At 48.2% G+C, this 286,169-nt stretch overlaps 2 protein-coding genes, 4 long non-coding RNA genes, 1 other non-coding gene and 3 pseudogenes across 13 annotated transcripts in view; 3 read left to right on the top strand and 7 right to left on the bottom strand.

Moving 5' to 3' along the window:
• MKLN1 (muskelin 1) overlaps positions 1–19,209 on the top strand; it is a 275,940-nt gene extending 256,731 nt beyond the window's left edge. For all 3 annotated transcript variants that reach the window (XM_016148735.2, XM_016148733.2, XM_036231137.1), the window contains 2 exons: positions 3,596–3,650; positions 11,044–19,209. In XM_016148735.2, the coding sequence (XP_016004221.1) occupies positions 3,596–3,650; positions 11,044–11,165 (177 nt within the window). In that variant the 3' untranslated portion in view covers positions 11,166–19,209. The remainder of the gene's footprint in view (positions 1–3,595; positions 3,651–11,043) is intronic.
• A 4,065-nt stretch (positions 19,210–23,274) lies between these two features.
• PODXL (podocalyxin like) lies at positions 23,275–67,170 on the bottom strand. 3 transcript variants are annotated; one of them, XM_016148737.2, is made up of 8 exons: positions 66,797–67,170; positions 33,374–33,889; positions 32,323–32,582; positions 31,919–31,993; positions 29,810–29,957; positions 29,476–29,537; positions 29,036–29,203; positions 23,275–27,401 (listed from the first exon to the last, which is right to left on the bottom strand). In XM_016148737.2, exons 1-8 carry the CDS (start codon positions 66,873–66,875, stop codon positions 27,204–27,206), a joined length of 1,506 nt encoding a protein of 501 aa, XP_016004223.2. In that variant the 5' UTR covers positions 66,876–67,170; the 3' UTR covers positions 23,275–27,203. The 3 variants fall into 3 exon arrangements, with proteins under 3 accessions (XP_016004223.2, XP_036087031.1, XP_016004224.2); XM_036231138.1 differs by lacking the exon at positions 66,797–67,170 and adding an exon at positions 58,565–59,369; XM_016148738.2 differs by lacking the exon at positions 66,797–67,170 and adding an exon at positions 45,861–45,955.
• A 243-nt stretch (positions 67,171–67,413) lies between these two features.
• LOC118610663 lies at positions 67,414–69,100 on the top strand. Its single transcript, XR_004953877.1, has 2 exons — positions 67,414–68,368; positions 68,688–69,100. It is a non-coding gene; the product is annotated as an uncharacterized LOC118610663 (long non-coding RNA).
• Positions 69,101–83,992: 14,892 nt separating this feature from the next.
• On the bottom strand, positions 83,993–94,625 carry LOC118610778. The gene is made up of 6 exons (XR_004954057.1): positions 94,424–94,625; positions 93,999–94,258; positions 90,330–92,067; positions 89,576–89,827; positions 89,229–89,459; positions 83,993–84,071 (listed from the first exon to the last, which is right to left on the bottom strand). It is a non-coding gene; the product is annotated as an uncharacterized LOC118610778 (long non-coding RNA).
• On the bottom strand, positions 88,821–88,939 carry LOC118611018. The gene has a single exon (XR_004954155.1). It is a non-coding gene; the product is annotated as a 5S ribosomal RNA (ribosomal RNA).
• A 528-nt stretch (positions 94,626–95,153) lies between the features above and the next one.
• LOC118611281 lies at positions 95,154–95,270 on the bottom strand (annotated as a pseudogene).
• Positions 95,271–103,010: 7,740 nt separating this feature from the next.
• LOC118610777 lies at positions 103,011–106,090 on the bottom strand. Its single transcript, XR_004954056.1, has 2 exons — positions 105,753–106,090; positions 103,011–104,224 (listed from the first exon to the last, which is right to left on the bottom strand). It is a non-coding gene; the product is annotated as an uncharacterized LOC118610777 (long non-coding RNA).
• Positions 106,091–106,850: 760 nt separating this feature from the next.
• On the top strand, positions 106,851–241,703 carry LOC118610774. 3 transcript variants are annotated; one of them, XR_004954051.1, is made up of 3 exons: positions 106,851–107,045; positions 214,386–214,477; positions 239,453–241,703. It is a non-coding gene; the product is annotated as an uncharacterized LOC118610774 (long non-coding RNA). The 3 variants fall into 3 exon arrangements; XR_004954052.1 differs by lacking the exon at positions 239,453–241,703 and adding an exon at positions 228,425–228,587; XR_004954050.1 differs by lacking the exon at positions 239,453–241,703 and adding an exon at positions 216,015–217,746 and having other exon boundaries at positions 106,853–107,045.
• Positions 219,061–219,178, bottom strand: LOC118610899 (annotated as a pseudogene).
• Positions 241,704–243,405: 1,702 nt separating the features above from the next.
• LOC107512774 lies at positions 243,406–243,828 on the bottom strand (annotated as a pseudogene).
• Between the last annotated feature and the right edge of the window lie 42,341 nt (positions 243,829–286,169).

Here is a 286,169-nt window from a genome sequence, read left to right as displayed (position 1 = left end):
TATTGTGCAAAGCAGTGATATGATCTGCTTTCTGTTGTAATTAGATCACTCTAAATACTGTATTGAGAATAGACTAAAGAAGAATGAAGATGGAGGCAGAGAGATTTATGAGGGAGATTATAGAAATCTAAGCAAGGGATTATTTTAGCTCAGACCAAAGTAGTAAAAATAATGAGAACTGAAATAGATTGGATTCTCAATATATTGTAAAGGTAAAACCAACAGAATTTTATGATGGATTGAATGTAAGGTTTGAACAAAATGACTCTGAAATTTTTGACCTGAGTGTAGGAGTTACTATCAACTAAAATGAGAAGGCTCTGGGTAGTCTGGGTTTGTGGTAGGTAGTAAATAGGGAGCTCCAGAACTGGGATCAGGAGTTTAATCTTAAATATGTATATTCATTTTGAGATGCCTATGAAAGCCAACTTGCAGTGTTCAGGTGATAGTTGGATACTCAAGTCTGGAGTTTGTAAGAGAGGTCTGGATTTATTCAGGTTGTATAATATCAGTTAGTACCTGTGAGAATCCTAGGTCCGTACTTATTAGTTTCACTATTTAATCAGATTATTTAAATGAAAGTTTTCTCCACATCCTTCTGTATGTATAGCCAATAACCTTAGGAGGTAGAAAAGACAAACAATTCAACTCTCAAATAATTAGAAGAAAGGAAATTAGTGAAACAGGAAACAAACAACAGAAAAAAATTTAAAAAATGAAAAGTTCTTTGAAAAAGCGGATAAAATTGGTAAACCTTTAGAAAGATTTATCAAGAAAAAATGAAAACATCAACATCACAAATGAAAAGAGGAAATCATTACAGACATTAAAAAGCAATAAGGAATATTATGAATAAGCTTGTCAACAAATTCAATAACTTGAAAAACACAGCTTATCAATGCAGACAGAAGAAGAATTGGAAAATCTTGAGGAACTCCATATCAATTACAGATAGATTGAATTTGTAATTAAAAACTTTCTAATAATGAAAACTATGCATGTGGATGGCTATATCAGTAAATTCTATCAACTGTTTACGGAATAAAAAACATCAGTGCTACGTAGCCTCTCAGACCAGAGGAAGACAGAACTTTTTAAATCCTTTCATGAGGCAGCTTCACTCCATTTTAAAAACCCAACAAAGATATCACAAGCGAAGAAAATTATAGACCAATATACCTCATGAATATATATGTAAAGTTCTTAATAAAGTTTTAGCTAATTGAATCCAGCAATATATAAAAATGTTAATGCATAATGACCAATTGGGGAATTATCCTAGGAATACAAGGTTGGCTTTACACTTGAAAATGAATCATTCACCACATTGACAGGATGAAGAAGAGAAACCATAGAGCACCTCAATAAGTGAAGAAAAGGCATTTGACAAAATTTAAAGCTCATTCCTGTTTTTTTTTAAAATAAAAAAAACTTAGTAAACTAGAAATAAAAAGAAACTTCCTAAATTTCATAAATGGCATCAATGAAAAACATGTCAATGGACATCCTCTATCAGCCTGTAAGAAAACGAAATAAACACATATAGGTTGAAAAGGAAGATGTAAAATTGTTTGTGTTTGTAGATGACATTATTTTATACATAGAAAACCCCATGCAGTCTACAAAACAATATACTAAGATAAGTGAATTTAGCAAGGTTACAGAGTACAAGATGCATAGGGGGAAAAAAGCAATGATTTTATCTTAGCAATGAACAATTAGGAAATGACATTTAAAAACCTGTTTATATAAATATAAAAAACTAATCAAATATGTAGTAATAAGTCTGTTGTAAGAAATTAAAAATCTAAATAAATGGAGAGATACATCAACCGTTGAAGGAATAAAAACATCAATGCTACATTTATGGATTGAAAGACTAATAATTGTAAAGATGCTCATTCTTCCCAGATTGGTTTTTAATTTAATACAGCCCCTATCAATATGCCAGAAAATTTGGGTTTGTTTGTTGTTGTTGCTGTTTCGGTCGCTTTGTTGTTGTTGAAATAGATAAACTGAATCTGAAATTTGTATGGAAATACAAAGGCCCTGGATTAGCCAAAACTATCTTGAAAAAAGAAACACAAAGCTTGAGGTCTCATACTACCTGGTTTCAGGACTCTGTATAAAGCCATAGTAAGCAAGATATTGTGATACTACTGGCTTGAGGTAGACAAATAGATCAATTGAACAGAATAGAGTTTAGAAATAGACCCACATATATATGAAATCAGTTGATTTTTTTTTTAACCAGAGTGCCAAGTCCATTGGGGAAAATTAAGTCTTTTTAACAAATGGTGCTGTATCTTAACCCTTACCTCACATTTTACACAAAAATTAAGATGGATTATGGATTTAAGTCTAGAACCCAAAAGATTAAAACTTCAAGAAGAAAATATCGTCTTCGCAATTTTGGGATAGGCAGATTTCTTGGACATGACACAGAGGCCCTAATCATAAAAGAAAAATCTTGATAAATTGGCCTTCAACAGAATTCAATTTTCGTTAAAAGATATTATTTAAAAAATTGGCAAGCCACAAACTTTAATATTTGCAGTAGAGAATCCTTGACAGAGGACTGGTACCCAGCATATATAAAGAACTTCCACATATTTTTAACTCTTCCTTTTAGCCCTCTTTTTCCTAACTCTTGCTTAGTTACTTCTAGAATATTAGTCCACTTTCTGACCTTCAAAGCACCATTAATCAGGGCTTACCAATATTAGTATGATTGATAACCTGAAATTTTAAAGGCTGGAAGCCTTTGTAAAATACATCCTGGGGAATCTGGAATCAACTGCTCAAGCCTTGCAAAGTGCCAAGTAACTCCATTGAGATCCTACTCACTTTTCTGCTCTTATCCTTTCTTATAACTTGCCAGTTTTCTAGCATCCTCATTCAAAATAAATGTAAATAGTTCTAAATTTTTATTTTTTGCCAATTTGTTAAATTACCAGTGTTGGAATAGTTTTGTCTTATTTTGTTTCATCATTATTCAGTTATAGAGTCTGTTTTAAAGTAACTCTAATTGGCTGGCCTGGGAATCTAATCCACAGTTGTATTATTATTTCAGTGTGAAAAAGGCCTTTATAATTATATAACAATATAATTATACATGATTGTGGAATCCCGATCTGACTTGGCCCATATGTAATAACCATGCTTTTTTTCTCAGTTTGATTTATATAGCAGAGACATCAGGTGTTTTACAGTAGCTTATATTTATTTTTGACGTGAGAACGCATATGTTAAGAATTCAGTAACTGTCCAGGGTAACTGTCTCTATGTGATAGATTCCCAGATGTGTAATTTTCTTCTTTATTTCAGTTGACCAATTGTTTGTTAATAAATACATATTTTAATACATTTTTAAAATAAAATAATACCAGGACTTGGTCCAATATTTTTGAAAATTATGAGCAGTACAATAGAAAAGTCAGCATATTTTTTAAATGCTGTACTCTTCTTGCCACTATTTGGTAAGAATTTGGTATTGTGCAGAGACATACAGTGGCTAATAAATGGTCAAAATTATGGAAGTTATTTTTCTCTAATGTGCTTAGCCAGCTAATTTGCTTCTATTTTTCTTTTACAGTTTCAGCTCCTCGCTTCAGCTCTTTTCAAATCTGGTTCAGATTTTACAGCTCTAGGTAAGTATTGCAGTGTAGTTTATCCAGCCAGATGCTCTAGCATTTGAGAGGTTGGATTTTGGTTTCTTTTAAATAAAATATCAGATGATATGTTCATCTAAATAATGGAGCAAGTTTCGAGGTAGAATGCAAAATTTCTAATAACCTGCTACAAGATTATTTTCCAAGCATCAGTCACCAGTTCATGGATCAGTTTGCAGTTCCTCTTACACCAGTTGCTGGGTTATTATGCAAACAGATGGCAATAGAAGCATGATCAAAATAAGTTAACTGTATAGCATTGTATTGGAATGCAGGCTGCATTACTGGTATACTTCTATGAGATAACACTCGATGGTTGGGTATTTCCTCTCAGATTGTTCTTTGTGGAGTTGTGTGGTGTCAGTAGAATGGAGATAGGGTAGGCAATGAAATAAATGTTTTAGGAAGAGAGAAATGAATTATTTCTTTCCTGAAAATGGGAATTTTTATACGTTGGTATCATAATTGTTTAAGACAAATTATACTTGAAACTCAAGTGTTTCTTAAACACTCCAGATATGGGCATCAGTCTTCATTTAGGGGAACTCTCTTTTAATATTGATAGATTATTAAAGTAAACTAGACTGTAATAAAGTGAGGAATTTGTAGAAGCTCTAGAACCCAAAGCTTTAGTCAGGTGGATTTTCAAGGATATTTTTGTTAAGAAAAGTTATTATAGCTTCAATTTTTCAATAAGATAGTAGCCTTTTGAAGTATGAGAATTTTTAGCTTTTCTCTTGTCATTATAGAATGTGGTCACATAGTGAATATGTATTAATCCCATTGATGCCAGTGCTATTATTCTTTGCTTTAGAGTTGAGCAATTGTATTAAAAATTTCTAGTATATGTAATATAAATACTACTCTTTATCTCTGGAATAAAATAACACTTTGAGATATCAGTTTAATTTCTTCATTGTTTGTCCTTTTGTCTCTTAAAGATGAACCATTCTTCGAAGGAAAAAATAGATTACATGTAATTCTGGTATTTTTCACTGGGTGGGAAAGAATATAGCAGTATTCCTTGGGGTCTTGCCCATTTTTTTCAATAACAAGTAATAGCGTCTTCTCTACTGTTTAAGGCAACTTCGGTCCTGAAATCTGATTCTAGAATATGTAGAGTTCTATAAGGCAAGTCTCAGCAGACCGCTGTAAGACATGACTTCAATAGATTCTCCTAAAAATTTAGATAGTCTTACAACTGTTCCATTCAGTGGAATACATAAAGGCTTTAAAAAAAAATCTCAATTCTATTGGAGAATCTAGGAATAAGTGTTGTTTTAGAAAATCCATACCTTTTTGAATTTTATCATTTGAAACAGAGCTTTAGTGATACATGAATTGAGAGTCTGGCACATAGGTATTCAATTTGAATGACTATTTCCCTTGTTATGTATGGATACCACAGCCCAGAGCCATTATTTTTATTATGTTGGTGGGCAGCACTAAAATGTCTCTGGCTGACTTATATTTAGCCTTTAGAACAAGAATTTCTTGGCAGTCATTTAAATATGTTAGGCTGTTGTCAGCAAATATTTTACCTTTAACTTTACTCCTTTCCTCTGTCTTTGCCCTGTTCACTGCCAGCTAATATATTTTGTTAAGAACAGTTTGTTTTATTTGGATTCCAAACAAACCTCAAATGCACTAAGAACAATACAAACACAATAGAAAAAAAATGCAAAAAAAGGAAAATTTCTTTGGGGTTTTATTTCCTACTTTGTCTGAAGGGAGGCAGTATGTTTAGTAGTTAAGAGATGAATGTAATGTGGCGGTTCAGAATCAGAATCTAGGTTCAGATTCCAGCTCTGCTACCTAGTAATTTTGAAAGTGAACTTGAGTAAGTCACCTTCCTAATCATTAATTTCTTCATCTATAAAATGGAGATAATGAGGGAACTTACATCAGGTTGTTGAGAAAATTAAATGAAATAATTATGGAAAACAGCACAATACAACACTTAGTAAGTGCTCTCTTCAGGGTACTATTATTACTGCCCTTAAAAATGTAATCATCTTTGGAACATTGGTAAATTTTGATGAGGAGAAAATTCAAGTCGTATGCTAGTTTTAATAAGGAGAAATCATATTTTATGAACAAAAAGTAAATAGGTTTCATGTCTATTTACAGTTCCTGGTTCCTGTTCTCATTCATTCTTTGTCAGATTGTTTTACCTTTACTCCACATAGAATTGAAATCAAATGGGTTGTTTCATGTATAGATATATACATTTTTAATGTGTAGATAAACCAAATATTTCATTTTCTGAATTCTCTAAGAAAAAATTTACCTCAGCCAAACTTTCTGACTGACTTCCTTCTGAACTAATCCAGTTTATCTTAACCTCTTAGAATTAAATAAAAGGATTCTCTATATATATTTAAAGAATTAGAAAAGTAATGAATATAAACAGCTGACATTGTCTTAGTTTTGAAAAACTACTGACTTTAGAGAAAAATAACTTCTAGGGATTTTTAGTTTAGAGCCCTGGTGGCTATGGGCACTTTTAGGCTTGGACTCAGACATTTTGCTAATTATAAGCGCTGTGTCTTGTTTCCAGAAAGTATGCTTTGGAACAACAGTAAGTATATTTTCAGCAAGATATGTGAGAAGTAGGGAAAATCTGGTCTGTAGAACATATTACCTTTTTTGTTTTTTTACACCTCTGTAAGCTTTATTGCCGTAATATTTATTATGTACAAATATGAATTCAGACAAATGTTTAAACATGTCTTAAGAATGCTTTTTGACTCTGGGTTAACATTCATGAATGAAAAGTCTTAAAAATTTCACATTATTGCTATGCCCTTTTAGCCTTTATACTGTTGGCATATACACCAAATTTACATTTCAGCTAGATACTTTCTTCAACCACCTGTCTGTAGCTTACCTGTTTGCAGGTACTTTTTTATATAATAATAATATTATTATTAGAAATAAGAAGTGAAATAAACTTGTATCCAGGAAAAGAATGAGAATTTTTAGTACTATTTCTTTTTCACCATACGTAGGAAAAGCTACCTAGTTTGTGTAGGATGTTAACTCAAAAATATTATTTCTAATAGGTCATTTTCTTTTTAGGAGCAGTCATTGTCTTCAGTTGTGGTAGTAAATGATAAAGTAATATCTAATATTTATTGAATACTTACTCTGGGGTCAGGTACTAGTCTAAGCACTTTACATGTCATTACTCATTTAATCTCCATAATAACCCTATGAAATAACTACTATTATTATGCTTCTTTTATATGTGAAAAAACTGGGACACAGAGAGGCTAAAGTAACTTTCCCAGGAATAGTTCTAGTTAGTGGCAAACCCAGGGTTTAAACCTGTGGCTTCTACTAGAGCTCATTCCCTAAACGAATAACTTTACCAGTTTCCACTATTCTGTGCGATTAGCTCCTCATTTCCTTTCATGGTGAAAATGAACTGAGAGAAACAGTAAACTGATTAGTATGAAGCATGAGATTTAGGATCAATATAACCTTTTTTTGTCCTAGTTCTGTCATGTTACTGCTGATGAGTTTCATAGTGCCCCACCCCTCTTTAATGTATTTTTTTAAAAAAATGCCGACTACAGATTCTGTTTGAATAACTTTCCTGTCTCTGTCCCCACTTCTCAAGTATAACCATCCATATCTGGCAGATCTTAACAGAAACACACATGACCATATACACAGACATACAGATACAGTTGATTCTCGTTATTTGCAGTAGTTATGCTCCATAAAGTTACCAGGAACACTGAATTAGTGAATACCGAACCATTACTCCTATGGGAAATACAGAGTTAGGATTCTGTGAGCCTCTTGGTCATAACATTTTCATAAACCAGTCAATATATAACCTTGCTTTATGTGTGTTTCTGTTTAAAGGTAATATATATAAAGGTACTATATATATATAAAAATATATATATATTTGTATTGTTGATTTCATTATCATTGAACTCACTACCAACAACACTATAAACTTATTTTTAAAGCTTACCTAACATGAATTTTTTTCATAAGGCACATCATGGCCTTCTTGCACTTAGGAACACTAGATAGCATTTTAGCAGTACACTCGGGGCCCATTTTAAGCAGCAAAGTCCCGCCCCCCAAAAGGCACAAAAGTGCAAAAAACAGCAGCACCATTAGACTGTTTATACTATGCGAGCTGAAACAAGAAGGCAGAGCATCACCCAGTTCAACCTCAGCTGAGAATGGGTGCATGTGATGACTCAAATTGTCGCTGTTCTGCTCATGTCTGCAAATGACCACACATGCTATAAGTGTCAATATTGGGATTACAAATTTTAGTAAGTAGGCAGATGCATAAATATTGAATATGAATAATGAGGATCAATTATATATATTCACGTACACACACATAGATATATAGTTTTGTGTTCCGGTTTTATTTATTACATATTGTAAAAACATGTATTCTGCAACATAACCTTTTAAAATGTAATGATGTGGGTGGAGATGTTTGCACGAAAATACATTAGATCCATTGTAGTCTTATTAAGTGAAAATAGTATTCCATAACAGGGATCTACCATAATTTAATCCATTCATCTTATGATAGTGTAAATTTCAATTTTTCAAATTTTTAGTACAGTGCTTAATCTGTATACTTTGAGATATAATCTAAAGACAAAAGCAAAGAATCTTGAGTTTTTGCTGGTAGTGGTATGGGTGTAGTAATCCTGGAATATGTTTTGTGTGTTTTTGGTTAAGCAAATGAGTAAATTTGATGATGTTGCTGGGAGTCAGTTTTCCTAGTGGGAGAAAGGAGATATAGATATGGAATTGGATAAGGAGAGAAAGAATCCTGTGAGGTTCTAAAAAAATTGGAATTAGCTATAAAAACATGAGCTCACGATTCTGTCGAAAATAGTTCTGCTGTATGTATAATGTGTATGTATGTTTATAGGCCTAGAAGCAACAACACCCTTAGTAATTAGCACGACTGTTCTTGGTTTCTAAGTATCATTTCCCACTAAAAGGAATTAGGGCTCCCTAGGAAAATAGTTGACTCCAGGACTGTATAAAGATGAGCTTGGACATCTTGCTGTGTCAAAGAGGTAAAGAAGTACTCAGAAATTAATGGAGACAATTAACAAGAAAAGAATCCATGAGTGCATATTAATGCAAAAAAGTAAATGGAAGAAGGAAAAGGAAAAGCTCTTTTTGACAGTTAATGTCAACCAATAAATGTAGAAGGAATTGTAGTGTTAGACAATCACCATATCAGTAGTCATTGTTGTAGCAAAAATCATCAGTGAATGCCAAAATCATTGAGTGCTGGTCTCTTGGGGAACAGGATACTTACACAGTCTCTAACTATCTTCTCATCAATATCTTAGTAATGGCAAAGGTAGGAAAGAACACCTTTACAGTGGAGAAATCTGGCATTTACTAGCTTAACCAGATAATCAAAGTTAACATCCTCAGTGTTGGGACAAAGCGATACCACGTGCCTCCTGAGACATGCAGCGAGAAGGACGCAGTGTCATTTATATAGTGTTCTTGTCTGAACTGCATAAACTGAATCCAATCACGAGGAAGCAATCACACTGCCCAAATTTAACACATCTTGCTACATAACTGCTCTGTTTTCTTAAAAAATATCAGTGTCATAGAAAACAGAGGCTGAGGAAGTATTTCAGACTGAGGAGACTTAAAAACTAAATACATCATGGTCTTGGATTGAGTCTTAGATTAGTGGGGAAAATGACTATAATAAAGTTTATTGGAACATAAATGTTAAATTTCCTGAATTTAATATATATTGACTATTTAAGTGAATGTTGTTAGATGAAATGAACTCAAGTATCTGGGGGGGGTGGGGAAGATGTCTATAATTTACTCCCAAATAGTTCCACAGAAGAATGAGTGGGGTGCACACACACAGCATGAGAACATATGTGGCAAAATGTTAACAATTGATTATTCTATATAAGTGTATGTGAGTGTTTGTTGTACTACTCGTGCAGTTTTTCTGTGAGTTTGGAATTTTTCAAAATACGTTAAAAAGCAATTTAGAAAACTCAGAAAAACATAGACAAAAAATATAATCTCATCATTCAGAGATAACTTTTACTTTTTGGAGTATTTCCTTCCATTTATTTCCATGATATGATAGTAGGCTTTGTTAAATCTCAGCTTCGGCTCAAAGGAGTAAACATTTGCTCTCAAATTTAAAATATTTTTTTTAATGAAAAGAAATGTACCTTTCTCGAGGCATTGTTTATTTCCCTTCCAGGAAGCTGGTAACCTTGGAAATGCTATGTGCTATTCATGTTCTTTGCAAGATTAGAAAACAGATTGGACCTAAAACTAGTCTCTTTGAATGAAAATCAATTCAATTTGAAATAGTCTTCACCGAGTATCATGGTGTATATAGCTCTTTCTGGCACTATTTCTGTTTCTGATGGCACTCAATAGTGCTCTCATGTCTCAGCCATTTCGGGACTGGAGAAAATCAAAAGACTACTTTGTTTATCATTGCCATACTGCCTATGTGCATAAGAAACTTGAAGCAGCTGGGAGAATACACCAGCTGACTAAAGGAAAGAGGTCTTTCCCTGAAATATTCCTCTGGTTGGAGAGAACTTGAAAATTAAGTTTACCAGGTGTTAAAAGGGGGGAAAAAATCCCGTAGTTCAGTGGTCCCCACCTTTTAAGAATGTCATCCACTTTCTAATATTCATCTGGATAAAAGTAGTTTATTGCTCTGTTTTCACATGATGTGTGCCTAGCATAGAGCCTGGTACGTAGTAGCATACGTGCATGGTGATTACTATGCGCTAGGTACCATTCTGTGTATTGTACATGTATTTCTTTCCCTTAACCATCTATGTTTCCACTCAGTTCTCTGAGACTGCTTCCAACTCTAAGGACCGTGATAATTTTAGAACACTTTCTGAAGACCTCCTTCATTTTGATTTTATTATATTTTTATTATAAAGAAAATTTTAGAGGGTCAGAAGCCTTAAAAAATGAGAAAAGGAATGAAATATCCTCAGTGGACAAGAAGAGAAAATATGTAAGGAAAAGAAGAGAAATCAATATTAGTTACTAAAGTGCCAGCATTGGCTAGGTTCTTTTCATCAAAGCATTTATTCTGCACAATAGCCCTATGAAATAAGCAGAATTATCACAAATTTACATCTGAGGAAACAGTTACAGATAGGCTCGTAGCTTACTCAAGATTGCATCACTGCCAGGTAGTAGTAGAACAGGGATTAGGACCCAGGTTTAAAGCCTGATCTGGTAGTGTTTTTATCCATTATACATTGCTGCTTTTTTCATCTGGCTTTTCTGTTACATGTTGAGTTTTAAACACGATGGATGAGTTTGTTTATCTCTCCTTCACCAGGCTTTTCGGACGTGGATCACACCTATGCTCAAAGAACTCAGCTCTTTGACATCTTAGTAAATTTCTTTCCTGACAGCATGACTCCGCCTAAAGGCAACCTGGTAGACCTCATCACACTGTAACTGAAGAGTCACTGGACAGAAATGGAGAACAGGAGTCTGCTTTCAGTGTTCTGGATCTCAGCTCTATTGACCGACCATTAGGCTGCAGTGATTGAGGACTGCACCAGAATTTTGAAGGGATCTTTATCGTCACAAGTTCTAACCCTGTTCCTTAATACCTGACCTCAACCCCTTTCTCCTCATCCCGTTCCTCAATTAGGCTAATAATAAAATGAAATTGGTATACTTTCCATTTAAATATATATATATATTTTTTCTTACTTTAACTTTTAAGAATTAAGTATAAAAAATAATCAGGTAGTTTACCCTTTTCTGATTTTTATTTCATTTTTATAAAATTAGGGCAAGTAAGCACTATTAACAGACTGCTCAGTGCTGCCAGGATTGGGATTTTGTTATTGGGTTTTTTGGCTTTTCTTTTTTCTCTTCCTGTTTCACTTTACCTCACATCACACAACTGCTTGTAAGGGGTGTCACGTGTTTACCTCTTTACTTTATTCTTAACAGCATATAGTTCTGTAGGGCAATTGATGTGTGTTAAAGTGATGTATGTGTCTCTGTGGATTAGTCTTGTGTTCCATTAAGCAATAGGAAGAACAGAGGGCTCCAATTTGCACCCCTCGTCATAGAACTAATAAACGAAACCCAAGATTGGTCCAGGCACTTATCTGAGATTGGTATATGGTATTTCTATGATGATATATTTTATAGTAGATATAATAATAGCTTTGAGTCACAGAAACCTTGAATGGAGGAAAGTATAGTTCAGAACCTGTAAGAGCCATTATAAAAATTACCAACAGGAGGATTCTAGTAGTGATTAATCTGTCCACTGATATCTTCGTAGCAATTTTGGAAGAAGGTGGCTTTCCTCCGGCAGAGCCGCGCAGAGCCAGGGCTCCTGTTTCTCCCTTGCGCTGCCAGTCTGTGGCATTTTCATTTGGGAGGGTGGGTTCCCAGAGCTATGCTTTTGTTTCTTTCCATACACATTGGTTCTGTGCATTTGCTTCTGCATACTGATATTTTAAAGAATAGTAGTATGTAGTTACCCAGTGGAATACAACTGAGTGGCATTTCATTAGCATACAGACCAGGCTGCTTTAAATGGAGGGAAAAAAACAATGGCACAAATATATTTTTTAAATTAAACAAGAAAAAGGCAGATGGGCTTTTTCACTTTTTGGGAGGCATGGAGATGTACATCATTCCATGAGGTACTTTGGAATGCGGTATAGGGTATAGGAAACCTACACTTGACCTGGCCAGCGCTTACATTTGATCAAAAAGTGTGCAGTGTGCAACTGATACCCACCATGCTTAAAGCAGATTAAGTATAATGAATGTCCATCAGTCCAGTGGCTCTTAAAAGTGAATGACTTTATGGAATTGAATATGCCCCTGAGTAGCAAGATTAGGTCGCACCAAAGAAAGAGATAATAAATTGACTTGTACTTTCAAAAAACCTCATGTTTAGGAGTAGGACTGAGTTCCGTCTTCACTCTGTATTGCATCGTTTCACTTCTTTTGGGGATGGGCAGAAATATATTTTTCCTAGTTCTAGACTTGAATCTTGGGCTCCTGAGCTTTCCAAGCATCCCAAAGCAATCAGTGTTTATTTGTTAAATAATAGGACTACCTTACCTTGCGGAAGATACTTTAGTAAGTACCAAATTTTGTAGCTGCAGAATAACCAATTGACCTTACAGGTGAGCAAACGATTTACTTATATACTTGTACAGTTTTCATAAAATGATTCCCCTGAAGGACAGTCAAGAACATAAAATACTAATATAGTAGCCTGTTGAATCAGAGTTGATGGGAAAGAACTTGAACTTGATACGAGTTTCTAAATTTAAAACCTCTAATTTTGCTTATTGTGAATTCTGGCACTTTAAAAACTTTAACCAAATGAAATTCTGCTGCCCTTCACCATTTATTTTTATAGTGTTTTTCTGCTTTTTTCACTCATTTAGACTCCATATTTGGAGGAAACTAAATTCCTGACCTCAATGCTTATTTTTTTGTTCTTGTTTTTCTGACTCTGTATTAGTTGTTTTCTTTTTAACATATGTTCGTTATAACTTTCTTTCCTCGCTTTATTTAGGTGGGACTTTCCCCTTCATTTCTGGAATTTTTTTCTTTCCATTAACATGTTTAAATGGGGTTGAATCACAGCAAACCATTTAGTGTTGCTTAAGTGAGATAGACTGTATTGAGGACATTACTGATTAGATAAATCAGCATTTGTAGCCCATGGTACTGCTGGTAATGACTGTAGGAAGAGTGTAGGGCTTCATTGTATCCATGCCCAAGATTGACATGTTGCTCACATTTCACATCCCTGATTTGAAACTTTATGTATGTAGTTTCATATTTAATGAGGAGCTACATATATATCCAAGAATTCCAGCAGTATAATTCAAATAGCCTAATTTGATATTTTAATACATTGTTTAGATAGCCAACTAGCAATGTTTCACTATCACTAATTTAAAAAATCTTTCATCCTTTTTATGTGAGTCTCAGATTGAAACACATGGCCGATGTATTAGGGGAGTACAGTTTACTCAATTTCATTATCCCCAGCTTCTGTCATTCCCAGTTCTCTTTTTCCAGTGGAATATATTATTCCAGACTAGTAAACTTGAAATTATTTAAACTAGAAGAAAACTAGATCTCTAACATTATTGTCAGTGCTTGTACTTTGTGAGAAATTATGTGACTTGCAGAACTCTGCTAAATGCAGTTGCATTTTGTGGAATAGCAGAGACCTCGTGTGGCCAGCTTGATTAATTTAATTAAATATACAAATCTCTTATTCAAGCAAAGGAGTTCAGACGGGTGCCTAACTCATTGCTAAAGCGGACAGACAGTATTAACCTTTAGCAAAATCATTTTTTTAAAAACCTTGATTTTCATTTATATTAAAACTGACCTATCCATATCTAATAAGTAAAAACTTGTAGAGAACATTAGAAGGTTAATCTATTGGTTTATCATAGAAAGGCTCATTAGGTTTAGAGCTCAGTGATTTGTTTAAGTTTGTAAAATTGCATTCTTGAGTGAACTACATATTGAATATAAATGATTGCCAGCTTATCTTTCCAGTGGATCTCTTCACATTTGCCTTAAAAGTGCTATTTGGTGATACATTAACAGCTTCATGTAATAAAACAGTTTTAAAATTGAACCTACAAATAAAAACTAGTTTGAGGCATTTAATCATTCAGTGAGAGATTGAAAATGATATTTAGTGGATAAAAAAGCACTTAGAAAGGAGTATGTTCCTGATTTTATTCTCTGAATTATATTCAGTTTTATGGTAATTACATGAAGAAGTTACCTTATAATTACTCTTAATACCGTATAAAATCCATTAGGTAATTGTGGGTCATTGATTATATCTTGAGTGAATATTGTATTAACTCTTTAGCTGGTTGTTGCAAAGCAGGTGAGAATTACAGTTTGAAGTGATTTCTGTGAGTGGGTAAGGGAGCTTTACAATGTGTACTTAAAAAAAAAAGTCATCTAGCTACAAGAAATATACCCTTCATTTAGAACCCTTCATTTCTTAAAAATCCATGTTCATCTGTAGCGTCACTCTTTTGCAGAAACTCTGGCCTGAATTTTCTAAGGTTTAAAATCTTAAAATAGTCCTTGACCTGGAATGTATAGGCTCTCTCAGAAAAAGACTTATAGTTATTGGGAGGAGTATTGTAGAAGGTCTGCATATGATAGCTAATACTTGTAGATTAAATCTTTGGGCTCTTTCACGCAGAGATTTTTGTATTCCTTATTAGTCAAATAATATTTTTGTGTGTGATTTTTGACTGTGGCCTCTGTGTCCCTGTGATTTGTATTAGTGCTAAAATCACTCGGTTCTCTAGAACTTCTAGTCTAAAGGTATGTCATTTGGAGGGGGAAGTTTCTAAGTTTGTTGAAATAATTAGGAGCCAACTAGATCAGCTAAATGATGTTGTCGTTTGTTTTGGCGAGGACTTACCACAGTTTATGGATTTCTTCACCAAATGGTCTTTTTATTTTTCTCAAAAAAAATGCTATCTTGGAGATTTTATTTATACATACTCTTCTACTTACCTACCAAATACTGTGAATTGTGTTTTCATTACTTTTCTTAGCTAATCTGACTTTATTTGTGGCTGTTGTAGCCCTAGATTTTCTAGGTTTTCTGTGGCATTTCTTACGAGTGTTATACTGCTTGAGGAAAAAAAGGTCAAAATCATTGTGAGGCACCATACTCTTTTATCCTTGCTTATGACAGAGGAATAGTGAAATTGAAAAATTACACGTTTTAAAGAATTAACATTCAGATATTGCTATAAAAATACTTGTCATTTTTATTTTGGGCATAGTGTTATGGCTATGGCAACTTTAATGGAGGAGCCAGTATTGGTTTCTTTTCCTGGCACTAAGAAGTAAAAGTCATAAAATTATCGATAAGGTACAAGTTTCATAGCAGAGCTCATGGAATTCAGCACATCACTAGAATTTTCATTTGCCTATTGTCTTTTCTTTTTTCTTTTTTTGTTTGTTTATATTTTTTAGCCTTTTCCCCCTACTCCCACCTCCTCTGAGCAGCACTGATTTTCTGATGAAGTTGGAATTTGTGTTAAAAATTGACTTTTAATTTCTGATATTTCTGAGTGTTAGGAATAGCTTGATTGCTGTGGAATGATTGGTATTCATTTTTTCTTAAATAAAAATAATTCAGCCTTATAAATGTCTCTTTCCCTCAAGAATGTGAACTTTGCTCAAATTCCAGATGTCCAAGAGTGATTCTCAGTTAGCAGCGACTGATAAAATCCTCTGACAGTAGATTCTGTAGCCCTTAACGTAAGGGGTCATTAAAGGTTATAGTAAATCATATTTTTAGTGCTGCAGTGACAGATACCCTTGGCGGGAAACCATATCATTGTATATCTTTTTCTATTGGGTAGAACTCTAAAGTTACAGATCTTGAGCTAGGGATCCTAGTTCAGAACTTAAAACCCATAGAATCAAAGGGTAATTCTAGTTTCTCTTCCACAGTAGGGCCATAATTTGGAAATAAGGTTTGCAGATCATCATGTCCTCCAACACTGCCTGGCTTGATTAAAGACAGAATGTCATGTGGATGTTACCTGACAGCTGTAGGGTCAACCACAAAAAAAGGGGAAGTTCTCTAGGGAGGTAGACCAGTTGTAAGATATCACTTATAATTGTGACATAATTCGTCTTTCTTTTTGTCTGTTTGTTCACATAGTCTCAATGAACTACTAAACATTTATGTGCAGTGTCCTGTTTGCCTGTCTATGGCATTTCACTTGGGGATATTGAGCCTCAGGAACAGAGCTAGAGAGAATAAGGATGTGTCAGAGAAAGAAAAGGGAGCTTTTTGCCTATGGATTGGGAGGTCTGCAAATCTAAATGAATTCAAAGAAAGCTCTTCATTTCTAGCCGTAAATTTATTAATGCAGGCTGGGAAGAAGACTATCAAAAGGGATCAAAGCTCAGTTATTCTCAATAGTCTTTGGAAAGCAGCAATTCTTGGCTAGTTGCTTTCCTCATCTCCCCAATAGCTGTTAGAGATATCGAAACAGCCCAGCACCACAGGCTCTAGATCTTAAACTAGGTAAGCAGTTTCTTACGTATAGCTAGTTCCTTGAAAAGGATCGAGAAGGAAAACCAGCAGAACATTTTAACATGCAGATTCGGGTCTCCCGTGGGATTTGCTTTTTCATCAAGTTTAAGCTCTTGCTGCAACACAGCTCTGTACCATCTGGGATGCTAGCATTCACAGCAGTTAGTTTGGATATCTGAGCTGTCTGCCACGCGAATACCAGCCTGAGGAGATCATCGTTCTTCAGTTTCATTCAATGCTTAATGAATGCCAAATTAATTGGCAGGAAGGAAAAACACTGTGTTGATACACTAAACAGGCCTGTGTGCATAATTAAAGAGTTGCTCAAGTAGCCGATTTTGAGCTTTATTTCTTTCCTTTGTTAACAAATCTCAAGAAAGCCTTTGTTAAAATTTAGCTACTGTCATTTGGTCGGTGGTCATTTTCTAGCCCTTTAAAATATGAAAAAATGTTATTGTTTTGTGCTTAGAACTCATACAGATTTGAACTGACGTCAATTTAGTTTCCCTATTTTAAAAGAAATTAATTTTATATAGTACCAGGGGTCTCTCTTTTTCCTCCTTGGCTAAGAAATACATGAGTCTGGGCGTGGCATTAAAAGTATTTAACAATTTTGGTTTATTCTTAGGTTGCCTCCACATCTGTAAAGTGATTGATTAAATTAGAGAAGATGTGTAGAATAAGCCCAATTCCATTGCAGCTGGCAGAGCCTTATAAATTCATTTTACTGCAAAAGAGAGGCTCTTATAGCATCAGGACCATGCTGTCAGATGTTTGCAAATGCCTATTTTAGCATGTTGCCTTGTCATTGCTGTATTTACCTTCTTGGAATTAAAGGAGCAGGGAAAATGAAGACAGATGCATAGCTTTACTTTTTTTTTTTTAATTGCCTACTTAGAAGTCCTAGGGTACTTCCATCTTTGTAAAGGCTCAGCTTAATTTTACGTATACATGTTAGCTATACTTGGAAAAACACTGAGTGCAAGGTTATAAGACATACTAAAGCAATTGTCTACTCACCCCCTGCTTTGATCGTCAGATTTCAAAGTCCAAAAGCTTAAATATGACTAGTCTTCTATGGGGAAGATAGATGTTTCAAGAAGTCATGCACTTGGTCTCCTTTTTGAAATTTTTTCTCCTGTCCCAGAAGACTAATTTGGATGACTGACCAGTTGTAAACTATGTTCTTCCTCAATTGTAAACCACCTATTTAGAAAAATAAAAGTGGACTTTCTTTCTTAAACATGACCTTTAGCCTGGCCAAGAGATGTTGTGATTGTGTTATTCTGTAAGCCAGCTTGCTTTTTTGACTTGTGTGAAATGTCTTTTGAAATGAATAAATTAGATAGAATTAATTTTCCTTTATTATAGTCTTTAGCTCAATGTAGAAATTGTGAAATAATGTGATGTTTTTCTATGAGCAGATTCCTTTATGGTTACAGACACACACACATAAACGTACAGGTGACCATTGAACAAAAACAGATTTGAGCTCCGCGGGTTCACTTATATGCAGATTTTTAAAGATAAATACTGTAAATATGTTTTCTTTTATTTTCTTAATAACATTTTCTTTGCTGTAGCGTACTTTATTGTAAAAACACAGTATATAATACATATAAAACACAAAATATGTGTTAATCGACTATGTTATCGGTAAGGCCTCCAGTCAACAGTAGGCTATCAGTAGTTATATTTTGGGGGAATCAGAAGTTATACTTGGATTTTCGCTGTGCAGCAGGTCAGGGCCCCTAACCCCCGTGTTCAGGGGTCAGCTGTGTATGTTTTTCTCTTTTAAGAGATTTCTTCCTTGTCACCACTTCGAAACTGAAGTCTGCAGCCTTGGAAGGAGAGTACAGGAAAGCTAGGATGAGGGCCTCCTCTTGTCCTGGTTGTAGTGACGAACATTGGCATATGTATACAAAGCAGCTTGGGAAAGATGTTAGAATTTTTTTTTAAGTCAAGTCTTTTACTTGTCTTATAAATTAGAAGTACCCAACGGCCGGAAATTAAGACCCCTTCAGATAGAGAGAGATCCTCAAAACCAAAGTTGGACCAGAAATTAGACTGAGAAGGAAAATACACCTCCGTCCATAGCCAGGAGGCAGTCTTTCCGCGTCCGCTTGTTAACGTGGGCGGCTCCTCGTTACAGCATCTCCTGGATTGGAGACATGCTGTTGCAGCAACCAGCTCATCTGATAGAGGGTTAAGTAGCTTTTTTGAAAATTTTAAATAATAACCATTTATTGATTTTTGTTATTATAAAAATATTGTTATTCTAGAAATTTAGGAAATAACTAATTGTAAAGAAGGAAAACCACTATTATTTAACTGATGGGACTCATTTTTCCTGATTTCCATTACCCAGCTTGGTGAAGGCCAGAAAAAGCAAAAAAAAAAAAATTTTAACACAGCCATTCTTATTGTCTTTTAACCACGTATGTGGAGGACCGGGGCGTAAGCATTGTCCCTACCCTTACTTACATTCCTTTAAGCATTGCCCTTTTCTAGACAGGCAGTCTGGAGATGATTCTGTTGATTTGTATCTTCTAAGCCTGAATCGTGGGTGTAAGGTACTACCCAGAAGCTATAGGGAACCGCCTCGTTCAGGTCATCGGAAATTTCACCTCTAAGACTCATTTGAATTTTTCAGCCCTTTGTGCACCATTATGGACATCTGGAGCACATTCATACCCATGAAAAGCTTTCTGTTTAGATGTATTTTTTAACATGACCATGATTAAACCCATACCGGAAAAGGATAAGGTGCTTTTCAAAGGCCAAAAGACAAGCAGAGAAAAGCAAAACAGACAAAATAAACATAAAAGTCCTTGAAACAAGAGTTCCCATATCATGCTTATGCAAATGTCTCTCCAAAAAATGTTATCCCTCTGCTCACCAGCTGAGGTTCAGAAGTTGTGTATTTCATACGAGACTCCTCTTCTCAGTGTATGAAGGAGATAGCTACAGCCTTTCAGGGTTCTGCTCTTTTGTTCACCTTCCTCTTTGGTGGCAACGTGGTGGGTCAGGACCGTTTGCCGAGGTACCTAAGTCAGCAGTGGAAATCGTGAGGGAACTCTGGGTGGAGCAGCTGGCGTGAGCTCTGTTGAGCTGGAGGTTTTAAATGTAAGTACTTTGGGAGCATCATCATTGTTCTAGGTCATGGTCGAGCTGTGTTGACTGTTCTGCAGCCGTCCCCATTTCCATCAAGATCCTCTCTGGTTTAAGTTACCTTTGCTCAATCTGTATGGACCTCTTAGGGTTTTGTGTGTGTGTGTTTTTAAGTACGAGTAATTTTCTGATCCCAGGTTTGATGAATGTGTTAACAACGCTGCTTTGTGAATAATTAGTGATCTGCTGGACAATTGCAATTGTAGAATTATGTTGTATGTAATGTACATATGGAGAAAGAATGTATTTTGTTCATTTTCTTAATAAAAAGTTATATATGGACACGACAAGATGTCTCTTTTGTTTGCTAAAACTACTTTTGAAATCAGCTTTCAAAATGTTTATGTACTTTGCAGTCGTCATATTTTTCTCTTAAAAAGGTGAGTTTTATTCAGGTTTCCAAAGATGGAAAATGATGCACACTGTAGAAGGGTCTTTCGGTGTTTTCCTTTGAGACGGTGCTGAAATAAAAACATTCTGGTGAATCTCACGGAGTTTCTGGCGAAGTTGTCATTTTTAAAGAACGCCAGTAAATCATAAAATGATGGTTTTTATCTACTGTTAAGGACCAGCACTATTTTGTCTGTTTTGTATATTTGTTTCCCAGGTTTTCTTTAAGGGGGACATAACTTTTACAGGTTAAGAACTAGAAGGAAAAAAAAACTGATCTGAACTAGAAATTTAATGGTTGAAGATCATTAAAAGAGAACCTGGAGGTGTTTAGAAAAGTTCTAGGTCCCTGTCCCCAGTGAAGGGGAAAGAGACTTTAAGGGCTGAACCAAAAAAGAAAACAAACTCAGAAATACGCTAACAAGGACTGTTAGGGTCGGGTTGAGTGAGCTCTCCAGACAGGCTCTCAGTAACCAGGTCCCCTCGAGGCCCTTTCCATCATCTCATACGGTTTACATCGTCTTGGCTTTGTGATCTTACATGTTACAATGAGCTATCAACTGATTTTATTCAAAACAGCGATTATGTCTTCTCAATTTACAAATCAAGTAATCCATCTTACTGCGTAGCTTTCATTTCTTGAGTGTGCTTTGAACGTGGCTCATTAAGTAACATTTCTTTGTTTTTAAAACAGGAAAACATGATGTGATAAGGTGAGGAATTGGCCTTTCCTTGGCAAGAATTAACTCAAAAGAATCAAAATGCGGGCTCACATCCCCTCTCCCTTGACATATTTGTTTTCTGCCAGGGAGACAGCAGTAAGCTGAGGGCTTTGTGTTGAACATTTGAGTTGCCAGCTGCTCCCAAATCAAATGAGTGTGGAGAAAGAACTACCTTAGGAGTGTCTAGTTATGCAAGGAGATGATCCAGCATCTAATAGGGAGATGGCCATGTGTGCCCATACTCACGAAGACAACCAGAGTCCATATAAATTTGAAAAAAGTATTTTTCCTGCAAACAAAGGCAATACGTTTTACCACTTAACTTTTCAGGTTTTGAAGATATATACGTGTAAAAGACTAACTGATGGCCCTCCCTGATCCTATGTCAGTTTTGCGTAGGCTTAAATCCTAGTTGGTTACATTTCTTCTTCCCTTTAGCACCATGTATTATGCTGCATTTTACACATCTTAGGAGGAAAAAAGGAAAAGATGAGATGAGACTTGGGGCTTTTCGTGGCACAGGGAAGGTAGGGCGTACAGTATGATGCTTGTCAGTCTTACTCGGAAGCTTCTCTAATGTCAACAGGGGACTTTCCTCCTGCTGGGCTGTCACCTAGGAAAAGCAAAGCCAGTCATTTACATTCCTTCTGGAAACATTCTTCCAGTGAAGACAGAGAAATCTCTAGGTAGAAGTGGCCTGGGGCACAGGAATCCTAGGTTTATTTCTAGATCCAGCAGTGACTTCTGTGTAGCATTGGGCACGGTCTCAATTTCTCTGCCTCACTTTCTCATCTTTTAAGTAAACGTTGGCTGCAGATCCTGTTTGCAGGGATCCCATTGATATTTTTAATCTATAAAATGCCAAAGACCTTAAAAAATACTAGCTATCTCAGTAGTCATCACTAGTATTAAATAGCCAGTCCTCTTGTTTATTTACTTTCTCCCTTGGGGTCCAGAAGAAATAATGTGGTTTGGGAGAGAGCTTGGAGGATGGCGGAGACTGAGTGAACAAGAGGCATAACAAACTAAATACGACAACTGAAAGTGGCTCTTGGTTGGCAGGGCAGGGTGGGGGGGTGAATGACCTATTCAGGAAGAGAATGGAGTCTTAGGTCTAATTCGCAGCCAGCAATAAACTATGAGTCACTCTCTTCTTAGAACAGTATGCCTCCAGCATGGCCCGGGGACCTGCCCCCCGTTCCTGGTACTTGTACTCCTTTCTGTATCCTTGGCACACTCTTGAAGTTAACCTCAAAATACCCCTGGCCCAACTCTGGTCCACCCTTAAGGGTGTTAACTGCCTTTCAGAACTCCTACATAAAAGGAAAACCCTAACAGTAGTTGCATTCTGGAAGTATACTTTGTTGTCGGAACTCAGGCATTAATGTGGTTTTGAAAAAACGTAAGACTAAAAGAAAAGACCTCGATCCAAGGCATAGCACTACCATTTAAATAGCTTTGTTATCTCAAAGGGAATCTTTGATCTCTGTGCCTGATTTCCCCATTGGTAGAGTGGTGACAGTTTTCTAAATAAGATATGTAAAAATGTTTTGAAAACTAAGATGGCAGGCAAGCAGAAGAGATTGTTGTAATAGCAACTATGAATGTGGACCAGATTCACCTGACATATAGGTAGATCGTACAAGCCTAGGAGATGAAGAGGATCAATCATCTTTGATTCCTTTCATGAATCTCCTCCATCTTCACTCTGTCTCTAGATAAGGGACAGGCAGAAGCTTCTTGTGACAAGTCAGCAGATCCTTTTATGGGCAGAACAGGGCCAGTACAGAACCTCTTTGTTGATTTTTTTATATTTTTGTTTTGTCTCTGCACCAGTGTTTTCATACCTGGGTTCGGCAGCCCCCTTGGGACTTTAAGTGGTAGGTGAATCACAATTGTATCTAAAGCAGAAATAGCGGGAAGGAAGAGGTAAAATATGACAAAAACAATGCTGTGAGAAGAAAAGGTCTCTGCAGCGAGGATCACCAGGACAACCTGAGACAACTTGGAGAACCGCCGGCACCTCCAGGATCCCTCCTCTCCTTCGTTCTCTGGACCCACATTGTTCAGCAGGCATCACTAAGAGCAGAAGTCACTGCACTCATCGGAGTGTCTGATGTCCTCGGGGGCCGCACGAGTGAAGAGCATAAGCCAGTCAGGGCACAATACGAGGGCTTGAGCCAGCTTACACAAAAGCACTTTAATTGACAGTATACAATTTTCCAAAATATATTCTTGTAAGAAAAATGGCAATAATTAAGTATAGTCTTTACAAAGAAGTTTCTCAGTAAATTCCAGTGTACTTCAGACCCCTGTCCACCAAGACACGTGCCCCCCCCCCCACCGCCGCCCCAGTCTCCCGGGCAAACTGCGTAACATTCACGAATGACAGAGAAGACCCACATCGAATGACAATCGCCGCCTTCCCCTCAGCGTTGGGTTTTCGCCAAACCTCGGTGAATCAGCTAGTGACAGTGATGAAAGATCCGCCATTGCTTTACCCTTGTCCCTCCGCCTTCCCCCGTCTTGTCCCCCTTGATCCTTAGTCCTGCTAGTAACCGCTTATAGAAAAGCTCATTCAAAACTTTGTTCTTTTTGACAGACTTGTTCCTTTAAGTCTTAGACCCAAATAACTCAGAATGTGGAAGACCAGCAAGGTTTCTGTTTCTGTCTTCACGCCCTCCCTGGCCTTGCCGCAGGACAGGATTTGAGAAGGGAATTCTGCCCTTTGTGTCATTCTGGTGCCTGTCCTTAATTTGGTTCTGAGGCACACGACACTGGACAGTCTTCCTTCCAGCACATGTTTTGATCCTGTTTCTGTCACTAACCACACGATTTTGGCCAAGCCACTTATCTTTCTGGGCTTCAGATTTTCTCTTTAAAGAAAAATATTGGACTAGGTCTCTAACGCCCTCTCCCTATGGCTAGAATGTCACTTTCCAATGAGTGTATACTGACTCCAGCCCTCACGATGATAGGCTGGGACTTTGCTGGGGAAGGATGAGGATCATACTTAAAAATGCCCAGTACGCAAGACAAATACTTTGTCATCAGCCTATCTTAATTTCGTTTTTCATTAAAGAAAAAAACTTGTCATTTCTAGTAAAATAGACATTTACATTCCTGGTTTTTTTTTTTTTTTTTAAAGCCATCTCTCTTAGCTAACATGTTTTTCCAAAGTATATTCACTTAAAGCAGTACAGGGTGGATTAATATGTGACTTTTATTTACATTATCAAAAAATATGTATGTATGTATGTATCAGCTAGAACTTGTTCTTCAAAGTTTCTCCAGCATATTGTCAAAAAGGATAAATCTCGGAAGTGGTTTAAATGAACTTTCTGACAACTTTCCTTACCAAAGGGGGGAAAAAAGAATCTTGTGTCTAGATTAAACCCGTATCCTGCCTTACGATGCAAAGAATATTTCTGTACCTCCTTCGCAAGCATTGCTGCTTCTCCCCCTGCTCATGACAGCATGTTTCCCACTGGGTTTTGTCCCGTCGTCAGAGGCGTGGTTTCTAGCCTGGTACGCAGCTCGGGGAAACCAGTGTGTCACTGAAGTAAAGAGTTTATCATCTCTTTGGTATAACTTGTTTACGGTCATGCTGAGTTGCCGGTGTTCCTCTTCTCTCTTCTCAGCCCCAGAATCTGAATTACCTGACAGCATTTAGAAACCAGTAAAAAGATGGGAAGAAGATGACCTTTGCAGATGCATGGCCGTATGGCCTTTGACATAGATGTCTAGTGGCAAGAACCAGCCGAGGCAAGGTATTGGATTCTGAAGTTGCCCTAAAAAGCTAGAATAACACAATGTGGATGCACCTAAAGAAGGAACCTCTGAACCAGCCCAGTGCTTCTCAGAGGTCTCCTTAGAGCCACAGGCATTCCAGGCATCATCTCTCTCCCCAAGAGGCCTACGGGTTGCGACCTTTGATCAGTCTGCCGAGGCGTATTTGCTGTCTTGGTCTCAAGGCCTGGCTGGTGAAATGTTACGCAGAATCAGCACAGGAGCCGTAATCCGGCCTGGCCTTTCCCACAGACACCATGACAGAAAGAACCAAATACTGGGCAGGAAGGAAGTGACCAGATCTTTTCCCAGCATGACAGGATATCCTTCCTTTTCCCCCAAACTGGCACTGTTCCCCATCCTGCCAACCTCTACATGCTAGAGAACCAGGGCAAATGCTTTTGGATCCTCGTTAGCTTTGTATCCGTCTAACTCTTGAGAAATTTACTGCAGCCCCTACTTGAACCCCAAGGGCAATGGGCGAGAGGCTATGAAGAAGGAATCAGGTAATCAACGAGGGAGACAGATCTTCCCCCTAAGCTCCTCCCCTTTCAATAAAAGAATCTATCCCAAACCTGAGAGCCTACGTCATCAGAAGCGTCCCTCTGGCTTCTTGGGTTCTGACTCTTTGCCCGAAAATGACAGTTCTCACTCTCCTAAGCAGTGCTGCCCATCTTCCTAGTTAGTTCCAGGGAGCTTACGTCCAGGGACAATAGTGACCATGGGCAAAGTTCAAAATCCCACACAGGATTCTCTCATCAGAAAAATCAGTTTAAACCTCACCGTGCCTAGTCTTCCTACATGGCAGCTAACTGCTGAGCCCCTCAAATCCCCTCCGCTGAGGAACAGATAGTATTTTATTTCCCTGAGATGCTACCAGAAACTGCAGGACAACGGGGCAGCCCCACTAGGACGGCAGAGAAGAGGACACGGCTCCATGCCAGGACAGTGCGGGGTCACCGAGAACAGACAGACGGCCAGTCCCCCAGGCTGCCCCTTATGCACCTTACAATGCACCTCACGTTCTAGGCCTCTCTTGCCCTATGGCACAGGAGACTCATAATCAGTGAGTTTAGCTCACTGAAAGTCTCTACAATTTGAGCTTTGGCCTTAGGCAGTAGAGGGCTGGGTTAGAAAACATAACAAAACTCTCAGCAACTTGAAAAGTCCCTGAGTTTCCTATGAGAGAGAAGAGCCCAGCCTCCCTGGCCTTCCTTCGATTGTCTGTCAAGATGCCTCTCTGCTTTCTGGGGCCCTGGGAAAGTCTGTCCAAATGCCACCCATTCACGCGAATCTTGGGGTTTCCTAGCTGGGGTTTCCACCCCCGTTGGCTGAGCAGTGAACGACAATATAGGAACCCTTCGCCTTCATTAGCTGTGGATTTTAGTCCCTGGTGGGAAGGAGAGGCCAATGGAACACTCGGGGAGCCTCTTCGGGGAGTCCCTTGGATGATGGGCCAGGACACACCCGGGGAGGAAGGGCTTCCCCAGCTCTCCACCTGTAGACGGACCCCTAAGCAGACCTCATTCGCACTGGGAATCTCATGTGGTCCAAGTCTCACTAAGCAAATGCCAGGAAACCGGAATCCAGACAAGGGGATCAAGGTCACGAATGACTTGTGTTAGTCCCAGGATCCCGGGGGGCAGAATGGGAATGAAAATTGAGTGAATGGAAGGGGAAGAACGAAGAGGATGGGAACAACGGCAGACGAGGCTGGGGAAGGAGACAGAACTGGGACCCGTGTTTCAAGGAACCAGATCCCGCCGAGGCAGGCTCGGGCCCCGCCGCTCTCCCTCCTGTCCCATCCATGGACCGGCAGCTTCGCCCCCAGCCCCGGGCGGCTCTGGAGGGAGGGCACAAGGGACCACAGCAGTGCGGCGTGGAGGGCAGGAGCACCGGCCTGAAGGAAGGAATGTTTTCATCCTGACTCTGTCACCATGTGGCTGTGCCGCCCTTGGCTTCACTCTCTTCAGGCCTCAGTCGTCTCACCTGTGACGATCTCTAAGTCCCCGATCTCTGGTCTCCCTTCCTCTCTCTCTCTCTCTCTCTCTCTCTCTCTCTCTCTCTCTCTCATCTTCCAGCAGCACTGAGCTCAGGCACTAGTAGGTTATTTTACAAGAGGAATCTAGACAGGATATGATTCGTTCAGTTTGAAAGAGAAAAATTAAGGCCCTTTGCGGAATTGGGAGGAGGGAACCCTCCAAGTCTGCTCCCTCCCCAGTCTTTCCCTCAAATGGGAAGGACTTTCCTCCCCTGTCCCAATGGCACTTGAGGTGGTCCAGTCTGGAGCTCTGTGGCACCGTCGGAGGCCGCCGGCAGACAAGATTAGAGGTGTGTGTCTTCCTCCTCGTCTAGGTCATCCTTGGTCAGGTTGTCCAGAGGGACGATCCAGCTGTCCCCCAGCTCCCCATTAAGGTTGACCACCTTTTTCTCCTGCATCTCCGATGAGGTCTCCATCACTTCCAGTGTCGGGTTGTCATGGTAACCATTCTCCACTGTCTGCAGCTCCTCTGTTAGTCGTTGCTAAAGAGGGGAAGATGACCCAAGAAGAAAGGGTAACCTTTTTTTTTGAGGGAGATCAGCCTTAATAAAGCACGTGTACCCCTATAATTCGGAACCCCAGTTTGTACAGTAAGTGCTCCTGGAGGCCATCCTGACCACTGACTTGCCTCAGGGCTAGTTTGAGACGAGGACTTGGCCAGCACCCTAAAATTCCCAGCTCACTCCTCCTTCACCCTGGTGGCAAATTCATGAAGCCTGTGGAGATGCACCTTGTTCTCCCGAGCCCTCCATCCCCTCCCCGCAAACCTCACTCCACAGGCACCTGCCTCACCCCACTGTGCTGAATTGGAAAGGACTGGATATAAAATAATATATTTTTTAAAAAAGTTAAGCATTACCCTACGATCCAGCAATTCTACTTCTGGGTACCTACCCAAAAGGATTGAAAGCAGAGACTCAAACAGGTATTTGCACGCCCATGTTCACAGCAGCATTATTCACAATATCCGATAGGTAGAAACCACCCGAAAGTCTACCAGCAGGTGAACAGACACATGAAATATGGTATAACACGCAATGGAATAGTAGCCTTAAAAGACGGAGTGGATTCCGACACGGGCCACGACACGGAATAACCTTGAAAACATCATGCTAAGTGACATAAGCCAGACACAAAAGGACAAATATTATGTGATTCCGCTTATCCGAGGTAACCAGAGCGGGCGATTTCAAAGAGACAGGTTGTGGATTCTGGGTTTCCCGGGGCCGGGTGCAGGGAGACGGGGGGGGGGGGGGGGGGGGGGGGGGGGGGGGGGTTACGTGTTTAACGGTTCGGTTCAGCTGGGGGAGGCGGAAGCGTCCTGGCGGTCGCGTCGGACCACGGTGAAGCCGCACAGCGCCGTGCACTCGAAAACGGCGCAATGGCTAAGTTTTACGTCACATATACTTTACCACAGTAAAAACATGTTTAAAAGAAAAAGTAAATAAAATATGACTTTCCTCGGGCCAGGCCACTGAGCCTCTCTGAGCCCGAGCGAGACGGTCCTGCAGGACCTGCGGCCCCCTCCGCCGCGGGGGGGCCGTGGGGACAGCGCTTTCTCTCTGTCTCTATGAGATGCAACCTGAGCTGCACAGTAGAGTCCCCTGGGGAGCATTTGACAAATACACTGAGCCAGAGATTCTGGTCCAACTTTGGGTGGGCGAGGGAGCTGGGCACGGGGTGTTTCTAAAGCTCTACCCAACGGGCAGCAATGTGACGATGGGAATTCTAGTCAGGAGGGTGAAAACTGGCCAGACAGACACGCCTGCGCGCATTTTATCAGTGACTCCTCACAGCACGTGTGTAAAGTGGACATTCGCCCCATTACGCGGATGAGAGACCTGAGGCTCAGGTTCTAGGACTCGCTCGAGGTCACACAGATAACAGAGAGGCAGAGCTGCCGCTTAAAACAAGCCTTTCCCACTCCGAAGCCCACAGTCGTCCGCCACGCTGCTGCTTTAACACTCCACGGTGTTCATTTCCTAGAAGGGATATTCTCTGCCTGGCGTAAAGGGTCCATGGCCCAACCACTCGCTTTCCTCTAACATGGGAATAGGGGGCTGAGAGTCATCCGGTGAGCGGGACTGCTTGCTGGCTAGGGGAGTGGAATCCTCACCTGGTCCTTCCTCTGGGAGAGGCGCTGGTGGCAGCAGCCGTAGAGAGCCGCCACGAGGAGCAGGAAGGATGCCATGCAGACAATAGTGATGATCAGGGGCGTGCTGAACCGGTCCTCGGTCTCCTCTGGTGGTCCTTGACCCTCGAACCGTACGTTATTGACTCCCACCTGGCCAGGAAGGAGAATGTTATGTGGTAGGACACGTTCCGGGCACCCCCTCTCTCTGACACCCCATTCATTCTTGAGCTCTTCTGCTGGTGGGGTGGTGGGGCCTATTCCACCCGCCCGCTGTCCCCTCTTTTAACCTCCCGTCTTCCAGATGCTTGCAAATTAGGGGTACTTCTGCGATGAGAGAAGCACTGCGGAACGAAGCCACTGCAGACTTCCCAGGGACAGACTCCTGACCCAATCTGTCCCGGCGCGTGGAGGAGCCCGCTTACCTTCTTCAGGTCAGCCCCTTGGTCTTTCAGCGATTCGAATACGTCCTTGAGAAGGAATTTTGCTGTGGGGGGGGGAGGGAGAGATGCCGCTTCAGTGGTTTGGCTCAGAGCGAGCTGGTAGGGGACAGAGCGTGGGCCCCAAGAGGAGGACGAACTCGATCTCAGTCTCCTGAGTGGTGTCCCTCTTGGGTGGCCCTGGAAGGGGCAGTGGCTTGACAACTCCGAGGGAACCAGGAGAGCGCCAGTGCCGACCCGTCCCCGAGGCTCCCGAGCCATCGCCCCCTGCCCCATCCCCGCTCCCATCCCACACAGCCTCACCATGCCCCCAACTCACATGTAATAGTGATGTCTTTGACTGCCACCTCCTGGCTTGCTGAACTGACTACCAGCTCTATGTGGCACTGGTCTTGAGTCAGGTTGAAGGTAGATTTAGCCGCTCGGCACAGAAGTGTGACCACTTTGTCATCCAGAGGGCTCCTCGCCTGAATGGGAGATCACAGGTGATTCCTCAGAGATCACAATGGCAGCCTAGGCTTGGGGGACTGCCCTTCGGAGCAATGGTCAGGTGAATGCGGTGGCCCGGCAGGAACCTATCCCCCTCTCCGGCCTCACCTGGTGCCACTCCCGGGCCTGTCAGGGGCCACAAGGTATGTGCTATCGTCCAGGACCAGACCCTGCCCTCTCCGCCTCATGGAGATCTCTTCCCCAGTCTCCTGGCCCTGGTTATCTTGTCTGTGGTCGAACAATACCTTTTACCCTAGTGTGTCTTTCGCCCTCAAAACTCTTAAAGGGCCACAGCCTAATGCTCTTTATCACATCTCTCCCCAGAAGGAGCCGGAGGAGGCGCAGCCTGGCAGCGCGCCCCTGCCGCCAGTGGGGGAGGCCAGCTCCCTCTGCACTTCTCACCAGCCCGGGTGCCCAAGCCAGAGACCTCAGGAGAGGAAGCTGTGGCTCACCGCTCAAGGTCATCTATCCCAAAGTTGAAACACGTGCCCATCCCCTAGGCTAAGACTCTCTGAAACCATAAGCAGGCTGACAGGAAGAAAGGAAGAGCCGTCGCCGAAGAGGGGAACGTGGCTGCATCTTGAAGATGCACACAGGGACGTCTTGGAAGGGAGCCTTCTATGTTGCTAGGCAAAAGGAGCACGGCTGATGTGACTCCAGGACTGAGGGTGAAGACAGCTTCTACCCAATCCTGCCATGTCACCGAGGGGCGCCCCGAGCTGGTGCTCCTCGGACCTGATTTAGGAGTCAGGGACTGAGATAAAGCAAAGGACTCTTGGTATGACTCACCTCAGGGCACCCACAAACCATCTGCTGGGTTTCTATCTGGAATTTCCTTAGGTTTACTAATTCCCCAGCCTGACAGCAGATGGGCATCCAGGGCTTTCCACCTTCCCTTTGTAGCAAAAGGAAAAAAATGCTTCTCCCACAACTTGTCTTAGTTTTAGCCAAAAAGAGGGCCCGAGGAAAGGCTGGGTAAGCATCACAGCGATTTCCTGCCTAGACCACAAAGCCCAAACCCAGGTAAACACAGCTCCCTTATAAAACTCCCGTATAAATGTAGGCTTTTGTAAAGGCCACTTGGAAAATTCCAGCAAAATGGACACCGGAAAGAAAACAACTGCAGAAAATACAGGCGGCACGACAGTGTTTTGTAAACCCAACTTCTCCATCCTTTAGAAACCACATTGGTTTCTTGCTCTGAGGGATGTTTGCAAAAATAGGCACTGACCAGGAGATGGCAGCAGTGAGCCATCCGTCACCATGACAGGGCTCAACCATTCACTGAGAAAAGAGAGAGTCCTTAATCCTGGAGACTGGCCGCCTAAATGTACACACTGCTCGCTGTAGCTTTCATGTAAATGTGCTAACTGACACACATGCGGACACCCCCACCCCAGTACACACACGCAGCACCCTGAGCGGAAGAACAGCTCCTGGCGATGGCTCTCTGGCCGTCAGCACCTCTTGACTCCTCGGGTTAGAGGAAGATTCTCCCCGTGCTATGCTTCTGTTGAGGCCACGGGCCAGGAAGTAGAAAGCCACAGATGATTAGGACTGGGAGAGTTAGGTAGACTAAGCTTCTCCTTTTCAACACGGGCCTCTGAAGCCTGAAGACTTCTAGGACTGGGGTCTGCAGACCCCCAGAGCAGGTGAGCAGTCACACAGTGGAAGCCCAGGGGACCCGGCTCATCTGGCCCTGCCGCACTGCTGCGGGCAGGACTGCGTTTGGAGAAGTCTGAACCTCACTTCGTCCCTCTATAAGACGGAAGGGGCCACTTCCTAGTGGGACAAAGCACGGCCAGGAAAGTGAACACGTCTCTCTCAGTTTCCTTTCAGAAGGAACACTTCATTCGCTTCCACCTGCCTTAACCCTGCTGCGAAACCGCACTTTGGGGGTGTAGACAGATGGTGGGGCTTGGACGAGCGAGGTACTCACGCAGTGGACGGTTTTCGTGAGGTTCAGGATGAGCATCGACTCGTTCAGACTGCGGTCAGTCTTCGTGCAGGTTATCTGGAAGAAGCCACTAGGATTACGGTTCAAGCAGAGACTGACAGGATTTCATCTTTGACTCCTCCCTCCCTCCCCCCCGGGTAGGTGACACCAAGGAAGGATTTCCTGGCAAGCTGGGGGCATGGCTGGGCCTGAGTTTCAGGCCAGGTGTGTCCAGCTGTCTAAGCCAGAATCCGACAAAGCCAGGGAGAGAGCAGGGCAAATGGACGACTGCTCCTAACCACCCAAGCCAGGGGCCCTGGCCTGGACGGAAGAGTAGAAATGCTCCTTTTGAGCCCCTTCTGTTGGAGTCTAGGCCTCTCCTGTTGTCCCAGCCCTGCTGGAATTACCCTGTCATCCTTGAGAACTGAGTGAGGAATAGAGACGTTGGAGTCTTTGGGGGAAGTTGGAGCCAACTGAGTACTGAAGGTTGTGGTTCTGACGGAAGATGTGGCCACAGGTCCTGATGAAGGCGTAGGCTGCAGCGTGCTGGACAAAGAAGTCTCTATCCCAGAGGTGGAGGAAGGGGTCCCAGGGACGGAGGAGGAGGTCCCAGTGATGGCTGGCGTCCTGCTGGGGCGCAGCAGATCTTGTGAGGTAATCGATGATCCTGTAATTGGGAAAACAAAGTTGCAAGAAAGGATGAGTAGAATCTTTAAGAGAAAAGGCCCATTTTGTTCTTCGTTTCCTCAGGTTCTTTGGTCTTTCCCCCCACTTAGACGGCAAGCTGCAATAGGCAGACTGTGAGGAAGAAGAGGCAAACGGGAGGTCAATTCTTGTAATATATTGAGGGATGGGTCAGATTGGATGAGCCAGTTTAAGAACCAGACAAAAGAAATAACAACAGTGACTATGACAATGACGTCAGCAGCGATAGCTAACATTAACCGAGGCACTGACTTCCTGGAGGAACTGTCCTAAGTGCTTCAAAGGTACTTTCTCATGTAATCCTCACTACAGCCCTATGGGGAAGGTACCATAATTATCCCGATTTTATAAACAAGGAAACCGAAGCTCAGAGGGGCTTGACAATTTGCCCAAGGCCACATGCTAACAAGTGGCAGAGGCGGGATTTGAATCTGGCTGTGTCCAACTCAGAGCCCTTGCCCTCACTGCAGGATGCAACCACCATCTTCTGGTGTGGTGGCATCTGTTAAATTCAGATGCACCCAAATTACCTGGAGAGGTCTTGGACAGGCCCATTCTCAGGTTCACACTCAGGAATTCTGCTTCAATAGACCTGACATGGGTCATGATCTTGAGGCTCATGATCCATCAGTGAGTTTTGAAATTAATTGACTGGGTTCAGGCCAGCACTTAGAGAGAGGGGCTGGGGGTGAGGGGTGGGAGGTGGAACAGAATAGAAAATATCAAGACTTTTAAATAAAAGGCATTACTTACTTAGTGTGGTAGCTGTCCTCTGATGCAAAGAGGGGCAGGTGTGACCTGCCGTCGTTCCTGAGCTACGGGAAGCTGTAGTCATTTGGCCTGGTCCCTGGGGAAAGCCCGGAGTCGGCTGTTGTGTGTTCGCCGGGGTGGTCAAGGAAAGAACAGTAGGACCTTTGCCTGTGGTGTTACCCGGATGTTGTGTAGGTTGGAGGTTCTTGTGACCTCCTCCCTGCGTGGTCATGTTCGCAGTAACACTGGGGCTACTTTGGACTCCAGCTTCAGGTGTAGCTGTAAGTCCATCCTGGCTGCTTTGGGTTTTGGTCCCCGTCGTGACAGTAGCTGTTGTAGGAGCGTTCTCTGAGCCATTCGTAATGGAAGTATTCTTGTCTGAGTCTGGCTTCCTCGATTCTGTCAAGGTGCTGGTCATCATCATCGTGCTTGCGCCGACTGTTCCATTGGTCGTCACGGTGTTTCGGGGGGTTGTGGAGAGTCCATTAGTGCCGTTTGTCTGGTTTGAGGCTACAGTGTCTGTTACGAGACGGACAACACAGAATCAAGTTAGGGTATCAGCTGGAAGTTTTTCTCTCCACGCTCTTCCAATTCTTCCCCAGGATCCAGGGGCCTTGCTCCTTTCTCTGCCCTTCGAAGGCCTGGGTCCTTGTGCCCAGACTTTCCTGGGGTTTAAGAAGCCTCAAAGAGGGAGACTGAGAGTGAAACAGGAAATCGAGGGCAATGCTGAAGAGAAAGCCTGGGCCACTAGTCCTGCTGCATATGGAAGCCCACGGTGAATCTCCTGCCCTCCCCATCGGCCTCATGCACATCCCTTCAAGTTTTCGATCCGCCACCACAGAACCAGGCTGCTCAGATCACCTCTGGCCCCTTCTCCCTCGCTCCCAGGCACATGATCTTACAGAAGACTCAACAGACTCATGCTTATTGAATTGCTCTGTTGTAAGCAGGGCAAGAGAGACACACCTCTGTTCTCAGGAAGCATAATCCAGAAGGAGAGACTGACAAAGCTAATGCGACACAAATTACTATTTAAGTACAATTGTGAGACATGCTAAGGAAGGGGTCGGGAAACGAGGGCCTTCGATTCGTTCGTTTAACAAGTTATTTATTGAGGGAACAGTTAAATGACAGTTTCCCTGTCAGGCCCTGGGATAGAACAGTGAATAAAACCTGTACAATCCGTACCTGCAGGGTGCTTCCATTCTAGTGGGTGAGACAGAGATTAAACAACTAGAACAATTAACCATCAAATTCTGGTGATCATATGGAGGACTCGAACAAGAAAACGATACAGAGAAGGCGGAGGAGCTATTGAGACAGAATGCTAAAGAAAGGCAGCTCGGGGATGTCCATTAAGGCAAAACTGGAAGAATAAGAAGCAGAAAGCTGTGTGGAAGATGGGAGGAAAAGTGTTCCAGGCAGAAGGAACAGAACCTGCAAAGGCCCCAAAGAAGAAAGAAGAACCTAGAGAAGACAAGGGAGAATGGCATTTAGTTAGTGAAGGGGGAGGGGGCGGAGCTCAGAATCGTAGGGCCTTATGGGTAAAGTGAAAGTTAACTTACTGTCCAAATTGTACATGTCTGAGAATAAAAAGAGGCTCTCTTAAAAATCGTATCTTTAATAAAATGAGGTATAAGACCACCCTCCTTAGAGACCAAAATAAAGATATTAGATTTTATTCTGAGTTCAAAAAGAAGCCACCGGAGGCTTTAAAGCAAAGAAGTTTTAGAGGGCGATTTACAAAGAAACACACCGCTTTGGAGAGAATAGATTGGAAGGTAGAAAGTATGGAAGGGAGAAGAGAGGAGGCTAGAACAGTAATCCAGCTGAAATGAGTAATTGTCAGCTATACTGAGCTATTAACACAAGAGATGGAAAGAGGATGGATTCAAGACCAGATTCTGGAGCGTGAATCAACTACCTGCTGATGTACTAAGCAAAAGGAAGAGGAGAATGCAGAATAATTCTTGGTTTTCTGTGTTGAGCAGAAGGGAGAGAATGGTAGGAAGGAGCATGAGGGAATTTTGCCATTCTTTTCAGCCAATCAGAATCTATACCATTTTTCTATATTTGGGGATTCCCCACACAGATTGATGGTGATGGGATCCATCTTTTATTATAGATGCTGAAAGGCCGGATATTTGCTTTCCCAGCCTCCCTTGTGACTGGGGCACAAGTAAGTGCTAAACGTCCATGAATTCGATACTTTCATCCCATCCAGTGAGCACAGAGGCAGTAGACTATGAGGAACTCTGATGGCGGCAGCAGCAAAATCACATTCAAGTGCAAACAAGCATCAGGGGAGGGGACTCCAGAGTGAGTGTCCAAAGCCAGTGCTGACCTCTTTGGACCAGTTTTATAGCTTGACGTGAGTGATATTAACAGTACCCCTAAAAGCGATCTCCAGTAATCCCAGCTCCTCCATAAGTCAGACAATATCCCAATGTCATGCACGCACACGTGTGTACGTGAACATGCACACGTGCCTTTTGCTACTGAGAAGCAGAAATTTGTGTCGGAAGTGGTTGCAGGCAACAGAACTTCAAATATTAGTGATTGGGCCTTCTTGGAGCTAAAGACAGTTGGAATTCTGTGGGTTTTAAGGGACATGACTCTAGTATCCTGCGGCATCTTGCAGAGAAGCCATCACATTCACCTGCCACCTAGAATGAAGTGCCCATGACGTGGCCTTGGCAGGGCCACGTGGGGCCACAGAAGAGCGTGAGGGGCACACATACAAAGACGTGTGTTAAAAGTCAATGCAGTGTTATGGTTTGACCGTGGTTCTTCTCAATAGTTCACAGACTAATGGTGCTTCTTATAATGGATCATTTCTGGCAAAAGATACGAGATTGCTGAGGGAAATATCAGCATATTTGACGAGCTAAGGGATATGGAGAGGGCTGGCTACTTCTTACTGTGGTGAATATAGCTTAAAATGGGGTTTCTCAACCCCAGAACTATTGGTAATTGGGGCTGGATGCTTCTTTATTATGAGAGGTTGTCCTATGCATTGTAAGATATTTAACAATATCCCTGGTCTCCTCGTTATATGCAAGTCAAATATACCTGCATCCCTCCCCCCAGACAACCAAAAACGTCTCCAGATATTGCCAAATGTCCCCCGGGGAGACAAAAATCACTCCCAGTGAAAACTACTGGCTTAAAGAAAGAAATAATTCCCAAATTCTATCAAAGCACAGACTGAAAGAGGCTCCAGACAGAGGCTCCAGCCAAAGAATCTCTTAGTGCACATAGCCGGAAAGCCCAGAAGACCAAAAGTCCAACTTCAATTTTGATCCCACGAGTTGCCAAATTATAGCATCAGTCGAATTCGTAACCTCGCCAGGTCACTTATGTGCAAATAGGACCTTAAGAATTGGAATGGTGATATACAAGAGTATGCAGGTGAATCAGAGTATCCGTAAGTCTCGATCTGCAATGGAACTCACTCACCAGTAGCCTCAAACACTGTTCTCCAGTCTGACGATGCAGTTACTGCCTTGCCTAAAAACTCTTAATAAGCGCACTTGAGCTCACTGACACAAAAAGCCACATCTGCTCATCATCTCCACCGCTCTCCACTTTTCCCAAACCCATTTAACAACAGTCAAGACTCCAGTATGCCACAGAAAGATGGATACGGAATCTGACCCCGGAGATGGCTTACACACTAAAAAATATCTGTAAAAACTCTTGCAAATATGTACGGTTATATAATATGAGAGTGTGAGATCAGGAGGGAAAATCATAATTTTATATTGGGCTGACTTTATCAATACGAGTATGCATACCAGAGATGTTGGATTTAATATGCCGACTCAAGCAGGCAGAAACGGTTCTAATTGTTTTCTAAGTTGGTTGACCTCAACCTGGACTCGATGGTAGTCCACATTAAATACAGTTATGTGGTCAGCAATTCTATGGAATGATGAATAGGAAGAAAGGTCTTAGACAGACGTGTTGGAGTGGTTTGTCATGTATGATCTGCTCACTCACAGTATCTCTGTTCCTTAAGAGAGAGAGCTCAGATGACACTCCCTCCATCGAGGCTTTGAGAAATACTATCATTTCATGAGTTTGAAGATGCACGCTTTTTCAAGTCTCTGAAATGAGGATGTCTCGTGAATTGTTGTAGGTCACCACGCTTTGACTGCGTTTTTATTTTTTTTTTCTACACAGTTCATAAAATTACAGTTCGTCTTATCCCCTGATGGTGTCTTGGACTTGATTAAATTTGGGGTATCACTGAGGGGACCAGTAGCATATTCTAAGGGATCGTTGTGGCTGTTCTTCATTGGCCAGGTATGTTAAGAGATGCTGATTTCAGTGGGGATGGACACAAGGTGCCATAATCCTCAGTAGCTGGGACCTGATTGGGCAGTAGAGGTAAGAGCAGAATTTCGTTTCCAAGAAAAAAAGGGCAGGCGCGACCCCCACGGGCGGCAGGAGCGCAGCCTAACGAAGGGGCTTGGCCGCAGAGGCTGCTAATCACGTGTTCTTTAGGGCCAAAGTGGATGGGCGGCCCACTAGTGTCTCACCTCTAGGCCCAGCAAACAGACCTGTGTTGAACCACCACAAAAGAGGACACAGGTAACCACTCATTCAATTCTCAGAACCGAATCTTTTCACACACTCAGAGGACCTGGTATTAGTTCTCCCAGGCTGCCGTAACATATGACCACAAACGGGGTGGCGTATGACAACATAAATGTATTCCCTCTTGGTTCTGGAGGCCAGAATCTGAAATCAGCAGGGCTATAACTCCCTCTGAAGGCACTAGGGAAGAATCTAGTAGGCTCTGGTCTTCCTTAGCTTGTAGTTATATCACTCCATCTCTGACTCCATCATCACAGGGCCTTCTTTGCTGTGTGTCTCTGTGTCTCTGCTCTTATAAGGACATCAATATGACTTCGTCTTAACTTTGTGACATCTGCAAAGACCCCACTTCCAAATAACTCCTCATTCACAGGTCTCAGCTGCCGAGGATTAGAGCTTGGACATCTCTTTTGGGGAGGACACAATTCAACCTTCTAATCTGCTCCCCGAGCCACACTTATTCCACTATATAAACCAGGCTTTTTAGTTTCAAACATTAGTAATCGACTCTGCTTTAAACGGAAGGTAAATTCATTAAAAAGGTAATCGGTTAACTAATAAAAGCACTTGAGATGGCTAAGTAATCAAGCTTTGGTCAGGAACAGTGCCCAGGACTCTTCTCCTGAATGCATCTGACGAGGCATCACTTCCGCCGCCACTGAGCACAGGCTGCTTCACTCTGCACCACCGTCACCGCTAGGACTAGATACTGGATTCCATCTCTGAGAGACGAGCCTTTCGGGGTGCTGTCAGTGAGAGATCTTCTCCTTGACTTTTCTGACTGGATAGCAGAGTACTAGGAGGCACCACAGGGAACCCCCTGGATCCACCCATATTCCTCCTTGCGTCATTATGTAGCTGCATGTGGGATTCATACTGAGATGAGTCAGTTTTGTAAGGTTAATGCTCTACTTCTTCTTGCCTTAGAGTGAATTCCTCGGTAAAGCCCTACGCTCTGTGCAATATCGGGATGGTGAGTAAGGCATTCTGTAAGTCCACGAATAGTCGCTGACAGAACATGGCAGCTGAGGAAACACATTCAGATCCAAAATGTGCGTCCCTACACCAGGGCCACTTGTTCGTGAGCCCGCAGAGCAGTCCTTAGCGGATGAAGAAACTAACTGATAGGCACGATGGGTCATCTCGTCCATCTGATTATCGAGAGTGGGACAAAAGTCCTCACACTCCACATCCATTCCGAGAAGCCCAGCCACGTGCCTCTTCCATAAACGTCCTGGCACTGATTCTCCATTCTTGTTCCTTCCAAGTTCCTAACAACCTATCTAAAAATCATTAGCTATTGCCTATAAACCTGGTCAAATCCTCACCTCAGTGCGGCTCACCCTCAATTAAAAAAAAAAAAAAAAAAAAAAAAGGAAGACCATGAAAGGTACAAACTAGTCAAAGTCTTGCCCAGTGGAAGAACTTTTTCTGCAGCACCCTGAAGTCTCCCCCAAATCAGGCTACTACCCCCTGACTGTCCACTCCTGCCTGGCTCTAGCGTATTCTATACATCAACATGGCTTTTCCTTCCTCAGACACTTGATTGATCAAAAGGAACTAACTTTCTCTGAGACCTTAGGTGTGGGCCACATTATAATTATCTTTCCTTATGACCTGCTCAGGTTTGCTCCTGTTTGTACTCTTCAATTTGATAGTGGAAAGCTTCAAAATAAACTCAAAGAAAAAGAGAAGGAATGACATTAATAAAGATAGACAGTAAAATAGAAACAAAGTCAAAAGCTGATATTTTAAAAGTCTAATAAAATAGTGAAGTTGATCCAAGGGGAAAATAACCCAGAAGTCATAATACAGAATGAGGTATAAAAATGATAACAGATAGTTATAGTGTAGGCCACCATGAGCATATTCTCATAAATCTGAAGCAGATGAGATGGACAAATTTCTAAGAAAATACAACTTACCAGAGTGACTCAAGAAGAAATAGAAATAAAAATCTGTCCTATATTCACAGAGAAATTAAATTGGTAGTTAATACATTTCTCGTAATGAAACTCCAAGCCTTGATTCACAGGTCAAATAATTCTAACCTTATGTGAACTTTTCTACAGTGTAGTCTGTTTTGCCTGAGTATGTGTGTCCGTAGAAAGAATTCATTCATATCGAATTGTCAATCAACAAAACATGAAAAGTTCAAACCAAGGAAAAAGACTGATAAATTTGGCTTCACCAGAAGTAAGGACCTATCTATGTTCATCAAAAGAAGCCACAAAACATCAGCTAAAGAGGATAGAGAGCTCGAAAGAACAATGCTGCTACACTTACAACAAGTAAAAAAAAAAAGCTGGAAAACCAGAAAATTCATGACTCTTCTTGGACTCATTGGAGAACTGAGGTGACGGTCAAAAAACTATCCTGAAAACTGGACACAGGTCACTGTAAGAAGAAACTGGACTCAGAGCGTTTGCTACCCAGGGCAGAGTCAGGGAAGACAATCAAACATTTTTAATGAGCTGCTAAAGACGGAGTGTGGGTTAGTGTGAAAGTGTGAAGCCCTGAGAGCTGCAGGCAGTGAAAGGTTCAAACTCCTGTAGGATTTCCCCCAGGCACCCCACCAGGGGCTCATAAGGGAGACTGGGGAGAACCTTGAGAAAGTTCCCGTGTGGGGCTGGCCGGGGAAAGTAAATAGTAGCCACTGCTGAAACTCCATATGGCCCTATATCCCCTATGGTGGGAGGGGGGGGGGAGGAAGAAAAAAAAGCCTCACTTTTCAGTGGAAGTCAACAAAACCTACAGCCTGAGGGCACTGGTGAAACCCCGCCACACGTGGGGAAAGAAAATGAAACGGTTCCCAGATTCACGTCCCCTGTTTCTGCTGGGAAACCAAAGCATTAAACTGCAGGGGAGAGAGAGAGAGAGAGAGAAAAATTATAGCCCGAAGGCAATGGTGGAAACCCCGTGCAGCTGGGAAAGGGACCAGGAAAAATAAATGCACTCTTTACCCCTGGGGAGGGCAGGAATACGTGCTAAGCCCAGCCTGGCTTCGAGAAAGAGGCAGGAACACTACTGAAGGCCACAGCCTCAAGCCCCAGGTCCCAGGGCCTGTGTAAGCCCAGCGTTCATCGAAGCGCCAAAGGACGTCCTCGTCCCCTGCCATTAACGCAAATGCTAGCGAGTGTGAAATAAACATAAGTGGAATGCAGCTGGAGAAAGCCGTGAGAGGCTCTCTGGGGGGCAACAAACAGAATCAGTATTCGTGAAACTTGCAGCCTCTGGTGCGGTAAAAACTTTTAAAGCCAACCCAACTCCTTACTAGATTAACACAAACTCTCCCACTGAAGACGTAGCAGACGAAAAGTGATGTTCTGGGCGACCGCTAACCTCTCTGTGTCTGTGGATTTGCCTGATCTGGGCATTTCACATACATGGGATCATACAACGGGTGTGACTTATTTTGTGACTGGTGTCTTTCCCTAGTGTAACGTTTGTTAGGTTCATCCACGCTGTCACACGTGTCGGCCATTTATTTCTTTTTATTGCTGGATGAGATTCCATTGTGTGGATAGACTACATTTTGTTTATCCATTCATCAGTTGATGAACACTCGGGTTGTTTAGATTTTTTTCGGCAATGATGAATAATGCTGCTACGAACATCCGTGTATGAGTTTCTGTGTGGACATGTGTTTTCATTTCTCTTGGGTATATACCTAGGAGTCAGATGCATTTAGCATTTTGAGGAATTACCACACTGATTTCTGATGAGGCTGCACCCTATAACATGCTCGTCAGCAGTGTATTAGAGGTCCCAATTTCTGCTCATCCTCACCAACAATTATGATCATCTGTCTTATGGCCATTTGAGTGAGCATGAAGTAGTATCTCATTGTAGTTTTAATTTGCATTTCCTTAATGACTAATCAAATCTATCACTATATAAAAAGGATAATACATCATGAACGATCAAGGTTTATCTCATGACTAGTTCAGTTTTCGAAAATCTATCAATGCAATTCACCATGTCAACAACGAAATGAGGAAAAAGCCACATGATCAGTATAGGCGGAAAAACCATTTGACAAAATTAATCACTCATTCATTCATGATTTGAAAAGTTCTCAGCAAACTTGGAATAGAAGGGAACTTTCCCAATCTAATAAATGATATCCCCACTCCAAATAACCCTTCGGCTAACATCACACTTAATGGGGAAAGATCAAACACTTTGCTCTCAAACATGGGAACAAGGCAAGGGTGTCCTTGCTTACCACTCTATTGGACACTATAATAGAAGTCCTAGCCTGTCCAATAAGGGGGGGGGGGAATATCACCTCTTACTCAATAATAAAACGATAACCCAATTTGTTAAATGGACAAATGATCTAGAAGGAAAAGTCACCAGAGAATATAAACACGTTATAAATAAGCATATGAAAAGATGTTCAACATTAGCAGTCATTAGGCAAATGCAAATTAAAGCTACAGTGTACTACCAATACACACTTATTAGCATGGCTAAAAACAAACTGACAATACTAGATCTTAAAAAGGAACTCTCATTCGCTGCTAGTGGGAATGCGAAACAGTACTGCCACTCTGGAAAGACAGTTTAACGGTTTCTTTTAAGTTAAGCATCCAATTACCATATAACCCAGCAATTCCATTCTTATTCATCCTAAAGAACCGAAAACTTGTGGTCACGCAAAACCTATATGCAAATGTCACAGCAGCTTTACTCGTAATCACCCAAAGTCAGAAACGACCAAGACATCCTTCAACAAGTAGATGGACAAATAAATCGTCACACATCCACACAATGCTTATTTAGAAATAAAAAGGAACGAACTACTGATTCACGTAACATGGGTGAATCTTAAAGACGTTTTAAGTTAAAGAAGCCAAAAGGCTAGGTAGTGTTTAATTCTATTTATATATTATTGAAAAGTCAAAACTGTAGGGATAGAAAACATATCAGTGGTTACCAGCAGCTGAAGGAGAGGGAAGGAACTGACCTTTAGGACAATGGAACTGTTATATATGGTATTGGGGTGATGGATACAAGACTGCATTTGTTGAAACCCATAGAACTGTACACCTTAAGTAATTAACTTTACTTAGTGCAAAACTTAGAAACAAATCAACTGAGATGTCCAGAAAAATCCCAGGATGTAATGGAGGCTATGAAAATTAACTTTACTTATGTTCTAAACGTATAATAACCTCACTGGAGGGAAATGGAGAGAGTTGACCAAAGTAACCAGAAAATAGTTTTCTGAGTGGATAACTGTAAAGCTGGAGACAAAAAGAACAATATATAAACAGTGTAATGTAAATGGTGAATTTGTTTCTCACAAAGGAATGGGTTATCCGCTTTAAATCTTCTTTACACGTATACTAGGGTTAGTCAAAGAAGTAAATAAATGATAAATAACAAAAGCCAGATTCCTCACTGTCAGAGATAGAAGTTACAAATGAGCGAGCTGTGATGTAATGTTAGAGGCAGAGATGTCAGTATGAACTCATGTTTATACACATACACACAGATAAAGAAATACATAATTTGTGTGCATACTTGGGCTAGCGCATCAACATATATTTCCTAGCTCTGTACCCTGAGAGGGTCTAAAAGCAGTGACATGCCAGCTGCATCAAGTATACCCAGCCATTCCCCAACATAAAGAACCAGGGCTCCTTGGAGAGATGACTTGATTCTAGTGCTGACATGGGAACAATGCAAGATGAGCCTGGAACATCTTGTCATGCCAGAAAGTAAGGAAGAGCTAAAAGAAGAGGGAACAAAAGGTGGGCAGAGTCCAAAAGACCAAGAGCTCCCAAGGGCCAAACCTGGAACAATTGAAGCAACAAAATAAAAAAATAAATTGTATTGGAACCAAAAGGATAAAATAAATGAGTCCTTGTTGATAAATGATTGAATAAATAAATAGGAAGGAACAAATCATCCTTACGGAAAGGATTATAAAAAATTATACTCTTCTCACCTCCAAGAGGAACATATTGTCCCTCACCCCTATCTGAATGTGGGCCGGTCTTAGTGACTCTCTTCTAACAGAGGATGGAAAGGGGAAAATGACAACACGACAGTGGAGAAATCTGGCAGACGCCTCATCTTAGCCCATGATCGAGGTTCACATCACTGCTGATAAGTCATGACCAACTGTACGTCACCACATCCCCTGATAAGCTGTGGTGAGAAGGGCGCTTCACCTCTGCCAACTTCTTTCTAAAAATACATAACCCCAGTCTAACCATAAAAAAAAAAAAAAAAAAAAATCAGACACACCGCAATGAAAGACATTCCATAAAATATCCGGCTTAGTAAGTACTCTTTAAAAACATCAAGAGTATGAACAATACAGACAGACTAAGAAACCGCCACATGTTGGAAAAGACGAGTCAGACATGATGATTAAATGCAACGTCACCCTCTGGAACGAAAGAGCACATTAGTGGAAACACCAGTAAAGTATGAATAGTCTGTACTGTAGTTAAGAGAATTGTACCAGTGTTAATTTCTTGGTTGCGGTAGGTGTACCACGGTACGCAAGAGGTTAACATCGGGGTGAGCTGAAAGTTAGAAGAACCCTCCGTATCATCTTTGCGACTCTTCTGTAAATCTACAACTATTTTAAAATGTCTTTTAAAAAGAAGAAACCAAAAGGGAAATGAAAAAGAATCAGGAAAAGGTCGTTGCAATACATGTAGTCATAAGAGATTAGTACATAAAATGTATTTTTAAAGAGAAAAACAGCAATAACCACTTAGGGAAAAACAGACAAAAGCATCAAACAGGTATTTCTCAGAAGTAGCGCAAATAGCTTACGAACACCTAAAATATGTTGGTAATTAGGGAAATGCCGAATCAAATTAGAACTATCATTTCATACCCACCAGATGAGCAAAAATTGAGTCAGAGAAAAACAAGTGGTAGCCAGAATATGAAGTCGTGTAGCTTGGTACAAACGCGCTGGGAAATAGTGTGGCATCGCCACGTGAGGTGAAAGGTGCATAGCTTTCGATGCACGACTTTCCGTTGTGCCACAAGTCATTTACCCTAAGAGGTGCGCACATGTTAACATCCAAATCCATTCCTGAGAATGCCCCCAATAGGGTTTTCGTATTGGCCCCATATAGGTAACAAGCAAATGTTTGTCAACAGTAGTACGGATAAATGTTATGATACATTCATATGCTGGAATACTACATAGCACTGAAATCGGTGAATGTGTATTACATATATTTTATAATACACGTATTAACATGCATTAATCTAAAAAAAATAATAGTGAACAATAAAAGCAAGACTAAGAATTTTGTTTATAGGGTTCAAAACTGGCAAAACTAAATATAGTTTTAGAGGTAGAAAACATCACTTAAATTTTACAGAATTTAATACTAAGTTTAGGAGAATAGCTACTTCTGGGGAAGAATAGGGAGATGCAACAGGGGCTTCTGTTTGATTGATTGATTGATTGATTGATTGATTTTTTGCAAGGAGGGAGTGGCTGATGGTGCTGAATGGTGATGAGACTGGCAAAGTGGAAGTCCCTGGCAACCTCAACTCACAGTTTCGATGGGAATAGGGCAGGTGGAAGGCTGATGGGGGCTGACTGAAGAGGGAGTGAATGGTAAGATGTGAGCTTGTGTGTGCAGATCACTCTTTCTCACGTTAGCTATGAAGAGGAGCAGAGAAATATGGAAGTCACGGGAGGGAGCTGGTGTAGTCAAGAAAGTTTTACCGCCCCCCCCCTTTTTTTTTTTTGAAGGTAGGAGACACTAATCTGATAAAAATGCTCCTTGTCTTTTGTTCCTGCCCCACTGTCTCATCAGGTCCTGAAGATGTGGAAGGGGATACAGTGTGTCGATCTAGAGCCGCCCCCACCCCAACCCAGGGAGGACCCAGACTTCACTCATGACGTGCTTGGACACATCCGCCTCTGAAACCGGAAGGAAGAAGACAGACACTGACGTCAGCACATTGTTAGTCTTTGTAACGAGATGACGTTTCCATCTGACGGCTTCCGTTTTCTCAATCGTCAGTCTAGATGAAATCAGCTATACTGATGGAAATGAAATAAGAGGGGTGGAGGAGTTATGCAGAGGGAAAAAGAATCAAACACTCACTTTGGAAATGAGTCTGCTAGAAAACTGGTTCTCAAACTTTAGGGAGCATCGCTGTCACCTGGGGTGGGGGGTGGGGGGGCTTGTCAAAACACCAGTTCTGACCCCAGCCCGAGTTTCCGGGCTACAGCACGAGAAGGTGGATTTCTAACAGGCCCGAAGTGGTTCCGATGCTTGCTCCTGAGCAGAGGGCCGCACTCTGCGAGTCACTACAGCTAGAGAAAAAAGTACGACTGCCAAGTAGCATTTGGTGCCAAACCGACGCATGAAATCATGAATTTAAAAGCAATCCAATCAGCCAGTGTGTGATGTTTTGCCCTAGCAAAGTGCCACCGCGTCGGCACAGGCTCGGGAAAAGTGGGCGCAGGTCCTCTGGGAACGGGGTTTGCTAGGTGAGCGAGGATGATGACAGGCAACGAGGAACTGATGCCTCGCTAGACTGGCTGGCGCTCGGATGCGCCTGAGCAGGCGAGTCGGAAGGGAGAGAAACAGCGGTCAAAGAATAAAAACACTCGGATTTCACGGGAGGTCCAGTCTGTGGTGGTGATGACGGTCGGTCCGCGTGGAGCAGGAATGACTGGAGGAAGGAGAGATGAGAAGAGCTCAAGAAAACTGGAGGCCAGGGCATTTTAACCGCTTATCCAAGCGGGTGCCGAGGTCGCCGAGCATGACGTGGGGCACTGAGATGGGGAGGAGGGAGAGCGAGGCGCCAGCGGCTGATGAGGAGTGGGGAGTGGCGGAGTGGCGAGCCAGGTGACCGCAGCGCCGAGAGGAGGCCGAGGCCGAAGCTGACCTTGACCGCTGCGTTGGAATGAGCGCGACGTGCGCCAGGCGCAGCGCGGAGAGCTGCGGTTCCTCCAGCGAGTGGGGGGAGCTTCGCTCAGTCTCCTCCGCTGGGGTGCGGAGAACCCGGCTCCCGGCCTTCAGCGAGGGCCCGCTTCCTCCTGTTCCTGGCCATCGGCAGACCTGGGATTGGCTCGACTATTAATAGCGGGAAAGGAAGCTCAAAAGAATGCTCCAGGAAGAGGGCGTGTGGAAGGAGGGCAGGAAGGCAATGAGCCGGAGGCTCTGGCCTGGACACCAGCGTCCACCTCGCCTTTCTTTGTTCCCCCAGCTCGCCATTCCCAACGGCTGTTATCTCCAGGGAAATAAAACCAGAGAGCTCCAAGGCAGCCCAGTGGAAGGGCAGGGTAAACTGATGTCTGGTGTAACAAAGGAAAGCACACAGAAATCAGAGACCGAGCCTTCTGTTCTTGGTTCCGCCTCTGATCCCCAAGGCCTCGGGCAAGTCCTTGGCCTCCTGTGACAGAAACACACCCGTCAAAAAAGCCAGATGATTCCTAGGGTCCCTGAGGATGCACTGGTAACTTCCCAAACGTGATGCGTGTACGTAGGTGAATCTGCTTTTGCTGTGACAAAGGGCCATCCTAACCAGCCAACTTTAGAGGCCTCGCTCCGGGCCTCCCTTTTCTGGGAGCTCGAAACTCATTTTTCCGGCATGTGACATCGGCTTGGTGAGCCTCGTCCCTCCCAGGAGGCGCTGCTCAAGACCCGGAAGGGTGTGGCGATGCTGCCTCAAGTTCAGTCTGGTTGAATGAAGCCCGAGCACCACCCGGCTCTCCAGGGCCCACCCCTTTCGGACCCCAAATCCTGCATGATTACCAGGCCTCTGGGGAGTAGGTGAGAACTGAAGTGGGGCCGGTGGGATGGGGGAGCTTTGGAGGCGTGCAGTTAGTCAGGGTGAGTAAGGGAGCTGAGGCCGCCCCAGGAGCTGAGAGGGGCTCCAGGCCCGCTAACGCCTGGCCAGGGCTTTCCCCTGGTGACAGCATCTCCGATGTCGTCCCTTTACACTGAGAGGACGCCTTCGGTCCCCCTCACGCTCCTTCCCTCTTTCTGAAAGAAGCGATGCACTCCCCACCCCCGCCACGTTATGTCCCCAGCTCTGTGCTTCTGGGGTTTTATCGATACACTCCAGCCCGCGTGTACAAGTCCCCGGCCTCAGAGGAGGTGGGTCATCCTTTCCCACTCCCTCCCTGTGGCTCAGCTGGTACTCACTGCCTTCCACCAAGAGGCCTCGCTGTCCTCCCTGCCCTGCCCCCCCGTGCGGGTCCTGTCCTACGAAGCTGTTCGCTCTGACGTTCCGCCCTGGGTATTTCATTAGCCCTGTGCCACCCTTTGTAAATGCTTGTTCTCTGTGGCATTAAGAAAGCTAGTCGCACCCGCCACAACACACAAAGGCCCTAACCGGGTTTGTGGGGGACGGGGAGGGCATGGGAGCCTGGAAAGGGAGAATATGGGGGGCTGATTCGGCTCACCTCTGCTAACCAGTCATGGCCACCTCCTAGCCTGCACCAGGCCTGGGGGAAGCCTGGCCCCTCTCTGTGCCCTGGGTCCTGGGTCAGTTTCCTGTAGCTGCCATTCAAACTCCCATTAACTGAGAGTCTTAAAGCAATGGAAAGTTATCCTCTCAGCGTTCTGGAGGCCAGAAGTCTGAAGTCAAGGTGTGGGCAGGTCTGCTTCCCTCAGGAGCCACCGAGGGGGAACCTTTCCTTGCATCTTATACCTCTCGCAGCCGTTGGCAATCCTCGGCTCGCAGAAATGTCTCTCCGGTCTGTCTCCTTCTCTGTATCTCTTATGAGAAAACTTGTCGACAAGAAAAAAAGTATGACTGCCAAGTCAAACTTGTCAACAACCACCCAGGTAATCCAGGATGATCTCATTTCAAGATCCTTAGCTTAATTACATCTGCAGAGACCATCTGTCCAAAGAAGGTGATAATGACTGGTTTCAGGAATTTGATGTGTGTATCTTTTTCGTTAGGGAGACGGGACATTTTTCGGCCTGCCACAGGTCCCCATCCGAAAAACGGGGATAATGACCTCTGAGGCTGCTCTCTCTGCCCCACCAAATGGCCCCCTGCTGTGTCCGGGGGCCTTAAAGATGGGCCTGGTCAACTTCCCTGGCAAAGGGAGTGTTTCATTCTGAACGTTTTGTGTCCTCCCCTCAAATTCCTATGTCGAAGCCCTGTCCCCCAATGGGATGGCATTAGGAGGTGGGGCCTCTGGGAGGTTTACGAGGGATCAGGAGAGTAGAGCCCAGACGATGGGATTAGTGTCCTCAGAGGAAGGGCCACCAGAGCTTCCTCCCTCCCGGCCATCTGAGGACATGCAGGAAGGCGGCCAGCAGACAAGCCAGGAAGACGGTTTTCTCCAGAACCCCACCATGCTGCCGCCCCGATCTCGGAGCTGCCGGTCTCCAGAACTGGGAGAAATAAACGTCTGCTGTTTCGGCCACCTGGTCTGTGGTCTTGCTGCAGCAGCCCAAGCTGACTAAGACAAGGGGCCCGGGGTACAGGTTGATAATGGGAACAGAAATAGCAGGAAGGACGGCTTCGGTGTCGGGCTGGGCAGAGCCCCACCCTGTGCTCGCCGCCCCCAGCCGGGCCGAGTGGTCAAGCCGGCAAGTGTGGCCACAGGTTCTAGTCATGTTCCACTCTCCCTGTCCCTTCCCTGGGGCCGCGGCAGCTCTACTTGGCTGTCCTGTGGGTCTGCCATCCGATGCCTCTAGAGGGTCAGCAGGACAGAGCCCCAGGGGGTTATCGGCCGGCTCCTCAGCATCCCCTCTCCCAGAGGGCCCCGGGCTGCCCCTCAGGGGAGATAATTCCGGGCATTCTTCTAATCTGGAATTGTTCGGTCCTTATCAGCTTGTTTCAGCTGGCCTGCCCAAAGCTCGCTCCCAGGGCGGGGTCCCGTCTGGCTGTTTCCCTGGGCAGGAGAGCGTGCAGGCCCCCCAGCAACGGAGAAAGGCAGCAGCCCTCACTGGGGTGCACTCCTCCCCGCGGGCGAGGGCACCAAGGCCGAGGACGGCGCCCCACCTCTCCTTCCCCAAACCGGCAATCCTCCTCCTTTCCTGTCCCCGACACCTGCAAGTGTGGCCCAGTCCACACACGTCCCTGCCCGGCCCGCTGCATGAGCCTTTCCCTCTCTCCTCCTCTCTCTCCACAAAACAGCGGTTAAGGGCGCTCGCTCAGGAGCCCAACCACCTGGGTTCAAGGCCCAGGTCCAGCACATGCTGGTTGTGCCAGGCAGGCGTCTTTACACTCTCTTCCTCAGTTTCCCCATCCGGCGGAAGTGAGGAGGAGGGTAACAGTAGTAACTAAGTGACGCCGTTAAGTACTCAGAGCAGAGCATGCCCATAGGAAGTGCTCAGTCCCTGTCAGCTGCGATCACATCCCAAGGCAGACACGGGAAAGGCTCCTCCACTTGCCGGCCCCAAGTCATGCCCCCACCACACTTCCTGTTATGGTGCCATGCTGCGACATGCCTCTTCCTCTAGAGATGCTCACGCCTGCACAGGCCTTGACCCCAGGGGAGTGTGCACAAAAGGCTCCCCCAGACCCACTGGGGCTCTTCCCAGCTTCCCCAGTGACGTATGGCCGCTTGGGGAGGGGTGAGGGGGAACACGATAGCACCAGGGTGGCCATGGTCAGGTGAATTCCCAGACAGGGGGTAAGCCAGAACGTTCCTGGAAAAGAGAAACCTGAGGCCCGGGTGAGGCCTGGATGCAGGAAGTCTCCTCACCTCCTCAGAGAAGCCTGGAGAAGAGTCAAAGCAGGGGCGAGGAGGGAGGGGCCTTCCTGCTGGCAGCCTGCGGTCTGCCCCGACAGCGACCCCAGACCTCGGTCTCACAGGGAGAGCGCTCTGGGACCTGTGCCTGGCGCTGGGGGCCACACGTGCCCAGCTTCCGCTCAGGCCCGGCTGTCCTCCTGCGTGACAGCAAGCCTCCTTCCCCATCCCACCCCGAGCGTGTGGCTGAAGATGAGTCTGATAAGTGTGGGACTCTGGAAGAAGGTGGGGAACTCATGTATTCGCATGTAGTACTGATCATCAACTGAGGGCCGGGCTTCTATGTGATATCTCACTTAATGTTGAAAAACTCCGGAAATTTCTGTCTGAAGGAAATGGAAGTGAAGAGAGAGGTTAACTGACCTGTTCGACACCACAGCAAGTGAGCAGTCAGGGGACTTGGGGTGCCAGTCTGAAGAGCACCCTTCTTTCCAGGGCCCTGTGTGGCCCTGAGGAAGAAAACCAGGCGAAGGGTGGGGGCTGGTTCTTGGCCTTTGGCTACTCGTCAGGCCAGCCATTGAAGTCCCTTGGGCCTTGCCTCCCATCTGTAGAACAATGACATTGGGACACAGTACGTCCAACAGGGGTTGGCAAACTTTTCCTTTAAAGGGCCAGAGTAAATACTTTAGCCCTCACGGGCCATGCAGTGTCTGTCACAGCTACCCAGCTTCATGTAGCCCCAAAGTGGCCACAGGCAGTATGTAAACAAATGAGCGTGGCTGTGTTCCAATAAAACTTTATTTATAAATACAGGCTGCTGAGCCAGGTTTGCCAACCCCTGATGCACAAGACCCCTCCCAGGTCTGGGGCCAGAAGCCTGGGTTTTCATCCAGCCGCGGACCCTATTCAGTGATGTCCCCGAAGAGCCCAAGAGCCACCTGTAGTAGCCTTCTACAGGAAGTGGAGCCGTGTGATGGCGAACTGGGCAGAGTATTTGCAACTCACATCACAGCCAAAGGGACATGCGTAAATTGTACCTATTCCAAAAACAAATTTGAAAAGAACAAATTTAAAACCCTAAGAGCACTGCGGTCCGATAACAGACATCGGAGGGTGGCGCGTGGGTGACGGCCCTCCCCCCTTCCTACGGCTGTCGCACACGCGGGAGGGACTGAGCCCATTCCCCTAGCGCCCCTGGCACCTGTACAGCACCCACCCCCCGTGGACACTTGCTAAATGCGTTCCCAGGACGGGCCCCGGGCGCTTCACTCCCTCACTCTCCTCTCTCTCTGACCCTCCGGGGAACTGCCGGTAACAGACAGCTAGGCATGCGGGCAGTGCCGGGGTGGCAGGCCACCTCGCTCGGCCCCGTACTCTCCTTCTCTGCGGCCGAAGGCCCCTGGCTCGGAGCTCTCTCCCTGGGCTGCGCCCCGGAGCTGTGTGCCTGGCTGCTGAGTGTCTGCTCCCATGGGTTCACAGTGGCGCCTGCTGTGCTGTCAGGAGGTCCCTGATAATAGCCCCCTCCCCTTTAGTTTAAGTGTTTCATCCAAGAATTGCCTACATTCAGAGAACCGCACACACCACAAGTGCTGATGGAACGTACCCACGTGACCGGCACCCGGCCACAGAATCGGAAGCCCCCCGCGTTCCCTCCATCCCCAAAGTAACCTCTCTTCTGCCTTAAATATCGCAGGTCGCTTCTGCCTGGCTGGGGTTTATATCAACGGCACCACGCGGTACCGACTTCGGGGTCTGGCTTCCCCGCTTGGCACCTTACGCGTGCGATTCCTCCAGCCCGTGGGTGCTCCGTTGGAGACCGTTCGTTCCCACTGTGGCAGAGCCTCCTGCTGTGGGGACGTGCCCCGACGCACTTAACCATTCTGCTGCCGATGGGCATTCGGCGGCTTCCAGCGAGGGCCGCTATGCGGGGTGGCTGCCATGAACACTGCCGCTCGTGCCTTTGGGGAACTGATGTCTGCACTTGGAGCTGAGCCGCGTGGACAGCGCCTGCTGCTGCTCCCTCGGGGTGTGGGGAGGGAGATGGGGAAGGAGGGCTGACTCCAGGACACAGGTCCATCTCCTGAGCTTTCCCCTCATGCCCGGATCCCGCTCCCTCACAGAACCCGAGGCCCTCCCTGTGTGGGCCGCTCCACTCCGGCTGCCATTCCAGACCCACCCCCTGACCAGCCAGTCTTACTGAAATGCGGGTGTTAGTGCCAGGGGCCTGCAAGAGGGGGAGCGATGGCTGCGGGGTGAGGGGGGTGGTCACTGGAAGGCCTGTTCCAGCGGCTTGGCTCTCAACCTCCTCCCCCGCATGCCAGCTCAGGGACCTTAGTTTCTACATGATTCACAGTGAGGTGGCTTCAGTGACCTCTGCAATCTCCCCTAATGACAATCAGAGGCCAGAATCGGCTGCACGCCCCCATCCCACCCCCATCAGATCCTTTCCAGGTGAGGGTCAGAGGGCAGAACCTCACCCCCACCCCAGAACAGGACGAAGTCCTGAGCGGGAAGCATCTAAATACATTCTTCGGATTACTCATTATTATAATTCTGCTGCTGAAAGCAGAGACGTGAGAAGAGAGCTTGGAATTCAGTCAAGGCTGTGACCCAAGACTGCAGCCCCGCCTCTACCTGTGGCCCAGCTGCCCCGGCTCTGGGTCCTGCCCCACCCGCCCGAAGGTCCCCGGCCTGGGCCTGCCTGGGCCCCCTATTGTGGCTGTTCCTAACAGATGGGTGTGCACGTGTTGACCCCTGGAGACCTGGGACATGTGTGTCAGGCTTTGTGTGGGGACTGCCGGCCTGCCCAGGAAAGTCGGACTAACCTCCTTAAAACAATACCCTTCCCAGGGCCTCCTAATCCTTTCGCTTGCTGCAGGCCGTGTGAATCCTGCTCTGTCTGACAGGGCAGTGTGCCCAGGAGCCGCCAGCCCACCGGCCTGCAGGGGTGGAGGCGATGCCCGGCTGCCCGAGCTCACCTCGCGTGCCACAAAGGTCAGGACTGCAGGCCAGCACCCTGAGGAGGAGGCGGAATGCCCTTCAACTCATCTCGAAGACCCTTTCAAGGACCACACAGGAATAGCAAGGTCAGGGAATGGGAGGCCTGGGTATCATCTGAGCCTGGGGCCTTCTGAGGCCTTGGACTCCTTGTCTGTCAAGGAGAGAGGAATATCTATCTATCTTGGAACAGAATGAACTTTTAAAAACATGTATCATCTTTGGAGGAAAATGTCAAAATACTCCAGATCTACAGAGGGTCAAGCCCGGCTGGGTGGGAAGCCGGGCTGACAATCTTGTCACCATTCTCCTGTGCACTGGGGACACAGATGTCTGTGCCAAGAGTTCTGGGACCGGAGTGCAGGATGCTGCGTGTCCTGCCCAGCTTGTGTGGGGTCTGAGACTGGGGGGCACAGATGTGCGCTTCGGCCTTTTCACATGGCGGAACGTTCTGCAAATCCACCCCTCGAAACCAGTTTCTCATCATTACTCTTAAACTTATATCTAGCGATTATTGATAACTAGCAATTATTGATAAAGCCTTATCATAGCAGCCAGACACTGAGCTGAGAGCTTTATGTGTGATCCCTCTTTTGCATTTCCCACGCCCTCTGAGGAGGTGCAGGGGACTGAGGCTGGGGAGACAGGCCTAGCTATGAGCGCGGGAGCCCCCAGGTGTAGCTGCTGCCCTCTAAATCCTCGGGCACACACATATCACACGCACGTTTGGCATCCAGCTCTTCCCTCAGCAATCACTTCAAAAACAACCTCGGTAAATATTTTCCTGAGGGAGCACGTTGTCATTCCCACGCCACCTCCTGAAGCCATGAAAATAACCAGATGTGTATGGGTTTCTGGGCCGCTCCTGGAAACCTCTGTCGGGGACCAGTCTCCACTCCCAGCTGAAAACAAACACGGGCCGGGAGCCAGAGGGAAGTCCAGCACAGACGTGGGATGTGGGATCGAGCGGAGTGAGAAAGTTCTGTGACATGGGGCCTGTGAACTTCCCAGGGAATGACGGCTTTCCGCCTGGTGGAAGCTGAAGGTTAAGGCAGCAAGTACAGCTTTCCACATTTCCACGCTTTTTTCTCTGCCCTGGAGAGAGTTCGCCCCTTCCAGGAATAACACCTGCATCCTTCTTGCTGCAGAATAATTCACGTTAGGACACAGTCCCCAGACTAAATCCGTGCATGCTGGTGAGGGCGGGGAGCAGGGAGAGCTAAGCCTCAGGGAGCCGGTTCCTGAAACCCCACTTACTTTGCAAAGCGGGTTAAATAAAGTCAAGACTCTATGTTTGGCCCCAGAGGTAGAGAGAAAAGCACGACCGCTCCCATAGAGGGTGGAATCTGGATTTCTTTGGCGAGAGTGCTTAGCCTGCTAGCAGGGAGTGGAGGATGGATGGGAGTGTTGCTTAAAAGGAACACATTTTGTGGAAGACTGTAACTTAACAATTGAGAGCTGACTCCCTTGTCCCCCACTCCCACGCCAAGGCCTGTGAAGGGATGTAGCTAAAAGCCACGTTCATTCCTTTTAAACAAAGCCAAGCCCGTCCCTCTGTTTGAGATGTTAGAGCTGGTCAAGGAAGCTCAGTTTCCTATGGGCTCCGCCCAGGGAAGTGAATCAAGAACCCCAGAGCCAGCCCTGGTGGGAGCCAGGTGTTCAAACAGCTGAAAATTCATCCCCCAAAAGTAGTCAAGGAGGCTTAATGACACCCAAGAGGGTGACCAGAGGCATGAACATGTGTGCGCGCGCGCACACACACACGCACATACACACACACACACAGTGACGTCTCAGCTCTTCTTTTCAGAAGAGGCTGGGAACAGAGTGGTTTTGCAGGTCAGGAAAGAGGGTCAGGTTTGCTTAGATCACACAGGACTGACACCGAGGTCAGACCTGGGGCTTTGAGAGGGCTGTGCGAGGGGCGGCACCATCCCTTGCTCCATGCCTCACGTGCTCCCGTCCCCACCTTCTTCCTCTTGCATTTCTACTCTGCCAGGAGGGTTCAGAGGCCCAGAGGTTGAGGCAAAGTTTATTCGGCCCACTCCATGCCCAGAGCACCAAGGCATGCTCTAAAATGGAAGGGGCCACTTGGAGCCTCAAGACTGAACTCTAGGCGACTCACCACCATCCTCCTCCCTCAGATTTCCCATCTGCAAAGTGGGTGCTGTGCTCTGGAGCGTGGAACGACCCAGGGCCACGGGATTTCAGAGCCGCTGGTCCCAGGGCCACTGCCTTTCTCATCTTCTCTCACAGACCAGTCTCGCTTTCACAGTGATGACGTCACAGCTAAAACTGTGGCTGGAAGAGGAGCTGATGCCCAGTCCTCAGGCCAGGGGCAGAGGCCAGACAGGCTGTGAATGACTGAGCAGCGAGGTCCAAGCAAGTTGCAGCTGGGTCTACAGTCCTCTGTGACCAGTGACCGGGTCTGTCCCCAACTCTGAAAGCCATGCTGACATCACTTTCCTCTGAGTCCCCGGGTCATTAACGTCAGAACGAGAGGGACCCCAGACATCATCTGATCCCATTCAACAGGGGAGAAGATGGGCTACAGATGGTCCGAGGACTGGGTACCTGGTCAAACCTTCTTTGGTTTCTAGAACTCTGGTCCAACTCCCAGAGCAGGCTCTCCACCCTGCAGAGCATGCGTGCCCACATGCCCCTGACTCCTGCAGCTGCTCCCCTTTCTGGCTGTTAGACGTGGAGGCCTGTAGCAAGGTGAAGAGAGGAGGCCTAGGCCAGCAAGACCCCGAGAGCCCCCTCAGGACGCCACGGGACATGTGCACATGCCCTCCCTCGCATTATGCAGGAATTCAAGGTGTCACTGGCTGTCCCCAGCAGCCGGTCGCGATGAGAAGAGCTTCCCCCATCCCCAGCCATCTCCAATAGCTCAAAGCACCAGTACTGTCGAATCTAAGCTGCCCCCCGCCCCCTGGCCTTCCTGGAGGCACCCAAATACTTGAACCCAGTCCCAACGTGCCAGAAGTTCTGGGTGGAAATTATCAGGCAAGTCAGACCACTGGGAAAATGAAATTGGAGGGTCCTTGAGGTCTGGGCCAGCCCCTCACTTGCGGATGAGAAGACAGGCCAGCAGGAAGACCGCACCCCGAACGGTGGGGTACCTTCCTCTTGCAGACTCGTGTTCTTTATTCGAACCAACCCAGATGGACCCCGCTGAGCATCTGCTCCGTGCCTGTCGCCACCACCATACACACACGCACACACCTAAATACACGAAGCTTCACTAACAGGGGGCCCCAGGAGGCAGTTATCACTGCTGTGTTGACACGGTTGTCCAAAGCGCCTATGGAATTCAGAGATGTGAGTCAAGTGTGGTCGGGATAAGACTTCTAGATTCTCCCAGGTTCGGGGGCTAAAGCCAAAGCGCTTTCCAGCTAAGTGCAACCTCCCTGTGTGCTGGGGGGAATGAGAGCCTTACTAGCGAGAGCGGGCAAGGGAGCTAGCTCCCGCCCTGCTTCCCCCCAGGAGCCAGCTGTCCGCAGCACGCTGCTCCCTCCTGCCCCAGCCCAAAGTGCCTGCAGAGAAGCTGAAACGAGGATGATCTCAGGGCAAGAAGCAATTCCATGTGGTGCTCCGGGGTCTCCAGGTGAAGGCTGCCTGGCGGGCAGAAGGGACGTGCTGGGGAGCGGGCTGACAGCACAGGGCCTGGGGGAGGGAACGGCAGGGCCGTCGCCTTCACTGGCAAAGGCCAGTGACGCTCTCTGCTCAACAGCACCCCTAGGGCTGGGGTGCAGGGCTGCATCTGCCTGAGCCAGGGGACCCTACACTCACCAAACTCACCGAGCAACCTGATCCGCATGTGCGGGGTGCCTTATGGCCAGCAGCAGCTTAGAAAACACTTGCAAGCTGGTGACTCAGCAAACAAGATGCAACCCCCCCCCCGCCCTCCCTTTCAGCCATCTGGCTGCTCTACTCTCAGAAAAAAATGACAGCCTGAAGATGGATGAGATCCAGGCACCTAGGCAAGCCCTTTTTAACCAGAGCTGCAGAGAAAGCCCCAAGCATCAGTGCACCGTGGTGAGTCACTGAGGCAGTGCTGGTTGGCGGCGCATCCTCTGGAACCCCTTTCTCCAAGCCCTGGGGCGGGGATGGCAGGAGGAGGGGCTCAGACCGAATTTACAGAAACGTGACACTGTCAGGATGAGGGACTCAAAGCGGCAGGGGCACAGGCCCAGCAGGAAAGAAGTCAAGGGAGGCCACGTTTGGCCCCATCTGAGCAGAAAGCTCAAACGTCAAAAAAACACATATCCCCAATTCTTAGTAATGTCTCCGACTTCTGAGCAGCAACACCATCATTAAAAGCCCCACGAGGGGCCGGGGATGGATCCTGCTCCTGCGCAAACTCGGGCACAAAGGCCTTCCTTGTGGTGCAGACCAGCGAATGCCCTCAGGGAGAAGGGCCCACATGTCCACGTCAAAGTGCTCTTGCTTAGCGAGGGGGCTCTCGTGTTTCCACATCTGATACTCTTTAGCCCCGTCCAGGTCTTTCCAGGGGACCGTCTGGGTCTTAGCACTGAACGTCACACGTACCTGGACACCTCTCAGTCCCGGACGAACAGGGACGGTTGGTCACTCTACCTCTACATCGGATCTTCCCCACGAGATGTTAATAGGTGTTCTACTAAAAACAGGAAGGAGAAAGGAAAAGGTTCCCTGGTCATCCTAGGTGCGGGGAACGCTGGCTTTAAACAGGCGATAAGGAACAGCCCAGGGCATTTCAGATCATAGTACATACTTATTTTCCAAATGTTTTGCACCAACCTTAAGACAATTTTTATTCATTTATCATTTATTGAGACCAAAACTATTAATATCTTGAGGACTACTTGTGCTCTCTGTGGACAGTTTGGGACACAGCTTGGAGCTGTGAAAGTTAAGATAAAGACCATACAGTGCTAGCCCTGATTTACCGTGTGGGTAAACTGAGGCACGGAGCGCCGTCCTCATTGGGGTGTATTGCGCGGAAAGCCAAATGCAGCCCTGTGAGTAGTTAGCTCTTATCTTCCTCTCATTTCATGTCTTCGTGAGGAGATCGTCAGTTCCCTTGGCTCATGTGAGTTGCGGGACTGGAATCCCATCTACCGCTCCTCCTCCCTTCCCTGCTCTGAGAAGGAAAACGTAGCCATGGCTGTAGGACCAATATCATGCTTCACTGCTTGGCCTGGATGGTGTCGCTGGGAACTTCGTGCACGCGGAAGGGTCATTTGAGGAGAAAGGAAGTGAGCTAGACAGGGGCGGGCGAGCAGAGGTGGAAACGGGGCTGTAGGATGAGACTCCGTTTCGCAGGGTGATGGGGAGAACCTGCTGGCATCGGGGTCCGGAGGGCTTCGGGAGAAGTTGTCTTCACTTGAAGCCCAAGCGGAAAAGGCAGTGTCCCCCAGTGCTGGGGTGAGAAGCACTAGGAGGATGGGGGGCTGGCCATCAGAGCCCCTTTTTAGCTAAGTCTACCCTGACCACGCACATCCGCAACTGTGGTCTACAACTGACCACCCCCACCCCCGTCCGCCACAGAACTGGGGCCCTCGTCCTGGGTGATCTGGTGGTGACTAAATGGGGAACAACTGGTTCCTGGGAAAGAGCCACAGAGGAAAAGCATGGCTTAGCGAGGTCCGGCTTGAGAGGGGGCAGTAGCAGGGTCTGCTTCATCACCCCTCACGCTGGGCTAGAGCCGCAGCCCACAAAAGGAAAACTAAAGAGTCCGGGCACACCGCCTACGTGCGGGTACCGAACCCTCACCGTTGAGGCAGGCGCCACACCCATGTCACAGCTGGCGAAGGAACAAGTCCGAAGTCACAAGGCTGGTATGTGCCACAGCTCGGACTAAAATCAGGCGGGTACCGAACCCTCACCGTTGAGGCAGGCGCCACACCCATGTCACAGAGTCTGAGGAACAAGTCCGAAGTCACAAGGCTGGTATGTGCCACAGCTCGGACTAAAATCAGGCTTCTCACTTCAACACCTGGGGCATGTGCCAAGAGATTTCCAGTTTTCTTCTCTTTGACAGAACTTTTTCCCAGAGGATTCCTCTGTGGAGACCTACTACACAGAACAGATAAAAGCAGACCTGCACGAAGTGGGTGGGATGTGAAGCCCCCCCAAATTGGCCTATTCTTAGTTTTCCCTTCTGGGCGTGCACCCCAAGCTCTTGGTGACCCCCAAGTCAGCTCACGGAACACCTCATCCAGGTGTGAAAGCCACTGGCCTCCAGCTGCTGGCTCTTACGAGTTTCCATGCACCCAACTCCTAAGACAGTATCGTATCTCCCTCTGGCCCGTACTCGCTCCGCTGAGGTGGGGAAGGGAGGCAGGGGTGCAGAAATACTTCTTTGCCTCCCAGAGGCCAGTGGGGGGAAGCAGGTCCCCTCTATGCCCGCCCTGGTGTAGGCTCTGCTCACAGCCAGTGCCCAGTCCACGTCAAGTTCACGGGCACAGCTCAGGGCCAAGGGACCTCAGTGGGAGGATGTCAGTTTTCCTTGCGCATTAAAGGAACTGCTCATCAGTACCAAAAGGCTGGAGCCACAAAACAGGGGTTAAGCTAAAACTGGCTTAGCTAGAAGGCAGTGAGGACGACCACTGGTACTTCCCTCACGCAGACGAGAAGTTGATCTGACTGGCAGGGTGAGGACCAAAGTTTTCAGGGACTGGGTCTACTGTGTCATTTGCCAGTGACCTTCTCCAATATTCATTCCTTGCTTCTTCTTCAAAACTGAATCACTGATTTGGGGTTAGATATATGGGTGCCTGAAATAAAAATTACTCTTGCCTAAGGAAAGTATTCTTCCCTGCTTCCCTTGCAGCTAGATGCGGCCACAGGACTAAGTTCCATTCAACAAATGTAATTGGAAGTGTTGTGTGGTTTCTGGCAGGTAACCTCAGAAGAGGAGCTGCAGGATTCTTGTTCCTTTCTCCTGACATCTGGCACCCAAGTACGGCAGATCCACCATACCGGCCCTCTGAAACAGCTATCACACAGGGAAATACAGCTCTGTCTCATTTAATGCACTATTTCTTTTTTAGTTGCTCTGAGCAGCCGAATCGAGTTGTAACAGAAGCTCTAATCTTCACCAGAAGGGTCCTTCGGGTGGGGGAGGCACAGAAGCAGGCGTGAGGCTGCGGCACTTCCCTGCTCTCGGGAGCCCCCGCTCCCTCTCCTGCCCAGGTGCCGGCCCACCTGCCACCTGCCTCTCTTCTGGGCTCAGGCTGGGAGCCTGGCAGTTAGAAAGCCTGGCACTGGCAGGCAGGCCTTTGGCTTCTAAACCAGCTCTGCCACTCGCTCACTCATTCATTTAGCAAATAGTTACTGAAAGTCCACTGTGTGCCAGGTACCGTCCTAGGTGCCATGGTCACAGCACTGAACGGAAGTCCCTGCCCTCATGGAACGTACAGACAAATGAGCAGGCTCCGGTGATACGTGCTACGGAGAACGTAAGCAGGATCGGGGGACGGGGGTGTGTCATGTAAGGTGGGCCGGAAGGCCTCTTTGAGAAGGTGGCGTTCATGCGGAAGGCTGACGGAAATGAGGGAGGCATGTGGAAACTTGGGAGAAGAGCCGGCTGTGTGCTCTATTGTGAGTCCTGGGTGTCTGGGCGCTCGGTGTCCCCTCTCTGGAATGTTCTGTGAGAGAGAGGCTATCCAAAGGCAACCTCATGCTGCCTCCGCTGGAGACCAGCTCTAGTCACTGTGGTCAGAGCAGGTCAGCATAGGAGTCGGACCGGATGGGGAAAGTGAGCCCCTAGGACACAGCTCTGTGACTTTCTGGTAAGAAGGGGACATGGCTTCTGCCTCACATCTAGTCAATAAATTGAAGAATTACAAAGTGTCCCTGCCTTCCCACTGTCCTTTCCATGTTGACCTGGGTCAGGGGGCTGCAGGGTTAGACGTCAGACAGCTGTGGACTCCGGGTCGGCCCATGCGTCTCCAGGGACCTGGCTCTGGGCGGGATCTCTGTGCCCCAGCTTGGGGCCACATGGCGAGACGCACTCGGCCATTCCTCAGGCTTCTCTTCCCCCTGGGCTGCGGCACACAGCCTTCCGGGCACGACAATTGGCGGACGGGGTGCCACCCTGCGCCCTGGCCCTAGGGAAGTTCGAGGTGGCTGACCTGAGGGGGATAAGGACACAAAGGAAGAGAGGAGGAGGGTGGTGGTGGCGGGTCGGGGAAAGGGGTGGGGACAGAGGGAGGAGGGGCCGAGCTACGCTGTGGGGTCTGTGCTGCCCAGGGTGGGGACAGAGCTCAGCGCCCGCACTCCGTGGGGGCGGAGGGTGTGGGGAGCGGCCACGCCTGAATCTGCCGCTGACCGTGGCATTCGTGCACTAGCTGTCCGGCAAGCATTTCTGAGCACCTACTTGCTGCAGGTTCTGGCGGGGTGCTGTGGATACTACACGGGTCCCAGGCGACGGGAGACGGACACACAGTCGCAGTGCATGGCGGCCAGCGCTGAGACATGGTGCTCAGGGGGCCCTCGGGGAGCCCAACTTTTCTTTTTTTTTTTTATTATTTATGCCTACAGCACCTGGTCTTCCTAGGTGGTCTCCCATCCAAGTACTAACCAGGCCCGACGCTGCTCAGCTTCCAAGATCAGACATGGGGCTTGATCAGGGTGGCATGGCCGTAGACCGTGGACCGTGGCTCTACTGGGGCGCGAACCCAGGACCTTCTGTGTGTAATGCAGACGTGCTAACCACTACACTACGGAACCCCGTCCGAGCCTAACTGTTGAGTAACGAAGTGGCTCTAAGCCTCGTCTTACCCTGATGGTAGAGGGGTGTGGGGAGAGTCTGGGCACCGTACGGAGTTGTCACCATCACACAATCCTTTCTGAAAAGGGTTTTAATGAGTTTCTCCAGTGCCCAGGACAGAACGGCCCTGAAAGGTCCACTTACTAGTGTCTGTGGCACACAGGTCTCCCAGGAAGCCGTCACTGGGAGCCACTAGGAATTTGGGCAGGTGACCCCCCCAGCCTGGCCTGTGTTCCCTCCTCTGAAAAATGAGCCGTGAGAATGTTTTCCACAAGGCTCCCCGGCTCTAGAATTCTGTGTTCTGATTTTCTAGTTCATTGAGAAGTGGTGTGGAAATCACCTTTTGCTAATTGGATTCTACTTTGCACAGCCTATTTGAAGAAACCTTGCAGTAAACGCTATTGCAAATGTGAAGACCTTTTTTTGTAGATTCTCTGGGAGGCTCTCCTGAAGGGAGAACCTATGGTCGTGGGGCGTGTGTGGCCGTCAGGGTCACAATTCCAGATCTGCCACCTCGCTTCATCCCCTGACAGGACGCGTGGCAGGAGAGGCCTGTGCTCCTGGGAACGGGACGTGACCGGAACACACACACACTCCCCGCTACCCGCTGAGCTCCCTACCCCGCTTCACGCTCTCTGGGCACAAACAGAAAGCGAGCCCAGAGCTCCCGGCGGGTGGGTCTGAGGAAGTCTCCAGGGGGCTGAGGCTGGTGGGAAGGGGCGGGCGGAGCAAGGCCCTTCTCTGTTTGCAGTTCTGTGGGAGGACCTGCAGAGGGCCCTGGGGTGTGAAGGGTGTGGACTGGCCCTTCCCAGAGTAGGGGCCATCGCATCCCGACCCCAGCTCCCATGAAGTGCAGTGAGCTGTCCAGAGGGTTCTTCCCACTTCGCTTGGGAGTGAAGAGCCTCAAACTAAGCGCTAGGCCATCCTCACAGCAGCCACCAGACGCCCGGACCCTCAACAGTTGCTCCTTCCCACCAGCTCCGGCTGCTGCAGGAGGAGTGGGCCTGGGCTCCTCTTCCTTCTGCTGAGCCTGAAGCCGGGGGCTCCGGCCAGAGCTCCCCTCAGCCCAACAGTCCAGGTAAAACTTGTAGGGACTGCTCAGTGCCTAGTGCCGCACTGGACCCTGGAGGGATGGATGACTGCTGCTGACCCCTGCCCTTGGGGGGGGGGTGGCTCACTGCATGGTGGGGGCAGCACCCAAAAGACCATGGGACACGACTGGTTCCGGCTAAGAAAGCAGGGAAGGCTTCTCGACAGGATGACACCTGAGGACAGACAGGAGTTAACACTCCAGCCCTCCTCGCTCGGGGGAATTCAAACTAGATGGCGTCCCCTTCCTCTCAGCTTCCAAAGGGCAGAGATATGAAAACCCCACCCAGCAGGGGCCCCTCCTCTCCCTTTGAATCGGGATTCCTAAGGAAAGGAGCAGGTGGGGGGCAGCCTCCATGCTGCTGCCTCTCCCCCACCTGTGACCCCCAGAATGTCCTCCCGGGCCTGCCGATCTCCCCTCTTCTGCCCTTTCTTGGGTGGCCACACATCACAGCCCTGGCCAAGCTGCCACCTGGTGGGACCTGTGTCCCTCAAGAGTCTTCTCGTCCCTTCCTAGCCTGTCCTCTACCCCTCCTCGTCTCAGGCCTGCTTAGATTGGTGAGCTCCCCAGCCTCATCCGCATGTCTTGCTCACTGCTGTCTCAAAGCCATGCCCAAGCAGTGGCATGTGAGGAACACACTCTGTCCCCTCAGCCCTATCCCATGGAACCTTCTCTCAGGGCTCCAAAGTCTTTCTGCAGCTTGTTGACCCATCTCAAACCCCCATCATGATCCTTGGCCTCTAATCTGTGTCTCCCCTGGACCCTGCCACTCATCCAGCCTCAGTGGCCCTAAAAGTGGTCTCCCATCCCACACCTCCCTCAGGAGGATTTGCCCAGGCCACCCCTCTCCCTATTTAGGGCTTTCTTTACACATGCCTTCCTATCCCACACCACGCGGCGCCGAAGCTTCGGTTTCCACTACTACATATCAGCCGTACCCCCAAACACGAGCAGCATCCTGATGCGGGGGGCGCCTTACGCTGACCAAGCGCTCTATACCTATGCTTTATTAATCACAATAGCTAGGATTTATTGAGCTCTGACCTTGAGTCAGGCACAATGTCAGGCTCATCACATCGGTGATCTCTCACCTTCCGAACGACCTGCATGTTAGAGACTTGTTATCATTTTATAGACGAAAAAAAAAGGCTCAGAGGTACGACTCGCCGTGCGGTTCAACCGAATGGATATCAAACCAAAAAGCACTGAGAATGAGGTCTAATGGCTCGCCAGGCCCCTGGGTTTACACTGTTTATGCTGCAGGCTGCATGATCTGCCTAAGGTCAGCTCCGAGGGGACCTGTCCAGGGCTAATTCCTTTGTTAAGGAGACACTATAAGAGTGTTTTTGTTTTTGTTGTTGTTGTTGTTGTTTGTTTTAAGAATTAAATCACAGGATTCCAGCAGTTTGGGAAGTTACACCATCCCAGATGACTATGGCCCAGTCTTTACTGACTCCCTCCACAGCCTCTGAATACCAGCCCTGCACCCCTCAGCCCTTACTGGCCTCAGTGTCTGCAAATAATAGTAACGATGCCCCCTTGGCTGTTTTGCACTTTTGAAAGCACTTCCTTTTATCACTGTATATTCTAATAACAGCATTTTAGGGGAGCTCAGAAAGGCCGAGTGACTTGCTGGTGGGGACAGGAGCCAGGTTCTGGTTTTTCGCTTACCACATATCAAGCTGCTACCATGTGCCATACCTCTTGCCAGGCTTGAGGGCTTCCTGGAGGAGACAGGGTTTCCAGGCAGTGCCCAGATGCCAGGGAAGACAGTCCCAGCCTTGAAGCCAGCAGAGTAGGTTTTCCTATGGGTGCTTGAGAGCACCTCCTCTTAGAACGGGACAGTGGGGGGTCTCATCCCGCAGCCCACACCCTCTCCTCAAAGCTCAGCCTCTTTAAGCTCAGAAGCACCGGGAACTAGCCCATCTCCCTTCTGAAAGGCACCAAGAGGCTCCTGGAAGAAAGAGTGCTTGTCAAGGCCCACACTGACAAGCTGCCCCCAGAGCAGGGGTGAGGGGGGCAGCCCTCCTCCAGTATCTTCCCAGCCCTGCAGGTTGTGTGGATCTTCAGTGACTGCCATGCTCAGCGCGGCTCCCACTGTTCCTTGCACAGCGCCGCTGTCCTCCAGGGCACACATCATCTGCCTACTGGGAGCGTCCTTCCCTTTCAGGCCAGGCTGCTGGAGTCTCAGGGCCACCCCCATGCCCAAGCCCACTGTGCTCTCTGAGCACCAGCCCCTTCCCCCACCAAACGCAGAGGGCGGGTGCAGCTGCACAGACTGCAGAGCCTTTTTTTCTCACCCCTTCCCTGAGAGCTTAGTCCCAGATGCCAGCAGCCTGCCCACAGCAGGGTCCCTTCTCTGTCTCACCGCGGGGCTCCGAGGACTGGGAACATCACCCTGCTCTGGAGACACACTCTGGGGTGCTGGAGAAGGAGCTAGCTGCACCTCTCTCTGGGGCTGAGGCTCCAGATGTTCCTAGGGGCTTTCGGAACACCTGCTCTGATTGCGTCTGCAGCCGATGCAAGTCCCCCCTCCCCGAAGGATAACATTTCACCTTCGGAAGGGAGCTGTTTCTAAGGTGCGGCCCAAGCTGCATGAGGAAAGTTCCGCTTATACAAAGGCGCTGGAGAGGGTCTCGCCGGCTGGGCCATGCGCTAAGAACAGATTTGTTCCTTAGGTGACATGGAGGCAGGAATCCTATTCAGGTGACTTTCGGACTGCGGAGGGTGTATTTATTCCCCCTCCGCCTGCCCCAGCATAGACTCGGTGGGCTGAGTCTGTACACACTGCTTGGAAAACCCTCTTTACGAACCAGGAAGACATTGCCCGCGTGGGCCATGTCGGACGGTTGGCACCTGCTTCGCAGACTTTCTCATGAGCATTCTGTCTGCCGCTTTGCCTGGGATCAAAGACGACACAATATCGTCCCTGAGCTCCCCCAACATGGAGAAAAGGGGGTCATCAGACTCTGGGGGTCCCCGTACTAGGTGCCCCAGGGGGGGCCGGCTCTCCACCCGCAAACCCATCCAGCGCGCCGCGCCCCTGTTTGCCCCGGCGCGATCCACCGCCCGCTGCACCCGAACCGAGACGCGGGACAATCAAGCCGCGCGCCAGGCCGCGCGCTCGCGGCGTTCCCGGGCTCGGAAGGGGCGTGGATGGCGCAAGGTCAGGGCTCTGCCCGTGGCCGCGGCGCGAGATGCGCCGACGGGCAGCCCGGGTCCGGCCACGAGGCGCGGCGGGCTTCGCGGCAGGTGGGCCCGGCCGGCGGCGCAGGGACGCGGTGGGCGCCCGGCGGAGCTCGCGCCACCACTCACCGTCCTGGGAGAGCGACGGCGGCGGCGGCAGCAGCAGCAGCAGCAGCGGCAGCGCTGAGAGCGCCAGCGCGGAGCGCATCGTGTCCTGGCCGCGGGCCCGGAGCAGGTGGCTGCGGGGCTGGCGTGGGCGCGAGTGCTCGGGCGGCGGGAGCGCGGGCGCCGCTCGCGGAGGCCTGGCGGTGGCTGCGGCGGCCGGGCGGTGACCCGGTGCTCCCCAGTCGCGCTCGGGGGCTCCCCTCCTCGCGGTCGCGGCCGCAGAGCCGGCTCGGGGCTAAGAGCCAGGCGGCGGAGGAGCGGCGGGCTGCTGCGTCGCTGTGGTGTCTGCGCGGCTGCGGCGCCTCGCGTCCGGTCAGCGCCGGCCCCCGCTCCCTCCCCGCCCCTCCCCAGGAGCGCGGCGGCGGCGGCGGCGGCGGCGGAGCCGGGCGGGGCCGGGCTGGGCGGGCGCTGGGCCGCGAACAATGAGCCGAGGAGGAAACTCCGCCCTGGAGCGCGGCCGGAGCGGGCGCGGGCTCGGGCTCGGGCTGCGGGGTGGGGGCGGGCTGCTGTGTGTGTGTGTGTGTGAGTGTGTGTGTGTGTGTGTGTGTGTGTGTGTGTGTGTGTGTGTGCACGCGCGCCTGGGGCGGCGGGGGCACTGCGGGCAGCGGTGTGAGTGTGTGTGCCCGGTGGAGCGGGGCTCTGAGCCGGACCGCTCCTCGCCCGCGGGCTCACAGGTGATGCCCGTCTTGCTTTGGGGAGGTTCTGGGGAGGCCCTTACACCGCCCCAGCCCTCGCAAGCTCATTTCCCGAGCGACGGCGCCCCGCAGCCTTGTGTGTGTGCTAAGTACCATTCCAGGCCTCCGAGCCGCAGCGCGTTCTGCAGCGCCCGCGAAGCGCCGTCTCTCATCGGTCAGGTGCAACTCACCTGCGGGCGAGCCCGCGCACCGCAGGACTCCGGACACATCCGTGCGGAGGGATGCGCTGGGCAGTCTGAACCAATTAGCTGCTTAATCTCTCCAAGCCACGGTTCCTCACCTGTGGAATGGAGGCGACAGTAAAAAATAAATAAGACACAGTTTTGAGGGATCAATATGTGCCAGTCCAAAGGCTTTACACGTATTAATTCATTTACTCTTCACAACATCCATGTTTTTAGCCTCGTTTTGCAGACAGGGAATTGAGTCAAAAAGAGGTCGAGAAACTTGCTCGAGATCACATAACTGGTGAGTGGCAGACCTACTTCTGAGAGTAAGTTTAGAGAAGTGCTTTGCACAGTACCTGGCAAATAGTAATTTCTCAGTAAGTTTTAGCTATTATATCTACCCTCGCTATATGAAGAACGGTAATAAAGATTGAGGCCTCCGAGGTCAAAACCGACTTGGGCTCCAAACCTGGCTGCGACATCTATTAGTCGTAAGACCCTGGTTACGTTACCCTCTGAACACGGGTTCTTTCTCTCCGCATTGTAGAGATAACAATATCTACATCACAGGGTGGCTCTAAGAGTTGACTAGGTTAATACGGGAGGAGCACTTAGCCCAGGGCCTGGAACGCAGCAAGTCTCAGTGATTGCGGCGGCCAGCACTCGAGGGGATGGTGAGAAATTTGCAAACTTGGAATGGGGGTGGGAGTTGAATGCCATAAACCGAGTCAATCCGAGGAAAGAACAAAGAAGCACCCCTCCTTTTATCCCCAAAAGCTGCTGAGGGCAGCGGGAGTGGGGGGCGGGGCATGCAGACCCTGGAGCCCACTGCGCGGGTGCGAGGGGAAGTGTGAGCGGGAAACCGGGAGCAGCGGACCGGACCTAGAACGCGAGGAGTGATTAACCCTGGGGGTTGGGGCGGGGTGGGGGAGGGGGAGCCATCGATTTGGCTCACGTGACTTTTGGGCTGATTATCTGAAATTTTTCTGCCAGATGGATCTGGATGGTAAGGGGGTTGTCCCCAGGATCCGGCCCCGTGCCAAGGACCGTGGACTCCTGCCTGAGCCCCTCCAGCCGGCGGCGCGCGGGCGCTGCCCCACGGCACAGCATCTCTGGAGCTGCGAAGGAGGCGCTGGAGTCCCGGCTGCCGGTCCCCCACGGCCCGGCTCAAGCTGGGGAACGGCTGACCCTGCAGTTTCCATCAGGAAGTTTCTGCAGGATTGTTCTGGCCCCAGTTATGGGAAAGACAGAGGGTGTTCCGTATCAATACTGTAGGGCGTGTATGTGTGTCTGACGATCTTCGATGTTTTTTTTAGTATTGTTCCCCTAAAATCCATGTCAACAAAAGGCTTGTTTCTTTGTCTGAAACCAAGCGGACTCTTAAAAACGTATTGTATGCTATCTGACATAAGGTGTTTTTGCAATCGATGAATCAATTGCTCTAAAAACCTGGGGGGAAAAAATGTTAACTTTGTGAAGGGAGAATGTATACTTCAAAGCTTGGTGTCTTTTGAATTCACACGATTTGGGATTGTTCCTATTACTAGATCATGCCAACTTAAAATGAGAACAGACATCTGGGCTTAGGAAAAGGGGAGCTCTTTGTAGCTGAGGACTCATTAAAATTAGAATCGCTCTGGACCCTTCCCAGTATCTGACAGCTGCTCCTCCCTTTTTATGTGCAAATGGGACTTTCAGGAATGAGGCTGGGAGGCTGCCTGGGCTCAGGGGTCACCTGTGGTCAGTGAGCAGATCTGTCCCCAGGTAACCGGCTAATGTCCTTGGCCCTGTTTAGCATCTCGCTCCCACTAGCAAGCTTGCTGGCCCAGAACACCCGAGCTTATAGTCAAAACTCAAAATACTTTAGAGATGGTATCCCATGATCTTTTAGGGATTTATTACATTTTGGTTATATGTATGCGTGAGTTAGCTCCCCTAGATTTTAGACTTCTTGACGTTGGGCCGTTTATATTCATCTTCTACTTCCTCAGACAAAAGAGCACATCCTGTCATAGGTATCAATCTGGATATAGATACAGATACTGAATGCAATCATGAATGCCAGCTGGGAGGTAGTACACAGGAATCTATGGCACGAGATTTAAAATGGTTTTTCCCCTGGTCCCCAGCAAGGTCAGGGTCATGATTCTCGGCCTCACGTACGGTTTGGTGATGTTGCTGACAACATCCTTAGGTGCAGGTTTGGTAAAGTCCATCCTAGAAAACTTTAATCTCAATCATAACATGCACATTGATGGATGGGACAGATCTTCCCCAATAGAAAACAAAAGCACAGATTTATCCATCCTGAGGGCACAACACCTGCTCATGAATTGCCAAAGACGCTCTTACTTTGGTTTTCTAGCCCCTGACATCCGAGTTCCTTGAGGGGTGGGGGGTAGGGGGCAAGCAGTATTCCCTTCGTCTTGGAATCTCAGTGCCCAATTCAGTGGAGCCAACCCCAAGAAGGTGCTGAATGCACAAAGGCTGACTAGATTAAGAAGCGCTTGAATTTTATCTCCAAGGTTGGGCTTTATCTCTGACTGACAAGTCGTTGGATTCTACGAATATCAGCTGGGGCTCAGGTTGGGCACCTCTCCCCAAAGTCATGCACTTAATATTCAACAACTTTTACTCTAACAAGCATGGTATGCCAGGTTCTGTGCAGCATGCTGAGAAGGCAAAGGCAGACAGTACAGGCCCTGCCCTCTCCGGGAGAAGCAGCCCATGTATACAAACATAGCTAAAGTGCCCTAGGGGCTGTAACAAGTGTTACGAGCAGGCACAGAGGGAAGTGGAAGCAAGGCAGGCTCACCTTGGCCTGGGGAGGTCAGGGAAGGCTCAGGAGACGGGAGCAGGATCTAGGAGGAAGAATAAGGCTTCGCCAGGGGAAGAACAAAAGGCAAGGCATTTCAGGCAGGTAGAACAAGTTGTGAAAGTGAAGAAGGGGGCTGAGAACTGCTGGTATTTTGCTCTAAGCAGAGTGCAGGGTTGGGAGGGAGTGGTGGAAGCCGATGCTGGAGAGTTGGATAGGGGTGAGAGCCTTAGACGATGGAGAATCCCTGAAGGGTCATAGGCTGGAAGAGACAAACCAGCTTTCCATGTGAGCAAGATCATCCCAGCTGCCATGAAGGATTGTTGGCAGCTGGGAGACTGGAAGTGAGCACAGCACTTTGGGAGGTGCGTGCACCTGGCCCCAAAGGGCGTGAACTCAGTGACAGTGGACAAGAAGAGGCACTGGGAGGGAGAATTGATAGGACTTAGCAACCCATTAGATGTGGACAGGGTGTGTGGTGGAGGTGTGTGGCACGTTGAGGGCATGAGGCCGGGCAAGTGTCTCGGAGTCTAGGTTTCCCATTTGGGTTACTGGGTAGATTATCTGAGTGCCACGGCTGAATGTCACTAACTGCGATGGAAAACATAAGAAGGAAAGAAAAGTTGGGGAGAAGAAAATGATGAGTTCAATTTTGAACACGTGGACTCTGAAGACCCCTGGGGCACTCAGGGGCCATATCTAGAAGTTACATCTGTGACACCGAAGCTCAGATCTGAGGTCAGGACTGGAAATGAGATTCGTGTGCCATCGGCGTGCGGGTGGGGGTTGCAGCCATGACTAGATGAGTATCCCAGAAAATCCTGCGGTGGAGAAGAGGCTGGAGGCAGAGCCCTTAGGAACTTACAGAATGGACTGAGGAAGGGGAGAGGGAGAATGAGGAGCTGCATAGGAAGCAATCAAAAGAGAAGGGAGCCCCGGAAACAGAGGGAGGAGAAGGTTTCGGTGAGAAGGAGGTGGTCAAGAGCATCCCCTGCTGCAAGGACTGAAATCTGGTTGAGTCTGGCAATGGAAGGATCATTGGGGATTTTACCCAGAGTGATTTTAGTGATGAGCAATAACTTGGGGGTGTGGATGGAGGTGAAGAAATAGAGGCGATGAGTGTGGATGAGAAAGGAAGAAGGGAAAACCCAGGGTCAAGAAAAAGGTTTGCGTGTACTGGTTTGTTTTGAAACGGGAGAAGGGTCTATGGTTGCGGGCTGAGAGGAAGAAGCCAGTTGAAAGGGGGAAGTTGCAGGAGCTGGAATGTGAATCAGAGAGAGAAGGACTACTAACCTCAGGCAAAAAGAACCTCATCGCTAAAGGTATGGGACTGAGACACTATTTGTTACGGCAGATTAGAAATGACCTTGGAATGCATCAGTCAGAATTTGAATCCTTACGCTTCAATGTAGTTGTTGTAAACTTGGGCTTTCACTTAACCTCTCTGAGCTGCAGTCTCCTCTGTGATAAAATGAATAATAGCACCGATTTTGCAGAATCGCTGTGAGAATGTGAGGGAGTGCACGACGCCTAGTCGCCCGGCTCAATAAACGGAAGGCAATAGTCTCGTGTCAGCAGAACGGCGCCACTGCCCGCATCTTCCTAATGCTTTCACTCCTGCGAGGAGCCATAGGCAACGGGAAAATTACTCTGTGTTCTCCCCCATGGCTGCTCTTCAGAGGCATTTTCCTTCTCGGAAGCCCTGTGTTCTGGGTCAGAAGAGGAGGTCGTGCCCCAGAGCGGCCCTGGGATGAGGGTTTTCCAGAATGGCTGCATCTTTTGCAGGCCAGGGCTGTGGGCTGCGAAATCAGTTTGTTCCTCTCCATCAAATGCAGTGGAACCACATGGGCCCTCAGGAGACGGCCTTCACCTAACCATGATCTTTGCAATTCCCAGACCCCTCAGATTCAGACGGAGCCTGGGGCTTAGCAAATGTTAGAGATCACTGGCCACAAGCCCTCACCACTGGGGAGAAAACAGGCTTGGAGAGCTGAGCTGACTTGTCCCGCCTCACCCAGTTGGGAAGCAGCGTTGGTACCAGAACCGGTCTCAAACTCCAGCCACTGTTCTAACATAGCCCATTGCCTCCCTCCCAGGATTATCCGCATCCACGCATCTGTGTCCCAGGCTGTCCGTCTCCCGACTCAGAAAGCCACAGTTCCCATGACAGGAACAAAGGAAGATGTGCCATGGATATGGAAATGGGAGAGGGAGATGAGTCAATTCCTAATAAAGGTGAAGTAAAAGAAGCCTGAGGCATCAACTTCGGCTTCCTAACACCTGCGCCCCAACCTGCATTCCAGTCTCATCTCCCACTTAGCCTCACCATCCCCCGCATTCCTCTGCCCAGTGCAATAAAAACAGCCTGCAATTAGCTTCTTCCACCCTGGAGGCTGCCGGGGGCCAGAATGCATGCTCCAGCGGTACTGCACGGAGCTATGCCTGTATTCTGGGCGTGTGCTAAACACTTTACTCTCAGGCTTGTGGAGTGGCCAATGAAGTTTATCCGAGGCACGATTATTGCTAATTAAACATCTAAACATTCCCGAAGTGATATAAGCCTCATACGATCTGGAGAGGTAAGTACTGTATATTATCGTTAACTCATTTTACAGATGAGGAAACAAAAACCTTACTGCCCTGGCATCCACCTTAAGGTAGACACAGCTTCGTTACGTGGTCCTCTTCTCTCGAGGCTGACCTGCCCGTGTCCAAGTTCCCCAGTGAGCTCCAAGCTCCCTGAGGCAGGGCTGTGCCTGGTTCTCCTTTGTGCCCCTGGCGGCCCCTGGCTCTGCATCTTCTGCCTTCTCTCCACCTGCCACCAGATGGTCATCCTCAGAATCAGTCGTGATCCTGTCCCTCACCTGCTCAAACTCTTGCTGCTTTTTCCTGTCGCCCAAATTCCCAAACACAGCATTCAAGATCTCCAAATTCCGGCCTCGGCTAGCCTTCCATTTTCTTCTCCCACTAAAAGGGAGGAGGCTCTTTAAATTCAGCTATGACCTTCATGTTCCCCCTCGAGTCTTTACTTTTGCTTCTCCTTGTGCCTGGAGTCAATCTCTTTCCACCTGTCATAAGATTTGATGGCTTAGGTGTCATGTAGTCTATTCCGATCCGGCCCCCACCTCTCAGGTCATAATCGTGTCCTCCCCTGGGGTCCCTTTGCCTCAGGTTAGCGCTTTAATTTGGCATCCGATTTCGCACGATTTTTGTTATTTATATACAAATACAGACCTCAAGTTCTTTCGTTGAGGGCAAGAACCTCACTTTATTTACTCGTATGTTCATTCCATACTTAGCGCGGTCGAATAGTCGGCAGCTGATAACACAAACAAGGCGGATGATGTCTAGGGTTTGTCGATCCTTACTATATCATATGTGCTAGCACTGAGCCAGGTGTTGTACAAGCAAAGCCTCATTCAGTCTTTTTGACAACTCCGCGAGGTGCTGCTATTCATCTCATTTTATTGATAAAGAAACTGAGGCAATTGTGGATATTAAGGCACTGGCCTGAGATGATACAGCTGTTAAGTAGTGGAGTCAGGATTCAAACCCGGCAGCCTGACTCCTAAAAAAACCACACTAAACCTACACTACTCAGAGGGCGAATAAATTCATGAATGACTAGTGAGACTCACTGTACTATAATTTTTCCTGCTGTGTCTCATAAATATGGTTAAGATCAAATGTCTGCCCCTTGGAGCAATCTACACCATGCAGTGCAGATGAAGCGGACTACTAGTGTTCTTCTCAATTCAAGAAATACCTGCTTTACCCACGCGACCCCTCCTTCACTTCTCCAAACCCACACTTCCCTGTATCCCCCCGAAAGGCCACTCGACTCAAATAAAAATTGGCACGGACATAGCCTCGCCGTGTTCAGTAGCTGAAACTTAATTCTACAACACGCACGAGCTGCACACCGTGCCTTGCACTTACGTTAAACACACGCGGGAACTTTTTATTTAACCACTGGAGCCTTCGCCTCTCCAGGCTACTTGCTTCGTCTGCAAAATCGGAATTGCTGAACCCTTCCCAGTGTGTTCACGTCCCTGCCCCCAACTCTTGCTTTCACATTCCCAAGGATCTTCCAAACTGCCTTGATTCGTTGGTATTTTTAAGTGTTTTTATTCACTCTACCTGGTAGCACGATCCACAAAACTCAGGCATATGCAACCCTTCTGCTCCTGGGGACACACTTCGTATGGGGGGCCTTAGGTCTATGGGAAAGGGATGTAGCCCAGGTGTGCTTCTTTCTTGCTGCAGAATGAGTCGAACTACTGCAGCCCTGCCGTGACCCGTGGGGACAGGGCTGCAGACCCGCGAAGATAAACAAGCTGGCCGAGGTGTGGACAAACGGCAGCCACGGACAGGGCTGGGCGCTGGCACTGAGGTTCCCATGACTTCACTAACCTCTGAAGCATTGCTCTTCCCCCGTCACCAGGGCGTTTTGATAACATTTACACACTCAGTGCACAGCCGGGCTTGCACCATTGGCCTCCGTGCAGCATGGAGACAGTCCTCAGAGAGGGCTAGCCTGCAGCGAGGCCTGCTGCGGGGGCCGAAGACGAAACCCAGCCTTCCCATCTCCCACAATCACAAACACCTCTGGGTGAGGCCACATGGGAACCTCTGACTTCTCAAGTTGGAAAGAATCCTAACCATCATGGAGCTCAGGGGCTTGGAAAAACTCCGGATCTAGACCGTCCTGGAGTGTGAGGGCTTCTCCCCTGACTCCTCTACCTTCATCGCAGGGCCGGTTTGTGCATTTCCAGATGCAGCTCCGTGTGTGCGTGTGCACGTCTGTGTGTATGCGTGTGTGTGCACGCATGCAGTTCCGGCCTCCCCCCACACTCAATGCTCCACAAGGCTACAGGCCACATCTCCGGTTTATTCTTACCTCCTCCTGGCCTGGCCGCAGTAGCTGCTCAGTAAATTCTGGTTGAATAAATGAATCGAGCTCCAGAGATCATTTGAAAAGCAAAAAGTTGTATTTCTAATTTTCGTTCTACCATCAACTAGCTTACGATATCAGAAAACTCTCCAAGTATTAGTTTCCTTATCTTCAAAATAGGGGGGAAATGCCTGGCCTAACTCCTTTTCGGAGATGATTCAAAACTCTAGAGGTAAAAATTGTCAAAGAGCTGTGAAAAATGCAGTGCTCTTTGTCAAGATTACATTACTTACGACTTATTATTTAATCAGACTTTCCAGGACCTCACGCAGGTTTGTATCAAATACTGGCCGTGGCAAATCATTTCAATTCCAGGAATGAACACTTCACGTTATATCATGGAGAAGCTCAAGGCTGGTTTATTAAACCTTCAAACCATTGGGGGACAATAAATGGGGCCTCCTCTGTCTTGTTTTTAGTGGAGCCCCGTGACAGTCCCCTAGACCCTGAGATAGTGACAGAGGTAGGAGGGCATGAGGGTCAAGGCCCAGAGGTTTGTCCCTCCACCCTGGAGTTAGTTGGCTCCGAAGGAGGCAGCTCTACGCCTCCTTTCACAGTGAGTACCAGAAGAGTGAGCTGCACATCTCCCTTCGCCTCTCAGGGAGGACCTAGCAGCAGTCGCTGCGTCCAAGGAGACCGTGAACCTACGGGGTAAAATAGTTCAGACTTTAAAAGAAAGCCGGGGCCCAAGGCTAGTCAGACGGTTTCCCTGGGGATCACTCCCCACAAGGAGCATCTTCCCTTCACCTTTGGATGACTGAAGGGGCCTTTCCAACAGCAGCCACCTCCTGCAGGATCCGCAGCAGTGTGATGTTGCATATATATATAGGCACAGTCTCCTAGGCGTCCCCTGAACCCCAAATCCCAGGTCTCTACACTAAGGACCACTTCCAAACTCAGCCTCCTCAATGTCCGCCATGACTCAGAGTGTTTCTTTCCACTTTTGAAACCGGAAATTCACGAAGGCAGCGAGGTTTGATTTGGGATGCACTGAACACACTGGGCCTCCTTGGGCTAAGGACAGGCAGCCAGTCTAGAACTGCCCAGATTTCTAAGCTGGGACTCAGTCCTCGAAGACGTTGTCTTCTTTATGCAGCAGGTGCATCTAATAATCATATGGTTAAGGTTTGCTGGGCACTTACTTTACACCAGACCCTGTTTGAAGTGCTTTGGAAGCATTACCTTATTTTCACCACGAACCTGTGAGGAAGGTACTATTGTCTTCCAATTTGACAGATAAGGAAACAACCTAAATAACTTGCCTAGAGGCATACACCTTGGGCTTCAACACACCACGCCCCACACCCTGAAGGGGCACGCTCTCATCTGTGCTGTCGTAGCTGTTTGGAAGACGTACACTTTTCCAGTGAAAGCTCTTTTCCACCTGAATCCTCCATTCTTCAAGGATCAGCTCAAAAGTGTCCCGTCTGTGAAGCCTGAATTCTGAGTGTTTCTCCCCTGTGGCGTTTTATTCGTATTTCCACCGGAGCTCTTGCCATTCTATGATTAGTGGTGACCCCTGAGTTTGTCCCACCCCCGCCTCTTGCTTTAGAGGGAGGGTCCCACCTTATATCCGTTGCTGGCTCCCCAGCTCCTAGAAGAAGCTCCACCAATGTTTGCTGATTGAAAAAATGATGAACTCTAAAGTGATGGATTCTGTCACAAGCTATTCTGGGAACTAGGGTGAGCATCTCACTTAGTTGGGATCCTGACGGCTAGAGACTAAACGAAAGGGATGATCCTGGACTTTTAGAAGTTTACAATCTAACTGGGAAGTTTTATGTGCAGCCTTGAAATATATAGCCTAGGGCTTTATGAAGCAGGGGCAAAAAAAAAGTCTATCTAGATATCGATTTTGGACATAGATCAGCTTAAAACATTTTCTGAAATAGGTAGCAATTCACAGGATCCAAAAAGTCTAAATGGAATATAATGATTATTCTCCTTCTCACCCAGTCTCCCAGGTACTCACTCTCTTCCACCCATACAACCAACACCATTCCTTCCTTTCATATTATGAGTCAGTAAAAAAAAAAAAAAGAAGTGTTTTAGCTATAATATATATTAAATATATGTCTATATGTATCACATATATATTAGCTATCCAAATATATTAGTTATAGATGTTCTAGCTTATATATGTAATATATATTATATATGCATTTTTATGGATTGAATTTGGCTGGGATATTCGATAATATGTCATCAATTAAATTCTGACATTTAATTAGCCTGCGATGTGCACATGCTTTGTTAGACACTGGATTCCAAGATGAATGTAACAGAAAACTGGAAACCTGTCCATAGAGACTGCCCACTTTGGATGGGTTGAGACAGGTTCTTTTTAAGGTAATTCGGCTGCATCCAGGGCTGGGCCATGGGCAGGAGCGGAGAATAGGAAGGTGAGAGAGAGAAGGTGGGTGGATTAAGTTTTAAAGGAGAATTAATTGCTTTCTCTACTTTGCAACCTTGGTAATAAGCATAAAGTGAGTCACTGTGAAGCAGATCATATTTTTTTCCATAAAAATAATGCCACAGTTGGAGGTTAAATTCTGATGTAAGCACTTGGCATCCAAAAACAAAAGATATGACTGGAGATGTCACAAGAGCAAAGAACTATAAACCTTTATAATCACTTAAAATAATAAAATTATACTTCTAAGCATTTCACAAAGGTACATAAATGGACCCATCGTATTGATTACATGAAAGGCCTCAACGGCCATAAAAAAAAAAAAAATACAGCATTGCTGCCTCAAAAATTTTCTCTAGGACTGCTGTATTGCTTATGATAAGCATTAATTAAATAATTAATTAACAGTAGTAATTCTCCCTGACCTTCATAGAACTTAAAAAGGCTTTTTTGAGATAATATTTGGAGGCATTTTTGATGTAACAATTTAATAAATTTTAAGATACTTCTTAGGCATCCAGAGCTTATTAATAGAGCTTATCCAAGAAAGTTTGAACCATTGCCTAATTCTTCTCCCAATAAATTTTCTTTGATGGGAACAGAGATGTTCAAAATCCCTCCTTTGATCTTAAAGTTGCCTTCGAAATGACAGTTACTCATTCAGATGGCAAAAATTTTTGAGCACAGACTTTGTGCTAAAACACTGGGGATTAAATTAAAAAGGAATAAGACATGGTATGTTCTACCTGGCAGAACTCCTGGTGGGCTGGCCAGTTTTTATTAACAGCTACCTTCATGGAGGTTTATTAAGTACCATGGTAAGCGTTAGATACCCATCGGTTCGTTTAATCTTCACATCAGAAAGAGGATACATCTTTTGTATCTTTTGAAGAGGAAGAAATACTTCAAACCTAACCAGGCATTACGGATTGAATTGTGATTCCCAAAAAGATAACGCTGAAGTTCTAAGCCCTGGATCTGAGAAGCCATCCTTTTTTGGAAATTGGATCGTAGCAGATGTAATTAGATACATTAGGACGAGTTTATAATGGAGTCAAATGGACCTTTAATCTCATATGACTGATGTCCTTAGAAGAGGAGCGAGACTACAGAGAGAGGAGAATGCCATGTGAAGACAGACACACAGGGACAAGACTGCCATGTGAAGATGGAGACAGAGATTGGAGCGATGTGTCTTAAGGCCAAGGACTGCTGGCTGTCACCAGAAGCTAGGTGAGAGGCATGAAACAGGTTCTCTCTAGAGCCCCAAGAAAGGTTCGACATTGCCAACACCCTGATTTCAGACCGCCTCCGGAACTATGCTACAATAAATTTTCGTTATTTTAAACCACCCAGCTTGTAGTTAGAGCAGGACATGAAGACCTCAAGTCACACAGCTGGTGTGGCAGAGCCAGGCCGGCGCTGCCTCCAGAGCCCACTCTCCGAAGGCTGCCTTGACATCGGCAGGGAGCGGCTTCCTCCGCCCGCAGGTGGGATGGGAAGGCTTCTCAGAGACGGGAACTTCGAGCTGGATCTCAATGGTTTAGTAGGAATTTGCCAGGAGCGGCAGGGCATGCTGGGCAGAAGGATCAGAACGTGGGCGGTGAGAACTGGCGGCACGTGAGGCAGCTGGGGTGGAGACAGAAGGCTTCTGTTGCCGGTGGAGGTGGTGGTGGTTTTCACTCCGGAAGGGATTCCTCGTGAAGCGAGGACAAGTCCCCATTGCGTTCCTTTCCCCTCTCCAACTTCCTTGGTGGTGTTGAGGCAAAGGCCCTTTTGTAGCACCTGCTCCAGCCCCACCAACTTTCCAAAGCCCACTCTCCTGTCCTCGGAGCTCTGCCCTCACAGTCCCCATGGCTGACCCCTCTGGTCCCTAGAGAAGCCTCAGAGACGGCCGCCCGCTGCCTGACCAGAGGCTTCCTCATCATCACTCCGTTTTCATCATGGCAGCTTTATTAACTGAAACCATCTCATTACCGTTTGTATATTCTTTGTTATCTACTCCTGCCCGCCTTGGCTTGAGCAACGTGGGAGCAGGGACCTGATCTGCCTTGTCCCCAGAATTGAGGGCCGGGTCTGGGACTTAAGAATGGCTTCTATAAAGATTTGCCGAATGATCATAGGAAGAACTTTCTATCGGTGAAGGCAATGGAAAAAATAACATGATGGCCCCGGGTGCCTGTCACTGAAGGGGTTGGGGCGGGGGTGTACAGGTGGGCCTCCGGGCACGAAGGCCGTTAAACAAAGAGCCCTGGGACTCTGTGTGTGGCTCTGGGTGTAGCAGGTGTCTACACGAAGCTGGATGGCATCTCCACAAGGACTCGGGTCTGTCAGAGGGAGGCCTTTCCCTGCATGAGAGTCCAGGGGCCCCCAGTCAGGGAACTCATCCTGAAGAATGAGAGAATCATACACATCGCTTAGGCTCTAGAACAAGGAGCCAGGCTGTGGCAGCCAGAAGCTTGTCGAGGGCAGAGCAGCACTGTAGACCGCACCAGCAGCACCAAATGGCACCCATCACGGCAGGAAGCTGAGGGCTGCCGTGCTGATGGACAGGTGAGCCCTGGCCTGGGCGTGGCCTGCCCAGAGTATGGGAGCCCCCTTTCCTAATTAGCACACAGGTGCCATCTGGGCCGGAACCAGGCAGGGGGACACAATGTTGGTGGCCGGGTTCTTACAGGGCACACTCCCCCGTTCCGGGCTGGGCTCCAGGAGGGCAGAGCTCAGGGAGCCAGGAGCCCGGAGAATACTGGCCAGTTAACAGTCTCCGTTGCCCCTTTTTATTCCCAGACTGGTTGTGTCTGAGGAAGCAGAGTAGCGAATGTTCCTCACATTATTGAATTATCCTTCCTTCCCCTTAAGCGTCCTAGGCACTTCCTGATGCCTCCTTACGTGCGGTCAGAGCACTTGGCACTCCAGTGGTGAGCCAGACAGGAAAGCTTGTGGTAGAGCTGGACCTGCGGGGTTTGGTGAGACCTGAGAGCTGGCTTGTCCCTTCTGGCACCAATCCCCGGAGAACTGGGCCAGCTGAGGAAGTCCCTTCCCTACCTTCGAGGAGGCATAACGGACACACGGGAGGACACACACCGCCCCCCCCCACACACATACCCCTGGACTGAGGGGATGCTCAGAGTCCTGTGGTCTGCAGTCATCTGTGCAGACAGAGCTGGGGTCGGTGGGGGAGTGGTTGGGAGGGGGAGTCTTTTCGCCAGTGACCAAACTGAGGTCAGGGCACAAATAAATACCCACATCTTCTTGTTCAGAGAGAGGTGTGACATTAAAGGGTGTTTTTGGAGAAAGCGCTAATGATGGAGGAGCGTTTGTCCCTCCTGCGACAGGCTCGTGTTACGTGTAGATGCCGCACATCAGTGAAGTCACTTAATTCCTGCAGCAGTTATCCGGGCACAGACAGTGGTGCTCGAAGGGGCCCACACTGCTCCACAGCCCAGCGGGACCGAAGCAGAAGACTGCAGAGGGGCACAGCAGACCCATCCACGAGGACACGCGTCACGGGTACCTTGTTCGTTTTCATCACTGACTCCTCAGGGCCTCCCTCAGTGTTCAGAGCACAGTGGGTGTTCGATGAACATCTGTGACATGAATGAAGACAATGGCAACCTGCCAGCATAGTACGGCTCATGTCATAAGAGCATCTCCGGGTGCTCAGCTCATTGGGTCCTCACGGTGACCTCGTGAGGAGATGAGAGCAGGGGTTCTTGCATGTAGTTACTTGGCACTCGAAGTCTAAGTCTACGTGAATGTTAATTGGTGTCTCCTGAGCTCCATCTCCCTGAAATGCCTCTGGGGCTTCTAGAAATGTCTGGGGCTTCCACGTCTCACCCTGAGGGGAGGAAAAATCTAACAATGCTCATCCCTGTCCTTCGGGGTGGGGGAAGCGCTGGGATGGAGCTCCATGTAAAGGGGGGTCATGGGGAAGAGGGGGACACTGTGTTTCCAGGGAGCAGGAGCAGGGGTAGGGTCTGTCGGACGAGCATGCGGGCCTGGCCACTTGGCGCTCTGCACCTTAACTCCGAAATAAACTTGGACGAGGCAGACTTTTATTCTAGGTGAAATTTGAATAGAAGGGGGGAAGTTATTTGGTTCAACAATAATTTATTAAATTTGTTAAAGTTCTATTATGTTCCCTGAAGTTACCATAGGAATACATGGAACAGGCATCTCACTGTTCCAGATCTTTCCTTTCTCACAACTCATCCTGCTGGAATAGAGTCAGGAAATAGAAAAGAAAAAAAAAAAAAAAGCCATGGATTAGTGAGAAATATGCCACAAAGCACATACATAAAAGCATGGGCCTATTTTACGATGGGCCTGGGAACTCTTAATTCACATATACACCTAGTAGGCTAAGAAGTCACAAACTTGAAAGAGAGAGTTGCTACTCTGCATGAGTCTGTAAACAGTGATCTAAAATGAGCCTAAAAGCAAGGTAAGAGAGAAGGAAACCTACCCCAAAACGGTTACGAGAACTCGAAGTCAGCTGTGAGTTAGTGTGTGACACAAATGGCCTTAAGTACCTCTGAGGCTTCTATATTGACATCGCCGTGTGACCCCATGGTACAAACACAAGTTACGGAACCACAGATCACGAGAATTAAGATGAGCCCTTCATGCTGTCAGGCCAACATCTGAGAACCAGAGAGGGGAAGGAACTTGCTCAAGGTCACACAGTTAGCCAGGCAGAGTGAGGAGTGGCACCCAGATCTCCTGGCGCTACCTTGCCCAAGGCTGCTCGCACAGGCCTCCTGACGGAGACCTCGAGTTCCCAAGAAAACCTCAAATTCTGTTCTACCTCCGAAATGTGCGTGATTCCTTTTAGAACGCATTCCACCGTTAATGATACGATGGAGAAAAGATTGGGCGTGCACCACTGCCCACAGACACGCACACCCATTATCTGGACGCAAAGACGAGGCAGCTGAGGAAGCTGGCAACCAAAGTTTTCCTGTAATAGAAAGAAAGGGTCCCCGTCTGCTGGGAGCCCACACTGCCTCTGAGCATCGGTCTGGGCAGATGCACTCACAGGTGAAGGCAGAGCGGGTCCGGAGAACCAAAGGGTGGTACCAGCAGGACTGATGGCCGGGAACCCTGATCCCCTGAAACACACCAGGGGTGCATGGCGAACATGTCCTCAGGTGCATGAATACCAGACGGGCTCATTATGGGGTGCACGTAGCCACAGTATTCTAATTCGTCGCTCCTGGCCCCGGCGGTGGGCATCCCGCCAGTCTGCCTTCCCACATCCTGCTGCTGACTCCGGGCCCACCCATTTCTATATTGAGGCGCTCCTCTCCATAAATAACGAACAGGAGTCAGGCACGAAAGAAAGGCTGTTTAGAGCACCGGGAAGGCTGTCACAGGAGCCAACAAAGGGCAGGAAGTGCCGGGCGGTGGCCCCTGTCTGTCCCCAGGCCCAGCTCACCTGGCTGGGCTGTGGGGCCTTTGTGCAAAAAATGTCAGGCCCAAGTCCTGAACTTCCTGCCATTTGTCAGGCTGTGGCGTGACCTGGAGTTCACTGAAAAGTTTGCTGCTCCCAACAATACACACATATATCCTTTGGAAAAATCCTCTTCCCCCCCCCCCCCCCATCCAGGCAGCAATGGCTTTTTATGGAAACGGCTGGAGGGGTCTAGGGCTGAGCAGTGGAAAGTTTCGTGTGTATTTCTCTCTTAAAGAAGCTGGAGACAGGGAAGACAAAAGGCAGAATCTGGGGTGGGAGACAAAGGCTCTGGGGTCTCACCCAGCTCTGCTCCTGTCTGTCTCAGAGCCATGAGGCCATTGGGTCTGATGTCAGCTTCTGGGACCCATTGCTTTCTGCTCCTGCCCAGTACTCCAGATGCACCCAGGTTGCCTGCCCCCCTGGGAGCTCCAGGACTTCACCGCCCAAGAGTAGGATACAATCTGTCAAGAATACCTGTGTGCCTACGGAGGAGAAAAACTTGGGCAATGAGTCAGTCTGAGAGTCCAAAAAGGTGGCAGTCTGGGCGTGGGGTTGTCACGGCCCTGCCCGCCATGTCCCGGGCTCCCAGGCGGGATCTTGTGAGAGGAGACTCAGGGTGGCTTCTCCAGGCAACAGCCAAAGACCTCAAGCAACTACTCCGCTCACCTGAACTGCACTCACCTGGCAAGGGACTGTGTGGACAGTGGCCCCCAAACACTGGGATGGCTGTTTACATTCCCCTGTGAACGAAAGAAAAAAGAAATGCAATGACTTTCGTAGCTTGCTAAACTTATTCCATTGAAAAGACTGCTCTTTTATTCTGAGATTATATTCTGAAATGAAGAAAGGGACAAATGAAATTTTCTCTACTGCTAAGCTTCTTCGATTTCAAGGATTGTCCTTGCTTCTGAGATTATATTCTTTCTCGGTTCCCAGTGTTACTTTCTGAATGTTAAAATATGCATTCGTTTATGACATCACAGTCATCAAAAATGTTTTTATTTGATGAAACACAAAGTTGGCAATCTTAGACCAGCCCTCCAAACAAACACAAAACCGTGTAGCTGGTCGGCAGGCCGACTGGAGCATGGAGACCCAAAAGAGCCTGCTTGTGCGGGCCCCGTGAGGGCGCCAGCCAGACTGGAGCAGAGGCACGCTTTTTGGAAAAGTGGGACATGATGTCCCAGAAGTGGAGATGCACCTTGAGAGCCAGACAAATATACGTAGACCTGAGACAGCCATTGACGCGGAGCCATGGGAGGATCTTGAGCGGGGCGGCGCCAGGGTGAGATGCTAGCTGAAGACCGTGGCTCTGGCGGATGGATACGTGTGGGGGGCTCTGATGCCTGAGCTGTAGGGGAGCTGGGGGGGAGCTGGAGGGGAGCTGCAGGGGAGCTGCAGGGGAGCTGCAGGGGAGCTGGGGGGAGCTGGAGGGGAGCTGGAGGGGCAGGTGGTGCTGGGAGGGGCGGGCCAGGTCGGGGCGGGGACCAGAAGGTGACTGAGAATTCAATGCAGGAGTCTAGGAACGCTCTGATATGGCTGGACGACAGGCAGGTAGGCCAGGTGGAGGTTTGGAATAAGGCGCAGGATGAGACCGGCTTTGGGTCTGCTAGCTTTGAGCGGTCGACTGGATTTACAGGTAGAAACATCCAGCTTCCATGCCCTGGAGCGAGAGAACCCGGGAGCAAGATGACCGAAGCGCTACCCCACACCTGCTCGCGGAGGGGGGCAGGGGAGCGGGAGAGGCTACCTGGCGCTCTGTGGACATGGGCTGCCGCTGGGGCTCCGATGAGGCGGGGGTGCGGGGCCTCCCCAGGAAGGTCTCACGCTTGGCCCAATAATGTGTGGAATTCGGGCCTGGATTAAAGGAGTTTAAAGCTGCCAGCGATGACTGGCCACTCTCCTTGTGAGGAGGAGCTGTCCGCCAGCTCTAGCAGCTTAGATAAAACCCTGAGCTATTTCAGGAAAAGAGCCCTAAGAACATAAACAGGCCAGTGGCCAACAGATGGGCAGATAACCTGTGCTTATCCGAGGAAAGGCAGAGAGGGCCCTCTGGGGACAGGGTCCTGGGAGACAGGAAGGTGCCAAAGTGCGTCAGAGGGACGGGGGAGGGGCAGGGCAGGGCCAGGGGATGGTGGCTCCGGCTGGGGAGGGGACCCCTCCTGGTGCTGGCCCAGCCACTGGGACTCTGATGGGAAATGGAGAGGGGGAGCTCACCGGGGTCACCCCACATCCAGGAACTCCAAACCTTATTTGGGATCTGAACGCCAAAAAACCACCCCAGAGATCGCAGGCTTGTACACCCTCAGCGTGGTGCAGCGTGTGCGTGTGTGTGTGTGTGTGTGTGTGTGTGTAGTGTGGTGTGGTAGGGGTGTGTGTAGTATGGTGTGGTAGGGGTGTGTGTGTGTGGGTCAGTGGGTGGGTGCAGTGCTGTGGGGGGCTGGTTTTGGTGATTGTGGATGTTGAGTGTGCATGCGTGTGATACGTGGGTGTGCTGCGTGGGTGCGTTGTGCGTGCCGTGTGGGGTTAGTGCATGGGTGCAGTAAGAGTGAATGCCTGTGTGTGTGTGGCATGGGCGGGTACAGTGTGTGGCCGTGTGGCCGTGGACGTGTGTGTGCCATGTGGGTGCAGTGCTGTGCACGTGGCTGGTGTGCGTGTGCGCGCGTGTGCACGGGGTGGGGGGTGAGCACGTGGGAAGGGTAGGAGGGGAGCAGAGTGACCAGGAGGACGGGGTCGTGGCCCGGCTCCCGCCCCATTGTCTTGAAAATGGAGCAGAGCGGTCACTGCTCTACGTGGCTGTGACTCCATTTACTTCAGAACGTGGTCAAGATGCCTGAGGCCACCACAGGAGGCCTTCGGGATTCCTTCCAAGCTCCGTGGCCGCCTTGCCCTCCCAGGCACCTCCTGTCTGCTCTGACAGGCCCCATGTCGTACGGTCTCTGGGCGCCACTTCCGCGCTTCCTCTCTGGAGAAGGCCCTGCCCATCCTTCCCGCCTCAGAAAGCATCTCTGTCCTTGAAGGGCCGGTTCCCAGACGCTCGGCCAGGACAGCTCTGCTGGCACTCCCCTTGCCCACGTCCTCTGCCCCGCGGCCTCCACCGGCTACACCTCGGAGCATCCTACACGCATGCGTACACCCCTCATGGGCTCGTCGCAAGTGCACGCAGGAGCCACCACTGCGCGGCAGTGCCCCAAGGGTGGGGCTGGGGACCCCCAGCCTGGGCTCGCACCCCTTACCCTAGCGATCCCCTCCGGGGTCCCTAAGCCACACCTTGCCCTGTGCTGCTGCAAGAACATGGTTGTCTCGATAGCACCTCACACCCTCGCGGCTACACCGGGTTCTGTGCCTCGGTTTCCTGCGGACCCTGCCATCTGACCTGCACCCCGACGTAAAAACCGGGCCTCCTCCCGTGTTCTGCCCCCGACTGCTAAGTCCAGTCACTGGCCTCGTGCGCTCTGCTCCTTCTTCCTTGTCATGATGTCTCTCCTCACTGTCCCTGCCCAGTTTGGATTTGTATTTCCTCCAACACTGAGGGATACTTTTTTAGACTCAGGGTCAGAAGTTGAATGAACCCCACCCTCCTACTCATTTCCCCCTCCCCTGCCACAGACAATGCTTCAGGGCGCATCCCGCGTGAGGCCCCTCGTGGACCCTGGCGAGGGCTTTTTAGGGCAGGATACCCAGCAGCCTCAGGCACAGTCACATTGCTCCCCAAAACAGCAGCCCTCCCCATCCCCAAGCTGCTTGTCCCTGTCACCAACCACTGAGCACCGCAGTGCCCCTTCCTCTGGGATTATTTTTCTGGAGGGCCTAGTCACATCTTTTCTCTGTCTTCTGTTGGGATCGCAGCCCCCCGTCCATCCCCCACTGGCCAAGGGTTACCCCTTCACATGCGAGAGTGTCCAGAGTGCCCGTCCAGGTCACAGAGGAGCCCTGGGGCAGAACGGTCACAGGTGCATGTGGCAGGTGCTGTTGGGTGACATCTGGGAAAGCTGAGTGCTGCCCAAGGCTGCGGGGTGGGTCCAGAGCAGGCGACAAGGTGCTACCAGAGTCGTGACTGCTTGGCATTGCCCTCCTAGCCCCCAAAAGTCTCACTTCTCCAAGAAGATTGCTGGCATCTGGTAGGCGGACACGCAGGTCAGCCGCAGAGTGTGCGCTGATGTAACAACCCACCTGTAATGACCCACCCTGGTGCCGCTGCCTTTAACCCTAGTGCCAGTGCTACTCGAACTGCCTTAGGGAGGGGGACATTGAGGTGACAAAGTTTAGGAACGCAGTGCAACAGAGCCAACGCCAGAATCCAGGCTGGAGCTACGCGGGCGCACACAGCCGTCTCACGCTGGCAGAAGGAGGTGGCTGCCGCAGCTTCTCCTGCCTGGACCAGGAAGACCGGCGGGAACGGGGAGGGAGAAGCCCTCTACGCAGAGGCAAGAGCTAGAAGCCAAACAGAGGCCCGCAGGCAGGGGAGCCGAGCCTTGTAGAAGGAAGAGCATTTCAGCCAAGAGCAGAAAATTCGTGGGAGATGCTCCTAAAAGAGTTGCCAGTTCGGGGTTAGTAGGGGGCAGAGGTCGCAGCAGGGCTGACGTCTCCTTCTGCAATCAGTTGACAATGTGTCTTTTAAAAGCGTCTGTCACACTGCAGTCTCCTTGGTGACAGGAATCCCCACTTCTTCGTGTGAGAGAGAAGTGGAGACACCCACCGCCCTGTTCCCTACTCTGTGTGTACACAGGGGTGACCGCTCCTGGCTGGCCTTCTTGGTGTGTCCCCCGGTTACGCTTTCTCTCTCATTGTAACCCCTCCCCACCAGACCTGCTCCCCACCTCACAGCCGAGGGCGCTGCCCTACCCACTGGTTATCACTTTATTGGTTTTCAGCAAATAGCCTAACAGTCCATGGAGACTTTTCCGTGATGTCACGTAGAAGCAGAAGGCTCGCTGTCTCTGTGGACTCCCACGAGCTGTCACTCTTCCAAGGCTCACACAATTCAATGAAGGGAAGAATGGGAGAAGGGACAACAAAGTCCCCTGGCTCCTTGGCCTGGTCAGCCCTTGGCTCTTGGTGACAGAAGGTAGAGTCTGTCCTTGGTCTCCCTCCTGCACGTCCTTTCCTTGACTTCGGCAATTCTCCTCTGCAGCAAGTGGTCCGGCCTCCTTTCTCCTGGCCCCGGTCCCAGGCTCCTGGCTCCTCATCAATCCCACATCCAAGACGTGGTAGCCACTGCCAACGGTTAGCTGTACGCATTCGTGACAGATATTCACACATGGGATCGTAAAGTGTGTGTCACTGTGCAAATTGCTCCCTCTGCAATAACATTGCAGCCACCTTTCCATGGACTGCATATGGACCCAACACACTCTTTCACTGGCTGCTTATTGTTTCAGTGCATACCGTAGTAATTTATTCATTTATTTATTTTTTTAGGCAAGGCAGCCCTCACTTGACCTCATCGATCGCAAGGACCTTGTCAGCTTACAATCCCTTATTTTTTATGCCTACAACACCTGGTATTCCTAGGTGGTCTCCCATCCAAGTACTAACCAGGCCTGACCCTGCTTAGCTTCCGAGATCAGCTGGGATCGGGCTTGTTCAGGGTGGCATGGCCGTAGACTGTATTTTTAACGGGTTCTCTTCCATCCCTTACTGGGAAACTGTCATGGGCAAGGCTCTATTCTGGGGACTAGAATTTGCATTCAAGTAAAAGAGACAGGAAATACAAAAGCAACAGAATAAATAAGCAGGAACATTATGGCTGGTGTTAAGTGTTAAGAGGAAAACAAAACTGGGGGTTTTCGGAAAGTGTCACTATGGAGGTGACGCTGGATAAGTCAAATACAAACTTCTAGATAACAAGAAGTCTTCATACTTGGCCATGTCCAGTTTGGGGCTAGGACACATACCGCTGGTGGCCCCTTTGAGGTCATATGATGTAGGTGGTAGAGATAGAGATGGGGTGAGTCCTGCAGTACTGTTCTTCCCTCTCCTCGGTGTCCTCGGGGGCGGTGGCGGAGGGTCCAGGTTGGCTGTCGAGCACAGGCTGGTCAGCAGGCCCCCTGCCCCATTTTCACAAGTCCAAAGGGAATGTCGTTTTACTGGGCCGGGCTCCATTGCAGAGCTTCCTCACTCGCGACCTGTCAAAGTAAGGGAGAGACGTCCTTATTTGTGCAACTGAATAAATGCCCGTGCCGTCCCTGCTTTTACAAGGTAATGTACGTGAAAGTTTCTGCTGTGACAAGGGACCACTAACCGAGCAGCTTAAAACAACGGAAATTAACAGCCTCACAGTTCTGGAGGCCGGAAGTCCAAAATCAAGGCGTCAGCATGTCAGCAGGTTTGCTCCTTCCTGGGGGCTCAGAGGGAGGATCTGGTCTAGGCCTCTCTCCTAGGTTCTGACAGCTGTCAGCAATCCTTGGCATTCCTCGGCCAGTGACAGCATAATTCCAATCTCTGCCTCTGTCGCCACATGGCATCCTTTCTCGGTGACTGTGTCCAAAGTTCCCTGTTATAGGGACAGGGGTCATTGGATTAGGGCCCACCCTGATGTCCTCCTCTTACCCGGTTACATCTGCAAAGACCCTACTTTCAAATAAGGCCACTTCACAGGTACCAGGGGGAGGACTTGGACATAGCCTTTTGCGGGGACAGAGGTCAACCCCTAAGAGTATCTAATGTCATCTTTATCATCAGCACCATCATCGTCAACATCATCACAAAAAAATCAACATTAAAACACACACGCGCGCGCGCACACACACACACGCACGCACGCACACACGCCAAAATGCTCTATCAGCAAATTGAATAGATCCGTTTTTGTGTGTGGGGTCACCACCATATTTTAGGTCTGCTTGACACAACAAAGGAGGCCATACTGACTAGCAAGGGAAGGGGAGCAGAGTTTGTCACCCCAAAATAAATCTCTTTAGGATATTGATTATTTTAGGTTAGTTAATTTTAAGAAACCGCAGACAAGGGAGAAGCTCTGAAGAACAAGAAGTTACCTTTTGTAACAGGATCTTTAATTTGTAAGGTAAATCTCCATTCGTAAGTGTGTCCGCCTCACTGTACCACCAAGAGGATACGTAAATCTGTAAATCTCTAGAAACGTTGATCGATTGAGGAGCCGGGACTCGAATCTGCTTGTTTACTATGCTTTCCTTGGTCCTCTCCCACAGCCGACTCTCCACCCCCAACATCTTCTTTTGTCTTCAGCCGAAGATGGTATTTGAGGTGATGGCTTCTGCCGTTTTGCTGAGTTACTCAGTTTTCCTGGGTCTCTCCCACGTATCCAGGAAGTACCCATGTTATTAAGCTTTAATTTATTTTTCTCTTGCTAATCTGTCTGGAGTCGATCTGTTTATTAGTCCAGCTAGAAGCACTTAATAAGGTGGGAGGAAATTTATCTTTTCTGTCCCCACGCATGGGTCTGACTGCCACCGTCAAGGCCTCTGCCCTGCCTGAGGCCCAAGCACTGGTCACGTTTGAAAAGACTTGGTCTCTTCCTCCCATGACCCTCATAATGTCAAGAGCCAACCATGCAGGCTTCATGTGCATCACTCCTCACCTAGGTGGTCCCCACTGTGACGTCTCTCCCTTTCTAACCCGTCCCCCACGTAGCGTGCTGTCTTTTCTTAGCCTCCATTAGTATTCTAGTGGACGAACTCACCAATGGTGGAACACATCGACGGGGGCCAGGAGGAAACTTAGCTGAAAGGCAGACTGCAAACACATCAGGACACAAAATGCACACACTCAGCCGAAAGACCCCCATTCCTGGACCCCATCCAGACTCGTCCCTTTATTTTTGTTCTCTTTTCCTCTTCAACTAGATCTTGCCTGAAAATAGCCTGGGCGTTGCTAAGGGAACGCCTTGGAGCCTCCCCGAACACATCATTGTTTAATTCCAGCAGCGGCAGCTTGGAGGAATTTGCTATTTGTTTAAGAGATGAAAGCCCCGAACTTCCACACATTCTTCTCCGGTTTCACTCCCCTGGAATTGTATGGCCCAGCCAGAGCAGAGCACATTGGGTGGAGGGGGTCTCATGGGACCCAACAAAATAGTAGGTGCCTGTGAATGCTTCTTACCATTCGAAGGCAGAGAGTTGCGGTTTCTCCTAATGGGGAATAACTGTCCTCACGGAGGGTCTGGGAAGGAAGTTCTTGGAGAGCAGAGCCTCTCAGTGATGGTCCCTGACCCCAGCCTCACACCTGGAAATGATGAGCCTGTCCACACCTCCCCCAGGGCCTCGGCATCACAGACTGTAACTCTAGGAAGAGAACGGGAGCCCCCAGTGATGGGATGTGGCTCAGTGCGGAGGTGTTTCAGGAGTGCATACCGGCCCGTGTAACGAGCTTTGTCAGGAACTCACTGGGGCCTGCAAGCGAGCGAGGTAGGTCTTGTGGCTCGCATGCCACAGCTCACATGGTGTGGCGCTGTGTCTCAAAGGGAGCTGCGTCCGCCCAGTGTAAACTACATGATCAGGTGATGCTTTCAGAAGAGTTTCAGGGGAGAGAGAAAAAAAATGGGGAAGCTTGACTGATTTTGTGGTATGATGTGGTGTGTGATCTAATCTTTCCTCCATCATCCCATGGAGACTGTGATAAAATATACATCACTCACCAATACTTCTGTCCTTAGACTTGTGTTTAGGAAGGAGATTGTCTGTGTTGATACTGGCCTGCAGGAGGACACAGGTTTAGAACAGAGGCTGCCTTTCGGGGCCCAGCCATAATGGTTACCTGCAGAAAAAAAAAAACTTGAGACGTTCGGCCTTGAATAGAAAGAGAAAATAAGATGGCTCTACTGGAATAACAACATCATTTATCCATTGACTCAGGGAGATCTATGCAGGGGTAGGGAGACAGACGCACAGACGCACATACACCTGGACCGACACAGAGAGAGACAGAGCGAGTTCCAAGAGACACAGGAAGTCACAGAGACACACCCAGAGAGACACGTACAGAGCAAAAGACACAGAGAGACGAGATACCCTAGGGGCACACCCACAGCCACCGAAACCAGCGGAGATCTGAAGAGAGCTTGCGGCCCAAGTGGAGCTAGTCTAGTGGACTCGAACACTGCATCCTCCCTTCGTACAGGAGGGTGAGGCTGTCTAGCACAGCAAGAAGAAAAGGGGCATCTTTCTGGATGTTCAGGATGCCCTGGCGAAGTAGCTGCTGTGTTCATCTTCGGGAGAAGAGCAGGGGAATGCTAGGCTAAACGGTTCAATATAGTCTCTTTTCATAGGACAACATGCTTGTTGAAGTTCAAAAGTGAAAAAAAAGAGAGAAGGGAAAGAAGAAAGAAAGAAAGAAGAAAAAAGAAAGAAAGAAAGAAAGAAAGAAAGAAAGAAAGAGAAAGAAAGAAAGAAAGAAAGAAAGAAAAGAAAGAAAGAAAGAAAGAAAGAAAGAAAGAAAGAAAGAAAGAAAGAAAGAAAGAAAGAAAGAAAAGGAAGAAAGAAGGAAGAAGGAAGTCAGGAAGGAGGGAGGAAGGGATGGACTGAGGGATGAAGGGAGGGATGGAGGGAGGCAGGCAGGAAGGAAAGGAGTAGAAATACTTTTGGAGAAGTTGCCAGAACCCAGATGAATCCTAAGTGTCTGTTTAGTGTGTGACCCCAGTGCTCGGAAGGGACCCTCGTCAGGGAACAGTGTGTCTGGAGCAATGGCCAGTCTGCTCGTGGAGCCCACGTGGCGCAGAAGGGCGGCTGTTGTCTGCCTGTGGTTCTCACTCACAATCACCCACACGGGGATTGGGAACACGAAGGAACCGGAAACTGGATTCCAGACACTGCCGTCCGGTGGGGCGGGGCCGGGACCTGAGCAGCTGAAGAGGGAAATGGATGACTTGCTCCTGTGCTGGGAGGTGGAGTCACACTTGAGCCTTAGCCCGTCATTTCTGGCAGAGACCTTCGACGTCTTCTAGTCTAACCCTTTCATTTCTTCAGAGGAGGAAACCGAGGCTCAGAGGTTCAGTGATTCACCTGAGGTTATCCAGAGTCAACGGTTCACCTGGCAGCCTCGATGGCCGCTGTCCTCTACCTGAGGTCAGGTTTCTTTGTACTTCTTGGAGGGAGATCAGGTCTGTCGGGGAGGGCTGGCGGGGACAAGACCTGACAATAGACCCATGGGCTTCTGAGAAGGGTTGGTTGAGAAAGTGCTGTAGAACAGTCACAGAAGTTTCTGCTTCCTTTTATCTGTAGGATTTCCCCTATTTGGGGCCAGCTGTCCCTTGATGAAGACTTCATTTTGGTCACAAAAGGGATGATCCGAGTCCTTCAGAGCATAGTGACCTGGACAGAATCAGGGAAGGAGTGAGCCGAGAAGGTCAGCTGGTGGTGGTCAGGAGAGCAGGGTGACCTTAGAGCACACAGGCTCCCTGTGTCCTATTCTCCCCCAGCTGCTTGCGAATTGGTTGATTTGGATGCAAAGTGGCATCTGGTGGGAGAGGCATCCTTTCAGTGGGGGACAGAGGACTAAAGGATGTGGATCTCAAATTGGTGACGGAGGGACCCTCAGCTCACAACCGCGAAGCCTTGCGGGACAGAGAGGTGTGTGGAAGTCTGAAATTCCCGGCCACCGGGCGTTCTGGCTAGTCTCTTGACAGCACCCAGCGGTGATGTCCCTACATCCCTTACTAACGTCCTTCCACGGAACATGCTCTGACTCACTTTTAGTGCTCCCAGGATGGGAAGTGGGAGGAAAAGGCCGAACTCTTCTCCGGGTTGAGGGGTGGTAAGGATGAGATGTCCCAAACCCCAGTGGTTTGCTTGAGGTCTAGCGGAGTCGCCAGAGCCCAGGTGTCCTGGCTCCCAGTCCTGTCCACCAGGTCACTGGTGCCTTAGATGGCCCCCCAAGAATGCAGGGGCAGAGGACAGCTCTCCTCAGAGAGGGGCACCACGTTCACATCACTGAAGACTTGGGCCTGGGGCTGGGGTGAGAGGGCGAGAGGAGGAAATGCAGTGAAGAACGCGCAAAAGAAAAACTAAGCTAACCCCCATCCCCCATCCCCCACCCTCACCCCCCCCATCCCCTATCCCCCGCCCCGCGCCCCTTCCAATGACTCAGGTGGTCCCTGAGATGAGAAAACTCCCACCGAATTCTTTCCCCTCTCTGCTAGGCTCTTCCTCTGGAATGCAAAGGAGAGACCTCGCGCTGTCTGCAGAGTCAAACATGGATCTCCATCTCAATGCCCAGAGACAAAGGCCAAAGAATGTGAGGAATTTCCAAAGCGATTGCTTCAAACAGCGTCTCCCTCACTTTCTGGCTCGGCTCCGCGGGCGCTGCGGATGCGAATGGCCGCTTTCTTGTCCGGGCCTGGCCTGCTGCCCACTCGCTAAAAGCTTGTATCTGAGGAGAGGTGAAATGAGGAGATCTCCCCGCTCAGCCTCCAGCTCTCTGCTCCTGTAAGAATCGTCTGCGACCCCCGGGTGGGCGGGGCGTTAGGCGGGCGGTCCCCGCCCCCCGCACCTCCACCTGCACAGCCTCCCTGAGGGCAGGCAGAGAAGCCAGAAGCACCTCATGCTTTGCAGGGTAGGGCGGACGTTCGGACATCGTCGCTTTCTGAAAAATGCCTGTAAGGGAAACCCTCGGAGTTCTTTAGTTCTCCTTCCCCTTTGCAAGCTGAACAGAAGGGAAGATTAGGTTCCAGGACGTCACAGGAGTGAAGAAAGAGACCGGGAGAGAGCTCCTTTGAAGATACCTTGAGATACTCTATGTACCAGGAGCCTTTGGCAGTCCTAGCAAACATCTGCCAGCCTTTTTTTATTTTTTATTATTATTTTTTTTTAGGTGAGGCAACCCTTGGTTATTATTATCATTATTATTATTTACGCCTGGTCTTCCTAGGTGGTCTCCCATCCAAGTACTAACCAGGCCCAACTCTGCTTAGCTTCCGAGATCAGATGGGCTCTGGCTCATTCAGAGTGGTGCTGGCCGTAGACAGCCAGACCTTTTTTTAACATTAGCTCCCTCTTTCCTCTGAAAGTTCTGGGTTTTAGGGGGAAGGGTCACTGGAACTCCTAAGAAGGTGAGGAAAAACAAAAGGCGGCAACTTGTAGATAATCTCAGGCGGAGAGGTTGGTGACCAAAACAATTGGATTACACAAGGGCACGGGGCTGCCAGGGAAGTGCCGCCCTTGCCGAGCGCCCAGACCTGCCTCAGGCTCTTGTGGGGACTAAAAAACCCCGAACTTTTTCTCCCACGTTCTAAGGTGTTCTAGCTGGGCTAATAATTCAAACTGACCTACGGCAGATTAACAGGAGAAAATTAAAGTTTAATACGAGTACACGGGGAATTCTCATAAGCATGAAAATTCCAAAGACAGTGAGGCAAAATGGAGTATACGTGTCATTTTGGACACGGGAGGAAGGGGGGAGCGGAACGGGATCTTAAATTTCAAAAGCTGAAAATGAGCGTTTTACAGGTAATTGAAGAAGAGCCGAACACACACACGGCGGGCGAATTTCCACCAGGCAACTCAGAAGCAGTGGCACTTAGTGGGCGATCCAAACACCTGGCCCCTGCCTGGAGCCCTCATCTACCACACTTAATTCTAATTAGGTTAAGGAGACTATCCTAAGATTTCCTTCCTGGAGCAGGCCTTTTCATCCGACTCTTTTAGGCTGGAAACAGGGAGGGTCAAAGGTTCTGAGTCTTTTGTTTCTTAATGACCAGCTTCAAATTAATATCCTAAAAGGCACAGTTTAGTTTGTTGGGGGTGATAAAATATTTGATCCCCTTAACTTTCCTTGTTCCTCTCTGGCTGCCGGAATAATTTTCCTCAGACACTGGCTTAGTCAAGGCATTGCCAACTTTAGAATCAGCAGTTGCACCCTCAGGCCTCTTGACGTGACACTCAAGGCCCCACAGCAGCCCAGGGTCCTCTCTTCCTAGCTTCTATGACTCCCTCCAATATGGCCGCCCTCACTTGCCGTACTTCTCATTGATCCCACCCTTCCCCCCAAACAGGCTGTTGTCATGTTCTTGACTCTTATCCCACCCAATATGAAGTTCATCTCAGTACCTCTTCTCCCCCCATTTCAATATGGCATTTCACAAACTCCCTACTCTACTTTATTGCTCATCACATCCACCATCCAGCTTGAGTGACTTTTCCTCTGGGGATCTTCTCTGACAAACCCAGCCTCTCCTCTTGATGCCTGTCGTGCCTGGCCTCAGAGCCCTGTGTAGTCTGCCACCCAGTTACTGGCTTACCGTTGGAGAAGTGATGGACCTTTGAGCCTCTTTTTTCCTTATCTATGAAATAGGAAAATGACTATCCACATTATAGACCTTCATGACAGTCATGAAGCACTAAACGAATATCTCTCCTCTTTTTCCCCTGAATCCTCTCAATTCTGCATTGCATTTGTGGGTAGTTTTTGCTTTGGAACTCTCTTCAGGAACAAAGTATATATTGATGGTCTCAAATGACTTGTAATCTCCTTAGGGTCAGGGGAGACCTTATTCCAATGATTCTCAAAGCAAAGTCCTCTGACCACAGCACCTCGTCACCTGGGCAGTGGGTAGGAATTCAGATACCTGGGCCCCACCCCAATCCCGATGACCACTGACTGTGCTGTAATAGGTGATTCCAGTGCGTGCTCAAGTCTGAGACCTGCTGTCCTCTTCTGTAGCTTGGAGCATGAGTACTCTGCAAAATGGTACAGGACTCGCTAAATGGCATGAGCTTCTAAAAGCCATTCCATCAACTGGCTCTCCAACCGATAAGGTCCCTGCCAGCAGCCCCATTCCTCAGAACTGACTCTCTCCATTCAGCCCCTAGAGTCAGGCACCTTTCAGATGGCTTTTTTTCTTCCCCTCAGCTCATTGGAAGAGGGCAAAAGAAAGTATCTCTTGTATGCTTTGTCGTGTGTGTCTTCTCATTGACATTTCATGGCAGCCAGGAGCTTCGATGGCTGTTAACAGAGAGGTATAGGCTTCCCAAAGACCCACCCGCTAGTGTGGCCTTCTGTATCCTGCTGCTCTGAGCTCCCGTCAGCATTTCCCAGGAGGCGGGCAGAAGGCGGCACTGGGAGGAGGGAGGGATTCAGGTAGTGGGTGCTTGGCCATCCCCAGCACCTCGGGAAGCTTTGCTCAGGGAGCAGGGGCTGCCTGTGTGGCTGAGGGGAGCCAGCCTGGCATGAATGGAGACCTTGTATCTGAACCTCACTGGAGACGGGAGCCACAACACAGGGTCTTTTCACGAGCAGCCTCGCCACAGAGGCAGCATTGAGCGTGACTGGTGGCTCGCGGGCAGACGTGGGGTCTGGAGGGTGCGTGGCATTGATGGAACAACACAGCTGCCCCTCCTGACCCTGCCTCAGCCAGTGCGAATGGGGGGTTTAGCTGTCTCTTCTCAGAGGGCAAGACGCGAAGAGTCACATTGTCTTTAGCTTAATCCTCCCTGACCCCTTCATCAGTGTCTGAGGCCATAGCAGGGGGACAGAATGGGGGCGAAGGGTCGACGTGTGCAGGGAGTGAACTGGTGAGCTGGGTGGGAACGGGTTAAAGACAGCTGCTGGCTACATTGCCAAAGCCCAACTCCATGGGGGCCTGTGCGGTAAGACACGGGAGGATGCCAGATGCGCTCCCATCCGGGAGGAGGGATAGTACCCCAGCACGGCCCCCAGGGGATCACTGTGAGGTGAGGGAGAGCCCAGTTTTGCTGGGGGCTGTGCACAGGCTACACGTCAGGGACAGATGACAACTGCCCAGGGGCAATCAGGTCAGGGGTAATGATGGAAGCGAGGGCATGCAGGTTTAACGCTTCTAAGGGAAGATTCTCTCTCTCCCAAATATAGACATCCTCTCTCTGCCCATCTACAACCAACTCTCACCTCCCCAAGGCAGGTTAGTTGATCAAATAGCCAAAAACCTGGCTTCCTCTCTCTTCTCACACTATCTTATTTTCTACAGTGACCTGCTGTCCTGGTTTACTTGGGACCAAAGGATTTCCCAGGACATAGCACTTTCAGAGTTAAAACTAGGACAGTTAGTTGGTCACCCTGCTTCTATCTTTGATACCTTTTACTACATTCGAAACTTCTTATACTTGCGTCCTATGCCTCCCCCATCCAAAAATTGATAATCAGATGGGTAGTGAAAGCAAAAGGAGGTAGGCCTCTGTTTGCTCCTTGCAAGCACGTCAACGGTATATTGGATATGAATATTGTAGATACGTTGATGCACTTGGTTAAACTAAAATGAGGAAGCAAGTTATGGCCGATGGTTTATTTAGTAAAAATAGACTGATGTGGTGGCCATGGTTTCTTCATTTTCACTCTTGTGGACATGCTGATCCACTATTTTTGTTCCTTTGTACACTCTATCTGGCAGGTCCCACCCATCCCTCGAGACAGTCCAGGCTGCGGGAGGTGACCTCCTATGTGCTTGCAACCTCATATGTGAGATGTATATACACACACACAAACATACATACTTACATGCATATGTACATGTATGCACACACACATTTACACCCAATGCTCAGATTCTTATCTGCTCTAGTGGAATGCAATCCAACCTTTTAAAGGAAGAATTGTTTTCTTTTTCTGTATCCACTGTCACATGGAAGATTCAAGAAATATTTGCTGATAAATGAACAAATGAACAAATGATTCCCATCCAGGAAGAGAATTAGGGAAGACATCATGGACAAGGGGACCGGGAAGGTTGACTTGGATATGGCAAGGTAGAGATGGAGCAGCGGCCTTCTGGGATGGAGCTATGTGATGCCAGGTAGAGTCAAGGCCTGGTTGTCTCCTGACCAGCCGTTCCTGCCTCCCCTGCCTTTGCTGCCTGCAGAGCAGCCCTATGCCAGCCCTTCTTGAGGTCTGCTCTCACTCCCAGGCTAGGTGGCTCTCTGTCACTGTCGCACAGCGGTGACTCACTAAGCCCTGGGGCTTGGTTTTTTTCCTGAGCTTATTGACAGACAGGCCCAGGAGAGCCCGGAAGTGGTCCCAGAGGCCTTGCATGCCCAGCCCTATCAAAATGACAGCTGCCTCAGGGAGCCGCTTGACTTTCAGGGAGAATGCTGTTCTGTTTTCACTCTTCTATCAGAAACAAACACATGATCCCAACCAGGTCATCATGGGCCACTGGTGGATTCATGTTCAGCCATCCCTTTCCTTCAGAGGCCTCCCCTGGGACTCAGCCCAGGCCTCTGAGGCAGCTGGCAGACTCTCACAAGCTGATAAGCTTGGGGGAGGAGGCTCTCTGGAGAAAAACCTGGAGGCAGAGGGAGTAAACTCAAGGTGAGCCCCAAGAAAGCCAGGGCCCTGGGCCACCAGCGACTTTTGGCCCCTACCCGGGTTCAGCTAACTAGAGCAGGACCCCCATGGCCTTCCTCCACCGTGCCCCGCTCCTTGAACCATTTTCTCTCTTCCCTTCTCTATTCTCCCCACTCTTCCCTGTCTGTACCTCACCTCTCTCTTCCCCAGCTGACAATCTGCATCTTAGCTCCGGGGAGGATCAAGTGGGTGAATGACTCTTCCTTAACCATTCTAAAATTAATCGCTTGTTTTTGTGTTTCTCCTCGCTTGAATAGAATGAGGGCAGGGACTAGTTTATTCACCTAACTATGCCCCCAGAGCTTGGAGCATTGCTTGGTACCCCAAAACTAATGAGTGAATGAACGAGGCCAAATATTCGCTCCCATACTCTAGCTAACAGTGATTTAGTGCTTGGCAGTGTCCAGACTCTGTGGTTGGAAGTTTCTTGGGACAGAGAGCAGAGAACCTGGGGCTGAAAAAAGCCCCCTGCAGTTCTAAAATCACTTCTTTTAGTTCTCAAGCCTCCTGGGAAAAATCAAGCTCTAGTCACTGGGGACCATGAAGTAACAGAATTGTCTTTTCCTCAGTGGATTCAGAATAGTCAATTAAAATGCATTTGGAGCTTTCTAGGAGAGGAATAGAATTATACTAAACAAGCCCTGTGCCTTTAAGAACCAAATAGCCTAGTACCTCACAGGGAACATTTATACATTGGAGAGGAAGAGACAATGCGATGCTTCGTTTTTCTCTTCCTAGGCACATAGCAAGACTACATTTCCCAGACACCCTTGCAGCTAGTTTTGGGTGACAGGAGTCCTGACCAATGAGATGTACGCAGAAGTAATGTAGTATTGTCCATACTCCTTTCTCTTCGATTATATTTTTAAGATGACAGCCTCACGAGTTGGAAGTAGCCTGGAAATGCCAAGTGGAATGCCTTGATACTCACTGGCTGTGACTGGTATTAATGGTTTGGAAGAGCTTACATCTCTGGACAAGAAAACTAGCAAATGGAAAACAGTAACCAACCTCAAAAACATACTAAACCTGAAAAAGATTGTTTAGAGATGCATACATATATATTGAAAATATACCTAAAGGCAAAGGGAAAAGTGAACAAAATGGTTCAGAAGACTATTTTCCCTCAGGAAAGGCGTGATTACGAGGGCATAAAGGAGCTTCAAACGTGGCAGTAGCATTTCCTCTAAGCTGAATCATTTATATGTGGGTATTCATTGTTATTTTTATGTATTGTTCTATAAATAATACATAATAAAATTTAAAACTAGGATAGTGCTTTATATGCCATCTTTTGTGAATCTACCTATCTACCTATCTATCCTGTTCCATATATATATATATATATATATATATATATATATATATATCCCATATGAAATGGTGAAGAAGGAGTGTCTGAGGAAAGGAGTGTGTGAGAAAAAGAGGAGTGGACCATTTATGAATCCAGTCTTCCTGCAGGTAGGTGAGAAAGAGTCATTGACAACGAGGAAAGGATAGGCCAAAGGCATGGGACAGCCTGGACTATGAGGTTGAGGAATTGATGGAAAGTCAGGGTCTCTGCAGGAAAAGGATGTCCTGCACAAAGATTATTAGAGTTTAATGAAAAGACTATTTACAACAAATGGGCCTGATTAAGAGAAACCAACCAGAGATGGCACAGTACCCCTCAGCTAGGAGCCGTTACCTCTCCCTGGCCTGAAGGGGGAAAAGGAGAGAGAACCTGGGGAGACAGGTGTATGGAGAGGCCTCCCTGACAGGAACACAGGCAAACCACGGTGACCTGAGAGAGGGGGAGCCCAAGAAACAAATCTTAGTCTCGCTCTCTTCCTGTCTTCACAGCTCAGGTTGGTGTTTCCCACTGGCCAAACTTATCCTGTCATCAGAGTGTAGTCCATTCGTATAGTCCCTACCTGTCAGTCTCCTGGGGTTCAGGGCGGAGAGTGGATCTGGAGGGACAGATGGGAAATACCCAGTCCATTAGTGAAGAAGTTTGGTAAGGAAGTATAGAAAATGCCAGAATGCAATACGGGCACACTTCAGATATATGGTGGGTTTGGTTCAAGACCACTGCAATATTCAAACATGGCAATAAAATGACTCATGAATTTTTTAGTTTTCCAGTGCATATAAAAGTGAGTTTTACTCTATAGTGCAATCTCTTAAGCGTGCAATAGCTTTATGTCTAAAAAAAATCACGTACACACCTTAATTTACAAATATGGTTTGTTAAAAATGCTGACCATCATCTGAGTCTGTTGGAAAGACGGCACCTATAGACTTGCTCAGTGCAGGCCTATTTACAATGCAGGTATTTACGAAACTTTCAAATTGTAAAAAATACAGAATATATGCGAAGTGCAGTAAAATGAGGGTAAGACTGTATCAGGCTGATGCCTTAGCATCAATTAAGCAAGTGGCACCAAAGTTTGGAGTAGTCACTGTATTCTTCACTCACGGCTTAATGTTTTTCATGCAGCTCTAATAAGTATTAATTTTATTAAATCTTAACTAGTGATTCTTTTTTTTTTTTCCTGTGATAAAATAGGAAATAAACATAAAGCACATCGAAGTATACTGGTTGTCTTAAGGAAAAAAATTGTTTATGCCGTGAGCTGCATTAGCTGCTTTTTTTGTGGAACCTCAGTTTTTTACTTGAAAAAAAATGACTGACAAACTGTGTTTATTAGACTTGGATACTTTGCAGATATTCTTGAAAATGATCGAAGTGAGACTATCACTGCAATGAAAACAACTGATTTATTGGCAATCATAAACGTTCAGGTTTAGAGCAGAAATTAGAATTTTGGAAAAATTATATCTGCTTGTGAGCTAGACAGCTGCTTAATACTTAAGAGTTTTCTGATGAGATTGGCGTTGATAGTAATGAATGTGGCTTTTGATATTGTATGAAATGGGCCCACATTTGGAAGATTTCTATGATTTAATGACCAATATTTTTCAAATAACCAATGTACAAGATTGCAAAAGCATGCCTAGATAAAGGATTCATTCAAAATGCTATCCTGAACAAGCCTGATCCCGTCTGATCTCGGAAGCTAAGCAGAGTTGGGCCTGGTTAGTATTTGAATGGCAGACCACCTAGGAAGACCAGGTGCTGCAGGCGTAAAAAAATAAAAATAAAAATAAAATAAAGGATATGTAAACTCATAAGGTCCTTGCAATCTGTGAGGTCAACCAAGGGTTGCCTCGCCTGAAAAAAAAAAAAGAAAAGAAAAGAAACAAAATGCATTCGCGACTAGTGTATTTCATTGTAACAGGGTATTAGAAAGTTCAATGGTACAGTCCCTGATACAGACTCCAGGCAGAGCAGCAAGAAGGAAGGGCAAATGCCCTAGTTTTTTTCTTTCGCTCTCCAATTTCACTAGACAGCCCTGTCCGGAAGCTAGTTCTCAACAGACCTTGGGGAACATAGCTTGCAAGAGTCACTCTCCCTCCAACACGGAGCAGAGGAGAACCAGAGAAGTGCTAAGCTGGATCTGAGAGCAACAGGCACATGCCCTGCTCAGAAGGAAGGAGAGAACCTGGATGTTGGCTTGAGAGAGCTACAGAAATGAGAAAAGGATGCTTGCCATGCGAGATCTTGTACTGGTGTGAGGAAGGTGGGCAGAGTAGAAGATTGAGACAAACCCAGTGTGGGTGGGACTATAGGCTGAGAAGAGATGGTAGCCTGCAGGCAAAATGTTGGCTTTGGAGCCTGGGGCCTCTGGGTCTAGAATTTCCATATGAAAAGGGCTTAGTAGAGCCAGCCAATTGGAAGTGAAAATAGAAAACTTGTTTAGAAACTGTTTGCATGCTATTCTTACTTAGGGCCTGTTTTTTGGGGAGAGACTGATAGATTTTGGGCATGGAAAGGCTGATGTCATCTATCCCTAGGCTAATAGTTTTCAATTTTATATGCAACCTAGACCCCTCTCACATCTCAAGGCCTGCTAAAGATCTCCACCTGGATATGAGGGGACTATACTCTTCGTCTAGGCCAGGTTAAGTCCTACTCATCCTCAGGTTTCACCTGAAATGGCCTTCCTCAGAGACTCCTTCTCTGGCTCTTCCACTAGACTCTCATAGCTCAGGCTTTATTGTAATTAGCCATTTAGCATCTGTCTCCTCTGCCAAACTAAATAAAGGGGTAAACTGAGACAAGCTCTAATGACCAGACATTGAGTTTATCGGAGAATAGCAGAGCAATTCCTGTGGCCCTACACATGGGTCCGCGTAGGGTTTGAGGCGGGCTTTATTTATGCTCAAGGAGCGCGATGAGCGGGAAGTCCCGTTAGGGTCCAAGCGGCAAGTTCATTGGCTTGCGGATGCGGAGGGATTCTTGGCAGATGTTCATTGGTCGCGAGGTCAGTCTCAGTCTTCTCTAAATATGGAATTTAGGGAACTCGGTCTCAGCTCTGAAGTCCGGCTCTTCCGAGGGCGCATGCGTGGTGGTCTCCATTTCCCGGCCTCTGGCTCCGACTCAGATTGCGAGCCTTTCTCACGTGTCACTGGAAGGTAGCTGCATCTTTCCCGCTCCCTCCTAGCACAGCTCTTGGTACCAGGTAGGTGCTTCATAAATATTTGATGAGTGGGCGAATGGCTGATTGTTGTAGAGAGAGAGAGATGAGGAATGTTGGTACCCCCATCCCTGAGGTTCGCATGGAGCAACCAGCCTGTCTCTCCTGACCCCCAGAGGCCTGGGGAGCCGGGGAAGGGAACCGCGCTGGGCACCCTTCGTCTCTTAATGTACAGAGAAGAGGCGGGGGTTGAGGTTTAGTTTGGCTGTCTCCTGGTGGCTGTGAAACCATGGGAAAGCCGCGTAACTTTCCTGTCTCCTTCTTCTCGTGAGAAACAGTGGTCTCTGCCCCCTCAAGGTTGGTGTGGAGGTGAGGGCTGATGTTCTTGAGAGAGTCGCACCAAAGTACAACCCCAAGTTCAGAGGAGCCCGTGGACAATCATCCTGGCTTTAAGCCCGGGGTGGCCACACTGATGTCACCAGCCTTGTTTATTTCCTCCGAAGAGGAAATGTTTGCTGGGGGCACTTCAGGGGAGAGAGCTCTTAGACTCCGGAGTCGGCCATGTCCACGGGGTCCTGACCGCAGTGGTGGAGGGGGCTGCCAGCGGGTGTGGGGAGGGCTGGCCAGCCGAGGGCCAGCCCCTCCTCCCCCATCACCCCCACCGGTGAGTTTGCACATGGGGCCGCTGGTGTAGAGAGTGGAATTTGGTTACACCCAGGAATTCCGATTTCCAGGTCAGCTCTGGTCCTCGGACAGGCTCCTTTTCTTCCAAGGATAAAGGAAAGAGGACCTGAGCAGAAAAAGCCTTCGGGATGTGCCTGTGTCCTTCCCCTGTCGTGACCTGTGCCAAGCCCTAAGAAACTAAAGGCACAGCTCTGCCCTCGAAGAGCTTATGGTTGAGCAGAGTAGAAGGGATGCCTTTATCCCGAGCAAAGACTCTGCCTCATGGGGAGCAGTGCAGAGTGAGGCTTGCAGGGGACGGGGACAGTGGGTGGTGGCCCTACCCCACTGCAGCTGGCTGGCTGTTTCTCTCCTGGAGCTGCCGAGGCAGGACTGCCAGGCATTAAGGAGGGTGCTTCCTGGCTCCAGGCTCTGGGGTTGACTGGCGGGCAGTGTGAGGCGGATGCCACGGGAAAGGGCTTGTCTCAGAGCAAGGTTCCCGGGGAGAAGCAATCTCACTTCCTCATTTCTCCACCTGAAGTGCTACACGACCTTCCTTGGGGGGGTGGGGTCTATTAGAGCCCCCAGGCCTGACCCACAGATGCCTGAGAGGCCCCCGCAGACCAGGGATTGGAGATGAGGTGGTCCGCAGGAATGCAGTAGCCCCCCTACACCCTAATCCCTGGGGCCTAGGGGAGGGTGCGGCTGGTACCGGCTGGAACTGTGGTTTCACCACCAAAGCCCCTCGGAAGCCTGGACGCCAGAGCGTGTGAATTATAGGCCTGGCCAGGCTAGGTGAGGGGGCTGAGCCCGGAGCCCTGGGCCTCACGGCCCTCTTGGGTAGATAAGGATTCTTCAAAGGGAACTGCTTACGGGCCCACCCCTGGTACATCGCTATTTCCAGGATCCACCACCCAGTAGCTAGAGCAACAAGACAAATAGTATACATACGTGGAGGAGATTTTGTATTTCCTTGTGAAGTCCTTTGCATAGACAACTTGTGTGTCAGTCAACCAGCTTATGCGCCAGGGCAGCAGGACCCCCGTGTCCTTCTGATACTCTGCTGCTTTATCCCTCGGAGCCCAAATTGGCTTGAAATGAACATCAGACTAGCTTCCCTGAGCCTCAGCAAGACCTGGGGAGCCTCCATGCCCACCCAGGCCAGGCTTGGGGACAGCCAGCACTTTACTATAGCCTCTGATTCAGCCTCTGGCCCTGGGGAAAGTGTGGGTTTTCCTGGAGGATTCGTGGAGGTCAGGAAGTGGGAGCACTTCCCACACCTGTTACCCAGCAACATTAACAGCAGACTTCCCTGCCTAGCAGACACCCCCCCCACAACCCCCCCCCCACCCCTCCGCCACATCCCTGTTCCTTGGCACCAGGTTGCCAGCCCCCTCTTCCCTTTCTGCTCCTTACTCAGACTCTAAAAACCCCTCCACTCTCCAAAGCAATGGGGCCTTTCTTAGGTGTTCCCCGCAGATTGCAGCTTTCACCCAGCAAATAAAGCCAGAGCAGGCTCGGCCACCGGCGGCCACATAAACAGCCGCACTATGCCTGCCCGCAGTCTCTGAAACCTGCCCAGGTGCACACATCGGCTTCGCCCCACCACTCCCAGAGGAGAAGACTTTGAAGAAGAGAGATCTGGTGCAGGTCACCCATGTTTTTGTGCACCCTAGACTTTGCTCCTGGGTGTTTCCAAAGCTCAGGGCCGGGGTCTTTGGCCGTTCTCAGAATCAAGGATCCATTCCTGCCCCCCAACAATATTTTCTCCTCCAAACAAAGAGCCCTTTCGATCTTTATCAGGAACAGAGATGCTAAGTGTCTTGGGTAATAAAAATAAGACCATCAGCAAACATTTGGAGAACACTTACTATGGTTTAGGTACTATTCTAAGCACTTTATAGCTATGAACTCATTTAATCCCAGTATTTGTGTGTGGGGATGCCTATCTGATTTCCTTAACTGGATTATAAGTCCTCGAGGGTAGAGACTGGGGTGCCGTGTACTTGTGTCCACCACATTCCTTGCACTCCGAGAATGTTTGCAGATTGACTCAGTCTGCCCTCAGGAAGGCCGGTCCCAACCTGGTTGCTCACTTTTCCTTTCTCTTCAAATGGGATTCAGATTTCCTGCCCTTTGCTACTCCCTCAGGAGGAGTGAGTGATGGAAAGTGGCCTGGGACCCCAGGGACTTTTCCTCGGACTGCTCATCAAGGAGGGCACCTGCCAGCAGAAGAAGACTCAGGTGGGCTTTCTGAGGAGGAAGGGGGAGTGGCACCTGTGCGTGTGTTCACGGTGGTAGTCTCTGGATGGCCAATTGTGGTGATCGTGGTCTTCGTTTTATGCTTTCCTGCATTTCCTACTATGGGCAGGCCTTGCTTTTTTACTCTCAAAAGGGGAATTGGAAATTTAAAATCGAAGTGTTTTAAAATTGTTTAAAAATCAAATGTTTATCCAGCATCTTCTTGAGTAGTGACTGTCCAGGTAAGTTTTAAAGGATGAGTACAGAAGTCTCAAAAGTCTCAACAGCTGACATTCAGCAGGCATCCACCCTGACCAGTGCCCGTGCCACACCCATCGATAAATATTTTAATATCTCCCCCGCCCAGAAGTCATAATCTCTTCTTTGGAAGGGAGGAGGATTTAAACCTGGGGCCAGTTCCCTTCCCCACGCCATGATTTACTGTGTTGACGTCTTTGCTCCTTCAAAGATGGCTGCGCGAGCGGCTTCCACCCCCTCTCTCCTGCATTCCCTGTTTCCATCTCTCAGCCACGGAGTCAGAGATCTCTGGCTCTAGGTCTGTGTCCAGCCTCTAGAGCAGAGGTCCTCAGTCCCGGCTGCACATTTTAAAAATGCCAAAGCCTGACTCATATCCTAGGCCAGTTCGGTCGGAACCTCTGGGAAGAGCAGGGGTAATTTCTGAGGCTCCCTCGAAGCCTCTGATGGGCCGCCAGGGTCGAGGACCACGGAGGTAGCCGGGCAGATTGGGAAGGCCCCCGCATCGACGAAGGGACCAGCGTGGATTTGCTCGTCCTGCGCGAGGCTCGATGGGGAAGATGCCCGCCCCCTGGGGGCTTGCAGTTGATTACAAAGTGAACGAGAGAGCTGGAACTTGTGCTCAGAGAGACAGTGACACCCAGGGTGGCGCCCGCTGTGTCCAGCCTGGGCCAAATCGGACGTGGGTGTTGAAAATGCCGAGGGAGATGATTCAGATCGCAGGAGGAAAATCAGGCCATGTTCTGGAGACAGTTTTGGGGGGAGCATCCCTCACTGGTGAACCCACCCTTCTCGTCCTTTCTAAGGGTTTTCTCTGAGGGGCCTTATCTGATGAAGCAGCCTCTTTGTCACTCTGGTCCCTGCTGGGTGGGGCTGGCCACTCTTCAGTCACCACCCGGGCCCTCCAGGACACCCCGGCAGGCCTCGGCTCAGACAGATAAGAACTGTGCTTATTAGTACAGCTGTTCTCTGTGACACCCAGCGTTGTTTTGAAACTTGGGTGCGGAAGTGTGGCTACATCCACCCAACTTCAGAGTTGGGCTCGGTTCCAAATAAAAGGAAATTTAGTCAGTTTTCCCAGACTCAGGGACAAAAATAGAGTTGACAGGAACCTCAAAGGGTCTGCTGAGGTAGGTACCAGGGTCACATCTAGAAAAATCAACTGGATCTTTGGTCTGAATGCCGTCAAATGTCCTTTTCAAGTTTGAACTCTCAGCATCAGCAATTCCCTGGGCCTCCTCCCGCGGGCTTTTCAGGGACAGTGTTCTGAAGGCGATGCTGTCTTAGGATGTGATTTTGTTCGTTCCGTTAACAGTCTTAGAGGTTTCTGTTTGTTTTCTGGCTAATAAGCTGGATTCTGGGGTTTATGAGCTTCAGATATGCTACCTGTGTGGTCAAGGAGATTGTACCAGAGGGAGAAAGGAACCGAGGGCATAACTTATGTTTGAGTAGATTGGACCCTGGCACGATTTGTTATGCCGGATTCAACCCTGGATTCTATCTCAGGAGTCTGCGTCCTGTGTAAGCTCCTGCGGCAGGGTGGGGCCTGCCTCAGCATCTCCCGCAGGACTGAACCAGAGTTGACATCACCGGAGTCCTTCCTGACATTCTGGAGAGCATTCTTTTTATTGTCCATTTATCAACTCAGCACTGGATGCTTTACACACAATGGCAGGGAGGGGGGTCTCCAGCTCACTGAGAGCCTTTTGAGGTCCCCAAGAGGTGGGGAGAGGCCTTGCTGCTGGTGAGCTGCAGAACCGAGCCTGAAATTCAAATCTCTGGATCCCCAGCCCATCCTCCCCCACATAGTGAGCTGAGGGCGGTGAGGTGGTGGTGCCCGGAGTCTCCAGAAAGTGGAGCTTGTGTCAAGCAGGAAGTGTGTAATCAGGGCCTGGAAGGGCAACATGGCTCCCTCAGCTCCATACGGTTGCCAGCACGCCATGCTGTGTGTGGCCGAGCCGGGACGGAAGTGGTCCTTGTAGGCAGCGCAAATGCCTTGGCTTCCTAAGAGGGAAGGTCTTGGATTGCCCGGGACCCCTGGTTATGTCGATGGAGAAGAGAAAGGATGCAAGAGAGAAATGAACTCATTTTCCTTTAACTTTAGAAATACAGCGTAGAAGTGAGGAGGGCGAATTATTTGACCTCTCCGAGCTTTAGTTTCCTCATCTGTAAAGGGCAACGAGAAAAGTATCTGCTTCACAGGGTGTGGTGAAGGTTAAACCGTGATAATATTAACAAAGAACCCAGAGAGCCCTGCCCACAGGAAACTTCCTAAGGCTGACAAACCACGTTTTTCCTAAAAGGCCCCCTCATTCTGAGCCATCCTTCCGTCTCCCTTTCTCTTGCTCATGTCCTCAGAGCCCTTGAGAGTGGGCGTAGGATGGCTCTGTCCCTTCGAGACAAAGGTGCCCCAAGGGAAGTGACTTGTCCCTGACACATGCCGTGAGTCAACAGCTGGGGTCCTGGAGCTGGCATCTCCCTGCCCGCTGGTCTCCCTGCTAGCGCCCTGAATCCCTGCCTTTCCCCAGCCAACCAGGGGCCCTGTCTCCCACCTTGCTACCTCTGCCGGAAACCCGTCCCATTGTCCTAGGCAGCTTTGGCCTGGGGGCCCAGCCGTGCTGGGCTGACGTTTCCTTCTCTGACCGAGATAACCGAGAGATGCCTGTCGGGTTCAGGGGGAAGGGTGGAGGGTCTGAACAAGCCCCTCGCTGCCCCTGGATCTCTGGCAGACAGTACCTAGGAGAGCATTTCACCTCACAGCCTGCCCCTGCGGCTTTCTCCCTTCCTCCTTTCTCCTTTCCTCTTCTGCTCCTGCCTCTCAAAGGCTTTGATGATTCGCTGGGAAGCTTGTATGTGAGGCTGGACAAGCCTCATTAACTCCCGAAGCAGTCTCAGTGCCTTGAGCAAGTGCCCTTCCCTGGGCAGGCTGGTGTCCCTGAGGCAGATCCGGAGGAGGGGCAGGTCTTAGTAGGGCTGAAACAATCGCTCTTTTTTTTTTTTTTTCCAATTGAGGTGTAATTGACATATGACATATTTGTTTCAGGTGCACAAAGTAATGATTTGATACTTGTATATATTGCAGATGCTCACCACAGGAAGTCTAGTTCACATCTATCATCTCCCAGTGATACATTTTTTTTCTTGTGATGTTAGAACTTTTAAGATTTGCTCTCTTAGCAATTTTCAAATATGCAATACCGTATTACCAACTGTACTCACCATGCTGTACAAAATAAGTATTTAATTATTTTACGATGGAAAGATTGTACATTTTGATCCCCTTCACTTTTGTCACCCCTTACCACCCCCACCTGCCGACATCCCTGGCCCCTGGCCCCTGGCAACCACCAATCTGTCCTCTGTATCTATGAGTTTGTTTGTTTGTTTGTTTTTTGATTCCACGCGTCAGCGAGTTCATACAGTGTTTTTCTCTGCCTGATTTATTTCACTCAGCATGATGCTCTCAAGGTCCATTCATGTTGTCCACGTGGCCACGAATGGCAAGATTTCCTTCTTCTTTTTTTTGTGACCGAATAATATTCCGTGGTACAGATCACATTTTCTTCATGCATCCATTCATTGACGGGCACTTAGGTTGTTTCCATGTCTTGTCTATGGTATATAATGCTGCTGTAAACATTGGGAGGTGCATAGATCCTTTAGAGTTAGTGTTTTTATCTTTTTTTGGACCAGTACCCAGAAGCGGAATTGCTGGATCATATGGCAGTCACTCTGGGTTAGTTCCAGGAAAATGCTGCTTTGTGGCTGAGCTTGGAGTCAAATAGATCTGAGTTTAAGTCCAGGGCTCTGTGCTGGATTCGCTCAGCGAGCTTAGGAAGCAAAGTTTCTCCTCCAAGCCCTGGTTTTCTCATCTGTAAAGTGGGGGTAAAAATGCCGAACACATAAGGTTATTGTAAGGAATGAATGATCTCATACATGCAGAGAACCTAGCACGGGCCTGGCATGGGGAAGCTGGCATGATGGTCATTCCCGCGCTGCCATCTCGTAGGTGGCCTCGTGACCCAGGGAATAGGACCTCTCCCCGCCTCGTCCTGTATTGGGAACAGCAGCGCAGATTCCGGTAGTGAGTCGGATGGGTCATCTTGGCATGGAAGGAATAACAACACTTCATTCATTCAGTTCATACCTGTTTACTGAACGCTTACTATGTACCAGGCACTGTTCAAGGAGCTTGGGGGACGACAGTAAACCGGAGAATCCCTGCCCCCAGGGTGTATGAATGTGTGGGGCTGGGGCTTGGGGGTGGGGCTGGGGGTGCAGGGTGGGGGTGGGGCGGGGTTGGGGCCCAGAGGGAACAGATAACAAACCAGCAAAACATCGGGTCATGTGCCTTCACAGAGGGATGGGTGCTTTGAAGAAAAATGAAAATAGAATAAAGGGCTAGCCGGCGATGGGCTGTGTGGGTGCTTTTATAGGTGGGGCTCGGAGGGAAGGCCTTTCTCGGGAGGTGACCTTGGAGCAACGTGTGAACGGAGTGAAGGAGAGGGCGGTGAGACCATGTGATGGGAGAATTCTCCAGCCATTGAGAGCAGCAGGTTAGGAGTCCCTGAGGCAGATTCTAGAAGGCACACGAAGAGCAGCGCGGATGGGGTGAAGGCAGAGAAAGTGCCTAGGAGCTCAGAGCTGGGGGCCCAGGAGCCCCTCTCCAGGCTGCGACCTCAGTCCCCCTGCAGGTAGCCTGTTGTCTACGCATGCGTGTGTGCACGTGTGCGTGTGTGCGTGTGTGGATGGGTGGGCGTAGGGGGCATCCGGGAGCAGCAGAAAGCTGACTATGGTAGACGGCGTATTTTTATTTTTTTTTTAATTAGGGTGATGGCAGGCAGCTGTTGCTGGTTGCTTTTTATTTATTTATTTTGTCCCTGGTTTCTGATGAAATGCTGTGGTGCTATTTGCTGATGCCAGAGGCAGTCCCGAGTTCGGAGAACACAGCAGGGCCCAGCTGCTCCCTTTGGGCCGGCCCCGATCTAGGACCAGCTCCCCGGTGCACAGGAAATAGCAGGCGCCCGGGGCAGCGCCCTCTGCCCGATGCTGCCCGAGCTCTGAGGGCCAGCCCACAGCTCTTTTCAAGGCCGGAGTCCGGGGAACAGAAAGTCATCTGAGCCAAACCCATTGCTTGGCTAAGCTGACTCACGTTCTTTCCTTCATCAACTTGATGCTCACTCACATCGTTTCAAAGCAACAAGCATTTCCTGGGACCGGGCACGGCATAGGGAACAAACCCACCGGGTAGTTATGGGCGTGGTTGCTGGCCGACAGATGTTCTGACAGGCTTTTACATATTTTAAGTTTTCACACTGCTGGAATCAGAGATGGACAAAAGATGTTCTCTGCCCGCAGGAAGCATGCACCTTGTCCAACTGCTCGACTGACTGTCCAGTGTGCCTGAGCGAAGGAGGGGTTTTGGCAGCCGGATAAACCAGGCACGAGACGTAAAGTGCGTCAGAAAGTCGACTTTCCCCGGTGTTTCTCTCCCTGGGCTAAAACCACATGCCCTCCGCCCCCGTGCACCCAGGCAAACCTGTTACCAAAGTCTGTACTGCTTTTCTTTCCCTGTTGCTGGGTCTTCCCAAGGCTTTCGTCGCGGAATGACTGGCGCTTGGCCTGGCTCGCCAACCTCTGTCCTTCCAGGAGCCCTTCTTGCATGTGTCTCGGGGCCTTTGGGGGTTTTCATCTTCAGATCCCCGTTCATACCACTTCCCTCCACCTCCCTACAGATCTTTGCGTTACACCATTTGGCTTCCTGTATCTCTCGGTGGAATTCCGGGCCTACCGCTCCTTTCTACGAATGGCCCTCCCCCTGGCCATCCTGCTCTCATTCTGCTCCCAGGTCTCCTTGTAGAGCCCCTTCCTCGGTCGCTGGGGGCTGTCGTGACCACCAGTGGCCGCCGTCTTGCTGCCACACCCCTATGCTGCTCAGGAGCCTGCCTTCCGTGGGCGTCCAGTGACCACCCAGTATTCCCGTCCCCGTTTAGTGTCTCGGCTCCACCTTTTCAGCTCTGATGAAGTAAGGCAGGCGACTTTGTGCCCTCTCAGCTGGCTGGGGCGAGGAAAGAGCAAAGGGGGGCGGCGGAACACGCCATGGGGTTTCGGAAAGGCTCCTCGTTCTGCGGTGTGACGGACCCAGGCCAGGCAGGCGAGGGTAGCCGCCCGGGAGACCAGCATTTCTGCGACGGGTTTGGGATGGGAGGGGGCGGGCAGCAACCAGAAATAGAGCTGGCCTCCTCCTGGGGCGTCCGTGGAAAGTGTGGTGGGGCCGGGTAGGCCAGCATTTCCCTGACCTCATCCGGCATGTTTTCCTTTGCCTCCCGGGTGTGGAGCCGCCCAGGTGCTGTGTACCGGGGCTCGGTTCCCAGCGGGCCGGCTGGGGGCTGCCCCTTCCCTGTCCATCTTCTCAACCTGAGCCCGGAGTCAGGCAGGGTAGGACTGGACTGGCCCCTAAGAGTAGGGGCTTCTCAAAAAGCCTATCCTGGGGGAAGGCGTGTCTCAGGGGTGATCCTGAACTTCCTTTTCAGACTTTCTCCTTGAACTGGGTGGTGACTCAGAACAGTGACGTGATCAGGGGAGCATGCTTGGGAATGACGGCCCGGCCTCTGGGTCATGGGGTGTGGGACGATCAGGAAAGACACTCAGAGGGTTGACCCTGATGACCGAGACCCACTGTGTGGTACTGAGCAGAGCAGAGCCTGGAGAGGGCGGTGGCTACAAAAGAAATAGAGACACAGTGGGTGGGGAAAGAGGCGAGTCCCAAACAACAGGGGACCTGCGAGAAGTGCTCTCAAAACATCGTGAACGCAGATTAGTGTCATGCAGCCAGCCCGTTCTGTGTGCTAAGTGGAGGCAGAGGCGAGGGCAGAGAGAATCAGAGGTGTTAGTCAATACGGAGCTGGGATCTACCACCCTCTACCTCCCAACCCCTGTGCACCCCGTCAGGGCACACATGAGGAAACCGAGGCCCACCCGGCGAGGTGAGGGGCTTGGCTCCCTGTGGCCCAGCCACAGAGAGGCCAGCTCTGCAACCGAGCTCTTGGGGTTAGGGATCTCCACACACTGCCCCCCACCCCCCGCCCCACCATACACCTGGGATAGGAAGAACTTGAACTTGGAAAGCTGAGAGGGTGGGGTTCCTTGGTGGGGAGAACACTGAGGCCACAGCAGGGGACAGCCGCGGGGGACTCACGACGGATCTAATGCCGAGCCCTTCAAACGTTCTCATTTCTTCCATTCTCTGTATTTACCTGTTTTGTCTCGTGTTGTCACCTTGACCCTTGTGGCCTCTCTTTTTTCCCTCCTCCTCTGGTTGAGCATGGATGCCGGCAGGGAGGCTGTATTTTCCCTCCTGATCCCAGTCAATTTCGTTTCACGATCACCAAGCGCAGATTGAAGGAGCCGAGTGAAGAGCAGATGAACCGGGCGACGAGCCTTCAAGGGTTCTTCTACCCTTGCAGGGCGTGGGACCCACAAATATTCATGGAATAGCTTAGCACGTGCTGGGTCCTGGGCTCAGCGCTGAGCTCTAAACGTGAGGGAGCAGGGTCTCTGCGCCCCTCCGCTCACGGTTTAGTGGGAGCGACTAAAACCGATACAGATAACTCAAGTCTTAATGAGGAGGACGGGGAGGACGGGGTGAGCGTTCCAGGGATGATGGAAGCAAGTGTGGTGGGCAGGAAGTGGGTCAGCGGCCCTTCCTTCCTCTGCCTTCTTTCTTTCTTCCCTCCCTCCCGTGACCCCTCTCTCCTTCCCTCTCTCCTTCCTTCTGCAGTCTTGGATGTGTCTTTTGAGCGCTGGACCTTCGTTTCCAGCCTCTTGCCGGATGCTTGCCCCCGGATGTCCCGCTTCACATGTCCCATCACTCTGTGGCCCCGCCGGACATGTCGGTGTGATTTCCGGCTTCTCCCTCTTCCTCAGAGGCACACGTCCAGAGATGGACATGTGAAGACCCACCCCCAAAACGCTTTCCAGCTCACTTCAGTCCGTCCTCATGGCCGTGAGCAGCGCGGGCTCTCCCTGTCTCTCTTCTCTGGACCTCCGGTGTCCTCTTTAAATACACAGCCCTGCCAGGAATATTTCTAAAACGCGAATCTGATTATTTACGTGACAGCATGTATGTTGCAGTCATTATATGCCGGGCACCATTCTGAGTGCTTTATAAATATTTACTCGTTTTTATCCTCCTGACAATCGTATGAGGTCTGTATGATCATAATTATATCTCACTGGCCCGAAGATGCCATCGATTTAAGATGTACCTTATTTTTGTAGCACTGAGAAAAATTATGACACAATGCTTTGTTATCACTTAGGGGTTTTCTTTTTTACTTAATGAAAGATTAAGTATAAAATATGTAATGTTTTATGCTTGTTTAGACAAAGACTTGCAAAATCGTATGTCGTAAGCATACGTAAGTTCAAAAAAATGGAATAAATTAGTTTATTCTTAAAATTTCCTCATCTTCATAATTCTGCACTTCTGAATTGCTTTTAAATTCGGAATCATCAGAGGCATCTGTGTGTTTTTTTCCCTCTATAATATCCCCCGTGCCATTAAAAGGAATGCAGTATTTCTTAAAGGCTTGGATTTTCTTCCAAGTAACTGACACTGATTCTGTAATTTTTGATGTGCGTGGACGGCTGATGGCAACTGTGACATTGCCACCTGGCTAACGATTCTCAGATGATTTCAGGTATGTTAAAATGTATGGGAGAAGAAAGTGCATCTTATAAGTGAGGAAATATGTTATCCCGTTTAACAGATGAGAAAACCGAGGTGCAGAGAGGTTAAGCATCTGTCTCAAGGCCACGCAGCTCGTAAGTGGCAGAGCTGGGACTTGAACCCAGGCAGCCAGCTTCGAGGGTCTGTGATTTACTAGAAACTCTTTGCTGGAAACCCTTTTCCTAGGGCAGCCTGCCTTGCAAGGCCCATCACAGGGCTCCCCTGAAAGCCTGGGGGTCCCTCGGGGTCGGAGGCTGGCTTTTGCCTGGTGCCTCTATCCCAGCACAGTGCTCCATCTGGACTTGACCAACCTCCCTTCCTCCCACCTGGACTGACAGGAAACTTGATGGTTTCAGAAGCCTTTGGGAGATCTGGAATGTTCTATAGTTGTCACTTGAATGTTGACCAGCTGGGGACTCACTGTTCATGTAAGTAATATCCTGTCTGTGAGGGTGTATTCCTAGCGTCATACCGAGTTGTAGAAAAACACCTGATTTGGCATTTTCCAACTGAGGATACCCCCTCCCCCAAACCTCCTCTCACTGAACTCATGGAACACAATGGCCTAAGCACTGCTGGCCAGAGAACTCATGGGTGTACAAGAGTGTGTGTGTGTGTGTGTGTGTGTGCGCGTGCGTGCACGCACGTGTGCATACACACTCAGGGCAGGACAGAAGTGTTGGCCAACAGACCTCCTTTTCTGCTAAAACCCCATTTCCTGTGGCTGATGGATTCCGTGGAGATGCAGGACCCTCTTCCCAGTCCTCCCCTGGAGCAGGGGCCGAGAACCACACCCCCAGCAGGAGACAATCAGGCCAGCTGAGCTCCCACGCCTCCTCCACACTGCATGGCAGAAGCCCATGCGGGAGGGGAGGAGGAGGAGGAATGTTCCAGGCCTGCTCAGATATTAAAGACATCTCAAGATAATGAGGCACAGGGAAGAACAAAGAGTTGAAAAGCAGCAAAATTAAAAAATACCGCCCTTCGTGCTTTGAGCTTCAGGCCTGGGCAGAGGCACTTGGCAGATGGTCGGGCTGTTTGGTAGAGGGAATTTCCAGCTGCGTTAGCCTGGAGTGTCCCCGGATGTCCAGGAGGGTACAGAAAATGCCTTAGCCGCCTAGGTCTAGGTTCCCGATAAGGAGCGCCTGAGTTCTGTGGGTGGTCCTTCTCCCCACTGTCACCCTGCGATCAGGGACTTTGCCTCCAAATTCCATTTTGCTCTTAAGGTCCCCACAGTGGACAGACCCTGCCATTTTATCTAAAACTTCTGGTACCAGCGTCTGTAGCTATCCGGAACTGTCTCTTCAGAGTATTGATTACTGGAGTGGTGTTTTTCCCCTTATTTTTAAACTATTTCTTTTAAGCTTTCTACTGGTGTCCTGGTGTTTCGAGAACCAGTTATTCATGCTGTTGATCACAGCTCTCCTGGTTTGGAAAGATTAAGTGCACATATTGATGTAGTATTGATTAAGAAGCATTTTGTTTGTGTTTTAAATTCAGAGATTTTGTGTTTGGGGTCAAGGCACTTACTTCACTTCGCTAAGCTTTAAGAGTCCCCGTGATGTGTGAAAGAGAAATTTTTTTTAGTCTCCTTGGGGCGAGGGTTTGAGCTGAGGTGGAGTCGGAGAAGTAATTCCTTAGGTGTTAAACCACCTGGCCCCGTGGTTTTAGCGGGAGGCACATCTGCGCACGTGGCGAGTCACTGCATGGGAGACGGGAGAAGTCAGGTGAGTGGGCCAACCACCCCTGGTCCAGCCATCTGCCTCCACCTGCCCCCCCACCGGATCTTGAACTTGAAAGAGAAACTCACAAACACACACCAGCCTTGCTCCCGCCTCCTGCCCTGCATGCTCATCACCTCCTGCCACCACCGATCATTTGGTAAAGGGGGCGGGACGTCAACCCATGACATGGCAAGACCAAGGAAGTCTTTCAGGAAAAGAACCAGGGCCAGGACCGAGTATGCTCAAAAAACAGTACCTGCTGGCTTTCACGCGAGTCCGGTGCAGCGTGCTGCTCTTGGGATGGCCTGGAGTTTGATGGCAGCCATTTCTGGCAAGGGGGCTTTGGTGTTTTTCTACCCAAGGACCCCTCTACCCATGGCGCCTTTACATATAGGAAGTTTAGAGTGGCTTTGGGTTGGCATCTGTCTGTCCTGTAAGTCGGGAGCTGATGTGAGTGCGGAATGGAGACCCAAAGCTGTCATAGTCGTTGACCAGAACGAGGATGTAAACTTTGTCTAGTTTGGTTTTGACGCCTGTCCTCACTGATGTGATCTTGAACTACCGGAAGGGAAGATGGTGATTGACAAGGTGCATGTGGGATGTGAGGCTCCCCCCCAGTGTAGGTGTCGGCTTCTCACAACCCCAGTCATGGGGTTCCGAGGTGTGGGGGTCAAAGCACATGGGAGCGTGAGGAGGGGCTGCAGGGAGGATCAGGAGCGGGCTGTGGAGAGAAAGTGGGGGAGCAGAGCGGAGGCAGGAGCAGCCACGGCTCTGGGAGCCCAGCTCTCGGGCAGCGCTCAGGGTCGGCTCTGCATGGCCTCAGCGTGGCTCCTGGAGCGGTCGTGGCCAACCTCAAGTTGAAGGATAGACCCTGGTGGCAAAAGACCTTGCTTCAGAAGGCTGAAGACCATTTGGGGTGGGGCGAAGGCCTAATCGGTGTGGTCCAGAGGAGGACTGGAACCCCGAGGCTGGGCGGTGAGAGGCGCCCGAGGACAGGAGGGAAGAGTTTGGGGAGAAGCCGGGAAGCAAGCGTTGGATACTTTAGACTTGAAGTGGGAGCCGCCTTGGTCTGCCACAGGGCATGCTGGGCCAGGCTTCCTCCTTGTCCTGAAGGATCAGGCCCCTTCTGAGCTGGAGGAAGCTTGGAGACCACCTTTCCCTGGGTCTGTTTCCCTGGGTCTGTTTCCCAGGGAAAGGAAGTGACGTCACAGCTTAGGACTCAAAACTGCTGATCCTCAGGCTACTGGTCTCTCCACTGAACCATTTGGTCTTAAAGTGGCCAGCCTGCAGCATCATCTCCTCAAGCAGGCTGTGACCCTCCACCTTCCGTGTCAGAATTCAGGTATTTCAGGCAAGGGCAAGGGCATTGTCTCTGGAAACGTGCCATTGGAAGGAACATGTGGCCACCTGGAGAGAAGGGGTGGCAGGTCACACCTCTCTCCTAGTGCAGTGAACTCCTAAAGACTCAGTGTTTAAGTTAAAGGAATGAAGGTCTAAGGGTAGACATTTGGGCACTGGCCAGCATGTGAGCGCGTGCCTTCTCAGGTGCCCTCAAGCGTCTGCCCAGTGCTGGGCGTCTGTACTGACACCGGCATGGGCCCTGATCCTGATTTGACGTCGCTCATCCCTGCGGGCCTCACACCTGACATGGTCACATCCGGGGATCAGATTATTTGGTCGCATCTTTAGTGGGCAGAAAATAGGACATGGGGCAGACAGAAGGGGACGTGCCACAGAGGCCTGACCCCTGAGGGTCAGCCCGGGGCTTGCGGGGGAGCAGCGTCGTGTTTGAGGAGAACCTCAGATGGACCTGCTGACCGCACTGTCCTTGCCGAGGGCCCTACCGGCTGCTTGCTCTGCACGCCGGGGACCAGGCAGACCCCACTCCCCACAGCCGCCCTTATCACCCGCAGCAACACCAGAGCCGCAGAGAGCAGGTGCCTGGAACCACGGCCCCGGTCACATTCCTCTCATACGTGGAATAACACAATGGCCCTTTTAACTTGCTTATTAATTGGCTGTGCTGCGAGAACGCAGTTCATCTTTCTCGCATCCACTCCCCTCCTCCTCAGGCCCCTGCTTACGGTGCCGGTGAGGTCGGGCTCTCTGCCGGGCTGGGCTGACATGATGATGGAGGGCAAAGCCCCACACTCCTCGCGAGCTCCCCAGTGGGGGCTGCGGCCGGAGCTGCCTCGGCTCCAAGCCTCTGCTGTTTAGAGAGACTTCACACGGACATATGGGCTCCCCCCGGTTCCTGGTACAACTCGGGGAGTGATGTCAAGTGGTGCTGGGAAGGTGCCCTGGAATTCCAGCGGCCCGTTTCCCCCAGCCTCCCTCTCTGGACATTCACGAGCCAGGTGACGTGCCCTCTCCGGGAAAGAGAAACATTGGCACCCCTGAAGGGAACAGGTGGCCCCAGTATGCTGCAGCCAGGCGGGGAAAGCCCAGAGTGTCTATGGGAGTTAGGAGAGGGAGCCCGGAAATCCAAATATAGGAGCCCGGAAATCCAAATATATCTGCGCGGGTGGTGCGGGGTCTTGGCACTGGGTGGATGGGCCCCTCTGGATCGGCATCTGGGTCTGAATCAGCCTTGGTGTTTGCAGGAAGCGTCTCCGGCTCCTGGTCACCTCTTGGGCCTTGAAGGTGCAGGACGTGGACTGACAGAAGCTATGGGGGAGGGGAGCCGAAGGGAAGATGCTGGGGTGCTGGCTAGGAAGCCAGCTCTGCCTGTGTGGGAGCTCCCGAGAGCTGGGGCCGACATCTCTGCACCCACACGCCTGCAGGGGTTCAGGAGAGGTTCAGTAAGAACCAACTGCACAAATCCACAATATTTACAGAGCATTGTTATGTGGCTGGCGCCTTCCCACATGCTTTGTATAAAATATCTCTTTATCCTCGTAATAATCCCCTGAAAGGCATTTTTTTTTTTTCTTTTATAGGTGAGGTAATTGAGATTCTGAGAAGTTATGTTACTTGCCTAAACTCACAAGCTGGCAGAGCTGGGCTTCTAGTCCTGGCCATCTCTCTCTCTCTCTCTCTCTCTCTCTCTCTCTCTCTCTCTCTCTCTCTCTCTCTCTCTATCTCTCTCTCTCTGTCTCTCCAGAGTCCAGGCTTTTAACACCTGGCTACTGGCCTCCTTTGCTTTGAATGAGTCTATGTCTGGTGAGGGCGTGGAGCAATCTTGAGAAGACACATAGTCACTTTAGTTAATTAAGTGAGAACACGCTCTTCGGTGGTACATCCTGAGCAAGGCAGTGTGCCAGGCACGGGAGAGACAGTTCCTGTTTGGAGAGTGTGCTGGATGCTAGCTTTTTGCTCCGATAGGACCACTCTGTGCCCTCCGGAGAGAAGCATTGAGGGCTCCCTTGCTCTCTGGGTTCCAGCCGGGGTTGGCCGAGGGGGTTGCTCTGGAAGGAGGTCATTCGATGAGGACACGTGGGGCTTTCTTCCTCCAGTTCCCTCCCTGGGGGGCCTGCTGTTGGAAAGTCACAGCTCCTGTCTGTCGAGATCGTCCTATTTGACCCTGTCCTTCCAGGATCCAGTGACACGGGATCTCTCAGCCCTTCAGACCTACGGCATGTGACGGCTGGCGTCTTCGCGGCCCTGAACCTTCTGGTTCTTCCCTAAGCCATCCGTGCCTGTGTGAATAGACCGTTTACTTTTAAAACTCTCTTATGGTTATCTTACAGTGTGCTCTTTGTCTCCCGCTGGGACATTGACTGATACAAACGGCAGGACCTATAGATAGAAAGTAACCGATGGAACAGAATTGGGCTCGTGGCAGAGGAGTGCGCGCTGTCGGAGTTCGGGGTAGCGAGTGTCCGTGCGGCCTTCCCAAAGGTCACGGGCTCTGGGACCTTGAAGGACGGTGGGAATTGAGTTGACCTTGAGGCCTGTAGCGTGGCGCCCAAAGAACTGAATGAAATTGAACGGAAGCGCTTGACGGTGCTCGGTGTTCAGCTGTAGTTACCACCCCTTCCGAGTCGGGGGCCCAGTGGGCCACTTGGACTGTCAGGGCAAAGGCAGCTGTTACGCTGGGACATTCCCCTTGCTCTGTGCAACAGTCACATGGCCCTTCTCACATGTCGTCAGGTAGCACAGGTACTGGGACACACCTTAGTTCCCTAGGGGGTCCTGGGTCAAGCATCCTTGAACATTCTCCCCTGCACCCCGCCCCCGCCCCGGTGCCTAAAACTACGCTTTGCATACAGCAGGATCGAAACAAGTATTTATTGGATGAATAAATAATTGAATGAATCTAATTCTGTCAACGTTTGAACGTCCAGCGTGCCCTACACTGACAGGCGCTGGGGGTGCAGAGGCCGGACCTGCCTTATTAAGACGCTCCCAGGCAAGGGGAGCAGGCCGCCACAAAGCGACCGTAGCCAGCTTTGCTAAAAGGTGGGGGGCAGTGCGATGAGCAAAGAGTGTTTGCCTTGGAATGGGGCTGAGCGAGCGGGGGTCCGAGAAAGCACCTCAGAGGAGATGGCTTTTCAATTAAGACTAGAATTTGCATACTGGAAAAAGGATGGAAGAGCATCCTAGGCAAAGGTGCAGCATGGGAAAAAAAAAAAAAAAGCACATGGCATGTTGAGGGAAGACTAATGTGGCCGCGAAAAATTTTGGAGTCAGCCAGCAACATCAGATCTGTGTTTTGGAAACATACCTTCGGTGGTAGATGTTAGGAGGGGCCTCGGAAGTTTAGGGCCCATTCGAGATACGTCGTCGTCGTTTGGACGATGGAAACCCGAGTGAGGTTTGTGGTGCTGGGAACGGTGAGGAGAGGATGGAGGTGAGAGACGTGTTGAAAGGTGAACTGATAAGAGCTGACGACCGATCGTGGGGAAGGAGCACGGGCGAAGTCAAGAATGATGGATGTCTGGCCGCCAACTGACGCGGCTTTTACGGGAGATTGGGAACGCAGGAGGAGGAGCCGGTTTGGGGAAGGAAGTAATTACTTTTATGACAGTCAGGCCATGTTTGAGGTGTCTGTGGGACATTCCCTGAGCAGAACTAGATTAGGACGGGTGTGGCTCTGGGCTCCCTCAGCAGAAGGGTGAGGGTTACACCTCGGGGGAGTGTAAGGTGCAAGGACCAGCAGCTAAAGAGGGAGACTTCAGTACCCCAACTGATGGGGTATTAAGGGATGGCTGTTGCAGGAACCAGAGACCGGCGATGGGAGGAGGGCTAGGGGTCAGAGAGAGGTGAGCCCAGATAGGCGTCCCTGAAGCTCGGAGCAGGCAAACGATTATTAGCCCAGAGTCTGAGTACACAGGGGGCTTGATCGGCGCCCCCGACTGAAACCGGATCGTTTTTATGCAAACTAATGTGGCAGTCAAGGAAAACATAGATTGTCCCCGTTGAGTTCTGACATTTGGGGCAGGCGGAGGGAGGTGTTATGTCAGGGCTAGGAGCGGATGAAGAATTCAGAAGGTCCCAAATGGGCCTCAGACGGCAGCAGGTGTGATAGCCACGAGCCTTCGGATCCTGGGCTTACAGGCTCCTGTGCACTGACCAGGCAGGCACAGGGGACCCTGGGTGACACACTGAGGGCGTGGAACACCTGGGCTCGCCTTGGTCCTGTCAGTCACGGCGGCTTCAGGACCTTCGTCTCCGCACCTCGGCTGCCTCTCGCGTAGACAGCTCCGGATTCCCCTGAGCGTCTTAGGAGGCTGAAACTGACGGCACTAAAAATGCTCAACGTTACAGAGGAAGAGCAGCTTGTGACTCAAATCGATGCCCGTGTCTCTCTTCCAACCGTAATTCATCAGCGACGAGCAACCTGGAGAGCTCATGCATGCCGAGTCCATACTGCGGTCAGAGGCACCCGAGGCTCAGAGCAGACAGAACTAGGACCCCGGCCCCGCAGGGCTGGCTCGGAGCGTTGCTCCCCCACTCTGGGCGCTGGCGTGGCGGCCAGGCCCTTCTTCTTTCCAAGGGTGGCCCTGTGGAAGTGCCTGTTCGCCCCCACTGGGCAGATGTGCAGGGCGTGTGGGTCATGGGCCCCCTCTGAAAGGTCCTAGTCTGAGCCCCAAGCTCGGTAGATTCGAGCAGACTTTGATGATACCCCAAGGAAAAGTGAACTTGGCATAGAAAAACCTCCGCACCTATGAGTTATTTCTAAAGCGAACATCAAACCACATCACCCCCTGCTTTTAACCCTTCGATTGCTTCCCTTACGCCTTTAGATGACCCAGGCTGTGGAGCAGGCCTTGCAAGGCCCCCGGTGACCCGGGCCCGCCCTCCGCACCCCCATCTCTCTCATCTTTTGCCCGCTTTCCCTCCGTGCCCGCCACGCTAGTCAGCCATCTCCTTTCCTAACTTTGGAGCTTGTTCCTGGCTCAAGGCCTTTGTATGACCTGTGCCCGCTGGTTGGAATACCCTCCCATGGGTCGCTTGGTAGGGCCCAGCTACGATGTCTCCTCCTCTGAGAGTCTTTCCCTGACAAGTCCAGCTAAAGCCATCTGCTCTTTCTGCGTACCTTCGATTATTTTCCTTTGCATTCATGCTTCATTTCCCTCCATAGCTCTTACCACTATCTGTGATTTTCTGAGATATTTCTGTGCCTGTTACTCGGTTCTCCTTGCTAGAACGTAAGCGCCTTGAGGACAGGGTCTGTCTTGTTCTTCATTACGCCCTGGTGCCTAACACAGAGCCCGGAGCACAGGTGCTCAGCAAAGCCACGTTGATCAGTGGGTGCGTTTGCCCCGACACTGACTGTGCCATGAACTGGGGTGTCATCTAGTGCGAGAGTGCTGTGGGGACCAAGGTCCCAGCAAGGGAGCGAGGTGGACCCTACAGAAAGGAACCTTTGGCTTTCTGGAGGTTGAGTGGTTTAAGGCACAGCCAGACCTCAGCTCAGATCTCAGTTCTGCCCCTTGGGGGAGTCTCTTCATTCTGGATTCTTCACTTTCCTCATTGAAAAAATTTCGTGAAATACACGTAAGATAAAATTGACCACTTAACCATTTTAAGTGTACAGTTCAGGAGTGTCAGGTCCATTCACACAGGTCAGAACATTGCACTTTGTTGTGTAACCAGTCTCTGGAATGTTTTCGTCTTGCAAAAGTGAAACTCTGCCCTCGAAACAACAACTTCTCATTTCCTCCCCCACCCCCAACACCTCCCCCGCCTCCCCCCACCTCCCGCCCCTGCCTCGGGCCACCACGGTTCTACTTTCTGTTTCTGTGGATTTGACTGCTCCGGGGACTTCATATGAGGGGAATCATATAGTATCTATCTTTCTGTGGTTGGCTCATTTCGCCCAGCATAATGTCCTCAAATTGATCCACGTGGCAGCATATGTTGGAATTCCCTTATTGTGGATGAATAATTTGAGACGATTCACATCCACCACATTTTGTTTATCCACTCACCTGTTGATGGACACCTGGGTGGCTTCCGTCTTTTGGCCGTTGTGAATGACGCTGCTGTGAACGTGGGTGTACGAATATCTCTGTCAATTCTTTTGGGTATAATCCACCCAGAAGTGGATTTTCCGGATCCCAGGCAATTCTATTTTCTGGTTTTCGAAGAGCCCCCAAACTGGCTGTACTATTTCACTTTCCCATCAACCAGAACTGAGGGTTCTGAATTCTCCACACCCTTGCCCACACGTGGTTTTTGTTTGTTTGCTTGTTTGTCTTTAACAGTAACCACCCTAGTGGGTGTGAGGTGGTATCTCCTCATGGCTTTGATTGGCATTTCCATAATGGTTAGTGATGTCAATACATTCCCCTCATTTCTAAATCGGGGTACACCTAAATCACAGTGTGGTTAGAAGGCTGAAAGGAAAAAAAAAACGTACGCAAAATCCTTGTGTAAGTAAGTGTTCGGTAAGGGTCATCGATGACTGTTTTTTAAAGTTTATCCTAAGGAAGCGCCCAAAGCCCCAGTTGCGAGGCGGTGGGTGTGAAGGTCTTTGAGTGACCCTGGGTCTCCCTGGAAACCCCTTTTGTCAGCCTCCTCCCTTGCAGCCTGGGAGGTGTGGGGGCCTCTGAATGAGGCAAGAAACTTGGTGGAGGTCGGGGGAGCAGAGAGAGAGGCCCAGGGGTCCCAGAGTTCTCATTGCCCCACGGCCTGCCCTCTGCGGCAGTTTCTCCCTTTGTCACAAAGAGGCCACCCTGAGAAGACGCCAGGTTCACAGTGATGACTGTAAATAGCTCTGAAATCTGTCCTGTAACCCTCAGTTCGTGTGTGGGACCCAGGGTGGCATGTCAGGGCCTCTGGCTCTGCTCCTTCTCACAGGTTTACTGCCTGCCCAAGGGATAGTCTTTGATTGCCAGAACCCCTAACCAGCCCTAAAAGCCCCTTTGAAGTGAAGCAACCACTTTTAAGTGCAATCAGCAGGAGATAACCCTGGACTCCCTGCCCCCAGCCCAGGAATGTCTCCTGCCCCCGCTTGGTGTCCACCCTCGGGAGGGGTGGCTCCCAGGCTCGGGGACCATCTGTTTCTGTTCGTGGTGGTTGTGCTGTTTTATGTTTTTCTTCTGTGAAAATGAGAAATTGAGGAGGATAAATGTGTTCCCTAGTAGAAAAATGCTGAGCAGGATAATGACACGGTGTCTTACCGGTTGGTAAGGAGAGGCCAAGGAAGGGGAGAAAAGGAGGAAGATGGCAGAAAACTCAGAGCCGGGGCAGGAGAGACAGGCCGACCGGCAGGAACACGGAGCTTGGGGTCGTTTCCCCTCCAAGGCTTGGAGGAGGGGGAGCTCTGAGGCTAGAAGGGCAGAAGAAAGCGTTTACGATCTGCAGGCCTTTGGGTGGCACGGAGCTGGGGAGCTGGGGTGCAGCCCCCCCATGCGAACACGCGTGTCGCTCAGTGGTGGGGAGGGTGCTCTTCGTGAGCCGAGCCTGAACTGGTCCGGGAAGACGAGGTGGTGAGGTCGCTGCCGATCCCTGGACCTCCACGGCCGACTTCCAGTCAGTCCCTCCTCCATCTTCCCTTGACTGCGTGACTGTCAACGTCGTTAAGCCTTTGTCTCCATGTCTGTGAGATGCAGAATTAGCTACCACCTTTTAGGGGTGCTGTGGGGACTAAAGAAGATAAGCCACGGAAAGTGTCTGCCAGACATCACGAGCTCAGGAAGCATTTCCTTCTTAAGTGGTAGAACCAGGGTCGCTGGAGGTGGCGTGTGGCTCTGTCTCCAGCCCCCGGCTACCGTGACGGGCTTTGGCCTCTCCAAGCTCACGCAAGGACTCTTTGCCAGAGGCTCAGAGATGGCTGCGCCCCTTGTCTTAGCCCTTAGGTCCACCCTACTCCCACCTTGCCAGGACTCTTGCTTTCCCAAAGGACAGGTGAGGATGCTCACCTTTGGGATGCTAGCTTCAGTCAGACCGTGCAGTCACTAGGGGCGCCGTCTGGCCCTCCCTGGGGCGGTGCTGCCGCAGGGGGCGCTGCAGGTGGGGTGAGGAGCCCTGGCTTGCATGCCTCAGGCTTGCACAGAGTGGTGAACTGAAGATCTAGGCAATCATTAGACAAGGAAGGATATATCCAGCGCCGAGAGGGCCGGACTGGGTGTGAGGTGCCTGGGAAGGAGCTCAGGTGATGCTTAAAACAGTGTTTAACTCACGTGCAGACTGTTAAGTCATAAATCCTCCCAGGAATCACCAAGCGAACACCTTTCCACCTCCCACAGTGCTCTTTGTGACTTCCCTTCCCCTTTAGAAACCTGGTCTGAGCTTAGGTGAGACCGTGTGTGTGGGAGGAAGGTAGGGGGATGGGGAGGGGGGAGGAGAGGATGCTCCTGGCTGCATGGCTCAGATTCCGAAGTCAGCCCTGTCTTGGCCCCTAAAGATTCTTTTGTTTTCATTTATTTATTTTTCACTAAAAAAAAAAAAAGCCCCACATAACCTAAAATATACCATTGTAACCATTTTAAAGTGTACATTTCAGTAGTGTTAAGTAAACCCGCATTGTGCAAGAGATCTCCAGGAATTTTTCAATCCTGCAAAACTCTGTGCCCATTCAACGACAGCTCCCCGTTTCTACCTCCCCAGCTCCTGACAGCCACCACTCTGCTTTCCGTCTCTGTGGATTGGGCTGCTCTCGGTACCCCTCCTCAGTGGCCTCATACAGTGCTTGTCTTTTTGTGACTGGCTTATTTCACGTAGCAGAATGTCCTCAAGTTTCACCCTTCTTGCTGCATATGACTGGATGTCCTTTTGGAAGGCCGAGTGCTACTCCATTGTATGGCTACACTGCATTTTGCTTATCCATTACCTGTCGATAGAGTGTTCAGCTCGGGTTCTGACTCTGATCCAGCTGGCCGTTTCCGAGTGCCCACTGGACGCTGAGACCCGTTTCGCATGGCAGATACCCACCATTTAGAAGTTCTCACTTTCAGGCACGTCCACTGCAGGTGGACACACGTGGGCTCTTTGTTCTCTGCCCCTCTCCCGACTCCTGGGAACCCTGCTCTCTCACCGGAGCAGCCTGTCAGAGGACTTAGCTGTGAACTTGTACTGTTTTGATAAGCATTTCAAAAGATAAAAATAATAAAGAAGAACAAACAGTGGATTTTGTTTCTAGCTAAGAGGGTTTGGAAACTTGGGCTTTATCTCATCTGGTCATCGCACCAACTGCGAGAGTTGCGAACCCCATTTTTTTTCCCCTTCTGCCAGTGCTGTTTTAAAATTTGTTTTTAACCGTAAATCTCAGTGTAAATGTGCAGTCCCCGTTTTTCAGATGAGGAAATAGAAATATAAAGGGGAGCAGGAGGGTGAAGGCAGGAGACGGGCTGGGAAGGTGAAAGGGGGGCCAAGGAGCTGGGGTTCAGGGGATTCGGATGAGATAGGGGGTGCCTAGGGTGAGCGCCCCAGAGGGAGTGGCTTGACGTTTTGTGCCCTAGGCGCCTTGCTTGCCCCACGTGCCCCAGTCCCGTCCTGGGCTGGAGGCTGAGTCTGAGAGAGGTCTCGCTAAGGAGCAGCCGTCCACGGCCGGGGGGCGGGTCTGAGAGCCCACCCTGACGTGGGCTCATCCTGCAAGGGGCTCGGGCTGGAAGTTGGGGAGGCCCCTGCGGGCTGGCCTCCGGGAAAGCAGGATTTAGCCTGAGAGCCGCAGAGTCCCCGAACCTGCGCTGAGTTACCCGTCATCCCCATTCTGACCTGTTTACTGCTTCTCGGTGTCCCCTAGAGGAGCCACCTGAGGAAGGAGCCAGTATCCATGAAGGGCTTATGCAGATGCCTCCTGCCTCTGAAAGGAGGAGGCATGGGCCCCTCTGTTGTAGTTAAAACAACCCGACGCCAGGTATTGCTGGCAGAGGTCCCGGTCCCCAGAGCCCTGGAGACCCAGCTGCCTCCCTGCCTCGTGACCAAGGTGCTCACACACCTTGGTTCCCTGGGGCCTCTGTCCTGAGTCCCACACAGGACACATTTCGACAGAAGTGCCCTCCAGTAAGTGTCAGGTGGCTTTTTCAGTCTTCTCTCCATGACATTGCCAGAGAATTTAGCTGTGGCCACGAGCCCTCCTTTCTGATGGCGGAGACTTCTGGAGAGGCAGGCCTGACCTCTCTCTTCCTCTCAACCCAGCTGTCGCGCACGGCGAGTGGGATCCGGGGGACAGAGACCCTCGATGCCCTCACCCCTCCATCCCCTGGCGTCTGGGGCTGGCCGGCAGGCGGGCGTTCCCTGTGTGAGGATGGGGCGGGGGTGGGTGGCCAGGGAGAATGTGAGGTGTCAGCTGCGGGGAGGGACAGGTGCGGTTTCCTCACTTGCAAAGTGGCAATGATAATATTTGCCTTGTAGGATGACAGAGGAATCAGATGAGAAAGGCGAGAAAGCACTTGACAAGGCAGAAAATGCTGTGCCGCTGGGAGGTTTTATTTTTACCTCCGAGGAATGGCCGGTGGAGGGAAGACAACTGTTGACGTTTGGGGAGAGGATGGTGGGAGGGGAAGGCCTGGCGCAGGGGTGTTTGGGACGGTGAGGAAGAGCAGTTCGGAATTTGTAGAGACTGAGGAGGAAGAGGGAGGGGAAGAGGGTAGAAAAGCTGAAAATGGAGATGCTAGCATCTGTGGCGTGAGGGACGGTGTGTGTGGGGTGTGTGTGGGGTGTGTGGGGGGTGTGTATCTGTGTGGTGTGTGTGGTGTGTATCTGTTTGGCATGTGTGGTGTGTGTGTGGTGTGTATCTGTAATGTTTGTACGGTGTGTATCTGGCATGTGTCGCGCGTGTGATGTGTGTGTGTGGTATGTGTATGGTGTGTATGTGACATGTGTGGTGTGTGTGTGTGGGGTGTGTATCTGTGTGGTGTGTGTGTGGTGTATGTGTATCTGTGTAGCGTGTGTGGTGTGTGTGTGGTGTGTGTGTTGTATGTGTGTGGTATGTATCTGTGTGGTGTATGTAGTGTGTATCTGGCATGTGTGCGTGGTGCGTGTGTATCTGTGTAGCGTGTGTGTGGTATGTATCTGTGTGGTATGTGTGGTGTGTGGCGTGTGGTGTGTGTGTGTGTGTGTGTGTGTTCTCTGCAGCCCCTTTCCCATGTTTTCAGCGTGGTCTCTGCCTCAGGCCACCTTTGAGCGGGTGCTACTGGGCACCGGCGGGTAGGGCCTGCCACCTGGTGGCTGCGGGCGGCAGGGTGACCGGGCGTCTCACCAAAGCTGCGGTTTGGACACGTCCTCCTCCAGCCTGTTCTGTCCCTGTGTCCGCTTTTCTCTGCTCTCTTCGGCCTCTTCTGCGCTCCTCCTTCCCTCCCTCTTCTCTCGCCTCTGTCCCCAAGGCAGGCGGTTTCTCCCTGGGTTCCTTCCCCCAGGCTCCTCAAGTACAAATGGGGTGACGACTGCACAGCTGGCTGCTCCAGAGCCGCGTGAGGGAGGCGTGGATGATGAGCGGGGCCTGCAAAAGGACTTGGTGGATTACGGGGCCTTCGCGGATACAGTATCACTGTGCCCCCGGTGTGCAACCCATCCCTAATCAGGTGGCTGTCTGTGGGACGGTCCCTCCAGGATCCCCGCAGACTTTCTGTCCCTCTCAGCACTTTGGTATGGTGCCTGGGGCTGCGGGGAGGGGCTGTCACTGGGTTTAGGTGTTTCTACTCCATACAATGCTCAACTGCTTTGTCGTTCCTAATAGGATTTTAAAAACGAACCAGCAAAATCGCATTGTGCAGCTTCACTAAGCAAAGCCCAGGTCGAGACTAAGGGTAGGCCTGCGTGCCGTACAGGTGTTGTCTGGTTTTCACTCCTGATCCCTCTCCCTGAAGAGCTGGCCCTGGTCCTGTCACCATGGCCGGGTGGGTCGGTGTCTCCGCTCTGCTCGGGCCATGATCCCTTCACTCATTCATGCGTTCAGTTCCTGATGCCACAAGTCTTTACCAGGTGCCCGGCACGTGCCTGGCACTGTGCTAAACACAGGGACAGAAAGATGACGAGCACACACGCCTGCCCTCGAGGGGTTCGGCCGGTGAGCCGAGAAGCCACTTCAGGAACGATGCTCCCAGCAGGCTGTCTGGAGCTCTCTGCATGCCCCAAAGCTGTGGTCCTAGGGGGGCTCTAGCATGCTGGGGGCGGTGAAGGGGGCATTCCAGATCTGGCAGTTCGGAGATGCACAAACGTGGCCTCATCAGACTCATCTCTGTGAAAACTCACAGCCTGATGCTAGGAGATTTAATTCGGTAGGTCTGGGCTCGGACCCTGGGATGCCGGGCTCGTAACCTCCTCTACAGAGCGACTGGGATAAGTGGAGATAAGGCAGCGGATTCAAGGTGCTAGTGCCCTCACGGGGAGTGTGGCTCTCAGGGCAGCGGGCACTTGTCTGTCGGAGAATACCTCTGCTCACGGCCCGGGGCTAGGACGTGGGGTCTGCTCAGCCACACGTCATGCGCTGGTGGCTGTGACATCGGGCGGGCAGCAGCCTCCGCACAGAAGGTAAGGTCCCTGCAAGTGGCAGCTTCATTCTCTGGCACAGAGTCAGTGGGCCATACATTTGTATTACGTAAATGTGGGTTTAGTGACCTTATCTTAAGGTCTTCCTGCTGCTCGCGCCATGCTGGAGTCTGGCACGGAGGGTCGTGTGCTCCCTGGGCCGACAGTCACAGGCCTACTGACAGGCCAGCCCAGCTCGACTGCATCACGGGAAAAGCCGTTGATTCAGCTCTTTGGCCAAACGTCACCAGACCCACTTCTTGAGAGGGGACAGCTCTCTGTCGACAGCAGCGTTTCCAGAAGTCCGTTCTGTAAACATGAATTCGAAGTAATTTGCAAAGAGTGATGCATAAACATGAATTCCACGTGCAGACGGAGACAGACGTGAGAGGGAGAGAACGGACCTTGATCGTGGTCAGCTTAAATTCAGATATATTGGTGTAAAAATAATTTAAAAAAATACTAATTTTTAAAAGGTTTCAGTTACGGTTGATATTCAGCATCATATTAGATTCGGGTGGACAGCCTAGTGGTTGGTCATGCGCGTAACTTACGGAGCGATCCCCCATGAGTCTAGCCCCGGCCGGGCACATTCGTAGTTATTACAACGCGCCCGACCGTGCTCCCTCAGCTGCGGCCACCTCCCTGCGACTGTTCCCGAACTGCCGATTTGTCCTCCTCCACTCATTCCTTCGGCCTCCTTCGCCCAGCTCTCCGGCCCCTTTCCCGCCCCTGGCAACCATCGGTTTGTGCTCTGTATCTAGGAAGGATTCGTTCCCATTTCATTTGTTCATTTATTTTGTAAACAGTTTTTTTTTTTTGTTTTGTTAAGTAGCTATTCAGAGCTCGTGATGGCTTTCCAAGAGGCGGGGTGGGGGAGAGGTGTTGCCTTCAGCATTTCTCAAACGTACTGGTCCGTGGAGCTCTTTTCGTGAGCCACCTCCCTCAACGCTCGAGAGTCCTGGGGGAAGAGTAGTAGGGAGACACTTCCTTCCCCATTCTTCCTTTACCCACTTCCAAAGCAAGGAGAACAGATCAGATGTCAGACCGTGCTGGCATTCTTAACAGGAGTGGTTACCAGCCCCAAGGGGACGAGGTTGGTTCCTGAAGAGTGAAAAGGCCTTACTCTTTTTATGTATGAGATGCAGATATCCATACAGTCCCTGAACAGGTGGACACTGTGTCTGTGGCATTAACATTTTATGGGGGAGACTGTGAAGGGGAAAGTGTCTAACATGGAAAAGAAGGAGCGATAATGGAAAAAAGGTTGAGAAATGCTGACATGCAGACGTCCAACCAGCCCAACTGGGTTCGGGTGACGGCTCCGCCACTGTGTGACGTTGGGGTAAATCATCTCCTTCTCTGAGCTTCAGCTTCTTTCCCCGAGAAACGGAGATTCTCACTACCTGGTGAGATTGCCGTGAGCTCTCGTGAGTCCAGTCCAGTGCCTAACCCAGAGGAGAGACGTTTGTAAAGCGGAGGCTAAAGACGGACCTTTAGGCCTGAAATCGCTGTCCACACGCGTGGCCGGCGGAGCATGGCCACACGCGGTCACGTTGATCTTTTCCACATTGGGATACGTGGAGCTTGGTACGGCCAGGCTAACAAAACCGAAAATGGAAAATACTATTTCAAAGCTTGTGCATTCAACAGAAAAGCACCTTAGCCTGGGAGGACCCCGCCTAGTCAGAGCTGGCCTTGGGGGCAGCTGCAGCCTCCCCCCTCCCCCACCCCCGTCTCACTCGGACACTGCTCCCCTGGACAGCAGGGGCCAGACCCAGGGATCACGTACTTTGTGGTGTGGCCCACCCTGCTGGATGCCAGAGGCTGACAGAGACACCCAGGTGGGTGGGGGAGCCACAGCAGGAAATGTCCACTGCAGCTAAAAATAGCGTGGGAGGGGTCAGGAAACAAACCGAGCCAACGTGGAAATGCTTTCTGAATTGTCAGGAAATCAGGATTGTAGCTGTGGAGGCAGCCGCCACCCTGCAGCAAACTGCAGTTCCCAGTGAGATTGCTTCATGGAGGAACTGTGGGGAGTCGGCGCTGGGGAGGGCGGGGGGATCCCCACCAGGAAGGCATGAGCCACAGTCTTCTGCTCCATTCTCAACGCAGCATGTTTGTGCCCCCTTGATCTTTAATTGCACAGAGATGCAAATGTTTGCTGGGATGACCAACGGCCCTGGTATTCCTGGCACCGAAGGGGTTCGCCGGACTTGGAAGTCCTAGGCGAAGTGACCAGCTGGGTACCTGAGTCTTAACACAGGGTGCTCGAACCTCTCAAAGCTTGAGTGCCGTGGGTGCAATCCTGCCTGCACAGAGAGTCACCGGGGCAGGGTGGGGAGTATGAAAAAGCCCCAAGCCGAGGCCGCACTCACACCAATTAAATTAGACTCTTGGGTGGGACGCAGGCTTCTGTATTTTTTCAGGCTTTCCAGGTGGGTGATTTCTGTGTGCGGCCAAAGCCGAGAACTGCAGCTTTAATGTGGCTTAAGCATCACCTGGGGGCTGGTTTTTGGGGGCCCCATCCCCAGAGTTTCTGTGTCTGGTCTGCAGTGGAGACTGGGATGATTCATTTAGAAAATTAAATCAGCAATGCTGCCCATGCAAAGGGCAAGGGTGCCCCTGGGCACACATTGAGAAACACTGGCCTGGTGTTGTATTCCCTTGGGGCTGTGCAAGCTTTGAACAGAAAGAGGTATTCTGATCAACCTAATCAAAACATTTATTTATTCAGCACCTCCACACTGAAGGACCTGAAGGGTTTACAGAGGTGACTCGATCAAAGCCCCTCTTCTAAACTCAGTTAACTTCCATTGAGCAAGACAGACTCACTTGAGGGCAGCTGGCGACAAAAGTCATCCCTGGAGAAACGGTCCAGGTTTGAAGAGCCCTGGGTTGAGTGTCAGGATCCCTGGGCTGTTGTCACACAGCCCTGGTACTGATGAGCTACGTGGGCGACCGGGGGTGAGTGACCCCCTTTCCTCGTCCCCATTTTCCTTACCTGTGCATTGCAAGGCGTGGACTTCTAAGGCCCCCTGCTTCGCCTGAAACTGATTCTAAACTTGGCCTGCAGGGCTGCTTGGGAGAGCGGAGTATGTCTGTCCGGCTCTGTGCAAACTCCCCCACGCTACGGACCAACTCCTGGTGACCTGGGAGCACATGGCAACACTTAGCTAAAAAAAGAACGAACACATTTGCATGGGGAGAAGAGAGTTAAAGCCATCGGGTCCCATACGGAGCCGGAAGGCCTGGGGGCCCCTGAGTTGGCGCCAGCATTTGTCACGGGTGGGAGAGGGAGAGAGTAAGGCCTCTTGCGGGTGCTACGGCTGCCATAAGGGAGTGTCACAAACTGGGTGGCTTACACGGTGGAAGTTTATCTGGAGGCTTTGTGTCTGAGATCAGGGTGTGGGGCCATGCTCCCTCTACAGGCGCTTGGGAGGGATCTGTTCCTGGCCTTTCTCTAGCTTCTGGTAATTTCTTAGTTCGTGGCAGTATAACTCCAGTGTTCTCCCTGTGCTCATAATTCCCTTTTTCAATAAATATCAGTCACATTGGATTCAGGGGGTTAGGTGCTGGGGGTTAGGACTTCAACTCATGAATTTTTTGGGGGGATGCAGTAACAATCACAGCTACACAGGTTCAATGACTAAAGAAGACTCAGGGGTTCAAAACGATGCCGCTTAAAAACCTTCAGCTTTTTCCTGCATGGCAGCATTGAAGCCGAGATGTCGGCATAGCCAGAGGTGGCCCAGGGGGTTTGGAGAAGCCAGGTCGGAGCTGATACTGCCTCCTTGGGCTAGGTGCTGTGGCAGAAAAATGCTCTCTCAAATTAGGAACCACCACTAGGTGCACAGAAAGCTTCAGAGTCCCAAATGGAGTCACGACCCGGGTTCTCCTACCTGCTGTCACCAGGTGATTCTCACAGCATGACCACCCCCAATGTCAGAGCCTCCAGGGGGCTCACAGAGACCAGGTGCAAACATCAGTCCCATCGCTACCAAAGCACAGTGCCGACAAGCTGGGTAAGAAGGACCCCAGACTTCTCGGGGGCGTCGTTACGAAGCAACAGTATTAATCGGTGTGCTTCATGCCATGACCGGGTTGGTCCTGGGCATGTTTCGATTTCCTAGGCACAGATCAGGTGGGTCCCAGACCTGTAGGAATTAACCCTCACAGCCCCAGCTAAGGAGATCACACAGGGGACCCTCTTCACTAGGTACTAAGTCCCACCTTCCATTTGGCTGAATGTGTGGCACTCACGTGACCTCAAGGATAAAAATTTGAGATTGTTTTTGCAAGACCAGGTAGTTCTGCTTCCTTTGCCATTGGCCTTGGGTTGGGGGCCAGTTTAAATCTGTTATGTGCGTGCTTTTTGGGTCTTCTATAGTCCCAGCTGCTGGAATCCTGCCTTCCTCTCTGCTTGCTGCCCCCCTGAGTCACTGTGCAGGCTTGTCGGGTCCGAGGTACCTCTGGGGTTAGGCAGCTTTGTGGTGGCACAGGGAAGCGGGGGTGGAGGGAAGTGAGCCCAGTGGCCCGAGGGGGTGCCCATGGGCAGTTAGTTATAGGAGGGCCACACAGAGAGAGCTGGGGCGCAGAGAGCCCGGGCAGCCGCGTCAGCAGAAGCTTGGATGAGCTGGAGTCCTGTCAGGTTGGCGGGTGGTCTGTGCGGGGAGTGGCATGCTAAGGGCCACCGCTGGTGTCAGAAGAGCCCAGGTCTGGGGCCATCAGAGGGTCCAGCTGGTGACCACAGCCATTCCTTTCACGTGGCCATAGAGCAGGAACCAGAGCTGGGAGTGAGGCCTGTGGCAGGGAGCAAGTAGTGGAACATGGAACATGGCAGAACACAGGGCTGGCCGCCGCTGCGCCCTCAGAGGACCTTCTTTATTTCCGGCCCTCTGGGGACAGGATCACCCTAGAGCTTGGGGCCTGGTTGAATGTGCAGAGATGGCAGGGGGCCAAGGCAGAAGTGACAGAGGAGAAAGCCAGGCAGGCCCTACAGTCAGCAAAGCGGCCTTGCCGAGGCGGGGGAGAGCAGGCTGAGGCCTCGGTGATGATTCCTGGTGGTGCTGACGGCACTGCCAGAGGTGGAAGGCACCGGGAGCCGGAGGGAGGAGAGGCCAAACTCCGCTCCATTGGGGAGCACCCCAGCCCCAGGTGGGAGGGCTCGGCCTGGCCTTCCGGTCCTCAGCTCCACCCCCCCACATCTTCTCTGGCTCTACTTCATGGCGTGCATAGCTTAGTCCTTATCTAACAAAGTCAGCCCCTGCTGGCCCTGACTCCCAACCTGGACAGGCATAAGCCATACCATTTAAGAATCTTAACTTTGTTTTTAGGAAGATCAAAGTAATGGGGCATTTAAAAAGGACTAGAAATACATATAGATGCAGGTGCAATTTTGCATTTCCTTCTTCGGAGTGCGTGATTGCTCATGAAACGTTTATGTGGTGGCAAAACTCAGTAGCCTTTGGTAAGAGGCTTTGTGGGTAGCAATGATTATTTCTTTGTATTATGCTTGCTTTGCAGTTGAGGGGTTTTGTGAGTAATTCGCATGCTCATTTGCCTGTTTTATGTGACTTAAGAGCAAAATTTTACGATTTTAAACAATTACGGAGGTTTGAGTTCTGGAATCGCTGGGAATTGGGCGAACTTTTCACTGTATTTGTGATTTGTTTGAAGCTGAGCCCTAACTTGGTTAAGGAGACCTTGGACAATCCCCTGAAGTAGGATCGAGTCCCAGCTCAGAGCCTGTTAGTGGTGTGATCTGAGCAAAGTGCTTCTCCGAGCCTCAGTTTCTGCATCTGCGCGATGAAGAAAACACACAGTCTGCCTTCCAGGACCCAGCGCAGTGGTGTATCTGAGTCTTTTTCAAAGCTCTATACAAGCGCAGGGATTTAGTCCTACCATTATTATTCAATGTGACATTGTTTTCATGGGAAAACACGGTTTGCTTTATGACAATTGGATTTACAATGTACTTTCTGGGAATGCATTTGTCTTGACCTCAGTCTTTGGCCAAAAGCAACATAACCTGCCCCAAAGATAAAATACATTGTGGCCAAGGGCAGGAACTGCCCAGGCAGGTTTTCAAAGAAAACGAGAATGAAAATGAAAACTTTCCCTCACCTATAATGCTAATCTTTCCCCACCATGCTCATCTGTAGAGAAGTCCTGTATTTGTCGGGGCCCTCCAGAGGAACAGAGAAAATGTGTGTGTGTGTGTGTGTGTGTGTGTGTGTGTGTGTGTGTGTGTGTATTTTAAGGGATTGGCTGGTGCCATTGTGGAGGTTTAGCAAGTCCAAGATCTTTAGCTGGCAGGTTGGAGACCCATGGAAGAGCCAATGCTGCAGTTTCAGGCCAAAATCAGTTTGCTGCCAGTCTTCTCTCTTCTTTAGGGGAGGTCGGTCTTTTCGTATTAAGGCCGTCAACTGATCAGATGAGGCCCACCCACATTATGAAGAGTAATCTGCTTTCCTCCAAGTCTGTTGATTTAATGTTAATCTCATCAAAAATAGCTTCGCAGAATAATGTTCGACAGAGTATCGGGGTACCATGGCTTGGCTAAGTTGACATAGAACGATTAGCCCCCCTCTGCTGCCCTCCTCCTTCCCTCCCCTCTCCGTGGGGGTACAGCAACCATCCTGAAGTTGGCATGTTTCATTCTTGCCCATGTTCTCCTACTATTACTATGCACGTCTGTGTATCAGTTTGGCAGGTAAAGTGGAAGTTTCAGCTGAGGCACCCAGATAGCAGATGAGGTACGAGGTCCTGATGAAAACCTTCACCCACCATGAGCGCATGAATGAGTCAGGGATCTGAGATTTGAGGAGGATTTATGGCATCAGCTGTTGTTGGTGAGCTCTGAGCCTCATGTACCACCCCCAACCCCAAACCGAAGGCATCAACTGGAACTCTGAAGGTCACTGAAGGCTCTGGAGAATCCGTGGGAGGAGTGCTCATGAGAATGACCTTGAAACATATCCTGGCTCAGAGGCTATGATGTTGTGTAAGAACTCTCCTGCTTTCTTTTTCTCCTTCCCTCTTAGACCTGGAGAAGTCAGAAACTAGGGTTGGCAAGGTTGGGGAGCAGGGGCAAAAGTACAGGGAGGAAAGAAGCCGGCGACATTTCCCGTTGGGTGGCTTGACTGCAGCTGGCCTGAGATGCACGATGGGAGAGCGGCTTTCAATTCTGTGGACATTCTCCCTGCCACCCACCTGCAGTGGCAGAGTCGCCTTCCCCACCTCGTTGGTCTTGGGCTTGGCCATGTGACGTGGCAATGGGATGCCAGCAGATGTCACATGAATAGAGTGTGCAGTACGCATGCATCGAGGACTTTGCTCTCACACTTCTGCCATCATCAGGAGCACATGCCCCAGGTAGAGTCTGTTTCCTCGAGAACGAAAGCCATGGAACGGTCCTGAGCAGAGCTCACAGCCTGGAGCAAGCCCGGGTGAGATCAGCAGAGCTACCGCAGGCTGGAAAGCTGGACATAGATGCTTATTTATTTCTGTGTGTCACTAGGCTTTGGGGCGGTGTATTATGTGGTTTATTATTAAAATGAGAACAATGGCAATAATTGACTAATAAAAGGAGTAACCAAAAAAAGTGGAAAATTGTGATGATTACACTAAGACAAGCATAATTTATCGATTGGAAGACATTATTTATTGATTAGAATTGCCTACATTTCATTCCGGGGAAGGGGGGAAACAGGCCAAGCAAAATAAATTTAAAGGAACGTTGTTGATAGGCAACAATACACTTGCTTTCTGATTATACCCAGGAGTCCTGCTTGTTCAACTCAAGAGTTACATGTACTTCCCTTAACAGTGTATAATAATGCAAATTTATACAAATAACATCACGTCGTACTCTGCAAATTGCCCTTTTCAATCAATGTCATGTTTTGAGATTTATCAAGGCTGATGCTTGTAGTTCAAGTGTTTCATCTAAATTGTTAATTTCATTATATGACTATAAAATTTTTTGATCCATCCTCCCCATAATGGACACTTAGGTTCTGTCTTTTTTTTTTTTTTTTTTTGGCTATTACAAACTATCAAGAAATATGCTTGTAGTTGAGTCTTCCTATGCACACAGGTGTGAGTTTCTCAAGGGTATATACTGGAATGGAATGATAACCATTTTCCTCCTGCTGGGCACAAGACGGAATCGTACTCCCTTCCTCCTTGACCTTGGACCCAGCTGTATGACTTCTTTGGTCAATGAAATAGAAACGGAAGTGTCACTTACAGGTGGAAGCGTTTACTGTGTAGTCAGTCACGCAGTCAACTACCGCCACAATGACTGGCATCGTTCTGGGTGGTGAGGCTCTGTCAGCCAGCTTCTGGGAGTGAGAACGGTGTGGAGCCGAATCTTTAGCCATCGGATGATGGATGCACGGCATGAGGAAGAAATAAACGTTGATTTGAACCCTTGAGATTTGGGTTGTCTTGTTGAGGTAGCATAAGCTTTGCAACCTGACTGAAATGCACAGCAGTCCCTGGCAAGGACGCCACAGAACAGAAGATCTGACCGTGGTGCTGGCTTAGGGACTGTGTGATGTGCAGTGAGGAGACCAACCAAAGGCTGGGGGGAGAGATGCCCGTTGGCGTCAAGCAGTGCAGAGACATCCTCCGAAGCTGCACCTGCAGAAATCTGGGAGGCGGATACTTTACCTAATAAACTTAGAGATTTAGGAAAAGAGGTTGGAAAGCAGGATGTTAATTGTGTAATAAGTGAGTTTTGACAATGTTTGGTGAGCTATTTCAGGTAAAAGATGAGTTCAGAAGAGAGTCGGCCAGTGTGCAGTACTTTTAGGGCTGGAAAAAGCAAATTATTCTCATCCCCAAACAGTAAAAGATAGAATTAAGAAAGGCTTAGCGAGACAGAGAATGATTAAAATTCAGTTTTGTAGGTAAGGATTAAATCGGCCCTATGGATGTCACATTCATTTTTTAATCTCTGGATGTATTAATGTATCTTCCAGTAAATGTCCAGGTTCTTTCAATTAGATAAAATGTATTAGGGGAAAAAGACTAAGAATGTGGATCAAAAAATACCTTCGATTAAATCTAGAGCAACATGGTAGCACGATAATAGAGAGAGATAGCAAACAGGATAGATTTATCTATAAAGGAAATTTAAGTATATCTCTTGGTATTCGGTGCCGCTGGAATCAAATAATAAGAGACTAAGGGTTTGGAGAGACTTATACTCTCAAAGAACCACTGGCCCGATCTGGACTTCATTCAAGTTGTAGAACCAGCCCTTGGGGTCACCCAGTGTGCTGAGAAGGATGCTAGATCCATAAGGAGAGCATGTTCTCAGGTGTCCACTTCAGCCTTGGCCGGCGAGGATACGAAGGAAGGAAGATCTCATGGAGGCTTGGGTCAGAGCCTACAAAGAGCATACCAGGAGATGGAATCAGGATCGAATCAAAACACGTGATCTACTCCTGGGGTCGAATGTTTTGAGATTCGGAACTGCTATGGACCAGGTCTGCTGTATCCCACTATTCTCTTTTCTGAATGGGAGTGTTCATTGCTGTTTTCCTGTCCGATTCCATCATGAATGTTGTATGTTAAGGAAGATAAGCTGTCTTAGTTTTTTGGTGAAGAGGCACCAGCCATATGTAGGTATAGAGATAACTGTCCCCGGCATAGAAATTGCTGTGCGGAATTTGATATTTTGGACCTTTAACTTGGGGCTGCGCTGTGCGGGGGCCTTTGGATTGCTTTCCTGGGGAAGGGCTGAGTGTATTTTCCACCCAGAATTGTCAGTAATAAAATACAGGGTATTTGGATAGGAATTCTGTGGGACTAAGTAGCGCTGATTCTGCTTGTGCTAGGTGGGCCCCTCAGGTTTGACGCTGGGTCAGGACGGGTGTTAAATGAATCCCACAAAGTCACAAGACCCGCTCAAGGAAATAGGCTTTATCGAAAGAGGGAAAACTCATAAGGCCGGTCTCAACAAGACAGAAATGCACGCGACCTCTCTTTCCTCATCAGGGCCCGGCCGCCTGCTGGCCAAGACATGGGTTTCATTCCAGCGGGAGGTGCCCCTCCCGGGGCTAGTCTCCTGTTTTGTAGCGGAGAATGAGCGTGTGGCCTTGTTCGAGGGGGAGATGCAGGATGCTTGGTCTCAGGCAGTCTGGATTTGGGGTGCTGGCTTTACTGGGATTCTCTGAGGACCTCGAGGCTTGTGAGAGGCTACGTCTCCTCTGCTGGGGAGGAAGGTTCCAGTCTAGAGATGGAGCTCGGGTGCTGTGTCTCCACCTGGGAGAAGGGTCATCTCCCCACTACCGAGCCACGTGAGTTCCTGGGATCGCACTTGCCTATCTTCTCGAAGGTGGGAGGGCCCGTGTGACTGGCTGTGGCCAATGACCGAGCCTTTGAAACCTCCGTGAGCCTGTGTGCAGCTTGACCTTTCCTTCTTGCTATGGTGACCATTGGCGTTCTGGATAAGGAGGCGCCATCAGGCTGCGCCCCGAGTGAGGTCAACATGGAGCAGACGCCTGGCTGCGCTGTGAGAGACAAGTAGCATGACGTAGAAATGACCCTCTGCTGTTTGAAGCCAGTGAGACTTGCGAGTTGTTTTAACCGCTGCACAACTGTCCTGGTCTGTCTCGGCTGATGCAGATGGGTCTCTAAGAGACGGGGCGCACGTGTCTCTGGCTTTTTAGATGTTCCCAAATTGCCTTCTGGAGTCATCGTTTCTCACAAAAGAGGGACTACAGAGGCTTGTCTTGGGCGTTCCCTTCAATTCCTTCTTACCCTGCACTGGCCATCGGTGACTTCTAGTTGGTCTTTGAGCTGTTACGTGTTATCCGGGACTCAGGCAGCAGTGAGATAGATCTCTCGAGGAAGAGACAGGAGCATCCAGGCAGACAGGATAAAGAGTGGGAGGCGGAAGTTGAGCAGAGAGGTCAGCCGAGACGGAGAAGTGAGTGAGTGTCCGAGGTCAGACAAAGAGGAGGCCAGGCCAGGTCAGCCAAGGCCGCTGCCTGGAGGCCCCACACTTGGAGTCTGGAGAACAAAGGAAGGATCAGGGGCCCAGACCACAAGCCTGGGCAGCCAGGGCGCAGGATCCCGACCAGGATCTTGGTAAAAGCCAGGGAGCACGTGTTCTGTGCGAAGGCAGCCATCTGGGTCAGGAGCTTCTTACACGGCTGATGTTGACCTTGGCATCCAGGTAGGTCAGTTTACAGACAGACAGACCCTCCCCCTCCCCCCGCCCCCGCCCCCGCCCCCGCCCCGAGTGGAATTCCAAGAGTCTGCACTGTTTTAACGAAATGGGCTAAGGTTTGGTTCAGTCTAGCCGCTGTTCCTTCTTTGACCCAGCCGGTCCAGTCCCCCTTTGGGGCTTCAGTATTTCTCCTCTGCACACAGCTTTTCTCTGCAGTCATCGTTTTTTAATTCTTTTAAATCTTCACTGGTACCTGGCCCACAGGGGAGAAGGAAGGTGAAGGGAAGTAACATTTATCAAGGAAGTAACGACGACGGCGTAGGTGCCGAACTGGGACTTTATGTACCGGTCTCGTTTAATCCTCGGCGCCCCTTTAGGGTTGCTGTTATTATCCTGTTTTGTAAATGAGGAACCTGGGGCTTGGAGAGGGGGGTAATTTACCTGAGGTCATATAAGCAGAAGGCCTGTCTGCCTGCAGGGCTGGCGCTTCTAACCCAGGCGCTGCATCTGTTCTTGTTAGTGGGACGATTGTCCTCAGTCCCTGTCATCGCCCTTGAAGTCCCCTCTGGAGCCCCTAGATCATTTGCATGGTGCGAGGACCTGCTTTTGGTCCAGTTCAGGGTTCACCTGGAGGTCCACCCTCATTGGCACCAGAGTCCCTGGAGGCAGAAGCATTTTTTTAGGGCCTTGGGGAATGAGTGATAAGGCAAGGCAGAAGTGGAAGGGGGGGCGGGGGCAAGCAGGATGACAGCTGCTCCTGGTAGCGGGAGTCACATTCCGAGCCTAAATTAGCCTTGTTCTTTTCTAGATCCTCTGTGGGCTTGCTGCAGGCTGCCTGGCTGGCTCAGCGCCTCCTAGGCTTTGTTTTATCACCCACCTTTCTTTTCAGTCCTCCTGGGGTTTTTCACTAGAGCTAGCTTGCCTAGAGGCTAGATGGGGTGGCCCAAATATGGCCTGAGAAATGCAGGTGGGTGCTCAAAACAATCCCTTGTCTCTTCCTGTCCCTGGGCAATTTTACCATCATTGATGAATTCTTTTAACTGGAATGAAACTCAAAGTAAAGTCTTATCAACAAAATGTACCAGATTTGCCTGAAGACGGTATATTTGAAAAATACGCACAAATAGAATTCTCAATATGTTTCTACTACCAGGTAGGGTAATTATGTCAGCTAAAAAGGAAACCGCCCTTGCCTGCTGCCTGTCTCACCACTCAGATGGCTGCCCTTGTTACTGGAGAGTGGGGTGCTCTCCCAGCATGTTGTCCAAGTTCTCGATGTCTCGAACAAAGAATTGGGCAAGACACCGAAATACAGTAGAAAAGAAAAGCTTTATTAGAAGAGAAAGCGCACTTCCAGACGTGCAAGCAGCCTGAGCAAGAGAAGCCTGGCTTCAAAGGTTTGGTGGCAAAGCCTTCGGGGTTTTTATCCCTTTTTGCTGTGGGCGGTGACTTTTCTTAGAGGGGCGGGATTCCTTGATTGACAACTAAAGTTGACAGGACTCAGTGATTCATCATTTGTTTTCTACACATGCCCGTTCCCAGAATTCAGTCTGTTATAATGATAATAATGAACTTCTGGGCATATGCAGCATATTAAAATGATGGTATAAATGAGGCTCAGGTAAATTGAGGTCTTTATTGCACAGGCGCGAGCGACTGGCTGAAACTAGTACCCAATTTCCTGCTCACCTGTTTCTTTCTGTGAGTTACTTCTAGCCCCCAAAATGCCTTCTGGCTTGCTGAATTGTGGATGGATTAGGGTGGACCTCTTCTAGGATAGGACGACCTCAGTGTCTTTGCAGGCAGACCCGAAACCCCCTAACTAACTTTCCTGCCTACTCTTTTCTAAGAGCCATGAGTATGGATGTTGAGGGATGGGAGGTTTCTTCTGTATCTGCTTCTTGCTGAGAAGGGTCATTGTCCCTGCCTACTGGGGTTTCATGGAGCTCTTTCCTCTTATGCCTTAGGATGGGGTGTTGGGTTTCCTGCTGAAGTGCCACCTCAGTCCCTAGACAAGAAAAAGATACAAACTCGTTTAAATCATATCTCTGTTAATTTCTATTATTGATGTGGCTATTAAGCAATTAGAGGGAAACAGGTTTGGTTAATATATTTCTTAAAGAGAAATAAAGGACCTTTGGACTAAAGTCCTCCTCCCCTTCTCTGACTCTAAGGGCCCTGTCTGGCTTAACACCATTTCTGCTAACAATGGACTAATGACCCTTATCAATAGCCGGAGGATCTGAGTCACATCAGTTTTGGGGCAATTATCAGAATTTGAGGGAGAGGGACCTTTTTCCTAAAGAAAAGAGGGAAGAAAACTTAATTAGGTTTACTAAAAAGTTTAAGAACTCTGCAAGAGATGTCCCATTTCATTTCCTGCTAAAAGATTAAGAATTTTACAAGTGATGTCCCGTATCACCCTGCCGGGTGGAGGAAGGGAATGTTCTTGAGAGAGGCCAAGGAGGGGCTCCCCAGAGGGAGGCGGCAGAGAGGGCTGGGCCACCTGCACAGGTAGCTCTCAGCCGGCTCCACTGTGGCCTCTGAGCTGGGAAGGCCAAGTCTGAGCTTCGTCTGTTTCATGAGCTTGGTGCAGAGCCTGGAGAAACTTACAGCTGACGCTTGAACAAAGTCAAGGTTAGGGGTGCTGACCCCGGGGTGGGAAATCCCCGTATAACTTTTGACTCCACCAAAACTTAACTACAGTCAGCCCTTTGCATCCACACATTCAGCCAACCTCAGATCGGAAAAACAGTGTCTTCAGCTCACAGTTGAACATCCATGGCTGGGAAACTGCACTTGGGAATGCGAAAACACTATTTTCTATCCGCGGTTGGTTGAATCTGCAGATGTGAAACCCGTGGATAGGAAAATCGGACTGTTTAGTGGAGAAAACCCGCCTCTAAGTGGGCCAGAGATGTTCAAACCAGTTCACACCTGTGACGTTCAAGGGTCAACCATACTTCTCTCTGGGCCTCTGCTGGCTTTCATGGAAAGCGAAGGTTGAAGAAGATGCGCCCCCAGACCCCGTCCTCGGGCGGCGAGCCTCCGGTTCTTCTCTGCAGACTCTGCAGTGCGGAGGTTTTCCGAGTCTCTGTGTTCTGCTGGCTCAGCTCTGCGGCTCTCTGCGAAAAGCTGATCTGCGCTCCCCAGTTGATCTTAAAAACAAGGCAAAACGAAAACAGACTGCTTTTCTTGACTCTGCAAGCAGCAGAGGTAGTCTAGGAAGCGGCTGGCGGGGCGTCTGAGGGCACCGGGCTTTGCGCCAAGATGCAGGGTGATGGACACACTCCAGGAGGAGCCTTTGATGCACCTTGATACGTCCGTGGCACCAAGAGGCTGGCTGTGATTTGGCTTTCCCTTTACCTGGCTAGACGTTGTCTGGACCCTCTGGGGGACATATCTGCCCGGAGGATGGTGGTGGTGGTGGGGGCTACCCATTGCCGGGCAGAAGGCAGTGTAAAGGCACTTCCCGTCATTTGGCCCTGAGTTTTCTTTGGAATCTTTTCCAAAATAGCTCCTTCTTCTTTCATGGAGTATGCTGCCTTTATACTTTTTAATTATTTCTTTTTATGCCTCATTGTTTTAAGTACTCCGATTTTATCGTCTCTACCTTTTCCCCCTTCACCTGGAAGTTGGGGTTTCCGGTACTCTCGCCTGCTTTGTCTGCTGGCTCTTGCTCACAGTGGGTATCCCCTCGTAATCTGGAATTGTCGATTTCAGTCGTGAGCTCTCATCTTTGGGGAGCTCGATATGTGGGTTGAGTGCCTGTTTCTTCAGAGTGGTTTTGCAATTGCTTCTTCTGGGCTTCCTGGGTTATCTATCGCTGCGGAACCAATTTCAGGTTACTTTCTCTACTCAGGGGTTCTCAGATCCACAGGGACTGTAATTTCAAGCCGTGAACCCTTGTGAGTCATAGCCCTGCTGCCTGGGATGCTTAGAGGAGACGTCTCTAATAAATAGGAAAGAACAGATAAGTTTCCTTGCAGTCTCCCCGTACTAGCGAATGGATGTTTCTAATCTGCCGCCGTATGGAGGTTCATCTCTTCGAGAGTTCTTCTGTCTTTACGTAGGGATCTTAGTTCCAGCTTTCCACCTGGTACCATACAAAGTCTCGCTTCCTGTTCTTGGATGTAAGATGCTCCTGGTAACCGGAGCCAAAAGTTCAGACCTAACTCGGCCGATGAACTGGGGCAGCAGTGGTGGATTCGAGTTCCTTCTTGGGGAAGCCCCCCTCGCTTTTTCTTCTGAGCTCGGCTATACTAAAAAATATATATATTTTTTGTGGTTATGTTTTCCCAGAATTTCTAGGAATTTTAAGGTTATTTCAGTCCTCATCTTGCTGGAATCTGAATCTCCTAGGCTTGCCTTTCTACTGAACAGGAATTTGGCTGCTTGCCTAAGAGGGAAAAGGGAAGGGAGGGCCAGGGTTGGTTGTGTTACCTTAGAGACGCTGCCCCCGCCCCCCTCCGGAACAGTGGTCTGCTCCAGGGGTCTTTACCCTCTCTTACTTAAGAGAATTTCTAAAAATGACGTCCTGGGGCACATTTTAAAGTTCACTTAGAAACACTTTTGAAACAATTGCAAAGGATATCATTCTCCGCATATGCGGAATATTTTCCTTTACAAATAAAACTGTTAGATCACTTTTTAAAATGTCAGTGATTCGATACCGACCATCATCCGCATGAAAAATGCACATGCCAGCTTCTTTTCTAAAAGTTTAAAACTTTCCATCATTTTTCTCCGTGAACTCATTTTTCTGGACCACTTTCTCCTAATTGCCCCGCAGATGTGATATTTTCCCTTTAGAAGTATTTTATTGACCATATTCTCATACTTCTCAGCAACACAGATGTGTTTATTAAGTTAAATTTTCCTTCCTGTTAAGTTCCTAAATGTTGACCATGTATTTTTTTGGACCGAGTTATTTTTGCAGTTATTATTAATATGCTATATTGACCGGAATAACACAACTACATTATGAAATTTGATAAATAAATAATCAAATACTTTAAAAATGGAAATATTTCACGAGATGGATGAGACTGACACCTTACGTGGAGGATCCTCCACAGGCCAGTATCTCTCTTGTTCGAATGAGCCTGGATTCGGCATACATTTTGCATTTACTTTGCATTTTGATCGATGTAAGAGGATGGGGAAATAATGGAGTTTTCTTCTCCCTGTTACTTAATTCTTTCACTTCTAATTTTTCAAGCACGAAGCAGCTTCATGATTTATCATCCGAAATTATTCGTATCAATCTCTCAGCTAACTTGACTAGGCCTTCCTCCAATTTTACAGGAAGCAAAGAATTGAAAGATCATGTGATGTGTAAGCAGTAAATGGAGTTGCTTATTTTCTTACCATGTAAACCAACAAAATCGTTTCCCCTTTGGCGCCCCAGTGAGATTGTGGGTGAGTGGGAGGTGTGCTTTTTTTTTTTTTTTTATAAAGTGGGAGAAGAGAAAGCATGTCGAGGAAGCTTCTGCTGTAGGCTTTTTCAGGTAGATCAGCTTTTCGTGGGGACGACTTTTGGAAGTTGAGTGTCTGGAGCGGAAATGAATTTCCCTTTAGACTGCCAGGCTTGAGCATCCCTGGAGACTTTTCTGGACCCTCAGTCAGTTATTTGAGGTGGGCGTCCTGGAAGAAGGCTCTGCAGCTAGATTGTAAACTTGGTGCAGAGGGACCCCATCTTGCCCTGTGTCCTCACAGTGGAGGGGGGCGATGCTTAGAAAGTTCAAGGGGGACAGTAACTACCCAACATGTATTGTCTGTTTACCACACACTGGCACCTTCCTCAGTGCCGTTGTATGCGCCTTAGCTCTCATTCAGTCCACAGATGAACTCCATAAGAGGTTTGTTCTCATTTACTCATCTACATGAGGGACTAGAGGGGTTAAAGAGTGGCCGCAAGAGTGGTGAGTAGTAGAACTGGAGCGTGGGCCGCAAAGAGTCTGTCTGCTAGCAAAGCCCGTTATGTTAACAGTTGTCGAAAGGTACAAGCAGCAAAGAGAGACCTCAGGGTAGACCCCTGGCTCACAGGGAGAGAAGAGAAGAGATTGCTTCTTGGATAATTAAAAAATAATAGAATAGTAGTGTTGGAAGCGGTTTTATAAGTGAACAACATGCTATAGTTGAGTTAGTTAGCGTTTCTCGGTCCTAGTAGCCTCATCTGTGAAATAGGGATGGTGGTGGTCGTAGTCATGATGATGATGATGATGATGATGATGATGATGATGATGATGGTGATGATAGCACAATACCGCCTTCAAAAGGGATCAGTTATGTCATAGCCAGTATCTTCCACCGATGGGCACGTCTGGCGCTTTCTAGTGCTCTCTTCTGTTTAGGCAAAATCTGTCCTCAACCCCCTCCTGTGCGAAACAGACTTCATAACAAGTCTTCAGATATTTGACGTTTAAATACCTCTTCTTTTTGTTGTCTCTTCTCCAGGATAAATCTCATAAGATCTTGGTTTAAATGGGATTTATAATTTTAATACTCCTTATCCCCCTAGTCGCTCTCCTCTGGATAGATTCTCATTTGTCAAAATGACTTTTAAAATATGGTACCCAGATTTTATCACCATATTCCAGATGTGGTTTGACCGGGGCAGAATGCTGTGAAATTACTCTTTCCCTTGATCTTTAGATGTCATCTAAACACTTAATAGTTTTCCCTGAGCATCCTCACTGTCGACTCGGTAAACTTCTATTAAGCCACCGTCCTCGGACCATGGTGCAAGTCTGCTGCAAACCTGATCTCCCTTCTCATCCTATAACTTTGCAGTAGACCGTTTATAAACTTGAATATGGGACTTTACATTTACTTCTGTGAAATTTCATCCTGATAGCCGCAGTCCGTATCCTAGCTTGTCCAGGCGATTTTGAATCCTTACTTTCTATTAAGGAGGACAAGATGGCTCTGGAGAGCAGTGAATGAATGGTGTTCCAGACGTACCCAAGCCAGTGAGATCATTGCTATTCGAGGTTCTTTATGGTTGATATCTGTCACTTCTATTATTTAGAGATAGATGGAGGATATGGGTTATTTCCCCTCCTTGTTAAGCCTTTTTTACCTGGTACTTTGTTTCGGTGAAAGTAAGTCTCAGACTGAACTCTGTTACATGCACAAATTTTTATTAGCACACAGTAACAAAAGAGAAACCCACTATGGCAAGCTCCATGATGTCCCAACACCTGTCCCCTGGTGCATTCTTCTAAGCAGCAGACTGAGGTGGATGAAGCAACAGAGCTTGAGCAGAGAATTCAGCTAACTCTCGACTTGGGATCAGATGGAGTCGGAAGGCGTGGGGGCAGCTACTCCACAAGGCGTGGCCCACCAGGCCAGGTGGATTCATACGCTCCGTTCACACAGGGGTGAGAATACTTGTGTTTGAGCCAATCCCTGCATCTCGAACAGCACCCGTTTCAGGGATAAAAATGTTTTCTAACATCTATTATACTAATTAACAAAAGTGGAAGCGTTGATCAGAAATTAAATCGGTTGAAATACCTGTAAGTAGCTGCCTCTTGAGTGTGGGGTTTTCACGAGAGTCTTGCAAATGCTGAGTGCGTGCCCCTGGAGTGCGTATACCCCTTAGGGACCTTCAAATGTTAAACCACCTCCCCTAGGCTATCCATGGATGCTTGTGATATGTGTTACTGCGATGGTAAATTTTATGTGTCAATTCGACTGGGCCACGGGGTGGCCCTGATATTTGGTTCAACATTGTTTCTGAGCACGTCGTCGGTGAGGGTGACTCTGGATGAGATTAGCATTTGAATTGGCAGGCTGAGTATAGCAGATTATCCTCCCTCAGGAGGGTGGGCCTCATCTAACATGATGCCCCTCTGAGTAGCACAGAAAGGCGGAGTAAGAGGGAACTTCTCCCTCAACTCTGAGCCGAGATGTTGGTCTTTGCCTGCCTTCTGACTGGCATGGAAAAATTGTTCTTTTCAGGTCTGGAGCCTGCTGGCTTTTGGACTGGACCTTACACCACTGGCCCTCCTGGGTGTCCAGTTTGCTCACTGCAGATCTCGGGACTTCTCAGACTCCATAATTGTGAGGGCCAATTCCTTGTAATAAATCTCTTTGTATCTTTATCTGTATCTGTGCCTGTATCTCTACCCGTATGTGTGCATATTCTCTTGCTGGTTCTGTTTCTCTGGAGATCCCGTACGGAATACAGGTACGTGTGTGACCATCTGCGCAAAAGTACTGTGTAGTAAGTGATAACAATGTAGCAGATGGGGAGATTGGCACCTGAGTTTTCTTGCTGCTTGCTGGCTCTGCATGGCACAGGGTGGTCCTCCAAGGGTCACCGTGGTCACATAGGCAGGTCCCACCTGGGTGTCTGCCTGTTACGCAACAGGACTCAGTACCCGTTCCACAATGTCCTGCGGTGTAGGTTGAGAGATAGACTTCTCTTGGGGGTGGGGATGGATAAAGGAAACTTACGTGGCAGAGACAACAGGAAGAAAATGCACAGACCTCCCTGCTCCCATCATCCCCCCAGAGAGTGTGCCGGGGCCAGTGCTCGACACTGCACGGTGTGGCTTTGCATTCTGATGGAAGGATCTTATTGCTTGGGTCGGGGCAGGGCGGGGAGGGGCAAGTGTGAGGGCAACCTGATCACAGAAAAGGAAACCTCACTACCTGGGCACAGGGAAGTCCCCGTTTTGGTACCATCTGTCCCTGAGAGTTTTCTGGGGGACACCAGCTGCTCTGTACCTGGAGACCCGGGGCCGCGGGACATTGCAGCTGCTCTGCAGAGGCACAGAGAGGGGAGAGGAGGGTGCCCACGGGTCCCACGAGAAGCTGGGCTTGGTCGCAGCACTTCACGCTGGGAGAGGTCCGGGGAGTGCCTCCTCCAGCCGGCTCAGTGCCCAGGAAACCCAGAGCGAGGTCCCGGGGTCACCTTCAGACAGTCCCGCCCCTAACTCAGAACTGCCACTATCAAAACCCAGAGCGAGGTCCCGGGGTCACCTTCAGACAGTCCCGCCCCTTGCATCACATTTGGTGAAGGCCGTGCCCCTTCCTGGGCCTCAGTTGTCTCACCTGTAAGAGGGAAAAAAATGGGTTTTTGGTCTCTCTCAGGCTCTGCGTTCTAAATAGAGACAGAGGCCTACTTTCTCTGCATTAAACAAAAACAGGTAAGCAAGGCACTTGATTAGAAATGGTATGTGTCAAGTATATACAACTCCAAGATTTAAAATAAGGAGAAACTGTCCTTTAAATTATCTTGTACGAATGATTAAAACCATGTAAATGTTGATGTTTTGCTAATAACGATGCTCAGTGACTTGAACGTGGAAAGAGATTTTTAAGAAACGCTCAGAAATAATTGGTAGAGGCTTCCCGTCACTGAGGGACTCGGCGAACATTTGTAGGACAGCGACGTTTCTGTAGTTTTCCCGAACCCATTAAAAAAGGCATGCGGAGATTTTGTGTCCAGATTCGCCTTTTCTCCCTAAAACCGTCGCATTTGCTTTAATTCTCTGACGAACTTTGGACTTCGCACCGGGAGTCCTTTTCAAAAGTGCAGATCTTCCCGAGGTCAGAACGTTTCTGGAGTCGGTCTCCGCCTTTCGTTCCCGAGTGGAGAACAGGATCGCGGATGCCGTTGGTGCTCGGCAGTGCTGGGGGCAGGTCAGGAGGGAGAGTGATGTGCACTGTGGAGGCCCGAGTCTTCCCCACACCGACTGGGTCACCGGTCACCGTGCCGAGCGTGGAGTGACCGCTCCAGCATCCCTTCCCCACGGTCGGCGGAAATCGCACACAGAGCACACTGACAGCGCGTGTTGGCGTAAGCCATTTATTTTTCTTTGCAAAAGCTCCGCATGTGTCTCCTTTTACAAGTGGCTCCGACTCATCTCAGAGGCAGGTAACTTCTAAGGTGTAGCGGCGCCCCTCTTCACAGCCTTTGGGAAGTTTCGAGTTTTCCTTTGCCGCCTCTCACAAAGCGTCCTGCATGTAACAGGCCGTCCGTCAGTAAATGTCCTCTGTGGCTGATGATGATGGGGAATGAAATCGAGGACGCCTTTCATGTGTTCATAACGGCGATGTCGTGCCATAGATCGCCGTGAGGGGGGTTGCCAGAATCATCCGCCGATTGCCGCTAGGCTCCTTCTCCCTTCCCGAACTCGGCGAGCCTCTGATTGAATGGCGATAAAGATATCATTTTGCTGCATCGGGAGGAAAAAGTATATGGAGATTTGACATGCATGGTGTTTCGTAACTTCTTCTCGATAAAATAGCGACATTTGTCTCTCTCTCTTTTTTTAAATCTAAGGCTGAATCATTTCTGAAATGGAGACCTAAATTTTAAGGTGTAGAACATTTCAAGTTAAACGTCCTTGAGAAAGCTTGCTTCATGGTCTCCTTTTTCCTCCCTGTCCAAATGGGGAGCAAGGCTGTGGAAGCCTGTAACCTTTTGATGATGGCAGTTCTGAGTTAGGACGGGGCGAGGGTGGCTGCAGGAAGTTGTCTGCCTTTGCTGGCTTGGTTTGTTTTTGTTTCATCTAAGGGCTGCAACTTAACAGTGGACTCTGCTGAGCGTGAATGGGAGAGTGAAGGGGTGCCAGAGGGTAGTTTGGGGGAGCAAGGATAAAGGAAAATCCTTCATAGTGACTTTCGGGGTTACCCAGCATGTGGCAGGCGCTGTATCTATCAGGCAGCGGGAATCCAAAGATGAATATGGTCTCTGTACGCAAGGAGCCCCTGGGTAAGTGAGAGCAGTGGACCAGGAAGACGACGCAGCACAGAGAGGTGCATGATGACACAGGGGAGCGGTGGGGACCTCGTCCGGCCCAGGGGAGTCAGGGACGCTTCCTGGAGGAGGCGCTCTTTGCATTGAGTCTACGAAAGAGGCCACGAGTTCGCCAGACAAAAGCGGTGCGAGGCCGGAGGTGGTGGTCCAGCAGAGAGAAGCGGATGTGAGGGACGGAGGGAGGAGGGGGCTTGGCAAAGTGATTTAGGACTCGCAGAAGGGAGAGGTCTGGAAGAAGAAATGAACGAGGAGGAAGTTAGATGTCGAAGTGGAATGAGAAAGTAATAGAAAAGGACAGCCTGTCTCACATGCCCGTGTTCTGCTGTTAACACCGTGCTGGTCCTACGTCCTCACAGCCCACGTTCAGTCAGGTACCTGGAACCTACCTCACCCCTCCTCATTGCCATGGCCCCAGAGGTCATCCTCTCTAGCCCAGACCCCCCTCCCCCAACAGGGAGACCGCAAATAACAGCTTGAACACGGGATAAGTTTATTTTTCTTTCACAAGTCCGGCCATAAGTGAGGTGGGGATAACGTAGCAGCTCTGTGATGTCTGGGATGCAGGCGTCTTCCGTCTCCTTGCTCTGCCATTCCCGTTGCCCTGTTTGCGTGATTCCATCCCCCTGCCAGCTCATCTGCAGTCTAGCCAGTGAGAAAGGGCAAACGAGGAAGGGAAGGCGTCGCCTTCCTTTAAAAGCATCACCTAGAAGTCGTTTCCATAAGCTCTGCTCGCATCCCCCTAGTCATATGGTCATGCCCATCAGCAAGGAAGGCTGGGAAATGTAGTTTTTATTTAGTGACCAAGAGCTACATTAAAAACCCAGGGTTTTATGGACAAAGGAGAGAAGGCTTGTTGAGGAGTATCTAGTCGCCTATCCCTTGTCTTGCCCTCTTCCTCTACCACCTGCAAAGCTCTGCAAGTCCGGGCCGTTCCACTTCTCCTCTGCTATAAACCGCACGCACACGGCGCCGTCTCAGCCCGCCTAGAAACACGCTCCGTTCCCGAGTGTGCCAGCACTTCTCTGCCTCCACACGTTCGCGCTTGCTCCGTTTTCTGCCGGAGAAACTACAGAGTACGGGCAAGGAGCACGAGACCACGTTCAGATGGCTCTCGAGCTGTGGGACCTGGGGCCGCTGCTCTAGTGCTCTGAGGCTCTGTCATCTGTAAAATTTGGGTACTAGTTTAACTTCAGGGCTAGGGTGAGGGTAGAAGTCAGCGTAGGTAAGGAGGGTGCTCAGGAGGTGGCAGCCACTGCAGCAGGCTCCTCGCACCCTTGGGGGAGACTGCTCAGCCCTCGGGGTGTGTGGCTCTGATCACTGTCCCCACAGAGCCTCCCTCTGGGGCTCCCAGGGCACTGAACTTGTAAGGTCTTGGGACTCTGACCCATGTGCACCTTCTGTGGCCTCCACCACTCCTAGCACAGTGCCCGGAGAGGCAGAGGTCAGTGTTGATTAAGTAGTAGTGAGTCGAGTTGGGAACGAGAAGCAAGTCAAGCAGACCCAGGGGAGCAGAGCCTCAGAAACAGCATCCCAGAGCTTTGAAGCTGGGGGCGTCTTGGGCCAGGTCAGCCCTTATCCGAGGTCAGAGCCTTCAGTGGGGAGGAGGCCAGACTGGCAGGCAGATGGCAGAGATGAGATCGGGCTAAGGAGACCTGGGGTAGAAGATGTCACAGTGCAGAGGAGGCTCAGCAGCATCAGGAGCAGGGTGCCAGCCACAGGGAGGTAGCTAGACGCTAAGCCAGGCAGTCCCTGTGTGCTAGCGTGAGAAAGGAGAGGCCTGCATCTGTACAGGGGCAGCTAAGGCGAATGGGAGCGAGGGAGCAGAAGGAAAGGCCTCTTGTGGGAAAAAGAACAAAGGTTGGAGAGGTGGTGGGAAGAAAGGTGATTTCTGCCTTTGGGTTGCTCAGGGATGTGGCTGCACTGTTGCATTTTGTCCACCAGAGGGCAGGAGAGACCCACACACGAGGCTCCCACAGCTCTGGCTGCGGAGCTTCGGGGAAGGTCACTGGTCTTGGCTGGAGGGGGTGGGTGGTCAGGAGGGTGCAGAGAGGATGGGAAGGAAAAGCTAAGCCTGCGCCTTCTTATTCTCCACAAGAAAGAGTCTCTGGGTGGACATTCACCAGCCGCTGGGTTATACAGAGCACGGCAGAAGTCGTGGCCCTTGCAGAGGGTGGCGTTTAGAAGGAGACTTTGGGCAGCACCAGGAAGGACCCCGTTCTGGATGTCTGGTTCAAGCCTCTTCACCTGTCCACCTGCTTCTCGCCCATCGTTCGGAAACAGGGGTTACCTGTCCCTTCTCCCGGGTCTGGGCTGCCCCTCCCAGAGGACGTTTGGTTTGTGAGAGAAGGTCGTGTGGGCGCAGAGTGTCACTTCCTCAGATCCGAGGACCCCAACCAGTGCTCCTGTCTCTGTCACAAGGGTCACCAAACCCTTCCCCACTCCTGGTGGCGGTGGAAGGACCGTGTCTCTCTGTCCGGTTGCAGGCCGTAGAGTGGAAGAGCTTTTTCCTTTAAATTTGTTTTTCGGTTAGAATGGAAGAGCTTTGAGCCGAAGTCTTGAGGTCAGGCTCTAGCCTCCACTCATCTGTCTGAGATTTGGTTTTCTGTTCCGTGAAGCACAGATCGGAAAACCAGCTCTTACCCGGGGCCACGGGAATCTGAAAGGAGATCATTGCATAAACACTCTCTGAACCGTTAGCCGATTACAGAAATTACTTTTCGTCATTGATCGTCTCAGGCATGAAGGTCCTGTTAGGACAAAACGTAGGGTCTTATTCGTCCCTCTTTCCCCACGGGGCTGGGCACTGCTTTGGGGGTGGAAGGTGGTCCCTGAGTGAGGGCTGGGGAGCGAGGGCCGTCCAGATCAGCACCAGCTCCTTGTAGGACGGGGTCGGGTGGGCATGAAGGTCAAAGCTGCCCAGCTGTGACCTGTCCTGGGATGGCGGATGCTCTGAGGGCAGAGGATAAAGATCCCAGAGTCCCCACAGAGGTCGCCCTTCCCGCAGGAAACTTTCCCAAGAAGATTTCCCTGAGCTGATTTGGCTCATTCGCAAGCTGCTATGACCTCACTTGACCCAGGGCGGCAGGGAGGGGTCAGGGCCAGCGGAACTTAAGGCGGACAAGGACAGGGCTGGAAAGGAGCCCCAGGGCGGCGGTGGTGGTAGGATCTGGGCTGCATTCTCCTCCGTCAGCTCCGCTTTCCAGCTGGTGAAGGTGCTGATGGGAGCCCCACTTGGGTGCACGTTTTATTTCCGGAGAGACTGCTCCAAAGCTCGCAAGGGTCTTAGATTCCGTGACTGTCTTTCTTCTTCCTTGAGAGCAGACATGCGTGGGGGCGTTCATAGCCTCCGACGAGTCCCATTTCCTTGCTAATAAATATTCCTCCTCTCCTCTCTAAGTATTAAAATAAAATCCAGAGGAAGAACAAGTTGCCCATTTGTCACCGGCTCCTCAGTCCAGAGCAGGGGATGCATTTTGCTATTACTGGTGGCCGATTTGAAGAAGCAAGGATGAGGGATGTGCTTGCTGGGTTCTGATCGGTTTAATCCTGGTTGGAAGGGCCAGCCCTGACCGCGACCCTGGCCTGGCTATGGCCCGGGGAGGAGCAGGAGGGCAGCACTGGGTGGTGGCTCAGGCAGGGGCCGTAAGAGACCAGACAAAAGCAGGGAGGATGGGAGAGGAGGTGGACAGAAGGCCAGGCATACTGAGCAGGAGATGACCTGCTCTGGGGGAGAAGAAGGTGCCCATGCCAGAGGGGAGGTGGGCACGCGGTGAGCCCAGAGGTCCGGCTGCCTTTATCTAAGGGCCTCGCTCCTCCTTGGTGATGGCTGTGCTGGTCACTTGTTGGGAGGGGCAGTTGCACAGTGTCAAGCAAGCAGGCCACCTGAACTCCAGCCTCGCGGTGGCCAGCTCAGCATGGAAGCACCGAGGGGCTGTCTGCCCGCCACGCTGCGCTGCCATCTCCAGGCTCTAAGATGCTCCCTTTGTCCAGGCCTCTGCTCATCTCCGTTGAGAGTGCTTTTCAGCCCCTGACAGGGAACACAGATCCAGCCTCCCGAGACCATGCCTGGCTGTTGCCACGTGACAGGCCGGGTCAGGACCCGATCTCATGATTGTAGGTGTTCTGGGATGTGACACAGGGACCCAGAAACACTTGTTCAATACTCAGAGCCCCTCTCAGGGAAGGAGAGACTCGTGCTGTGTGACTGCGGGTGAGGTCCCCTCGGTCTCCACTGTTGTCATCTGCCAGACCGAAGGGGCCCCCATCCCTGCCCCGCCCAGCCTTTTGGGGTTTCCTGGAGCCGACGTGCTGTCGGTATATGTGAGTGGGCTCTGTGCCCTGTGAAGGACCAGGTAAACGGCGGGGGTTGCGGTTGTGGTTATTCTCGGGGGGAGGTTGGTGAGCCCCCTTATCCCTGCTCTCCTTTCCCCTTCTCACTTCTCTGCTCCCTGCTCCGTCTCTGAAAGCTCACTCACTGGGTGTGGCCGCTTCCACCAGGAGCCACCAACCCAGTGCGTCCCCGTGTGAGGGTGCGTGGAGGAAGGGAGGTGGCCCTTCCCGCCCGGTCTGTTTTCTCTTTGCCATCAGCCTGGGCTGTGTGGAAGCTGCCAGCAGGGGGCAGTAGCGCCCTGCACCTCTCCCTCTTGGCTGTGCTTCCCAGCTGGGCAGAGGCCGCCTCAGTGACAGAGGTGTGTGGGGCAGGCAGGCGGGCTGAGGATGTCTTAATGACCTGTGCTGTGTGCGATGGATTAGCTGGGGCCCGATGTGACAGGGCCACCTTGAGAGCAGGGCTGGCTGGCAACAGGTGCTGACTTTCTTCTGGGAGCAGGGGATGTGGGGCGGTGGGGGGGACAGTGTCCTTGATGATGCTGACTAATAGCGAGACCCCTCCCACCCCCCTCCACCCCCAACGAGCCCGCAGAAGTGGCTCAGGTCCATCGAGCCTCCTGCCCAGCGGGAGGGGTCACGGATGCAGCTTAGATGAGCACCGACGATGGGAACGGGGAGCAGGCAGGTGGGACTCACCTAGCCAGGCCTCCTGGGGCGCCCTGCTGAGCCCAGGTGGTGGCAGCAGCAAGGGTGCACCCACCCCAGGCTAGGTCCCCTAGCCTGGACCCCTGACCCTTGCTCAACCTCCGCTCCTGACAGGAACCCCGACGCCCTCCTGGCCCAGTTCCTAGAAGCCTCCCCCTACCTGCACTCGGTCATCTCCCCCGTCTCGGGATTCCTGGGGGCGTCTGGTAGAGGCTGAAGGCAGCCCCCAGGTTCCACTCACAGCGGTTGTCACCCCTCACCCCACGTCTGGGCTCCAGGCCGGGTGATGCTGACGGATGAAGCTCAGGGACTGGGAGGGGCTTGGCCCTCGGTCTCTGGTCTCCGGGGCCTCACGGCCTGGAGGAAAGATGGAGCAACATGGACATGGAGTTTCTGTTGTGTTTGAGGGGGCAGAGGACTTTAAGGCAGGAAAAATGTCCCCGTTCCCTCACAGCCGGTCCTGTCGTGAGCCTGGCCATCACCAACCCTCCCTGCTCCCGCCCCGCGATCGGGAGGGGGGCTCCCTCTGGCAGGACCCCTCTCCCCAGAAAGCTGGAATCACCCACAGTGTTGGCCGACACCTGACATACTCCGTGCTGCGGAATGTTCTGGAATGAGGGCGTCGGGCATCTTCTCTTCATTCCCAGTGTCACTGTTGTTATTTATTCAGTAGTATCCACTCGCCCACTCATTGGTTCGTTGATATTTATTGAGCACCTACTATGTGTCAGGTACTTTTTTTAAGTTAGGGAGAGGGGCTTGATATCCTCTTTCAGATTCATGAATAGTGAGAATCCTCTGTGGCTTCAGATGTGGGGACAGAGAGCTGAGCGGGATGGAGCCAAGGGCCGGAGCGGGGTGTGGAGCAAGGCAGCCCTGGGGGGCAGAAGGGAAGTGACAGGTGTGGTGAGGAAGGAGATGGCTCGGGGCAGGGGGCAGGACAGAGTGGGGCACGAGGCAAGCCGGACGGGGGAGGCTGGTCTGGGGGAAAGGCGGAGGGAATGAGCCAGGAGCGGGGAGGCGGGGAGCAGGGGCTCGCCTTGGGCAGGAGGCGGCGAGGGTCACCGGACAGGTAGGGACTGCGGTGGGGCGTGAGGGGTCAGATGGTCTCGGGGGAGCGTCTGCGGAAGCCCTTAGCAGGAAGTCACGAGGCGCAGTCCAGACGTTGGCCCCAGAGACCTGCAGGTCACAGAGCGGGCCACCGTGGCCAGCCGCACACGCGCGAGGGTGACCGAGCAGGGTGGGTCTGCCTGTGTGAGTCGACGTGTCCTGGACAGAGGGCCTGTCTGTGTGCGGGAGGGAGGTGGACAGAGACAGGCGCTCTTTTAGGCCCTGGGAATAAAGTTACCAGGACAAAATCCCTGCTTTCAGGGTCCTCCTTGAGTGGACAGCCGGCTGGAAGCAGAATGAGTGGGGGCCCCCCAGCCCCCCGTGGTCCCCAGCTAAACCGTGTCCCATACCTCCCTCTGGTCCAGATTTCAAAACGTGCTTGTTCTTGTTGGCAGGGCTCCCTTAATGACTTATGGTGTTAATGACTATTAATGACTCAAGGGGTCATGCCCTTCAGGTAGCTAGTGCTCAACCTCTGAGAGCATGGATAGCTTAAGGCCCTGCAGTTAGTGGGCGGCCAGGCAGGGCCAGCGGAGAGGATAATGTGGCGATTTGGACTCACGGTGCATCAGACCCCACCACGTAGGCGGCCAGGCTTTCTGCCCCAGAGACCAGCTTCTTCTCATCTGTGCGCCTGTATCCTGTTTCCCAAGGTCTCCAAGGAAATCTGCTCCAAGGTTCCTGACAGCCCCGGAGATGCCCAGATGCCTCCCCCGCACTCCCCATCCCCAGCCAAGGTCTGCGTGGCCTCCACTTCCAGCCCTGTGGATGTAAACAGCAGCCGAGCCCTTTCAAAAACTGTTGTGAAGTTCATTTCTAAGTCTCTCTTCCAGCTCTCTTCTTCTCAAGTTCCAAGAAAATCCAGTTCCTTTAACGGGTCCTCAAGCATCTTGCTCTTTAATCCCTAATCATTTTTGCAATTTCTGTCCTTGAAATCTATTCTGATTCTTACTTCTCGAGTGAAACCTTAGGTTGGACACGTTAGGAGTTAGGAGTTTGGGGACTTTACTGGGTGATTGCTTCTTGGTTCCTGTATGTTTTTAAATATTCCAATATAATAATGATTTTAAAAAGTGAATGTTTCTGTTCTTTTTTCCTGTGTCAGGCTCTGTTTTCAGGATTTCTCTTGTCGATCTTAATTTAATCTTCATGACAACAAGCCTGTATGGAAGGCATCGTTATCCCATTTTACAGGTGAGAAAAGTTAGGCTCGGAGAAGAGTAATTTGTTCAAAGTCACACGGTGAATTAATGTAACAGCCAGGTGGGGGCTAGGGAAGGGGGCTGTAGAGCTCTCAGCTGACTTCTGTAACTATGGAAATTGGTTTTCAGGTCTGATTTTTAAAATTTCAATAATTCATGCAAACCTTTTACATTGTGCTCTCTACGAAACCCACATTTGTTTGAATGTAAGAATAACACTTACTTTCTGGGATCCTTGGGGTAGAACCGACGCTCTGGGGACACCCGCCACGTCGGTGCTCCGGGTCCGTGGTCAGCCCGCCACACACCCTCGGGCTTCAGACACCCCGGTGGGAAACTTTCCGTTCTCTGCGTCACGAGCTCCGTCTTCCGCTGTCAGCACGGAGCTGGGAGGCGTTGTGAGCATCGTTTCTCCCAGTGCTCCGGTTCTCGTGTGCTAAGGTGGGAATGATTTGTTCCTCGGAGTCCTTTTGAAGATAATGTGAAATAATAGACACTAAAGGGTCTGCCCAGTGCAAAAGCATGACATTTTTTGGTTAACATTTACATTCCGACATCAGGAAGCCATTTGACCCACGCCGAGCTTCTGATTTGCTCTGGCCCCAGATTTATTGCACGACATTTCCGCAGATTTATTTTACGTAGAAATTTCTATTCAGCTCCATTGCAATTTCCCGGGGTCCAATTGAAGCCCGTGTTTCTCTGACTTGACTTCTCTGCCCGATTAAGAGAACTTCTCTGCAAGCGAGGAGGGGGGCACGAGTGGCTGCAGAACGAGGGGGTGTCTCCTTCCACGAGGGCAGACGTGCCTTGGCACCCTCTGCCTGGAAATGGAGCTTCCACAGAGCACTCACCTGAGCATCAGCATCTTTCAAGGGATGCAGGGATAATTGCGAGTGGAGGCAACAGTCGGGGCTGTTGATGCGGTGCCTGCTCTGAGCCAGGGCTCGAGAGGGATCGGCGAGCCCAGCAGGCAGGGATTCCTGCTCTTGCGAGCTCAGCGTCCAGTGTCGTTGTGCACTAGTTGTAAACATGAGGAAAGGCACGAATAAGCAAATTACAGAGTCTTAGAAGAGGAGAAAGGATTTGGAAAAAGGAGAGTAGAGCAGATGAGGGGCATGAGGGATGCTGGCGTTGGGGGACGCCACCGGGAGTAAATGGGGGTTCAGGATAAGCCCCGCTGAGAAAGTGGGATTTTGCACAGACTCCTTCGGGTCTCCATCCGGAGCCAGTTAGACGAGTGTCTGAGGGAGGAGTGGTCCAGGAGAGGGACCAGAGAGAGCAAAGGCATTAAGGCGGTCCTGCGCCCGGGGTAGCTGAGGAATAGCATAGCAGCCAGTGTGGCGGAGGTGGACACGAGAAGACGAGTGGGAAGAAAGGTCGGAGAGGAGGATGAGAAGGCAAGACCTAGCTAGAGCCTTCCGGGCTTTTCCTCTACGCACAACGGGGGCCTGTGCAGAGCTCTGGGTAGAGCAATGACATGAGGTGACTCCTTCCAGCTTAGCCACTCCCCTCCCCCAGTTTCACATAAGTTTTGTGGCTGAGGCTCACGTTCTGTGGGCCAGCAGTGACAGGTAGTTTTACTAGAACCACCTCTTCTGGGACCGAGAGAGGTGGCTCCGGAGAGGAAAGTCAGACGGACATGTGACCATGCCACCCGAAAGGACAAAGGCTGCTTGCGAGAGAGAAACGCCCACTGTCCACTTCCATCCTAAGGCAGCTGCTGGTGAAAATAGGACCTGGACATAAATAACACCCCAGTAAAAGATTCTGGGAGTTCAGAGAAGGATGAGATGAATATGCATTCTCAGGAGGCAAGGTTTCATGATGGGGCATGTCATTTAATCTGGGACTTAGGTAACAGAATTTACATGGTGAATATGAGAGAGGGCGCATCCTGCCTGCTGAAAATAACTCTAAAATGTGCACTTGGGTAGAAAAACAGAGCAAAAGACAATTTAAAATGGGGCAACAAGCAACGGCAACTAGTTCAACTTCGCCAAATTGTAGGACGGACGTGGGGAAGGGTGGAAAGGTTGATGTGGGCTCATGAGCTCCTCAAATGCCATTCTGCATGCTCTGAGGAGATACGGCATTGTTAGTCTATATTTAAAGGATCAACACATGCACTTGTTAGAATTCTAGAAAAGCATCACTTGGTAAGGAGGAAAAGAAGTGGGTGGAGTTAAGGACCTGGTTTGGATAATTGTGTTTCAGGTATGTGAGTTATCACAAGAAACAAGACCACCAAAATCATGATGAAAAAAACAGAGGAAGAAATAAATCCATAGAAGAGATAGCTCTTAGAATGAGCTAAAATGGACTTAAAAAATAAATAACTAATATATTCAGGAAGTTACATGAGAAGATGAAGGATTTCAACAGAGAAACAGTCTATACACAAAAAGAGTAAAATTCTAGAACCGATGAATAGAGCACGATATGGGGTTAACAGTAGATTTGGTATACCTGGAGAGAATAGTGATCTGGAAGATAGAAGAAAATATCCAGATTAAAGGAAAAATGTGAAATTCAGAAAAGAGTATAGAGGTAGAGAGGGCATGGGATATAGGCATTAGTAATCCTGGAAAGGGAGGAGGGAGATGATGGGGTGGAGGCAATATTTGGAGAAATAATGAACAAGATTTTACAAAAGTGGTGAAAGATAACAAGCTTTGGTGTCAAGAAGCATCGTGAACCTCAAGCGGGATAAATATACAGAGAAAACCACATATCTAGAGGCTCATTGTAGTAAAATGGCCAGAAACAGAAGACAAAGAGAAAAAAAAATGTTAAAAGCAGCCAAGGAGGGGAAAGCAGGCATACTTTTAGGTCGATAGCTGGTTTCTCACCAGCAATGATGGCAGCCAGAAAACCACGTCTTCGAAGTGCTAAAAGAAAATAATCGGTAATCTAGAATTCTACACCCATTGAAGATATCCCTCAGAAGTGAAGGCGAAATAAGGCCTTCTCTGGCAAATGAAAACAGAGAGAATTCTTCACTAGCAGACCTGTCGTGTTCTTCGGACAGAGGAAGGGGTTGGCAGATGGAAGCACAAGGTCGCGGGAGGGAATGGAGAGGGGGCGGTGACCACGCGGATAAATCTCCGCAAAGACTGGCTGCGGAAGGCGATGGCGAGAGCTACTTTTTATGAAGTGTGTCTCATGTTCCAGGCCATGTGCATGCATTATGTTATTTATCCTTCACAACGAGCCTCTGAGTTTGGTGCCATTATCAGTCCCGTCTGGAGCCCAAAGAGATGGAGGTGCAGAGAATGCATGCGGCATCTCCGAAGTCACCTAAGCAACGAGCTTGAGTGGGTCTTACTGTCAAGTCTTCGTTTCTCTCGCCACGTTGTGCTTTTCTGAAGTGTCACTGGCTGGTTCCCTTAAGTTCCAGGGAGAACTGGTGAGGCTGGGACCCCCCTGGGTCACCTGCGGTGGCTGTCATTTCCATGTGCTTTTCCCTCGTGGAGGAAGGGTAACCCAAAGTGGCTTCGGATGCGGGCACAGCAGCGAGCTGGGCTGCTCCTTCCCTCTGTGGGGCTGGTGATGCCTTCTGCTTCTGAGAGCTCCTGTTCTCCTCTTCATCTACCCAAATCACTAGCCATCCTGCAGGACCCAGCAAAGATCTCGCCCTGGCCGTGAAGTTTGTCTTGACATTTCTGCTTATTCTGAGCATTCTTCTTTCTAAGCGATCATGCAGATGTGCACATCAGTGCATTACTGAAGAGTTCTCAACTGTTTCTCATGTGTCGACGTTTTCCCTGTGATGTTCGAGTGAGTGTAAGATCTTGGAGAGCAGATGCCGTAACGTGTTTGACGTTTTACCTACCAGTGTACGGAGTATGACACCTGGCAGTTAGAGGGTGCTCACATAGTAAATACTCAACGATTCATTAATCATAGTCCATCCTGTCCACTGGTTGTGAAGCCAGAAGCTGGTGTTTGGCCATGAGTTCCATGTGAAGAATTGTGGTGTATTTTCGAGTTGCCCCAAATTTAGCAGAGTCGTTGAATTCCATGGGGTCCAATCGGAGCTCTATTTACACAGTATCAAGACCTCAGGGTCGAAGTGTGAGCAGCGAAGTCTGCTGGGTTATATTAGGATTATCAACCGACCAGATCCCCAAGTGCCATCTTAGAGGAGTTGTTTAATGGAATTTGACCTTTACAGAGGATCTTCTGTCAAACTGATCTGTGAGTGGCATCACAGGCAAACGACTCCAGGCCCCCCCCCCCGCAGCCCCATCGCCCTGGGCCCCGCCTCGGAGCTCCGCGCCCTCCCTGTTGATTCGGCACCGATTTCTAATCTGCTTTTCTTAGTGCTGATATTCATGGAAGCCTAGACACATCTGTGAGTAGAGACGACACCCGCGAGGGTACCCATGGTGAATATTAATGAGCGTTCCGTAATGAGACCAGGACACCTGTGTGCCAGTGGGAGTGCAGAGGCAGAGAACAACTGTTTGAGGGAGATAAAGGAAAAAACGGCATTCCTGGCTGGGCAGGATGCAGGGAAGATTGCTATGGGGATCTTAAATGACCCAAGTAGATATTGAACCTCTCTGAGTTTGGCACGGGCCAAGAGGAAAACGATGCAGTAAAGGAACTCGATTAAGAGTCAGTTCTGGAATTTATGGAGGGTCTCCTCTGTGCTCAGCTTTGTGCTGAGAGCCAGCCGAGAGGGAGAGAAATTTCTCCCATCTTGCCTTGGCTGAGTGTGCAGGGCGAAAAGGCCAAGTAAAAGCATTTTTGAGCACAAGATGTAACGCATAGTGATCCACGTACATCTCTGTCTCACTCGTGATTATATTTTATATTTTGTATAAACTGAACTTAATTGGGGAGAAGAAGACTTTCAACGCCCCCCCCCATCCCCTATGAATAGTCAAGCACAACAATGGGTTGTATTTCACTGAATTGAGTTAAGGCCTAATCCTACATGCACTTAGAAATATATGCACACACATGCACGCGAGCATTCATTCTCTCAGTTGAAATCTTTAAAAAAATTGGTTGATCTAAGAAATTTTTGAAATTATAAAACATTACCCAAAAGACTTTGCTGGGATTTTGCTAGGCATTGTGTTAAGCCTGCCGATCAATCTGGGGAGAGTGGACATCTTTACTATGTTGAGTCTTCCAATCCATGAATGCGGTATGTTTCTCCACTTAATTAGATCTCTTGGATTTCTTTCATTGGTGTTTTGTAGTTTTCAGCGGTACATTCCTTACATTTACAGAAGAGATTTATATCTTAAGTATTTCATTGACCTTTGAGCGATTGGAAATGGCATTGTAATTTTGGTTTCCATGTGTTCATTGCTCGTGTATAGAAGTACAATTGATTTTCTTGTGTTAAACTTGTAGTCTGACCTTGCTGAACTCACTTATTAGTTCATGTTTGTTTGTTTGTTTCTTGGGGGAGGGGATGGGGTAGATTCCGTAATTTTCTGTGCAGATGATATCATCTGCAAATACAGTTTAATTTCTCTCTGATCAGTCTGCTTTTTATTTCATTTTCTTGCCCTAGTGCACTGGCTAAAACTTCCAGTATTATGTTGAATAGCACTTGTGGGAGTGGACAGCCTTTTTTCGTTCCTCTGTGGCTTGGAGGGAACACATTCAATCTTTCACTATGAAGCATGTTAGTTGTATCTTTTTTGTGAATGTCTTCTATCGAATTGAGGAAATTTCCCTCTATTCTTAGTTTCCTGAAAGTTTTTCATCATAAGCAGGCGTTGAATTTTCTGAATCAACTTATATGATCATGTGAGTCTTCTTTAGGCTGTTCATATGTGGATTGCATTGATTGGTTTTTAAATATTGAACCAGTCTTGCATATATTGAGACTTACTATAAAGCTTTAGTAACCAACACAGATGGTATTGGTAGGGGGATAGATACATAGATCCATGGAGTAGAATAGAGAACTCAGAAATAGCCCCATGTAAGTAAGGCCAACTGATTTTTGTCAAGGTTGCCAAAATAATTAAATGGAGAAAGTATAGTCTTTTCAACATAGGTGCTGGGGTAACTGGATATCCATGGGCAAAAAAGAACCTTGACTTAACCTAATACACAAATTAACAAAGTATAGATTTAAATGTAAAAGGTAAAACTATAAAACTTTCAGAAGAAAATGTAGAACTTGGCAAAGAGTTCTTAGAAATGGCGCTGAAAGCACTATGCATAAGAAAAAATTGCTTCGTGTAAGACCCTGTTAAGAGAAATGAAAAGACAAGCTACAGACTGGGAGAAAATATTTGCCAACCACATATTGGACAAAGAACTTTATCTAGACTAAATAAAGAGCTCTCAGAAGTCAACATTTAAAAACCAAACAATCTAATTATAAAATGAACAAAAGGCATGTAGTAACATTTCACCAAAGAGGGTATAGAGATAGAAGGTAAGCACGTGAAAAAATATGCAATATCACTAGTCATCAAGGAAATAAATTAAAACCATGATGGGATGTCACTACACACTCACCAGAATGGCTAAAATAAGAAATAATGACAACACCAAATGCTGGTGAGGATGTGGAGAAACTGGATTTGTTATACATTGCTTATGGGAAAGGAAGATGGTACAACTATACTAGAGTATAGTTTGAGAATTTCTTAAAAATATATATACACTTACCGTGTGACCCAGCAATTATACTCCTAGGCATTTATCCCAGAAGAATGAAAAGCTTATGGCCACATAAACTCGATTGCTCATAGCAGTGTTGTTTGTAACAGCCTGCAACTGGAAATACCCAAAGTGTACCACAATAGCCTAATGGTTAAATGCCCTGTGGTACATATATACCATGAAATAGTAGTCAAAAATGACAAGGAACTATTCATACACAAAACAACTCGGGTGAATCTCAAGGGTATTATTCTGAGTGAGAAAAGCCAGTCTCGAAGGACAAATATACTTGTATTTCAAAGTGACAAAAGTATAGAGTTGGAGAAGAAATTAGTGGTTGCCAGGGGTCAGGGATGGTGGGGATTAGCGGGAGAGGGAAGATGTGATTTTAAAGGGGTAGTGGGAGGAAGGAAGAGCTTTGTAACTGGTGGTTACATGAATTTACACATGTGGCAAATTGGTGTAGAACTGTAACACGTGTCCTAGTGTCAGTCTCTGTTTTTTTTTTATATTGTGCTATATAGTTAGGTAACATGTAACCACCGGAGGAAACGGAGGGGACCCCTCTGAACCATGTTTGTAACTTCCTATGAACTTATATTTCAAAATTAAAAGTTAAAGAAAAGCAAAGCTTAAAAAATAGCTCAGCCGTACCAAAAGATATAGAGAATAACACAGAACACACTGTGTCTTCATGACTCCGCATAAGGAAAAAAAAAAAAAAGACTACATTACAAAGACAACCTTTTACCCCCAGGCCGTCACATCCCTGGTCCTTCACGCCCTTCCTCAGAGTAACCACTATTCTAATTTGGGTGTTTATCCTTTTCATATTTATACCTCCACTATAAATATATGTATCCTTAAAAAGTATGGTATTGTTTTGCATATTTTAGAACTATATAAATGGTATCATACTATCCAATTGCGTTTACCCTTCTATAGCTTGCCTTTTTTCACTCAAAATTGTGTTTCGTAGATTTGTCATATTGATACACACATAGCTTTAGTTTAATCATCTTAAATAGTATAGTATTTTGTTGAATTAACTTGCCACAGTTATCCATTTCTCTGGTGGACATGTAGGACATTTCCAGTTTTTCCTTATTATAAACAATGCTGCAATGTCATTTTTACAAACTCCTTGACATTGTGTAGAAGAGTTTTAGGGGATATAATCCAGAGTGGAATTGCCGAGGCGTGGGTTAGATGCCTTTCACACTTCCGGGTATCGTCCAAGTGCACTTCAAAGTGATTTTCCAGTTCCATAAAAGGATTCCTGTGGTCCCACATCCTTGTCAGCATCCAGTAGTGTAACAAGTTTTGCCAGTGTAAAGGGTATGAAATAGAATTGTGTTGTAGTTTTGAATTTGTATTCCCTGTCTTCTGGTGCTGCTGAACATTTAAAAATATGCTTTTCAAGCATTTTGTTATATTTAATGAGTCTCTGTTCATGTTCTTTGTCCATTTGTCAGTTGAATGGTTTGTCTTTTATTGTTTGTAGGAGTCCCTTATATATATGATAGACACAATTTTCTATACATCGCAAGTAACTTCTCTAAGCCTGTGACTTGTATGTTCACCAGGTTTATCATTCCTTTTGATGCCCTAACAGTTTTAATTTTAATCTGGTTGAATTTATCAGTCTTTTCTTTTGCAGTCTGTGCTTTTTGTGTCTTTCTAAGAAATTCCTTTCCTGCCTAAAGGTTATAAGATGTTTACTTATAGTTTAAATATATTCTAAAGTTTTAAGGTTGTACTTTCACACATAGGTCTTAATTTATTTGCGGGTTTTTTTTTTTTTTTTTGCATATGGTGTGAGGTAACATCCATATCAGTTATATTTCCATATGGATAATTGTGCCAGCACCATTTATTGAATAGTCCATCCTTCCCCCTACTTATCTGCAAAGCCGCCTCTGTCATGTAGCAAGTCATTTTTATATGTGTAAGTCTCTTTTTTGGACTCTTGTTAATCTAATGTTTCTCCTGAAGCCAGTACCACTTTGTCTTGATCACTATAACCTTAGTAGTAGTCCTGATTTCAGGGAAGGAAAATCCACCCATCCGATTTCTCTTTTTCAAATTGTCTTGGTTATTCTTGGCCATTTACTTTTCCATAGAAGTTATCAATGTCTATGAAAAAAAATTCTTTTGGTCTTTTGATTGGAATTTCACAAAATTATACTTTAGTTTGGGGAAAATCTATATCTTTATAAAATTTAGTCTTCTTATCCTTTAATATGGAATACTTTGTAATTTTTTAGGTCATATTTAATGACATTAAGTAGTGGTTTATAATTTATTTATACAGACTGTGCATATCTGTTGTTTAGTCTTAGACACTTTATAGTTTTATTTTCTATAAATAAATTGTATTTTTAAAATGAAACGTTATAAGTGTTTGATATTACATAGGATTATGATTAATTTTTGTATAATAATTTTGTATCCCACAACTTTGCTGAATTCTCTTATTAATTTTAATTATTTCAAAATAGTCTTGGGCCTTCTATATGGAAGTCATATTATTTGGGAATAATTACAGTTTTATACTTCTAATAAAATACTCAATAGAGATAATAAAAGTGGCATTCTTACCTTGTTTCCTGATTTGAAAAGAAATACTTCTATTTCACCATAAATACAATGTTTGATAAAGTTTTGGGGGGTTGTTAAGATTTCTTCTATTTCTAGTTTGATAAGATTTTTAAAGTCTCTAATGCTTTTTTAATCAAAAGATTTTCTATCTCTATTGAGTCGATGATATGGCTTTTTTAAAACCTTTTCTTAATGTGATTTATGATATTGATAAATATTCTAGTATTGAACTTTTCTCACCTTTCTGAAATAAATCTTACATGGTTGTGATGTATTATGATTTTAAACATTATATGATTCAGTTTGTTAAAATTTTGTTTCACATTTTTACATCTTTTTTTTTTCATGAATGAGTTTGACTTGAAATGCCTACTTGTATTATTGTTGTTTGATTTTGGAATCAAAGTTCTGGAAGCTTCATGAGTTGATGAGTTTTATTCATTTTTTTTCTCTTTGAACAATTTGAATAAGATTGAAATTATTTCTTTCTTGGGTGTTTGGTAGACTATGCTTATAAAACAGTCTAGCCCAGAGATTCACCTACCCACCAAATTAACTTTAATCACTGATTTAATTACTTTAATGACTAATGTATTCTATTTTTCTTTGGTCGGTTTTTGTAAGTTTTGCTAGAAGATTGTCCATTTCATGCAAGCTTTCGATTTTTGGTTATAACATTTCCATCCCCTCTTCTTGTATAATATATGCATTTAAGACTAGAAATGTTCTTCTGCCATAATTTCTAGAAAACTTTGATTTGTAGTGTTGTCATTGTGAAAATTTTTTCCTTTTATTAATATTTTTTCAGCTTTATTGAGGTACAATTGACAAATAAAATTGTAATATATGTAAAGTGTGCAGTGTGGCAATTTGATGTATGTATATATTATGGAAGGAATCCCACATTTGATGTAACACATCCATCATCTTATACATTTACCTTTGTGTGTGTGTGTGTGTGTGTGTGTGAGAACACTTAAGTTCTACTCTCTTAGACAATTTGGTCATGCAACATAGAATTATCAATTATAGTCATTATGTTATTCATTAGATTTTGTTCATCTCATAATTGAAGGTTTGTACCCTTTTACTAGATTCTCCCTATTTCTCCCAGCCTCCAGTACTCTGTGACCTTAAATCTGGGCTGAACAGAAATAGTCAATTTTCAGGTTACTTGCTGATTTTCTATTATAAGTATGGGAATGGTGCTCTTTTCAACTTTCTGCATCCTAAGCAGAGTACTGAAGTCCTTCCATTTCTTTTTCTGTAGACTGTTCACATCTCTGTCCCATTTTTTTCATGGAGTTGCTTTCTTCTAAGTTATCTTTTACTTTACTAATTCTCTCTTCAGATTGTCTAAATTGTTGTTAATCCATCCACTGAATTTTAAATTCTAATTTATCATTCATTCTAGAATTCCAGTTTGGTTCTTTTTCAAATCTGCTGGGGGTCATTTGGAAAACAGTTTTCTGTTAGCCTGTAGATCTTTTTCAAGCTTGCCTTTCGTTTATTTAAATAATACGTGTTACTTGTATAATCTAACACCATAATATCAGTATATGATGCCTTCGCAGGTCTGTTTCTGCTGCTTGTTTTTTCTGTTAATTTTTATTCATAGTGCTTTACTCCCTTGTGTACTTGATTATTTTTGATTATAAGGTGCACCTTTTTTTTTTATGGGTTATTATTTGTAGTACTTCTTTGAGGCCTAGAATTAAGGTCTGTTCTTCCAGAGAAAATTTTGCTTACTTCTTCCACATTTTGGGAAACTTCTGGTACTAACCTCTTCAAGTTGAATTAATTGTTTGAGGTCATATGGATCACCCAAGTGGGCTGCAGATCTGACTTGTGGTTATAAGTTTTCAGTAATACAGCTCCCCCCCTCCCCACCTTATTCTCCTCTGTCAAGGCAAATTTTTGTGTGGTTTCTGTGAGGATGGGCTATACTTATCTTGAAAGTATAGCCTTTTGTGTTCCCAGGTTATTATTGGACTTCCTACATCGGGCAGGCCCTGGGCCTTGTCTTTTGTCTCCCAAGTCTTATGAGGCTAAGTCAACTTAAGGTTCAAGTTTTCTTACTTTGGCAAAGGCTCTCAGGGAAAATCTAATTAGGATTCTCGATTTCTTCTATCACATATATTTTGATAATTCCTTCATTGTTTTAGCTCTTTAAGATTTTTAAAGAAAATTTAAAAATTTTGATGTAGCATGTAGTTTTTTTCTTTTAAGAAGGAAAGTCTATCCAACTGTCTTGCACATTCTGGAAACAGTGGACCTCACTGAGTTTTAAAATCTAGTAGCTGTACTGTTTATTTACAGAAATTCCACACCATTATTTTAATTTCCTTCTTTCTTTCCTGTTTTTGACTCTTTTCTTTATATGATAAATGAATTTGAAGTTTTGATTTTACAGTCTGTATCGAATACTTCTATGAACTAACACTCTTGTGGGTCGATTTCTGCCATTCGTTGTTTCCGATGACTCCGGCTTGCTCTGTCTTGTGTTTTGTAAGTTGAGCTGATCAGCTTTTATTTAGTGGAGCTCTATCAATGGATTCCGTGCAATGTGAGTAAGAGTTTGTCCTGCTAGACAGGGTTTTACATTGATTTCTGTCATGTGCTCAGGGTATTTACCAGAAGGAGCCACTTCTATGTGACTTTTCCAGTCTGGATGTTCTGAGACTACGCAGATAGCATAGGGCAGGCCTGTGGTTATGAATTCTTAAGACAACATTTTTTTGGCTACCCAGATCTCAGGCCCTGATAGATGGGCTTCTCTGCCACCTCCCTTTGATAGTGGATAGATTTATTTATTTTTTTGTCTAGCCTTGCATGGAGACCATAGCTCTCCAAGTGTCATGGTTTTTCAGATGTGATTTCACAATTCATGCAGGCTCACGGCTTTGTCTCCTGTCCCTAGATGGCCATTCAAAGCCACGCTTCTTTATTTTGCTTTTAATCAAGATCAGCAAATGTTCCAAGTGCAGCCTCGACCTCAGTATCACTTCCCGCTCTGGTTTTCAGCTTCCTCTTCTTCTTCTTCCTCTCTCTCTCATCTCGAGTCTCTATAGTACGCTCTATATATATCTATATATCTCACCCTTCCTTTACTCCTTTACCATCCATCTCTCAATCATCACCGTCTGCTTGCTGTTTCTTTCTTTCTCTTTCTCTCTTCTCTCTATATCGTGATTTCTTCTTCTTTATTTCTTTCTTGTCTTTCTTTCTTTCTTTCTTTTTTCTTTCTTCTCTCTCTCTCTCTCTCTCTCTCTCTCTCTCTCTCTCTCTCTCTCTCTTTCTTTCTCTCTTTCTCTCTGTCTCTGTCTCTCTCTCTAGATTTTTTCCTTGCTTTTTTATGAGATTGGCCAAGCATTTAAAGGATGTTTGCTGTATTTTATCTAGCATTTCTAAGTGTTTCAGTGAGCTCATCTGCTGTATTGCTGGAAATTGATGTCAGTTCATTCATTTTTTAAGGAGCATCTACACGATGTCCAATATCTGATTTGAATATAAATTTTTAGAAGTTTTGAGTGATGTCTTTGAAGATTGAAAATAGTGAAGGCGAGGTCCTTATCATATTTATCTTTAAATTTTTCATGCCTAAATATAAAACACCAATAATTGTTTTAAAAAATTGAGGAAATAAGAAGTTTATCTAGAGCACATCATTCGCTATTCTCTCAAGTCTGTGCTTACTTCTAAACAATAATAAATAAAATGTCTCGGCCAATCTAAAAGTAGACATCTGATTGGAGTGCTTTTGTTTGTCCAGAAAAAGTTTCTTTTGACTTTCTGAGTATTAAGGCTTTATCTACATCTAGACTCATCTTGGCCTATAGGGTGAAAATCAGGTGGCTGGCCAGGCTGTTTCCCTCCATTTCGGTGACTTCTGTCCTGGGCCAGGTCTGCACGTGGACATTTTTGTTCTACTATTGTTTGTGGACTGCACACTTCCCAGTGCAGTACACCTGTATCGGTCCGTGCTGATAGCAATGCTCCGTCTCCCTGTCCTGCCCGTGTGAACGTGAAGGAACACACACATACTCAGGGTATGTGAGAAGCGCACTGCCTTCCGCTAAATGATTCGAGCTGTCTTGAGGAATTTGCTCCGAAGGAAGGCATTGCTGGGTAGCAGCCTTGGGAAGTGGCACTTGAGTAACTTCCTGCCCTCCTGCAGCCCCTCCGAGGGATCCCCTCCTCCCGCCCCAACCTAGGTAAGCAGAGCGAGGCTACATGCTAGAGCTGCCAGGCCTCGCTGATTAATTACCAACCAATGTGGGAGTTAATCAGAGACTTCCAAGGCAGGTAGAGTGGAGATCTGAGAGAAAACAGAGTGAGCAGATACCAGATACGATTCTCTACCCATGTATCTTTTCCAGGATGCTCAAGAGATGAGGATTTTCAGGCAGCTTCTGCATGAGATGGTGTTGAACACGCACTGTTGCTGTGGGCAGCAAAAGGGAGGACAGAGAGATGGGGGGATGGGGCGGGACGAGCCTTAGAGCTGAGCGTAGGAGCAAAGCAACGTAGGGGCCTCTCCGTGCCCGTGTGGTGTTGGGGGTGGACATGGGAGGCTACGTCTGACTCGGAGATGGATAGTGTGGTTTATAGTGTCTGTATATTTGCATTTGAGGCTTCAGAGCTGTGGTTTATAGTGTCTGTATATTTGCATTTGAGGCTTCAGAGCGTAGCTTAAACTTAATGCAAATGGATGTGGCATGACAGACAATAAGAGACCGCAGACCCATTGCCCGTTGACTAGTTTTCTAATTAGATAGGGAGGCGGGCCAAACGCACAGCGTGCCTTATTCTGCAAGCGTTAGTCGTAACTCCCAGAGGAGCCGGCCAGATGCCACACTGTGCACTCCTGCCCTGCTGGTTCTGTGTGGAGATAGATGTGAATTATATAACCCACGAATATGCACTGTCGGTTATGATGATAGGGATTTGGCCCTACACCCCTCAGGAGAACTCCAGGCCTGAGGAAGGCAAGTCAGACTGCAGGTGGGTCTCGTTTCCCTCGTATCCGAGCCCGGGATCTCCCGCCCATGCCTCGTTTCTCTGGCTCTGCCCTGGTTCCTGTTTAATTTCCTTAGGAAGTGGAGTTGGGGAAACAGAACTCTTTCTGCAGGTCCCTAAAGCAGGGGCACTTTCTCCAGGGCCTATTCTACCCCATTAGATGGATTTAGTGCCAGACCCTGGGCCCTCCCCGTTTGCCTGACCATTTATATAGGTGACTCCTCTTCCTGGGAAGTTCCTGAGATGTGACTCTCACCATCTAGGTCCCTCTGGCTGCTGAGTGGAGAACTGACTGGGTAAGCTGGAAGCAGGGAGGCCATTGGGAGTCTTTTGCAATGATCTGAGTGGGAAGAGGTGGTGCCTCACCTCAGACCGTGGTGGTGGTGCTGGCGGGGGGTGGGGTGGGGAGAAGTGGCTGGATTCTGACTGTGTCCTGTAGGGTGGCAGGCCTGGGCCACTGAGGGACTGCGTTGTCATGAACTTAGACGGGGGCTTCATATGGGGAGTTGATTGGGGGTTGGAGAGGGGAAGATCAGAGTTTAGTTTCGAATATGTTAAAGTTAAGGTTTTACGCATACACACACGAAGTTGAGATAGTCGGCAGACGTTTAGAGATAAATGTCTGGGTTCAGGGGAGACTCCTAAGCTAGAGATGTCGTCAGTGGGTATAGATGGAGGCGGGCAGGGCAGGGCAGGGGAGTGGAGGGAAGGAGAGGGCTGGAGAGGGGAGGTCCAAGGACCGAGCCCTGGCACACTCCGACTTTAAGAGGTCGGGGAGATGAGATTTTGTTCGCCCCGTGCTTGTTTCGCTTTTTCTGTCTCCCTCCAGAGCGTAAGCTCAGCGCGAGCACCAGCCTTTTCTGTCTGTGGCCCAGCACTGGCTGCTCAGTAAGTGTGTAGGATGAATGAATGCAGAGCTGTGTACCACTTACGCCATCTCTGATGGCAAAGGGGGTGTCGGCAAGCCTGCCTGTTCGGGTGCCACTGATCCAGCCAAGTAGCCCTGTGGTCATAGGGTGGCGGGGCTGGTGAGGGAGAACCCAGGCTTCACGCCCCCCCCCCCCATTCTCCCTGCCCCCATCGTACCTTGAAGCTGTTTCCTGGGGGCTGGAAGATGAGGGAGGGGCTGCCGAGAGGAGCCAAGGGCACCCCGTGGAGTGATCCAGCGGAAGGGGACTGTGTCGCTGCTCACAGAGACCCTCCTGCTGTGATTCTGTGTGTGTGTCCGAGGCACAGGAAGTGCTGTAATCCCGTTATCCCTATCCTTTCCCACCCAGGAGTCTAAAATCCAATTCCCCGAGAACATCAGTGAACGAACGGATGCAGAGGCCGGGAAGAGCCAGAGGGCCTTTGGCGTCTTCCCAGCTTCCTGTGCAGCCCAGCTCCAACGAGCTCGTCCCTGACACGTGAACTTGAGAAAGGCTCAGCTCTGCCTCAGGCCTTCCCACCCCCATGTTCTGCCCTCCTTTCCCAGGGCTAATCGCTTTGCTCTCCACAAGGCCCAGGCGCACCCCACTCTTTTGCATGTCTCTCTTTAATTCTGGACCCTATTGCTTATCCATCTCCCCATAGATCTGACTCCCTCTCAGACAGGACATCGGTTCCTCCAGAGGAATTTCTTGAGATCGGTGTTTTGCTTTCTTGGTCTCCTTGGCTCCCCGCTGTTCTCTGCAAAGACTTCCTCTCTTGACATGATTCCCACCTGCGGTCTTCCAGGCAGAGAGCTCTGGGCCCAGCTCCGAGGGTATTGACCAGCTGACCCCGTGTCCAGTCAGCAGCCTCCTGTCTCTCGCGGGTCTGTCTGGAGCTGCTTCCTGCGGTCACAGCCTGTGTCTGTCTGCTCCTTACTCCCTCCTGGACGTTATCGACAGCACGCTTTCAGACTGATCATTTAAAATGTAACGAGAGCCTACAGGCTTAAGGATTCATAGCATACAGACCCTTAAGAATAATAAAGTAATTAAGGGGGAAGGGCTGATGGGGAAGATGCCTGAAAATGACCCACAGTTCCATGACCCAGAGAAGACCACTGGAAACACCTAGGTGTGTTTCGATGCGGATGTATAAAGCATGGCTGTGATCATCCTGTCGATTCTGCTGTTCACCCAGCCTGCGTCTGGGTGGGCCTCCTAGGTGCACGAGAAAGAGGCATCCTTCTGCAAGTCTTATGCAAAGAAGCATCGGCTCCCGGAGTCTTGGTCCAGCCACCCAAAGCCAGCCCCATCCCAGACTGGATCCTGCTCTCTCTGCTGCCCTGAGAAAGCTGTGTTTTCTTTGGGTTTCATCAGCTTCGAGCCCTTAGCCATGCTGAGCTCTCCCTGCACCTGCCTGCCCCGAGAGGGCGGTAGTTCCTCTGTTCCCTGTTTGATTCTGAGCGCAGCGGCGTTACCCGCCTCACCTGGCGTTAAGCGGCGAGCCCTGCCTGGACCCCACACCAGGGCCAGAGGCAGCTGCCCACCCTCTTCGGTCTCAGGGATGCCCCGCCCTCCTTTCCATCTGTGTTTCCATTCCCAGGAAAGCAACTGCTAGAGCAGCAGTGTTGCGCGGGGGCGCAGGGAGGCAAGGACTTTTCTTCGCAAAGTCACAGTGCCCCTTCTCCTGCGGCGAGCGAAGCCCTTGAAGATGCCAGGAGGAAAAGCGCCCCCGTCCTTTGTGCCCGGCTACGTGGCCCCATGGCGGGTCCCAGCAGGGACTCTAACCCTGCCCCCGAGCGGACCGACTGTGTCATAGCTGCTTGAGGCTTCTCCCTTTGCACCGGTGCTCCTGTTTGGAATGCCACCCTCCGCCTTGTCTCTCTGGGTCCTACCCACCCATGCACATTCTGCTCAGACTTCCCCCTCCACCTAGGAGCCTTCTCCTAGCTCCTCCGGGCCCCTTGTTCTGAATTCCATCAGCACCTACTGTCCCCATCAGCTCTGCCCTTGGAGCCAGACGGCCAGAGCTGCTCTCGGCCTGTGCTTTACAAGCCTTTCTGCCCTCTCACGATCGTGCCCACAGGGAATCCGTAGTCCTGATGTGACTGAGACTGTGGGTATCACCCGTTTTCTTGACTCTGGAGCAGCTAGTGGACAACCAACTCTCGGACGGCAGAACCTATTGTATTCTGGCATTCCTCGAGGAATTTAAAAGATGACTGGGCATGTAGTGGGGCTTCGGTTTTAGATAAATTCCATTGTGAAATGCTATAACCCAGAACACAGAACTCAAGGGCACTCTGGTACCCTGTGGGAAGGAAGCATGGAGAATGAGTGTGTTGGAGGGTGGCTCTGGGATTGGATGGCTTGGACCCAGGGCGGGGGACCTCACTTTTGGGCCAGAGGTTACAAGGCCAGGCCCCGAGAGTAGTCTAGAAGCCAGAGGTCCCGTCTCTCTGGCTGGACATCAAGCACTGGCGTCGGGCCTGTGTGCAGGGAACGGGGAGGGATGGAAGAAGCATTCCCTTCTGGGCCTGGCCTGGCTACCCGGCTTTCGCTCTAGAGATGCTGCCGGGCTGTATGTCCCAAGGAGCAGAGGATGGAATTGCTAGACTTGGAAACGGTAGAGCTCTGAGCTCTGCAGACAGGTCCCTGGGCTTTGTGGTGGTCACTGCTCCCTTTTCGACTCTCTCTCTTCATCTAATGCACAAGGCTAAATTCGACTTAATTAGCTGGATTAAATGTCTTATAAATTTAATGTTTAATATTCAAGCAGAGGCTTTCCCCCCTCAGCATATTTATTAAAGACGTCCTGGGAGGAATGCTAATGAGTCACCGCGTCATAAATACCGAAGGGGCTGGAGGCGGGGAAGAGGGGTGAGAGGAAACATCATTTTAGGAACCAAAAGGGACGGAAATTTTCCCTCGGATCGGGGCTGATTCTGGGGGCTGCCAGGGCAGAAACACGATTTCAAGACACAGAGCCGCGAGCCACGTTCCTGTCCAAAGCTGCGTGGAGCTGGGGGCGCCGCGTGCAGTGGCCGAGTCAGACCTGCTTTGCATCGGAGGGTGTGCTGGGCTTCCGGTTGCCACGGCGCTCGTTGGGATGCAGAGTGGACGGGAACATCCTAGCCAGGCGTTGCGCCCCTTCTGACTTCTTCTTCTCTGGCTACCTGGACGTAGCGTTTGGTGTGGATTCAGCATTGGCACGACTGACCTTAGTGCCGAGTCCAGATGCTGACTATTTTATAATCAAAATTACAGGGAGGAAGAGGAGGAGCCGAGAAGCTCGGCCTCAGGCCTTGGGGAGAACTTCATCGTGGCCATGTTCCCGACGCCTTGTTTCTCCAGACCTGAATGATGCTCACATTACCCTCTCTCCTGGTGGGTCTGGTTTTCGTTGAACAGTCTGAACTGAGTGAGATACAAAGAAGCTAGGGAGAGTTGCCCTCCCATTCCCTAACTACATCTCAGACAGAGACGCGGCTCTTCGGTCCCTCCAAGGAATGAGACGGCGGCCTGGTCTGGTGTAGTTCAGATGTCACATCTCCGCCGTCCGTCCACATCGGCGCCTTGCCACGTCTCACCCTCAGAGCCTGGGCGTGGAGGAGCATAAGCAAGTACGAAGCAAGACGTTTCTCGAATCTGCCCACTTTTCTCTGGTCCTGTTTGGCACGAGCCCAGCCCAGGCTGCCACGTTCTTGCCCCTGGACTAGGATAATGGCAGACGGGACCAGAAAAACATGGGAGCTGCCTCCGAACTGGTCTGTCTGACTCCAGCAACGGCCCCGACAGCCCATTCTCCATCCCCAGCCACGGGTTGTGTTGTAACTGGAAAACGGGTGATAGCGATCAGCCCCTGCTGGATTCTTTTCAGTTGGCGGTGCTGTGGGAGGACATCTAGGCTGTCCCTGCCCTGGGGTGGGGGGGGGGAGAGGGGGAAGACATGTCCAAGCAGACCAGGGCCAGCCCAGCCCATCTCCTCCTTCATGGCGTTGAATGAGCTCCAGCCCTTCATCCTTGTGGGCTTCTCCAGCCTCTACGATCTGTTCTGTTGGAGCTGCCTTCTCTTGACTCAGATTTGGGGATGTGTTTCCCACGGGAAAGGGAGGGAAAATCCACAGTACCGTAGCTCTGTATTTCTGAACATTTTCTTGACTTCTCCCTTGTCTTCTCTTTACATAACTGGGTTTGGGGAGCAGGGTGTGACAATAGTGGTGGGAGACAGAGCCTTCTTGTAAGTTCCTGGGATTTGGAATACGGGAAGTGCTTCATGCCGATTATTTTCAGGTTGGAGGCCTTCGCTGCCATTCTGCAAGCCGAGGCAACCCGAGGAGTATGGTTCAGCAAACTCTTGCATTCAGTTTCTGTAACTGAAATGATGTGCCGACAGTCACGTATTCGGAAGTTTCCGTTTTGTCTTCATGGGATTCATTCATTCACACGTTCAATCCCTTGGCTCTTGTGTCCTGACAGGGGTTTAGTGTTAGGATTACGGATGTGAAGAAAGACAGTCATCTCTGCCTCTGGGGAGCTTTCCGTTGTGCAGGAGGGAGACCAACTAATGCAAGTGACACATCCTCAGAAAGGGGGAGGATGAAGCACGGGGGAGCACACAGGGGCACGCGGCTTCGCAGGAGGCGGCGATCAGGGAAGACTTTCTGGAGCACGTAACAGCTAAGCTGAGTCCTGAAGGCTGGATAGGGATTGGCTAGACAACGGGGATGAGCAGTCTAGGCAAGGGAACGGCATGTGCAAAGGTCCAGAGGGCAGAGAAAGGTACGTTTGGGGAATTGCAGGACGTTCAGGGCGACCGGATCATAGAGAGCAGGGCAGGGTTTGCGGGGTCAGGGACGCACGGATGGCTGGACTGGAACTGTGGCTGGAACCTGATCACGAGGGTCTGGCCCCAGAGGGGGCTCTATTGGAGAGTGTCCAGCAGGGGTCGATATCACCCATTTCCGGTTACAAAACAATCCTTGGCTGTGGCTGGAGAATGAATTGTAGGGGCCGGTGCTGGAGGCAGGGAGACCAGTTAGGAGGCAGCTCCCATGCTTTTCTGGTCTTGTCTGCATTAGACTAGTCCAGGGGAGAGAAGTTGGTGGCTCAGACTGGGCCAGACAGGACCAGAGGAAAGTAGGCAGTTGAGAAATGTCATGTGTCTTATTTGCTTACGCTGTTTTTTTTTTTTTTTATTATAAAAATATTGAAAAAGAAACCCCAACGGGGCAAAGCACCCCCTCCATCCCTGCTTCCCCTCAGTGGTTAGCATATATATGGCCTCTTTGGAGGCTACCCCAAAGGTTTAAAACCACAGACCCTAGTCTCTTAACTCTAGAGTCAGGGCATATGTGATTAGGAAATGAGTTGCCGTGGCAGCTCAGAGCCAGTTAGGGGTTGGCCCCAGCAGATCAGAGGTGGTGGTCGCACAAAGCTGGGATGAGCGACGCAGTTGTGGCCCTGAGCCCACTCACCACTGAGCTGAGGGAGCTGTTCCTGCAAACCTGGCAGTCTCTGTCAGGCAGGGCGGCGAGGCCAGGCACCCTCGGGAGAAGGCAGGCCTGAGTTCTGACTTGGTGGGAGCCGTTGGTAGGGGTCATGGTAACTATGGAAACCAGGAGTGGAGAATGGGCCTGGGCTCCGCCGGACCTGCGGGGTGTATACGGTGGCCTGCGATCTGGGGTCCGCAGGTCAGGGAGGGCACTGCAGGTGCCAAGGGCCGGGCAGCGGGCGGATGGCACACAGAGGAGCCATTGTCGCTGCAGTCCAGGGGAGTTTTCTGGGGAGGCTGTGGGGGGCAGGTCTATGAGGGACACCCCAGTGCCCCTGATATGTCACTGACAACGTCGCTGCACCTCACTGGGCCCTCGGCTCTGTGAGGGCTTCTCGTGTCATCCGCCGCTGCGGCTTCTGGGGCCGGGTCCAGGACGTCCCTCCTCACCGCTGCCGCCTTCTGCATCCTCCAGGGCTCCTTTATTCTTGTTCACGACTCTGCTTGGCTCCAGCACTGCTAGTGCTTGTGAAGTTCGGGCGCATTGCTGGCGTTCTCCCCGGGGTTATTCTCCCCTCGTTCCCCTGTTCGTCGTCAGGCCCCTTGTAGAGTTTTGGTGACATCCAAACAGTGTTTCGAATCAGACAGTGGCTAGAACCCCAAAAAGGCCTCTAAATCTCTTCCTACTCCATATCCACAGGGAGCCACATCTTCCCTCCTTTTCATCCTTTTGGTATGTGAAGAATAACAGAGGAGAGGAACTAGCTGCATACCTAATGCTACTTACTGATCATTACTGTAGTGTTCAGTATTTGCCAGGCACGATGCCAGGCACTCGAAATTATTCTCTGTTTTCAACACAGTAGCTCATCACACCACCCAACGCAAGAGGTATTACGCTGTCTCTGTTGCACAAATGGAGGAAATGGTGCCCAGAGAGTTAAGTGCACTCATCCAGGAGCAGCTGGCGAGGCAGCCGCAGAGATCAGCTAAGTCCCATGGCCCAGATTATGTCCTCGTCTTGACCGATCAGCAGCATTTAGCACCGCTGACCACTCCCCCTCTTTGACTTGGCTTCCGGACCCCTTCCTCCCTAGATGCTTCTTTTCAGACTCTTGTTGGTTCTGCCTCATCTTCCCGACATCTGGCCATGGGAGGCTCAGTGCTGGCTCTCTTGATCTGTGCTCACTCCCTCGGTGACCTCGTTTGGTCTCTGTTAAATGAGTAGGGGGCGGGTCTCTCATGTACTTCCTGGAGCAGGTTAACAGCTTTCATAGAACTTCACAGTCACGGCCACATACCTGAGGATCCAAGAGGTCCCTCGGCAGGACCTGCCTGGTTCTTGATCTGTGTCTTCTTGAGCCTTACCTTTGTCCAACCTTCTGGGTCCCAGGAGGCTCACTATATGCCAAGGACAGAGGTGGCACTATGAGGCTAAGAGCAAGGACTCTTGAGCCAGACTGCTGGGTTTAAATCCCAGCTTCTCCATCTACCAGCTCTGTGACCTTGGACAAGTTGCCTAACCTCTCTGTGTCTGTTTCCTAGCTATACAATGGGAATAATGACAGTACATAGTAAATGAGTTAATATGCATTTGACATGAAAAAACAAAATCGGAGCCAGAAGAATCTAGTAGCCTGATTTGTACCCTGGGGAGGCACAAGAGCATGTGGCCAGTGACCCTGCAGCCTGCTGGCGCGGTTGGCTACAGGGCGAGGGTGGGAAAAACTCGCTCAGTTAGCGGGAACCCATCTATGTGGAGAGCTCGTTCCTGTCGTCTGGAGTCGCCTGGTGACAGAGGAGCCCGTGGAGGCCGGGGCCGCAGCTCACACAGGACGGGACAGTAGTGAGGACTCCGGGCCCGTCTCGGGCATTGGTGTTTCCAGGAGGGAGAGGGAGCAGCGCTCAGAGTGGCTCACATTTTGGCTGGTTTTGCACTTGAGTTGCAAACAGAGATAAAGCTGGAGGCAGATGGGAGCAGCAGAGGAACCCTGCAGGCAGAGGGGAGCTTGGGCCAGAGGCAAAGATGAGGCCAGTCATACGTGTGTTGTACCTGCCAGGCTGGCGCCTGACTCACGCAGAGCCCAGAGCCTCCCTAAGAGAGGATAAGCTTGGTTCGGAGGTGGACGCATATTGCACTCACCAACGGCCCTTTGTAATAATTCGAAGCTTCCTTGGGGCAGCGACTGTCATGACTTTCAGTGAGCTGTGCCAAAGCTGTTGGTTTATGTCTGTAAGGAGACGCAAAGGTGGACGGGAAGGTGGGACCCCACCTGGATGTGACGCGGGCTCAGGTTCCCATCGTTTTCTTAGGAAGGCTGCAGGGTCAGCGGCCTCCTGGCTCTGGCCCTCGGCCGCATCGTGAGAAAGGGGATTGGAGACAGGCGCGTGGGGGAGCGAAGGGCGGATCCTACCCCAGGTGTCTGCATCGGTCTTGCAGAGGTGAGGCGGAGGGAGGGAGAGTTGTTGGCCCCTTCACTTCACAGGCGAAAGCCAGGCAACCAATTGGGATTAACGCGAAGGGGCTGACTTCTTTCATCTGGTAAGAAAGTCGAAAAAGAAAAGGCAAAGAAACGCCACCTTAAAACGGCAACAACAGCAAAACCGCCATTGCTACTCTTACAAATTCATAAGAGAAAGAATATTTTAACATGAAAACGTGACTATTCCCAGGAACGGAATCATCTCAGAATAAAGGAGAGTTCTTCCTAAGGAGGGACAATTGGCAGCCTGACACACACACACACACACACACACACACACACACACACACACTCTCACGGCCTGCATTATCCTTACTTTCAGTTTTTCATTTTGATACGGTCTGATGAAAGCATTCCCATGGACAGGCCTGGTCTGTAGATCGGCTCTGTGGACAGAGGACTCTGGGGCTCACTGAGATGTGGGATGTGGAGACGGATGGGTAGGGCTTAACAGAGAAGGCTTAACCCCTTGGACTGCGAGGTGGCCCGCTCCAGCCCAGAGGCTGGTGGGGCCGGGGACTCTTCTAGAAGCCGGCCAGGTTGATTCTTATAAGGCAGTATGTTTAGATTCAGAAAAGGGAGAACTGTGTGTATGGGGGGGGGGGCGGGAGGGGGGTGGGCGTAGACCTTCTGAAGTTCAAACACGCTGCTCCCCAGTGGGAACTCTTTCCGTTCCCCTCCCCTCCCCACACCCTTGCCCTGTTTGTCCTTCCAGTGGGCATCGCCATCTCCCTCAGGTGGACCACATTTTCCATTCTCAGAAGGAAGCTCTACCCAGGCCAAAGGCTTGGCCACCAACTTCCTGAAGTCCAAGGGGAGCCCAGCTGAAAGACCCACATCCAGACCTCCTGGGCAGCTGGTCGGTGGGAACCCTGCCACCGAGTTTGTCTTTGGCTGGTGGATGTCTCCTCTGGGCCCCAGGTAACAGGCAGTTAACGGCCTTCTTAGGGAGACTCAAGTTTTTAGCTGTATCACCTTCAGAGACTTTTCTCATCAGTTCATTGTTCTAAGCCGCTGACTTACATTGTCTTTATCTGCTCTTACCTTGAGTTCTGACCATCTCTTGTGTGGGGGAAAATGCTGGGCAAAACATCAATTTCCTTTGAATAGAGAGTCTGACTTGTCCATGGAGTGAAAGCTTGTTCCTTGAGAGAATGTGAATAGAAGCACAGCACGAAGGGTGCAGCCAGGCCACTGGGACTTTTGGTGGCACCCGGGACGAAACGCCTCAATACTGGCACATACGGCATAAGTGTGTGCCACGCACGCACGCATGCACGCACACACGCACGCACACACCACCCACTGAGCAGGGGCTGCATGGGCAGGGCTTGGGGAGAAAGGAAAGGGGGTTTTAAGGGGCACCTGGGAGAGAGAAGGCCACCGGCCACTGCAGTGAGCTCTGGGTTAGAGTGAAGAAGGCTGAGTCTAGTCCCAGTTCTGCCCCTGAGTTGCTGGGGGACCTTGAGGAAGTCACTTCACTTCTTGGAGCTTCATCTGCAAAATGGATGCAAAGACCTAGAAACCCCCGTATTGGTCAACGGTTTATTTCATTTTATTTTATTTTATTTTATTTTATTTTATTTTATTTTATTTAGCCATTTCAGCTTACTCCTTTATTTTTATTTTTAAATTTATTTTATGTTACATTATTTTTTAAAACTTTTACTTTATTTTCGGTTTCAGGTATACACTACATTGACTAGACATTTATACAGTTTGTGAAATGATCCCCCGATGGCTCTATCTTCCCTCCAGCTCCCCGCCTAGCCATTGCATTGCTAACTGCATTCCCTATGCCGTGCTCCCCATTCCCGTGACCCTCTTTCGACTATGAATTTGTACTTCTTTGACCCTTCACCTCATTCTCCCAGCCCCCCTCAACTCTCCTCCCCTTTGGCTGTCACCAGACTGTCTTCTGTATTTGTGAGCCTGGTTTTGATTTGTTTGTTCTTTTCTGTTCCTTAGATTCCACATATAAGTGAGATCATATGGTATTTATCTTTCTCTGTTTGACATATTTCGCTCAGTGTAATAACCTCTAAGTCCATCCATGTCATAGCAAATGGTAGGATTTCATTTTTTTTAATGGCTTAGTAATATTCCATTGTATGTATGACCTGTAACTTCTTTTATCCAGTTGTCTGTTGATGGGTATTTAGGTTGCTTCCATATCTTGGCTATTGTGAATTGTGCTGTCATGAACATAATGGTGCATAGACCTTTATGAATTATTGTTTTTTTTTTTTTTTTTTTTTTGATAAATACCCAGAAGTGCAATTGCGGTGTCAAAAGGTAGATCCACTTTTAATTTTTTGAGGAACTAGTCAGCATTGAAGGAAGGAAACAGAAACCACTCTAGGTATTTTCAAGCAGAAAGGAATTTTATACAGAGAATTAGGACTTACCAAGGTCACTGGAAGAGCCCGAAGGATGAAGTCGAGGCCGTGAACTCAGGAAACGCTGCATCGTGGCTGCGTCTGTTGCCACCGTCACAGCTGCCCCAAACCCTTGAAGCTGGCGACGTGACGACCGTGGGCCGTGGAGCCCAGCCGCCGGCAGGACCTGCGTCTGCCTGGTCCTGCGTGTCTGACCACACCTCTGCAGAGACATGGAGTCCCCCGGGCTTCACCCTGCACACCTGGCAGATGTGTGCGTCTCATGGGCAGTGCCGTAGCGGAGCCACACGGTGGTCTGCAGCTCTGGAGGCAGAATAAATGGAAGTCGAGAAATGGAAGAATGGAATGGGAATCGAGACATGGAAGAGAAGTGGGAATCGAGCATCAGTCTGAGAAACTAACACAGTCTGTTTGCTCCAACGTTCCGTGATTCTGCTGGGAAGATCAGCCCCTGGGAGTTTCAGCAGGAACACTGCGTTTTCACAGTTGTTGGTCCAGCCACACTCCACCCCAGCATCTGGGTGGCCCCCAGCCCCTAAGGGGTGAGGGTCCCTGAGTGCCGGAGCGGTGGGTTTGGGTGAGCCTTGAGTCCTGCTGTCGTCCACCCTCCGTGGGGCGGGAGGGTCGTTAAAGAACCTGACGAAGGCCTTCTCCTCCCGTGGTCCCGCGAGCCCAACTTCCATCTCGTGTGAGACTGAAAAATACAACTTGGAGGCAGAAGTTCAGGAAGAACCTCAGGGAGAAATCAAGAGTATCCTCTGGAGTCGCATGGCCTGGACCCCATTGTCTAAGCACAGAGAGCGCCTCCTCAGCTGCAAGGGACCCAGGCAGAATGTGAGTTTCGACCTGGAGCCAGGACAGGGAGAGCCAGCTCCAATTCTCTGCTCTCCCCTGCTTTCCTGACCAGACAACTTGGGGTAATGAGCCAAATGGAGGCTGGGAGGCTGGCCGCTGCTGGCGGATCACGAGGAGCAGGGGTCAGAAAGAAAGAATAGGATTTTACACACTGCTCCGTAAGAGCTTCCCTCATGCCTGCGCCGGCACTAACTGCGGCCCCCTCCCCATTCCCGTCGGTGGAGCAGCGGGAGGGAGGAGGGAGGGAGGACGCCATGGGGTGAGGAGCTGCCTCTCCTCCTGAAGGCGGCTGTGGTGGCAGCGAGTGGAGAGAGTGGGGTGGCTCTGGTGCAGACCTGGGGACGCATGGAGGGGTCTAATCACTTTCCCCTGCTGCATCCTTAGGACTTTGTCCCATAGACACTGTCCGAGAAGGGCCTGGAAAACAGGTTAGATTTTTGAAAGGCAGCATTGTTCAGAGGTAAGTGGGCAATTAAAATTTTGAGCACCTGGGTGGCGCTTTACCTGGCCATGACCTTGGCCCTGGTGCCCTTGGAGCAGTGATGCGGTTTGCAGGGAGCACAGCCGGTTGTCAGGAAGGGACACTCCACTTGCGAAGGCATCCAACCCCCTTGCCTGATGAGGAAATTTATAGGCTGAAAGAGGAGCCCATGGGTCTTTCAGGATATGAGTCGCCCCAGCATCACAGGGAACTGTGTATTTTAGTGGACACTTCTCCAGTCTGGTTGGGCGAAAGAACCGGCTTCATCTTGGCTTCGTCACTTCACGGCCCTGGGCCAGCGGTTTGCACACCTGTCAGGGAAAGCAATGGCCGTGCCTGCCGAGGGCCCTCTTGCCTCTGAAGGTCTTCGATCCCAGGTCTCCCGCTCACCTGTCTCCTCCCCTTCCCCACAGTATGTTTTTCTGCTCCTCCTGGCCACAGAGTGAAGCTCAGTTGCCTGCACACTCTTTTCTCGGGCAGATAGAGGAGCGGACCCTCCGTGTGCAAAGACCCTCCCCCCCCCGCCCCCGGACTTTTGGGGAAGAGCCCGGATGTGTGCTGAATACAACCTCCGATGTTGTTGTTATTCAGCAGGAAGAAAGACCAGGAAGAAAAGCGAAGGGAGAAGATATTGTTTGGGTACAATCTGTGTTTGCAATTTTCCACATCGGTTCTTTTTATGAATGCTCCAGAAACAAGACAACAGCAGCAAACTGATTCAATATGCGCCATGCAGGAAAACAATAAGAAAAAAAAAATAAGGGTTTTTAATAAGCACTTGGAAAGGCTGTAATTAAATCTCGGGCTCTGTTTGGAAAACAAGAATCTCATTTAGTGCTTTTGCCCCAGCGCTCCCTAACATCTGCACCCGTGTTTTCTGCTGGGCAATTACCGAGCCCTTCGCGGCTTGATTAACAAATACAGGTGTGGAGACTTTCTCTGGCGAGGATCCCTGGATGGGGGGAGGGCTGGCACGGGAGAAGACTTGGCACTCAACCCAACAGGTGTCGGGGACCTCAGGGAGGAAGATGCCAGCCTCTGCACTGAGTCGTAAGGTGGGGAGAAGAGGAACGAAGGAAAGGAGAGGCCCACCTGCCTCTCCTGTCTGCTTTTCTTAGAGTCTGACTTCACCAAGGAGCCTAAGGGCTATGGGAACGTGGAGGGCCCCTTAGGGGCCTAGGATTCAAAACCTTTTAATAAGGTGAACAGAGGAAGAAGGGGTATTTCAGTAAGAGGATGGGAGCCCTGAGTCAGCGGGAATTGCGTGTATGCAGCATATTTCTTTTTAGGAAAATTTCCCGGTGGTATAGGAAGGACTTGTCCACTGTACCTTCTACAGTTTCAAACCGAAGCCCTGATCACAGGGCTCTGCAGGTCCCGTGGAAATGCATGCCACCACGTCAGGGTACTGTTTATTACCGCGTAGTCATTAGGGGGCCAGGCACCTGCCAGGCACTGCCCTCCATGCTCTCACCTGAGTTCCTCAACCTCGCCGAGGCATCCGTGCTGCTGTTGCTGTCTGTCTTTTGTGGGTGAGGAAGTGGAGGTACAGAAGGTAAATACTGCGTGCAAGAGTGCAGAGGCGGTAGGAACAGAGCCAGCCCTTGAACCCGGGCCATGTGGTTCCAGAGCTCACCGTTAACTCCTGCCTGCCTTGGTCTTCTGCCGTGTATCAGAGATACTTCCACTGTTCTGCCTCTATCTTGCTCTGGGTGCCGCTTCTCAGACCTTTTAGCAGAGTGCCTTGTGGGAGAGGAGAGGGGGCATCTTGGCCAGATTTGGGTTAGGAGAGGGACTGAGATCTTTTTCCTAGAGCCCGAAGTCCCAGGGATGCTACGTTGGAGAAGGTACGGAGGTCCTGAACCAAAGAGAAGCTGGAGCTTGCTCCCGTGGAAGATGCTTCAGGGGGGGAGCAGGGTCTGCAGTCTTGGGCAAAGGTACTAACAAAGCCTTTTTAGAAGGCTTTTCCAAATCTAATACATTATCCAAACGTTACGCACTGTGAGGACATGCGCCATTGGTTGGGAGCTTTGTCTGGAAGTGCGGCTCACACTGGCAGTGCCCAGAAGGCTGAGAGAATCTGTTACAGTGACGTCTCGTCTTTATTTAATGACCGTCTGTTTCCAGCTCTCTGAAGCAGAGAGTCCTTTGGAAAAGTCTGGCCTTTCCTTTTCATCGCCACGTGACCTTCAGGAAAAGATTCTCCCTCTCCGAGTCTCAAGGACAGATGGATTTCCTTGCTAGGTGTGGTGTCCAATTCCATGGTGCCACCTTCTGGCTTTGAGATACCCCACTCTTGTCGAGGCTGCATCTCGGCTCCAGCCAGAAGCTGGCTCGGGCCCTTCCCTTCCCCGCTCTTCCCGACAATGCTGAGGATGTAGCTTCCCACGCCAGCTGGAAGCCGCCCTGTTGGTGGGTGTGCTCATGGCAACTCCCGCGCCCAGCGCCAGGCTCTTGGAGGAGAGCTGAGATTCTAGAGCAGCAGCCAGGCCTCTCCCATCACTTGGCGTAATGAAGAGAAGGAAACGCTTCTGAGGCTCTGCTCGTCGCTGCCTCTTCTGCTGCTGGGGGCTCGTGTTGCCTGCGGCTGTGGCTGTTGGGGCAACAACTGTTGAGATGTCGCCTGCATCAACTCAACAAAGATTTGGGAAGGGAGGGAAGCAGGAAGGAGGGAGTGAGGAGGTGGGGAGAGAGAGAGAGAGCGAGAGAGAGAGCAACTGAGCATAACCAAACAGAGAAGTCAGCTTATATTCTTGGGTCCAACTGACTTAACACATCTCCTGCCACCCAGAAGCCAGTGCAAATGGTGAAAATCCAGGTGAAAGCAAGAGCAGGTCATTCATTGAAGGCCAGGATATTCTGCTCGATATAGTCTTGAGAAGGCAACACAGTTAACCATTACCCTTTACTACTAGTTCAGTGCGCCCTTGCATGCGCATGAAGCCTTCCTCAGAGAGTTCTGGTAGTAAGTAGACAAGGCATGGTTTCCTTTATCCTCACCGCCACGCCCCCCATTTTGCAGATTCAGATACAGAGGCCAGGGGGGATCACAACATACTAATGACTAAATAAGGGTTTCAGTCCCAAGCTCTCTTAGTCACCAAATGACAGAGGGTGGGAAGGAGTTGGCAAGTTGCTGTTAAATGCCACCAGCTTCTTAAGCAGGGGAAGGAGGTATGTATGTATGCAGTGAGGGGGCGGGGTGATTTCCCTTCTCTTCCTCTGCCAGTTAACCAGTGAATACGTTATAGGATGCAGTCAGTATTTGTGGGCACTCAGACTCGGTGGCCTTGAGTGGAAAGAAGCATCAGAAACAAGAGAAAGAACCCGTGGGTGAATGTGGAGAGATGATTGTATTTTTCTAGCTTCCTCTTCTGGAGTTTCGCGCCCTGATGCTGCCTCAGGCGCTGGCCGTGGTGCTGAATGCTGATGCACTAAACGCAGGGAGGCGTCGGTTGGCTGTGACTGGTGGTTTTAGCCAGTGCAGCAGTCAGGGCGGGTGCTGTTTGTGTGCCTAATGCAAGATGTTGATGTGGACAGGTGGTGAGAGCTGAAATAGGGAAGGCGTGGCCGGAGCAAGGGCTGGCTAGCCCACTGCTGATTGCAAGGTGGGTCCATGGTGAACTAAACATAATGGTCTTAGTGGTCCAGTCCTGGGGTGATGCTTGCCGGGTGGCTATGCCAGATGGCGGTTGGGAGTGCCCACCAGCCTCCTCCTGTGACTGCCCAGTAGTGATTACTGTTCACGTCAGCAAGGTCGCCTTTTCCGTGATCCCGGGTCATGTGATCACAAATGACCTTTGCGCTTTGATTGTTTTCACGACCCAGGACTGTTTGAAACCTGACTTAGATCACCCTTGGCTTCCTTAAACCACACTCTTTCTCTTTTGGAATACAATTGTGTCTGTAGCTCATTCCATGCAATCTAACATCACTTATTCTTTTTTGTTGCCTAATCAACATTTTTTTGAGGTCGCAGAAGTTCTTCCTCATTTCTTTTGCACTTTCTACCACATGGTTCTCAGCACATGACAGATTCACAAATATATCAGATCCTTTTGGGTCTTGGTGCTTTTCAAAAGCTCCTTGTACCTTTCCTGGATCTCTTTTGCACAAGATTTATGCCAGGCTTTGGAGGGGTGAACATCTCATCTGTTAAGGCAGTTGAGTTTGAAAAGAAGTCAAATAGCCATGTATGTGTTGGGCATCATAGAGGAGGGGTGGAGGAATGTGGCCGAAAAATGAGAGGTGAAGGGTGGATAAAAGAAAAGCGATTGTGTTCATGCTCCTTAGCAGGGAGAGTGTTGCATTTTGTGGGTTAATTATGAAAACTATGGATTTCTTTGCCTTGTCTCAAACTGCTGCCCCAGATGGCAGCCTGCTAGGTTGTCGGTCTTTTATGGATGCACAGATCAAGCACTTGAGTTATTGGCTTTTGGCCATGTCTTTAAAATTTTTTTTTAAGTAGATATTACCTCACTGTTCTAGTTTTTGGCCTGGATATTTGAGTAGAGCCAGTAAGCACTATCCAGCCTTGGAGAAATCCAGATTTATACTCTCCCGGAGTCAGAGAGAAAGGTGTAGGGTGGAGGAAGGGCCACTGCTCATCGTGACCCCTCCCCTATCAGATCTGTTTCACATGGTGACCCAGGTACATGCTGCCAATATCTGTCCCCGCTATCTGTTTCGGGGACTTGGCAGCTGCTTTAGTGACTTGGACAGCATCGATGTCCTTAGTAACAGAACTTTTTCTCAGCTCTGGGAGAAACTTGCAGATGTTTGATGACTGTGGGGATATCACAGAAAAAGCATTAAACTTTCCAGCACGGCTCGGCCAAATATTAATCATCTGTCAGCCAGAAATCTCAGCAAGCAGGAAAGAGAGAATGAGTTGGGGCGGGAGCAGTAAGAGGCTGAGAGATAGATATAGTATTTCAGGAGCTAGGTAGAATGAGGAGTGGAAGGAGGGGGAGGAGGAAGGAATGATGAGAAGATAGCCCAGTGGGAAGAAAAGCAGATAAGCGGGGAGGAACGTGAAAGAAATGAAAGGAGGTCTATGGGGAAAAGGAAGGGGGAGGCAGTAGGCATTCACGAAATGTTAGTTAGCCCAAATCAGTATTATGACTGAGTTCTACTCGAATTATTTAGATGGGTGTGGAAATTCTTTGAACAGATGAAGGTCCTGGACAAGTGTAATATCATTTACAGGTAGGGTGCACAGAGGTACGGGAGAGGAGATGGCAGAAAGAAGAGGAGGAAGACGAAAAACAGGGATGGACCGAGAACAGACAGGCAGAGGCAGACACACACAGACAACAAAAAGGAAATGAATGTGCCAGGGCCATAAGAAAGCAGGGGACTACAGATACTGTGACATCAACAGAAGGCAGAGGCTGCAAGACAAAAGGCAACTTAAGCCATTTTCTGGTCTGTTAAGTCACCCACGGCAGCACAATGAGCTGGGAAGTGATGTCTGCCCGTGATCATTGTTTACTTAGAAAGACGGCTGACATGAGATGAAATTAACACAATAGGATGGAGAATTGCTAATAAAACAAAAATCCCTGCCGTTAGAATTTCATAGCCTAATTATTCAGCACGTTGCTCACTAATGGCTGCAGACATTACCATGCTAATGTGCAGTCTGCATATGTCGGAGGAGAAAGGATTGGAGGGACGTCTTCTCTCTGCAAATGGAGAAACTCCCTGTTCCCAGATGGAAGACGGTTGAGAGGAGTGGAGTGTGTTGGCTGGGGAAGGGAGGCAGCCGCAAGCTTTTCTAGACCAGAGATGGAATTAGAGCCCTAGGGCTCGTTTCTCTGCACTAATCAAAGTGCCACGGGCCCTTCCAATCCAAGCTGCTCTCTGCATCCACCATGTGTCCCTCTCGTTTGAGGGTGACGTTGCGGAGGGTGATTAAGATTTGAGCACAAATGACAAGAAGCAAAAGCTGTCTCTAACTAAACTCCATAACTGTGGGCACCTGACTTTGTTTACTCCATTACTTGGCATCCTCTGATCGCCGTCAGTTTCGGATCATATGGAGTTAGTTTAAATTTGTTGCTACTTTTATTTGTAAATCTGTTCTGTTCTGTTACAAGGTATTCTACTTGTTCTTGACAAAGTAAACATCCTGGAGCCAAGAACCGTGTCTTCTGTTTTCTTAGAAATTCCTTATTCTATATATCCATGGATCCAAATATCCATTCAACATGGATCCAAGTATCCATTCAACATGGATTGTATGACTATTCCTGGGCCACAGATGGAGTGCAAGAAAAAACAGATCAGCATTTTCTTCAAGATACTCACCGGTTCTTTGTGGGGCATGGGGTGCGTATGCATATTGCAAAGGTGTTCAACCAAGGAGAGCCTGAACGAGCGTCCACCTTCATGGAGGATGGGAGTAGGGCTGTGGCTCTGGAGGATCAGGTCTACTTTCTTTAGCCGTAGACAGTCCTGGAGCCATAACCCGTTTTTGAGATGGGGGATTTGAGGACCGGCGGGTTGTCTGAATGTGTGTGTGCATGTGCATGTGCGCTCGAGCCTGTCTCCCCTCCGTGATAGGCTCTGATAGCTATAGCTGTAAACTGGTTGGAGTTAAATTTTTGTGAACACGATTTCAAGTAGTCTTTAGTGATTCCTTTTCTTCCACTTATTTCAGCTTCAGATTGCGTAAGGCATTCTCGGCCATCATGAACAGAACAAAACTGTATAATTCTTTGCAACTCATGTGTCCTTTTGTACCCCGCCATCTGCTTTGGTGACGGCAGGTGAAGAGCCAGGTCAGGCAGCTTGCTGAGCGGTACTCAGCGGAGTGAAACCTGGTACCAAGGTCTTTGATCTTGTTACCTGTAAAGCCTTTTTGAAACATACTTTTCCCAGCCTTCCTTTTGTCTCTCTTCAGACTTCTCCCCTCTTGTAAATTGATACTGAGGGGATGAAGCCAAGGCAGATCTTCATAACAGAGCGAGGGTTTTCAGGAGGGATTTCGGCGTGAAGACGTGATTAAGCAGGCAGAGTTAGCTCGAGATGGAGCAGCACCACTCGTAGGGGTATGAGGGCTCACAGGGCCTCTGCCTCAGAGCAGCCAGTGAGCTCTTCCTTAAACACTGGCCCTGAAGTTCCCCGTTGACAAGTGTCTTACCCTGTGTCCTTGTGATGGTATTGGGCCACAGGGAAGGAACGAGGGAGCAGAGATTGGTAGTTATTAGGACTAGTGACTGGAATCTGATTTTTCTTTTCTGGGCACATGGTAAGAGTTCATAACCCAGCCCTTGAAGGTAGGTGTGGCTAAATGACTTGATCACGGTGAAATGTGAGCAGAAGTGATACATCCTTTTGGGGAAAAGCTTTAAGAGCCATTGCAAGATTTTCTGCATTATTTCTGCCATGGTGCCTGGTGATACAGAAAATGGGGAGGCTCCATCAGACAGGTTGTCCCCAGTGAGGAAAAGGCAGAAGAAAAGGCAAAATGACATGGACATAAAGGGTGAGCAAGAAAGAAACCATTGTTGTTTTAAGCCGCTAAGGTAATTTTTAAAAATTCAGTCAACTTTAATTTTTAGCACAGTTTAGATTTCCAGAATGGAGAAGGTGGTTCAGAGTTCCATATACCTTCCCTGTCACAGTTTCCTTCTCTTATTGACATCATGCATTAGTGTGGCATATTTGTTACACTTACTAAATCAATATTAATATATTATTGTTAACTAAAGTCCACAGTTTACATTGAGATTCACTCTTCACATTGTACAGTTTTCTGGGTTTTGACAAATGCATGTCATGCATCTATCATTACGCTATCTTACAGAATAGTTCCACTGCCTCCCAAATTCTGCTCTTCAACTATTTATTACTACCCCCTTGGCTCAAACCCCTCACAATCATTGATATTTTTAATGTCTCTGTGGGTTTCATTTTCTAGACCATCGTATAGCTGAAATCATTTAGTATGTAGCCTTTACAGACTAGCTTCTTTCACTTAGGTTTAGTCTTTCATTTACGTTTCTTCCATGTCTTCTCATTGCTTTATAGTGCACCTATTTTTATCACTGAATAATATTCCATTATATAGAATGCAGTTTGCTTACTCATCCGCCTCTTGAAGGACATTTTGGTTGCTCACAGTTTTGGGGACTTGTCAATCAAACTGCCATAAACATGCTTGTACAGGTTTCGCGTGGACATAGTTTTCAGTTCCATCGGGTTTGCTTTATCATACGCTAAAACCGCGTCTGTTCAGCTTTGTAAGGAGCAGTCAAACTGTCACCCGAAGCGGCTGCGGCACTTTTCATCCCGGGCAGCAGTGAGAGTTCCTGTTGCTCTCATCCTCTCCAGCATCCGGGGTTGTCAGGTTTCTCTCAGGTTTTAGCCATTCCAACACGTATGCGGTGGGATCCCATCGTTGTTTTAACTTGCAGCTCCCTAATGAGATATCTATTCCCATGCTTGTGTATCTCCTTTGGTGGGATGTCTGTTTAGAGCTTTTGCTTATTTTTAAATTGGGCTGTTTGTCTTCTTATTGTTGAATTTTCAGAGCTCTTTTTCTGTTTGGGGTCTAGGCCTTTATCAGATGGTGTTTCGCAGATATGTTCTTCCTGACTGTGACTTGTCTTTTTATTTCTTAACAGTGTCTTTTGCCGATCAGAAGTTCTTACTTTTAATAAAGTCTAATTTATCGATTTTAAAAAATTTATGTATTGCACTTTTGGCGTTGTATCTGAAAACTCATCTCCAAACCCAAGCTCACCTAGCTTTTCTTCTGTGTTATCATCTAAAAGTTTTATAGTTTTTGCCTTTTAGATTTAGGTGTATGATCCATTTGAAATTAATTTTTGCGAAAGACAGAAGGTCTGTACCTAGATAAAATTTTTGCATAAGGATATTTAATTATTCCAGTACCATTTGTTGAAATGACTATCGTTTCTTTATTGGATTTCCTTTGCTCCTTTGTCAAAGACCAGTGGCCTCTATTTCTGTGGGTCTATTTCTGGACTCTGTTATATTCCATTGATCTATTTGTCTCTTTTTCCACCAGTATCATGTTGTTTTGATTACTATACCTTTAGAGTAGTCTTGAAGTCAGGTAACATCAGTCTTTTGAATTTGTTTTCCTTTAGTATTATGTTGGCTATTCTGTGTTTTTTTGCCTTTTTGTGTGAACTTAGACTCATTTTGTTAATACCCACAAATAACTTGCTAGAATTTTGACTAAGATTACATCAGACCTATGATCGAGTTGGGGAAAATTGACATCTTAATTATAATGAACCTCTCTATGTGTGAACATTAAATATTTCTCCATTTATTTAGATCTTTGATTAATTTCATCTACATTTTATCATTTTTCTCATATAAATTCTGCACTTATTTTGTTAGGTTTATACCTAAGTATTTCAATTTTTTTGGTGCTTTGGTAGGTGATACTTTGTTTTTTTAATTTCGAATTTCAATTGTTCATTGCTGGTATCTAAGAAAACAACATTTGTATATTAATCTGATATCCCGAAACCTTGCTATAGGTGCTTATTATTTATAGAGTGTTTTTGGTCAATTATTTTGGATTTTCTACATCAATAACCATGCCATTAGCAAACAAGGACAATTCCTTTCCTATCTATATACAACTTTGCCCTTTTCTTGTCTTATTTTGTTAACTAGGGCTTCCAGTATGATGTTGAACAGAGTGATGAGAGGAGACATCTTTTCCTTGTCTGGATCTTAGGAGAAAAGCATCTAGTTTCTCACTATGAAGTATAATATTAGCTGTAGAGGTTTGTCAAGCGAAGGAGGTTAGGCTGTCCTCTATTCTTTGCAGAGGGTTTCCATTCTGAGTGGGTATTGGATTTTATCAGATGCTTTTTTTACATCTATCGATATGGTCATATACTTTTTCTTCTTTAGCCTATTGATGTTTACATTAGTTGATTATATTAATTGATTTTTGAATGTTGAACTGCCCTGCATATCTGGGATAAATCCCACTTGGTCATGGTGCATAATTCTTTTTATACATTATTGGATTTGATTTTCTAGTTTTTTGTTGAGTATTTTTGTGTCTGTGTTCACTAGTAATATTTATCTATTGTTTTCCTTGCTTATAATGTTTTTATTTGGGTTTGGTATGAGGGCAATGCTGACCTCACAGAATGAGTTAGGAACTGTTCTCTCTGCCTTTATTTCTGGAAGAGGTTATAGAGAATTTCTTTCTTAAATGTCTGGTAGAATTCACCAGTGAAACTATCTGGACCGGGTGCTTTCTTTTTGGAAGGTTATTAATAATTGATTCATTTTTTTAAAATATAAATTTAGGCCTATATGTTATCTCTGCTTGTATGAGTTTTGGTAGTTTATATCTTTGAAGGAGTTGGTCCATTTCATGTAAGTTGTAAAATTTGCAGGCATTGAGTTGTTTGTAATATTTCTTTTTTATGCTTTTAATGTTCATGGGATCAATAGAGATAACCCCGCTTTCATTTCTGATATTAGTAATTTGTGTTTTCTTTCTCTTCTTCTTGGTTAGCCTGAATAGAAGCTTATCAATTTTATTGATCTTTTGAAAGAACCAGCTTTTGGTTTTGTTGATTTTCTCTGTTGAGTTCCTGTTTTCAATTTCATTGATTTCTGTTCTAATTTTATCTTTTCTTTTATTCTGCTTCTTCAGGTTTACGTTATCTTTTTAATTTCCTAAGGTGGAAGCTTGGTGATTGATTTTAGGTCTTTCTTCTTTTCTAATATATTCACTGTTATAAATCTCCTTCTAAACCTTGCTTTTGCTGCAGCCCACAAATTTTCATGTTAGTGTATTTTCATTCAGTTCAAAATATTTTTAAATTTCTTTTGGAAAAATATAGCCAACCTGATGCACAAGAAATATGATCAAGATAGAAACTATTATTGTGTTAAGCCACTAAGGATTTTTTTTTTTTAAACTAGAAAAACTAGCTTATCCTGTAGGTAGATGGGAACAAAAGATTTTGTAAGTGTAGCCGTCATAGTTCTTAGTTGTGGCAACAGAGATCAAACATGGTCAATTTAAACGGAAAAGGAAATTATTCAAAGGAACATTGGGTAATTCAGAATAACTTCAGGATGGCCAGAGTATACCTGAATTATAGTCTACACACCTGGGAACAGTGTTCCAAATCGTGCAGAAAGCGAACGCAGCAAAGATACCACTGTTGCTGCCCTGGCTCAATGACAGTGCAGATTGCCCAGCGGATGTCACCCATGCTGGATGCTGCTTTGGGTGCCTGAAAATTACTGCTGCCACACGTTAAACAGGTGGGACCTGGCTCTCTCAGGTCCCACCTCTTCACAGTCCTTGCTTCCAATATAAAGTCTGAGAGGGCTCGTGTAGGGCAGTTCGGCAGAATGACCACATTTGCTGTACTAAGTAGAAAGGGGTATGACTAACTGGAAGACCCTTCGACTCCAAGATGACGTGGGGTGGGGTCCAGATGCTCAGCGAGGTGAGCCTGAGCAGGGTCCTTTACCTTTGTGAGCTTCTGTGGTGCCGTGAGGATGAAAAGAGGTTAGCGCCTTGAGAGCCATAAACCTCACTATGAATGTAAGCTATGTGTGTTGCATGCCCAGATCTGGATGGTAAGCACCGAGCCCAGCAACTAAACCAGCACGAGGCAGAGATTAGTCACTCAGTATTTAGAGTGAATAAAGGGTCTAAATTTGTTGAGGTTAAAGATCTTGAGCTATGTTTCCCTTACTGCAATATAAGCTAGACGTTTTTGTCTGCTTTGTTCAATGATGTAGTCCCAACAACCAGACCAAGGCCTGGAAGAATGAGCCCTCAATAAATATTTGTTGAATGAGTGAATGGACAAGTGAATGATTGAAGGTCTCCATTCTGTCATCTGAGCCTGGAATTTCTCCTAGATTAGACCCTTTCGGCTATGTTTATCCAAGGAGGTTCTTCCTGGCTTAGTTCCACCTTCATGAAACTTCAGCGAAGGGGCTTCGGAAAAGTATCTGACTGTTTAAGCTTCTGTCATCGTTTTATGATGAGGATATGCAGGCTGCTTTGGAAGGAAGTGGACCCTCCTCTCCACAATACCCCTTTGAGCCCATCACTCAATTGTTTCTTTGCTTTTTAGCCATTCCTTTTTCCAGCCTTGGTTCTGATGTTCTCCACTGTTCAGTTGCGCCCTAGCAGAACTAGTCTAACCATAGAACTCTCCACCAATTAATAATAGTAATTAGACCATCAAATTACTGTCGTTTGGCTTATCCTAGTGTCACATGCAAAAGTTGTGGAGAACGTAAGATAAAGACTGTTGGCCCGAGAAAGAACTTTAGAAGCCATCTGAACTTGCTGCCTTGGGGAGCTTTTGCATTTTCTGTTTCTTCTGCTTGTGCGGCATCTCCCCTTGATCTGCCCCTGGCTGGCTCCTTCTTGTCTTTGGAGGCCTCAGTATAGAAATCACCTCCCCACATGGGTCTTCCCTGACTATTCCGTCTGAAGTAGCTGCCCAGTACCTCTCCATTGTAAGACTACATTTTAACTACCTGCTTATTACTTACTACTATTTCACATACCTATTTATTAATGAATAGCACCTGGCAGCTATCAGGAGCGCAATAACATCTGTTGGTGAGTGAATCCAGTTTAAGTCTCTTTGGAAACTGAAGCCCAGAAATGGAAAGTGACCTTAAAAAGGTCTCATAGCTCATTTTAATGGAAAGGCAGGGACTAGAACCCCTGGCTCTCCTTTCCTGTCCATTTTTCTACCATTTCTTCATAGCGATAAAGATAAAAAGAAGGAACATTCCTCGAGCCCCACTGTGTGTCAAACTCTGGTTGCTCCCTACATGTCAATCTATCCGTCCTTATGGCAACCCTACAATGTTGACGGAATTCACATTTTCATAAATAAGGGATCAGGGTCTTTGGGATTTTAGTAACTTTGCCAGGTATCACATTGCTTAGAGAGCTGGGATCTCAACCCAGCTTGGTCTGATTCTCAGGTTTTCTGTACCACCTGAGCTACATGACTCCCTTCAGGTAGAATTTGTGCTTTATTAGTATTTCTGTACAGTAAACTCAAGCAGTGAACAATAGGGAAATGTCAGGCACTATGGCAGGCTGCCAGAGGGCACGGGGTGGGGAGGCTACGCAGCTTTCCCTTTGCCCTTCAGATCTCAATACGGAGGTGACCTCTGTCTCTTTTTCTCGCAAGCGAGCGTCATCCACTCTAGGGTCCTGGAATGCATCTGTTTCACGGCATAAGCAGCCCCCCAGGTGTGCAGCGTGAACGGAAGGTCCGCCCGGCTCTACTCCATTTTCTCCTTGGGAGGACTTTGGAACAGATGCCAAAATGGCTAAAAAAGAAAATATTTCACCAATAATTTACACATCCCCAAATAGAAATCTCATGGACCAAGTGGCAACAGAGACCACAAGTCTCCCTGTTTCTCGCTTGGACACTGTGTCCTTGTGGACCACCCACTCTTTGTCCTCGAGCCCGTGGTTGCACTTACTTGGCTGACTCCTGACCCTGGACAAATTCAGCCATCCCCTTTCTCTTGCTCCTTCTCCAGGCAGCAGATAATTTCTGGGGAAAGCCACATAGCTCTCCCGATTGGCCTCTGCACAAGCCATGTTCTCTTGCTTCAGCCGGACCTTTAATGCAGCTTGGCGATCCATTTGCTCTGATATGGTCACCAGTTCCTTCCTGTACTCACCTTTGTTTCCAAAGCCATCCCTGATGCAGTCAACAAGGCCAATCCAAATACATGTACCTCGCTTGACAGCAGAGACGGAGCTGCAGGTCTGGGGCAAGGGTGTTCTTAGCACCTGTAACAGCTTCTCAGGTAGTGACAGGGAGGTTCTGGAAGCTCCTTGGGCCTCTATTATAAACATCTAAAAATCACCTACGGGCTCAAACTCTTGTCCCTGCGCCCCTGATGAAGGACTTGAGGGTCATTGTATTAGAGAGTGTGGCCCTACCTTCCTCCCTCCCTCGCCATCTCATCTTCCTGCCTTTTTTTTTCAATGAGAATCAAGTACCTTCTGTGTATCAAGCACTGTTCTAGGCTCTGTAGAAGGAAGGTGGAAATCTTTGATATTTTGCAACTTCCATGTAAGAAAGAGTTGACATCCGTATCATACCTTCTTAGGATAGGGGCCCCCTACTTCTCTGATACACCTTAGTTGGCCTCTTCTCCATGAATATATATACATTCTCATTAAGCTTAGTTATATTCCGGGGGTGAGACAACCTCTCGGGGCTCAAGTCTAGTTCACTAGATTTCTCTCTCTGAGACAGGGAAGAACAAAGTCAAATGCAATAAAGATGCAAAAAGAAGATACACCTGTTCAAGTCAGGGACCCTCAAAGCAGCTCTCATGGCAAACTAAACATTAAAAGTAATTTCGGTTGAGCTGAGATCCCCCTGAACTCAAAAGCACAGATGTAGGGAGATGAGAGAGAAGAATTATCTTGGAGATACGGTAATAAGCTAATACAGCGTACATGACAACTTAGGGACTGAGAATTCATAAATATATTCATATTTTCTTCCCAGTAAGATTGATTAAATACCCAAGCACAAAGTTGCCGTGAAAGAGAGATTGAAAGAGCCAGAGAGAAAGGGGGAGTGAACTACAGAAGTTCTGGGAAAACGTATAAACTCCAAACAAAGAATACTTCATCAAACACATAAACAGCCACTGCTCGATCCATTAGAATCTGAAAGTACCATAAATTAACCTGCCAAGAAACTTTGCAAAAGGTCATATTTAACATTAATCAGGCTCTAGGAAGCAGTGTGTATTTTAATGGCTAGAAGCAAGAAAAAAGACTGCTTCCTTTGCATCGCATTTTCAAAATCGCTTCCAAATTATTCAGCAGGAGAGGAAAAATCCCATTTCTAGCTGATTTAGGGACAGTATTGATTGCCTTGTCACCTAAGCATCCCTTGAATGTGAATGTTGAGGCACGTAAATGGAAGGGAACATTGTCTGGACCTGACTGTTTGTTCACTTTCAGATTACATCCTTTCTCCTGCTTTCAGTAGCAAGGTGATCTTATTTTGAAAAGTGCCTGCCCCTAGGTGAAGGGATGCTTTGAAAACCACACAAAAAGCAGCTCAGGAGGAGGGACAAAGTCAACAGGAAGTTGTAGGGATAAGAAAGTAAAACAGCGACCCCAGCAGTAGCTGGTTTGGAGAACAGCCTTTTCCCCTTTAGGCTGTGAGACTGAGCTAGGGCTGTTTGAGCCATTTAATAGGACCACATGGAAGACTGGGCTCACCACTGTTGGGAATTAGTTTTGCCATTCGCTGAACAGATAGGAAAACATTTCCCTATGCAGATAGAGAAAGGATTTCCTTATCTGGCTGCAGAAGGTATAGCATGAATCTAGATAGTCAGTTTTCTGTCTTCTTCTCAGATAGGAAAACATTTCCCTATGCAGATAGAGAAAGGATTTCCCTATCTGGCTGCAGAAGGTATAGCATGAACCTAGATAGTCAGTTTTCTGTCTTCTCTCAGAATGCCCGTTTTCTTGATGAGACTTTGTATGGATGCCTCTGTCTTTATTGCCGGTTGTTTCGGACTCTGACCTATTCCTTTCTTGTCAGCTGCCTCTCCTAATTGGCACTTCTGATTCGCCCCAAGACAGAGCTACATCGATGTGTATATCTATTCAACGAATATTTATGATGCGTTCGCTGTGTGCGTCAGACTTCGTTCTAGGTGCCGAAGGTGCGGCTGGAAACAAGACAGACCCAAATCCTCATCCTCACAATACATAAGTCAATAAAAGAAATAAAGAGTGTGGCAATATGACAGATCTCACGAATAAATTAAACGTGTGCTGGTTAGAACGTGATGAGTGCTATGGGAAGAGAGAGGAGGGCGGCAGCTTTGGCCGTGCCAAAGTGAGTGCAATTTAAGTGAGCCTCCTTGAGAAGGCGATGTTTAAACAAAGCCTTGCAAGGGGCGAGGGAAGGACCTTTTGGATACTCGGGGAAAGAGCATTCTAGGCAGGAGAACAGCAAGTGCAAAGGTCCTGAGGTTGAATGATGCCTGCCCTGTTGGAGGAGCAGCAAAGAGGCTGCTGTGGTGGGAGTCGAGTTGACTGGAGGGGAAAGCGTGAGGCGAAGGGAAGCAAGGGAGATGCCGAGGGCGTTGCCGGGGGCGTTGCCGGGGGCGTCGCCGAGGGCCTGGCGCATCAGCGGGAAGGGCTTTGGCTTTTACTATGAACGAACTGGGGCGCCTTGGTGTGGTCGGAGCGGAAGAGACACAGTTTGACTCACACATTGATTTATAAAGGTGTCATCTCGATGTTGCTTTGATCTGCTCTGATCAGAGAGGAAAAAGGGAATCCTGCCCGTGAACCCGCAGGCACCAAGGGCAACCGTGGGGTGTGCGGGGCCCACCGAGAGCAGCTTCTCCTTCCTTCACTGTTTCCTTCTGTGAAGTCTTTGTCAGCTCTTAGCAGCAAGGCATAGGCCAGGCACTGAGCGGTGGGGAGACACGGATCCTAGACAAGGCTGGGTTCCTGGGGCTGCTGCAGGCATAAATGGGAAACATCTGGAGACTCTTTCAGAGGTCATGGATGCAAAGCAGATGTGAGAGCCGCCTTAAGCTGTTACCTCAAAGAGTGTGGCTGAAAGGCTGAGACTGCTCATCATCCTTGCAATATTCACTGTCCCCTTTTTCTAAAAACCCTGGCTTTATCAGGCGTTGTCCAACTTCCTGTCCAACTTCTGTTATATCCAGGTTGTCCAGTTACAAGCAAAAGCCACAGAATGAGGCTTCCAGGGAATATTTCGAAAGGGGGCTGACTCTACTGGAGGAATGCCTCATGGCCCTTTCCTGTTCCTTTTCTTCCGATGGCTGGAGCTGTAGCAGCTCTCTTGTGACCTTGAGGATGAAAGCTAAGAGCTTAGGATGGCAGGGAAATAGGAGTCCGATTCATGGAAGCCCCCTTTACCAGCACTATGCCTCTTTACGCTTGGTCTTACTTATATGAGAGAATGCACTCTTAATTTTTTAAAAACCATTGTTATTACTGGCTGAATGAGATTCTTAACTGACACAGAAAGTGACTTAGTTGCGAAGGCCCTTTTGATCACCCGAAGATGAACATTGATATAGAAATTGAAAAAAGGGATTTGAGTCCTTTGTCTAACATGAATTCTCTGGATGATTTTGGCCAAATTACTTAATAATAGTGATAGTAGTTATCATTAGTTATATAATTACGGTGCTAAGTGCTTTATTTACTTCATTATCCCATGAGAGCCTCACAAACCATTATATGTGGTAGATTTTGTTATATACATTTCAAAGATGAGAAAAGACTTATGAAGATTAAGTCCAAGGTTATAGAACAAGCAAACGGTAGAGCTAGAGTTACAACCAAAGCCTCTGTTCTTAGCTACTGTGTAATAGTCTTACTTTTTTCTCTGGACCTCAGCGTTCTCATCTGGACAATGGTTGGCAGGACTGGGTGGTCTCTGAACTCTCTTCTCAGCTCTGGACCTCTCTGGACTATAGCTTTTCCTTTTATTTAGTCTTGCCAGTCTGGACTTGACCTTGTACCTTTCCCCGTTCCCCACATTTCCAAGTGGTGCCTTTGTCAAAGATTCTGTAATTTGAGCTCTTGCCCGCCTCCTCCATCTTGGGGAGAGCATCTCGTAGACATTCTGAGGCAGCAGCCAGGGAGCGCGGTGGGTGTGGGGAGGGTTTCTGCAGGGCCACTTTTTGCTGTGCCGTCTGGAGAACCTTCTGTCAGCTGCCGAGACGGCCCACTGAGGGCAGCCACATCTCCTCACAGCCAGACAGTCTGTCTGTTCTGTTGATGAAGGAGGGATTTGGTGAGAGCGGCCACGGGGAGCCCTCCCAGGTGATAAAACTTCCCCAAGGCACTCAGGAGAGGTGGGCTGCTGGCGAGTCGGGAAGAACAAGCATTACGCTGTGTAAATACATTTATGGGACGGAGCTGTTTCTGGCCCGCTGGGGCCCATTTCCTGGGCTGTGTGGCAGGAACTGTCTTCCTCGGAACGATTGACAGGGCCAGTGGGGGAAGCTAAGCAGACCTTGATTTCTTTCTTTGCGTTGGCACATTTACCTAATGAGCAGAAGGAACAGGCCTGGAGAGGCACTGAAGCTGGGGACCACAGGTGGCCTCGGAGAGGGAAACTCTCACTCTCCTAGAAGGTGGAAAAATTCCACCCTCTTTCTCCGCATTCCGGTTCTCTTTGGTCCAGGTCCTGGAAGACCTTCATTTCCCTCCTGGAGCAGGCAGGAGACTTCCTTTGGGACTTTTCTGGGTTGTGGTGACATCATCTGGCTGCTCCAGTTAAGAGGGCCTGTCTGTCTGTCTCATCTAGGAGGAGCTACGGGGGGTGTGGGTGGGGTGAAGTCGATGGGTGTGAGATGGTGATGCCAACAATACAGGCATGGTGGCAGCTCCCGTCTCTTAGCTCAGAACCAGCCTCTTTGACTTGAGTGGTGGGATTCTGGAATTCTTTAGAGGCGCTGCCCGGCTGCCAAGGAGCTCTCAGCAGGTCACGAAGGGAGAACGTGGCCCCTTCAGCAATGGGCGTTAAGAGCACTCAACTACGCCAGATGTTGAAATATTTCCGATTCAGTCAATGTGTCTGGAAGGTACAGAAGCATTCCCTGAGTTCAGCCTAGAGAAGGGAGAGGACTCAGGACCTGCTCCCAGTAGCCAAAGGCGTCTGAGCGTGAGGGTCTCTGAGTTTTATTCCTGACTCCTCCGGGTCGAGGACGGTGCTTTGTTTTTGTTAGACTGCCCGGTCATTGGTCGTGAGTCCTTTTTCTCAGGTGGGGCTGTGATTCCCAATTCTTTAGCATCTCTCCTTGCAGGGTGGGCTCTGGGCAAGGGCTTGCTGATGGGGGAGAACGTAGCTCTCGGCAAATCTATGTGAGCAGCTGGGAGGAAAACGCCGCTTGGCAGGTGGGGGCCCGCGGTTGTGTTGCCGCGTTGCTTTTTCTGAGCTGAGCAGCCCTGTCATCCTTCTGTTTGGTTTCCTGGGGAGGAAGATTCCCGGTACTGACATTCTCCGAGAGAAGCAACAGAGGATCCAGCTTTGGAGTCATTCCAAGAGGGACTGAAGCAATCCCTGGAGATGAGTTTGGAGATACTCTCTCCCCCATTCACTTCCCTGGAGGTGAGGTGTCTGACACCCTGGACCGTTTCCACCTTGAATCTCTATCACTCGCCAGTCTGGTCTCTGTGGGAAAGGAATCAGCCAGCTGGAATTCCTGAGGTGCAGCCCCCGGGATTGCCGTCGCTGCGATCGTGGAATCTTCATTCACAGCTTTTCAGATATTCGGACTTTGAGTCAACCAGCTTCCCATTCATCTCTCAGCTCCCAGGACAGCTGGTGGGCAAAGCTGCAGGGTCAGCAGCCCCCGTGGGTGTTCTTTTCTTGGTTTTGCTCCAAACCGTAAGCCCAGCTTGGATTTCTTCTAGCTCAGAGCTTCAAACAGCTGAAGGATTATAACTGGGGACTTGTCAGTAAGCGTCTGTGGAGGACACCTGTGAGGATGTGGAGGCTGTCCAGGCAGCAAATCGACATGCGCCCAGGATGGAGAGGGAAAAAGTTTTTAACACTGATGGCGAAAGAGCCGGCAGGTCCTTCTACCCACTCCACCCCATGCTGGCCATGGAGCATCTTGCCAGCCTCCTCTATAGACATAGGCTGGACCTGAGGTCCTGTCCCATGCACACTTTAGAACTAATACTCAGAGATCAGACAGAAACACTAGAATTGGATTCCCACTGCAGAGTTGCATTAAGCGACAGAGCAAGAAGGGATCTCAACAATCGTGTGGTTTCAACATCTTTATTTTACAGAGAAGGAAGCTGAGTCCCAGTGGGAATAATAACAGCAAATGCCTTTGCATTGCTTACCCTGTGCCTGTTACTGTTCTAAGTATTTTGTTCATTTCATCCTCACAAAACCCTACGAGGCAGGTAATGTCGTTATCTCCATTCGACATGAAGAAACTGAGGCCACAGAGGCTAAGTAACTTGCCCAAGCGGGCATGCAGCGGAACGGGGATTCACAGGCAGGCAGGTCTGGCTCCAGGGTCCAAACCGTCAACCACTGTGCTAAGTCACCGTGGCAGGTGGTCAGAGTCAGGACCCACAGTCCAAGCTTTCCAAGCCTCCCTCCATGGAGTCTTCTTCCTGACCTCCGTCCAGTCTGCTGTCCACTAGCTATGTTGTGGCTACCGAGCACTTGGAACATGGCTTGTCCGCATGGAGATGCGTCGTGAGTGTAAAGTCCATTCTGGGCTTTAAACACCTACTATATATATATAAAAAGGAATGTAAGGCAGCTCATTAATATTTTTTATATTGATCGCATGGTGATATTGTATGTGTTGGTTTAAATAAAATACATTATTATAATTAATTTTACCTGTTTCTTTTTAGTTGTTTCATGTAACTGCCTATGTGACTTGCTTCTGTGGCTCATGTTATATTTAACGACATCCGTGTGACTTAACGTTTGCAGACAGGCCTGTTCTCTACCATTGATGACCAGCTGAAAGGCAACATTTGAGAGTCCCAGTGCGGTTGAGCCTGCATCTCAGCACAGACCCAATGACTGCAGTGCCTCCTAAAAGGGGACATCACAGCCACACTGGGCCTCGTCTGCATCTGTGACTCACATCTCTACTGTGATAGTGAGTCTGAAACCTTCCCTGCCACCACTGAGATGATGTCATCAGGAGGTCAGCGAGGCTTCGTGGAAAGGGCGCGGCCCGACCGATCCACGCCTGAATCCTGGCTTCGGTCACATATTGTTAGCTCTGCTCTCTCGACTCCGAGCTCTGCTTTCCTTGGCTGGACAAAGGGAATAATAATACCAGTACCTCCCAGTTGTGGCGGTAAATGAGATGTTGGATAAAGAGCCCTTAAAGCAGAGTAAGGTGCCATTAAAGGCGTTATTCCTCCCCCTTCCAGGCTGGTTTGCAGAGGATGGCTTTCTCTACCACTTGCAATATCATGTTCGAGTGAACGAAATCTAAATTAGAGAAAATGCCAGGGGAAAACAGCCCCTGCGGCTTTTTCGCTTTCTGATTTCCCTGGTAACTTGAGACAAGTCTGCACCTCACTTTCTCTCTGAAGAATGCGAGGGCCCCAGAAGACAGACCCAGCACATGCTCCCCAGTGATGGTTGGAACGCGAGGGCAGGTGGGAGCAGGGTGCATCGGGGCAGCTTCTGGGTGATCGTCTTCCCATCCTCCTCCCGCTCGTGGAACTCAGTTGGCTCTGTCACTAGCTCAGGCCTGGGTCAGACCCAATGTGTGAGTTTGGGACCAGGAGAGGCGGGAACTATCCCAGGGCTCTGAGCGGCCTGAGGCTGGGCCATACCCAATGGATCTCTCCAGGGAGAATGGAGTGGATGAGCACTTACCGTGGGCTGTCATCGAGCGTATTTGTGGGGAAGGTGGAACCCCGGGTTGCCTCTAGTTTCCTTCAAGTTTCCTAGGCTGTGCCCATCGAACCCCATTGAGAGGGGGAGTGAAGTCATGGCGGTAAAGCGTGGTATAAGTGGACGGGTATTCAAATCAGCAAAAATGCATTCAGATCCTGAGTCTGAACTTGTTAGTTATGTGACCATGACACGTCATCCAATCTCTCTGAGCCTCTTTCTCACCTTTACAAGAAAATAACACCTAGTTCATATGCCACTTGTAAAGGAAATGACAAAGCATATTGACGCGCACATTGAGAATGTGCATTGTGGGCATTCATTAAATATTCGTGATGAGCGTGGGGACCTGCCTTTTGGTTCTGCTGCAATGATGCAGGGAGATTTCTCCCTCTTCGTTGTCAAGAACCTTGTGACTGTCCATGAGAACACGGGCAGCACCAGCCCGCTGAAGGAAAAGTGAAATACCAAACACTTGATAACCTCTGTCCTACCCCAGTTCACACCTCTCCCTGGACTCTGACCAGCTGACAGTCTGAATCACAAACACGAGGCTGCGAAACAGAATCATTTTCTCTTCAGAAATCCGTAGGTGAGATCAGCAAGTATAAGGACAGTTTGGGACCAATTTCAGTCCCTACATGATTTTGAACAAATAAATGACTTACAATATGCCCTTGGCCAATCCATGCATCCTCTTGGGGGCATCTGCTTCCTTTTTAATGAAATGGGATGAGTAATCCTTGCCTTTCCTTCATTTTACAAACATGTAACAGGGATGAATCCAGTAATAGCTGCAGAATCCTTTGAGGTCCTTGGAGAAATAGTTGCTATATAAATGCAAAGTATGATGTCCATTTCTATTACATAATGTTTTGCAAATAAATGTGTAAGCGTGCATCACATGCATGTCAATGCCAGTCTGGCCAGCTATTTGCCATGTGCATGTTTTTTCAGTGAAATAATCACCTCCGTACATCATTCCCTGAAAGCATAACTCCAGATCTGTAAAGTGTGAGATGATGATTTTTTCTTTTTCGGAAGCTCATCTCGCTGCCTCGTTTCAGCTTCTGGTGTCTCTGACCAATCAGTCATTGGTGATGTGTGTGTGGAGGGGGCTGGATTTCTCAGTACCTTCAAGGACCTGGGTCAGGACCAGTGAGGCTGCCATGCTCCTTGTCTTTCCCATTTTCTTTCCCTGGCCCTCTTGATTGAGTTGTTCAGAAGAGAAGCCCTGTCATTCCAAATGGCCTGTTCGTCCCGTTCTCAAACTTTTAACCAGGTTGCTCCTTGATTCGGGAGATAAAGTAAGGGATTTGGAACACAGTTTGATTCATATAACACTTTAGAGTCCATCTGATGTGATCAGTTATCTCAGTAAAAGTGAATGCTCGAGGCCCCAGTGATGCCTGAAGTTGTGTGAGGTGGTAATTTCCTAGTCATGGTTCTGAAGCCTCGGAGCTCACACTTAGATGAACTGCAACTCTCAGGGCTGAATTTTCTTTTTTCTTTTTTCTAAAAAAAATGAAAATACACAAATTTGGCCCAGGGGAGAAAAATGAGTATTGATTCTGAATTGAAGGGGAAACATTTCTGTGTTCAAGAAGTCTCCTGTGCCTTGTACTCAGATATAGACAGTTGGGGTCCTCTGGGCTTGTGTCTTCTGGGATCACCTATATCTATTGCATATCGATCCTTCTCCAAAAAGCTTTGTGAGAATCAATTCATGTTCACAGAATCTCCAGGAGCTGAAGAATTTGAACATCTGAATCTTCTACTTTCATGGAAAGCATAAAGAAAATTATAGTTCAGTGTTCTCCTGGAAGGCATGGACTTCAGGTGTTCTCTTCTCAAGCCAATGTCTAATCATTTCAACTAAATATTGGCATACTTTAGGTAAACCTCTGGCTTTTCACAATTCAAAGTCTCCCATATTGAGACCGCCTCCTCCTCCATCCCCTTTTAAATGTAGGTTCTTCTTTCAACGTTCCTCCTCCTCCTTTAAACCAGTCTCTTTGAATAAACGTATCTGCTCCTATTATCTTTTACTTCCATGCTTATTTTTCTAATTTATTTTTCTTTCCTTAGCTCTAGATCCGCACTTCTGATTGCCTGTTAGATGACCTCTGAATGCCCTAAGGCATCTTAGACGCTAAATGTCTAAAGCCAGACTCACCATCTTTCCTTTTCCATCGGTTCTACTTCTTACATTCATTGCCTCGGTTTGTGGCACCCAGTAAACAAACTAGACCAGAAATATTGGAGTCATGTCACTCTAGTCCATTCAGTTATGAAATCATGTCCATTTCTTGTGAATCTTCTCTTCCACCTTCTCCCCTGCTCTGGTGAGAGTTTAACCTCTTGGAACATCATATTTGGACACTTGTAATAACATTACATCTGCTACCCCTTTTCAGACCTCACGGCCACTTCCTGTCCTCATCAGCACACTCTGTTTAGCATCTTTTTAAGACCAACCTGATCATCCGAACCTGTACTTTCATAGTTCCACAGTATCTATAGGACATAGCTAGCTCCCTTGATGTGGCCTTCGTTTCCTATCTCTCTAACTTGACCACGAGACACCCCTGAAGACAGAGACCTTGTGTTATGTCGCCTGCATAACTTTAGATTTCAGAAGAGTGAGCAATGAGCAAATGTTCCATACTTAAAGGGTTTAGCACAAAATATACTATGACTAAAAGCCTCCTGGTTGCTGTCCATGGTGCTCATTTACTCATATTTTTGCCATCACCTTGGCCTCTAGGAAGAAGCAGAATTCTCTTTGATATGCATGTGTATCGTTTAGTTCCGCATAGTAAAATCCTGTATTATCTAGCCTCTGACCCCTCCACCTTCCAAAATCCCAAGAAGTCTTCTTGTAAAAGAAGTCAGGTGTTTCTGTCCAACAAAAGACAATTAAACAGAGCGAAAAGACAACCTAGGAAATGGGAGAAAATGTTTGAGAATCATATACCTGCTAGGAGAGTTAATATCCAGAATGTATTAAAAACTCCTGCGACTCAAAAAATAAACAGCACAACAACAACAACAACAACAACAATTGAAACAACGTGATCAAAGAATGGGCAAAGGACTTGAGTAGACGTTTCTTTAAAAAAGATATACGGATGGCTAATAAGCATAAAAGATGCTGCACATCACTAATCATTAGGGAAATGCAACTCAAAATCACAATTAGATACCAATTAAATAGTATCTATGAGATATCAGTATTTTTAAAGTATCAATATTTTTACTCTCATTCATTGGGGGTATGATTTACATGTAACATACCATTTTAAGTGTATGATTTGATGATATTGACAAATATAGATACCTGTGAAACCATCACCACTACACTCAAGATCAAACATTTCCATCACCCCGAAGATTCATACCCTGTTGCATCCGATCCCCTTTTCCCGCTCCTGGGAAGCCACTGGTCTGCTTTCTGTCACTTAGACTGGTTTTGCCTTTGCTAGAATTTCATTTAATTAAATATTACTTTAACTTCTTTTGTACAGCAAAAGGTTTTTGAGATTCACCTGTGTCCATTCTTTTTTGTTGCCGACTAATGTTCCTCGATGGAATATGACAATGTATTTGCTAGTTACCTGTTGTTGGACATTTGTGTTTTTTTTTTTTCTGTTTTTAGCTATTATGAATATACTCATAAATATTTTGGGAACATAGATTTTCAGTTCTCTTGAGTAAATACTTTGGAAAGGAATCGATAGGTCATATAGTAAACTGTATGTTTACATTTACAAGGAACTACCTAATTATTTTCCAAAGTGGTTAATCCATTTTACATGCTCGCCAGTAGTGCCTGAGAGTACTGGTAACTCTACACTCTTGCCAACAGTTTATATATTCAGGCCTTTTAATTTTGTATATGTAGTGGTGTCTTCTTTTGGTTTAAATTTGCATTTTTCTGATGGGTCAGAATATGGAGTCTCTTTTAAAGTGCCAATTGCCTATTCATACATCTTATTTTGTGGCATGTCTTTAACGGAATTGCTCTCTTGTTATTGGGTTTTAAGAGTTCTTCTCATATTCTCGTTAAGTCTTTGGTATACATTTAGATACACTTACATACATGCATATGCACACACACATCAAATATTTTCTCCTATGTCTTACCTTTTCATTTTCTTACAATGTCTTTCAAAGGGAGGTTTAAAATTTTGATGATGTTTAATTTATTATTTGTTTTTCTTTTGAGATTTATGCTTTTTGTGTCCTTAAGAAATCTTTTTCTATCTCGAACCACAAAATTTTTATCTATATTTTCTTCTAGGTGTTTTATAATTTAACTTTTACATTTTGGTCTATGATCAGTTTCAAGTCAATATTTCTGTATTGTGTGAGGGACAGGTGGGTCTATTTCTGGACTTGCTATTCTGATTTATTGATCTGTGCATCTGTCCATACTCTAATAAACCTTTCCTCGATTATTGTAGCCTTATGGAAAATCTTGAAATCAGTCAGCATAAAACCTCGAAGTTTATTCTTCTTTTTTTCAGAAGTGTTTCGGCTGTTTTAGGTCTTTTGTATTTCCATGTGAATTTTAGAATCAGCTTATCGATTTCCACAAAATAAACCTGCTAGGATTGTGATTAAGATTGCATTGATGCTGCAGATTACTTTGGGGGAGAACTGATATCTTAACAATATTGAGTGTTCTAAACCAGACATGGGTCATCTACATTTATTTGGGCCTTTACTTTATTTCAGCAATGTTTTATAATTTGCAGTCTGTGTGTGTGTTTGGGGGGGGAGGGGTCTTAGCCAACTTTTATTAGATTATTCTTAATATTTTATGTTTTTGGTGTGACTTTACATACATGGAATTATTTTAAAGTTTCATTTTCCAATTGTTGCTACTATAAAAGAATACAGTTGATTTTTGCATACTAACCTTTTACTTTATGACCGTGCTAAATTCATATATAAGTTCTATTACTTGGTGTGAGATTATCTACATTTCCCACAGAAATGTTCATAGTTTTCAATGAACAGATCTTGCACCTATTTAAAATTTGTCCTTGAGTATTTTATGTTGTGAGAATCCTACTGGAAATGATCTTCGAAAATCATTTTCTTTTTCTGATTATTTTTTGTTCAGGCACCGGTGTTTTTAAACCTCAGTTGGTTCCCTGGTATAGCTGAGACCGAGACCCACTGGCCTAAAGATTCTGATCGCGAACCCTGCCGCAGGTGAGTCCACCGATTGTATTTATTTACTTCCTTTGTCGCGATGTGTGTGGATGGCTTGGATCACTCCAGCCACTGAGAATTCCATCAGGAAGCAGAATCATTTGTCCCTGTGGTGGAGAGAAACCCTTGTGGTTCCTTTTAATGGAAAGTGCTGTGGGGCCTTAGAGATGATAGGGTTCTACAAGGGCGTCTACAAGGGATTTAATGGATCCTGAAGTATGTTGTTGACCCTAATGGAACTGACTGTGCTGATGGGCTGGATTTGAACTTCAGCTCCTCAGGACTGGCTGTGTGCTGGGTATTGGTGATGCGCGGTGAACTTTGTAATTCAGTGGGCTGCCTATTTGCCCTGAGGTTACGTAAGTTGTAGGTGGTGGGGATGGGTTAGAGAGGTCATGTCGGAGTTGTTTTTGTAGCGTTTTTTTATTAATTAGGAGAAAAGAGATGGGAGTTGGGGTGGGAGTCAGCAACCCATTCTTTATTTTGCCCAGTTCTCTGGGAACAGTATTTAACAGACAGACAAATCCATTCATCTTCCCAGCTTCCCGGCCCGTGGAAGCCATGCAGGCTGCTGTCAGAAGGGATATTAGCAGCTATTTAAAGCCATTCAGTTCCCTCCCCTCCCTGCTCTCCCTTCGTAACCCCTTTTCCCAGGGTGACTGGTGATGTGCTCGCCGACCCTCCGCCACCTGGAAGTCTTAGGCCTCACGGGCATTTTCCGCAGTTGTGGGTGGACGTTCCCATCCCGTTCTTCTTTTACCTCCTTCCTTTCTCTGCCGGGGGTGGCAACACCACGGGAGGATGCGTCTTCCTGCTTTATTCTGCTGATTTTTAAAAGAGTTGGTTGATGCGCCCCGGGCGTGGAGAGCAAAGCAGCCCCTCAGGACCGGCAGCGGCCGAAGCGATGCTCCCAGCCACACAGCTGGGGCTTCTGAGCCCGGTCGAGGCAAACAGGTGGCTCTTGTCTGTCGTCCGTGCTCTTGTGTTCAGCCTTGGCATCTGTACCTTGTCCCGTGTCTCAGGAGTACCCATGCCGGGGCGGAGCTAGATACGTTGGGCAGCACTCGTCCCTTTGATGCGGAGGAGAGATGCATTTCCTAAGGATTTTCTTGCTCTGCTCTTTGCTCTTTCATCCTTTCCGGTTGCCGAGTCCGCCTGTACCTCTGCCCATGTTCTCACTCTCCCTCTTGCATTTTTTCTTTAGTGGCAGGTTCAGGACATTGAATTCTGCACCCAGTTATCGAGCGCCGACTTTGTACCAAGGACTGTGGTGGGCAGGGAGTATATACAATAGGAAACAGGATCTGGTCTCTCTGCTCACAAGAAACGAGCCTACTGAAGGGGACAGACCTACACAGACACAAATACCTGTCACTCAAGGTCAGGGATTGCGCACTTGCGAGTTGTCTAGTTACATTGGAAGATAGCACGTGAGGCTTGGGAGGAATGGCAGAGCCAGAGATGAGAACGGAAAGGCAAGTTGGGACCGCTGTGGAGGCCTTGATGCCACAGTAAGGAGCCTACACTTGTACTCTAGAAGACAATGGGAGCTGGCGAGATTGAAGAACAGGAAACGGCGTGGTCAGAGCTGGTCTTTAGGAAGCTTCCTCTAACAGAACTGTGAAAGGTGAGTTGGAGAGGTAAGAGATTGGAGGGAGAGCAAAGAGGACCTGATTCACATTAGCTCAGCTTAGCAGCGACAAGGATCTTAACATAGGCTTGCAGTTTTGAAAGGAGAGGACTGATTTGAGAAGGGTTTCAGGTGAGGGTCAGTCAGGGCTCATGGAAACGGACAGGAAGTCAAGTTGAAGATGACTAGGTCAGAGGAAGAGGGCAAAGTCATGAATAAATCCTGGGACCATAATTCCAGCGAGGACAAATGTTGGCCTTGAGGAGGGTATATAACTAAATTCTTCTGATTGCAAGCAACGGAAATGTACTCTAGTTAGTCAAAGTGAAAACATTTAATGCAAGAATGCAGAGTAGAAATCCTTCAAATTAAAAGCAAGGGCTGAACCACCAATAGGATAGCCCAGGGACTCTTCTAAAACTTCAGTGCAAGGACTTTGTGGACCTTTCTTTCTGTGACAGTGCCTTCAATGCTTCCCCAAGCTCTGGACTTTCATGCAGGTTTTAAATTCGCAGGCAAGAGAATCTGGCCCAGCTTGGCTGAGGTGCGTCCTCCTGGGTCAGTCAGCTCTGGGCCGGAGTTAGGTTTATGGCATGCAGAGTTGCTTTCTAGTAGCTTTTCCCTGAATATCAGGGCTGTTTCTGGAGAAGGGGTAATTGTTGTAAGCCAGGGAGCCGCACTGCTTGATGCCTGCTCTGGTGAGGGGTGAGGAGGAGGAAGAGGATGAGTTTCGTTTTGGACAAGTCGTGGTGTGGGTGTGGTGTGGGAAGTGCACATCCAGATGGAGTGAACTTCAACGACCTCTAACTAGAGAAATGCAAGTGTTTGAGCGATAGTGAAAGCTTTTAGAGTAGAGGAACTTGGGAAAGGAAAAATACAAGGAAAGAGGGAAAGCGAATAGGGTGTGAAGAGACTCTACAAGATGGAAACACCTTAGATATCATCTAGTCCAACATGTTCATTTTATTTAATTTCCATTTATTTATTTTTATTTTTATGAGGTATAGCATGCACATGGGAAAGTGGACACATCCTAAATAGTTCAGTGAAGTCTTATATATGTCTGCACCTTTGTAACTACCACCAGCAGGACAAAGAACATTTCTGTGACCCCAGAAAGTTCCCTTGTACCCCTTCTTGGCCAGCACACCCACCATCCATACCAGGAGTTATCACTATTCTGACTTTTACCAACAAAGATTGTTTTGTTTGTTCTTGGACTTTATACAAATCTGGACATTCAAATGTGTTCTTTTGAGTCTGACTTCTTTCACTTGACATTATGTCTGAGAGAGTTATTCATCTTTATTGACATCTAATATCCAGCTTTATTGACGTGTAATTTACGTACCATAAAGTTCATCTGTTTAAAGCGTATAGTTTGATGATATGGGTATATTTAGAGATTTATGCAGTTTATCTGTTATCCTAATGATGGACATTTAGGTTTTCAAGTCTTGGGCTATTATGAATAAAACTACTGTGAAATTTCTTGCACATACCTTTAAGTGAGAGGTAAGAGATTGGAGGGAGAGCAAAGAGGACCTGTTTACTAATATTTAATGGCTTGTGACAATGAGCACAATATAACATATGTATTTTCCATTTTAAAAACTCATCTTTATTAAGGCACAATTTATATACAAAAATGCTCCTACTTTAGTATACAGGTTGATGAGTTTTCTTTTTTATTTTTAGAGATATTTGCTAATTTCTCCAGGGTGTGTGTGTATGTGTATATATATATATACACACATACCTAGTGAGTAATTGTCGAGTCCAAAGGTATATGTGTTTAATTTTAGTAGGTGCTTTGTTTTCCAAAGTAATCGTTCCACTTTACACTCGGCCCAGCAAGGTGAAAGAATTCTAGTTGCTCACCTCCTCGCTAAACATTGGTGGTGTCAGTATTTTTAATTTTAGCCATTTGGTTGGATGTTTAGTGGTATCACGGTTGGTGTTAATTCACGTTTCCCATATGACTGATGATACTGAGCATATCTTCATCTGCATGTTGGCTATTTGAATATTTGTGTGTTTGTGTGTAAAGTGGATGTTTGGATCTTTCGAAGGCTCACTTTTTGTTTCCTTTTTTTCTCGTTGTTTTTAGGAATTCTGGATCTAAGTCCTTGGTTGACTCTATGTTTTGTGAATACCTTCTTCTGTGTGTGGTTTGTCGTTTCTCTTAATAACATCTTTTGATGAACACGAGTTTTTATTTCCAATGATCGATCGTTTATTTTATGGTCGGTACTTTTTTTGGGGGTGCTGTTTAGGAAATATTTGATGGCTATTTTGGAGATTAAAAAAAACATAGTATCCAAAGAGAGAAAACAACTCAAGGTTACACAGCAAGTGATAGGACCAGAGCAAGGCCTGGGACATGTTCCTCTCACCGGGAATCCACATAACGTTAGAAGCAACCCCCACCCCCACCCTTCCATTGCTCTGACCCCACAGTTAATGGGAATCAACTTCAACATGTTCTGAATGTACTGAGCACCTTGAAAATATTCCTGCCCAATTGTTCTTCTCCAGAAATCTGAAACATAGACAGAGTTTTACGCGCACAGGTGTTCACTGCAATGCTATTTTTAATTGGCAGAAGGAAAAGATAATAACCTAAACATGCAGCTATCGTAGATTGGCTAAGTTGTGGCACATCTATAATAACATCAACTAGTACAGCTACATAATATTAAGATTAAGGTATTTCTGAAAATTATTTACTGGCCTGTGAAAATGAGTAGAATATAATATATATATTTTTTACCATTTTAAAAACTCATCTTTATTGAGGTACCATGTATATTCAAAAATATAAATACTTTAGTGTACAGGTCAATGAGTTTTTATTTTTTATTTTATTTATTTATTTTTTTTAGGCGAGGCAACCCTTGCTTGACCTCACAGATTGCAAAGACCTTGTCAGCTTACAATCCCTTATTGTTTATGTCTACAGCACCTGGTCTTCCTAGGTGGTCTCCCATCCAAGTACTAACCAGGCTTGACCCTGCTTAGTTCCGAGATCAGACGGGATTGGGCTTGTTCAGGGTAGCATGGCCATAGACAAGTTTTTATTTTTTAAAGCAAACTTCATTGAGGTATAATTTATGCCCAATAAAATAAAACAATTTTAAGTGCACAATTTGATGAGTTTAGAAAAACGCGTACAGTCATGTAACCACCACTGCAGTTGTGACATAATAGTTCTTTTGCTCCCCAAAGTGCCCTCCTGTTTCCTTAGATCCTTTGCTTTTCCCCACTCTCAGGCCTAGGTGACCACTGATTCCTTTCCCGTTGCCATAGATTAGATTTCCCTGTTCTGAGATGTCATACGAATGGAACAGAACAGTATTTCGTCTTTTCTGTACAGCTTCTTTCACTCGACATAACGGTTTTGAGATTCATCTCTGTCGTTGCCCGTATTGGTAGCCCTTTTCTACCGCTGCATAGTATTCCACTGCATGAATACTCCCCATTGGTTTATTTATTTCTCTCGCCGATGGACATTCGTGTTGTTGTTGGTTGGGGGTTAATGCGAATGAAGCTGCAAAGAACGCTCACGTACAGGTTGTTGTATGGACACATGCTTTCACTTCTCCTTGGTAAATACCTAGGATCCGGGTTGTCAGGTTGTACGATAGGTGTATATTTGACTTCGTAAGAAACTGCCAAACTCTTTTCCCAAAGTGGCTGCACCATTTCGTATTCCCACTGGAATTCCTGTTACTTCACATCTGTATTGGTATTTGGAATTCTCAGGTTTTAAAATCAGTTTGTTTGTTTAATTTTGTTTTTAATTTTAGCCATTCTAATAGATATATAGTGGTATTTAATTATGTTTTTTTTTAAAAAAACAGCTTTACTGACATATAATTTACATATCATAAAGTTCATCTGTTTAAAGTGTATAGTTTTATGATTTCAGCATATTTAGAGATTTGTGCAACCATCGGCATAATCTAATTTTGGAATATTTGTATCTCACCAAAAGAAATCTTATACTCATTAGCTGTTTCTCCTCATGCTTCCCATGAATATAATACTAGGTAAAAAAAAAAAAAAAAAAGCAAAACAAAAAGTATTATTCCAAATATATGTATAAACATATATTTGGAAAAAAGACTAGAAGGAAATATGTCAAACACAAACCTTAGTTGTCTCCTGGTGCTTTTGTAAGTAGCTTTATTTTCTTCTCCGCATTTTTTTGGAATTTCAGAATTCCCACGGTGAGCATATACTTTGTAATTAAAAAAAAAACAATAATTTGTAAAAAAAAAAAAAAAACAAAAAACAAAAAAAAAAAAAAAAACCAAGAAGGAAAAAGGTATTTCTCCAGCCTACATCTATCGAGGGGATTGGTACCATTCTAGAGACTGTCACTCTGTGTTTTCAGTCTGATTTCCTTTGGGAAGAGAACTTGTAAAAATCTTATTCTTCTGGGTTTCTACAGTGAGTTGGCAGTATAAATTTGCTGTTTGCAATATTTACGTAAACTGCCTGAGGGAGTCCTGTAAACTACCCTGTGAGTTGGTTTCTGTATTGACAGGCTGTTGAATCCTCAGAAAATGTGCTCTGGAAAGCAAATCCATACGGGAGTTGACTCAAGGGGTCCGCACACTGTTTTATGACACATCAAGAGAAGTAGAGCAAGGTTTTTATTTGCTCGAGACCTCGTTCTCCAGGTTTCTATGGCGTCTGTGGCCACGTATGCATGGGAGTGTGGAACGCACATTCATATGAGCCGGTAACATATATCTTTACATGGTAAGCTGCTGTGGGGTTTCCAAGACTAAGTGTGTTGGTCCTCTAGTTCTAGTTTAATGACCATTCTGCAGTATGAATTAGGGTAAGTCAAAATTCCCATTCCTGTAATTACGTTTCCCCTTGATTTCATTGAGACAACACTAACTCCCACCTCAGCGACGGCCTATGGAAATGAATTAAATCGCATCCGTGCTTTGAACAAAAATGTGCTTTCCTTGGAGTCGACACATTATTTCAATCTCAAATGTCACTTTCTTGGTGGTGGTGGTGGTGGTGGTGGTGGTGGTGGTGAAATTGAACTGATATTAACCATTTTCCTAAGAAGAAATAGGATGGGGGGAGGTGGGGGGGGCTGGGAGTGGGGGACTTGGCTGAATCAGAGATTGATTGCAAAGAAGCAAAACCCACCTAGGCTAGCTGAACTAGAGGGTGAGAAGGTGCACTGTGAGGGTTGAATAAACAGGAAAAAAAGCATCAAGCCTCGAGGCAACCTCTGTCTCTCTGTCTCAGGCCTTGTGATCTCTTGTTCTTTCATCTCTCTACACATACCTTCTCCAGGCTCTTCTTTGCAGGTTGGTTCCTTCTGCTTATACCTGGTTTGTGCTCTATTCAGAGAGGTCATGGTTTTTTTTTTTTTTTTTTTTTTTGGCCAATCCCATGATGGAGACTTGTAAATGGAGTAGGTAGTATGTAAAGTAGCCTGCCCTCAGCAGCGGCCTGTACGATGGCCCCGCAGTGATCCGCGTCTCCTGGGATGCATGTCCTTCTGTCACCCCGTCCTCATGAGTGTGCACTGGACTTAGTATTTGCTAAGACGTCACTTCCGGGTTCGGTTACACAAAAGACTGGGGCTTCCGTCGTTTCTGCCATCTTTTACTCTCTCGCTTATTCTGATGGAAAAAAAAAAAAAAGCCATGCTGTGAGGTGTCCTGTGGTGTGGTCCACTAGCAAAGAACTGGGGGAGGCCTCTGGTCCAGCAGCTTCGAGGAAATGAGCCTTGCCAACAACCATGCGAGTCAACTTGGGGAGCAGGGGATCCCTCCATCTGAGCCTCGAGATGCTTACAGCCCTGGTGACACCTTGAGGTGTAACACTCGGCAAAGCCACGCCTGGATTCCTGACCCACAGAAGCTGTGAGGTACGGTTTTAAGGCACTAGGTTTGGGGGTGATTTACATGGCAATAGGTAAGGAATACAGAGTCCGCTGAAGAATGCTGCTTTTGCAGCACAGGACCCAGGCTCATTTCAGAATAAATTGTAAGAGGTAATGTGACCCAAAGGGCTATTCTGGAGAACTTGTGTAGGCCAAAGTGCTGGTTCCTTCAAGCACGGTGGGCACGTTCAGGTGTAGTAGTACCGTGTCCACTGTGTGGCCATCTGGACAGGAGGGGTTAGCATCTAACAGGAACAGCACAGATACAGAAAATGCAAACGGGAAGGACTCCATTTTAGAGAACCCAAACGTTTGAACCTGCACTGTCATATCCGGTATGTGTAGAGAGCTGCACTTGGTGAATTCTAGTGTTCTTTCAACTCCAAATGACAGTGGATCCAAGTATGTGCCCTTGGATGCCAAGTCCCTATGAGTGGTGCCCTGTATGGCTGGTGTAGACCATAGGGGAAGCCTCAGCCTTCTGGAACATGCCTGGGATGAAAGGTCAGCCACGGGAGCCTCTTGCATCTCAGAGTCTCACTGCAGACGTGATTTGGCTCAGAGGTCTGGGGAGTATTCAAACGGTCCAGCCTTCCCCCAATCTGTTTCACAGGGAAGGCATTTCATGAGCCAGACTCCTCAAAATCCTGTATCCCCCAATAGATTCCACAGACCTCTTAGGAAGTTCTTCTATTGGAGAGTAAGCTCATAGGCAGAGAAAACGGCAGAGAATAGTTCTTACTGCCGCAGTTTCTTTCTTACTGAGTTTTCCCTAAGTGTTCTTTCACACTAAGAGAATGTTTGCTCTTGAATTCTCGTTTCCACCCCCACCTCCCAGGCACCTCCTACAAAGCCGATGCACCTGACTCCTTCCTCTTAGGCGTCCACATCCGCCTCCAGCCAGATGCTTCCCCGTTCTTCATCTGTATCTTCCTGTAGGTCTATAGGTTGCAGTCCAATGACAGTGTACATTTGAAATATTTAAGTCTAGTCTTGATGACACACGCATTCTGTCCCCACAGAAAGAATTGTGAACAAATTATGCAAGGGGGACGTTGCCTCTGTTCTTTCAAAAGCAGAATTCCTTAAGCTGCTCTAGGTAACCTTTAGCTTAGGAGGCTGGTCCTCGTGGAGGAACTGGTGAGAAAGCTCCCTTTGTCTGCCCCGTGTGCTCCCACCCGGAATTCAGCAGCAGCCTGGGACAAGCAGGGACGGGTGGGCGCTGAGGGGACAGCAGGGCAGGGTCCGGCCCAGCCAGCAACTGTGATTGCTCTGTATGCAGAGGAGGACATGCTATTAGTCTCATTACTTGAAAAAGGCTATTAATGGAGAAGTGTGCTTGTGGAGGGATGGTGGGTAAAGCAAGAGAACTGAGAGAGGAGACGGCTATTGTGTCTGATTCTCAAGGTTACCTGTTGAGATAAGGCTGCAGCTCCCTCGTGGCCTGGAAAAGCAATTTCTTTCCGATAGCTTTATAATAAAGAGGAAAGACCCTTTTGTTAGCAATACCTTGTATTTATCTCACGTCTTTCTCCAGAGGAAAGAAACTGCAAGTGCTTCACAGATTTTATCTGTATAAGAAGCTGATGAGTAGGTGCGAAGACCTAGTGAACTCAGCCCTCCGTCCGTAGTCCCTTGGCCTGCAGTCCAGGACTGACGTCGGGTGGTGATGGCTGACATTAGTGGGTCTGCAGGCGCCCTTGCGGTAGACGCCCCATTCCAGGCTGCAGGATGGCCCATTTCTACCCAGGTCCTTATTCAGTGCCTCTAGGTGACGAGCGGCCAGTCCAGACTCCCACTCCAGCAGTCTTAAGTAAAAGGGGCTTTAGTCAAAGGAATTGAGAGCATTTCGAAGGATCCAGGTCCCGTACCGACCTCACGAAGGTCTAAAACAGGTCCTGACGCACCATCGTCCTCTCTCTCCTTTACGCCTCGGGGTCACACAGTTTCCTGGGGCTGCCCGTTTCTGCGTACTTATTTCTGTGCCCTGCTCTTTCTATAGACCCCTTTCTCTGCTTGCCTCTCTGGATCCACGGCCCCCAAATGGCAGCCTTGACGCTTGACTTTTCAGGTTCAGGGGGGCAAGTCATTTAGTCATCCTATGAGAGGAACCAGATTGGCCCCTCTTGGAGCTTAGCCTGGCGTCCACGGGGTGCAGTCATTTCCGGTGGTTGGAAGGGCTCCCTCCTCCAGGGCACAGAAGGACTTGTCCCTTGTACCTCTTTTTAGGTCGTTCCCTTTGCTTGGAATGGCCTTGGCCTTGACTGCCTGGAGGATCCTCAGCCCGCGTGCGTCTTTCTCTGAGAGGCCATCCCCAGCCACCTCCTTTGCTTCTCCAAATCGTACGTGCTCAGAAAGACATCGGTCCCTCTGCTCCTCCACTGTCTTATTACTGTTTGCTCGTTTGTGTCCTTGACTCTGTGTCCCACTAGTATACCTTGATGGTAAGGCTTCGGGTCTCCTTTTTGTATCTTGAAAGCTAGTGTAATACTTAGCAGATGCCTGTTGAGTGAATGAATGCAGGAAAACCAACAGATCTCACAAAACAAAGGCTTTGAACTTTTCTGCCTTTACACTTATGTTTTGTTAGAAGCAGAAGAAATGATCCTCCTCTTTGATAAGCACTTACCGTGACCAAATAAAGAGACTTGGGAGTAAAGAGCGCTTGCCACCAGGTCCTTTCACTGTGGGGGGTTACGGGGGGCACACGGAGGCCACGGCCAGTGTGCACTGCCCCACGGTCAGTGGCTCAGCTCCGGCCCCTTCCTTGCTGCCAGTCAGTCTCACGGCTCCCGACGTGCGGGTGCTGGGGCATCGGCATTCGCGCCGTGCACGGGCTTTCGTTTTACTTTGTGGCGATGCACATTCAGCTTAGTGATGGTCTTAAGAATGGCGCTGCCGATTTCGGATCACGCGCCTCACAAATCCACATCAGGATCAGTTCGCTTTTAAATTTGCAGCCGTAACGGAACATGGCAAGATCTCTGGATGACGGCGGGGCGGAGGGGTGCGTGGAGGAGGGCGGTGGGAATGTAGGGTGGCAACAGAGAATCAATCACTTGAAGGGTTTTCCAGTTGGCCCGTCTCCCACCTTCACCTGGAGCCCATTCCTAGCTCGCTCCCCGGGTTAGCCTGATCCCTCCTTCTCCCGTAGGTGGCAACTTCCACTTTCACCCCTTTGCTCATTGCTTCCAGCTCATTCTCCCAGGCTCTGGTGGAAATGGTGTGAAAGAGGAGAAGAAGGAGGAGATAGCATGGATGAGCGTTCATCCTCTCCTATTTTTTTTTTTAGTGCTTCCAAATACCTCATCGCCCCACGTTGCGAGAGCCTCTTCTTGAGTTTTCAAGCCTCCATGATCATCCTTAGCCACAAGCCAGTATCTTCGCTGGTGTGTGGCAGCTGTGGGGCCCACACTGAGGTGTCTGGACATAAACACCTTCTAATCCACTCTTAAGTCCTTCGCTCTGTGTTTTCATAATGTTAGCCATAATGAACTCTTCACGTACTGATGTCAGTTTAATATCCGGCTTCCCCAGGAAGGGCCCAGTAATTTAGCATTAATTAACGATGACTTACTGCAAATTATGTTCCTGACTTACTGACGCTCCCGGGTACATCTTTCAGATGAAGCCATAACATTATTATTTAGCGCTCACGTAGCACTTCGCACACGAAGAACACTCGGTAATTGAGTTAGTTGTGTTGTCACTATTCCTCATGTGGATCCTGTCACACGGGTAAATGGAAGTGTCTGTCTCTTGTTATAGGGGAGCTTGACACACTGAGTTTCAAACTCGCCTAATTGCTAACATGGAGGAAGTGCATTTACTTATCTCAGAGTTTGGAATGTAAGGTAATGGGGCGGGGCTGGGCTTCATGAAGTGTTCAATGGAAATAGCTCTCTGCGAAGCACAATACTGCAAGTTAGCTCCATCGGGCCTTTTAAATACCTGGAAGGAACCAGCGTGGGAGCTGAAGTCTGGGCGGTGTGCCACCAGATCCTTGGACATGAGAGAAGGTGGCGCCAATGGTAAGGGAGACCTCTGAGCTACAGGAAAGGCCACCAAGGGAAAATAAGCCACTAAGTTGGACCATATTGCTAATAAACATGACCAAGGTCATATGTTTTTGTTACAGTTTTCAACCTATTTTATGGGGTGGAGTTTTCAGTGGGAAACATCTTTCTCTGTGGCCAAAATCATTTAGAATCATTGGGAGTTTGCTTTATATAGTGGATGTTAAAAATCAAGCTGTATGGCACAATAGGGGAGAAAAATCCTCTGGTTATTTTCTCCATTTTCGGGATTGAGGAAGGTCAAGAATGAGGAGATGGCCAACGAGCCCAGCCTCGAAAAACAAGGAGGGATAGACTGGAGAGACATTTTTGGTCATGCAATGTAGGATCCTTTTTCTTCTCTTCTCTACCCTTTGTCTCCTGCCTACCAATGTTAGCCTTTTGTGCTGGACGCATTATGTAGTCTGAAATATTAAACACTCCATTTGAAACAATATTTTGATTTCTAATAACTGATAAGGAGAGGGGAAATGAGGTTCCCCTCTGGCCAGAAAAAGGGCAATCTTCACTTTCCATGGGAGAAAGATAAGCCCAGTCGATTTGTGGAGATGGTGTCAAAATCAAATTATTTCTCCAGAAACTTTGTGTGTATACAAAAATCCAACTCGTCTTTCTTGGAAGAGGCGCTGTTACCATCTTTCTTTTGTCCCTGTTCTGCGGCAAACTCTGGGGCCTTAATTAATCCCCACTCTTGATTTTATTGGTTCCTTTCTGACTCGTCCTTGTCTTGCTTGCCAACCCCATTTTAAAACAGAAAATTGGCTCCCACAACAGACAACTAAGAATTCATTTCAAGCTCAAATATGAGTAGAACTCATATCAGAAACTTTTTTTTATTCCTTGACTCATATCAGAATCTTTTGATGAAGGCCAAGCAAACAAGTGACGCATTCAGATCATATTAGCAATTTGCACCTTCTTGGAGGGCTTAGCAGGGCGGCTTTATTCTGATGTCTGAAAAAAAAATTCATTTGTATCTGTTGGGAAATGTAACCTCATTTGCATCTGGGGCTGTGTCCCTGGGCCAGTAATGATGATAAATCGACTCAAGTTTCAAGCAGGCTGGTGGTGCTCAGAACATCAAATTCACCCGAGGGGAGGACAATGTGCCCTTGAGGTGGCCTCCACCTCCCCGCACACCCCTTGCAGAAGCTTCTAGGTGGAGAAGGGGCAGATCAACTCGAGGCGGGGTAGGGGGTGGGGAGACAGTGTGGTAAAAGCTCAGCAGAGGCAACCCTACGGTATGTCTGAAATTCAAATTCTGACTCCCCACTCTCTAGATGTGTTAGCTTGGGCAAGTCACTTGACCTTGAGCCTCAATTTCCTCACCAGGAAAATGGGCATAATAATATTTACCCTATAGAGTTGTTGTAAAGATGAAATTAAATGATGTACTGAGGCAGTTGGCACATGGCAAGTACTCAGTCAAGGGTCATTACTTTTTCTTGATATGCAGAGTTAAAATATGATGAGAGAAGCAGAGAAATAGGAGGCAAGGCAGCCGATATTTGTGAGCCACAGACATGGAGAAAGGCTTATCGGCTGACATCTTGTTCGGTACCCATCGAAGCATATAAATTAAATGTCCCTGCCACCCCCATCCGCTAGGTTCATGGAAGAGTAATGAGGCTCATCTACTAGGTTCACGGATAGAATAATGAGGTTCTTCTCCAGGCAGACCAGTGAGTAGAGGTGGGGGCTGAGGCAGCAGCTATGTAAGTGTTTCCGGGTCACCAGACTGCGAGCGATGGAGCTGGAATTTGCATCCAGGTTGTCGGACTCCAGAACAGTGGTTCTCAACCTTGTCTGCACACTAAATTTACCTGGGAAGCTTCTTAAAGTCCAGATACTCAGGCTGGGCCACAGCTCAGTTAACCAGAGCCTCTGGGGGTGGGACCCAGACAACAGTAGTTTTGAACGTTTCCCAGATGACGGCGTGCAGCAAGGCGGAGAAAACTACGTTAGACCAGAGCAATGGCTTTCAGAGTGTGGCCTCTGGACCACCAGCACCCCCCGGGGAATTGGGGAAAATGCAAATTATCGAGCTCCACCCCAGACCTTCTCTTTTAAAATTTACTGGAGTAACATCGATTAATAACATTATGTACGTTTCGAATGTACGATTTTATGCTACATCATCCGTATAAGGCATCGCGTTCACCACCCAAAGTCTAATTTCCTTCTGTCACCATATATTCGACCCTCTTTGCTCTTTTCACTTCCCCTCTGATATCCATCATACCGTTACCCGTGTTTAGGTGTTTGTTTGTTTTGGTTTGTTTGTTCGTTTGTTGCTTTCTGTTTTATATCTTGCATAGGAGCGAAGCCTTTCGGTTCTCGTCCTTTCCTGTCTGACGTTTCACTTGGGATGATACTCTGAAGATGCGCCCGTGTTGCAAATGGACTATTTCATTCTTTCTCGAGGCTGAGCAATGTTCCAGTGTATACACATGTTCCACAGCTTCTTTATCCATCATCCGCTGAAGGATGCCTAGGTTATTTCCACGTCTTGGCCGCCGCGAATAATGCCGCGGTGAACCTAGGGGTCGTGTATATTCTTAAGAATAAATGTTCTCCAATTTTTCCATGCCGGACCTTCTGAATCAGAAACTCTGGGGGTGAGCCCACAACCTCTGTTGTCACAGGCCCCTCCCCCCAGGGATTCTCTTTCATGCTCGTTTGAGGACCACTGCTTTGAGGCTGTATCTCTCGAACTGCCGTGTGCCAACAAATCGCCTACGGATCTCGCTGAATTGTAGGTATGGATTCGGGAGGTCTGGAGTGGGACTAGAGCTTTTGAATTGGTGATGCAGGGGTTGCTTGTGTACTGATCACGTTTGAGGAGTGAGGGAGCTTCCTCTAGAGTCCTCAGAATCACCTGGGATGTTTATTAACATGCAAGTTCCTCGGCCCCGCTCCAGAGCTATTGAATTCTGATCTCTGAGGATGAGATAGGGTAGTACACATTTATGCAAACACCAGGGTGATATTTTTAAGGTTCTGGTAGATAGAAAAACCTGTGTTCCCAAGGGGCCTCATCATGACAGCCCCTGGCCTTCTCCCAGCAAGCCCCTTTCAATCCACAGGGATGTCCCGCCAGCTGTCCAGGCAGGGTCTGGACGGGAGGCCTTTGATGCTGGGCCTTAAAAAAGGAAACCGACAGCAGAAGCCCTCGGGCCACTGTTAGCACAGCTTCAGAGAAGAGGCACGTCTCGCCGTGTCCGCAGGCTGCAGAGAGCAGGGCTGTGTTAATCCACTCATCCCTGACACTGCCCTGTGCAAGTACCTCAAGCCCTGATGCTGGAAATGCAACTCTCCTGCCTGCTTTGGATCTGCGGTGACTGCTGGCCTGCCCACCCGCCCCACTGGCCCAGCAGCCTTTGGCCAGCCCACAGGCCAGTAGGCCAGGAGCCGGCCCGGTCCTCCTTGGATGTGCAGGGTGCTGCTGTGCCTGCCAGCTGTTTCAGCTTAATGAGCACAGGACAATGGAAACCCAAAGAGCTGGCTTCTAGTTCAACTCTAGGAAAACACATGTTCAACGTGGGTAGTGGGCAGACCTAGAGCCAAGCTCTTAGTAGGTAGCCGGCCCTTACTCTGGAGCGATTTAGGCTGGTTTCTCCACAGGGCTCTTGAACCCAGGCTCCCGTAAGTGCTGTAGTCCTGTAATCCTGGGGGAGAGGGGGCAGGGTGGGACATACAAGAGGGTCCCAGGAACAACTACACCTCAGAACCCCCATCCATCTCTCCTCAAATAGATCTGCCTTTGCTCCTTAGCAAAGAGCTTAGATGTCCATCCTTGACTACTTATTCCTTTAGCCCTCATGGGCTTCTTGATCGTAGAATCCTCTCTGAAAACCTAAGATATAAATATTCTTGAGCTATTTCCTCACCTCTGAACTAGGTAATCCTCATTTAGACTGGAATGAGCATGAAATAGTTAATATGTGAAAAGAAAAGCAGTTCGGAGAAGGCCTGGTACAGAGTAAGGGCTCTATATGTATTAGCTGCTATTATTATTATTACCAGGTAAGGTACAAAATGGTATCTTTCTGTGGGGGAGGAGCATTCCCTGCTTTTCTCCGAGATCATTGCTAAACATGCCGCCAGGCAGATAGCCTGAGGCTTACAGTGCCCAAGCCATTCTGATCACAAAGGAGCTAGATGCAGGGAGAAGAGGTGAATAAGTTACCTGGGAACATCCCTTCCCTCCTGAAGAGTGAGTGAGGGACTCTGATGCCCCCATTGTCTAACGTGGCAATGCGGGCTTGTCTAAGCATCTCAGTTGACAGATGAACAGAAATGACCAGCTGGTTGACCTGAATTTCAATGTGCCCCTGCAGACTGGCCTCAGACATCTTTGCTGAGTTGCAGGGGGCCTGGTATTGCTTGGAGTGGCCCTTTACGATGTGGTGAAAGGCTTCCTTCAGCTCGTTCCACTCCAAGGCCACTGGATGAAATAATAGCCATTAAAAAGCCATTTTTAAGAGTTCAGTCGAGGTCTCCTTAATAAAGTGCAATGAAACAGAAGGAACGTGTTACAGCCCCCAGGTGTGTCTGCGGTGAAGTGAGGCTTCCTCCACTGCCCCCGCCTGAAACACAAAGATCTCGCCCTTGCCGGAGCTAGCCTGTCCTGGCCTTTTAGCTTCAGAGTTGCCCTCTGAGGCCCATTCCAACCGGCTTCAAAGGTGGTGTTATTGTCGGCTGGAACCCAAGACGCGCTGTGCAGAACAGGAAGCCTAGGGACACAGGCATGTAACGAAGGTAGCAGGAGGCACTGGGCGGTAGCTGGCATTCGAAGGTGGCAGGTGCACACGCGTATATATCACACCTCCCATGCGCTCATTATAAACACAGAACGCGCTCCCGTCTTTACAGAGCTCATTTGTGTTTGCCTTTCTCGTTGGTCATCATTTTATTTGGCTGTTTCCATCTTACCTGCCTTCCCTCTGCTCTCTATCTAACTCTAACTTACATATGCCACTCTGGGACCCTGGAGACGGGGAGGGGACATGGGGATGAAATGGAGCTTAGAAGTAGGTGATGAGGACTGGTGCAGTGAAATGACTTACCTCAGGCCACTGGTTGGATCCTGACCAATATAACTCATCACTAGGACGATATCTATTTCCTGCACATTAACCCTGTCGACCCAAGCTTGGCGTATGTACCTCACGGGTGAACCTGGGGACTTCAAAGATACTTGCTTGCTGATCGAGATATTCCAGCTTTGGTGTTTTTCTATGTTTTCCTATGTTTGCATATGTTTAGCTGGTAAGTGAGAGAGACGAGAACAAGCGTTGGGATGTGAAGACAGTGGGATTTACTGGAAATGGAAAAGCTGGAAGTGTGGCTTTACTTTGTCCCATCCAAGGCAGGCTCTGGAGAAGGCCTAGAAGATCCGAGGCCAGGTTAAAGCCCTTTCTTCTGTCATCCGTGGGGCTCGTCTCCTTGCCCCTCTCCAGGTCACCTTCGTGATTTCCCCTCAAGGCGCAGGAACTCAGAGAGGCAGACATGAGAGGGGCAGAGCGTGGGAAGTGGGGAGGACGGAGCCCAGGAAAACGGGGGAGGCAGTGAGTCATCTTGTTTGTTTTAAGAAAGCTAAGATGCTAAAACTGAGCCCATTGAGGAAAAGTTTTAGAATGTCCCACCTGAGCCCCTGGAGCATGACCGGATGGCCTTCATGTGTCAGTGACAGTAAGTAGCTCGGGGTTTCCGTCAGAATTGCCTTAGAAGAATCCCTTCCACCAGGTTTCAGAGCCAGGTACACTCCGGCCCCTTCTAGCGGGATCTGTTGGCCCGCGTTTACCATTTCCCTTTTCGCCTTTCCGTTTCCCCGCTCTGCTTTCTTAGAGCTCAGAGAGTCGTCCCCACCCTGGAGCTTAAACGGAGCGGGTGTTTGGGCTTCTTGAGAAACGACTATCCTCTCTCACCATGTCCATCGTCCTTGCTCACCTCGGGCTGTGAGGCTTGAGGACGGCAAGCCACACACATGCCAAGGACATGGAGACCGAACTGAGTTACGTTGCCTGGGGCAACCGACTCTGAGGTGCCCCTCTGGCTTGGGGGCGCCTGTGTTTGAGAACTAGGGCACTTTCGTCGGGGTTTGAGAGCATGCAGGTTTTTTCCTCTCTGCACATGAAGTAGTGATTTTTAAAAAAATTTTCTGGCAGTATTTTCTCTCTCGCACACATACACACACTCACGTTCGCGTGCGTGCATGCAGCCGCCTCCCGAGCCTTGGCTGATGCATGAATATGTATCCTCAGCTGTTTCTGTTGGAGAAGCTTCTGGAACACTTTCCGGGAACCTGAGCCTGAGGAAGTCAGCTCTGGATCTCTGACTTAATACAGACGCTGAGGAACAACTGTCGAAATAATACTCGCTTGGAACTGGAGACTTGGGTTCTGCTAATTTTGCTTCCACTAGCTGTGGGCAAGTCACATAAGGTTTATGAGCCTCCCTCTCCTTATCTATTTATTGAGCTGACATACTTGTCTTGCAGGGTTACCGTGAGGATTAGATGATGTTAAATATGATAATGGTTGTGGCAATGTTACAGTGACTGATAAAGATATTTTAATGAAGACTTGGGGTACCGTTGGTGCGCATGGTGCTAACTAAGTATTGCTGGGGATTCTCTAGAAGATGTAAAAGACATGAACCCTTTTTTAAAAAATTCTTGTAAAATACACATAAAAAAAAATTTTCCAACATAAAATTTACCCTCTTAACCTTTTTTTAATTATACAGTTCGGTAATGTTAAGTAGATTCCCATTGCTGGACCATCAATCGGCAGAGTTTTTTCATCTTGCAAAACTAAAACTCTGGATTTGTTCAATAACAACCCCCCACTTCTCCCTCCGTCAGCCCTTGGCAACTGCCATTCTACTTTCTGTTTCTATGACTCTGAATACTCGAGGTACGGCACATAAATGGAACCACACAGCATTTGCCTTTTTGCGACTGGCTTATTTCACTTAGCATAATGCCCTCAAGGTTTATATATGTTGTAGCAGCTGTCAAAATTTCCTTCCTTCTTAAGGCTGAGTACTATTCCAAGGGCAAGGACCTTTAACAAATATCCGGGTAACATAAAAAAAAAAGCATATATGCGGAGCCATGAAAAATGACAAAGCAGCCCGACACACAAGGGCCCAGTGCACAACGACAGAATCGTAGGGAGGGGCCCAGGTGTTTTCCAGGAGGCCTGTACCCTCCCTGGGCCTGGCTCTGTGTTTTAGGACTGAGCATTCCTGAGCGACAGCATCTGGGTCAGGCCAAATACGTATGTTCCTCAGAGCCCCGTGGTTCATCACAGCAGCTCCCAAACAAATAGGACCAAAGAGTGGCGAACACTTTGAATTTGCTCCTGGGTTTCCAGGAGTGGGGGACTGTGGGAGCTGGCAACAGAGAAGGGAGCAGCAGGCGCCCTGGCTGAAGACCCGAGAGCAGCGAGTGGTGGTAAAAAGTTTCCTTTCCAGTCTGACATTTGAGAAACAATGGCTTATTTCCATTTTGTAGATGAAAGGAAGGCTACTTGTAAAACGTTTAATGCAGAACCTGCGGGCTTAGCTGTCCAGCCACATGGGTGACGTTGGCCCACTCACCTTTACCCATTCCCGGTGGAGCAGAGAGAATGAATGTTCTTACATCCCCATTGCCGTTCGGTCCAGTGACCTGGCTTCTAAAGAACAGAGCTCTGTGACGGTCTCAGTCTCTGACCCAGAAGGTCAGCACCTCTCCTCCTGTGGAGAGTCGTGGAAGGCCTTTTTCTTATGAGCCATGAGGAAATCTGAAGAGAGGGGCACAGTGCCTCCCCACAACCCCCATTCCCTAATTCCATTGTAATTAGTAAATAAATACCTGCCGTATTTCCTACCAGCAGCAATAGGGCGCATTCTCTGAGTCATGCTGTGGGTGGAGGAAATTTGTTCATATGGCCTCATCCACCCTCCCTTGTGTTAACGGCATACCTTTGAGACAGATATTCAGAACTCACCCTTGACTGGGGTGGATATAAATTTTTTGCTTTGTATATTCATTTTAGTCAGAATCAGGCGAGCCATTGGAAGGTCCCAGTTGATGATATCTACTAGGTATTTATCATGCAATGTCTCTAACTCATTGTTATTTATTAGTAGATATAGAAGAAGTATTGCTTTGACTCCTCCTTGTTCTGGGTTTTCAGGAGTCGGCTAAGTGATGAGGAATAGAAGGATAAATTGGGAGGAGAACTGGTCCAGGGGGGAGCCGAGTTCAGACGACAACTGTTTTTTAAGAGGCTGGTTTGCTTAGCAGACATTTCTGTCTGGTCTGGGAGCAGTGGAGGTTGCAGAAGGGATAGTATACTTCTTGGACTTAAACTAATGTTTTATTGTGTTCAAATGGTAAATTTAAGCATTCACTTTAAGAAAAATGTTTGACAAAAGTGGTGTCTCTCTGAAGTCTAAGCCAGGTTGTAGTAGCGGCGGTGACTGGTAGAACTAGGTTGAATGAACGAACTTGCAACCCAGTTGCCAATAGTAACCTCTCTGATCGCCGAAGGAAGGAACCTGTGAGCCAGCAGGGTCCTGCCCAGTTTTGTTTGAACTTTGGTACAGGGATATTTCTATCTAAGTAATAAAAGTTAGCTCCAAGCAGGAGTGGAGAGAAGCCACAACTAAGATAACTGAAGCTAATAATTCTTGGCTTTGCCTCCTTCCCTTCCCATTCTTCCTCGAAGCCCCGGTGACCTGAAGTCTCAATGTAGCTAGTGCTGACGTCAACTTCGGATAGGCACTCTGGCCGTGGAGCTGAAGTACTGAAAAAAACAGTGCCATTTTTCTTGGGGTTCTCAATAATATCTATGACTTGTACCTTGGCGCTATATTTTTTTAAACTTCACTCTTAATTTATTAGATAACTATTCATTAATTATGAAGCAAGGAATGTAATATTTTGATAAAAAATTAAATAGATGAAAATTAACCTGATTATAAACTTGGCTTTATCTTTCTCATTACTGGCTGTGATATAATAAGAAGTACTATTTGGTCTTTGTTCTAGGTTTCTGGCATAGAGCTCCTAAAACCTTTGGAATTTCTTGAGTGGTAGAGGTGCATTTTGTTATTCATAATGAGCCCTTGTTAACCATATCTGACTTTATGTTAATGGGGTGGCTCTTGGTGGGCCCCTAGAAAGGTTTGGCTAGAAATAAATGATAAAACTTTTTTCAAGGGTCTTAGGACTTGCAAATCAGAAATACGACTAGGCAAAACTTCAGAAGTGTTCCAAAGAAGAAAGAAAAGCTGAGTTCTTACAGTAAAAAGTGCATTCTTGAGACTGCTCAGTACTGTGTTCTTAGCTCCTAGGATTGGTCCAGAAAGGTTATCAGATGCCAGGTGGTCTGGAGGATGGGCAGCAGGAGCAGGAGGTCTGGTCATGTCAGGTGGTTCAGGTAGTAGGTGTGAGGTGGATGTCAGGTGGTTTGGATCCGTGAGCTCTTCAAAGGGAAAGCAGAAGGTTATCTGGAGGTTATCTGGTGTATATCCAAGCATTAACGCAGGCCTGGGAAGTTCAAAAGTTTAAATTCCCAGACTGGTTAAATCCAGAATAGAGCCTTTTCCTCATCCCTCAACCTACTTAATCTCAGCAATTCAGCATCTTGATTAGAGCGACTCCATTTTATTTCGTCACTCTATTCCTCATTGTATGTAACTCATCAATAATAAATATCCAGAGTATATGAAGAATTCCACAAATCTATAAGAAAAGGATAAATAAGCTATCGAAAATCACCAAAAGAGAAAGATAAAGCAATTCACTGATGAGGAATCCTGAATAGCCAATACGTGAAAATATTCAATCTTAGTGATGTCCAGAAAACATGAAAAAATCTCACAACGAGATGCCATTTCGTATCTATCAGTTTAGTAAAAATTTAAAAAGTTTGATAATACCGAGTATCAGCAAGAATGTGGCATAATGGAAAGTCTCTTACAATGCTGGTGGGAATAGCCGGTTTGGCAGTAAAATTTAAGACACGTAGACTCTTATCCAGCCATTTTACTTCCAGGTGTGTATGTACTAAAGACAGTCATATATAGAGAAGGTGTGTACAAAGGTGATCGTTGAAGCCTTGTTTATAATGGTTTCCTAAGTAACAAGTTGCAGAATATTATAAATAGCACGAAATGATTTCTGTAAACTTTAGAAGCATATGAAACAGTCCAATATGCTTTTATGGAAGCACATGTGGTAAGATTCAAATACACAGACGAGGATACACAGTGACTTCGGGAGAATTTTCTCTTATAGGAAATGGGACAGGGCAGGTGTGAGGATTTAACTATACCTGTCATGTTTTACTTCTCTTAAAAAAATGTAAACAATATGGAGGAGTTTAGCAATTGTTAATTCTCTATGGTGGATGCATGGGTGTTTGTGTTACTATTCTCTGGTTTTTGTATATTTGAAATAGGTCATAAATGCATTCTTTTAAATAAAAAAGATAATAAATAAAAAAGATAACGAAATTTTTCCTAATCTGGGCAAGAGTGGATTTTATGATTACTCTATGTTTCTGCATTTGTTACATGTGTATTGTTTTTTCCCCAAATCTATGATCGAAGAAGCTTATGCGGGACTAGGCAGAAACGAGAGGGTATAATCTCAAAGCCATGGTCACCGACCGCGAAGGGAACATGAAAAGTCACCAGTGCAGTGTCTTGCATACGGCTTGCCCGGGAGGTGGCCACTAGCCCTCTGCTGATACGACTCCAGCCGCAGAAGATGCACTGCCTCTTGCACACCTGACCATTCCATTATTGGGGACATCTTCGGGGTCAGTTAGGGAGCTGGGTGGCTGTCGCTTGTTACTTTGCCACTTCACCGTGAGAGTAGTAATACCATGGACACCTCTTTGCCCGGACCTTGGATGAGAAGCTTTTCGCCTCTCACTGTCTTGCTTATTTTTCTTCAGATGCTCTGAGATAAGGCGGTATGGCACCCAAAGTTGAAATGAGTGCTGTGGATATGATCGGATAACATCAGAGCACAGAGACCTCATAATTCATGTGAACTGGATATTATACCTTAATAAGTTTGCGTAAGCCCTTTAAATAGCCACATCAATATCATTGCCTCATATTAGGTTAGTGATCAGTGACTACCTAACTGCCTCTCTTGTGCCCCCAAATCCTTTTCACATAAATTACCACCAAATTGCTACTCCCTCTGCAGCCATTCTGCATTTGTACAAGTGAATTTCCAAGACTGCCGCCGGGCTCTGCATTTATACTTGTTAAATTTTATCTTTTCGGCTTCGGCCATGCATTCCAGAATTGAGATCATTCTGAATTGTTGATTACCTAAGTCATGTGCTCTCCCCACCAGGTTAGTGTCATCTGAATAACAGATTGACATATTTTTAAAAGGACAGGGCCAAGGACGATTCCTGTAGCAAGGCGGTGAAACTTTTCTTTGGATTGACACAGACGCATTAATCAGTAATCTCTGGTTGTAGCAGTTCAATTGGCCATAAACTTGCCCCAAGTTACTATCATCCGATGCTATGGGAATGCAAGAGACAGAGTGGTTAGAAGACTCAACATTATAATGATGTGAATTCTCTCCAGACGAATCCATAAATTGAATGCAACTCAAGGCAAAATCGTGATAACCTTTTTCATAGCACTTGGTAAGCTGATTCTAAAATTTACTTGAGAGAGCGAAGGAAGAAACGGAGGTATCCGAGATAACTTTGAGAAAAAGAACAAGAATTGGGGGGAATTGATCTAATAGAAATCAGGGCTTATTAAAAAGCTATAATGATTAAAGCAGTTTGGTGTTGGCACAGAAAAAGAGATGAACGGAAAGGAGATCCTAGAAATAAAATCACAAATATAAGGGAATTTGATATGCGACAAGGTGCATTGCAAGTCTGCTAAGAATACACAGGCTATTTTAAAAATGGCACTGGGATACCTGTGTAATCCATAATGGAAGAAAATTATCTCTCTATTTCAAACCTATGCTAAAATAGATTCCAGGATATTTGAAGACTGAAATGTAAAAAGAAAAACTTCAAAATATTTGGGGAAAGTGTAAGGAAATACCTTCACGACCTTGGAAGTAAGAAGGGCTTTTTAAACGAGGTGCCAAAAGCATAACCAAAATGAGAAGTTTGATAGATTTGACTTTGTTAGAATTCAAAATATTCACGTATGAAAATAAAATTAAAAGTCAAGTTACAGGTTTGGAAAAGTTGTTTGTAAAGCTCACAAAAGATAAATAATTAGTAACCAGAATATGAAGAATCCTCTTGGAAGTCAATATGAAAAATACAAATAATGTAACAGAAAAAGAAGCAAAGGCTAGGTCCAGGAATTTTCCAGAAAGGAAGTCTAAGTGAATGCATGAGAAGATGCTCAACCTCATTAGTAAACACGCAAATGCAAATTAAAATCACAGTGAGATACACTTCCGACCCATTGGACTGACAAAGTTCAGGAAATCTGTTGTATCAATAAGAATGTAGAACAGGGGGAACCGTCATACAGTGACATACAGGGACGGTGAGTTTCACGGTACAACCATGGAGAGAAGGTTTGGAAGTAGCTAGTAAAGCTGACAATGTCCATAGCTTGTGGATATAGTCATTTTATTTCCATGTGTGACTTCCAGAGAAACTGATATGTGCTGTAGGAGACATTTGCGTGAGTGAGGGTTGTAACATTATTGGTGGGAATGATATAATTAGAAACAACTTGAATGACCATCAATAGAAGATGAATGAATAAACTGTGAAACATTCATTCGATGCTATAGTTTCTGGTGATGGAAATGATTGAACTAAATCTACACGTATAACATGTATAAATCTCAAACATACAATGCTGAACAAAGAAAGCAAGTAGCGGAAGGATACATATAGACTGATGCTATTTACATAAAGTCTAAAAAAGTGCAAATGATCCTGTATATCAGGGGAGGTAAACTGTAGCCTGTGGGCCAAATCCGATGTAAAGAATGTCTGTTTTTGTAAAGTTTTCTTTGAACACAGCCGTACTCATTTCTTATCTCTGGCTGCTTGTGTGCTACAAAGGCAGAGGTGAATGGTTGAAACAGAGATAGTATGGCCTACAAAGTCTTTAATATTTACTCTCTGGCGCCTGGTACGTATGCGTATTGGTTAGGCTAACATATGGCATTAGTGGCTTACATATGATAAAAGTTTATTATTTTTTTCATTCGAATGGCTAGGCAAACTTTCCAGGGCTTCTGGGGTAGCTCAACAATCATCAGAAACTTAAGATCCTTCCCTGTGGGTTTTTTGTTTGTTTGTTTGTTTTTTTGTCATCCCCAGTATGCCTTGTCTAACTCCTCGTCATCCAAGGTGGCACCCAATTCTCATCACATCCTGCTTCCAGCCAGTGTGATGAGGGCAGCAAAGAAGGGTCACACAGGCACCTTCATCTTAAGCATACGACCTAGAAGGTATACACATCCGTTGGTAAGAATTTGTTCACAGGGAAGGATCTTCAGTTTCTGATGATGTTATCTGATCATATCCACGCCCACCTGCAAGAAAGCTAGGAAACAGACTTCAGTCACCTGGGCTATCACGTGCTAGCAAGAAAATTTTATTACCATGAAAATGAGAAGAATGGCTGTTGGGGGACAATTAGATGCTCCTGCAACAGGATCAAACATGGTAAGGACAGTGAAAAGAGTGGAGAACCTTGACTGGTTTGAGCTGGATGGTCACTTTTAGGCAAGAAGCAGTGGAATTAGAGAGTTGTACCATAAAAAGAGGGAAAGAAAAAAGCTAACGCTAGAGATGCAAGACATAGTTTTATGCCTTAAGGTCTGAAGTCAAATCTGTACATACATTGCAATTGTTCATAATTCATAAGTACATATATTCATAAATACATATATTTAACTAGAAGAGAGTAGAATATTAAAAGGAAAATATCAAAGGTGAAATAAGGGAGATATGAGTAGATGTCTCATAAGAAAGACAAGATACGCTAAACGAAATGCCAACATAAAGCACAGTGTATTGGCACAGAATTTTATTGGACTCAGAAAGCTACAGTTAGCACAGTATAGATTTTTGTATAGTCACTTTATCATGGGCATCTATTGATGTTGGCAATTGGAGCCAGTAGGTCAAGGGGTTTGGGACAGGCTAGAAACACATTGTTTATAGATACGCCTTGGTTATCTTGTGCTTTGAAACCCTGACAGTAAAGAGGGAACGTTTAGGTAGGAGCTGGAAGAATCTCACAGCTGTGGGGAAACAGGCTTTGCCTCTTAGAATACGTATGTGGCCAGCTGCAGAAGAAGGTGAGAGCTATTCTCATTTGGGTCTTTTGTCTGACTGCTATGTGGCGCCTAGTACTGAAGGAGATGAGTTGAAAGGGGCAGAGCCCCAGACCTTTAAAAGAGAACCTTCAGATTTAGGAACTGCCTTGCCCTGGTGGTGGGTACGTAGTTTGTGTAACCCATTCTGGAGAGCCATCTCACATTATTTAATTAAATTGGGACTACTTTTTGCCCTCTGTGACCCAGCATTCCCGGGCACATATCCCAAAGACATACTTTCACAGGTTTTAGCGGCATGTACGAGGATGCTCATGGCTCCATTGGCTGGTGGTGGTGGGGATTTGGAGGGAGGCTGCGTTACTGTCACCTGGGGAATGAGTAGCGCAGTGTGACAGATGTTCGCCGTGGACTGCTGTGCAGTGGTTAGAAACAGAGGCCTGGCTATGCACATAGCCACGCAGGAGATCTTAAAAGCACAGTGCCGATTGAAAAGAGTTAAGGGGAGTGAGATCTATAGCACGATTACATTTATGTAAGTGGAAAATGCATGTATGCAAAACCATAGCATGCATTTTCCAGAAGCACGTGCATGTTAAAAGAGTGGCTTAGGAAGTAGGGAAAGAGACTGACCCCAAAGTAGCGACTCCGTGGGAGTTCACTCACCTGCCTTTGCGCTCGGTCTCAGCATCTCGCATTCCTCCTGCCGATCTGGTCTTAGATGCGCCGGCTTTGATCCTTACTGGACTTGGCATCTTTTGTTTTGCGTCCTCGGCGCCTGACCGCGGTCATGCCCCAGACTCCGTTGTGTCGCACAGACTTGGCTTTGACATCTTGCTGCTGCTGTCTGGGTTCCTGACCACACTGCTCGCCTTCTGGTCTTGCCTTCGTTCCTCCCAGCTCACTGCTGACAGCTTGTAGTGGCCTCGCTCCGCTACGTGGCCATACAGGTCAACTGGTGCGTAGAAGATGGACCTGCTCGAACTTGTGCGATGGATCAGGGGTGCTCACCTAAAGTCACGCTCGCCTCAGTCTGTCGTCTCCCCAGACTATTTGTCGGTCCTCCACCCTGTCTTCCCCAGGCTTGGAACTCACGTTCAGGAGGACACGAACCCTGTCCGTCCTTTGTTTTCTTCTAACTCCCAGCACAGAGAGGTTTTGCTTTTTATTTAATACCTGGACAAATGCTGATACATTTTCATATAAACTCACCGTTGCTTCAAAAGCAAAGAGCTAAGTCATTTCATATGCATCGAAATACGTATGAGTCGCTGGGGAACGGGTGAGAAAACCTGGTACCGCAGGCCGCACACCCCACGTCCCATGCGCCATCGAACAGTGAGACAGCATCCAGGATGCTGATCACATCAACGAAAGGCTCCATGGCCAAGGGATCACCCGGCCTGGGGGTTGCCACTACTGATAGTTAGAAGAAAATACTAATCTCCGTCTTCTCCCTGCCTTCAGCTGGGAATCGATCATTCGGAACCACTGGTCTCCATGGCTCTTGGCCAAGGATATTTTCTGTGTTTCTTGGACGTGACACAGGGGAGGGCTGCGTGTGCACAGGTGTGTGGGATGGGTGGGCAGGTGATGGTGAGTGCGGTCCATAAATTCCAGGACCCACAGAATGCCTGGCCACATGTGTCCCTGGCACCAAGAACTGGCTCACGGATGATGGTGGCAATCGGTAGGTGTCCGGAGGCCAATGAAAATGCCAGAGCCTGTGACTGGGGGCTGCTCTGACTCAGCTCGGGTGATCGCCCCACATGGCACCGTGGCTTGGTAAAGCGTCAGTTAGCTCAGCCATGAGCAAGAAGTGAGTTGAAACTCCTCCATCTACACAATACCTCATTTCCTCAGCCCCAGGCATTTTGACAAGAGAAATCTGACAAAAGAATTTGGGACCCTTTTCAATGCAAGAAACAGAGTGGGGACTCTATTTTGGATGTAAATATATTATAATTTTGCTAACACTTTGTGGCTTCTGTGAAAAATAGGTCACTATGTTGAAATCGAGATTGCTCTGGAAAATCTAGGCCATGCGGGTATTATGGTATTATAAAACAGTTGATATAAGATGTTTTGGGATAGAGTGGTAATAACATATCAATAAAATGCCAGCAATAGACCAATTGTCTGCTGTTTGGTGAGTTTAATTAAACAATGGATCTTTTTGATGTTGCTGAATCTTTCAGCAGAAACAGCCCGGGGAAGATGTGCCAAGAAGGTATGTTTTGATCCCGGTGGGAGAGATAAATTAAATCTAGGGGACAGGAACGTTAAAGCATTGTAATGAGGAGGTGGTTGAGGGTAATGATTATGAGTTCAAGCTGTCTGGGTTCATATCTAGACGTCAGCACTTAATCGTGTCATCTTGGACAAATTGTTCCACTTCTTCTAGATTTCTTCTCTATGACAGAGATTTTATTAGTACCCTCTCATAGGATTGTAGAAAATATTAGATGAGATAATCTATATAAGGTGTATAGCACAGTGGCTAGAACATAGAAAAGGCTACATAAAATTTGCTATTTTAATCATTGGTCTCTAACCCTCTCATTAAATATCTTAACAAAATAGGTATTTGTCTTTTTTTGTTTTGTTTTGTTGTTGTTGTTGTTGTTTTTTATCCATTTGGACTCCTGGATGTGTAAAACTCCAAACTCAACAGGGATGATGATGGCCTACAGTAACTGACTGAGAGTAAATGGTAATGAAGTCATACGACCAAATCTGTCGGCTGCACTCGAAACTCAATTATATTAAATTAGAATTAAAAGGAGCAGAGGGTTAAGTCCATGTCGTAGGATTGGTGGGATTGAAGCTGAGGCTCTGGTGTGGTGTCAACCCTAATTGTTGGTGACATCTCTATTTTACCTCTAGCTCGGTTCCCATTCATGCAAAGAATGTCCATCCTGGCTTTTTATTTTATTTTATTTATTTATTTTTTACAAAAGAACAGACTCACTTTATTTACTTTCAATACGTTTAAATCCTCGAGGGATATAGCATTACACGGATTCTGTGTCCAATGGCCTTAGCAGGAAGATGGCTTCAAAATTTGGCACGAACCACGCCACAGGTTCCGTGAGCATGAGTCACCTTTCCCCAGATTACCCCGGTTTTGGTCCGTTTGCCACCAGGAGTCACTGTGTTGTTCTTTGCCTTGTACACATAAGCACATCTCTTGCCTAGCTAAAACCCAGTCTCATCTCGAGCATCAACACCTTTCGTTTGAAGAAGAGCTGTGTGTTCCCTCTGGTTCCGGAGACCCCGCTTATAACCAGCCAGAATGGCCTTGGACCGCAGCCTTCCAGACCCGTTTGTTGTTTTAGCAGTCCTGTTCTCTGCAGGCCGCAGTTTTTGTCCGTCTTGGCTTTGGCACGACTTGCTACTGAGCCGGTAGAGCATGATGTCAGCACATCCATTTAGAAAGGGCTCTTGGCGTTACGAAGACTGTCTGACACATGGTGTGGGTGCACAGAGGCAGAGGGACCATCGTGGGTCTCCCACTGACCCCACCCTGTATTGGGGCACACAGAGTAAATGACGCCTGCCGCTACCCTGTCCCCCTGAGGCAGGATGGAGACACATGGGCCCCCACGTGCAGCTCATGCCTGAGGCATGAAAGACTTGTGATGGTCTTTCAAAGGGGACAATCATGTGAAAAACTTGCCTCACTTGTCAGCAGGAGGGGGCCCCTTTACAGCCCTCCCTCTTATGAGGCTCCTGGAACTGGGCCTGGTCACAAGACAGCTGTAGGCCTGAGTCACAGATATAGAGTCCCACTCCAGTGGGGAGCAGAGCCCGTGTGGGTCTTGGTTCTGGCTCAGGGTGTCCTGGCTCGACTACTCCTTGGCACTAGGCATATGCTTAGGAACTTTTGAGGAAGTCACTCCAAAGCGGGGGCTTTCTCAGGCCTGGGGCCTGAAGCGAGGGTCTCTGCTCACCCAGGACCATGCAAGGCACTGCCTGCCACAGTGGGCGGAATCTGCAGCGATGCACTGGAAGTCAGAGACCTGGTTCCAGTCTTTGCTCTGCTGACGAGCAACTTCGTGACCATGAACAAGCTACTGAAAGTCTCTATGGGGCCGACTTCATGGGTGTGTGACTAATGCCGTGGCACAGAGCCCTCTGATCAGGAGTGGGGCCTGTGCTTGGAGTTTAATGCTCTGAGGCTGCTCTCTTGAAATTCTTAAGACGTTTCTCTTTGGATTTGTGCTTTATAGGTGAAGTCCATGGGACAGTGGAGTGTGTACGCTGGGGCCAGGAGCCTTGGCTCATGCACGGCCCCATCTCTTGCTACATCCTCACCTCCCTTCCTCACAGGCAGGTTCTCAGCTGCCTCTCCAGCCCAGTGACCTTTGCCGCCCTCTGCTCCTGGTAGGGGCCTGAGTGAGGGTGCAGTGAGAGTTGGTGTTGGCCATGAATACGCCCACACAATGGGAGGGTCTGTGTTCATCCAGAGAGCGTCTCCTGCCCAAGGGAGCATGAATTAAATAGCACATAAAAGCATCGGGACAGCCGAGAAAGAGACTGCCAAAGGAAGACTCTGCTTTTTGAACACGGAGGCCTATGTTTTCGTTTTGCACTGGGCCCTGCAAATTATGTAGCCGGTCTGTGTCTCTGAACCCCAGCTTTTACCTTTGTGAGAAAGTAGGGTTTGCATGAAATGATCATTGAGGTACCTTTCAGGGCTCGTGTTCCAAGATTCGTCCCCTTTGCTGAAGGGACATCTATGGCCAATCGCGTTTCTCCAAAGGTAGTCTGTAGAGATTAACCGGCCAGACCACGATTCCCAGGGCTCAGAGGCCTCTACTCTGTTTTTCTGGAGTTCTTTCTCTGCGCCAAAGAAAAATTGCACCAGAAAGAGTCAGACATGCCAGGAGGACTTTATTCACGACTATTGCAATAGGAGAGGGAGATCGAACTCAGCTCTTGAACCAAAAAGCAAGGGAGTTTTTAAGCACCGGGGTGAACTAGTAGAAAAGTACTACAGGACGTTAGGGGCAGGTTGGTTAATGTAATTTGTGTTTACTTATTGTCATTCATGAAAGTTAGGTTCCTATGTTCCCACAGAGGCTGGGGGACTGGGGTACCTCTTTCCTTTGATGAGCACGTTTCAAAAGGATGGCCGGAGAAAGACATTCCTGGGTTGCCGAAGTGGCATGGGAGAAGACTTACATCTCAAAGGGGCGGAGAAAGAATTTGCAAGGGGAAGTTTTCTAGGGTAACTGCTCCAAGAGAAGGGAGGTGGGGGCTACTTTCAGGGAGAATCCTGTCTGAAGTGTAGTCAAGCCGAGGGCGTGTGGAGGCCTCTCCATCACGTGCTGCTGGAGGTCAGAACTGTATGGAGCACCGTCGCGGCATCTTCTTTTGGACGCTGGCATTTCTCAGTGCAGTGTACAGAAGCTCATGCTGTGCTGAGAGAGAGTGCCAGGCTCCATGTCCCACAGCATGCCAGGGGAGAAGCTGGTGGCTTCGCTCCTGGCCCAGGGCCTCCATGGGCAGTAACGTGGTTCCCGTATCTGCCTTTGTTTCTCCCTGACCGTCCGTCTATTCTCCACCTTCAGTCCATTGCTCTCTCTTGTTACTGTTTTTGAATCCTGAGCCCCCAGCTCTGGGCAGCTCTCTCTTCCCCACATGCCTCTCAAGAGGTTTGGCATCAGCAAGCTTTCATAAGTATTTATTGCAGGGATAAGAGCCCGCTGCCCCTGATGGGTCCTTGGCTGCCAGGAGCTGACGTCTGGAGGAGGCAGTTTGTATGCTAATGCTGCTGATTGCCTGCATCTTCTGAGGATTCTGCTTGAGCCTTTCTATCTGCCCCTGGAGAGAGACCCAGGAGCTGTTACCCATCTGCCCTCTCCCTTTTCCTCCCCCTCTGCTGCCAGCCATCCACCCAGTCTTCCCAGAGAGACCCATAAAATTTGATTCAACTCATTATGTCCCAGGCAAAGCCTGATCCTTCATTTTGAAAATAATAACCAAATATCCAGATTCAATTGTGTCGTCTGAGGCTGAGTTGGGGAGACTGATGGAGGGGCCTGGTCCGAGCTGCCTGGAGGGGCAGCACTTGGCGCAGGCTCTGGGGGAGATGCGAAGGTGCGAAGGGAGAGCCCGGGCTCCCAGGGACCATTCTTTTCTTTGCGGGGTGGCGGGCAAAGCCTTGGTTTTGAGTGCAGGGTTCATCCCGTTTTCCCGTCGGAGAATTGGCAAGGTGATGCTCTTTTCAGTGTGTTCAGAACCTAGCCATGGCGACTGGACTCAGGGCTGTTGTAGGATCCAGTGCTTAATTTTATGGGAGTCTGTTACATGCGGCCCTGCTGGTTCATCCTGATCCAGTGGTTCATGACCTAAGGGAGCATTGTCACTGCTTGGGGAGCCTAAGAAGTACAGTGGTGTTCATCATAGTCCCTGAGATTCGGATTTGATGGGTGCAGAGTGTGACCTCAGCATTGGGCTTTTATAAGGTGAATCTATTGTGTCCCCAAGGCCAAGGCTGTGAGCCACTACCTCAGCCCAGGTCCTAACAGACTGACGCATGAACCTGAAAGCTCGCTTATTAACAAAGTGAGAAAGAGAATTGCCAAGGGGAGAGCCATGCCATTGTCTGTGAGTTCTCTCCCTGGTTAAAAAGGAGAGCCAGACTGCCTCCAGGAAGACGCATGGCATTCCTAGAGAGAGGCGGGCTCTGTGTCACATGGGACTTGGTTTTTGTCCCGGTTCACCTGCTTTAGGCTATGTAGCAGGGAGCGAGTTACTTAACCTTCCCACGCTTTACCTTCATCATCCCCGGGAATGTAAAATGGGGATAACACTAGCTACCCCCAAAGAGTTGTTGTGAGGATTCAAGGAGCCAGAGTGTAATATAAAGAAGTTCGTAGAGGGTGTTTATAGTGATTAAGCGTCTCATTAAAAGCTAGTTATTATTATCCTAATAAAACCTGATGTCTTGGAGCTCGGATGTCCTGGTGCTCAACTTTCCTCTGTGGGGTGATAATAATAATGCATTTATGATTTGCTGAGCACAATCCTCAACCCTTTACCTGCATTAACTGAGCACAGAGAGGTTATGTAATGAGCCCAAGGACCATGAGCGGTGGGGGCGGGATTGAAAGCAGCGAGTCTGAACCCTGGGCTACACTCTGTAGCATCTCCAGCTACCCAGGTCTTCCCACCACGTGGACCGGCACACCTGGGCATGGTCAGAGCCCGTCTCCCCTGGTCAGTGCTGGCAGAAGCCTAGATGGAGGGATGTGTTCACAGAAATGAGATCCTGCATGGAGGATCCAGAGAAGGGAGCATGGCTTTGTTATGGCAGCACCGTGCTAAGCCATTGATTAGGTTACACAGCCTTCATGAGCTCCATGGCTGTCCTGAGGATTGGTCTGGTCACCTTGATCAGACCAGGCTGTTCCCTAGTCTCCAAGCTATTGTTCAGGCCACGGGCACTTGCGCTAATGGTTAGGCTCGTTCACTTTAGGCCAGTCTTCATATGGCAAACTGATTTTTGACACTGATATTTTAAATGCTAGTAATTGGGACCACCCTGGAGTGTTAACATTTGGGAACCTCTAATGCTAACCACCTGTAAAGTGTACTCAGAGATCGTTGTATACACATCTCACCTTGTTTATACTGAAGTGTTTTAAAGTAAATTACCACATCAACAACATAGCACTCTTCCCGGAGAAGGGTCTTTTCCTTGAGCTTGTTCCCAAGTAATGTGGCAGACATATGTACAGATGGCCATCTCTCTGCACGAGAATGTGGATAAACGAGATTCCTACACGAAGGCTCCATGCCGTTCGCTTTATCGGAATGGCCCTGAGCCGTTTTCCTGTTCATGGGCCAGTTCACATTGTTGGTACGAATTTGGTTCTATCAGAGCTGGTCTGTTAGGTGGAGGGGATCAGGAAGGTTCTCCAGGCCAGCCCCCAGCTCCGTCCTCAGATCCACCCTCCCTGCTGTTCAGGGCCGTTTGCAGAAGAGGGTGGATGAGAAGCAAGGCCAGAGGAGGCCTCTGCTGAGATGGCACTTGGTGTGGAAGTAAAGAGACCGCGAGGAGAACCGAGACGCCCTTGCCCCTCCCGGCCCTGGCCTTGCCCCTTTTCCATGGCTTCTCACCCTCGGCTTTACCACTATATCTGCCAGCAAAGACATCTCTTAATATATCTCTTAACTGAAGACTTTCTTCCTCAGAAGAGGTTTCTATGGCTTTATGGAAGAGAGAAAGCGGAGTAACCGGGCCTGCCGGTCATAGCCTGGGGTGTTCTCTCTTCACTTGACCTCTGGCCTTCTGCGGGTCTCTCTCTTGCCTTCACCTGTCTTAGGTCTTCCTAGTGTTTCAGTCCCGGCCACAGGGAGCGGAAGGCCAGCCCCGCATCCAGGGCTCACCTGCACGCAGGACCAAAGGAGGACCAAGTACTATTTGTGTCAATCCCGTCAGGCAGCAGGCGCTGCTGAAAGCTCACTTGTGCGTTCTCTGTTCCCTATCCTCATTATAGGCGAGAATGCCAAAGATCTGAGATGTCTCCACAGTTCCCCAAGGCAAACAGCTATTCTTGGGAGAGCCTGTATTCAAATCCAGGTCTTCCGGCTCTAAAACTAGTGCTCTTTTCCATGACACCCCGTGGCCTCTGCATCCTGGCTACCAGTGGTAAACACTAAATGCTCCCGAACGAGTATCTTCCGGTCTCTCTCCCCCTTCGGTCAGTCCATCCACCACGGCCAGCCTCATAGCCCGTTATCCCTGTTCAGGTCCTTTTCCCTCGTGGCCCAAGAAGTAGGGATCCAGTAACGAAAGTACGGGGGAAGCTTACTATCCATCAGACCTGGGGGCCCTGGCTCAGACGCTCGGGGCCGGGGTGTAATTGGCTGGAAACCTGGTAGCGCCCGCACCAAGCCAGTGTGGTTCCCTGTCTGTTGCTTCTAGCTTTGTGGGGACTTCCGGGAACGCTAAGTAACAAATGACGGCACATTAGGAGCTGAAGTAACATAGCAACTGCAAATGTTATCAGTCAGGTGACCCTCCGAGGCTGGCTGCCATTCCGGGGGTGATTACCGTTTATCCAAGTAAATACCAAGTCCTCGCGATGCTGGTTCGTGCAGCAGGAGATGAAGAAGCTCAATTATTCCCACCGAACAGTGCCCAAAGCAGTGGAGGTTGGAGAATTTTTGCTCCTTTGTTAAAAATTAAGGTGTTTATTCGAGTGTGTGTGTGTTCATGTCTAGTGGGCAGTGCTGGCTTTTTGTTCTTCTGCGGAGCAGCTGTTGCAGCAGAATTAGCACGAAACTGGGAGCAGGACCTCGGGTTTTAATCCTGGTTCCACCATGAGTAAGCTGTGTGACCTTGGACAAATAACTGACCCTCTCTGGGCTTTAGAGAGGGGATTCAAGTTCAGAATGAAGGATGGCATTTTAGTCTGCTAAGGCTTTCCTAGCACAATACCACACACTGGCTGGCTTAAACAACACGATTTTGTTTTTTCACAGTTCTGGAGGTTAGAAGTCCGAAGTCGGGGTTTGGTTTTTCCTAAGGCCTCTCTTCTTGAAGACGGCGGCCTTCTCACGTTATCCTCGGACGGCCTTTCCTCTGTGTGTGCGTCCCTGGCTTTGTCCCTGGCTTTTCTTTCTTTTCCTTTATTAGGACACCATTTAGATTGGATTATTGGACCATGTTGGGCCTCACTTGATCTTAGTTATCTCCTTAAAGGCCCTGCCTCTAAACACAGCCACACTGGGGATGAAGGTTTCAACACACGAATTCTGGGGGAGACACAATTCAGCCCATAACGGATGGTTAATGACGCAAACTTCAAATCTCTTTTCTGAGGACTGGTAAGGCTCCCTTTGGCTTACTTCAGGAAACTGAGACAGGAACCAAAGAGTTTTATTTTGTCCTTTCAAGGGCTTAGCTCATCGGAAAGCACCCACCTCCGTTCTCCTGAGCTGGGACCCCACTCAGAGGCTGGGAGCCAGCAGCCTCAGCAGGCTGGAGGACACCTCCCGGGGGTGACTCTTGCTCTGTGCTTGTCAACCTGCCCAGACACCTCCCCAGAGTTCTCCGCTCCCCTCTCCTGCTTGGGCGAGAGCGCTTGCTGTCATCATCACGTGTGACACAGACGCTCAGAGCCCAGCCTCCCAGGTCACTCTCTAGCTGGAAGATTTCGACCTTCGTGACCCCTTGTCTGGGCAGAGTGTTAAAACTCAGATTTGACCAGAAAGGGCCAGGATCGGGGATCTCCCTTCATCTCAGGCACCGCGAGGGCAGGAAGATCTCATTAACACCTTTCCACAAAGGGGGAAAACAGTGCTTCAGCATCCCCTTTGTATCTTCAAGCGGCGATTAGGTGCCACCAAAGTGCCAGTCTGAGCCGTGTTCCAATGAAGGATTATTCTGATAAGATGGAGAGGAGAGATGCTCGGGGGAGGGGACGCCGGCTTAAGGTTATTAAACAGGAAATGCCTGGCCGCCGAGGATCAAGGGGAAATTACATATTCTGTCACATTTGCTTATTGAATCCCAGTTCTATTGAAGCTCAAAAGGGGGGAAAAAAAGGATGCCACCCCTTGTAGCTCTTATTAGATTTCACAACCTTTCAATATTAAAATGCTAGTGCCGGTGGCAGAATTCCTTGTCAGTTTTTAATATCAGTCAGGGATTGCGGTCTTAGGTTTCAGAGGGGTGGAGGTAGGAGCGGTGAGTGGGTACAGACGGTCCACAGAGTCCCTCGTGCCCACGGCCACAGCCGCCTGCTCCTCAGCGCCCTTTGCAGGTCCAGGAGCTTCTGTCCAAATGCTCAGTGAGGAGAACTGTTGATATGGAGGTGACCACCGCAGGGGACCCCACGCCCCTCCGAGCTTTACAGGTTAGAGCCACTGACCTCCATACTCAGGTGTAGCCTCCCCACAGACTCTGTCTTCAGGTGTTGTATTGGACCACAGACCGAGTGGCTTCAATGACAGAAATGTGTCGTCTCACAGTTCTGGAGGCGGGACATCCCAATTCAAGGCACTGGCGGGGCCGTGGTCCCTCTAAACCCTGTAGGGGGGCATCTTCCTCTGCCTCTTCCGGCTTCTGGTTGTCGTCAGCATCCCTTGGCTTATAGAGGCATCACTTCAATCTCTCTTCCATCACCACATGACTGTTTTCTCCCTGTGTGTCTCTCTCTTCTCTTCTTATAAGGACACTGGTCACATTGGACCAAGGATCGGCTGACCCTAGCATGAGCTCATCTTAACTCGTTATATTTGCAGTGGCCCTATTTTCAAATAGTGTCTCATTCTGAGGTCATCGGGGTTGAGACTTCAACGCATCTTTTTTGGGGACACAATTCAATCCATAACAGGTTCCCCCCAAACCAACCCTGAGACAAGTATTTAGGTGTCAGTCGTGTGCTTGGGATGTGGTCCCAGGATGCATGGCCAGGGAGAGGGGACGAAGAAGAGTGACTCGGTGAGCGGTGCATCACTGTGGGCGTCTGGGGCTCCATCTTTCTGAAGCCTCCTGAGAGGCCGTGGCAACATGCCTTAGAATTGTATCCCCGAGGGCAAGGAGTGAGGTGTTTACCCCTTAGATGCAGGTCCCTCAGGGAACACTCAGCCCTCCTGGTCCTTCCACCTGCCTCAGGAGCTGCACAGCTTCCTGCCGCTGGAGGGGCATCTCCACAGGGAGGTGCAGGAGGCCACGCCATCCAGGATAACTGGCTCCAGAGGCCCCGGGGAAGGTCAAAGGGTCACAGGCAGGGATGGCATTGGCAGGAGCTGCTCACCGGGACCGAAGGCGCCTGGGCCAGAGGTTTAGCGATTTCAGCACGTCACCCTGAGGTGACTTTCTGTCCTGCTGGCAGTAGTGGACTCTTTTCCTATTCATTGTGACCGAGCTTTCGGGTCACCGTGGACCAGGCTTGTTCCTCTGGAGCCGAGTTGCTCTCTGATCACCTGACAGCTATCCCGGTTCTTCTAGGCTGGGGGTCCTGCCTGAACTCCTGCTTCTCCTTTCTGGGAGGAGACAAAAGTTCTGTCCGCAAGCCTGACCCTGGTGTCAGGTAGAATGACTGTCCAACTCTGGTCCAGCTCCGCTCCAGGACGGGGTGGTCTCTCGGACAGTTGCCACCACGAGGTCTATCTCCCACCTCCCTTGGAGTGACTGTCTCTGTCCTCGACACACATGACACTCATCTCTTCTCTCCTGGAGCCACTCACTTGGTGAGCTCATTTAAAGATTTGAGGAGAATAGGGTACTAAAATCAAAGAGGAGGCTCTAAACCAAATAGTCTTAGAAATCACCCTAGGAGAGAGGAGAGGCCCTTCTGGGCAAAAGGCTCGAAGACAGGCCCACCCAAGAGTAGGGCCTGGCCTAGACCACTGACTGCCTCCTTCCCCCCCCCCCCCCCCGCTGCCCCCGTCATTCCCTTCCCCCGCACCCCTGCTGTGCCCTGGGCCCTTCTCCATTGCCCTGATAGCCATGAGGTATGTGTATTGTCCCCTCTGCAAGGTCTTGACCGTCCTGCCCTCTGGGTACTGGGCTTCTCCCCAGAGCTGTATTTCTACTGCTCGATTCAGTCCTGCTCTGCTCACCTACCACACACCCCACAGTGCATCGGCGTGCTCCGTGTTAAGGCTTGAACGAAGCCACGAAGTCTTCGTGAACAGTCGGGCACTGGCAGAGGGGCATGTGGCTCACATCTTTCGCCATCGCTGAGGTTCTACAAGGGGAGGACTGGGAGAAAGGAACGAAACCATCTCGGTGAGTGGGCCGACCACGCGAAGCCCAAAGTGCCAGGAATATGGAGCCCTGGCCTCCAGACCTGCATCTGTAAAGTTGTTTCGTTTTTTATTTTTTAAAATCTCCCCGTGCCTCAGTTTCTTCTTCAGCCCGGTGAGGATAACGACCCACCAAAAGGCCCACCATCTCTCAGGTTTGCAGGGGCAGTAGAATGAGATACCCTCTCTGCTTGGGAAAGGGGTCCTTCCCCGATGTGCTCATGTGAAGCCGAGTTATTGCGAAGTTGATGCTGGGATAGAAAATCAATTGACCTAATTGGGAAGCAGGTTGTGGCAGGTGAGTGATCCAGATAGTGTGACATGGCTACATTGAAAATATGAGCTTTCCGGACAGGCTGTGGGGGTCTGGGCAAGGTCGGGCTCGAAGGTGCAAGGAGGGGGCTCTGCCTTCTACCAGCGGTGGCCTGCCTGTCAATTCTGTCGATGGCCTGCCTTTCCTGGATACTCTGCTCTACCTGCGACCTCTGCCCTGGGGAGGGCTCTAGGCTCCCTCGCCCCTCGCAGGGAAATATACACATGGCACAATCATTCCTTTCTTTCCATCCTCAGCAAAGCCACAGCCTCCATCTTCAGAACAGTCTCTGTGTGCTCAACACGAAAGCCGATGTCTGGGGCCGAGAGAGGGTCATTCGGGGAATGTGAGAGCGAGCAGGGAGGTAGCAGTGAGCGGGGATGGTCCAGCACCGATGCTTTGTTTCCTGTCTGAGAAATGGGGAGAATCACGTGGAGACCAGTCTGCGCTGACCTCATCATTTCAGCAGTCACGTTTTTCAGCGACGGTAGAGGCTCGTCCATCTGAGTTAGTTCGGGTTGATTCAAAAGATTTGCACCAAAGCTCTTTTTGATACCTAATTTTTGCTTTAGTGTCAGCTTGAAGCACTGTGCTTTGGGGACAGATGCGAAACACTGTCCCTCCCCATTTCTTGTTGGACAGATTGCTCACATCTGAGTGGGGCTAAGTGAAGGGTTGGGCGGATCTTGCTGACTTGGCGCCATCTTGGAGAGCTTCTTTGTGGAATTCGCACCTACAGCTTTAGCTTCCTGGGAAGGTCTGACCTCCCTGGGCCGGGCAAGTCAGCTGTGGCCTCTGTAAAGGTCATTTATGAGCATGTCTGAATTCCCACTAGCTGTGAGCTCCTCAGAGCCGGGACTTGTCCTTCTTTGTGTCCCGGAAATTCTTGCACATTAAATGAGTCAAATGCTACTTTGTGGCCCTGGAAACTGAAGGCCCCATTGAGAACCTGGGGGGAAGCCTGGTTGACATCTGAGTAGCTGTCTCCCAGGAGCAGCCTCATAAGGCTGTTCTCATTAGCAGGAGGCCCTGGGGGAGAGGCCGGGAGTGAGTGGGTGTGTGCGCAGGGGAGGGCTCTGCCATTAACCTGCCAGCAGCTCTTAGCCAACCCCCACCCTACATTCCCAGCATTCTTTGCTTTTGCTTCTGGCTGTGCTTGCAAATGGTGGCTTTTCAGGACCCTGGAGAATTCCTCTCTCAGAACCACAGTGTTCTTTGAACCTACGCAGCGCCTAGTCCAGAAAGCCACGCTTCCCCTGCGCAGTGACATTTTCAGGTCCACTACTTGGCTTGCGCCTTTTTTGCACAAGGGGCAGAAAAGGAGCTGAAAAGTTCTGTTCAGCTTTGGTGGCGGGGTTTCCTCGTTCTGAGAGCTCTATTGGGTCCTAGCTGCAGTTGACATTTAGCTCCTGGTCTTTAAGCCAAAGGACTATTTTTTTTTTTTTTTTTTTGCCAGAAAGGTGAGATGTTTTTAAAAACTGGCTCTCCATCCTACCCATGAGGCACAACTCTTGCCAGGAACCCAGTATTCAGGCCCTTGCGGGAATGAGGTCTCCAACACGGAGCTGCTTCTTGGAGCCAGGTCAATGCTCGGGTCCCTCCCTTTGCATCCATGCGGCCAGCTCTCAGACGTGTCTCCTCCGAGCATGAGACAGCCAGAGTGACAGGTCGGCTTCTACCGTGGCTCTCGGAGCCTGCACCAGCGCCCACCGATAGCATCCACGCCAGCTGTCAGGGTAAAACATGCTCGCTTCCTCCTCCCGATTCTCCGGTTCTCTATTTAAATTTGTCTGCCATTAAGATAACAAAACATCGTTCCTTTGTCAAAAGCCACATAGAACTAGTTTAGGCATAGAAGCAATAAGGGGACACATAATGAGCAAGGTAAAGGGAAAATGTAAATGAAAGTCAGGGTCTCACGTGGGAGACACTACCAAACGCTTGAGCCTGAGCTTTTGGACTGGCGTTTTTAGGGTCATTATCGCTATGGTCTGAGTTTCAAAGTGTAAGTAATAAACCCCACGCCTCCACATTCCTCCTCGGGAGGTTTTTGTTAACTGAAAAGACAGGTCTCAGCTCTTTCACTGGGGCCTGCATCTCTTGATCTCTGGCTGTTACTGCAGTGGCCGGACCGGTGAGATGAATGGTGTGCACATGCCACGGGGCCTGTGGCTGGAACCGATGGCTGCGGCAGCACCAGGCTTCTTGCTGAGTGCCCTTGACTTTGCACAGTCATTGCCCAGGCTCAGCTCAGGGTCCCTCAAGGTCCTTCGAGCGACAGAATCAGTGACGTACAAAACTCTCCGAAGGTGTTTCTGTTTTGAAAACAGCTTCGTTTGTCATCATTTGGAAAACAGCATTTTGAACACTAAGTATACATATGGGCAGATTGTTCTTGCTGGGACCTAAGAGGCACAGAAGAGCTGGGAGAACGGTCCCCACTCAAGATCCGGACTTGGATTTCCTTCTTTTTCAGTATGGGCATCAAGTCATGTAAGAGTCAGGTTCAAATCCAGACCCCCACCTCTGCGCATGAGCTTGATAAATGTTTGAACCTCTCTAAGCCGTAGTCTCCTCTCCTGTAAAAAACATGAGGATAATAATAACAGGTTGTTATACAGATGAAAAGGGATTACGTTTGAAAAAATACGTTCTGCTGTGCTTAGCACATGGAAAGCTTTCGATAAAATGTTTGCTCTTATAATTACTGCGCTACTAGTATAAATTGAAGCAACTTCTTATATCTCTACTTCTGTAAAATGAGGAGAGCAATACCTGCCTTATAGAGTTGTTTGTATTAAACAAACTAATGAGGTGAAATAAGGCATGAAATGAAATAAATGATAAAATATCGGAAGTATCAGCCTTCACCAGTTGAATGCTGCAGCTTGCTCGAAAGAGTTGGCATTATCCGGCCCATAAATTATTGGAATGAAATAGAAACGTACCAATTAATCAAGCTTTTTATACATTTTCCTGCAAAAACACAATGCTTATCGATAGAAATACCAGTTAATTATGAACTAAAACAAGGGGAAACAATATAGGACAATATTAAGAGAAATAAAAATGTCTGCCTTCGAATTAAGTACCTTTTTATTTCATCCTCTTGGGCCATTAATTACCACTTTCGCCTCACTGTGGTCTGCTTACTCAACTACAAGGAGAACACTTCATTTTCTTTGGGTGGTTCAAGTGTCAAAAATGCCCTTAGCCTGGTGGATAGTTTTTCAGAAAATCACTTCTAACTCTTCTCCTGCTGATCCACCTAATAACCCCATTTAGGATTTATCGGAAGAGGCAAAGTGTTAAGTGTTTTATCACTTCTCTAATTAGGTCTAGAGGATAATAAGGGCTCCTTCACAAAAATAAACCTTTTTTCAAAACATTTCTCGAAGTTTGGCTTCCAGAATGCCTTTCCTATTTCTCTTTCTCTTTAATTAACGGTCTCATTTAGAATGTTGCTAGAACATAACAGAACAATAACAGCCAACCTTTTTGGATCACTTATTGGCAGGTGCTTTTCTGAGTGCTTCACATTTTTAATCTTATTTAATGACCACAACCCTTTTTAAAGATGAGGATCCTGAAGTGAGGCTCGGAGAGTTTAAGTAACTTATTCCGGGTCCTTTCAGAGCCAGAAATCAAATGTGGGTAGTGTCGCTCAGCACCTGCCCTTAGCCACCAGGAGGCAATGGCAGGCAGTGTGCACGCAGACAGACACAAAGACAGGCTGTGTTACAGCCAGCCAGTGAGGACACCCAGATCCTGAGAGCTGAGGAGTGGCGACTGAGCCCGTGCCCCACACTGCCTTCTGAAGGACACGTGGGGCGGGAGAAGCTTGGATTACAATCCTGGTTCTCCCAACCTGCAACCACAGGCTCTCTCCCCAGAGTGCAGTTCCCACTCTTTTTTTGCAAACAGAGGGAAATTGTCCTCAAAGGCTGCGTTTTTGAACTTATGACAAACCTTTTCCAGGCAACTCTTCTCTTTCTTTACCAACACATCTTTCACGTTAATGGAAATTATGGAAAGCCATGGCTCTCTGCTAATTGTAAGAAAGTCTTTGATTTTTTTTTAAAAAAATGTTTGATTCAGAACTTATGAAAGGAATGAATTTTTCTTTTTTTCAGAGTAGTTTACATATGAGAATAATACAGAAGAGTTTGAAAAGAGCTATTCCATGCACATTAATTATGAGATTTTTGTTTGTTTGTTTTCAAATCGCAAGAATCAGTCTGGCTGGTTTAAGCAAAAGAGGAATTTGTTGTTTGAGGGATACTGGAGATCTCATGGCTCAGAGAAACATGTTAAAAAACAAAGACTCAGAAAGTAGAAAAACTGGGGATTGTCTGGAGATCCTAAAGTAGAAAGACCTGGACCTTCTACCCTGGTCACCACCATTGTCCAGCTTGGACCTCCCATTTCCCAGCTTGGGATCTGACTACCCCATAAGATAAATGCCCAGTTGGAAGAAAACATGATTGGTCTAGATTTACTCAAGAATCTACCAATGGATCCATCAGTCGTGGCCGGGGTACAGAGTCCCGTCGCCATGTTTCAGGACGGCTCCTGGAGAAAGGAGGATTCATGTGAGCCATTGCTCCTTGGCATTTTGCCCACTGTGCTTTTTTTACATTGCCTTAATGATGAATTGCACGGCCCAGGACATACAGCCTACTGGAGAACTTCTACTGGGAAGAAGATACAGTTAGAGAAGTTCACAAGAACCTGAGAAAGCCCTTTATTGCCTCTTTCTCCCTGACACTACTCCCCACCATGGACAGAGCCCAACAGTCTAAAAATCCAAGTGTGGAGAGCAAGCCATATTGGCCACTGAATGTCTCCTAAGTCTCTTCAGGGAGCTTGGTAACAAGCCAGCAGGAGCCAGAATCTCCCTTCTCCCATCCAGTGGAACGGACTGTGTGTACTCAACTTCCTTGGCCCCCATATTCTCTAGGTGCCAAATAGCCAGCATCCCCAGGAACTCCAGGAAATACCTGGTAGCCAAGCTAAAAGCGTTTGGCACCCAGACAGACAGTTTTTGCTTTACTTTCAAGGCTACTGTCATGCTTACCCCATAAAAGGAGAAACCCAGGCTGTGGGGTCTCTCTGCTGATACGCAGCCCTACCTTGTGTTAATTTGCAGCACAGCCCCAGCATGCCTCTGTGCGAGATGCACGGAGAATAGAGGACCCGTGTAGTTTCAGCCCGTGAGCTCCAGCTGGCATCAAGCAATGCTTGCTGGTGTTCGCCCCAAGTAAACACCAGCTCGACCCTAAGTCTGAGGTAGTACGATAACCTTAGTTCAAACCTGGAGTGTGGGGGCGATTATTAAGGGAAAGGGGCATGGATAATTCTCAGTGCCGGATGGAGCCTGAGCCCTCCATCCAGGAGGGCTTAGGACATGATACAAAGGGATGGATGCAGGGTCTAGGAGTCAGTCTTGGGGGTTTCTCTAGCTGGGGATGGGGTGGGGTGAGACCGCCGTTCTCGCACTAGCTCCATCAGTCACTGCTTGTCTTTGGCAAATCACGATCTAAACTTCTTTATTATTATGCAGAAGCTTACCTCATCTGGGAGAGTTTTTGTGAGATGCAAAACAAAGGTTAGAAGTGCTGTGCATTTTGAGCTCTTTTTGATCAAGGTAAACTGAGCCATGGGGCTGTTTCCAGGCTGGCTCTGAATGCGGGGGAATGAACACAGCCCTTGGGATACAGAAGTCTAGACGGGGTGACTAGCTGCCCCCCCCCCCCAGCCCTTTTGCTGTGCTTTGTAGTTAAAGGTGACTGTGACTTCTGCTAACTTTTCTCAGGATCACAGATTTCTCTGAGCATAACTGTAGCCATAATAACTTAGCAGGCTCCACTGGATCGATAACTCTGAAATCTAAGGGCCATTCAGTTGCTAAAGGCTTTTTATTTAGCTTTTGTGTCTGGTATTAATGCTATCCCCATGGCATCTAAATGGCAGAGCTATTTCTGGATTGGAAGTCAATCTGACAGTGTGGCTTCTGGCCATCCATCACGGTCAGGAGAGAAAAATCCAGGTGAGCAAAACTCCTAGGGTAAGCAGGACAGATGGGGATATTTAATGCTTGCTGATGCCATGAATTCCACCTAATTTCTTTGTAAGCAACAGTAGCAAAGGGCAATAGAGGAAGAACATCATTCTTTGAAAATGCTAGAGATCAAGTACTAAACTTTGCATTTGAGTTACAACTTCTACGGGATCTAAGTCACTATAAAGACAACACTGTGATGTGTTTCGGTGTTTCTCAACCTTTATTGAGTACGTGGATTCTTTCAATTGAAAATGAAAGGGGAACTCGACATGGGAGCCGTTGTGCTCTGAGTGCTCACTGACTGAGAAAATACATAGTTACTATAAGGCACGCTCTATTCAGTAACAGTTTTCAATGACTTTGTAGTTAATTCATTGAAATAGCATACTTGAATAATAGTGCACGTATGATTCAGACACGCTTTTCTTCGGCTTATAGATGCTACCTACATGTACCTGGCTACTAAAGACAATAGCACACCTCACACTTTTTGAGTGTTTACTATATCCCAGGCACGATGCCAAGCATTTTACAGATATCATCTCATTTACTCCTCAAGACAACTCTGTGCGATAACTAACAATCACTATTTCTATTTTATAGTTGAGGAAATGGGATCATAGGTATTGAGTAACTCGCTTACTCACCTGGTAAGCTATGGAACAAATACTTGTTCCTGCGTCATCTTAACACTCTTGTCCATTATCACCGGTATCGTCAGCCGTGATCTGCGAGATTCTCCCAATACAGAACTTTCCAGAAAGCGAACGTGGAGGCTGGCGTGTGGGGGAGGAGCCCTGACACTCTGCTCAGTGTTTTGTATTTTTTTTCTGTTCAGCATCTTTTGATGTCTGCCTCCCGTGGGGAACAGGTGCCAACCTCTCTTGACTGCACTTCCTGCTTTAATCCCTTCTCCCACCTTCTTCCTGGACCTTTTCCAAGTGTGGGTTCAGGAGGGAGCAAGTGGGTTGATCACAGTCAGGTGAGGTGCACAGAGGGATTAGGAGCATCCAGGATTTGGATGGAACATTGTCTCTCCTTCCTGACCAGGGAAGGACATTCACAAGAAACGGTCATCGAATGGGAGAGCGTCGTGGCAAGCTCCTGAATACTCCAAAGGCGGGCCTTCTCTGGGAAAATCTGGTTTAGAAAATATGGGTCAGGACAAGATGCCTAAGTTTGGGCTATTTCTTGAATCTAGAATGTAAAACATTCTGCAGAAAATTCTGAGTCTTTTTCTTTAATCTCATGACGCAAGAATAACTAAGATGGCTTTATATGTCGATGTCTGTTGAATTTGTCTTTTGTTTTGTTTTGTTTTGTTTTTCCTGGCGGTGGCACTGCCACTTCTTTTGGGAAACGGCCTCTCTTCCATTTTTTATCGTTTTGGTGGAGGCTGCTAATGATAATGCCTGCATCCCTCCCCCACCACGGAAGCATTGATTGGGCCAAGGACTTTGGACGTAGCTCAAGCAAGGCTGAGTGAGGAAGGTCTTTCTCCTTGTTGTGTGTCACCGATGAAGCTGTGTAAGTATGGAGCCTTCCCTACCGTGAAGGTCATATGCGATAGGAAAGAAGTTAAAGTCAACATGTGGAGAGGAGAGGAGGCAAGAGGAGGGGGGAGAGAGGGTCATACACACCTGATGGTAATCTTGAACTCTGGATCTGGCTAAGCTTGAGATAAGTTCTATCCTTGGACTTTGTAGTTACTTAGGCCGATAAGCCCCCTTTGTTCTTTTCTTAAATTACTTTGTTGTGGACTTGGAACCAAAAAAGTTTTGACTAATAGACTCACCCGTTCAATTGCAGCGCAGAAAAGTGTTCCCGATACGCATCCCTTTCCATCCTGCCCCGCTGGTGCAGTAGGGCCAAATGAACGTTAGGCTTTGACCAATCAGGGGGCAGGGAAGCTGTGACCAATCCGTGAAGAGCTCCCATTGGGTGGAGATGCAGCTCAGCGTAGGCAGAAGGGGTGACTGTCCTCCACGAGCTGAAGTGAAGCATGGAGAAGGAGCATGTTTTGTCCTAGGAGTTTGGAGGTGAACCTCCTTTGGGGCTCTGGGGAATTGTTTAATGCGACGGGAGAGAGAGTTGTTGCGTTCCTTGGGGTTCCCTATGACTGAGTTGTTCTGGAAGGAGGGTGCTCGACTCTCTGGTCCCAGTGTGGTGGGATCCTGTAAGTGTTGCTGAGTCCATTTCCGAAACTGGTAAAATCTGGCCAATTCTTTTGAGAAGACAATAGGTAGCGCGATTTATTCTCTCGGTTGGTTAGAGTAGATAAGTTGGTGGGAGTCAGAGGGGCTTTATTCATGAGCAAGGGGCGATCCTGGGAAAAGCAGCCTGCTTCCCTCAGGTTGGTCTAGGAGGAGGTTGGTGGAAGTGATATTAACGTTGGCATGACCGAGTTCTGCTTTTTCGGGGTATGTCGCTCTGAACACATCATAAAATATTATGGCTTTATGGCTCCACCATTTTAATAAAAACACAGATTCGGAATATATGATTTCGGCCAAACATGTTACCTGGGAGGCCCTTAAAGACAGGTGCAGATCGGAATGACTGCGTCTGCATTGGAAAGGCCACCAAGCGGGTCTCTTTGGAATCCATCTGGTGTCTTTAACCTTCCCTTTTGCCTAGCATTTCCCATTCTCCTTTTCTTTAGTTCTTTCTCCAATAAAATGCTTTTATAACTGATGTGCGTGACCTTCACTCTTATCCTCATAGCGGGTTTTTGGGGGAGTCCTAAGGGATGCCTCCAAGATGGTGGCCACTGGGCTGGGTTTTCCAGAAACAAATGTGAATGCTGGACTGAGAGTTAGAAAGTCTGAATTCTTGCCGCTGACAAGTGTGTGACCCTTGTACGGTGCTTACAATTCTCTTGAAGCCTCAGTTGTCCCGTGTGGAGCGTGGGAGGGTAGGATTCAGTAACCATTCCCTTCCTCTGAGTGTTTACTGCAGAGCCTGTGACCACTCCCAGCTGTAGAAGCTTCTTCTCTTTGGTCCCAGACAGTACTCACCTCAGCCGTCAACTCTGATGGTTTTCACCTGCCCCGCCCTCCCCTGACAACTGCTGAAATGAAAGAGTACCTGCTTGTTTCTGAAACAGGGGAACGAAGGCAAGGTTTTCCTTGCAGACTGTTTTCACCATTAGAGCAGAGACTGAGCTTGAGACGCTGTGGCCTCAGGATCACTCAATAGCCTCCATGCCATGCTGTCCTGTCTGGCCACCGTGGGACCGCCTTGCCCTCGCCTTGCTCAAGGCCCTTCCAGGTGGCCCTCAAAGAGTTACTAATGACCCTCCACCTTCTGAAGTTCACTTTGTTAAAGTCAACGCAGAGCAGGGTCCCAGAGCTTTGATGGCCACTGCTCTGAAAAGTACCTGATACTTTAAACGTTCAAGCCAGGAGCTGAGTGGTTCAGTCTCTTTGGCCTTTGGCCTCCATCTGTGATCAGGAAGCAAACCACATTTCCCAGGAAAGATCTTGAGCTTCTGCAGAAGTTGCAGGAGATTTAAGGGGCTTTTTTGGCTGAGGTGATCAAACGTGAGTTTAGAGGGTGCACGTTGGTGGTGACCTTCTAAGGATATCTGGCAAAAAGAACACATCCTGGGGAATTGGGATGGCTGAATTCTAGTCACAGACCCCTCTTCTCCTCCTGAGTGACCTTGGGCTGACCATTCATTTAACCTTTGTGAGCTTCAGTTTCCTTCTAAGTTGAAACAGCAATTCCTGCCTTATGGAGATTATTGTGACAATGAAACGAGAAATGGGTGCCGTGCCACGTTGCTGGCACTTTTAGCTTTCATAGGGACACTATGAAGATTACGCGAGCTAACTGACGTGAAGAATCATTTGATAATTGGGAGGGCCGGGGCAGGACTGGACTGACTGAGAGAGGCCGTGGGTCTGACCGAGCAAAACTCATGAACTTGGCCATGTGGGGATAGGGACTGGCTCCCCCTTCTCAGCCTTTCTCAAGCTCTGGAGCTGAGGTGTCCTACACTTGCTCAAGATGGGTTGGTTGGATTTGGGTAGAGATTTGCAGACGTGGGGTGGGGGGTGGTGTCCTCCTCTCGTCCCTGTTCCCATCTCTCCCTGTGTCCCAGCCGGGGACTAGCTACTCCTTCGGTACCTCCTCGCTCATCGCTCAAAGTCAAGTGGTGCTTTATGACAAAGGCAGATGATCATGTCTAAATATTTAACCGGCAGATCAATCTATGGCGACAAGGAGCGGTATTGAAAAAAAGGAGACATTCCAGTGACGTCTTTATGACTGGCAGCATGCCATTGGGAGGGGGCCGAACTCCGTCTGAGGTATTTTGTTCCGATGCAGCTCAGAAGGGGAGAGAGCAATAAGTCAAACTCCGGCCTAGCAATCCTGCTTCTGGCTGATAACCGGAGCCAGTGCGCTTAGAGCAATGACGATTGGGCAGACAGGAGATTAACGCCACACAGCTCCAGAGCCTGAGTCAGCTCCGTCGCACACAGAGCTGCTGTAAGTGCTCCTGCCCTGATGAAGCGACGTCCGGGGAGAGGGAGGAGGACATGACAAAGAGCAAATCCAGATGAATAACCATATTTCACATGCTTGATGCAAGGCAGTGCTGGGCTTGCCGGCAAGATGGTGGCTGTCTCTGCCCCATCCATGGAGACTGGGCATGGCACCGCTGGGTAGGATATGGTGGATCCTCCTGTGAAAACGGCAGGTGGCTTCACCAGGCTGGGCCAGGTGGTGGTGCAATGAAGGGACGGCGCGGAGTGGGGCTTTATTTTAGTAGAACTGCGTGGGCAGATGTGTTCTTCAGGAATGCAGTACTAGATGAAGCAGATTGGGGGAGTCGGGCTTGTCATCAGCTCCGGTTGTCATGAAGCAAAGGCAAAGTAAGAGTAGGGTTAGATAATACTCACTGCATGTCCACAGCGTGCTAGACCCTTTGCTGTGGAATTTACGCACTTGTCTATTTTCTAAGGGAACTGAGATAAACACGTGGCTCACACACACACACACACACACACATATAAATAGAAACACACACATATATTTACATATACACATATAAATACTCATGCACAAATATTTATGTATGTACACATATACACACATTTATGTTTATTATTTGTACTATATAATGTGCAAATCACTTATCCTCTCTTTAATTCCCTTACCTTTAATATAGGAAGTGCCTATATCTGCTCAATTACGTACTTACTTTTACTTTTACACTCTCTAGATCTTCGTTATTTTCTAGTGACAATATATATCTAACACTGAATTACTAGGAGGTTCTAGCAGGGAGAGATGCTAGGAACAGACCCCTGACCTGGGAAGAGCCGCCTGTTCAGCCAGGGAAAGCCCCAGGTCAGTCTTATTAGGCAGCCCCCACCTGCTGCTCACTGGGTAACAAAGGCTTCTGCCGTGACACCTGGCATCCCTTGTGTGAAATCTGTAAGAACGTCAGTTTTGTTCAGGCGTGGACAGATTCGTTTATGCTTCCTCATTCACCCCAGTCTTTGGGACTTCGGGCAGTGCCAGGCATGGAGGAGACACTCAACAAACCCGTGTTGAAGGGATGAGTTAGGAGAAGTAGGAGTTTCCAAATTATAGGTGAGGGAGGGGAGGTCAAGTGCAATGCTTTCCACAGAGAGTCCGTGAGTGGCAGAGTGAGCCTGTTGCATCTCACCCCAAGGGGGCGCCCTTGGCTGCCGGGCCTGAATCAGAGAGCAGACAGTCTTATCTACACTGGTGTAATACTCTCTGCATTACAGCTGTTGTTTTCCGGTCTTCTCTTCATCTGTGAAGTTCTTACAAATGCTCCCTAATTTTTAGAGATTTCCCTTATGTGGTTTTCCTCTCTTCTTGCGAGCAAAATGCAAAATCGACTTTTAAACAATGTCCGAGAGGCCAATCCCATCGTTTCACGGCCCCATACGTGCATCTGCGTGTGTGTGCGTGTGTGTGCAGAACACATGTGTGTGCATGTGCATGGAAGTGCACAGGCACACTCAAGATGCTGCGAGCCCTGGCCTCGTTTGCTCCTGAGCATGTTAGTGCCACGATTTCATAATTAGGGAGGATGCTAATGATTACCGTGATTAGAAAATGTCACCTTGCGTGACTAATTTGCCAGCAGGGCCTGATTGAAGTTCGGCCTCATCTGCAGCTTCTAAGTCTTTCTTCTGAGGTGCAGAGGCAGAGGCGGCGGCGGCAGTGGCTGTGAGCCAGGGCTGGGCAAGCGGATGACGATTTATTGCCTCTCATTTCTCAACAGTTCTGAAGGGTCAGATAGGACATCAGCTGCAGTCGAAATGGGGTTGGCTGTAAAGGAAAAATCTGAGGCTGGATTAACCCATGTGGCAGGTGGCACTCAATAAATAGCAGGCTCTCTCCAGGGAGGACTTTTTTTTGAGTCAGGGGGGCTTTTGTGTGGATGTAAAAGATCAGGGAACAGCCAGGGTCAAAGCAGCCTAAGGCAGCGTGGGAGTCCTGGGGAGTTCGTTCCAGCGGCATTCCTCCTTTGGGATGGAAGCGATGGAAGGTCCTGGGGGCTCAGGGCTATATCTGACAGCATCCCTGTCCTCAGGGGCTCACTCTCTAGCTGGAAACGCCAAGAGGCAAATGGTTAATGATCATGATGGGTGATCATTGCTAGGCGTGTAGGAAAGGAAAGTGTCTGCTCCTTGGTCCTGTGCTCCCATTGAACTAGACCTCGTTAGCGCCCACCTCTCCTTGCTCTCACCCATGTCCCTTACGTACGTCTCCGCGTCACCCTGTCTGTTCTACGTTTGTTTTAATGATCTCCTTATGTGCGCATTTCTTCCCCTGGGACGTGGACCCCTGGAAGCCAGGGGGTGTATGTAGATTTGTCCTCGCGTTCCCAGTGCCTGCCATCGTGCCCGGCACAGCGTGGGCATCAGTCACTGCTTTCTGTGTGCATGTGGGGACGATAACCTCTGTTCGCTGAAGTGAGGCATGACTTTATACTGGGTTCTTGACCTGGATCTTGGAGAATGAGTCAGAGCAGGTGGAGGATAGCAGATAAGGGTATTAGAGACCTTCGCTGATCCAATAAATATTTATTGGGCATCTTTTATGTACAAGATACTTACTAGATACTGGATATGCAGTGATCAGAAAACACCATGGTTTCTGTTCTTGTGGAGGTTACATTCTATTGGGAGAACCAGACAATCAATAAGTAGACAAATAAGACAACCCCCAAATCACAAATTTGACACAGAGCTATAGGGAAAAATGACAGTGAGTTGAAAGAGGAAGGACTGTGTGTGTGTGTGTGTGTGTGTGTGTGTGTGTGTACGTGTACGTGTGCATGTGTGTGTGTGTGTGTGCATGCGTGTTGGGGAGGGGGCACTCCTTTCCATCTAGTAGTCAGGGAAGACCTCTTTGAGGAGGTGGCATCCATGCTGAGCCTTGAGCAATGACAAGGCAGTGAGAAGGAGCCAGCATGTGAGTGAGGGAAGAGCGTTCCAGGCAGGGGAACAGTTTGTGAGAAGAGTTGTAACAGGAAAAGGTCGACCTGTGTGAGGAGCTGATGGAAGGGCCGAGGCTGGGGAGGAGGGATGCAGGAGACTGAGAAGCAGGAGGGGCCAGATCGTGCCGGACTTGTCAGATCTGGGGAGGAATTTGGATTTTATTTCAAGTACAATGGAGATTCATTAATGAGTTGTAAATGGGATATCATTTGATGGAGATTATACAGTTATTGTCCCAGCTGTGGGGAATGGGTCACGGAGAGGGAGGGGCAAGAATGGGGCCCAGGACCCAGTTAGGCTACTGGAGTGATCAGAGATATGGAGGGGTCGTGCGTATGCTGAGGAGTATTTTCCTTGTAGGTAGAGGGGAGCCACTGAAGGGTTTCGACCAGTAGGAGAGTAACTTGATGGGGTGTATATTTTGTAATGATTGTGATGATGGCAGTGTGGAGGAAGGAAGGAAGGAAGGAAGGAAGGAAGGAAGGAAGGAAGGAAGGAAGGAAGGAAGGAAGAGGGGAGGAAAAACACTTTCTCATTAAGTTACAGGGACCATATATTAAAAGGGAACCAAACAAACTGTAGCTGACCAAGATGGAAAACCTAATATTTATATAAAAGTGCAATGGACTGAATGTTTGTGTCCACCCCCAAAATTTATACATTGGAATCCTAACCCCAATGCGATGGTATCAGGAGGGCCTTTGGGAGGTGATTAGGTCATGAGGGTGGAGCCCTTCTGAATGGGATTAGTGCCCTCATAAAAGGGACCCCAGAGAGCTCCCTCGTGCCCTTTCCACCGCGTGAGGACATGAGAAGAAGATGTCAATCTGCAGCCCGGAAAAGGGCCCTCGCCGGAAAACCTGGCCATGCTGGCTCTCTGATCTCAGACTTCCACGCCCCAGAATTCAGAGAAATAACATTTCCGCTGTGTGCAAACCACGCGGCCTAAGGTTCTTTGTGACAGCAGCATGAACTAAGACAACGAGCAAGAGTCAACGTGGAGAAACATACGGGGGGGAGAGAGCACCTTCCAGCAGGGGAGCAGCTGCAGTCTCACAGGGGAGTAGACGCCCAGGGGGTGGGAGCTCCGTGTCGAAGGGATCGCTTTCTTACACTTAGAATCATTTGACAATGGGACATGCTTTACGTACAAAAATAATATTACTTCTGTTTTTTTTTTCTCCCCCATAACGTGTGAATATAGCTAGATGAGTTTTCACTGAATTTGGAGGGCTTGTTTAAGGTGGTGCGCCTTAAGATATGCTATGTGATGTGCTCGAATCTTGCTTTGGGAAATCTCTAGAGCGTCTTAAAGAGCTGTGCCGTCCCCAGAACTAAGGAATAAAGAGATGCTCATGGACTGGCTGGGAGGGACGGGCAAGGTACAAACTGAAACTTTGGGAACTGACCGTTTTCTTGTACTCTCCTTTTTTTTTTTTTTGGATGAAAATTAAAAAAAGACACAACTTTTTTCGTTTAACCTTTAATTCAAGAAATGGGGCGAAAGCAACCTCATGTGATTCTGAACTTTCTCTTGAGCCGTGCACAGAAGATTCCTTTTTTCCACCCTTTGCCCAGCTTTTCCTCTTTAACTCCTAATGCTTTACCAGCCTCTGTCCCCACCCAGAAAAACCCAGACTCATGAGCTAAACTAAAATAAACTAAAATAAAAAACAAATGCTCATGGAAATCCCACGTTATCATCACACACCCCTTCCTCAGGACTCTCCCCAGAGTTAACTCAGGAGAGGAAGCAGGAACCTGATTTCAGATGTACTTTCCAGCTTATTATTCTGTTTTCTTCCAATTCTTTTCTGCCTGAGCCAGCCCAGCGGGCACCCCCCTTCCACCCCCATCAACTCTTATATGGCTTTCTTGTATAACTTTAATTCGAAGTCCCCGCTCCCCTTGCAAATCCTCTGATTACGCAGACCAACCTTCCCCCTGCCACCGCCCCCCCCCATTCCTGTTCCCCTCTTCATTATCAGTACGTCGGATTAGCACCTGAGGGGGAGAGCGGGCTTGACTCTATTCTGCCTCTCCCCCTTCCTCACTTGCTCAGGGCCCAGCAAAGGCCAGTTCTGGGGAGGGTCCAGGGCCCTCACGGGTGCACAGGGGTGGTGGCGAGACATGCAGCCCTGAGCCAGCCTTTGCTGGCCTCAGGCAGCCGCTGACTCGCAGGAATGCCTGAATGTGGGCGACTGGGCAGGGGTCTGCTGCCCCCTGGGGAGTCGGCTTCCTCGCAGAGGCAGTGTCTCAGGGGCATCTGGCTCTGGAGATAGGGGGGGCTGCTCTTGTTTTCCTCTGGACGGAGCTTCAGTTTGGGCAATGGCAGGTGGCCCCTTTCTGAAACTTACAGCCATCTCTTAACACAGTCTCTCTTACAGGGGCATCGTGAAGGCAGGGACCATGCCTCGCAACGCTTTGTATCTCAGGAGTCCCAGACCTAACCTCTTATCCCTGCATGTTCATTTGGTACTTTTTCTGCAGACGATCAAGGCAGCGTAGCGCTGGGGACAGAGCCTGGGGCCAACCAGCTGCAGATCTGCACTGTAGTCTGCGGTCTGTGGCAGTGTCTGTAGCTGTGTGAACGTGAGGAGGTGCATGAGTTTCCTGCAGCTGCTATAACCAAAAGTACCACAGACTGGGGGACTTAAAACGATAAATTTATTCTCTTACAGTTCTGGAGGCCAGATGTCCAAGATCGCGTGTGGGCAGGGTTGGTTCCTTCCGGAGGCTCTGAGGGGGAGTCTGTTCCTTGTCGCAGCTTCCAGGGATTGCTGGCGGTCCTTGATGTTCCTTGGCTTATGGTTGTGTCACCCCAGTCTCTGCCTCATTGTCACATGACTTTCTTCTTGTGTGTCTCTGTGGTCTTGTGACTTCACATGGCCTTCTTACAAGGACCAGCCATTGGACTTGGCTCCTACCCCCTCCCCAACCCCCGCCCCGACTCCAATATGACCTTGTCTTAACTTGATGACATCTGCTGAAACCTTATTTGTAAGCGAGGTCACATTCCTATGTATGGGTGGTTAGGATGTGGACAAATCTTTTTGGGGACACAATTCACCCCACAATAGGCCATTCGACCTGCCAAGTGATGCCATACCTTATCAGAGGGACTTCGATACAGTGCAAAAAGAACCAGATTTGGAGATGGGTGATTGAACCCCAGTCCTAAGTGTTAGAAACCATGTTATCTTGACAAAGTCCCTTCACTGTTAAGTGCCTCAGTTTCTTTGTTTGCAAATGATTTCTGAGGCACTGTTCTGTCCTGACTAATAATCAATACTTTTACATTTATTTTCGACTGGGTTGTTCTCCTGCCTCAAAGGAAAGACAAAGTATGAACAATAATGAAACTAGGAAAGCACGAAAATTAAAAAAAAAAAAAAACAAATTAAACAAACAAAAAAAAAGGAAATGAAAATAAACCAGAATAAACCATAATGAGCAGGAGAAAGAAAGGAGGAATATAGGACAAGGAGGAAAATGAAAGTGGAAGAAACAGCCAGAGCAGAGCCAGAAAAGAGAGTTTGAGGCAGCAGGTTGTGGAGCAGAAAATTGAGGTCTATTTGCCTGGGTGTGTATGTGTGTCTGTGTGTGCATTTAACCTTATTTGCTCATAATCAGACTGCAAAAAATATATATAGCTATATAATAAGGAGCAGCACATTCTCCCTGGTTGCATACAAACTTCTGCTTCATAAACCATTATCTCCCTGAAGCTATTAATTTGGAGCATATTGTGTGAGGGATTGCTGAGGCACGGCCAGAGGAAGGTGGGGTGTGCGTGTGTGTGTGCGTGTGTGTGTGTGTGTGTGTGTGTGTGTGAGAGAGAGAGAGAGAGAAGAGGGAGGGCCTCCTTTCCTTCTCCCCCTTTAAATAAAGCAGTTTTCTGGCGGAAGCGCGGTCAGGGAGGGAGCTGTTTTCCAGGGGCTGTAGCATCAGGATGTTTTCGGCCTCCCTCACGTTCACCCCGGAGAAATCGCTGGGACCTGCCGTGGTCGTGCGTGCTCTGTCCGTCTCTTTACCTGGCGATCCTAGCACACACGATATCTCTGTGCCCCAGAGAGGCCACCTGGATCTCCCTGTGGCTTTTTTGAGGGTGGGAATCCCTGAGCCAGGATGCCCCAAACAAATCTCCTCATCAGGAAGAAGCTGCAGCCCCCATCTTCCTTTAACTAGGGCTCTCCATTTCCTGGCCGCCAAGTTCATGCCACTTCAATTTATGTTCACCGCCCCCCAAACTGCAGCTGGTCTGCGGTAATGCTGCAGCAGGGTGCTTTGCCAAATGAGCAAATAAAAATCCAGAACGCCCGTTAGATCAGAATTTCAGATCCACGATGATTTTTTTTTTTTAAATGCGTGAATATGTCCCAACTATTGCATGGGGCGCATCTACACTAAAAACAAAACTTGTCGTTTATTGGAAATTCGGATGTAAGCGGGCGCCTTGCTTTTCGTCTGGCCGCCCTAGCGGCAGGGGACCGGCAAGCACCCCCTTACCCTTCCTGCTTCGTGCTCCCTGGTTCTTGGGTGGCTGAGTCCCCGCACTGCTGGCGGCCTCTTCTTCCCCACTCCTTCTGACATTTTCACGTGATGTATTAGTTCTTCTTGTTCTAGGTCAGTCCCCTTTGGACAGAAGGGGTCAGGCGGATGCCACGAATAAATAAATAGCTTTGCCTGTCACCCAGATGAGCCCTTGGGATAGGTGTCTTCTGGGATTCAGTGCTCGCTCAGAGCTCCTTTTTTTTTTTCTTTTTTTTTTTTTTGAATGTGCATTCCTTCATGGATATTTATCTTTTGCCACTAGGACACCAGGCAGTGGGGAGCCGTGCGACACAAAATCCATCAAAATGGCAAACTTTCCAGCAATCACACGTCTAGGAATCTGCCCCAAGGAAATAATCAGAGGCGCGCACGGAGATTAATGGGCAAGGATGTGCATCATAGCGCTATTTGTAATAGTGAGATATTGGAGACTCGCTAAGTGTCCAACAAGGGGAGGACGGTAAATTATGGGATGTTGTTAGAAGGGAATATTATGTGACAACTAAAAATCGTGTTTTTACCAAAGTGTTTTATGACACGGCGGTGTTAATAATACAGGGAGTGGGGGAAAAAATGGCATATGGCAGCGTGATCCTGATACGCAGGAGGCAGTTCTAGAAGGAGGCTCGCCAGAACGCCGGTTGCTTGGCGGAGCGTGGGGCTCAGCCTGCAGGACGGCATGCGACTCATCGATGCGTCTCTCTCGTTCTGGCAGTCAGGGCTCTGTGGTCACAAATCAGCGCGAGGGCCAGAGGGGTTCACCGGCGCCTTTGGGGGCATCACTCATTTGTTGCCTCAGAGCCGGGCAGGGTGTGAGGGGAGAAGCGTGAGGACCGTAACAGCCTCCTTGGTGACCCCTCGACGGGTCTCTACCTTCTCCAATCTGCAAGTTAACTGTCGATTAACTTCCTAACCCCCAAATCCCATCGAAATATGCTCCTGCTCACTATTCTTCTGTGGTTCCTGTTATCTTCATCGGGGGTTCCCCGTTTGCAGAGATGCCCCGGAGACCTGGGGCTGGGTAACCCACATGTACATCAGTATGTCTGGTAGACACGTGCGTCATTTAAAAATATGAGTAAATGCTGTTGCCATCAGTACAATACAAAACAGATTCGTTTAAAAAACCCTGTGTATGGAACATAGTTACATGTTTCTTTTGTTTCCTAGTCAATCAACTTAAAAATATACTTCTCAAATGATGGCCAGTGAAGCACCGAGAAATTATTTGTTCTTCAAATCATGATTACTGATCCTTTGTTTTACGCTTCTGGAGTAAAAAATATGAACGTTATGTTTTCTTTTTTTTTGTTGGACTGGAGCTGTATTTATTCTGTGTGAATGAGTATTCTGTTTTCACACAGCTAGTTTACAAAGAGCCTTTAAAATGGGGAGAGGTTGTTCCCCCCTGAATAGTTGGGGAGCTGTTGGCCTGCAGCTCGGATTTGGAGTTCTCAGCGTGACCTGGCTCCCTCCAGCCACCTCGCCTCCACCCTGCCGTCCCGCCGAACTCTTTGTTCAACATGCCGGCTGCCTTCAAACCGTTCTCTCATTCGCTGCGTTGATCCACATCTCCACCATCCTGTTTTACTTCGATCTCTCTTGCGTCCTCTCCAAAGACTTTCTGGTTGCCCGAAGGACAAGGTGGCTTCTTGCTTTGTACCTCCAAAACATCTCGTTCACACCTTATTGAGGCACTTGCGCTCATCGGTTCATGCCTCTATCTCCTCCATAAATCTACGAGCAACTTTGGGGAAAGGTCCATGTTTTATACTTAAATTTCTTTTCTCCCAGCTTCTTGCACTCACTGGAAATGAATTTGTTGATGGAAACGCTTACCTGGTGCCCGGTCCAAATGGGGGCGCCCGCTCAAGGATTCAAACATTAGTCCATCCATTCGACAGCCCTTTATTGAGCACCTACTGTGGATCAGATCCTACTGTAGGCACTGAGGATATGGCGGGAGGGAGATAGGTGTCTGCCCTCAGGGAACTCTCATTTGAGCAGGGGAGATTGGAAATGAATGGGTAAGAAGATGAACAAATAAGAGAATCTTAGAACAAAGCAGGGTAATGCCATTCATTCGGTCATTCGACACATATTGATTGAATATCTGTGACATGTTAGATATTGTTCTCATCGCTAGGGGTCCCGAAGGGAACAAAGCAAAGCTCCTCTTCCAGGACTTGGTGAGCAGGGGTGCAGAATTGGGTAGGATGGTCAAGGCAGGCCTCCGTCCACAAAGAGCAGCCTGGGACCTAAATAACAGAGGCGATGCTACTTTAGAAAACAATTATTTTATAAATTATAAAGAGGGTGCAGCCACAAAAAGATTAGGAAGAGAATTACTTCAGGCAGAGGGGAAAATAACTGCAGAGGCCCTAAGGCAGGAAGGAGTTTGATGTGAGGAACACAAATCGGTACAGTGTGTCTGTGGTGGGGGTGGGGGGTGGGGGTGAGGACGGAGGGTGGTAGCTTCTGTAGGGCCCTGCAGGTGGTGCTCGGGCATTGGAGTATTTTATTTTACTTTATTTTGTTTTATTTTATTATTTTCTTTATTTTTCTTTTATTTTATTTATTTTATTTTACTTTATTTTTTATTTTATTTTATTTTATTTTATTATTATTTTATTTTATTTTTTATTTTATTTTATTTATTTTATTTTATTTTACTTTATTTTTATTTTATTTTATTTTATTTATTATTATTTTATTATTTATTTTATTTTATTTATTTATTTTATTATTACTTTATTTATTTTATTTTATTTTATTTATTTTATTTTATTTTATTTTATTTTATTTTATTTTAATATTTTATTTTATTTTTATTTTATCTATTTTATTTATTTAATATTTTATTTTATTTTATTTTTATTTTATCTATTTTATTTTATTTTACTTTATTTTTAAATTTTATTTATTTATTTTATTATTTTATTTTATTTTATTTTATTTTATATTTTATTTTATTATTATTTTATTTTATTTTTTATTTTATATGCATGAGAAGCTATTAATTTAGGATGAATAAACGCACAAAACTCCTCAGGCCTCCCTCCCGAGGCTCTAACTCAGTGAGTCTGGTGGACAGCCCTGGAATCTGCGGACCACTCTCAGGTGGATCTGAAGCCACGGGTCTGTCGGCAGTTCTCGGTGGCGGAGCTGAGAGACACCACGAAGGCGTTAGCCGAATGCCTGCCGTTCAGAACGGGCATCAGCCCGAGGCGTGGGGTGGAACACAAGGCTGACACACAGGCAGGGAGGACTGCCGCCCCCAGCTCGGCCGTGGCTCGGCACGGAGGCTCCTTTGGTGCTCTGAGAGTTCTGGGGAGTCCGTGGGTCTTCCCCTTCGTGAGGCCCCCATACCTGAGCCAAGCACCCCAGAGGCTGGCTTAGGGAGCAGAGTTCTGAAGTTCATTTCCTTTACCTTCTCTGAGTTCTGCATTCCTAAAATGGCTCTAAAAGAGAATACAGGAATTGGATGAGATTCACTCTGAGTCTCCCCTCTAAAAATAAACTAAAATAGAAATTTGGATTATATTCTTCCATCAAATTTTCCTGATAATCTTATGAAGCAGATAGGCCAGGTCCGTTATCCACAAAAGGCATTAACAGAGCTGTCTGGAACCTGGAGTTCCCTGACCCACAGTGCCAGGTGCATCGAGACATCCAGAATCCGCCCCTGACTCTGCCGAGTGCGCACGCAAACTCCCGAGTCCTGAAATCTCATGGCTAAAGTACTCCAAAATGTTGCTTGTTCTGTCCCTCTGTCGATGGACAGGGCTGCACCTGGGCAGCCGAAGAGCCACATTTTTTTGTGCAGGACAAAGAAGGCGGGGCTGGCGACCTCCCTCTGCCGCCCTTGGCTGCGTCGTTTCAAGCCAGGACTCTCCGTCTCTGGGCCTCCGCTTGCTCCTCTGCAAAGTGAGCCGGTGGGACGAAATGTCCTTTCTGACTTTCCACAATTATTCTGTCATTTGCTTTACAGAGCTGGGGAAATTGAGCCTTAGTGTCAGGCAGAGGCTTCTCCCCGTCTCGGAGAAAATTGCCTTTTGAATAGAGAACAGAACGACAATTATTCTCTGGTTCCCCGTTCAGCACACTGGCCACCACCAGACTGGTTTCTGTCCCCAGCAAGCTTTTGTTCAAGCCGAGAGGCTGGAACAAGCCCACTGGCCTCTTTGTCCCTGCTCTTTATTTTCCACTCTGTTGTTTTTTTAGATGGAAGCTTTTATTATCTCTCTCTCTCTCTCTTTTTTTTTTTCATGGATTCCTTTCTTTCTCATTCTGATGCCTCTGCAGACACAGTGGGAGAGGACAAATGTTGATTTCATGGAGAACCGGAAACTAAATTTCGAGAAAAGGCAGTGGGGACCTTAGAGGGAGGACATTCTTTCTTGTCATAGCATCAGTGAGCCAGAAGGAGGAAGGGGCAATGTGATTCCAGGGGCCGTGCTCCCTGTGCTAAATGAAAGAGAAGTCAACTCCAGTGTCCCTGCTTGAAGTGACATCCCGTTTGTGTGGGAGGCAGGATCCATTGACTGGAAAACGTGGGGACGTGTCAGGGACTAGCTCGCGATCTCAAAAGGGTTTTAACACAGGCACTGATTACAGCCGCGGCCACACCTAGAGAGCGTTGCCATAGCTCCATCATTAAGTGGGGTCCAGCCATTTGCACGTGGCTGGCAGCGGAGAACATAGCAAGTCCAACCAGTGGAGGGAGCCAGGGGCCTCCATGCACAGAGCCACCTCTGTGTGAACGCTTGCTGCTTTGCTAGCAAGGGTTTACAGGGCGGCCATGCTGTCCTCAACTGTTCAGCTTTCGTCCATTCAGGGAGAGCAGAAGGCCCAGGACCCCGTCATCAGCCTTGGGTTTTATAGCCTTGGCTTTGAGACCTCAGACAAGCCATATATCTTGGCCTTAGGTTTTTTTTTTTAAATTTTCAAAATTCGGTCTGAGGAATGACTTTCAGCTCGAACATTCCCCTTTTCAATGAGTCATAAGTAGAACTGAAGCTCTGGACAAAAAAAAAAAAAATGTGATTAACTTGAAATGTTCTTGAAGGTTGGATATCAAGTAGGGGTGATTTGGGGAGAAGTTTACTTTGAGGAACAAGAAAACAGAATCATCTCCCCACAGCCTCCATCCTGTTGAATCAGAACTTTACTGCTTTTAACCACAGGTCATTCGAATCTTTTCAGGCAAGCCCATTAAAAGGAAGCAAGATGATTTGGGCTTATATTGGGGTAAGTCAAGTACCATAACGAATAACCCCCAAATTTCAGGGCCCTAAGCACCATAAAATTATATACTTTATTTATATTAAAGTCCAAAGTAATTTGAAGGAGATGGAAAAGGCTCAATTCCACAGAGTCATTCAGGAACTCAAGACTCTTCCCAGTTCATAATTTTATCCTTCCCTCTGAATACATGATTCCACCCTTCCCTGGTCCTCAAAGTGTTCTGTTCAGTTGTGGAGAGACGGGGAAAGAGAGGAGAGGGGGATGGGAAGGGGGGGGGATAAGGAGTGGGAGAGAGTGAGGGAAAGGTAGAAGAAGAGAGGGGTGGGGAGAGACAGGGAGAGAGAATTTATAGGCCAAGCCGGGGAGTGACATACGTAATGCCTGCCCGCATTTCATTCACCACTGGAATGGTCACGTGGCCCCATCTGTATGCACGGAGGCTGGGGACTACGGCTCAGCACTGTGGCCCAGAAAGAGGAGAACAGAGATCCTGGTGAGAATTAGCAGTCTGCCTGTCTCGGGGCTGTTCCTGACTGTGAAGTTGAAGGGCTTTGCGCCTTGCCCTTCCTGCAGCTTGTGCACTAGTCACGTGACGCCATTGTCCCTGTCACTGTAAGACCGTGTCTTCCCAGAGGGGTGCCTTGCTTTGTTTCACACAAAAGCACTGTAGAGGCTACCAGTGGCCTGGAATGTGCTCCGAAGTCAGATATACCTGGCATCTAATCTCAGCTCCACTAATTGAGCATGAGAACTTGAATAAGAAACCTGTCCCCAGATTGCAGATGAAGCAACTGAGGGTTATAGGGACAGACTGGACCGATTTCGTAGGGTTGTCGTGAGGATTGCGTGAAATAAGACGTTTAAGGGGACCGAGACAGAGAAGACCCTCAGTAAATAGCATCGGAGCTCTCTTCTCGCTTCCCTTTGGGAGTGTTCTACCACCACAAGAATTTCGATTAGGAACATGGGGCTATGCGGCAGTTCATTAGTGAATTTGGGCCACTTCCAGCCCCCTAAAACATTGTGAGATCCTTTCCGTCCCTGCCAAAATGGAAGGTTAATGTTAGCGCCAAGCCTGGCATGAGTTCAATAAGACATGAAATGAGAACTCAAAACCCTATAGACGAAGGAGCAGAGATAATTATACTAAGAATCTGGGCTACTCGAGTGACTGTAATCGAATATTAAATATAGTTTTGAGGTGTCTGGCAGCCATGGCAAAAATGGGGAATGGAATGGATGACACAAATCTCACGGATTTATGAAAGTATGCCTCTTTGTAAGGGAATATTAACTCTTTGAAGGGATAATAAATGTAGAAGACATTTATCAGGTAGCACTTATAGATAAGGCTCACCAAGCGACATAATGGCCCTTCCCCTTCCCTCTATGTGATTGGCTCTGAAAACTGCCTTTGGAGTTTTGAAAGCGTATGTGGGGCAGGATGAGGAGAACTACGTGCCCCCCCAGGATTTAATAGCGGGCTGGTGCCTCCCACAGGTGGAGGAGGCAGGTGAGATTGGAAGGGTCTCGGGAAGCACACAGATGGAAGGACCCTCGGTAGAGGCTGCATTCTAGGAGCCGGGACTCGCCCCACGCGCAGCCACAGGGACTGTGGACACAGTGAGGACCGAGCAGGAGTGCTGCTGCCACATTGTCCCCCTTGCTGCCGTCCTGGGAGCCCTGCTGGGTGGCGTGCAGGGCGCGGCCGGCCTGTCCGACCTGTCCGGGGCCTCCTTTGCACGGCCTGTCTCATGCTGAGTGTAAATCCCCCTGAAACGAGTTTGCGTTTTTCTTTAGGAGCCAATTTGCCTAACGGCAATGATCGAACGACACTATGTACAGATGTCTCACTGTTTTTAAAAACCCAATTTGCTTTTAATGAATGTTCGACGTGGCATTTGGTGGTGGCAAGGAGAGGGGTGCCAGGGCCAGGAGATGGAGCTGTTCAAGTGGGAGAACCACTAACCGGAACTGTTCTTTTATTTTCCTTTAACCAAATTTTGAGGAGAAAGAATCGAGTTAAACATCTACAGGAAATGTTTTTGTCCAGGAAGCTGTTAAAACTTATGCCACTATCAACGAGAAGCGCATTGGAAAAGTGCTTTGCACACCTCAGAGCGCAAAGTGACGGGGGCCGGTGTTCGCAGGACATCCGTGGAGAAAGAGCTGTTAGTGCTGGGTGTTTATTTTTAAGAGCTGCTCGCTTATACCTTGAGGTGAACGGGGATGATTCTCCTTGTTAACAAACAAGGAAACTGAGTCACGGCCACCAGTCAATTCATTAAAGCTTGGATCTGGTCACATGGTGTCGGCACGGGTCTTGGAGGTCAACCTCACGACAAGTTTATGGGTTGACCCCTTGGCGTGGGATTGTAGACATGGCCTTTGTGGGACCACATCGTCTAGTGGTGGAATCGGGCATGGAAGTCATCATGCAGGATGACTTCTGTAAACTTTTCCCGTCAGTAGAATTTGGCCCGAGTGGCCACCGGGCTTCTTCCAAGTTTCACTCGTCTGGCCCTATGTCCCTTCCTCGCCCTGTCCTCAGACTTTCTTTAGAAAGCTTTAGATATTAGATAAGTTTGGGCCAGGAGTGTGCATTTCCCCCACACTGAGTTCAGCTCTAAGGGACAAAGAGACAGCAAGGAACTGGTGCTGACTTAGGTTCGAGTCTCGGTGCCGGCATATTTAAATTTAAATTGTGTGGCTGTGGGTGGATGACCTGGGGTACGTGACTTCCTTTGAGTGGGGTCTCTTCTGAACACCTCACTCAGTGGCTCTCTGTGTATGGTTTCCCGAGCAGCGACATCGGCACCATCTGGTAATTTGTTAGAAAAACCCATGCTTGGGCCCTTCCCCAGACCTACTGAATTGTTAGCTCTGGGAGTGGGACCCGGAAACTGGATTTCAAAAGCCCTCCAGGTGCTTCTGGAACATGCTTAAGAAGTGCTCCTCTAACTAATAACACCACCGGCCTCATCAGGATGTCGTGAAGCTTATCATGAAAAACAGGTCAAGTTCATAACACACGTGAGCTGCTCTGTAAGTGATGGTCGTGACAGGGGCTTATCATGATCATCCTGTCTTCTCTGAATGTTCCCTTTTGCTCAAGAGACATCTGGCTTACAACTCCAAATCGAGTGTGGGATTTTAACGACCACCTGGATCACGTTTCTTAGCAGATGCTTACAAACTTGGGAAATAGGCTTGACTTTATATGTTCTTAACTTTCTTGGCTTTACATTCCAGTTCTAGACCTGTGGGCAGAGTTCCATGACAGGGAAGGAGTCAGATCCTACAGGGATTATTTGGACAGCATGTTGGCCCCTGCGTGCCTTTACCTGTCCTATGATAAAAGTTAACAGTCATGAGAGGAAGAACTTTGCCCAGGGACCAATTTAGGTCTCTGGATTCCAGAGGGGCTTTTGTTTGTTTTGTCCCGCACGCACCGTGGTCTTACTGTTACTTTTCTCAGGTTCATTAACTTCCTCCAGTAGGACAGTGCGCCCTCTAAAGAGATCGTCTCCAAAATAACTCACGCAAAGTGGCACAAGAGAAAGGAGCTGCCAAACCGTTATAAACAGCTTACATTTAAATAATACTCTCCACCCGAAGTGCCTTCATTTTGCTTCTCAGAACATCCCTTGAAATCAGGCAAGACAGAGACTATTGTCCATACTTTACAGATATGGAAACTGAAACAGAGGAATTATGTGATTTACCTTAGTTCACGTGGTGGCCCCAGGCTCCTGACTCTCGCTCCTTGCCGGATGGGAGATTGTGAGGGCCCTGGGCTCCCAGAAGCCGCAGGTAGACACAGGGAAAGAAACAAACAATGCTTGTTTATCAAGCGAAGGAGCAGAACCAGGTGACTTGCCAGCTTGTGTAGGAGAAGCCCCTGCCTCAGTCTCCTTGGAGTCCCTGGGGAGACAGGGAGTGAGAGAGGTTCAGCAAATGCAGGCCTGGGAGGTCTGTAATGGAAGGAGACGGTAATGAGCCGCCTGGCAGGTGGCGTGGAGAAGGTCCGCAGTTCCACGTGTGAGGGAGCCCCGGAGGGGTGACTGGGGAGGCATCTGTCTTCAAACCCTGTAACCACACGTGGCAGATCAGTCCCGCATGCTACTTCTTTGAAATGGTTCTGATCTCTCCATCTTGAGGTTAGGGATTCGTTCTCTAAACCAGCGGTCCCCAAACTTTTTGGCACCAGGACGGGTGCTCCTATGGGAATCTAATGCCCGATGATCTGAGGTGCAGCCGAGGTGGTGATGCTGGCGCTGGGGAGTGGTCGTGAATACAGATGAAGCTTCTTTGCTCGCTGGCTCGCCGCTCGCCTCCTGCTGAGTGGCCGGGTTCCTAACAGGCCATGGACCAGTACTGGTCCATCTCGATCCTGATTGCCCAGTAGGAGGGCCTGAGCAGCCGGTGTGAAGCCCAAGTGGGGAAACCGAGGCTCAGGGAGTCTCGGTTGTTATGACAGCGAGCAGTGTTCGGGACTTGGCTACCAAGCAGTCCCTTGGTTCTACTTTCCTGAGCCAGCAGCTCATTGGTTTCTGTTTTTCTTGTGGCTTAAACAATAGACATTTATTTCTCATGGCTCTGGAGGTCGGGAAGTCTAAGGTCGAAGTGCCGCCTGACTCAGTACCTGGTGGGGGCTCTGTGCCTGGGTCACAGACAGCCACCCTCTCTGTGTCTTCACACGATGGGGAGAGCATCCTTGGATTTTCTTTTGCCTCTGGGAGACAAGGCCGAACAGGGGCTTCCCAGGTCAGGGGCCCTTGTGTCTCACCCTCCCTACCCCCGTTCCAACTGGGCCTGGGCATCGGCCTGAATTTGGCCTAAGTGCCCAGGTTACAGAGAGCTGAGCAAGAGAACTGGTCCAAGTGGGGTGGGGGCGGGGCGGAGTAGATCTGCTTTCTCTTCTTCCTGCCAGGAATCCAGCTGTTCTCCATTTCCAGACAATTTATGGGAGGGTTAACAGCCTCTTTCGCTGGATGCACCAGCTGGTACAGACCCTGCCCCCACAGGAGACTTAAATCATCCTGCCCTGTGCACCCGAGGCTTTCAGGCACAAGAGGAGGTGTGTGCATGCGTGCACGTGTGTGTGCATGTGTGTCTGAGGGGACAATGGATTCCTCATCGCACCGTCTCGGCTCCTTACTTTCCACCAAGGAAAGCTGGGATGGCCTCATGAAGGGAGGAAGAATGTTAATCAGAGGGAAGATTGGCCGGCCCGGGGCACAGCGATCAGTTACAAGCAGAGTTTTCTCCTCTTCCAAGAAAGTGGAGACCTTGTAGGTCCTCCCCGCACCAGCCTCCCTCCCCTCCCCCCTTGGGTGCAGCGTCAGAGCTGGGAGCGACCTCAGGGAGTGTGCCGTCTAACCCACTTTACAGAGGAAGGACTGGGCGGGGCCCAGGATGAGACGGTGATAGAGGTGGATTTGTCAGGTGGTGTTGCGGGAGGCTTAGGTGCAGAAGTCAGTTTCCTGACGTTTGTGACAATGCCTCTCTGTTGACCATGGTCATGGATTTCATCACAGTAATAAACATGAGCAATCTTAACCGATTAGCCCCATTATTTTCATTTTAAAAAATCATAACCATAACGAAAATCTAATAACAATAACTTCCTTTTTCCGGATGGCGTCTGTGCCATGTGCGTTGCAATGTTTGGTTCACGTAGTGTCCCTGGACTTCAATGAGGTGGATCCCATCACTGTCTCTCCATTTTGTGGATAAGAAAACTGAGGCTTGGGTTAAGATGCTCATTTTAGGTTCACGGCTTCCATGGAGACCTAGCTGTTATCTGATGCATCAAATATCTGCAGGGCTACGAGGTCCAGTGGCTTAAGATGCTTTTGTACTTTTGTCCAAACGCAAACAGTGAAGCGTGGAACCAACGTCTGAGTCCAAATCTGGAGCGTGAGTTTTAGTCGTAACTCTGTACTGCTGCCCCCCAACCCCACGCGTTAGTACGTCTCCTCGGCTTTCATTACGGCAGAATTCATACAGAGCCTTGTGTGACTTTCTGAGTGGCACTTTCATGAGTCTAGAATGTAGTGGCACAAATAATTTTTGTAGCTTGTGTGTTTTCCAGAACCGCAGATATAGGTGAACAGTCTGCCCTGGCAGTGGACGGGTGTTGAATCAGTAAAAAAAAGGAGATCAGGGGAAAAGGATATTGGAAATGGATTGCTCTTTGCTGGTGGTAAATGATCTTTGGAGTCAGCACCCCTGATGCTAAGGTGAAAAAGACCAGAATTAATGCATGCCTCTGATGTATTTGCTCTCGGTAATTCGCTTTTATGCCAAGAGCAATGAAACGATAAAGGAGCTGACATCTTGTGTTATAAGAAGTGCTTTTGTTGCTGTTTTTCCCAAATTTATGTAACCAGCTTTCATTAAGATCTAGCTGTTATTTGATGCATAAACTATCTAAAGAGCTAAAATGAAGTCAAGCGGCTCAAGATGCTTGTTCACTGTTGCAAACGCGGCTCCAGCTGAGTCTAGAGTTGTTAGCTTTATGTCATCGCCCATTTACGTCTCTGTAGATTTGTCCCTCCAAGGCTGTGCCTGATCCAAATCTGGCTCTCAGAGGTTCTCCGTGAGGCCGAGAACTTGGGATGAGCGCGCCCTGGGTTGGCGGAGAGCACGTGGGGACAGTGATGTCCGCTGGGTTCTCCTTCCAAAGGGATCGGAGCCCAGGCTGGAGCAGATATGGTGTGGCAGGATGGTGGCATGTTCTGGGTCCCTACTGATTAAGAAACACGACCTCCATCTCCTTGCCTGGCTCACCTGCTTCTTTGCCTTCCTCCGCCCTGGGCTTTCCTTCCCTCTTTCACTCTGCCTCTCACCGCTCCAGCTCCACGGGTTTGGGTAGAAAGACATCTTCGGCATTCGAGACCAACATGAGGGTGGAGGGCATCGTCAGGACACGCCACCCTCAGCCTTGCCCCTGTGAATGTTAGTGCTACCCAAGGCTTTTGGCCTTTGAGAGAAAATGGCCTCTAAGACTCTGACTGACACATGGGAGTTCGAGTCTGAGACACTTGGGGGCAAATCTTCTTACTAGATGTGAGCTTGGACAAGTTACTTCTGTGAGCTTAGACTGGCTTATATTTAAAATGAGCAGGATTGTTGGGAAGGTAAAATGAGTGGATGCTTTTAGCAGAGGGCCTGGTGCATAGTAGGTGCTCAATAAATGAGAGGTATTATTATTATTATTATTATTACTGCTACTACTATGACTACTACTTTTGCAGCTGGGAATTTGCAGAGCACCTCGCCCAGCTCCTGTCCCCTCCCCCCCTTGCAGCTCTCTGGCTGTCCGGTGACAGCCTCCCCTCTGCTTTTCTGTCCTTCTGGTTGAGGCTGGGTCTGGCCTCCCTGGAGAGGAATTCTACAGTGTGTCTGTAACGAGTGTGAGGCATTATTTCTCTCTGGGACCCTCTAGGAGGGATCAGAATGAAGCTAAGCTGTCATTGTTCCATGGCCTGAATGGTCCCCAGGAAGAAAAAAAAAAAAAACCCGTGAATAACCTTCCCCCGAGCAGCAGCATTTGGGGCTTAATTGTGTTTTGTTAATCAGGAAAAACAATTAATTTGGCTGCTGTCTTTTTTGGTGGGGTGTCTTTTCTTTCCTTTTTTTTTTTTTTTTAATACAGGAGATGCTGCCGAAATGATCCATGTGATGTCTCTAGATTCAATTTCTCTCTCTCCCCAAGGCAAGGAACGACTCCTCTGTATCCATGACATCCGGAGACAGCAGGGCGAGACATCGCATTTTCCAAAGCAGGCTGGTTTCTAAAACTTAAATGTCTGCTTCACAGCAGCAAGAGGCTCCTGCCCCGAGGCTCTCGAGCATCTGGGAAGGGGAGTGAGGGCGCAGGGCCGCACACCCGTGTCAGAGTGCAGGCTCTGCCCTCTCCCGCCACGGGAGGGAAATGGCAAACGGGCGCCCTGTTGCTTGGGAGCCACGTTGTAGAACTTGGGCTGGGGGTGTGGAGGCGGGCAGAGGATGGTGCCGTCTTCCTCTGATAAGTTCTTTTACTCCCAGTGTTAATGATTGATGTGAAGGACTGACCTCAAGGCCACACAGTGGAACGTGATCCCTAAGCCAAGAGAATGACTCCAAGAGTGGAATATTGGGAGGGTGATTATCAATCCCTTCAAATCCTCTGTAGTCCAGAACAGTCCTTGAACTAGAACCCATGTGACTACGACCCCGAAGACAGGAATCCGTAGTTAAACACGGTTTGGTGTACATTTAGGGTGTATTCTCTGCACGATGGCAAATCATCTTTGTCCTGTTCCCTGATGTGTCTGATAGCTTAGAACAGGCTGGCACCTGGTAGACACACAGAAAAGGGTTGACTGAAGGTTCTAGGGCCAAACTCAATGCACAGAATAATAAGCCCCTTGTTACGTGGGCCAGTGGCCTGAGTTTGAGCAACCAGAAATCCTCACTGTCTCTGGCCCGACATGGAGTCTAGGAGTCGGTGACAAATTCTTCAACATGAAGTGAGGAAGAAGGAAGAGAACAGACATTTGTTGAAGAACCACAGGTGCCTGGCATCATGCTAAGCATGTTATGACAGATACTGTCCCATTTTTTTTCCTTAAATAATATTGTGAGGCGTGTTCCCATTTTCCAAGTCGAAGGAGCTAAGGCTTAGAGAAGAAGGTACTGTCCCAGGGTCACACGGCTAGTTGGTGGACGAGCAGGGTTTGCACCTGAGTCCATCTGACTTTGCACGGCCCCGTGGTGCTTCCCACGTTGAAAGCTCCATGCTTGGGGAGCGTGAGTGGGTACCACTGAAGCCTGGGCCTCACAGGGGTGGAAGAGGCTGGACTCAATTCCTGCCCTCGAGATGTCCGCAATCCTTGGCGTTGACTCCTGGCTGGCCACTCATGAGCTTTGACCTTGGACAAGTTGCATAACTGCCCTGTCTGTCCTTGACCTCATCTGTACTAGAGATGACAATAGTGCCAGCATCACAGGGCTGCGAGTGGGTGCCGCCCGCAGAGCTGTGCCTGGCCCACAGCACGACCGATGTGGGTTAAAGCTGTTATTAGGACATGCTTGATATCTTTATAAGTCTTGTGTCAATTGAGGGTCACCTGTGTGGAATATGGCTCTTAACCTGTTAAGAAAAGCCTGGTCCCCAGGGGCCCTCTCCAGAAAATCAAATTTCTAACCAGGTCTGCCGAAATGCTGATAATTAAACACTGGGAAAGCACTCCTTCATCTGGATGGTTTTTATCACCGTGGTACAGGCGAGTAGGGTGTTATTACCTTCAGCTGAAAACCTATCTTT

This window comes from Rousettus aegyptiacus, unplaced genomic scaffold (genome assembly GCF_014176215.1).
Source record: "Rousettus aegyptiacus isolate mRouAeg1 unplaced genomic scaffold, mRouAeg1.p scaffold_m13_p_13, whole genome shotgun sequence".
In the NCBI taxonomy this organism is placed as follows: domain Eukaryota; kingdom Metazoa; phylum Chordata; class Mammalia; order Chiroptera; family Pteropodidae; genus Rousettus; species Rousettus aegyptiacus.
The sequence above is the reverse complement of the archived record's forward strand: the minus strand, read 5'-3'. Positions and strand labels throughout refer to the sequence as shown.

Excerpts from the sequence above, each read along its gene's own strand:
- PODXL (XM_016148737.2), bottom strand. The coding sequence starts at position 66,875 with ATGCGCTCCGCGCTGGCGCTCTCAGCGCTGCCGCTGCTGCTGCTGCTG. Across the intron at positions 33,890-66,796 it reads GCCGTCGCTCTCCCAGGACG|ACACTGTAGCCTCAAACCAG; the intron begins GTGAGTGGTGGC and ends GTCTCGTAACAG. Across the intron at positions 29,538-29,809 it reads CAAAGACATCACTATTACAT|CAAAATTCCTTCTCAAGGAC; the intron begins GTGAGTTGGGGG and ends CCCCCCCCACAG.